Source organism: Indicator indicator, chromosome 2 (genome assembly GCF_027791375.1).
Source record: "Indicator indicator isolate 239-I01 chromosome 2, UM_Iind_1.1, whole genome shotgun sequence".
Taxonomy (NCBI): Eukaryota; Metazoa; Chordata; class Aves; order Piciformes; family Indicatoridae; genus Indicator; species Indicator indicator.
Window position 1 is genome coordinate 16,304,140 of NC_072011.1, and position 288,358 is coordinate 16,592,497.

At 41.4% G+C, this 288,358-nt stretch overlaps 6 protein-coding genes across 6 annotated transcripts; 4 read left to right on the plus strand and 2 right to left on the minus strand.

The window, feature by feature from the left end:
- Positions 1–34,585: 34,585 nt before the first annotated feature.
- On the minus strand, positions 34,586–46,624 carry ADAT2 (adenosine deaminase tRNA specific 2). The gene is made up of 6 exons (XM_054393709.1): positions 46,556–46,624; positions 46,188–46,292; positions 38,500–38,651; positions 37,865–37,970; positions 34,839–34,911; positions 34,586–34,717 (listed from the first exon to the last, which is right to left on the minus strand). Exons 1-6 carry the CDS (start codon positions 46,622–46,624, stop codon positions 34,677–34,679), a joined length of 546 nt encoding a protein of 181 aa, XP_054249684.1. The 3' UTR covers positions 34,586–34,676.
- Positions 46,625–46,753: 129 nt separating this feature from the next.
- On the plus strand, positions 46,754–68,073 carry PEX3 (peroxisomal biogenesis factor 3). The gene is made up of 12 exons (XM_054395038.1): positions 46,754–46,826; positions 54,547–54,678; positions 56,004–56,085; positions 60,716–60,759; positions 61,961–62,085; positions 63,620–63,686; positions 63,785–63,839; positions 64,100–64,256; positions 65,703–65,773; positions 66,568–66,690; positions 67,314–67,410; positions 67,810–68,073. The coding sequence occupies exons 1-12, from the start codon at positions 46,754–46,756 to the stop codon at positions 67,891–67,893; spliced, it is 1,110 nt and encodes a 369-aa protein (XP_054251013.1). The 3' UTR covers positions 67,894–68,073.
- Positions 68,074–69,720: 1,647 nt separating this feature from the next.
- On the minus strand, positions 69,721–79,473 carry FUCA2 (alpha-L-fucosidase 2). Its single transcript, XM_054397868.1, has 7 exons — positions 79,253–79,473; positions 77,127–77,314; positions 75,338–75,677; positions 73,987–74,197; positions 72,495–72,685; positions 71,251–71,359; positions 69,721–69,861 (listed from the first exon to the last, which is right to left on the minus strand). The coding sequence occupies exons 1-7, from the start codon at positions 79,471–79,473 to the stop codon at positions 69,721–69,723; spliced, it is 1,401 nt and encodes a 466-aa protein (XP_054253843.1).
- A 3,445-nt stretch (positions 79,474–82,918) lies between these two features.
- On the plus strand, positions 82,919–228,043 carry PHACTR2 (phosphatase and actin regulator 2). The gene is made up of 13 exons (XM_054399294.1): positions 82,919–83,060; positions 174,079–174,246; positions 188,336–188,416; positions 191,231–191,389; positions 200,439–200,675; positions 204,628–205,177; positions 206,939–207,141; positions 208,195–208,351; positions 210,019–210,074; positions 216,759–216,820; positions 217,836–217,973; positions 221,430–221,506; positions 224,981–228,043. The coding sequence occupies exons 1-13, from the start codon at positions 82,919–82,921 to the stop codon at positions 224,994–224,996; spliced, it is 2,046 nt and encodes a 681-aa protein (XP_054255269.1). The 3' UTR covers positions 224,997–228,043.
- A 9,026-nt stretch (positions 228,044–237,069) lies between these two features.
- On the plus strand, positions 237,070–247,790 carry LTV1 (LTV1 ribosome biogenesis factor). Its single transcript, XM_054393769.1, has 11 exons — positions 237,070–237,126; positions 237,975–238,106; positions 238,593–238,781; positions 240,024–240,111; positions 241,014–241,134; positions 241,885–242,134; positions 244,282–244,409; positions 245,293–245,432; positions 245,720–245,772; positions 246,598–246,798; positions 247,392–247,790. Exons 1-11 carry the CDS (start codon positions 237,070–237,072, stop codon positions 247,503–247,505), a joined length of 1,473 nt encoding a protein of 490 aa, XP_054249744.1. The 3' UTR covers positions 247,506–247,790.
- Positions 247,791–250,374: 2,584 nt separating this feature from the next.
- On the plus strand, positions 250,375–260,269 carry ZC2HC1B (zinc finger C2HC-type containing 1B). Its single transcript, XM_054393780.1, has 7 exons — positions 250,375–250,411; positions 251,667–251,731; positions 253,775–253,894; positions 254,881–255,019; positions 256,999–257,123; positions 257,758–257,860; positions 260,265–260,269. The coding sequence occupies exons 1-7, from the start codon at positions 250,375–250,377 to the stop codon at positions 260,267–260,269; spliced, it is 594 nt and encodes a 197-aa protein (XP_054249755.1).
- Positions 260,270–288,358: the final 28,089 nt, after the last annotated feature.

Below are 288,358 nucleotides of genomic sequence, written 5' to 3' on the forward strand. Positions count from 1 at the left end.
ACTACCTCCCTAAGAAGGGACTGTAGTAGGCAGAAAAAATGGTCTAGAATTAAAATTTCTTGAAAGAAAAAATTTTCAGCAAGAAATTATTTATAAAATTTAACTTTAAGATACAAATGTCTTGGTATTCACATCATATTTATTCACTAGTGTATTTAGATGTGTTGATTTTAACACTGCGGAACATTAAAATATATGTAACATTGGTATGTGATTTTTATTAAAGGGATTTTTACAGAGTTCTAATATGACTTAACTGTGGTTCTGCTCTGGAACAGTTCTGGGGCAAACTGATGTCATGCAGCTTGTGACATACCTCCAACGTATTTTTCAAATGTGTTTGTATTTACCTGCATGCTATCATAGGACGCAGTACACAAGTTCTACAATATGCTTTTGGGTTGTTTTCCTTCAAAAATAAGGTTTCTGTGGCAACACTTATCTTTGTGATTGTTCAGAGTCATAGAATTGTTAGGGTTGGAAGGGACCTCAAGGATCATCAAGTTCCAACCCCCCTGCCATGGGCAGGGACACCTCCCATTAGATCAGGTTGCTCAGAGCCCCATCTAACCTGGCCTTAAAAACCTCCAGGGATGGGACTTCTACCACCTCCCTGGGCAATCTGTTCCAGTGTCTCACCACTCTCATGGTGAACAACTTCCTAATATCCAATCTGAGCCTACCCACTTCTAGTTTGCTTCATTCCCCCTAGTCCTATCACTACCTGACATCCTAAAAAGTTCCTCACCAACTTTCTTGTAGGTCCCTTTAAGATACTGGAAGGCCACAATAAGGTCTTCTCAGAGCCTTCTCTTCTCCAGACTGAACAGCCCCAACTCTCTCAATCTGTCTCCATAGGAGAGGTGCTCCAGCCCTCTGCTCATCCTCGTGGCCCTTCTCTGGATATGTTCCAGCACGTCCAGATCCTTGTCATAATAGGGGCTCCAGAACTGGACACAGTACTCCAGGTGGGGTCTTACCAGAGCAGAATAGAGGGAGAGAATCACCTCCCTTGACCTGGTGGCTATGCATCTCTTGATGCAGCCCAGGATTTCTGGGCTTCAGGTGCACACTGCTGGCTCATATTGAGATTCCGATCCACCAACACCCCCAATAATTTTTAATTTCTTAATCAGAGTTTCAAAGATTTTGGAGCTAGGCAAGCTACTAAAATGTTCATGGAAATAAGTGGTCAGATAAAGAAGGAACTCCTCTGATGGTCTGACGAAGAGGACAGAACACACAAACTCAGCAGAATTTGAAAGCAAATTAGCTGTGGCCTTGTGTTAGTGATATTATGTTCCACTGGACCTCAGCTGTGCCTTGGACATGCACAGTAGTGCCTATCCACAGATATCTAAGGCTTGATTGTAGTAGGTGGTGTTACTCGTGGTGGAAATATGTCTGTTACTTGGACTCAGGAAGGAAGGAAGGACAACTCAGGAAGGAAGGAAAACAGGGAATCGGTCCTGTTTAGGGAGATAGGAACTGTTTAAAGTCACTGCTTCTGAACACTAAGGTAGCACATGAAAATGCTGATGGACTATGAATGCACAAAGGAATCTGGCTGTACTTTCCAACAGCTGCAGCAGCAGTGACAGACATCATGTTGTGACAGATTATCAACTGCAGCTTAGGGTGGGAAGCCCAAAGCACGAACCCTGTTGACTTGTTTGTCATTTGAAGAGCTTGCATAATTCGCACTCTGCTGATAAGTCTGGCCATTTTTGCAGTTTTTCTATTTCACAGGGGTTGTTTCCTTCACTGATTTCAAGAACTCATTCTGATGGGAAGAATGTGTTAAATAGAGAAAGGCCAAAATGCTAGAGCACGCTCTGAACATCTATGCTGTATTTGTTACACCACTGAATGGCTAAGACCTCAGTGTTGATGAAAAGATTGCTCCTACTCAGGATGAGTTTTTCTTCTAATACTGTGTCAATTTAGGTGACATTGGAAATGTAATAAGAATTTAAAGAGAACAGAAACATCAGGGATCAAAACTGCATATCAGAATCCATAGGTAGGTATTCAAGTGAAAGTAGACTCCCTTTCAGAGCTACAGCATAGGGACACTTAAAATTGTCATCCCTCATATCTGTGAACTTGTGAATATTCAGCACCTCAAAAAAAAAATAGACTACCAAGCTTAGATCTCAGTTAAGCCCCTGAGGTTGGCAGTATTAGCCAAAGGCAATGTATGTGAGACAAAATGTGGTGGGTTTCATTTGGTTTGACGAAATTTACAGTATTCCGGGGTTTGAACTCAATTTGTCTTCTTAGACCTCAAAAGGTTCTCCACCTCATACAAGCTTTGAATCATCGTGTTTAAAGTCAAAAACATTTTAGAGCATTAAATCCAGCCTATGATGTATGAACCATGATATAAATAACTTAGGGGCCTGTGTACCCAAAGAGCACTCTTCGAGACTGTGTTCATTTCCTTTAGCATTACACAATCCATCATTCTTAAGAAAGATGATGGATGAATGATGACTGAAGTAAAAGTCACTTGTAAGATTGCCAAATTTTAACCATCTTCGCTAAAATTGTCCCCGAAAGGTATTTCTCTTGGGGCAACTATATTTTTGGTGGAAAACTTTTTGTCAGAACAGGTCATCTATTTCCAAATGTGAGTCTACGGGAGAAAAATGGTGTCTGGAAAACTTTTCTCTGCTTTCCTCTTGCCGTGGAACTGGGTCTTTGGAAGAAATACATAATTTGTGTTGGTAATACTTCTGAATTTATGGAGAAAATATATTCATCTTTGTCCAGTTTTAGAAAAAATATGTCTGCACTTCCCTGTAATGCACAAGCAATTCTCCAAAGTGTTTAGCAAATTTGGGAATTTGTGGCTGAATAGGACTTTCCTATCCATCCCTGATCTGTTGACCATCTCCAGGCCTGACTACCTAAGACAAAGACCAGAACAGAGACCCCAACTTTTGTTCCCGTGTATTATCCATATCTCCCCAGAGCTGTTGCATGTAAAGCTGCCTAGACCAAATACGAAGGAAGCAAAATTTGATGAAAACCTAAGCAATGAGAACAGGTCATAGATGGCTAAACTAAGTGAAAAAAACCTAGCTTTCCCCTAAAGGACTGCAGTAAAATTAAATTGGTGGTGCTTATTGAGTGTGTCATAGCTGTAATGACAAACCTCAAAGAAAGTTCTGTAAAAGAATCAGGGATGTTTTGTCAGAGAAGTATATAGCACACCAGGAACAGGGCAGTTTACCACACCTGGAACCACAAGGAGAAAACAAAATAGAGTTTCATCATTCACTAAGCACCATCCATCATGTGTTACGAATCAGGCATCGGTAAAAATACTGTGTGATCGCTAATTAGAGGCAATATCATAATTCATACTTACAAAGGGCCAAATTAAAGTTGGACAAACAGCTTTAGTTCTGACATTACCTCATTCTTGAATGCCTGACCTTGCGATCTTAATAATGCTCTCTTGATTTAGTGTAGAACGCAGAAAAGGGGGGACTTTTAATGCTGGATAGAACAATTAGCCACAGAAATGCCATAAATTTCAGTACAACTGTATACCCTGTTGGTCTTTGTAAAGCTCATCCTCACTTTTTGGATGCATTTAGCTATCTCAAAACATACTCTTTGCATTACACTCTGTTACAAAGAAGTTGCCATAATTTGCAAAATTTTGCAACAATTTCAAAGTTAATTTATTTTTGTCTGTGATTTATCTTGTATGTGGTGAAACCATAGTTTGTCGTCTTGCTGTAGCAACTGTTGCTTTATCTTAAAATGACAAATATTTACCCTAATTTAAAGTTGATTTTTTTTACTTGTCTGCCCATATATATGAGTAATGTTAGCTAAATTACCACCAGTGCATGTCAAAGCCACTTGAACACTGTCGTAGACTGAAAAATGGCTAAGCATCCTGCAGGTTCCCATGTGGCAATTTGTAATGACAATGTATAAGGCATATGCTTCTTAGTTCATTTTTCTTATTGAATTTGCTATTCAAAGGCTATTTCAAATCCTAACAACATTTTGCTTTTTATTTTCTATAAAGATTGATCAGTCTGCAGGACTCTTGATAGCCCCTGAAGACTGAGATGCTGTTGGACTGAACACTGAAAGGATTTATAGTCTAAAACAGGAGTTGTAGGCCCAAAGAGACCATCAACCTGTGGTTAGCATACTGAGGTAGGTTTGGTGTTCCTCCCCTGGGAGTAAATGAGCAAGCAGGAGATGTGTAGATGAAGCTGCCTTTGAATCCAGCCTCAGAGAAGTTACACTACTAATCACTTGTTTCATGTGAACAGGGAGCAAATGTTGATGACAGATATTTTCCATCTGCAGTAGCAAAAGAAAGCTTATCAAAGTGTAGTGCATGCTAGTAGAAGAGGTCATCTCCATTAGGGTATCCCAGCTGCTCTGCTCTTGTGGTTCAAAGCCCCAGGTGCTGCTGTATCCAGCCACTCAAACTGTGGCCACAGGTGTTACAGGGAAGGAAAGAAACCTGGGATGTTCATTTTATGGATAGGTAATTATGTTTGTCCCAGCATGTTCATATGTGTTGTAAGAGTGCAGGTGCCTTCAGTGTGTCTGACTGCAGTAGTAAACCTGGGGTTTGCTATTGCAGAAGTCCCAGGAATAAAAAGTAGTTGCAGGTTTGACTGGTCAACTTCATATAGTGTCAGTGATCTCTCCTCTTAATGAAGCGAGAAGAGCAAAGAGGAAATGAAATTAGCCTGGAAAGTAAAAAGATCTAGTCCTTGACATCTGCATAGAGAAGTCCTGAGGCACATGCTGAACTCGGAGCACATACAGGGGTGCTTTTCAACACAGAGGCTTTGCTGATCGAAGGGACAGGTGGACTTGCAGGTTGGATGCTTTCTGGAGTGCTTCTAATGGCATAATGAAATGCAAGAGCTTTTTGTGCTTAGAGTGAAAATAGGTCTTTTGAGCATAGTGACTTCCTGTTGTATTATTAAGTAACTCTAAGAACAGATCTGTCCAATTTACAGACCATAAACATCTTTAACATATATTCTCCAAAATAAGCAATTTTATTTTTATCAAAAATGCACTCTGTTTTGTTCAAGTAACAGATGGAAATCAATGGATTTTAATGTAACCCAGAAGAGCAAGTTGTAATCTTATTCCCTTAAGTGCCCTTTTCTTGTTCAGACCACAGCTGTAAAGGGGTTTGAACCTAAACACAATAAATGCCAGTACAGGAATTTGAAAGGTAGGCCGCAGACTTCGTGTCCCACTGGAGCAGGCATCTGCTGTTCCTTAGAGCTATGTAAAATGAGACAGAAGTAAAAGAGCATCTTTTTCATCTAATTCATATGTAGCTAGTCATGCTGTCCAATTACAGAATTTTATCTATGTAGCTTGTGTATTAAAAAGTAAATATCTACCATTAGGCTGGAGAAGTATTTCCAGTGTCCATTCTAAATATAGAGATTGCTATGGTACAGCCAGTACTAGGACACGATATCTCTTTGCTTTTTTAATATGCAGATAGTCCCCACTGTATGTGTATTTTGTACATAAAAGTTAAACATACCCATGCATACAGATAGATACACACATGATCTTCTCTAGAAACAAATAAGGACAACAGGATGCTAAATGGTAGCTATTGCTTAACATGGAAATAAATCAGGCACTGTGATAGGCATCATTCTTGGTATGGACAGCAATGCCACCATAAATCCAAACTGGCAGCTCCTATTTTAACCCTAGGAGTAAAGCTGGTGAGCTGCTGGCCATTATGCCTATATCAATCTGCAGCCACAGTACTCTGCAGGTCTGCATTTATGGATGTTTAATTTTTCAGCTAGAGTAGTGCCTTACTAGCTTTCTACATGTAATCACCTTAACTGTTTTACTTTGTAAAATAAAATAGATTGTTCTTACTTCATAATGGTTCCCAGTTTGGCTTCTAAGTTTACACCTGACAGATGTAATGGGGTAAAAGAGCAGGAGATCACTCCTCTTTGATACTGGTATAAGCTGCAAACCATTTTCTCTAGAGGTTGCTTAACAGAACAGGCATATTATTAGTTATAGAGCAGGAAGAGGCAGTTAAGCACACAATACTTAGGCAGCAAAACCAATGATAATGGAGGACCTCAACTACCTGTACATAGTCTGGCCAAGAGTCACCATGGGACAAATTATAATGAAAGTATTACTTGAATGGTTATTTCTTGGAACAAGCAGCTGTGGAGTACACAAAGGCAGGGAGGGCTCTCAAACCTGGGTGAAGCTCAGAAAGTCCCTGAAGACTTAATCCCAGATGAACCATAAGCAAAACTGACCACAGCATAATTACATTCACCCTGCCTAGAGAAGGTTAAGTTACCAAACCTTTGTACAGTGATCCTAAAGACTGGAAAGGAATAGTGAGAAGGACAGGAATGTCAGTGAGTAGAAAGAGAAAATCTGCCACCATCTGAAGATGACTTACCTCCAGCAAACAGTTACATAAAGGAGCTCTCTTTGCACAGACAGCGGGAGCTTCTGCCACCCAACATTTTACAGTGAGCATTTGTGAGGCAATTCTGAGGAGCTCTGTAAGAAAGAAGCCCAAAAGAAGATAAACTAAGCAGATTTGAAAAGTCACCTCCCTTAGGTGTAGTCCACAGCTGGGTGCATCTCCAATCCAGAGAAAAGCACTCAGAGTATGTTTTGGTCTCTTTCTGCTGAGTCCATAGAGTTATGCAGGATTTTCAGCCCATTCTTCAGAGAAGGAACTACTGAGGCCAACCCTTATGTAGAAATGGATGCTGTTGACATTCTGCCAAGGACAGCACTGCATATTAAATACTGGGTCTGAGGAAAAAATACATAGGCATGGGACAATATATTGTGATACTTTTAATGTCAGAAGCACTGGTGGGATAAGCATGATTAGAGGCCTATATATAGTAGGATAACCCAACTATTTCTAGTGTTAAGGAGTTTTTGAAGGGAGCCACCATACTGAATAGGTCGTAAGCTTAGAAAGAGGTCCGTTGGGCAGCTTGTGATGCAATAAATCAAAAACACTTGTAAAGTCAAGAACCTGGCTTCCACTACTGTCTGGGTTCCAAAGATAGATTTACTGCACAGTTGCATCTTCCCGTTGGTACCAGCTCACAGCTTAGCCCTAGGTAATGTGTGTATTTTTCTTTCAGCAGAAAGTCCATGTAGCACAAGCCATGCCAGGGGTTAGCCAGACCTTGGTTGCAAACACTCAGAGTATTCTGCTCTGCTTGGGACTTCTGCTCCTCTGTAGGGTGACATACATATTGGCACCTGCCATAGGTATGGTTGGCACATGTGTCTGGAGATTTCAAACTGACTGAAAACAAAACAAAAACAAAAGAAAAAATATGTCTTTGTTTAATAGAGCATTAATTATGCAGGTACTGCAAGATTTTTAGTTCCTTTCAGCACTTTTAGTTAGAATTTATATTCTGCTGGACGTACTTAATTTTTTAAACCCTCTGTGTTTTGCAGTTTACATATTTGCATAGCGTAGGACTGCTGTCAGGAACATATATCTGCAGATCTGGGGCATGAGCTGTTCTCATCATTTCAGTGGGATGGAGAAGAGAAGACACTTCAAAGGAGGAGTATGGGGGAAGGGAAGCATTTCCATATATTTTTTTTGGACTCATAAAGACATACAGGCAAATGTGTCAATCATGAGACAGTTCTCTCTTTAATATTGTCAAGAATACAAAAGTTCACAGAGCACATGTGTGAGAGGGTGCTGTGCTGCCTTGACTACATGATCTGCGTGATACATGTCAGAAGATGGGAATGTTGCTATGGCAATTCTTCCCTCTCCTGAATACTAAGTTGACAAAGAAGCCAGTCCACAATCAGGCACACTCACTTATGAACTTGACTACTTGGGGATGCTAAATACTATTTATAGTTTCTCTTGAAAGGAGGCAACATTGTTTTCTGCTCTGGCCTCTTCAGACCCTGTGCCTCAGTCCTGCTCTATTCCCAAGGCTTCTGTGATTTGGAAGCGCTGAAGGCAGAGATTTTACTGAATTTTGTGCTGAAGGCTGTTGAGGTTTTCCTCAGCCTACACAGTGTCCTTCAATTTCCAGCTTACTAAGAAGGCAGTAGGTAGATCTTTCTGCATTTCTAAAAGTCATCTTGCTGTATTGTAAAGTCCTGGATCAAGTAATCTATAAATCTTTATTTTCAATCTGCAGGAGAGTACCCCCTTCCCATTTACATTTCCCCTGGCAGGACAGCAAGAGATGGAGGAAAACCTCCATGTTCATTCCCTCTACCAACATTTTATCTGGGCAACCATAAAGCCTGTCCTTGCTTGTGCTGTCGAGCCTTTCCTGCTGTGCTGTGTGGGTACTGTGATGGGAAAGTGATACTGATACCACCAGTTCTCTTAATTGCACCTTTCATTTGCCTTAGAAATAATATTCTGGTTTGCTTCCTGCTCTAAAAAAAATACTACTGCACTGCTTTGTGGAACCAAAACAACTGGCAGCTGCATTGCAGAGGTGGGAAACTTCAGTAGATGTGGTGATTCCTGTGTTACAGTGCTTATCATTGTCCAAGTTGTGTCATATTTTCTAGGAGCATACTCTGATTTCACTTATTTTTCCTTTACCTGACTTTAATTTTGTAGACTGGAATTTTCCATACTAGGAAAATTCTACAAGTTTGATTCAGGATAAATACTGAGGGGAAATTTTCTAAGACAGCTCAGGCATTCCAAAAATGAAGATAAGATAAAAGAGGCTATTGTCCATATTAAAAATATTCATTCAAGTTAGTCAATCATATTGGTTTTATTTTGGGCCGTTTTCTTTTTTGAGCAGGAGAGATACTGCTGTAGGGAACTGTGAGGGGAGAGAGGAATTAAAAGCTCATCTGTTGTACCATAAATGTGGCAGGAGAGCATAGAAAGAGAAAGAGGGGAAATATGAAATTTGCTTTGTAGAACTGGATGCTCTGCTTACAGGTGTGATGCTGGGTAAGTTACTTAATTTTTCCACTTTGTAGCTGACCAGTAAGCTTTTTTATAGGCCTTCCATGGGCTCTAAGAGGACTAAAACAGATGAGGTCTGCAAGACCTCATGAGACCAATGAGTTGAGCAAGGCAAAAGGTATCACTGAAAATTATGGCAATCTATAAACCAAATCTCTCAGAGAATGTACTTAGCATATGGTTTTATTTGATGCTTCAGTGTCCAGCTATAGAGCAACAAAACCAACAGAAAATATGACTATCTGTCATGGGGTGAAACGTGATCAAAACAGCAATAAAAGACATATTTTATGTCAATTTTAATGTGTGTGCACAAATTCCAATAAGACATGCCAAATATTCTCAGAGAAGCCACAGGCTGCTGTAGAGGAAGAGCCATCTGCAAATACAACACATCTGTGGGAACTGTAGGAGCAAGAGCAGGTGTTCTCCAGAGAAATGTACCTTTCTGACATAACTTTTTATTTTAAGGAACATCAAATAAGTTAAATCATTTCAAACCCTTAACTCTTTGATATATAGAATTATAGAATGCATTGGGTTTACAGGTCATCCAGTCCAAGCCCCCTGCAGTAAACAGGGACATCCCCAACTAGATCAGGTTGCTCAGAGCCCCATCAAGCCTGACCTTGAATACCTCCACAGATGGGGCCTTTACCACCTCCATGGCCAACCTGTGTCCAATTGGACACCTCACACTAGATCAGGCTGGCCAGAGCCTCATCCAGCCTGGCCTTAAACACCTCCAGGGATGGGGCTTCAACCACCTCCCCAGACAACCCATTCCAGGCTCTCACCACTCTCATGGGGGAAGAACTTCTTCCTCACATCCAGCCTGAATCTCCCCACTTCCAGCTTTATTCGATTCCCCCTAGTCCTATCACTACCTGATATCCTAAAAAGTCCCTCCCCAGCTTTCTTGAAGGCCCCCTACAGATACTGGAAGGCCACAATAAGGTCACCTCATACCCTCTCTTCTCCAGACTGAACAGCCCCAACTCTCTCAGTCTGTCCTCATAGGAGAGGTGCTCCAGCCCTCTGATCATCCTCGTGGCCCTTCTCTGGACATGTTCCACTACTCTCATAATAAAGAACTTCCTACTGAAGACCTGGGATTCTTAGAATATGCTTTTTCTTCTTTCTTTTCCATCTGAGCTCATTTTGTTTCCAGAGATCAAGGACAAACTTGAGAAGCCACCCCTGCTGCAGGTGTTTTCCGTGTTTCCAAGAAAGTAGGCAAAAAACCCCAGCAGATGAGGATAATGTTCCTACAGTGTTCCACACCAGATAGAAAAGATGACGAACTTGCAGCAGAAAATTTGCTGATCATTTTAGTATGCAACACAGCCTGCTGAAGGGGGACCAGCATAAGCTGCTTTGTGATGGGCAGCATCACCATGCCTCTGTGTTGAAATGTTGTGCTGCAGTATGCCCACAGAAGTTGCATCCAGAAGGACTGAAAAGCTTAGATTTCCCTGTTTAAAGAGCAGCTTTTACTTCGTGCCTCCAAAAGTTGTTTGTGACCATGAAGCATTGTCTGGGACACGACCATGCGAGTTTTGTTGGCTGTGCTATTTGCACACTGTCTACCTCTGTTGACCTCATTGTGTTCCCCACCAAAGCTGAGAATTGCTTGCCCAGCCATGGAAGAGCTCCGCAGCATTCACAGCCATGAAAAACCACAAGAGCTGGAGAGAAAAAGAGATTTATTCAGAAAGAGGGTGTGAATCCAATTAGAGCAAAATAAACAGTCTACACAACACATTTCTTTCTCACCTCTGCAGAAGCCAATCTAGCTAACCCCTTTGTGTTGTAACAGGAAAATAATCAATACCTTACCAGCGCACAGCCAGCGTCAGGACACAGGCAGCAAACACCAGCTGTCCGGGCCTCCAGCCCATCCAGCTCTGCCTTTGCTGCTGCTGCTGTGAGCCAGCAGCTGCCTCTGGGACAGTCTCAGACTTTCCTCCATGTTGCCTACAGGCAAGCATTGACTTGAGGCCACATCTCATTTTCTTATTCCCAAATAAGCAATCTGCTTTGCTGTCATGATGTGAATTTCCTAAATAAGAAGACGTTCCAGGAAAGAGATCTTCCTGTGTGCTTGTTCAGTAAGTGTGGCATTCATAGAGGCTGCACTGACATCCTGTGGTTTGACTTCCCTGCCTGGAAAGAGTGCAAAAGGACAGCTTCGCTCCCATCACCAGTTCCTTCCACATCTCCCTTCTGCAACCTGCAGGTCACTAATGCCCCATCCAAACCCTCTGGGAGAGGAAGGGGCACCTCCCTCCTTGCTGGCATCCGTTCTGGCTCCTGCCCACTCAGACACCACTAGCCTGGGGACTGAGTGACTGTCCCTCCCCAGCCCTTTTAGTGTCCCTTGAATCATTGCCTACAACAGCAGGGCTGGACAAGGATGAGCTGTAGTGACCCGTTGCTGGGCAGGGTGTTGCTGGAAGGGCAGAGGCTTTTATAAGGAAAAGCTGATGAAATCCCTCACACCCTTCCCCAGCCTCTGCCTTCAATGACTCCAGGTACAACCCAGATGGTACTCACCACACAGCTCACAGTGCTGAGCCCTGCCATAGGGCACCCAAGGGTCTGCAGTGAGCTGCCTCCCCCAGTCCCAGGCTCAGACACTGCACAAAATAGCACCCATGAGAAGTTGAGTTTAATTTCACCTTCCCCTAGGGAATAGCATTAATCTGTAACTTATTAGGCATCACTCCATCAGCTGAATAACAGCTATTAGCTTTGGACTCTAGGCATTTTTATGATATTAGTTCCAGGGCTTGTGGTTTGGCATGGAAAGCATGTTATTCACACACAAAACAACTGCATTAAAATAACATTTGGAATCTGGCTTAAACTGACAAAACCTAGGAAACTCAGAATTAAGGCTGAAAGTATGTCCTTAACTCACCCACTGTGTGCCTGGTATCTCAGCTTGAGTGGTACCTCTGCTGCCTCCAGCCCAGCCTTTCTCTCCTCCCCACTTTCAGGGAAGAAATTTGGCTGCACCTCGACTGTGGTCCCACTGCCGCTGGGGAGCAACAAAATCAGTCTTTGTGTCATGGAGACCTTGTCCAGTCACACAAGGCTTCGGACTTCAATGTAATGCAGCACTTTCTGTGCATCTTCACTTACAGAGGCAGATTTCTTCTTGTCACCAGCATCATCATGATCAGAGCAAAAACTGCTAAGAAAGCAACACAGACTGAGGAGGAATTTGTCCAGTGTGGGTCAGGGCTAAGACATGAGCCAGACAAGAAAATCCACGTGGTGCCTTGCTTTGACTTACCCTTGATTTGCTTTGACTGATCCAAGTACTGTAACCAGAATGAAACTCAGCCAGGACAGTGACTGCTGGCTCATGCTGAGGATAGCACTCAGCTGTGGAGCCTTGATGGAGGTAATGTCATCCCTGGGAGAAGCAAAGAGGCCTTTCTGAAACCCAGAAAAACCTTCTGATATTCACATTGCGGATTGCTGAAAAGTAACATTGGGACACAGGCTGCTGTCACCGGAACTGAGGTGGGGAAGGGAACACGTGCACAAGCTGTGCTGAAGGGTGCCCTTTTCACGGGGCCTTCTGTTAGAGGAAGCCATGCTGCACATCAAGAAATTTCTGTAATACCATCCAGTGGCTGAAAAACCAAGGAGGCTCCCCAGAAGGGTCATGTGATAGGTCAAAAAGCAGCAGTGCTGGGGTCATTCCCAGTCCAAATATCCGCCAATCTCCCCAAGTCAAAATGCTCCTCTGGCTACTGGCTTTCCAGAAGGTGTATCTGAGCTTGGGAAAAGGTGATCTCTGTTGCAGCATATTTGCTGCAAAAGCAAACAAAAAAACCCCAGCCTTGGTCATTTCACAGCTAATGTCCTCCAAAAGAAGTGTCACCACATGTCCCTAGGAAGGACCAACTTGCCCACTCCTGGTGACAGACTGGCACTGCTCATTTAATTTTTTTACCCTGTAGCAAATTATTTGCCTCCAGATTGGAGTAAAATCAGGTCCTCTAAGAGCGTGTTGGAAATGAGCTTTGCTGCTGCTCTACCTGTTCCTTTTATTTATGAGTTCTGCCATTTTGTAGGAAACAACCCAAGATGTTCATGCATGAGGCATCTCTCAAGGACAAACCACTTTAAAGGAATAATAAGAAACTAGAGCAGCCCAAGAAAAAAAAAAAAACAACAATATTTTGTTCAAATTACAAGGTTGTCACACTGCTCAGTAAAAGCGAGTGCACCTTAACCATATTGGGTGTGATTTTTTCCTCTCAGTGAGGTGAGAAAGACATTTGCTATTCCCATCTTGGAAGCAAAACAAATAGAATAATTATTTCCTTTCCCAGCAAAGGCAAACGCAGCTGAACTGAGCTCTCTGCTTTCGCTTGTGTGCCATAAACCAGCACTGGCATCCCTCACTGGCTGGCATTTGCAACAGACCACAAACACAGTACTACACCTGGCACCAAATTTGTGTTTCAGGTCAGAATTGAGATGTTCTGGTGGTAAGATGAAAGATACTTGTTCTCTGGACATCCTGTTCCAGAAAGGCTGCGGCTAAATTGACCATAGAACAATTCCAGTTTAATTTTTAGGAGGTCTTTTAATGAAAAATAAATGTTTTGCTTGTTGAGGAACCTTTCTCCAAAGGTAGTTTGGGATCCTGGCATCAGGCTTCCTTGGTCTTCTTTTAAAGATGCTGAGTGTCTCCCTGTCTCTCAGAGTACAGCCTGTGCCAGGGCTGCTCACTGCTTCTGAAAGACAGGTCTAAAATAAGTGGGCACTGTATGACACAGGGTCAGTGTCTGAAAGGTGCGAGTGATGACCACGTGTGAGTAAACCCTGATCCTCTGCCCTACTTCCTAAAGAAAAACAAAATTAAGCCTAAAATAGCAAATAGCAAAATCTCTTTGGCCCACTTTGTGCCACAGAGCCAAGGTGACCTGTTACAGACCAAGGCTGTGCCTTCCAGTCAGCACAGCCTCAAGGTCCTGTATAGGGCAGTGCCTCCCCTGTGCAGGGGCAGGCGGCCACCCTTTGGATTTCATGAGACAGATGCTTGGAGCTGTGCCAATGGGTGTCTGCAGGATGCAAGAGGCTTGCAGATGCACCCATAAATGCAGTGCATTTGAAGAAAATTAGAGATAAGAGGCCTAGATGGGTTTTCAGGGACCACCTGGAAGGATCTGTAATCTCACCCATGCACATCTGCAATCCCACAAATAAGTTTTTCCCAGAAAATTGAAAGAGGTTGAGGATCTAGATTTGTGCATCTTATTAAGGACACTGTGCCCCTCTACAAATATAGTTTAAATGGCAGGTGGTATTAAGGAAGTTTTAAGAATGACTGACAAGATCTGCTTTTGCAGCTCTTATTTCTGCCAGTCAAATTACTGAGGATGAGAGTGAATAGTGCATATTTAGAAAATGTATTTTTAAAGCTGGGCTTTGACTGAACAGTAACTTCATGAGAAAGTGAAGTCTCTGTTTCCCAGCTAGCTGTGACTGAAATACAGCAAATGAAATGTGAAAAAAATAACAAGGCATAACAAAGAAACAAAGCTATAAAACAAAAAGGTAGTTTTGCCAGATGTGCACCAGCACCCTGCACCCTCCTCCCGGGCTTGGAAACAAAGCTCATATCCAAGGGCTTCAATCAGAAAGAATAGGTAAGGAAGGAGAAGCAGGGAGGTAGTCCTGTATGTCAGGGAGAGTTCTGGTTGTTGAGAGCTTGGTGAAGGTGACAATCAGGTTAAGTGTTTACAGCTGAGAAACAGGGGGAAGGCCAACAAGGCACATAATCATGGTGGGAGTCTGTTACAGACCACACAACCAGGATGAATAAGTAAATGAAATATTCCACAAACAACTGGATGAAATCTCACAATCACTAGCCCTTGTTCTCATGGGCAAATTCAACTTATGCTGGAAATATACAGCAGAGAGAAAAGAGTCCAGGAGATTCCTGGAGTGTGTGGAAGATAACTTCCTGACACAGCTGGTGAGTGAGCCAACTAGGGAAGGCACCCTTCTAGACCTGCTCTTCACTAACAGAGAAGGACCAGTGGGTGATGTAGTGGTTGGTAGAACTGTTACCTTGGCATACTTTGACTTTAGCATACTGCTTGGCAGAGTGCCTTGTGAGGCAGTCCTGAAGGGTAAATGAGTCTGTGAAGGCTGAACATTCTTCAAGAAGGAAATCTTAAAGGCACAGGATCAGAGTGTCCTCATGTGATGAAAGACAAGCTGGTGGGGAAGAAGATAGACCTGGCTGAACAAAAAGCTTTGGTGGGAACCCAGGGAAAAATAGAGGACTTTTGACCTTTGGAAGAAGGGGCAGGCCACTCAGGAGGACTACAAAGATGTCAGGTCATACAGGGAGAAAATTAGATGGACCAAAACCCAAATAGAAATTAATCTGACTAGTGCCGTAAAATAAAATAAAAAGTGTTCCTATAAAAACAGTAACACAAAAAAGAAAAAAAAGTTAAGGTGTATCTCCATCATTTATTGGATGCAAGGGGAACAGTTACAAAGGATGAGTCTTCAATAATAGAACCAGTTGTTCTCTAGCTACCCAACCCCCTGAGCTGGAAGACAGGGACTGGGAGTAGAATGAAGCCCCTGTAATTCAAGGGAAAAGTTTATCCACCTGCTACACTTCAAGTCTATAGAGCTGGGTGATATAAACCCAAGAGTAGTAAAGGAATTAAACCTTAAGTGCTCACTGAGCCACTGTCAGTCACTTACCAGCAGTCCTGGCTAACTGGGGAGGTCCCAGTGGACTGTAAGTTAGCAAATGTGACAGAACCAGAAGGAGGATCCAGAGAACTACAGGTTTATCAGTCTGACCTCAGATTATGGAGAAGGTCATCCTGCGTGCATATGCAGGACAACCAGGGAATGAGACCCAACCAGTATGATTTTACAAAAAGCAGGTCCTGCTTGACTAACCTGATCTCCTTCTATGACACAGTGACCCACACAGCACTTGAGGGAAAGGCTGTGGATGTTGTCTACTATTTCCCACATCCTCCTGGAGAAGCCAGCTGTTCATAGCTTGGATGGGTGTACCCTTTGCTGGGTGAAAAACTGACTGGATGGCTGAGCCCAAAGAGCTGTGGTGAACAAATTCAATTGGTGGCTGGTCACAAGTGGTGTTCCCCATCACTCAGTATTTGGGCCAGTTCTCTTTAATATCTTTAATAATGGTCTGGATAAGGAGATCATATGCATACTCAGTTTGCAAAAGACAACAAGTTGTGAGGGAGTGTTGATCTCCTTGAGGGTAGGAAGGCTCTACAGAGGGAATGATGGCTCAAGAACAAGTGTATGAGGTTCAACAAAGCCAGGTCCTGCACTTGGGTCACAACAACCCCATGCAGTGCCACAGGTTTGGGGAGTGTGGCTGGAAAGCTAGCTGCTGTAAAAGGACCTGAGGGTGCTGGTTGACAGTTGGCTGAACATCAGCCAGCAGTGTGCTCAGGTGGCCAAGAAGGCCAACAGCATCCTGGCCTAGATCAGGAATAGTGTGGCCAGCAGGAGTAGGGAAGTGATAATGACCCTGTACTCAGCACTGGTGTGGTCATGCCTCGAATACTGCATTCAGTTTCGAGTGCCTCACTACCAAATGGACATTGAGGTGCTGGAGTGCGTGTAAAGAAGGGCAGCAAAGCAGGTGAAGTGTCTTCAAGCACAAATCTTATGAGCAGCAGCTGAGGGAACTGGAGTTGTTTAGCCTGGAGAAAAGGAGGCTGAAGGGAGACCTTATTGCTCTCTACAACTACCTGAAAGGAGGTTGTAGTGAGGTGGAGTTTGGTCTCTTCTAAGTAGCAAGCAAGACAAGACAACATGGCCTCAAATTACACCAAACAGGTTTTAGACTGGACATTAGGAAAAACTTTGCTGAAAGGGTTGGAACAGACTATCCAGGGAAGTGGTTGAGTCACCATCCCTGGAGAGGCATGTAGATGTGGTGCTTAGGGACATGGTTTAGTGGTGGACTTGGTAGTGTTAGGTTAATGGTTGGACCTGATGATCTTAAAGGTCTTTTCCAACATAGACAATTCTATGATTCGATTTCTTTTTCTCCCCCCCTGGCTACCATCTACATCTCTGCTCTTCATCAGTTCCCTCCCTCTTCATCTACTCTTGCTGCCAGGTGGTCTGGTATTCCCTTATGGCCTCAAAGGACTCTGCAGTATGGGGGATTGGAAAAAACAAACCAAATTCTCCTCTTGAGCCAGGCAGGTAGGTCCCCAGGTGCCTGTCCTCATTATGGACATTGCCTTGGGAGTTAGATCCAGCTGGCAAAGGTTACTTACTAGGGTGCAAGGCTGAAATGTGAAGCTGGAAGAAAACTATGCAGTTGTGGAGTAGAGGTGGCCTTGAGGCTGGGGTTAGAAAGATGATTGTTTTATTTTTATTTTAGCTTTGCATTGTGGGATTTTGTTAGTCTCAGAAGTGGCAGCACATTTTGGGTATGTTCAGTTTTACTTGGATTTCTCCCTTCCCTACCTCTAAAGATGTTACAGTCTTACAAGTGTTAATTTTTGACTAGTTCTAGCATAGACTTGGGACAGAAAAAAGTCTCCTTTAAGGCTGCTTGAGTCTGGATCTTGTGCAATATGTGGGAGTTTTGCTCCAGCTATTTTTCTGATAAGTATACGTGGAAAGGCAGGGAGAGTGGGCAGAGCTCAGACTCTGCTTATTTTTAGGCTAGCAAACAGCATAACTCTGGTAGAGAAAAACGGGATTTAAAGTGTTGAGCTGACTTGTTAAAGCCATGGGCAGCTCCTGACAGCATCTTCTCTCTTAGAGATATCACAGGCATCTGAGAAAGTGGTCAAGAACATGGGCTGCTGTTACTGCCCTTTTGGCTGGAAAGAGTAAATACCAACAGAATGCAAGAAGGACAAAGAAATTACATACAGAAGTTTCAGAAGTCTCAAATCTTTGTGTTTCATGTCTGCCAGCCCTACAGAAGCTCTGTCTGAATGTGGCTAGTCTGTCCCATGTGTGACAGCCCACTGGTACGGCTGCTAAGAAGCTTTCAAAAAGTGCACTTTATGTGGCTGGTTACAAATTCTGCAGTGCTCTTGCAACAGCACGGTACTAGTTGGCACTGTTGGGCCAGCTGGGCCATTATGTAGACAGTCATGCCCCCTTCCAGAAGTGGTAATGCATGCGTTCACATTTCCAAGGAAGCTTTTCATGGGGTACAACTCCATTATGATTGTTTTATTGGCTTCTCTCCCCCTTGAGTTTGTGTACAGAAGAAGAGATGTTTAGTGTAACTTGGCCAAAAATCACCAAACTCTATTCTATGTCTGTTTCAAAGGATCAGTGAATCTAACAGCTGCCCTTATTTAGTGATAAACCCTAGCTGAGGTAGCTATCATCTGTTAAGACAACATCCTTGTATACATTGGCTCCTGTTGTCTCTGGAATATTGTTTCCAGTTCTGGGCCTCTCAGTTTAAGAAGGACTTCAGAAAACTGCTTGAAAGAGTCCAGCGCAGAGCCACAAAATTGATTAAGGGAGTGGAACATCTTCCTTATGTGGAAAGTCTGAAGGAGCTGGGGCTATTTAGCTTGGAGAAGAGGAGACTAAGGGATGACCTCATTCATGTTTGCAAATATGTGAAGTGTGAGTGCCAAGAGGATGGAGCCAGGCTCTTCTCGGTGATGCCCAATGAAAGGACAAGGGTCAATGGGTGGAAGTTGAGACATAGGAAGTTCCATGGAAACATGAGGAAAAAAAATTCTCACTGTGAGGGTGACAGAACACTAAAGCAGGGTGCCCAGGGAGGTTGTGGAGTCTCCTTCTCCGGAGATATTCAAAACCTGCCTGGATGCATTCCTGTGTGATCTGGTACAGGGGGGTTGGACTAGGTGATCTTTTGAGGTCCCTTCCAGCCCCTAACTTTCTGTGATTCTGTGATTATGTTCTTTGCACTGATGGGATCTGCCACATGCAGTGTGGTCTGGGTGCCAGCTGACTGTGTGACCCAGCCATTCGTGACCAATTGCTATAGCTGCTGCTGGCCCCTACGGGGCAGGTCAGAAGCATTGCTATGTGGTGAATCTGCATTGTGCTACTGTTTGCTAAAGAGTATAACCAAGAAGAGGAGATTTAAAAAAAAAAGAGGGAGGATCCACACAGAGAAGTGAAGTAATATTGAGGAAAAAATAGAGGAGTCTTTTAGTCCTCAACTCTGTAGCCTAGTTCAGCTGAGGGCATAGGAAAGCTGGGCAAACACAAATGAAGTGCCAAACTTTGCAATTAGCCCACCTCATCCGTCCCTATTTCCTTCCATTGCAGGAAAGCTGAAAATCTCCATGAAGAATTATGATCACTGAGTCACTCCAATAGCTGTGATCCTGGCTGCCTGCCCCTGCCAGCCTGCTTCACAACTTGTATGCTAATGTTTGGATTTTAGTGGTGGAAAATGAACGTTAGGCTGTACTCCCTTCATGCGCTGTTGGGCTGTGCTTATGGTCGCTCTTGGCAGCACCAAATGATTAAACAGATAAAACCATCAGTCTTTCTATTTCCAAACATTAACCTAACTGCTAATAAAGCACAACCCATGTCATCCTTATGGACTCTGCAGAGCTGAGTCACATTAAAAACAGCATCTGAATGCTGGAAAAAGCCTTGTACTTCTTTCCTGTGTGGAGAGGCAATACCTCTCTGCGACCAGAGCTTGTCTTGGAGAGCTCTGCCTTGGTGCTGTGGCACAAGAGCTGTATGGGGAAGCTGGCAGTGATTTCCAAGGAAAACAAGGAGGGTGTGACCTGCATGCTTTAGCATGGGTGCAGTGTGCTGCTGTGCCGGTGCCCTGGGTGGATGGATACTTCCCTCCCCTTAGCCTCTCCCTCCCAGATCTCAGCAGGCATCTCCTCTCGGACTCCTCCCTGGGCAGGTGCAGAAGGTTGTCAGGCCCTAAGGCAGAGGAAATGGAGTGATTCTCCCTCTTGGTGGACTTGGCCCTTGGTGACTGAAGGTATTTTTCCCCTAACTTCCCCAGAGAAACTGGAGGGGGTTTGTGAATTCATTATGTCACAGAGGAATTTTTTTGTCAGCTGCCTTTCCATGGAGGTGCTTTGCACTTAATGAGATGTGATGGAAGAAATCAAAATTGGTTTACACAAGTTTAGCCTCAAATCCCCCAACTGATGTACAGCTGAGTGTGCTGTAACTTGGAGGTGCAAAAGGAGACACTGAGCAGTTCTCACCTTGTCTGCATGGGTCAGTGGCAGAGGCCAGTGAAGCCTCAAGCTCAGTATTGCATCATTGCTTTCCTAGGTGTTATTGTGATGTCTTGCTCATGATCTGTGCTCCTGTTACAACTTGGTGAGCACTCTTACCCCAGTGCAGTTTGCCAATTAGCCAGTTATTATTTTGTTTATCTATGTATGAATATACCTATTTAAAAAAACAGACAAATGGGAAACATTGTGCATATATGAGAAGGGCACCAGGAGCTTCATGAACTAGGTAAAATAGTGAGACCACAGAGCTGGAATATGGAATAGTTTCAACTTTAGGTTAAAAAAATACCAAAAAAAAAAAGATGTAAGGATGACATAGAAAGAAAGGGCACTTAGTTGTTTTCTCTGCTTGCTCACTTTCCCCAGTTGCCCATGCCATGCCTAGTCTTTTCAATTAACTTGTACTTTTCAATTACCTTGTGAGGAGACAGGTCGATATAACAGCTTTGCACTACCAGGTTATGTGTAGAGGTGCAGAGTCCTCAGGAATGCTTGCTCTCAAGGACTCTGTGGATCTGTGCAGGATGTGTCCTTAGAAACATGCAAAGTATTTTCTTACTGTGAAATAATTCCTGTTCCAATATCTCATTAGTCTTCACCTTTTAGCTTTTGATTTATTTTTTCCTGAATAAATGAAGAGTAAATTATTTGGACGCGAGTTTTCCTGCAGCATAATTGCTGTGCTAGCATCAGCCAAGTGTTTTCCATAGAGCATGAGATCACAGAATTGTCAGGGTTGGAAGGGACCTCAAGGATCATCAAGTTCCAACCCCCCTGCCATGGGCAGGGACACCTCACACTAGATCAGGTTGCTCAGAGCCACATCCAGCCTGGCCTTAAACTTCCAGGGATGGGGCTTCCACCACCTCCCTGGGCAACCTGTTCCAGTGTCTCACCACCCTCATGGTGAAGAACTTTTTCCTAACATCCAATCTGAATCTACCCATTTCTATTTTTGCTCCATTTCTCCTAGTCCTGTCACTCCCTGACACCCTAAAAAGTCCCTCCCCAGCTTTCTTGTCATCCCACTTAAGATCAACACGCTTTGCCAAGAATGGGAGAGAGGGTGGTTGGTTTGGTCCTCTCCACTGGCTGGTGGAATCAGTGCTCACCACAGAATCAGGCTTTTTGTGATACTACTCTGGGAGGGGACCAGCACCCATTGCACCTCAAGCAGCTTTCAAAGTGATTGGCCAAAGTTCAACCCTTTGAAATGGCTGTTTGCTTTCTGGCCCACATTGGGTCCCAGCAGCTTTCATGTTGAGCTCTTGTATGTTATGAAGATATCTGTCCAAACTCATGGCCCAGCATCATGTTTATTGAAAGAATGCAATCTGATTTACCTGCCAAAGCATCTGTGACAGGTTTTTCCTCTGTGGGGTTTAATTAAATACGAATGGTTTATTACTCATTGGTGTATCATTTGTGTTGCACCTCTGTGTAACTGCACATGTCTTGGAGATAGATATTTACATTTTGATATGGCTAAAACTTACACTTTGTGTTAACTTTATAAGATACATGTCTTGGAAGAAGAAGAGTGTTTTCTCAGAAAGATGAGATGCAGTGGATAGTAAAGTAGCTGTACATTCAAATTTACCTTGAGCTGTTATAATTGATAGTCTTTATACTCTATACATATGAGGTATTTTAATATGGGTTTGCAAGAATGCCACTTGCCATCAGTCTGTAATACATTATTTAGAGATGATGTATGGGCTCTTTGCCACTTTTTTATTTTAAAGTTTAAAAGGACTGAAGGGGAAAACACAATTTAGCATGGAACTGATTTTTACATCAGATGTTTTTACATTAAATAGTATTACAGTGTTAAAGAACTGCATTGTCATCTCTGCATTATATTCTGTAGCCTTGGCTCACTTACTAATCCTTCAGTAACAAACAACTAATTGTTCAGCAAATGACACAACATGTGAAGAAATACTACCTACAATATGATTTATATCTCTTCCAGCAAAAACACTGAGAACTGGATCATCTGCCTTTGCTTATTACACTGCAGCACAGGAACAGCCAACAGATCTGAAAATGGTGGCCAGTGAGGACACACTGAAAATGCATACCTGGAAAGAAAAGGTACCTCTGCTCTATCAGAGCACAAGTCTAAATTGCTCTTAATACTATTAACACATGTGAGACCTACACATCTGGTGGGGGGAGAGGAACTTTGGGTCTCTGAGCTTGTGGCTGCTAAGCAGATCATGCAGGGTGTGATCACTGAAGCCCAGCATGGTTGCTGTACATTCAACACAGGGAGCAGGGGTGCTCAGCCAAATATACTCAATCTGGCTCCAGTGGGATATAAACACATTGAGCCAGCAGGACTTCTAGGGGAAGGGGAGAGTGGGTATAGAAAAGTGATTTTTTACAGCTGGTAAGGTTTCCCACTATGAGTCTACCTGGAGCAGTGAAGCCACTTGCCAACACAAGCATCAGTCCACTGGTTTCTAGAAAGTGTTTAGAAGTGGTGGATAGCAAAATCTATTGGAAATAGTTTTTAACAGATAGCTCTCCCACAGCAGAAAGATTGCATCCAATCCAATCCCAAGCTTTGGCGTGCCAGACTTTGAGCAGGATGCGTTAAAGATCAACTACTACAAAGATCAAGTAAAAAACCTGGAATATGTGGATAGTGTGGGTCATTACAATCACACCTCCTTTGTCTTGCTCTCTACCTTGAAGAACAAAGGGTAGAGATCTTCTGATACAACCTACTATGAAGGCTAGAAACAGTTCAGTCCATTTGTTCTCTTTCAGCCTCTAGAAAAAGCTGAAAAGCAGAAACCAGGTCTCTACCATGTTCCATGGGTGCATGAGTAGTTTTTTTAACGTTTATTTTTCCTCCAACTCTACCACACCCATTTGTCTTATCTCTTTCCAAAGTAATTAATTTTAAAACAAACATGCTTTTAACAAAAGGAGAGACTGTATTTCAGCCCACTAGCAGGTGGAGCATGTTGATGGCCTAAAGTCCCCACGAGATACACAATGGAGACAAAAGATGACAGTATAGAAGGGAAGTTGGAGAGATGGATCACAGAACTTGCTATGCTCTTCACCTCATAGTACTTTTGGATATAACCTTTCCAGGCTCATTGCCTCAGTTTAGAATCCTTTATGCTGTAATTCTGTTTATTAATCTGCTCAGATCCTAAATGTTACTGTTCCAAATTATCAAGCTGTGTGGTTATGAAGAAGCAATAGAGTGAGGGTCTCTTGTTTAGTGGCACTCAGATGCACAACTACATTGTACTTACAATTCTATCAGAAGCAAATAGTGGAGAATACTTTGCTTAGGAAATGTTGGAAACCCAGCAGTTAAGAGCCATGAAAAAATGTCTGGGAGCTCTTGCAGTACAGCTCAGGAAGAAAGGCAGGCACAGGGCGTTATGCAATTCCTGTGCATCAGGAAGCTACAAACCCTGTGAACCTTAAGGACGTGTTTTTGAGCTCTAAAATCTTTTAACTAATCTGAATCCTTTGTACAGCTGAACAGACTCAAAGTCTCTTAAGTAAATTGGAAACACCTATAATTCTGCAGGAAATTAGGGAATAGTTAGGTAGTCCCAAAGCAGAGGAAAAATAAAAAGGACTCATAAAACCTCTGGTCTCAGGGAAAGCTCTGGGTGAAGATGACTTTCTAATAGAATTTTCTAAACTCTTTCAGTCTCACTTGGCTCCTGTCCTATGGAAAAATCTTTGAAAGGCCAAAGCAAAAGGGTTCTGTTTCAGCATTAATTGCAGTGTTGGGTTTTCTTAACTCTCTTTCCTAGGAAATAACTCACTGATGCTCCATTTGCAATAATTAAATTACAGGCCAATTCTTTTGACTAATGTGACTCGGAAGACACAGGTTAAAATAGCATCTAGAAAATGTATGAACAGTATAAGTTCTGAACAAGAACTTAGGAACTTATCTTGAGGTTCACATTAATCAGAAAGCTGCTACAGAGTCTATAGGCCTGTTATTATAATTTGCTATTTTAAAAATTCTCTGAAGTAATCAGAAAACCAACCAGCTCAACATCCCTAAAGAGAGCTGCTTCCCACCCACCAGCAGAGGCTGACTTCACTGTTGACATAAACCCCATGAAGATCTCAGTATTCTGCCATGTAATTGTATCCTTAATTTTGGCCTTGTTGAAAGTCTGCTGGAAAACTGAGCTATGTGTCCTCATTAGAAGCAATTCATATGTAAATCATAGAACATTTTTTTTTTAACTTAAAAAAAAGAAAGCATCCCTCTGACTTGACTATTCTGCAGGCTCTTGCTCCTCTTACGGCTCCCATGTGGCTGTGACTCCTGGCAAATCTGATGCAGAGTAAGAGGGCTGCTGGCCATGCTCTTGGCTTCTCTTGCCTTAGCTGCTGGAGAAAGCATCTGTCAAGAGATTTTACCTTTTTCCAGCCTTGGTTTAGTCATTGAAATAATGTGAGATGAAACTATGCAATCTTCTACACGCTTGTGCCTGGCATACATCCATGGAAGACACTTCCCTCCCTTCAGTCAGTAGTAGCCATCTAGTTACCAACTTCTCTGCATATTGGAAAGCTTAATTTTTGCTCTTTTAGGTGCGAAGAATAAGCTTGAAATGTCAGCATAGCAGTAGGGGAATGACATCCTAGTGTTAAGATGGAATGACTTTGAAAAGATTGCATAAACAATGGTCAGATGTTTTCTGGACCTTTATAAATGAAACTGATAAAGAAGCATATGAGGTAACAGCCATGTACTTGTCTAAGTACAACTTTGATAAAGTTTGGGCACCTTTTTTTTTTTTTTAGTATTTCTGGAGTTGGAAATGGAAGTGATCATAAGTATGTTATTGAAAGTGTTGACAGCAATTTGAAGGTGTAAAGGAATACTGCATTTTACCATAATTTCTGTGCTTTTGAGTTGGATGAGCTGAGTCCCTTCACACTCTTTACTGTTCCTAAAATATAATGTCTGAGGTATTTGTCTCTAAGATTAAAGCTGAGTCTTTGTTGCCTCTGAACGCACTATTGCTGAAGATGTTTGGAGCTTCCTTCTGTCACCTTGTTAATGTAGATGGGTGGGACTAGGTAGCAGATGAACTTAATTAAAACCTCTTTGCAAAACTCTATGTATTTTTCTTGTATAAAGAATTCTACATGGAAAGGTAGCAAAGGGAAAATCAGAGTAGAGTCCAAAGTAATCTGGAAGGCAGGTAACTGTTTATTGTTCATGAATTGTGCAGTTCATTGCAAAGAAAATCTTGCAGCTGCTAGGAATCTGACCTCGTGCCCAGAAATGTGTAAAAATCACAGCTGGCCCTGTCTGGTCTGGAAATCAGCTTTAAGACTAACGGAGAAGACTTTATTTCAAGAGAGTATTTAGCTTTAAAAAATAAATAGGGGCTGCTCATTCCAAATTTCATCTGTCAAGTCAATAAATGGCAACTACATACATGTCTTAATGCCAGATTGCTGTTTCATTAGGCTCCTTGTGGGTTATTGGTAGCTGGCATCATTCTAGCTGGAGCAGCAGAAAGGCAGGAGAACAGAGGCTCCTCATCACTGCTGCTCGCTCATCAGTGCAGCTCCTCACTGCTTTCAGGGGCAGCAGGAGAGAAAAGAGGGCACACAATGAAAAGATGTAGGGTGAGATGAACAGGGAGGCACCGTTCCTCAGTAGAGTACTCTCTAGTTCTGACACAGGGTGTAGAGGAAGATTAAAGACTCACCCCACCTGGACTAAGACCTGCAGGAATGAACCAAATAAACTTTCAGTACAACATGGTGAAGTGAGCAGGCACTGAAAAAACACCCATAGCACAGGGTTAAGGTAAAAATGGGAAAGAGTCAGCTGCTCCACTTGCTCCAGCCCATTGCAGTGCCATACCCTAACTGCCTTCTGTGGCATCAGTGGCACTGCAAAGACTGGAAATATATTGGTAAATCCACAGGCTGAAACTTCTTGAGCTGCAGCTGTTCGCACCAAAGTTGCTACATCTTCTTTATGGTGGAAGTGCCCTACATAGTAAGTATTCAAGGTTTTGCTGTGACATAGCTGAAAGCTTTTAGCCCTCCTCACTGTCACAGGCATCTTGAGCATCCTGATGGAGCTCCTTTATGGGATAAACACATCTAAATATTAAAAAAATATAGTTTTGAATGATCCATTCAGACTGCTGCTGCTGCTGCTGCTGCCAGTACAAGTGCTGCACAGCATGACTGGAAAGAATTTGCAGAGGGCAAGAAAATTAATTTCTTTAAAAAGCAAGTATTTGCCATCTCCAGGGGTGGGTTTAGTAATAAGAAGCTGGCCACTACAAAGCAGAGTTTCATGGAATCACAGAATGTCATGGCGTGGAAGGGACCTCAAAAGATCATTTAGTTCCAGCCCCTTGCCAGAGCAGGTCATGCAGGAATGTGTCCAGGCACATTTTGAATGTCTCCAGAGAAGGAGACTCCACAACCTCTCTGGGCAGCCTGTTCCAGTGTGCTGTCACCCTCACAGTGAAAAAGCTTTTCCTTATATTTACATGGAACCTCTTTTGCTCCAGCTTGCACCTGTTGCTCCTTGTCCTGTCATTTGCTCCTCTAAGCAAAGCCTGGCTTTGTCCTCCTGACAGTTGTCCTACACATATTTATAAACATGAATGAGGTCACCTCTCAGTCTCCTCCAAGCTAGAGAGACAGCTCCCTCAGGCTTTCCTCATAAGGAAGATGTTCCACTCCCTGAATCATCTTTGTGGCTCTGCACTGGACTCTTTCAAGCAGTTCCCTGAGGTCGTTCTTGAAGTGAAGGGCCCAGAACTGAACACAATATTCGAGATGCAGCCTCATCGGGGCAGAGTAGAGACAAAGGAGAACTTCTCTTGACCTACTAACCACACCCTTTCTAATACACCCCAGGATGCTATTGGATATATAGAAGCAGATGTTCTTCCCAATTTTGTTCCCAGGCTGAACTGACTACATTTGCTTGTACCATAGCTTTCGGGGAGTTTGTGCTGGGATTCATGAACCACAGGTTTATCTTCTTCCCCTTGCTATCCAATAGCACTCCTATTAGGTGCTTCTCCTTGGGAGAAGGGTGAGGGGCTTTGTAAATGAGCTGCTGTATTCCGCACCTTGCTGGGAGGCTTTTATTAAAGGAAAAAGTGCTGGTGCACACAGTGACATGTCTGTGCAGAGGGGTGGAAGGGTCTGCTGGGGAGCTGGAATCAGAGTTTGCCACAAGTCCAGTTTCCTACAACCTTTCTTCCAGCTCAAACCAGACAAAGCTGTCCAGATTATTTTTTTTCTCCAAGAAAAGCAAGGTTTTCAGGGAGACGGTATATCCAAACATGTACTTACTTGTTTTCTTTTGCATTAGGTGTGTGGAAAAAGTTGGTAAGCTTTTTTTGCCCCTATAGCTGGTTGTTGGAAGCTTGCCCATTCTTTTCCAACTGTTATTTGACTTGGTAAAAAAATATTGCCTCTCCCTACAAATCTTGTTTCTCTTGCACAATATGGCTGCACAGATAATGGCAATTATTTATATCCTCACAAATTAATGTGACTTTTACCTCTCAGACTTCAAAAGATAAAGCAGGAATCGAAGTTATGGAAAGTGTCAATTTTTATTACACTGCCTCCTCGCACGTAGAGAAAGCTCTGAAAGTTAGAGAAAAGCCACAGCAAACCTTCCCCTACATGTAACTGTGAAAACCTGACACCACAAGAAACAGAGCCTTAGCAACTGCCCCTCCAAGAGCACTACAGTCCAAGTCACATCTTCATTTCATAAGCTGTTCCTGCTTTATCCAGCAACAAGGGCAGCCCCTACAAGTGCCACAGCAGCTGAGGCTGGTGAGCATGAGCTGAGGTCAGTGCATCACTCTTCAGCTGGAAAGCAGCAATAAGTCCAAGCCAGTGCCCTTGGGAAGGGCAGAATTCATTATACCACACTAAACGTTCTGGTTTACAGAACCCTTCACTTTATCCCTTTGTTCTAATCACTTAGATCTTTAAAAGACAAAAGGAAGGCACCATGTGAAAACATCACTATGGAAACATCACGGGCTCACTTGTACTTGCCTGCCAAGCAACTACCTAAGTTTTACATCCTATTGGATCACTGTTGGCCATCTGCTCTCCTTCAAACTTCTCTGAATTCCATATTTCCCTGAAAAGTTCATTTTTAGAAAGGAGGGAGGAGGAGGCAAGGGGGGAATCCAGCATTCTTGGCTAGCACAGAGCTATTGTGAAAAGAGGAAGATAAACTCACTTTGGGGCAGCCCCTTAAAAAGATAAAGATCTGTGTTTTGTGAAGTAATTTCATAGAAAATACCTCATTTCTAAGTGCACTTTAATGATAAGGGTATATCCTGGCAGCCACAAGGCAAAACAAATAAACAGCTGCTTCTAGTACTCTCACACTAACTGTCTTCCTCTCCCCTTCTCTCATTTAGCCTCAAATGTATTTTCTTCTAAAATGTAACAGTTCCTGCCTACACTGGAGCTGTTGGCTGCAGCCTCCTCAGCCTTGCTCCAAATCAAACACAGAAATAGATTTCCTGCCAAGCACCGGGGAAGTTTGAAGACTTTAGTTTTTAAAAAATATAATCTTTTTATCAGTGCCCTAAGCCTGCCAAAGGTAATTACAGGCCACGGAGCATTTACATTAATGCATAGGAGCTACAGACATTTCGAAAGCTTAATGGAGAAACTCCATAAATGTACATATTGAAAAATAAATTAATTAAATTAAACTGTCATGTAAAGATATCACTTAATTTTGCAGAGCGGAAGGCGCTCTTAATGGGAATGGAATGGATCAGTGAGCATTTCAAAACCCAAAGCTATAATTTAAATTCAGGCTCTCCTCTAGTCTGCAAGTCACAAGACATATTTATTATAGCCTTGGATTGTCAATTGTAATCGCTTTAGCAGAGACAAAGCCGTGTTGTTTTGCTTCCTTGCCCTCTTAGCTGGTTCAATATATTTTGATGTCAGACTATTGACAAGCAAACCAAAGGCTGAAATAAAATTGTGTTTGCCTGTGATAAAATGACAAAAATGCAGTCCAAGGTAAATGTAAGGCTGCAGCCCACATATTTATTTATCAAGCGGCAAGGGACAAAATGATGTGAACCATTTAAACTTCTTTAAATAAAAGAGTGAATATATTTACTGCTGCTCTTGAGGCCTGCTATGCAGCAACCTAGACACAAATAGATAAAAATAATTGAAAGCACTGTGGAAATGAATAGCAACATTTATCAGCCACTTCTCTTCAGTTTTCCAGTTGGCAGTAATAATTAAAGTCGTTGCATTTGACACACTTTCAGAGCTAAAGCCAAAGCCTGAGACTTAGGTCCCCAGCAAACAGACAGCAACACTTCTTCCAGGGTGTGCAACCCATTAGGTCTTTATTCCTAGGGTGTCTCTGGCATGGTTTGCTGCAGGATTTTATTTGGTAGAAAGTTTTAGAAGTCAAGCCTATGCTTCCATAACCATAAGCAACCATCTGCTTGCTGAATCTTGTTCCAAAACCAGGTCAATTATTTTTCTGATATTCTCCTTTCTGTATTCTCCCACTCTCCTCCTTGGTAAGTTCACTTTCTGATTTGGAGCACTGGAACTGGTCAGGTCATCAGGTTATAACTATTGTGGCTGCCTTCTGCTTTCTTTCAGCCTCCATGTTGAGCTTAGCCATCGAGATGTTTCTCTGAGCCTGAGCCTAAAGCCCTCTGAACAGGATCTCTGTAATTTCTTGCAGAGCACTCAAATTTGTGAACCTGACTCTAAATGCTGACAAACTCAAAACTCATGGTCAGGGAGAGCATATCTGACAGGGACAACTGCCCCAAGCATACCTCTGAGGGCAATGGCAAGTAGAGGCCAACAGGACCAGCCTGCATGGATTGCTGCTGCCAGAGCTGCTGCTACTATGATGGGAGCCTGTCTGCAGGGAGGGAGGACCACAGTGCCTGCAGGGAAAGAGCAGGAGAGCACAGCAGCTGCCAAGATGTCATGCCATGGCTCTGCCATCAGAGTGGCCCATCTTCAGACACCAGTGAGCTTCCTTCTTTTACAAATGTGTGAGTCTGCATTTGGTCTTAACTCACATGAGGAATTTAAGGAGAATGGGCTACAATTTTGCTTTCAATGCAATCATTAGCAGTTTAGTATACTTTTAAAAATTATTATACTTTTTAAAAAACAAACACCAAAACACCTAAGCCTCCCCCCACCCAAAAAAAACCCCAAACCAAAACAAAACACACAAAAAACCTCACCACCCAACCCCTCCATACCAGACTTTTGGGGGCTTTCCTCACCTTGCACTGCATAGTAGACAGAAGAATCTTCTGTAACCTTTCTATAATACAACAGCTTTTTAGCTTGCTGTGCTGTTCCTCTATGATGTGCCATTAGCCTTGATCACTCTCCAAGGAATATTTTTGTCACCTTCTTCAGTCTCTTTAGGCTTTGAGATAAACTTAAATTATTTTAAGTGACAGGTTATCACTGGCTCCTGTTATAAAATATTTCTGTTCCATTTTTAAGGATTGCAGAACTGGACACAAATTCTAAAAGTGATTTTTCCTACTAGGAGTAACCTTTCTGCTTATTTGTGCAACTCCTCCTCTCACACCATCCAACATCCAAATGCTAACAACATTCTTCTTTGAAAGAACGCAGTGGAGAGGGAAAGTGTTCTTAGCCCCTCTACAGAAGAACAGGTGCTGAGAGATTTAAGGTCCTGGTCCAAAACACTATGTAGGCTCCAAGTCCTGCTGGCTCTGATGTTTGTGACAAGTCAGAAGTCTAACAGCCTCCTTTAATTTGGACTTCAGTGACTTCAAGGTATAAGAAAATTATGGTCCAGTTGAGAACTGAACATATGGATCTGTATAGATAAAGAGCTATCTTGTATCACCAGCCAAATATCATAACCACAGGTGTGAGTGTTTCTTTCCCATAAAGCTATGGCATTCATTAAAATGATCTTTTCCAAATAGCTTTTCCAGTTTAGCTGCCTGGTTCATGAGCCCTTGGAGCTCTGAAGCAGATGAAATCTACAACACACTCATAACTTCTTTTTCTTATGGAAAGACTCAGAGTGCTCTAAGTAATGGTCAGGAGAACACAATAGTCACAGAAGTTAGATAAAAGGGCTTGTTATGAAGGAATACTATGTCTAAATCCTGAAAATAGGTATCATGGTAAAATCACTTCTTTGCCGTATCACCTTGTAAACAATAAGTAAACATACAAAATACAAATCCTAAGCTATTTGGAGCAACGATGACAAAGTGATGCTTTTAATGTTGTTAAAAAAAACCCTCAAACACTTTCAAAAGTATTTATTTGAACTATCTAAAAGGTTTAATTGCATTCAGTTTTTATAGTCACAGAACTGGATAATGCTCTTTTATATGAAAAAAACAGACATTTCTCAAATTGCTGAATATCAGCAGAATAAACTACAAGCAGTTTTGTGCTTAAGGTAAGTATCCACTAAGAGGTATACAATCAAGACTGAACTACGCTTGTATTCTTTAGTGGAACTGTAAGGCCCTCTTCTGGATTATAAATTACTGCATGTGCAAGAAAAGTACATGGAAATGATGAAGCCAACCAAAACTACAAAAAGATAAATGTCTGAACTGTATTTTTTCTATACTACTACCAATTTTGTTTCCTGGTGTTCACATATACCTGCCTGTCTCAGCTGCTATAATTAGTAGCTGAGAACAGCTTCTATTTCTTAGCAGGTTCTTAATAGTAAAGCATTTCTTATGCTAATATTCACAAGTGGACAGTCTAAAGAGAGTTCTGGAGTTTCTCCATGACTTTGTATGAAGGTGCTGTGCAGCCACATGATGCTTGCTTACGCTAAGCAATAGCACACACAGAGACATGCAGTTGATACACCTGTCTACATTTCCATGTGGCTTTCAGGAGTTACGTCTGAGAATCTGGCTTATGCTAGAGGGGGTATAAAAACAATGAAAAACTGTTATAATCAATGGTCTTTTCTCAGGTCTTCAAGCACTGCACAATTCATAGAATCATAGAATCAAGAAGGCTGGAAGAGACCTCAAAGATCATCGAGTCCAACCTGTCACCCTAAACCTCATGACTATCTAAACCATGGCACCAAGTGCCACGTCCAATCCCCTCTTGAACACCTCCAGGGATGGTGACTCCACCACCTCCCTGGGCAGCACATTCCAATGGCCAACCACTCTCTCTGTGAAGAACTTTCTCCTCACCTCCAGCCTAAACCTCCCCTGGCGCAGCTTGAGACTGTGTCCTCTTGTTCTGCTGCTGGTTGCCTGGGAGAAGAGACCAACCCCCTCCTGGCTACAACCTCCCTTCAGGTAGTTGTAGACAGCAATGAGGTCTCCCCTGAGCCTCCTCTTCTCCAGGCTAAACAGTCCCAGCTCCCTCAGCCTCTCCTCATAGGGCTTGTGCTCAAGGCCTCTCCCCAGCCTCCTTGCCCTTCTCTGGACATGCTCCAGCAATTCAACATCTTTCCTAAACTGAGGGGCCCAGAACTGGACACAGTACTCAAGGTGTGGCCTAACCAGTGCTGTGTACAGGGGTACAATGACCTCCCTGCTCCTGCTGGCCACACTATGCCTGACGCAGGCCAGGATGCCATTGGCTCTCTTGGCCACCTGGGCACACTGCTGGCTCATGTTCAGGTGGCTGTCAACCAGTACCCCCAGGTCCCTTTCCACCTGGCTGCTCTGCAGCCACTCTGACCCCAGCCTGTAGCTCTGCATGGGGTTGTTGTGGCCAAAGTACAGCACCCAGCACTTGGATTTGTTGAGTGCCATCCTGTTGGACTCTGCCCATCTGTCCAGACTGTCAAAGTCCCTCTGCAGAGCCCTTCTACCTTCTAACAGATCAACACCTGCTCCCAGCTTGGTGTCATCTGCAAATTTACTGATGATGGACTCAATCCCCTCACCCAGATCATCAATAAAGATATTGAACAGGATGGGGCCCAGCACTGATCCCTGGGGGACACCACTAGTGACAGGCTGCCAGCTGGATGTGGCACCATTCACCACCACTCTCTGGGCCTGGCCCTCCAGCCAGTTCCTAACCCAGCGCAGAGTGCTGCTGTCCAAGCCACAGCCTGACAGCTTGGCCAGGAGTTTGCTGTGGGGGACAGTGTCAAAGGCCTTGCTGAAGTCCAGGTAGACTACATCCACAGCCTTCCCCACGTCCACCAGGCTGGTCACCTGATCATAGAAGGAGATCAGGTTGGTGAGGCAGGACCTGCCTTTCCTAAATCCATGTTGGCTGGGCCTGATTCCTTGGCCATCCTTCAGGTGCGCAGTGATTGCCCCCAAGACAATCTGCTCCATGATTTTCCCTGGCACTGAGGTCAGGCTGACAGGCCTGGAGTTCCCAGGTTCTTCTGTCCGTCCCTTCTTGTGGATGGGTGTCACATTGACCAGTTTCCAGTCTTCTGGGACCTCTCCAGTGAGCCAGGACTGGTGGAAAATGATGGAGAGAGGCTTGGCCAGCTCATCTGCCAGCTCTTTCAGCACCCTAGGATGAATCCCACCAGGTCCCATGGACTTGTGAATATCCAAGTGACTCAACAAGTCTCGAACTAATTCCACATGGATTTCAGGAGTACAACACTGCTCCTTGACCCCATCTACCAGCTCAGGAGGCCAGTTATCCTGAAGTCCTCCTGCCTTACTGTTGAAAATGGAGGCAAAGAAGGTATTTAGAATCTCAGCCTTCTCCTCATCCTTAGTTACAATGTTACCCTCCACGTCCAATAAAGAGTGGAGGCTCCTCTTGCCCCTCTTTTTAGCATTAATATATTTATAAAAATGCTTTTTGTTGTCCTTCATGGAAGCGGCCAGTTTAATTTCTAACTGTGCTTTTGCCTCTCTAATTTTTCTTCTTTTTCTTCTTCTTCTTAATTCCTTATATGCCTTTTGATTAAATATACACACAAGAACTGTGGAAAGTCTTCTAAAGGTAACCTTCCAAGAGATTTACTTACTTGCCTAAGCACACATTTACTATTGAAAAACAATATGCTTCTCCACAAACCAAGGCAAAGAAAATCTTCCTGAATGTGCTATATGGAATAGCATCATTTTAAAGGGTGCTTCTGGCTATCAAACAAGTGAAGCTGAACCACAGATGTTCCTCTTTCTAGAAACAGGCGCTTATTCTTCTGTTTGAGGTATGAGAACAAGAAATAACATGCACAGAAACACAGAAACAAGTAGTATGTGTCCTATTAGTAAAAAGTCTGTACAGAACATTAGACAAAGTTTAATTGGACTGTTCATTTTAAAAAAGGATGCTGAAAAAAACCTTCATGTATCATTTTTGGTAAGTTTCTGTCTCCTGTCACAGTAGGGCTAATTACGATGGTCCTTTTTCCGTACTTTTGATTTTGGTGCTGCCAAGAAGAAATAGAAAGTGAGAAAAAAAAACATTAGAAGTAAATTACAGAAATACCATTGCTAGCATTCTTTCAAATTAGGCTGGAACCAAAATGGATCCATTAATGTGAAACCTACCATTGGGATTTTCTTGCCTGTAGAAAGCTTTTAACAATTCCACTGCTTCTTTGGCACGATAGCCAGAAATGCACTGTTGAAATTAAAATGATGTTGATGAGCACATTGGAGAATAACATACTCCATGCTTCACAACAATGCCTTAAGTACAGAATAACTGTAAACAACTTTACTGTCTATTCCACTTCAACTCTTTGGGGGTCAGAAAATCTCCCTTTCAGGTTGAATACCTAATATGCTTGAAAAATACTATGTTGAGGCTCAGTAGATAATTTCTCTAGTAACTCAAAGCAGTGGAGTTGCCATCCCTGGAGGTGTTTAAGGAAAGACTGGATGTGGCACTTAGTGACGTGGTCTAGTTGATGTGGTGGCGTTAGGTCAGAGGCTGGACTTGATGATCTCAGAGGTCTGTTTCAGCCTCAGTAATTCTGTGATTCTGTGGAAGCTAGCAAAAAATGCTTTCTTAGTAGCATTTGTAAAATTTTTATGCACTTTCTTTCTTATGAATGTGTTTCCAACTTCAGATACTCCTCAAGCACTTGGAAATGTTAAGAGACATACACCTAGGTTTGTAGATAAAGTTTCTACCAGAAAACCTTCATCCACGCATCTGTTCATTGTTCCCAATAGCCACCTCTCAGACTTTACTGGTCCTTCAACATTAATGAGAAAGTGTTTCCATGTCATTAACACTAAATGAATCTCCATCCACGAGTGCTGAGAGAGCTGGCTGATAGTGTTGCTTAACCTCTCTCCATCATCTTTGAAAAGTCCTGGAGAACAGGAGAGGTGCCTGATGACTGGAAGAAAGCAAATGTCACTCCAGTCTTCAAAAAAGGCAAGAAGGAGGACCCAGGCAACTACAGACCAGTCAGCCTCACCTCCATCCCTGGAAAGATGATGGAGCAGCTCATCCTGGAGGACATCTCTAACCACATGGAAGACAAGAAGGTTATCAGGAATAGCCAACAAGTTGAAAACTATTGCAGTACAGGTAAAAGCACGATATGTAAAGACAGATGAAGAGGGCACAGGGAAATAGGTACTGAGATGATCAAACTGTGGTATGCCATATAGAGAAGCAAAAGAGATGGCATGGATCATTGTAAAAACAAATGACATGAGTGCTGAGAGAGCTGGCTGATAGTGTTGCTTAACCTCTCTCCATCATCTTTGAAAAGTCCTGGAGAACAGGAGAGGTGCCTGAAGACTGGAAAAAAGCAAATGTCACTCCAGTCTTCAAAAAAGGCAAGAAGGAAGACCCAGGCAACTACAGACCAGTCAGCCTCACCTCCATCCTTGGAAAGATGATGGAGCAGCTCATCCTGGAGGTCATCTCTAACCACATGGAAGACAAGAAGATTATCAGGAGTAGCCAACATGGCTTTACCAAGGGGAAATCTTGTCTAACTAACCTGATAGCCTTCTATGAAGTTATGACCAAGTGGGTAGATGAGGGAAGAGCAGTGGGTGTCATATATCTTGACTTCAGTAAAGCTTTTGATACAGTCTCCCATAGCATCCTCCTAGAAAAGCTCAGGAGATGTGGCATAGATGGTTGGTCAGTGAGGTGGATTGCAAACTGGCTCCACAGCAGAGTTCAGAGGGTCATCATCAGTGGCACAGAGTCAACTTGGAGGCCTGTGGCAAGTGGTGTCCCCCAGGGATCAGTACTGGGTCCAGTTTTGTTCAATATCTTTATCGATGACCTGGATGAGGGCATTGAGAGTACCCTCAGCAAGTTCCTGATGATACAAAACTGGGGGGGTTGGCTGACACCTGTCAGGCTGTGCAGCATCCAACATGACCTGGACAGGCTGAGAGCTGGGTGCAGGCAAACCTCATGAAGTTTAATAAGGACAAGTGCAGGGTCCTGCATCTGGGGAGGAATATCAACAGGCACCAGGACAGGTTAGGGGCTGCCCTGCTGGAAAGCAGCTCCACAGAGAAAGACCTTGGAGTGCTGGTGGACAGCAAGTTCTCCATGGAACAACAATGTGCCCTTGTGGCCAAGAGAGCCATTGGGATCCTGGGATGTATCAAGAAAGGTGTGTCCAGCAAATCGAGGGAAGTTCTTCTACCTCTCTACTCTGCCCTGGTGAGACCACACCTGGAATACTGTGTCCAGTTTTGGGTTCCCCAGTTCCAGAGAGACAGAGACCTGCTGGAAAGAATCCAACAGAGAGCCACGAGGATGATTAGGGGACTTGAGCATCTCCCCTATGAAGAGAGACTGAGGTCCCTGGGGCTGTTTAGTCTTGAGAAGAGAAGACTGAGAGGGGATCTGATCAATGTCTATAAATCTCTGAGGGGTGGGTGTCAAGTGGAGGGGGCCAGGCTCTTTTTGGCAGTTCACAGTGATAAGAATGAGCAATGGGTTTCAAACTAGAACATAGATTTCACGTCAACATGAGGAGAAACTTCACCCTTTACAGTGAGGGTGACAGAGCCCTGGAACAGGCTCCCCAGGGGGGTTGTGGAGTCTCCTTCTCTGGAGACTTTCAAAACCTACCTGGATGCATTCCTATGTGGACTACCCTTAAGTGATCCTGCTCTGGCAAGGGGGTTGGACCTGATGATCTCTTGAGGTCCCTTCCAACCTCTGATATACTGTGATACTGTAAGAACTTAATTTTTTTACATTGTTTTCTTGTAAAGTCAAGTTTACTTGACTTCCAACCATCTTTCACCCAAGTTCTCTTATAGAATCATAGAATCACAGAATTGTTAGGGTTGGGAAGTGACCTCAAGGATCTTCTTAGTTCCAACCCCCCTGCCATGGGCAGGGACACCTCACACTAGATCAGATTGCCCAGAACCCCATCTAGCCTGGCCCTAAAAATCTCCAGGGATGGGGCTTTCACCACCTCCCTGGGCAACCTGTTCCAGTGTCTCACCACCCTCATGGTGAGCAACTTCCTCCTAACATCCAGTCTTAAACTGATGTGTAACATTCTTAAAGCATGATAACAAAGCTAGGCACAGTACCCTAGGTGAAAAACAAAGGAAAACATTTTATAGCTTACTTCAAATGGTTCTCCTGTGTTTACCATATCATCAGATGATATGCTCAGAATTGAGCCACAGCCTCCAAACCGCTCATTTCGACAGCCATATACAACCCGTGGAATTTATGTGAATCAGTTAAGGTGTTAAGTTAAAGTAAAAAGCAAGCAAGAAGTGCAGTAGCTTTAAGTAGTCATTAAATTTCACTAACATGTGATTGCACTTTTCCAACCAGTTTTCATTACAGTTCCTCTCTCATAAAATCAGAACTTAGTTCTCAGTAACGTAAGATGTATGGCAGAAGATGCATACCCAGGTTTCAGAAAAGAAGCCTAAGGCATACAGCCATGGTTTAATGGTTGTTACAAGAGTCAAAACTGAACACTGAACTGAGATTAGATCATTTTACATAATAACAGATCTCTCAAAATGTCCTTTTATATCCCTAAGACAAACCATTGTCATAATTGCACCATTTCTCCTTTATTCTTCAGTCTCTTACTATCTACCATTCAGTAAATGGATGTGGGTGCTGATTCTCAAACCACAAGATGGTACCTTTGTTGGCTTTGCCTGGCAGCATCAAGCCCTTCTCTATGGGCTTACTGCCACAGGAGTAACATTCTGAGATATGGTGTCCCAGCACGAAAGGATACTCATCAAGCGCAGGGCAGCGGCACACATGATACAAGGCTCTACCGTTACGTACAGCACCGAGTCTGCAAACACTTCTGTATAATCTCTGTTGCGCTGCTTGCACCAGTCAAGGACCTGATCAATTACCACCATTTCTGCATGTCGAGTAGCCTAGGAGAGAAAAATAAACACTTTCTTAAAGGTTTGCATTGATTCTCAGCTTCAATTACCTATACAGATTAGAAACGAAATAAAAGGCCGTGTCATAAAATTATTCTTTCAAGTCGAAGGCACAATGGCCTGACATCCATAAATAATGGAATTATTTTCACCTCGGTTTAAAGATGCAATGCTCTTTCTTGAGAAGCCTCATTTTAGTATACCTCTTTGCTGGATCAAGATGCAGAAAAAACTTCATGCAGCCCAAACTGCAGAAGAAATATTCAGCCCAGGAAAGAACATATTCAACCTCCATCTCATACACAGAACATACAAGATCCACACACTCAAACCATTTTTTTTCTTACCTGTTCCTAGGCATAGAGTCTGCTCTGAAGTTCTCTCTGTCATGTTGCCACAGTAAGACAAGACATGAAAGCTCCACTTGAGGTTTAAGGGACACACAAAGCCCACTGTTACAACTGATCTAGTCCACTCTGCTTCTAATAACAAGAACGCAGGCTGGGTTACTTTCTCTAGAAACATTAAGCAATTGCTCCTAGCTGGTACCTTCTGCTCCCTCTGACAATATTACTGTGCCTGCTCAGAATGAGTTCGCTCTGAGCATGCAGTAATTTCAGTCTGGAATTGCCTGACCTACTGTGTAGACACGGTATCTTCGGTTTGCATCAGGTTTAACGCTGCCTAGCAGTCAGTTCCTCAAGTAATAGGCAGGGATTTCTGCGTATGCCTGATCACAGAAAAGACAGAAGAATATTGATTTCTCTTTCTTTAATCCAAGACAATGAATGATGAGCATCTCAGAGGTCACAGCAGTAGGTGATGGCATGAAAAACCTGAACAGAAGTGTTGACTTTTAATTGGAGAGAGACAAAAGCAATCAGTAATGTCCCAGTATTGCTCTGGAATGTCTGCAGCAGCAACGTTTGCCAATCAAATGTCACAGAAAAAAATATCACAAAGTACTAGGTATGAAAGGGCTCTCCAGTTACAAAGCCTGATGCTTATTTGAATTAAGGCTGCTACTATTTTCCTTCTTTTTAATCTAATCTGGAAAAGGGATTTTTTTTTGACACAGGTATTAGACTAAGAATTCATCCAAATGATACTTGTACCTTTGCTCTGTATGTCTTTCTGTGACTTTAGGTAACTTCCTCTCAATACATGAATTTGGGTTAATGTTTTAGCACTGTGAAGATTTATGGTGATAACTGTGAGATGCTCTGCAATATATGGCAAAGGACTCATGTACTCACTGACTAGTAAGTTTAATACTGTTTAAAAGTGTTTTTAAAATCTTATAGAGACCTATTCTGCCTATGCCTACATCAGCAAATAGCACAGTGCAAGAGGAACGTATCTGTAGAGCAAAACGGTGCTAAGGACTCAGCACTGATTCATGGGAGTTCACATTGGCCTAGCCCCAGGTTAATCCCATGGATGGTATATTCCTAGCAGCAGCTGGAGTGCGTTAGGTGCTTGTGCATCCTTTCAGTATAGTCTCCATCTCTGAGATGCAAATCAAAGCATAGTGAACACACTTTTAAAAAACCCCAAACCTCCGTGAGTGCACTTATGATCTGAACCCAGTCTGTACAAATATGGATGTGAATCAATACACAGACACAATTCTTCCAGACCTACTAGCAAAATGTAGCCATGAAGGTTCCCTAGTTGAATAAATGAGATCACATCAGCTTAAGTCCCAGTGCATACACCTTATAGAGACAAATCGGAATGCCCTGTGGCACAGTAATGCCTCAACCACTACAGCTGCCGTAACTCAAAAGTGCAAGCTGGGTGCCCCTCAGATCAGAGGTCTCTAACCTATGACACTGCTTTATACTGAGGTCTCTAACCTATGACACTGCTTTATACTGAGTACTCCGAGTAGCTTTTAGGCCTCTGATGATCTTGGGAGCCAAGTTACAAAAAGCCATGAAGATATAGTTGTACCGGCTCCTGAGGCAACAGAAGACAGCAGTGCAAAAGAGATTACACTAACACAGATTATGACTAGATCTCAGATCCACATCTTAAGTAATACACACTGATTTGGTCATCCTTACCTCATGAAGACAGGGGAACACCAGGACAAATTCAACATGCGGTGAGAAAATACTACCCAAGTTACAGAACAGTCTCCATACTGAGACTAACTAATCACAGAATCATAGAATGGTCTGGATTGGAAGGGACCTCTGAAGGTCTAAGTCAAACCCCCTCTGCAGTAAGCAGGGGCATCCTCAACTTGATGTACAGCTTTTAACTTGGAAAACTCATAACTGTATACATGAGTTAAGATGACTGCAGTAGAGGTTTAGGAAAACCAAGAAAAATGTGAAAAGGCAAATAGTAAATTGTGATTTATTATTTCTCCTAACAACTGGGCACCCAATGAAATTACCAGGCAGCAGATTGAAACAAACAAAAGGAAGTCCTCTTTCACAAAGCACAAAATTCAATTGGGGAACTCATTGCCACAGGATGCTATGGAAGCCAAAAACAAGTTCAAAATGGTTTAGACAAATTCATGAAGGATATGTGCACAGACAGCTATCAGAAACAATGATCCAGATACAGTCTTGGACTCTGGAAGTCCCTAAGCTATTCACTTTCAGGCGCAGACCAGATATGCAAGGCGAAGGTTTACACAAGTCTTGTTTCTTGAGCTCCTTCCTTAACCATCTGCTAAAGGTCCTTCTCAAAAACAAGATGAGAGCAAAAAGTAACCTTCTATGTCTATTTTAAGATTTTATTTTGTATTGAGCTATGGACACATACTCTTTTTTATTGACTTGCTGAGTGTAAAATAGTGTACAAAAAAAAGATGACTTTCATTTTGAGTCACTGACTCCATTAATAAACTTCTATACTCTTATAGACACTGGTTTTTAACTTGCCCAGTGTCTAAGAATACATTATTTTAAACTCAAGAAAACAAAAGCAGGTAAAAGTAGCAAGGGAAAAAGATAACTGTTCATTGCAAGTGGTGTTCCAAGGAGAAATTATCTGAAGCTGACATCAGTGGGGAAAAATCCTTGACAAAGCATTAAAATAGTGCCCTAAACTGTGGCAAATATTTTATAGACAAATAAAACCTCACCTTCTGAATCTCAAACCACCATTAACAGGCAAATGTAAAGAAGGCCAAAGCTCAAAGTTCCATATTATCTTATGCCTTCATTAGTAATTTAAGAGTGCAAACAATATTTCATTTTCTATTACTGCATACTTGCAAGATGTTCCTGGGCAAACATACAGTTTACAATGACCCAACAGGAGATGACAAAGAGAAAAGTCTGCAAAGGGCCCAAGGCAAAGAGGATTTTAGTGGGAAGCAAATGACTGCATCACACATGGGAATAATCATGCCAAAAAAAACAAAGGGGAATTGCAGGTCTAGTTGAGAAGGTTCACATATATTATAAGAAAGATAATGCTCAGGTCAGTCTGACACAAGACCCACAAGCAAGCGTGAGAGCTGCCAGAGAAACACAAGCTTGTATTGCCAGGCTGTTGAAAACAAAGTTTTACACAGGCATTTGCTGCATTATTGCCCAATGAATACAAGTAATGACATGCCTAAATATTTTAAAAATATAAAAAATAGAACCAAAAGCTGTATATAAACTTCCCTCTTCCAACACCAACTTTTTTTCCAGAAGAACGTGATGATGATTGACAACTTTGCAAGTTAGCTTCCAGAGAGTGAGCAGCAATATCTCCGACATTAACATGTTCTGCTATGGACACGCAGGACAGGGACAAAGTATTCAGAGTGACAGGAGATAGACTGAAAAAAAATGAGAGCTTTCAGCAACCAAATATTTTCACCAAAATTATCAGTTTAGGAGCAGAATAAAGGAGTATAAAGAAGACATTACCTGCTCCTAACTCCAGTCAGTTAGATCAGAAGATGCAGGGACCTACTTAAAGAGAAGACAATTTATTTGACACAAAGCTTAATTGTAAGTTTGTTTCCAAGCAAGGGCAGAATTGCAGGGAAGGATTGAAAAATCTAACTGAAGTTAAACTATCATTTGTAAAAAGTGGGAAGAAAATTTTCAAGGAGTAATGAAAGCCATTTTGGAGGTCAGAAAGCAAAGCCTAAAGGAAGAATCACCTTTCAAAACAGATTACATGAAAGGTAAAAATACCTTGAGACAAAACATGTGAAAAAGGAATTAGAACTACTACAGTGACATTGAAATGAGGCTCAAATATAATTATAGTACTACTCCCAAACAATATTGGTATTTTGCCTTTTCAATAAAAATGATGCAGAGAATATGGTCAAAAGGCAGAATAACAATGTGCAAGCACAAATTACAGTGTATGAAATATAGGATTAGGCCTTTAAAATTATGAAACTGCCTAGGATATGGAAGAGGAATGAAGAGCAAAACCCCAAGTTGACAGATCATCTCCATCAGGAAAAGAATAAAGATCTCGGGATGAAGCTGTCAGTCTCACAGTAATGCTTTTAATGCATTAAGGGAGAATATCATGACTGAAATCTGTAAGAGCAGATAGAGTCACTGTGATGAAAAATAGGAAGGGATACAATCCTGACATCTAAATAACCAGGATAGTCTCATCAACAAAACAGGCAACAGAACAAACTTTTGAAGGTAATATTGTAAGGACTAGTCTATAAAAGGAAAATGAAACAAAATACAATGTGGATTTGCATAAGAATTGACACCAAATTAAGCCAGATACTTTATTTCAGAAATGCTTTTTTCTAGGCAAAAGAAACACCAATCTCATCTCTCTGGACTTCAACACATCTGGCACAGCATAACACATGAAATTATTGTCTGTCTGGGGAAAACAACATGGCAATGTAAGGTGAGCAAGCAAGAGAAACTGCATTGAAAGGCAAAGTATTTGTCCAGAGGGAACTAACTAGCAAAGATTCTCAAAGATCGTTTTGCTTAAATGGTTTCAGTTATGATATTGGCATCAGCTGGAAAAACACCTACAGAAAACAGTTAATTATCTTTCATCACATGGAAGATAACAGAAGAGACAGGGTTAGTGTGTCAGAGTAAAAATCAAAACAACAAATGAAGAGTAACAAAACAGTGTAAAAGACCAAGGAAACTCCACAAAAGATGTGGAATTACTTCCAGGGAGAATAGGAAGTATTATTATTACTAAACAAGGCACAAGAGAAAGTCCATCTGGAATAAAATTATGGTGAATTGTTGAAGAAAGATGAATCAAAGCTAAAATGTATGTATACAAGAATTATTAGAATGAGCATGGAAAGAAAGCTCATCCTCTGAGAGAAGATGAAACAGTTGGCTTGGGGAAAACAGGGGAAAAAAAAAAGCCAAAAGGGAATATGACTTTAAATGCATTGAAGCTATGTAGAATGGACAATGCTGACACAAGAGAGGTATAAACGGCCCATGAAAAGTTTAAAACTGGAAATCAGATGTTTTCTAGTCATCTGAAGAATGATGCTCTAGAGGAGTCCTCCAATATGAGGTGGAATAAGAAATCAGTTTTAAAATGGCCCTCTACAAATTTATGATGTCTGCTGGAACTGCCTCAATTGTTCAAGAGGGGTTATTTATTTGCCAAGTTTGTTCCTACATGATGTCAGAAATCATTAGGAGAAAACTGAAAACTATTTCCTGCATTCACATTTCTCAGAAAGTGCCTCTTTAAAGCTTACATTTTCTTTTAGATAATATGGAGCAATTAAGTATCTGATACAAAATTTAGAAGACTGCGTACCCAGCATTTCCAATCACTATAATGCAAGCATTTATGAAAATTAAGCCACAAAAAGAACTGAAACTTGAGCTGAACAGAAATAGAAAAAAAAAGCTTGGCTTTCAACGATATTAGCAGTTTACTGCTTCCAAAAAGTGGGCAGTTTTTTAAAATCAGGCTACTTAAATTTAAGTATGTACCTTCAGACAACATTGATGTTAACAGCAAAAATGTCCCAAAGCTTCCCTTATATTTCTACCTTGATTCTGAATTTTTTTAGCAGCCTCGTCACTTGTCCTATGGAGACAGACTGAAAGAGTTGTAGCTATTCAGTCTGGAGAGGAGAAGACTCTGAGGAGATCTTATTGTGGCCTTCCAGTATCTGAAGGGGGCCTACAAGAAAGCTGGGGAGGGACTTTTTAGGAAGTCAGGTAGTGATAGGACATGGGGGAATGGAGCAAAACTAGAAATGGGTAGATTCAGATTGGATGTTAGGAAGAAGTTGTTCACCATGAGGGTGGTGAGACACTGGAACAGGTTGCCCAGGGAGGTGGTGGAAGCCTCATCCCTAGAGGTTTTTAGGGCCAGGCTGGATGTGGCTCTGGACAACCTGATCTAGTGTGAGGTGTCCCTGCCCGTGGCAGGGGGGTTGGAACTTGATGATCCTTGAGGTCCCTTCCAGCCCTGACAATTCTGTGATTATGTTGCCTGTTTACTCAAGCATGATTTTTAACAGCATTAAGATCTCTGGTACAATTTTCCCAAGAAATTTCTGCTTCCCCACAGTGTTTTACATTTATGCCATTTAAATGGAGATACCTAGCTTGTGTTTCACCTAGCTTTCTGGAGTTGTACTGGAATTCTCTTAATACATTATGGATTGTCCTGTTGCATAAATTTGTCCAATGATTCATCTTTACTGTTACATTTTTGAGCTTAAAAGACTCATTTTTATCTTTGATTATATTCTCAGATTTAAGACATCTAATATAAAATACAGTCAGGTCCTCCAAACAGATTAATTTATACAAAATTTCCGTTTGTAAAAAAAACCCAGTTGGCTTTAATGGATCTCTCAGCACATGTATGATCTAATTTGATGTTTAAAATTCCAGGCATCAGGTCTAAAACTTACAGGGAATATTTTTTTGAAAGAACACTTTTGTCCACAGAAGGATTTTTGTAAACTAAGATATGAGATTTTGCTACCCTATGTATTCTGTAACTCCACACAAACCCACTTCTCAACTCCTTGTCATCCCCCATCTCTTCCAAAAGAAGACTGATAATTATTTATTCCTTTGTTTAGGTGGGGGGTCTTTTTTCTAGAAAAGTAACAAAGTTGGATCTCCAATAGTTCATTACTTTTCAGATAACCTTACCATATGAAATGCTAGTTTAGTAACAACATAAAACTGTTTCCAGAATGTCTATGGAAAGAATTTCAACAGAAAGAGGTCACTCTTTTCTCACTCTTGCCCCACAGGTGACTTTAGAGGCCTCTAGAGAATACAGCTGAAGCCTAGACACCTTACAGGGATGACACTTCACACCATGATTTTGCAATTTTCCCCACTTCTACATATACTGGTTCTACATATACCGTTACTCCTGGCACTCGCTTGCTTTCTCACTTCCCCTGGGCGCCAAGATGTCACTTTCTGAAATCTGTCCGTGATTTTCCCAAACCCTCCCGTGACGGCCAGGTGAGACAGCGAACCGCGCCCCGACACACGCCGCGCCGCCGCTGCCGGGCGGGCAGTAAAGGCGACCTCGCCAGCGCCCTCCACAACTCACGTTCTTTGTCTCGTTGACCTCGTTCCTGCCCCTCCCTATGACCTCGCCTTGGTACACCAGGAGGCAACCGACGGGAACCTCCCCGTTCTCCAGCGCCTCCTTGGCCTGCAGGACGGACAAGACAGACGAACACAAGGAGCAGGACAACGTTACTTGTGGGAGGCACGAGCCATGCCTTAAGGAATCCCTCTTCTCCCACCCTCTCGGTGCTGCCGTGAGCCAGGCCCCGGCCCGCCGGCCCGCCTTGGGCTTTCTCGCTCCCCTCAAGCCTCCTCCAAGGCTTCCCACCACGGGAGAGCGAAGCCTGGCCTCTTGCATCCTCACGGTCGCGGAAGCGGTGAGAGGCGGAAAGCCCCACCCACACTGACCACATCGAGGGCTTGGTCCATCAAGGCCACGGTTGCCGCTTCCTCGTCCTTCTCCTCCTCCATCTCCATGACCGGCACCGGCGGAGCGCGGGTGGTGTTTCCGGGGGGCTGAGCGGAGTAGCACCACAGGCGGGGCCGCTGCTACCGCCCCTTCCGCCGACGCGGAGAAGCGAGGGGCGGCCGGGCCAGGCGCGCAGGATGCTCCGGTCGCTCTGGAGTTTCCTCAAGCGGCACAAGAAGAAGTGTCTCGTCCTCGGCACATTTCTGGGTGGTGAGTGTCTGGCAGCCAGGCCGAGCGCCCATGGTGGGTGGTAATAGGGCTCGGCGCGAAGCTGGCTGTTGGGCCTCCCCGCTGTCGCTGAAACGCTCCTGCTTCCCGCTGAAGAGCCTCCCTCAGAGGCTGCGCCCTGCGAACCTCCGGTGCTATGGGAGGTTCTCCGCTGGCAGGAAAGCTCATCTGCCTCCGGGTGGTCCCGGTGCCGGCCGCTGGCGTGACCGGCCCAGCAGTGCAGCGGGCCCGGCTCGTCCTACATCGCTGCCGTTGTGGGCGGTGGGCTGTTGCGCAGGGAGTTCCGTGATGGCGTGAAGCCGCTCTTCGTCTTGCTGGTGACATCAAGTGCACCCACCGACCGCCTTTGGGGGAGCTCAGGTGGCAGGAAGATTTTTCTTGTAGGGAGGGATGAAAAGCTACATATCGCCTATTAAGACCTGAAACACAGGGATTCAGGGTGCCTCGGGGTTCTTACGGTGCGTGTTTGTGTTGGTTTGAAACAACTGGGCAAAGGGTGAGTGCTGTATTATTTTCAGGACAGAGGCTGAAAGGTTGTGTTTTTAAAAGTGTTTGTGCTTTGCGGTGGATTGCCAAACATAAACCAACTCCAGACACAAAACTTCACTGGAGAGGAGGATTTACATTAATTATTCAAGCCGGTTTTTCTCCCTTAAGGTTCTTGTCTAACCTGTAGGGTGGTTATGGTCTGGTAAGCTCCTCCTTTTCCTGGAGTTAACATAGAGTTATTTTTAGTTAGAACTGGATTTAAAATAATATTTCGAATCTTTCTGTTTAATAATAAAATGCATATATGTGCAGCTGAAGATTAGATACTCCTCAAAAGGTAGACATGTCTTTGCATGCTCAGTCATTATGCAAATGAAGCAGAATTAAATGTTACAGAGTTGCTAAAGAAAGTTTGTGTGGACTAAGGGCTACAGTGTTTTTGCAGTACATATTGTGTTTTAGTCAAGTGAAGTCTCTAGTGAAGATGATTTGCATATATACTTGTGACTTGCCTTGGTTGTTGTGTCCTTTGCACCCGTTCTGCATTAATTCCTTCTGCCTTCCAGAGAATGATAATTAATACACTATAATAGGTTAGGTTATAATGGCTACTGGAGTACTTGCCACAGTTTCTCCCCCTGCAGGTTTTCTGACCCTGCAAGTGCTGCAGAATCTAATGTTTATCAGTTTCTGAGCCACCACACTTAGAACCCACCATGTTAATATACCATGCTGAAATCTGCAAGCTGTTTGCCCTCCCTTTCTGCTGTCTTTGTGAGAGTGATGAGCAGACAAATGGGAACAGTGAAAACAGCAGTTGTCTAAGTTTTAGCTAGTAGATGTGGATCAGTGTTCAAGTGGGGAGGCAGGTATCAGGGAGGTTGTGGTTCGTTCCAGTCCTCATAGCCTGAAATTCTCAGTTGATCATCTGCAAACAGCCCTCTGCCATCCCACAGACCATCTTCATATTGCAGCTTTTTCCCTTATGATTGGTGCTGTTTATGTACAGTTCAGTGTAACTAACTAAAATGCTACTGACTGGATGAAGTACACTTGAAAACAAGCATTAAAAATCAGGGACTAAAGTCAAATCATTTAAAGTATGACCAGTCCAATAAATTTCAACTTCTTACCAAAAATACTGAACTACGCTGTTGTTGCCTGCAGCAGGGATCGAGTATCTGTTTCCTCAGGCCATGTTGTAATTGAGAACTCCATAGAGAATTGTTTTTTTTGTATTTGAGACAAATTTGTAAACCAGGGCACCCACAAGAAGGGAGAGCATCATTAGCTGCCACCATGTTATTTTAAGGCACCCTGGCAGATAGAGGGATTTACTGCAGAGTTCTGTGTTAGAGTTGTTCAGCAGATGATTTGTGACTGTTTGGCCATCTACGTATTAGCTGTGGATCAGACCTTAAAGTAACTCCAGGATCTATGCTGATGCTACTAGCAATGAATCAGAACTCTGATATCCACAACAGACTCTCCTCAAAAAAATATTGGCTAATGTTGAAAGGTAGAATGCAACTTTATATCACTGCTTTTATTTGAAGACAGAATATTTGGAAATGAATTAACAACTTAAGCATCCAAATTTGCTGATTTAATACCAGCAGCTGGCATCTACATCTCTGATGTTTGATTAATTTATTTTTTTAAGAGCCATAGGTGCATTTTTCTGGGAAGCAAGATATAACAAGGAAAATGGGACATTACAGGGTTTAATGATTTTTGGTCTTTAACTGGCTTATGGTCAGAGATTAATGTGAATATTTAATGATTCATTAGACAGTGCAGAAGAATCTCTACATTATTATGGGTAGCATGTAACAATGTTATGTTACTGAAAAATTGTTGCACCAAAATCCAAGTCAGTTGGTAGATTTTTCTCTGTTTACTGAGATGGATTCCTTGTGTGTTATCAGTGGCTGTCATGCTTAGTGTAATTTCTGTCAATCACAACACAGCAACAGATTTTCTTTTTCTTCCTTTTGAAGATCGGAAGTTCATAAAACGGAAGTTCAAACTGAGGGAAAAGCAACTAAAATAGGTATCATTTTCCCTTAGTTATAGAGTGGCATTGAGAAGACCTCATCTTAGCAGAGACACTGTGCAAATCCTTTCTTCAGATGTCTATACTTTAAGTGTTATAAATCATGTACTATAAAGGCTTAAATTTCTTCAGTCAAGCAAAATCTGGTGCTTTGGAATCAAACCCACTAGAAATATTTTAAGCAGAAAGCTAACATGATGAAGCTACGAGGACATGTTTTGTTCACTTGGATAGGTAGATTTACCTTGAAATGGAGTTTGTCTTGGTGCTCAGCGTTCAAGGCAGCTTTCAATGACTATTACAACATGATTTACTGTTGAATTCTCTTGCTGTAGTAGAAGAGCAAGTTCAGGGTGTGTCTGCAATATATGGTTCTGATTTCAGTGGTGAATGAATTATTGCTCAATTTAATCTGTGGCAACCTTGGACTTGCAAAACCACCATTTCAGTTCAGAAGTCTGCTTAGCAAAGAAAGTTGTCTTGGTTTGTGGGTGAGTGCAGGGGTAGTAAATAGGTTTTGGTAGAACTCAGGGCCAAGAGAATAAGGTTTTAGTGGCTTCTTTAAATATAGTTTTCAACCATAATGGGACAATTGTATGTCAGTTGATTAATAACTTGCTTGTACATAAGGACAAACCACAACTTGTAGAACTGCAGGCTTCGCTGTGTCAGTGCAATTTCTGCATAACAGAATTCTTAAAACTGAATGTTTTCCTTTTTTTTTAATAATTTCTGAGAGCAGTATGGCAGCAAGAGTAAAGGTTAGTTAAGGATATAAAGAGGTTTCTTGAAAAACTTGATGCCTCCTAGTTACCTGTCCATCTGCTCATATCTCCATTTCACTTGTGAAAAAAGGAAAGGGCTGAGGGAGAGGTAAGCCATATCTTTCATTGAGAAATACCCTACCTGTTTGAGGCCACAGGCATGAATATGTAAAGGCCTGCAGATTTTGTAAGCTACTTCCATTGCTTAAATTTAGATGGGAAGAGATTGCACAATGCTACAGCCAAAGAGGCTACAGAGACAAATTTGAACATGCTTATCTCAAATTCTCATTAACAGGTGAATCAAAATGTTGCTTCCACAGGATATGGGTATTGTAGACCTCTGGTGTTCCCAGTGTTGCAGAACGGTGTCATGGTTTAAATTTGAACAGCAACCACACAGCTGCACATCCACATTCCTCCCTACCCCCAGCTGGATGGGGGAGAGAATCAGAAGGGTCAAAATAAGAAAACTCGTGGGTTAAGATAAAACCAGTTCGATAATTTTAAAAATTAATACATAACAATAATAATAAATTGTAAGAAAAAGAAGCATGGAAAAAAGTAAATATTGGATAAAAAGATAAGAGCCGGGGAAGAAAAGTGATGCAGAGTTGAAAGCATTTGCTGACCTTCAATTGATGAAAGCCCAGCCAGTCCCCAAGAAGTGGCTCCTGCCCCCCCAACCTCCCCCTGTAAGTTTATTGCTGACCATGACATCATCTATTAGGGAATATCCCTTTAGTCATTTGGGGTCAGCTGTGCCAGTTGTGTTACCTCCCAACTCTGTGCACCCCCAGCCCACTCACTGGGGAGAAGCAGAGAAGACCTTGACTGTCTATAAGCTCTGCTCAGCAATAACAGAACCATCCCTGTGTTATCGACTGTTTGCAGCACAAATCCAAAACACAGTCCCAAGCCAGCCATTATGAAGAAAATTAACTATTGTAGCCAAAGCCAGCACAGACAGTCAATACAAATGTAAGTGCATTTCACTCTGTAGATCAATTTTAAAGCAGTATCAATTGTAGCTCAAGGTCCTTACCGAGGTTACTGTACCTGAAGGTTTTCTTACCAGGCGATTTAAGTCCTACTTTGTACCACTGACCTGCTTTTGAACTTTAGGAATCAGTACTGCTGGGACTATAGTTGTTTGCATAGTTCACATTTTAATGAAGGCAGAAAAAGTTTTTGTAGACATCATTTGGGCAGTTTCATTATTGCTGAATTTCCTTAATTCCAGGGCTTGTATGGAATGTATAGGAAAGCTTCAGTATGACTTCCCATCTTTATAATAGCTTAGCTATTATAAAGATGGCATAAGTAAAATGTTTGTGCTGCCAGTTTTTAGAGACCTCCTGTCCCAAGCTGAAATGTAAAATCGAGTTTTATTAGCTGCTATGAAAAGTTGGTGTCCACCTTGCTTATTTATAACAACAGAGGCTTTTAAAATGCCAATTTAGTTTCTTACAGGTACTTTAGGTGACTTGACATTATGGCAATTCTTGGGATGGATGTGGCTTTCTCTGGTCCTGTTTCCAACTCCAAGGGGATGATACTTTCATGAGATGAATTCAGCCTGGACCTTTTAGAAGTGTGTGTTATTTTCAAGTCTTCTGAATTAATGCTCCATATATCAATATAGATAGGCAGTTATTCTGAAGTAAATTGTGAACATGCACGCAGACCTTCTCCCATGCTGGCCGATCCTTGTCATGTCCTGGGTGCCAGAAAATTGCAGAGGCGTTGGTGTTGTGTTCCAGCACCAGTGAATAGTGGGCAGAAGTTCATGGTCACAGACAAGACCTGAATTTCCAAAGTGAGCTTCTATCCCCTCCAGGAGGCTTAAAGGTACTTGTAAGCCATGCAGTTACTAACAGAGGCAGGTGGCTGACATCCAAATGCTTTTGTTGGTTTTGCATAGGCTTTGTGGATGGTGTAACTTTTACCTTGGTTAACTTCTAGTGCATGGCATTCCCAAAGGTGAGAATTGTACTAGAGGAAGTGACATGTGCTATAGTAAGGAGTCAAGGTTATGGCTTAGTTCAGGGGAGAGAAATAAGACTAATAGTAGCTGGTGTTGCATCATCTTAGATAAGTATTTCTTTCTGGAAGCTCCTCATTAAATTTGGATGACTGCTAATGCAACTTTGGACCCTCATGAGATGTGGCAGCTCTTAGTACAGAGTAATCACACAGCTTTAACAATTGAGTATTGAGCAATCAGCTGTCTCAATCTTAATTATAAAGGTACTGCCCCAGCATTTCACTCAAGGGCATGCACATGATTCTTCTTCAGTTGTTGCATGTCTGCCTGTGTCCCATGTACCTTCAGGAGGAGTCCTTTTTTTTTATACTTACAACATTTCTGTTTCAAAACTTGGAGTTAAAGGATTTATTTGGGGGGGTTGAGGGCAGAATAAACAAATGAATATGTAATGTGAAAAATGCCATGAGATAAAATGATTGGAAAAATCTTGTGTTCAAAAATTTTTTGCTAGTACTATAAAATGATTGCTGTTTCAGTATGTTAGCTGAAAAAAAATCATTACTTTGACAGTTGTATTCTAAGTACATATTCTTGTCAGGAACTGATATTTTTTTCTCTTAAAAACAATCTGATTGTTACTTATGACGTCTCAGTTGATGATTTACAGTGGCAAAATCATGTTTTATGTATATGGAACCATAATATTAGAGTTTGCATCTAATGGGGAGAATGAATCTAATGGAGCCAGCAATGTGTAATTGCAGCCTAAAAAGCCAACCATATCCTGAGCTCAAAGGAAGCATGGCCATCTGGTCAAGGGAGGTAGTTCTCCCCTCTACTTCACTGGGGTGAGATCTCATCTGCAGTACCATGTCCAGCTCTGTAGCCCTCAGCACAAGAAGGACATGAAGAAGGGCCTGTTGTGACAACACAAGGGGTAATGATTTTAAACTAAAAGAAGGTAGAATTAGATTAAATATAAAGAAGAAATGTTTTACAATGAGGGTGGTGAAACAGGTTGCTCAGGGAGGTGGTAGATGCCTGATCTCTGGAAACATTCCACATCAGGTTGGACAGGGCTCTGAACAGCCTGATCTAGTTAAACATGTCCCTGCTCACTGCAGGGGGCTTGGACTAGTTGACTTTTAAAGGTCCCATCCAACCCAAACTATTCAACGATTCTACATGGTGAATGGTCAATCTGCATGAAGGCTAAAGCAGGGGAGTGTCTTCCCCATTTTTATTTTATGAGGCTTTTGGGAAGCAAATGGAAGTGATCATGGTTGTTCCAGACTGGTCTGGCTTGTAGTGGCCTATTAGAAAATGTAATGCCAATATGAATAGCTGGATTTTTTTTTTCAGACATAACTTTTGGGGCATAAAACTGACAAGCCTTTTGAAATACTGATGGTAGTTTTAGAGCATGCATTGAAAGATTTTAGTGACCTAAAACATGTAGCTGAATTGAAAATCTTGTGGAATTTAGTGGGGTTTTTTTCTTAGTTTGTGTGGATTTGGCTTACAAAAATAGTTACAAAATTTTCAGCATTCAGCAAATGTCACATGCCTCATTCGTTCAGATACTAACTGTTAAAGGTGAAAATTGAACTTTGAAGAAAACTTTGTAGCTCTGTGTATATGACTTTTGAAAGTGCTTGGTAGTGAAAAACAAAGACTTAATTTGATACTCACGTTTCTTCTGTGTACCATCATCAACTTGACAGAGTCAGAGGTGACAGTACTTTTGAGTACTTGGGGAATTGCTGCCTGGTAGATAGAAGATGATCAATTTGTACAACAGTCTTTTCTGCTTTGGTTTCTTCCCTTCCCCACCCCACAATTGTTTCATGAGAGAACATGAAGAGAACTTGTTATGCACCTAAATAGGTAACTACTGCATACAGTGCATACAGGAGGCAGCAAACAAACTTGGTACACCGGAGGTGTTATGAGAAGCCCAGAGTGAAGGGTGAGAAATAAATGCAACGCACCTTACAGCAGGAAAAATTGCAAAAGATAAGTCTAGAACATGTAATAATATCTTGAGGAATGGCTTAGGAAAGGAAAACAAGATAGGAAAAATGAGAAGAGGGCTGCAGGCAGCCTGGAGAGATCTCTGAACTCCTGGTGGTGTGGGAAGAGCAGTTGGGGGACGCTTCAAAGGGACATGTGTTGGGACAGGAGTAAATGTAAGATACCTCTTCTCAGGAATGTTTCTTATCCTGTTTCATGTTGCTGCCCTTGGCATTTTAGTTTATTTTGAAAACATAATTTCTGAATATTACAATACTCAAGACATATCCTCAAAAAAACCCACCACCCTTAGCATTTAAAATTGAAGAAATAGTCTGAAGGTGCTTTCCTCACATTTTTAAGGCTTTTAATATGGAAATCTCTCTGTAGGAGTCTATTTACTGGGAAAATATGGGCAGAAGAAAATCAGAGAAATCCAAGAACAAGAGGCAGCTGAATACATTGCCCAAGCACGAAGGCAGTATCACTTTGAAAGCAATCAAAGGACATGCAATATGACAGGTAAGATAAGGAAATAGTTACTGGTTTTAGTAAGTGGAATGATTTGGGGATTTATGCTACATATTGGCAGGATATAGGAATAAGAAATGCAGGAAAATGTAAAATCTTAATTAAATACTAGTGCATAACTAGAGTAATTTTGCATAATAAAACCAAAATCTGAAGAACGGAGATTGAAGGGAATTGTAGGGGTCCTCTTAAGCTTTGATTTGAATATAATGTATACAAATATATATGCAGGTTGCAATTTTTTTGTCACTTCCAAGATTCTTCCTGTATTGTCCTGAACTGTGTGTGGTATTGAGGTGTGAAAAAACACCCAGATTCAAACAATACTGACTTTATAGCAGGATTTCCAACTCAAACCATTCTCTGATTATCTTCTTATAGCATGTTGTTTGTGAGCTACACAGAGAGCTTGGTAGGTAATTTGTATTTACAACTGTGAAGAACATCAGCCTATTAGGTCCCTGCATCTGAACAGTTAAAAGGTACCTGGCTAGCAGGGGAGCGAAAAATTTAAAGTGTGTGTTGTTATATCATTGGTCTTTGGATTTTTGGACTGATGATAGGGTAGAGTTTAACAAAATCCTTGTCATTCTTGTAAATGCAGGCCATTCAAAAACTTTCTATGAAACAAACTGGGCAGCATTTTCTTCTCATGTTGACATTTGTAATGGCTTATTGGATGGCTGCAAATGCATTCTGTGCACTGTTATCCTGACCTGAAATACTCTATTTAATTTTCGTCTTTTTCATTTTGCAAAGCTTCATTGTACAAAATACCTTCTGTCTGACACCATGCATTCTTGTCAAGATTTTTCATAATTTCATTCTTAGTATTTATTAGGTTCTGTGCATGCTTTCCCATCATGTAAGAACAAATTGGGCATTGAATATTCTGGAAGAAAAGGATTTTTTCCCACCAGCTTTTTCTTTTTTAAAACATGGCTTCCTCTGGTTCAAGGGAAAAGACGAACTTCAGATCTTACTCTTCTCAATTATAGAAATGGAACTGTAGATTTTCACCAGATTTGTTCTGGGCAGTTGAAGATAAGTATATGCAGATATGCAAAGTGTGAGTACACATCTGCATCTGGAGCCAACAAGGACATGTAGCCAGCTAAGGGCAGCATTGTGCCCAAACTCCCAAGCAGCATGCAGGTAATTGCAATTCTGAGTACTCACAAGTTTGCTCTTCTGTTTGCCTATTGCACACTGGGATTTACATTGTACAGCAGCTGTTGGGCAATAACTGGGGATAGAAAGGTTTCTGATTATTTAATTTTTTATGTTGACAGATTATTTTTTTCTTTTAATAACAGTGCTGTCAATGCTTCCAACACTGAGGGATGCCTTAATGCATCAATTAAATTCTGAGTCTCTCACATCTCTTCTTAAAAATAGGTAAGACTGTTTTGTTAACTGTTAAAGATTACTTGTTTGGATCACAAGATAAAGGTTCAAATTATGTATTTATAATGTAGAAAACATCCAGGAGTCTGGTTTTGTGTCCCATTGAGGCATTTAAATTGTTTTTAAATACTATGTAATTTTTTGTTGTGTCATTTTAGGTGTATTTTGATAGATATGGCTGGCATTTTCTAAACATTACAAGAGATAATCATTTAAGATGCTGCACTGAGAACCATGTGGGGTTTGGGGTTTTTTTTGTTTTTTTTTTTTTTGTTGAAGTGCTTATAAGCAGATAAAAGTACTTAGAGGATCTAGTCTTCTCTTGAACAGGACATAGTAGCTTCACTGAGTTGTTGATACTATGTTTGCGAAAATGGTTATGTAATCTCATCAAGATCAGACATGAATAGTAGTAGAAAGTTTCGAAGATGAGGTTGCAAATGGATGTAAGCTATTAGAGTTGTTTGGTTTGGTTTTATGTTGATTTGTTTGTTTGTTTGGGATTTTTGGAAGTAGAAGAGATACGGCCATTTCATACATTCAGAGGAATGCTTCCCTTTGGTTTCCTTACAACTGCAGGAACAAAAAGCCTATTTTAAAATGCATAAAGTGCATAACAGCATACCTTAAAAGTAGAGTAAACTGCCTGGTATTTGGCACAATGGAAGTGTTATGTGGGCAGTTAACACAGGGTTTCTGACTCACTCTAGACTGCCTTTCTAGTTTACCTCCCACCAGCTTATTTATATAGCTATAACTTCAGCTGTCCAGCAGTTAATAGATTGACTATCCAGTCACTGTCCTTTTTTCAGCTAAGAAACTCCCACAACAAGGCAACCAACTGTGATATTTAAAGTAGGAGTTACAACCTGAAAAATGCTTTTATAATAGGTTATCTGAGAATTTGCAACTGTAATCACACATTAATTTCCTCAAGCAGCAAGAAATTAGGAAAAGTTACTTTTAGTGGAATATTTAATGCAATTGTCATAGAGTTATGAATTAACCTGAATGAATAAGCGACCTTATGGATCACCAGATTTATATTCTGTACTGTATAGCAAAATAGTCTAAAAAGGTCTGTAACCTTTGTTCAGTCGTCAGGATTTGTAATGCCTTAGTTTGTTCTCAGTAGCATGCATTTGTTTATCCAAATATATCTGGTGTCTCTAGCTTGACTATTTGAAACCATTTACAGGTGTGGTGACATATTTCTGAATTCCAGTAATCCCAGTGAAAAGGGAGGTGAGACTTTTTGATGATCACAGAATGATAGGGGTTGGAAGGGACCTCTGGAGGTCATCTACTTTCAATCCCCTGACAAGGAGGTTTACCTAGAGCAGGCTGCACAGGATGGCATCCAGGCAGGCTTTGAATGATTCCAGAGATAAAGACTCTACAGCCTCTCTGGGCAGCCTGTTCCAGTGCTCTACCACCCTTGAAGTAAAGAAGTTCCTTCTGTTTAGGTAGAACTTCATATGTTCAAGTTTGTACCTGTTACCTTTTGTCCTGTCACTGGGTACCACTGTAAAAAGACTGGCCCCATCATCCTGACACCCATGTTTTAAGTATTTATAAGATCCCCCACCAAGTCCCTCAGCCGTTCTTCACAAGAGAGATGTTCTAGTCCTCTACCTTTGTAGACTTCTGCTGTGCCCTCTCAATCAGTTCCCTGTTCTTGCACTTGAGAGCCCGCAAGTGGACACAGTATGCCAGATGAGGCTTCCCCAAGGCAGAGTAGGGGGGGAAGATAACCTCCCTTGACCTGCTTGCCACTCTCCTCTTGATGCACCTCAGGATGTCATTGGCCACAAGGCTACATTGCTGACTCATGGTGAATGTCTTACCCACCAGCTCTCCTGGGTTTTTTACCACAGAGCTGCTTTCCAGCAAGTCAGCCCCTAACCTGTACTAGTAGAGGGGGTTATTCCTCCCCAGGTGCAGTACCCCACACTTGTCCTTGTTGACCTTCATAAGGTTACTCTCTGCCCAACTCTCCAGCCTGTCCAGGTCACTCTGGGTGCCAGCACAGCCTTCTGGTGCGTCAGCAACGCTTCCCAGTTATGTGTCATCAGCGAATTTGCTGAGGGTGCACTCCATCCCTGCATCTGGGTCACTGATGATTAGGTTGAGCAGGACTGGACCCAGCACTGACCCCTGGATAACATCACTTGTTGCAGACCTCCAATTAGACTCTGAGCCACTGACCCTCTGAGCTCTTATCTTTCAGACAGTTTTCAATCCACCCCACTGTCCATTCATCTAACCCACACTTCCTAAGCTTGCCTGTGAGGAGGATGATATTGCTGTGCATTTCTGAAAACAAGTATTGTTTTTAAGTGCTGGTTATATGCAATATCCTGTAAGCATGGCCATCCATTTGGAGTGTATCTTAGAGCAGAGTTTTTGCCTTGTTGTTTCCTTTATTGACTTATGCTGAGGAAGTTTTAACTAGATGCTTGAACCTTTTGAACTGACAGTGTAGAAAAGGATCTGGGAAGGCACTGATGATGCCCTGAGGGCACATTCCACTTTGAAGTGAGTCTTTGAAGAAGCTCTGCATCCTTGTGCTACACATGGAGGTTTAGATTTGTTTTCTTTCCACTTCCATTTGAGAAGATGAATCAAATTGCTCCAGCGGTTTGAACACCCTTATTGTTGCATAAACAAAAGAATAGATGTGGAGATTTACCTTTCTTAATGTCCCTGAAGAGGTGTTTTCTTTATCTCACATAATCTGTGTTAGGACTTAACGTGTTACGGATCTCTATTATCATGTGTTACAGATCGTGTCATGGCTAGGGCAAACTCCTTGAACTTAAAATCCATTCACTTCCTTAACTTAAAAACCCTTTTACACTGTTTTAGTAATTTGGGGTGACCAGTGGTAGGCTGTGAGTATGAGCAAGCTAAAGTCCTCAGTCTATGTGAGAGACTTTGAAAGAGGGAGAGGCACACAAGATGTTCTTGCACTGTCCTCATTTCAAAGCCATGTATTTCAACAAAATGAAGTACTTGCTGCTGTAGCCTTGCAGATGTTGCATATCTCACATCTATTCAGCAGTTAACTTTATTCCATTTTTTTTTTTCCCATTGACTTTGGTTTCCATAGCAGGTAATGCTTTTACAAGTAAGTGTGAAACTAAAGTTGAGTTCTGAGTAGCAGCTGAGTCTCAGCAAATTGCGGCAGATGACAGTTGAAAACCATTTCCACTGCTAGGCTTAATACTTGCAGAATGAAACTGTCACCTGGCTCTTGCCTTATGTTGTGAGGAGAAACTTTGTAAGCATGAACTCTAGAAAATGTTTTGACAGAATTGGTGGAAGTGTAGTTGGCTCTCTTCACTTAGGATGGAAAACTTTCCACTTATAAGCAAAGATGCCATTTTGAGCCATGTTACTTTTTTTTTTTTTAATCTATAGAAATACTGCTCTATTGTTTTAACCATCTTTGTTTTGCTTTAGCTTTTAAAACTGTTGATTTAGCTTGCAAAAAATGTGTAAACTCTTTCTGTATGTGCCATGGATTCCTGTATCTCTTTCAGCTCTCCTTTCTTTAATCTGTCTCTTCACTTTTTGGAATTGTAGACTTCATAGTAGATTATATCTGTTCATTTATATTATTTGATAGCAGTGAGCTTAGAAATTCATTGATTATGCAAGTGATACAACAGTCAAACTAATGCAGAGTGCCTGTGTTGTGCCTGCAAAGAGAAGTGATTTCGGGTGAAAAGTGTATTATGTTTTACAAACCAGGTTACTGAAAAGTCTAGGTTAATCTGAACTATCTGCCCTAAATATTTAAGCATTAATTCTGATCCTAAGAAATGTTTCTGTAAGTGACTTTCCCAGTGTATTTCCTCCATCATGGATACAGTAGCCGTTCTTTAATGACAATGCTTACAGAGGCCAGAGCGTCTGGAAACCTTTTGGATGATTAGCTTGCTCTTATCTCTGCTACTGCTGCTATATTGCTAACATTACTTCTGAATAGTAGTTATGTACCTTAGATGGTTCAGGAGTATCTGCACACTCCACAGCCTTGCTCTTTTGATTGCAGAATATATAACATTTTGGGAATTGATCAGGTCGATAAACGCACCTCAACAAAAGGAAAAAGATCAGATTGTGCTTGTGTGGATGGCATAAGACTTTTCAACAGATGGTCATGAGCTCTTTGTGTTCGATGATCAAACCTAAACCACATCAGGTAGTGGTAAATCTTACAAGAAAATAAGATGTTGAAATTCTGATCCTGTGTTTACTATGCACAGGTGGATATAGAAAGGTCTGAATTAAGTATACAGAGGATCGAGGCCCCAGGAAAGATGACATTGTCCCATCAGTGGACTACTTCTGACTGCTTAGTGTAGTAGCTCAAAATTGATAATACAAGTGTGTAATTGGCATCACTAGATACTACACTTATATGTTAAAGTTTTTATATCTTTTCTGTGACTTTGTAGTGTTTTGGCTATATACTCCCTTCTTGCATGAGGTAAATCAATGTAGAATCTGTTCTGAATAATTAACGTTGCTAAATGAGCTATTTCATTTATTGATTTCCAGGGAAAGTAAACTTTTTAATGTTTACTATTTCCTTTTTTTTTTTCCTCCACAGGCCAACAAACAAGTTAGAAATATGGGAGGATTTAAAGATAATAAGTAAGTAGAAATGAAAGATTCCATCTGCATAATCCTGATCATAAATGTAAAATGTCTCTCATACCCTTTTAAATGCACACTTAACACTAGGTGGTTGTTTCAGTAGATATGAATACAGCGTAACACGCTACATGGTAAACCCGCTCCCTGCCCTCCTCCTCCCAAAAGCTGCTCATGATAGAATTTTTCATAGCCTTGAAGGAAGTAAGAAGCTCAGACATCCAGGTGAAGAATTTTAGTGGCCTTCATGCTACCCTGCATGAAAGCTCTGTGAGAACTTTCTGTGCCATCACAGAAAAATCAAATTATTTTTGCAGGAAGTTCTATACTGAACCTAACAGAAAACATCCATCAGCAGTGTAGGCCATCCCTCACACAGCATGCTGTTTCCTCTTTTCAGGCCTGTTGGAGAGAACCACTGTAGCAGTGGTTATGAACACTTTGTTTCATCTTAGTTATTGGCTGATAGAAGCAGTGGAAAAGAAGAAAGAATAGTGAAGTCAGATAATCATGCAGTGAAATAGTACTGAGCTGTTTTTACTACTTTAGATTCCTTGGTACCATTTATTATCCCTACCACCCCCCTGGTTTTGTCTTTGTTTTGGTTTTGTCTTTTTCACAACACCTTTAAGGATCCTAATTTTGATCTAGCTCATTCTTATCCTTGTTCTTGGTACTCCGCACTCATCTGTATTTATTCATGTCATTTCTTTCAGACATCCTCTGTTGCCTAGTGGCTGATAGCTGATGTTTGTTATAATTTTCTTTCTTTAGATATTAGCTGCTCCTGCCTTAGGTTACTTTTTTTCCCAAAACACTGTTACACCTTCTGTGCCTTAATTGCATGACGAGGGCTAGCATACTGCGTTCATTTCCTGGCCTACTGGAGAAAGATGATTTGACAGTACATCCATTTTCCTTCTGGAGCCACTTGTGTATTTTTTTTCCCCCAAAATAGCTTGTGCAATATGTAAAATTATAGGACTTTAAATGAGATAGTTTAGATGTAAGCTCCAGCACATATTAGACTCATGACCATCTTGGGTGTGTGTTGTGAAAAACGTGTGTCATGACAACCAGTGAGAGAAACGTGACTGTATATAAAAATCATCAGCCCTTCTTGGGTCTTGGAGAGCACTCTTCCTCCTTGGCTCACCCTTATTTCTTTGACTTTGAAGTTATTTTGTTGTCTCTTTTCAAGGTTTCACAAGAAGCATTGTAGCTGTATATAGTACCTGTATGCTAGTAGTCCTTTTGAGAGTCCAGTTAAATATTATTGGCGGTTACATCTACCTAGATAATGCTGCACTCTGCAAAAATGGCACGGTAAGTTCCTTGTTTTGTTTTAAAGGTAGAATTACCACTCTCTCAGAAGTGAAAGGGTTATTTAGTGGTGGATAAAAAGAGCATAGTTTAATGTTTTAGAATGAAACTAAGAGCTCTTGTAAGAGTGGGAGCATTACTGGAAGCAAGATATATTGGTGTTTTAATAGCCTCTAAATTTGGATGGTGATACTGCTACTTCACAAAATACTAGCAATATTGAAGAATACCTTTTGTCTGCATTTTTATTGCTTAAAGGTTACTTCATATCTAAACATCACAATAATTTATTTGCTTTTAATTTTTTTGTGAAACAGTAATACTGTGTGAATAATCCAAGGTAGGTATGCAAATGTGTGTATGTGCTTAGGTCTTCCTAGCACATACATCCACTGCCCCAGTTACATTTTCCTAGGGTTAAAGAAGAAAAATGTTTTCTGTGATATTTTGACTATTTTGTTTAGCTCCAAAAGGCCATTTATCTTAAATGTCTGTTGGTGGGCCCAAGCAAGGAAGAAGGCTTTTGAGTTTTGCTTCTGTAGAATCATAGAATTGCTTTGGTTGGAAAAGATCTCTAAAGATCATCAAGTCCAACTGTTGATGTAACATAACTGTGGTCATTAAACCATGTCCCAAACTGCCATGTCTACATGGCTTTTGAACATCTTCAGGGGTGGTGACTCCACCACCTCCCTGGGCAGTCTGTTACAAGGCCTGATCACTCTTTTGGTAAAGAAATTTTTCGTACAGTTGCTTATTAAAAATAGATGAATCCCACAGGAAGGAAGTACCCATGGCACAGAGTAAGATTTGCAAATTGTTGGACAGCTCATCTGAAAATAATGCATACAAACTTTGATTAGTCAACATATGTCTCCTGTGATAGCTCCTGCTGTGAGTCAAGGAACAGCATGTCAGGGCAGGTCTGAGAAGAACTTCATTGGGGGAGGCCAGAGTTGATGGAGGTCATGCTTAATTTTGTGAAACCTGAAGAAGTGGGTGTTTTTTGTTTGGTTTGTTTTTTAAAGGGCAAGATGAGTACGGACTAGAAACGTTTCTTTTCTGTTGTTTTTCCAGTAGCGAAGTAGGATGTCAGAGCCAACTCTGAGGCACTTTGCTGGAGCAAATTGGAATCTTGTCTCAGTTCTTGAAAGCTGCTTTTCCATTGGATAGGCTTTTGTTAGGGTTGAGCATAAATGCTCTCTTCCACTAGGTTTAATTTTTGGGGTAGTGGAGGGTGCAGTTTCCCCTGCAGTGCTGGTTTTGAAGACATTTTTCTATTTATGAAAAGTGAAGGATGTTTCTGTGCCACTGAAGGTGGAAGAGAAATCTGTATAGTACTGAAGAATGGCAAGATCCATAGGCTGATGACAGGAAGAGAGTCAGAAGATAGAGAGTTGTGTGAGAATAGGGGAATCCATCTGTTGCAGGGGATTATGAAGATTAAGGAAATTGGTTACAACAGGTTTGAAATTATTTTTACATTGTTCTCTCTTGCTGACATGTCACAGAACACTTTATTATTTTTCCCTCACAGACACCACTAGCTCCACCTGAAGTTCAGCAGCAATATTTATCAAGTATTCAGCACCTTTTAGGAGATGGTATGATGCTCATTTTAAGCTAGCTACACTTATAAAAAGCTGCTTTTTTCTGGACTTGGGAAATCATTAGAATGATTTTGACACTTTTCTTGTTTTAGGACTGACTGAATTGATAACCATTGTCAAACAAGCTGTGCATAAAGTTTTTGGAAGGTAAGAGTCTCTCATTTTTGGTGGTTAGCTTTTAATCTTTGTTGTGATGACTGCTCTCAAAACAATGATTTTTCTTGGAATAGATACAAAGGAAGGCACACTGACTTCTTCCAAAACAATGTTTCTATTATAGCAAGCTGTCTGCCAGTGCAAACCAATCTAGCAGACTGGGATCCTATTACTTGTGAATGTTTTTGTTAAGAGGACAGAGCGTCATTATTCACTTTGCAATCAACACTGTAGACTTTTTTCCTTTCCAGTATTTCCCTTAAGCACACCCTATCTCTTCTGGAGCTGGAACAGAAACTTAAAGATATCAGGGAAGCAGTGGAACATAAGGATTCAGATCAGATTGAATCTTACTCTCCCTTATGTCATTATCTGATGCCAGATGAAGAAAACCCCCTGGCTACTCAGGTACTAGTTTCAGTTTCTTTCATCTACCTTTTTTTATTCTGCCTTTTTTGATTGTTTTGGGGAGGGAAGGGTCCATAACAGTTATCTGGTTGTATCACGCTATCTGTATCAAACAGTGATGCCTCTTCCATCATAAATCAAGTGACCATATCTCTTCAATCTAGGCAAAGTTCTTTGTTCAGATTTGACTGAAAACAAGTGTGATCCTCGGAACGTCGGCATTGAGCTCAGGAACACACAGCCCAGTTACTGCTTTTAGCCTGTGACATACACTGTAGCACAATGCAGCTTGACTCAGTGGGGTGCGTTGGAATTTCCCCCCCAACATTAACTTTGCCACACTAGCTCAGTTTGGAAGCAAATGGAGCTGTATTTACAAGCCAAACTACAATCTCCAATGGAATGCAATGAATGTGTACAAATATACAGTATTTACAATATTTTCAAGAATTTACAATTAACAGACAGCACAAGGACCCCTCCTGGCCAAAAGACCGGGGAAGAAGCTGTGATGGCTTCCCACCTCCCTGCTTTCCCCTGACCCCCCCCCCCCTTCCTGTACAAAAGGAAGAGAGAGAAGCAGAGAAAGTTAATACCAGACAAAACAATGCAGTCAAGGTCAGCAAAGCCTGTTAGCATCTCCCCCAGTGAAGAAGCAAGAAGAGAAAGATTGTTTTGGGAACAAGATCTTATGGGAGATCCCTCCAATAGGATTGTTTAGATAATAATTTATTTTCCTTCTTACACCCAATAGTGATTTATTTACATTTTTACTACTTTCTGCTCAAGATCTGTGGAAAATTTTAAAGGCACAGTCTTCAACTAACACACTCAGCCTTAGCTAAATTGCATTACTTTGCACTTGTGTACCAGCAAAGATCACGGACAGTTGTAGCATCTTGGCTGATGCACAAGAAGGTGATTGTGTGCTGGAGTCCTTTGTTGTTTTGGGCTGGAAAATGAGCAGGAGTGAAGAGAAAGGTGTCTCTACTCTCAGTTGTAACATTACAGTGATTTTTCTAAAGGCATTTGTCTCAACACAACAGGTTGAAGAAAACTCATCCTTGACTTGGTATTACACTAGTATAGAGAAGAAACTTAGGCTTCAGTGATTAGCTACATGCATTTAGCTCTTTTACTGAAGATGATATGCAGGCCTTATTTTAGTTTCAGAGGTCAGAAGCAGAAAGAACACTTTGCTCAGTTAGTCTGGTATTTCCTGCTAGTACTGTTTTTAGGTAAAAAAAGGAAATTTAAATCCTACAGTGATCGTTTAAAAGGAAAATTAGAACATAAATTATAAAGAATCTCATTCATGACAATAAGTCTTTTATTTTAAATAGACTTCATTTACACATCTTAATTCCGTGGTACAAAGTATCTATTTAATCCTTATATTTGCCAATGGATTTCTTACTAAATAGTGCCTGTCTTTGCTTTTTCTAGGCCTGTGGACTCACAGAAAGAGATGTCACTACAATTAAATTACTTAATGAAACTAGAGATATGCTAGAAAGGTATAGAGAAATGTCCTGTATTTGTAGTAAACTCCCCCTCAGAACTGTTGTTCATGTAAGACAATTACTGTATCAGAAGCTGTCTACCTTCATTTGTGAAATGTGACCACTTTGCTGCATTATATTTTTATATTCAGTAATTGTAAGCTGAGATTTTCAAGATTTGAGAGCTCAAACTCTTAAGAAACAATCCTGCCTTAATGGGAGGCCCAGGATGTGCTTTCCCATCAGACCCCCTTATTTCTTCCTTACCTTTTCTGTAGTCACACAGAAATAGAGGGGTGCTTCTCTTCTGCTCAAATGGGGTAAATTGAGAGTAATTTTATTGGATTTACTTGCTTTGATAAAATTAACACCAGTTTTAGCTTATCAGAATTTATTTTAGTGCATGGTTATGAGAGTGATTGTATGCATCCTTTACCAGAGGAGCTACCGAAGTGAGGCTTCTGTGGTAAACATGAAGGAACCAGATGGAACCAAACTATTCTTAAAATTTAGCTGCCAGTTATTAGTTAGAGAGAGAATAGAAGAATGCTTTAGATTTATCTGGGTTTTAGTAATGTTGAGTTCAGGTGTGTTACAGAGTTATTGGGGACCTGGTCTTTCTTGGAAGTGGTTAAACTAACGGCCTTGTCTGGGTCACACATCCTCCCTTAGGGGAGGGACATCTGTAACACTAAATACTTGCAGGATTTTGTAGTTTGGAGGTGGGGGGAAGGAAATTTTAAAACACCAAAACCAAACAAACAACAAAAAACAGGAATCAAAACTTTTTTCCTTTTTTTTCTCTTCAGTCCAGACTTCAGTACAGTTTTGAGCACATGCTTAAACAGAGGATTTAGTCGACTACTGGACAATATGGCAGAGTTTTTTAGACCAACCAAACAGGACCTCTCTCGGAATGGCTCTGTAAATAGGTAATATTTTCTTTTGTTGTGGTTGCCATGTGAATAATGCTTTGGATTCACAGTGAATTCTGGAAAAACGCTGTTGATTTTCCTGCCTACTGAAGTTCTCATGCAGAAAGTTCTGCTTCTTGTTCTTCAAGAACAAATGCAGCCTTCTCACCTCAGTCATCTAGACAATTTAGGAGTACTGTGTGTTTTGCTAGAATTTTCATGAGGTATCTTTCCCATCATTGCCTGCACATCCAGAAGTAGAAACCAGACCTAGACTTTCCAGTCTTTGCCTGAACACTGTACAAGCAGACTACCTTCTACCTGAGAATTTAACAACCACTTACACACATGCAGATGTGAAGACTCCCGCTAAACTCTATTTCTCTTGCATGAGAAACAAGTATGAAACTGTGCCTAATAGGAACACCCATTGAAATTTGCTTTGCTATTTTTCTATATTAAATTGAAGACTTGGGGGGGGGGGGGGGGGGAGGGAGGGAAGCTCTTCAGCTGTACTTTTTAGTTTGTCTTTCAGCTCTCAATTTTGAAACAGCAATTACCTGGAATTGTAATAGTCACAATTTAGTGGATTTTACTAATATCAGAACAGGTCTAGGTCAGTATTTTTTGTTCTTTTCTAGTCTTTCTGGTGTCAGTCTTCCTTTAGCCAAGATAATACCAATAATCAATGGACAGATCCATTCAGTATGCAGTGAAACACCCAGTCATTTTGTTCAGGTAAGAATGTTGCTTATTTTAAATATTCCAAGTAAAATTTTGAAAATAATGTAGTATTTTTTTTAATGGTGTGCTTTGTTCTGTTTTAATGTCAGTGGCTTTAAAACATAAGTTGAAACAATTGGTATAACTTAAACCTTTTGTAAATTTATGTCTTCCAAAACTATGCTATTTTTCTAGAACCTCTTCCCTCTGCTAACCTGGGCAGAGCACAATAATGTTTCCTGCCTTGTTTCTACTGACAGTTCTGCTCATAATCATTTCAAAACCAAGAAATTTTAGTTACTTGTCTGTGGCAGTGCCAGGTGCTTTTCTCTTGATGAATTATGTACTGAAGCAAAGCCAGAACAGTGGTGGGTATTGTTTGCTTAATCAGTCTCCTCTTTGAATTTCTTCCAGGACCTGTTGATGATGGAACAAGTGAAAGATTTTGCTGCTAATGTTTATGAAGCTTTTAGTACACCTCAGCAATTAGAGAAATGAATTGCACATTTACAGGAATAGATCATGTATTTATAGCAAACTCCTTGTGACTACTGATGAGACAGGTTCATTTTATAATGGGGGGGTGGTAGACCTGCAAGAACATTCTGAAAAAAGTGGGTGCAAACCCATATTTGTTCTAACAGAATTGTTTCAAACATCCATTAAAAATATTCTTCTTCAAAGAATCACTGTATGTAGAGACTTTTCTATTAAAAAGTGGTGAAACTCTTCATAATTAATTTATTTTTATTGCTTCTGAAAGGCATCTGGTGGCAGTATTACAAGAAGTTACTAAACCCCTTTGTTGGCCTGGGGTATCTAAGTTTTGGAGCAAACTAATGATAGTGATCTAAGAATAGCACCTTGGTGAAATGAAGTAAGGCTTCTTTCTTCTTCTCCTCCCAAATGTTTATCTTTATAAAGGAAACTTTTTCTTCCTTAACTTCCATTGCTTTTCCAACTTTTTTTCTTCAGAAAGCCTTTGCCAACCTACGCAGGTTTCTCTTGATCAAGCTGGGTGATGGTCCTCTCTCTGTTGCTTAATACTAAAAGGAATATGGATTTTTTAGAAGTTCTCCTGTTTATGCTGTTCAAACAGCCACACTGTACACATTAACTTGTATATATTTTATCTTACTTTGTATTAATTTTGAGCCCAATTGTCTGTATTGTAATAAAATATTTTAATGTAAACATTTTGTGTGTATTAACATTCCTAGCAGGAAAGGCAGTAACCTCATTTGGCCCATTGCTTAAAATCTTGACAGTGGTGAAAGAATGACTTACACAGTCATAGTTTTGTGCTTTTTAACATTGCTCAGGAGAATTAAAGGTTCGGTCTCTACCTTGGAACAAGTACTGGGGTTTGTTGCCCCACACCTCTCCCTCTTTGCAAACTTCACACTGAAACTTAGTCCCCACACCTCCTGAGTTTGGGAATTTTTTAAGCTGGATCAAATCGACCTGCCACTTAAAATATCTCTGCCAAGGCTGAGGATCCCTAATTTTTCATCTTTTTCTTAAAAAAAGTCAGTCCTTGAAGTATATGTTTTGTTTAATAGTCCACAGAATGTACCGTGGTAACTGTATAGAAACAATGGCTGTAAACAATGAAGTTTAACCATGTGAAATTATACAAAACAGCAAAAAAATCTCTCCCACTTCATTTGTATTCCAATAATAATAGAATTGGTCAAGAGGGAACATGTAAAATTAATGTCTCATCATAAAAGTCATTAAGATGTACAGATACATCACCCCCAGGCACTTGTGATGAACTCCTACCCCTTATAGGACTATTTGAGCAGATACATTACTCTGCTCAGCTGAAACTACTGGCTGCCAGCTGTTGCATACAGATGGAAAAAAATGTATATTTTTCCTTTAAACCTGGCGTTGCTTACTGTACAGTTTCATGGAAGTTGGATTTCTTGCATTAAGGTAGATGACTGAGTTGTGTGCACTGTAACACTGGCTTAAGCTAGCTTTGTACTCTCAGGGCTTTAAAAGTCTAGGGCCTGTTTCTCTACCAACCTACCCCAATCTTCACATAACTTGGCAAGAAGCTTAAAAAACAGGACAAGGAAGACACTCAGGTTTTCACACAAGTTCAACAAAACAAACTGCCTCCAGAAATTCAAGTATCTAGTACTCGATTTCATGTGAGGCTCATTCCTCTCCATCCTTTAATAACAGCCCACCACCTTTCATTTAAAAAGTGCAATTATTGATGTTGCTCAGTCAAGCAAGAGTTAGAAACCAGTGATCAAAAACTGGGCACAATATCATTGTTTCTTACCACCCAAAGCTCCAGCAGCATGTGTCTCAGTTTACGTTTGTCAGTTGCAAAGTCCAGCCCCACTGACATGGTAATTGCTTAGGACTTAATTGAGGTAGAGCTATAATGATTCCCTTTTTTCCCAGTGCAATCCATTTCAGCAGTTCCTTGTAGCCAGCCAGCTTCACCTGAGATAGAAACATACACTACAGTTAAAATAATGCATTTTCAAAGTGCATAGAATTGCAATATTGACAAAAGAAACGCTGATCCATAGCTACCTTACTATTCAATTATCTGTAAATACCATTTGCCAACCAAATTAATTATAATTATTAAAAGGTAATAGAAAAATACTTGTAAGTATATAAGCAATACAGCTACTGATGTTGGATACTGAAGTACTTAGGGCTGTAAAAGATACATAAAACCTCTTCAGAAGTATTTGGGATGAGGTTTGGGTCTAGGCAAGGGGCCACAGTAGGCAGCTTTGCGTTGCTTGTTTCTTAAATGCCTGTTTTCCAGGGTAGAACCTGTAGTCTTGAATGAGCATCACAAATGCAGCCACATACCTCTCAGTGCTAACCTGAAGAACCCCTCAACTAAAAACACACAAATAGGCTTTATGGAGACTCATGTCAACTAGTGAAATGCTGAAAAATAGTGGAGCAATTGCAGACCAGTCTCTACTGTTCAGGAATGTTACTCTCTCGCACACATATAGTCTAGATACCTCTCCAGAACCCAAGATGCATCTACACCACTTCTGAAATTACTCTTTCTTCCTTACCACAGAGCTGTCTTGGCACTAAGTCAAATATCTTCATATGGAACTAGACTAGAAGAGACAGTCCCAAAACACCCTTAATGCATTTCAGCAGCCTGTGGACATCCAGAACTAAGCCAAACTGAATCTCTACCTTAAATACAGTAATAGAGTCCTGAGCACCAGCTGTCCTGCTGTATACTACTCGTTAGTGTACTGTAGCATCAGAGTCCTCAACTTGTGACTACCTCTTGCTGTTACAAATGCATCTAAGGTGGCAGCAACTTGCTCTTTAGCCTCCCTGGGCAAGGAAACCCCTCCTGCTTTTCCTTTGTGCAAGGCTTTGACTTGAAACTAGGGCACCATTACAGCAGTTACAGTATCACTGAACTCATGAGGATGGTTCTTTATAAAGAAAGGTCAGGCTGAGTTAAGAGTCTACACAGGAAACAGGAGAGGCAGCACAGCTTGTTTTTTTTTTTTTTTCTCCCCTCCAACTTGGCCTCTTTTTATCCTCTTTTTATCATCCTTAGTTTGCAAGCTAAAATATATCCAGCAACAATTCAGACTAACTTTGTTGAAGAAGTATCCCAGTGGGAGGACTATGACAAGGAGGTTCCAGAACAAAAACATTTTGCTGGGTCTCTTCCAGTGTACTCTGTCCTAAGACCTACACATTCCCAAAGATGCCAGCAACTAAAATGAACACAATGGAATTTGACAAATCCTAGAGGTGTTTTTGTTCATTTCTTGCACTGTGTGTTTAAAGCCTCACTGTTCTAAAGAGGAATAGGGGGGTGCTGTCTTTTACCTGTGTTTCTCCAACTTTAGCCTGTGGCTCACCGAGTTCCAGAGTCCCTGAGACTGGCCAGTTAAAGAAGATAACATTGACTTTGCCTTCTTTAGGGCTGAAAGTGTACCTGGTTTGAAACAGGGAACAGAAATGCCTGTCAATTTTTCTGTTTAAGTTTTCTGAAGTCATATATAAAGTGCTTTCAAGACTGGAAAAAATAATTATAAAAACTGGCATGAATTATCTTTTCATACACCTAACCTTTTCTCCCCAGGAAGTTTATACCTTTTGTTAAAGTACTGTTCCTTGAAAATATGTTCCAACAAACTAGAGGTAATAGAGACAAAGAACTGAATTCAGAAGTAAAACATCTGTAGTAACTTCAGCAAGCATATAACAACTCTCTGCTGCTCAGCCACATAGGAAGTATGTACTTGCAGGGCAGGAGGTACCATTCACACAGTAACTGCGGGTTACATTCAGAAAAACAGGGTAATACACAGAGGCACATCCCACTAAAAACAAGTAAAAAAAGAGAGTGCTTCCACCTTGCATAGCTAGTTTTTAAATAAGTTTAATTTCAGCAGACCTTAGCTACCATATGTCCTTGGAAGTCTTGAGGCATACGCTTGAAACATGCCTCCTTTCTTCATGTAGTTACAAATTTTTATTGCTCTTGGAAGTGGTTTTACTTAACAATCAACAGTTCAGCATTTCAAGGCTAAAGCAGATAGCTAGGTCTTACAGGAAACAGGAGTGAAAGAAGCGGGGAAGAAGGTCAAGACCAACCCCTCGATGGATTATTAAGGTGTTACAGCAGCTCTGAGGCACAAAGGCAGAATTTAATGACCAAACAATTGTGTTACCTTCCCATGCATTTCTACCTTAAAAAGAAACGCAGAACACGCTAGACTGGTTTCCAGCATCTTCCTCTCCTCTCTTTCTCTCTAAACAGTGACATCAAGTATTCCTTTGTACAGGTAAACTCTTCATAGCAGTTTTCTCTTTCCAGATTGATTTTTTTTAATACTTTCTGTTTCCAGTTAAAGATCACTAAGTAATGCTTGCAGCCTCCCTTCAGCCTCAGCATCATCCTAAAATTAGTCTCTGATGCCCATTGTCTACCTACAGTTTGATACGCACTTTTATGTGCAGTTCCTTAAACTCCACAGCACACAAACGAAGCTGGTGATGATTTCTGCAGCATCGACTTACTAAGAATTTCAGAGTTTCACCTCTTTATTTTAATTCAGGAGCCTTACCACACTTCTGGTGTGACTGTGTCATTCTGTGCTCTCCATGGTTTCGTCCCATAGATGGCTTCTCCATTGACCTTCAGCCAGGCACCCATCTGCCTCAGGCGTTCCTCAAATACAACAGCGATGCGACCATCGTGAGTGGGCCCAATATTCATCAAGAGATTTCCTCCACAAGACACAGTTTCTACAAGTTGCTAAAATGTTTTCAAAGACACAGAGCATAGGGTTACAGATAATGGAATCATACATTTTAAGTACTCCCTAAAATCTGCTTCAGAATGATGAGCTGAATGAGTTACTGCTGCATGATTAGCCTTTGGGATCATCTCAACAGCCCATCCAAAATTTAAGCTCTCATAAAACAAAGCACTGCTGTCAATTTTTACGACAGAAAACAGCCCCAAATACATTTTTGCACCAGTACTTCTGACTGAATCTACATTAGAATCAGATCCTACAATGTTTAACATTTTTACTTCTGCACAAATTTCATGAGGGTTTTACCAATAGAATAAGGCTAGCAGAAGCCACTACATTTTTACTGAAGCTGAGAAGCAACTTCCTTCTTTGATGCTCTCCCTTTTTTACAGAGACATCTGTAAACCACAAGGAAGACTTCTAGAGTCCATAAATATTTGTGTTTACATCCACACTGCCCTCCAGAGACCACAGACTGAGGTGCACAAGTCTGGAGACAAGCCTACTGAATAAAGAATTTAACCTTCTACCTTTGAAAAGCAGTTACTTCAATCTGAAATTACCTTGTGTGAAGACAGTACTAAGAACAGATTTAAATTAGCAACAATAACAGTCTTCTCCTCACTGATTTGGCTTTGCAATTAAATGCATTTATCTGGAGGATCGACCAGTATTCCTTTCATTCAGTTTTCCCAAATCTTAATACCCTAAACTAGCAAAGGAAATCAATGTTCTGTTAACACCAACTGTCTGCATCTCCTGGTGCTTGTCTGTATGTCTGCAGCAAGTGTGTTGGTTTTTACTTTAAATGAAGTGGGATGAAAGGAAAGTTTCTCACTAGAAGGTAGAAAGACTATTATGGGTTATAAGTGTTTCTAGCTAGAAAGGGAGAAAAATGTGGCCTGCAATCAGGAGATCCTTAACAGGAACTGTGAAACTGCAACTGTTTGCTTTTCATCAACTAGAAAAAAATAGTAGCAAAGGGAATTATGAGAATATCCAGATCGGTCCTTGGCCATTTACTCAGAGAGGAAACAGCTGCTAAGAAACTGATGGAATTTTTACTAGATAATTTTTTCCTCTTAGTCATTTCTATCAAATTAATAGAATTACATGGATATGACACTGTTAGGTTGCAAATGAACAAAAATATTTCTTATTTCATTGATTCATTATTCAATTTAAATACGGTATTTTTTTAATAAAAACAGATACATAATTGAAACGTTAGATAGCATAATATCATCATCATAAGGGAGAATCAGTAGTTGCAGGCAACTCTTTCGTCTCACTGTACCTTCACCAAGTCCTCAGTTGTGAGGTAATCATCAAGCTGTGCGTTCCTCCTGTACCCCCACGACTCCTTGTCAATAGTCATACAGTTCTCCCACTTGTGTGGCAGTAGGTGGCCGGGGTTGTACCGGTCGCTACACGTGTAGAAGCCACCATGCGTACACAGGCTGCCAGCTCCCCACCGATCGTTGGTCACAACCGTGTCCCGGACGGGGCTGGAAAAAGATAAATGTTATTATTCTATAAAATGCAGTCACAGCCAATGAAAAGGCCTTCCCACACACCCCTCTCATTTGTGGTGACTTCGGTGCTGGTAATTTATTACCATTATATTAAGTGCAATCTCAGGAGCCTGTCCTCCTCTCTTGCTAGTAAGAGGTCTGGATTGGTATTTCTTAGGGAAGTATGCCCCAGACATCCACAGGAGGCCTGCCAGAAAACAGCCTACATTTCACACCCACTGCCAAATGCTCGGTCTTTATCCCCAAATTATCTGCTACCTCATTTGTCTGTGCAGCGGACAATATTTAGGAAAGAATATGATTAGGTAGAAGAGCCAATACCATCTTAACTGATTAATTTGCTGTATCAGTGTGAGCTGAAATCCCCCCACACTGACAATAACCAGGCTAGCTCAGTCTGGAAAGCAAATTAAAGCTGTATTTACAAGCAAATCTACAATCTATGATGAAATGCAATGAATATGTACAAATATACAAAATGCACAACATTTACAAATATATACAATCAACAGAAAAGCACAACCAAGCTCCCTTTGCTTCCCCCCAAAGGGGACTTTCCCAAGGGGCACCTGTCCCAGGGGCCTCCTCCCCCCAGACTCCCTGGCAGAAAGCAGAGTTAGTTAAAAGCAAAGAGGCTGTTAACTTAGCTCACCCAGGTCAGTGTGTTATCTCCAGCCAGAAGAGAAGAAGCAGCAGCAGCCAGACAGCCCAGCAAGTTGCCCTGACTGCAGACTGCCCCTACTTTGTTTTGAGTAGTGGTTCTTAAACATTTCTATCTATCCAATGGAAGTGCTTAGAACAATCATTATTTTGCTTTCTTACACCCAATACTGACTTATTTACATTCTTTAGCTTTCTCTGCCTGAACTTTGACAATAAAAATTAAAAAGACAGTTTTAAACCATCACTTTGCAAACAGGGTTAAAACAGTTTTCTTCCAAAGCAAGTTCTGCTAATTCTAGAGAAGACTGGGATTCTGTATTTCAGGAAAATTAGCATGTAGTTAAGTCCTTGTAAACAGAGCTAACAAGGTTCCACAAAACATGCAGAAAAGGAGACAAACTAGACAGAGCAAAATTTGAGATAAGCATCTAAACCAGCATCATTATGTACCTGTCATTATACAGCCAAGCCAAGAAACCAGTGCTGTTCCAGTAAGCATCTGGCGCATTCCCATCCCCATCAGACCAAATTATTTCCGGACGGTACTTGGTCACGATTTCATAGAGTTCTGGTAACGATTTAGTGGTTGGAAACTTTCTTGTCTTAAAGACGTTGGTGGCATCCTCAAGGAAGAGAGGATTAAACCATTCAAATAGGGAATGATATAACCCAAAATGCAAGTCAGTCCTGTTTCTAACAGATGTTGCTAGTTCAGCCACAAGATCTCGTTTTGGTCCCACATCAACAGCATTCCAGTTCCAAGAGTATTTGGACCCCCACAGAGTAAAGCCTGGAAAAAAAAAGAAATCAAAGGATAAGACAGGGAAGCAGAAGAGGGGAAGTTACAGTTCTTCCTTCTGACAAGTAGTTTGCAAGTGTGTTGCAATAAATAATAAAAAATCTTATATGTAATAATTTTGTTATGATGGTATAAAGTATGCCTAGAAACTCTTTATCCATGCTGACAGTAGTCATAACATCAGAATAGCATGATAGATGTATTTGTGTCTTGGGTCTTATATACATACACATACACGTTTATATTTTTGTTCTCCACTGCTTCGGATAATTATCCCTTCTTAATTATTCACTCCATTCACACGTCCCCATTAAATTAACCAAATATACAGCAACTTTCCAGTTTGCTGAATGTATCAAATATGAACTGTGAATACACATTCAAAAACTAGAAGATAAAATTCACTTGCAGAATGCACAAGCTATCACTTGCATTCAAAAACTTCTCCCTTCTGTTTACATCTTATGCAAACGTCATTTGTCTTGACATTTGGTACACATATATAAGCAGAGTGCAAAAACACCTGACACAGCTTTTAAAATATCAGCATTAAATATCAGGAGAGATTTAATATTTCAGACATCAAGCAATCCAGCACAGGCACTCAGAACTACTACTGCACTGCAGACTTAGACCACTGCCAGAGGAGCTCAACTCTCACCTTCAAACTGCTTTATACTCATTGCCTCATAAACCTTGCAATGTTTTTGTGAACTGGATACACATAATAGTATCAACTAGATAAACAAGCTAAAAATTCTTGCCCAAAGCTACAAGAGAGATTAAATTAAACAAGGTTCTTTTGAAGTCACTGGGAATTACACCATAAGCATCATCGAGATCAATATTTTAAGTGTGTCAGAGCCAAGTTAAGATTCACAAATCCCAAGTGGCCAGCCCTGAACCCATATCTCCCCAGCTGCATCACTAGATGTACTGTCATATTGACTTCTGTGTACTACATCAGGAAATGCTATACCCTGCGTATGTTTCTAATTCTGAAGTTGACTCCTGAAACATGCTCCTAAATTCCTTCATTCCATTAGCTGCCTATACACAGCAGCCTTCTATATGTTAAACTGTGCAGAGGTCACTTTTCTAGCTCCTTGAGCAATAAATTGCATACCAATCCAGAAAAGATACTACAGCTACTGCAGGAAGCTCAGCTGCCCCACCACTTCAGGCTGTCTTACCTACAGCAACAGAACAACGGCACAATCTGTTTTTTCTTCTGTGCAAGCTTCATAGCCATAGGTTTTGTTTAAGAGTCAGGAAAATGCATGCAAGTTTCTTGGGTGGTTTGTTTCCTCTTTGCTGGACTGGGGTAGGTAAGCCTGCCTGGCTTTCTCTGTCTCTCTTAGCAGGTAGGAAAGTCACCTGGGTATTTTTTCTGTTGACAGAAATGCAATAATTACTAATATTCACAAATCTTCCACTTACCTTCATGATGTTTCGAAGTTAAGACAACATACTTTGCACCTGAGGCCTTCAGAGTATCTGCCCACTGGTTGGGATCAAAGAATTCTGCTGTAAAGAGTGGCCCAAAATCTTCATAACTGAATGCAGGTGGGTAATTTGCCTCCATAAATCTCACATAGGGTGCTCTCCTTTCCTTCTGCCAGTACCACCTAAGAAACATAGAACAAACCATAGACCAAAGCATGTATGCTGGTGCATTTTTAGACAAAGGAAAGAGAAATGCAATAATCAGCTCCTATCTGAGTTCACTGAAGGTTCATGACACTGTCAATAACACAAAATTACTTCAGAACACTACTCATTATCAAAGATTTCCTTTTCTCTGTCCTCTTTGTACGTGTTCTACATCTTTCAAGCACTCCACCTTAGAAAGACTCCAGGATTTCATTTGGAGCAGTGAAACAAAGCAGCCATACCTTGAGAATGGAAAAATGGCAATCTTGTTAGTACTCAAATCCCAAAACCCTACTAGAGAGTACAGATAGACAGACAGAATATGAACATTCGAATTGTTTTTTTCTCTCTCCTGTTCTGAGCTGGACTCTGGCCTCAGTTCTGCAAGACAGTAACTATATGGATACTGTTGCAACCTTCCCAAACATACTTCATCATAAACAACCTGAATTTCTGGCAGACAATGAGGGGGAGAGCGGGAGGAGGGTGGTGGTGTCTAAAAAAACAAAGAAAAACCCTTCTGATTTTAAAGTATGTAATTGTATAAAGAAACAGATAACACCCTTACTTCTATCCCTTTGTGACATCATTTACTAACATGAGCATTTTTATTCTGACATGACTGGACTGCAGAAGCATCCTGACCAAAGCTGTGCAGCTCCGGGGTAAAAACAGGATGGATGATATCAGACAAAAAAAAACCACGTTTGATCCTGAATTTGTGCACCACTATCAAAGAAGGGCACTCATTTTGAATGCAAAACTACCTTCCCTGCCCCCGCCCCCCAGAAATTTATTAGTAAACAAGAGTAAAAAAAAAAAAAAAAAAGCACAACACCAAAACCACTCAAGTCCTTGAACATAACAGCACGCCAAATATTGTCAGAAAACAGCAGTTTGTTTATACTGATGTTGGTTTGTTTTACAAATATTGCACTCAAGGCTTACTATAGCTCTGCCACAGAGCTGCTATCTTCGTGATGTAAATGATAACGTGACTCTAAGTCACACAGGAAGTATTTGGTAGATCATGGTAAGAAAAACGCTTACAACCAAAGGGCTGAAGCAATGAACACTCACAAACCAAAGCTTTTGAATTAAAACTATTTGAAAGATCAGAGCTTTAGGCACTTCTAAAGGGAAAATACTCTTTTATAAAAATAATTAAAAGGGGGGAGGGGGGACGGGACTCCACAAAACATACACAAGAAAACTGCCGTTTGCCAATCAAGGTTCACGATGGAGGCCTATGGACCCCACCGACAGTGCCACGTGCTCAGGCTAGAGCTGCGAAAGGCTTCTCCGGAGACTGGAGGATCCCCACAGAGCCTGGGGACAGTCCCTGCATCCATCCCTTCACTGCGGTCTCCTTTTGCCAGTCATCCAACTACTTTCACCAACGCTGTGGAAAGCACATCATTCAGCTCTACAAGCTCTCTGGTTATTCGTTAATGTTAGTGAACACATTCAAGAATTCTAGACCTGGGCAGACATGATCAGACCTACCAGAAGCACATCAAACTGATTCCTTTCGTAAACGGTGCCAGAGAGGCCGTGGTCTCACTGACCTGCCTCAGGTGGAAATTAGACCCTTTCCCACATACCTCTAGCTCCAGGGTCTGTGTGCAGAGGTGCTTCAAACCTGACCATCGCGTTACAAACTCCGCCTGCCCAAAAAGCTGCTCTCCAAGCAAAACCGCTCAGATCGCTAGTATGACCCATGAGCAGCACCGATTTCGGTGCGGCTCCCCCAGCTGCTTCCCGGCGGCTGCGCTCTGAAGCGCTGGGGCCAACGGAGAGCCGCCACCGAGGAGGCCCGCGGGCAGGGCCGGGCCGGACCGGGCAGGGCCGGGCCGGGCCGCTGCGGCTGGGGAAGCGGCGGCCGAAGCCTGGGCCATGCCAACGGAGCTCACCAGAACCACTCGCTGCCGAAGCTGGGCACCGAGAACACGCCCCAGTGGATGAAGATGCCAAACTTCGCTTCGTCAAACCAGGCGGGCAGCGGCCGGGCGTCCAGCGAGCCCCAGGTGGGCTCGTAGCGGGGCCGCCCGCCGCTCCCCGGCGGCAGTGCTAGCAGGAGACAGGGCAGCCCCAGCAGCAATAGCAGCGCGGCGCGGCCAGGCGGACCCGACATAGCGGCAACCGGTAGAGTGGAAGCGGCTGCTCAGAGCGGCGGTCGTGGCCGGGGGTTGCAGAGGCGAGGCGGAGCGGACCGGCCTGAAGGCGGGCTCGCGTTCTCCCCGCCCTACCGTCCGTTCCGCCGGAGCTCGCCGTCCGGCGGCACGCACATATCCTGCTTCTGCTACCTGCAGGTAAAGGGCTCCGGCTCTGCCCCTCCAGGGCTCGCCCTTGTCGTGTCCCGGCTGAGCCGGCAGCACTGCATCCTTCCCCTCCTCTGTGTGGAGAAGCGCGTCGGCCATTGGGGTATCGCCTCCGTTACCCTTTGTGGAGATCTGGCCCCATCGGCTGTTGGGGGGGTCATCCCCATCGGTGCAATTTTATCCGGCTGCTCCATCACAAAATGTAACCTGGGTTTTAAGAAAATCAAGGGCCTGACATCTGCCATTGCTAATATCCCACTGTGCTGCTCCCACCTGCTGCGACGCCATCCCTACCGGCTCGGCCCGGTGTGCCCCGTTATCGCGCTCCTCCTGCCAGCACCGGCCGTCTCACTGCTTGCCTGAAAGCTGCATGCCGAGCTCTGCTGGATCTACAGCTTGATCCCGGCCTGAGGCTTGGATTTGCAGCTAGAGTCTGCTTCAGAGGTGGCCTTGGTAGCCTGATAGTTTTGCCCTTCCCACCTGCTTCCAGGGTAAAGAAGTCCCCCAAAGGCTGTCAAGGAAGTATTTCCTCCTGAAAGGTTTCATAGGAAGCCTGTGCTCCAGTTGCCTCGATTCAGTAGATGACACTTGGCATTTGTGCTGGGGATCATGGGTGGCTGGCACGTACTTTGAAAGATGGCATCTTCCAGCAGATCTATTGTCCTGGATGATGCTTCTCCAGTCCTTCCTGATGCCCTAGTTGCATGTTTTTGCACCAAACCCTAGTGTAACCAAAAATTGTAACCAAGAAAATTATTCAAATCAAATGACAGTTCAGAAAGCCTGTACTGGTTTATCATGAAGCTGTGCAAGTTTGGGTGCTAGGAGGTATTCCCACAAAACCAGCACACCAGTTGAAATTCACAGCAGGTACTTACACAGCAAAATGTATTAGTTACACCTCATGTCAACACCTACTGGTTATCCATTAGTCTCTTGTTCACTTTACATTAAAGGTCCAGTGTCTCTTAAATTCACGATGCATGCTCATAGGGTATGCGATTTATTTCAGACTGGTTTTCTGGCTAGAAGGTGTGGGGTTTAACATTATAATGAGGCTAGTTTAGTCTAGGACACTATTTTCGAGCCAATAACTGACTACATTATTTAGTAACACTTTTTACATATTTGTCTGGGATGTTTCAACCCTCAAGGACATCCTGATTAGAAGTCTCTTTCTTAATTATTCCAGTATGAACAAGTTCTTCCTTAATCGTTCTAAGAACAGTTTAACCCTGAAGGTGCATACTTCTTTGGCTCGAGAGTTCAGATTCCCTCATTATCTTTTAACACTAAAGGCTGCCACGGGACAACCTTCGTGAAATAATTTCTTTTAATCAGCAAATACTAACTTTCCAAAATTGTCACTGCAAATGGAAATTTTTTGGCAACTTCATCAGAACAGTAAAAAATGAATGAACAGACAACTGCATTAATCTCTCCCCACCTGGAAAGCTTGTATACTTTACTGATGTTCTAGGGAAATAGAACTTCAGTTTCCAGAGCCATTAACCACAGCTGTCACATTTCATCCAAAAATATTTGAAACAGGAAAACACATATTTATTTTTTTATTTTAATGTATATACCTTGCTAAATATATAAAAGACACTGTGGCTTCCATGGTTTAATTCTTTCAAACTGACTGTTCACATTACTCTGATTTACAAAACCACTTGATATCACAGTAAGAGCAGCTTCTTATCTTTTACATTCAGTGTTGACCTACTTTTTCTATGCCACCTTTTACTTTCACTCCTTTAGATGTCACTTTGCCTCTGAAAAGGAATCCCTAAACACCTTTGACCTCTTGCTCTGGTATCTTTTATAGTTTCTCTTTAGATTTCTTCATGTTCTCTTTTTCTTTTTGGTCACAGCAAGGAATTGCAGACACTGAGCAGCTCCTTAATGTGAGAATTTTGAAACAGACTCTCTGAAGTTTATTCTGTACAGCACAACAAAGTTACAATTATTCTGTGGCTCAAAAGCTTTAAAAGAAAAATTATTTTTAAAAAGCTATGGCTCTGACCCTCTGATGCTGAAGTCCTCTGACAACAGTGACTTGCCAGAAACTCTGATGAGATTTCAAGCAGGAACTACTTATTTCAATAATGAACTTGAACGTTTTTGAAATTTAAAGAAAAAGGAGAATACGGTTCAGTAAATAGCAGGTATGAGTAAACCTCTGGTTAAGGTTCAGAAAATGTCATCAACCCACACAAGCACAACTACTGATATCTCTAGAGAAGAAAAAGGTCCTCAGTGCACAGTCACATCTGTAATGATGTGAGCTGCAAAGGGTAAATACAAAAAAACAGTATATAGTGAGATTTTGTGAATAACACGAGACCAGTCTGAAGGAAGCTCTCTAAACCTAGACACGGCATGTCTACCTGCACGATGGCAGGGCCGGCGGGCCCCCGCAGGAAGGTCTGTGCGAGTGGAGGTCACTGCTGCGCCTCGTCAGGCAAAGCCCCTGCTTCTCACTCTTGTAGCACAGTCCTGCTGGGAAATCTCTCCACGGCGAGAGAAAGAGCAGGCTTGTCTGACCGTGGAAGGAAGCAGAGGAAATAATAAAGGCAATTCCCTGGGAGATGCTGAGCAGAAAAGACCTTCTGACCTGCCTAATGGCTGACACATGAGACTCATATACTGGATCGGTTGCTTGGACAAAGGCGAAGGGTGCCTGAGCCGAATGACTGCTGGGAAGACTGCAAATCCCCCGCTCCTGGGAAAGTGCGTGGGGCTTGGCATTGAGAGGAGGGCACTTGGTTGCTTGGGTGGAAGCAGAGGCCAGGAAGTGAATTTCACATGGACATGTTTCAGACTCAGTAGGATTTGATTCAGACCCAGAGAATGGTAGTTGCTAAAATCTTCTTGCACAGAGCACAAGCGCAATGTCCATTGCTCGGGTCCCCCCCCCACCCCTCTCCCCCTCCCTTTTTTTTTTTCAGCTGACGCTTAATTCCCCCCCCTCCCCCCCTCCCCGAAATGACAGGAGCGGGGAACATGAAGACAGCCCGGGCAGATGATAACGCACCACCACTCCACAGCCCCCTTGCTTTGCCCCTGTGCAAACACAAAATTTAGGCTGCAACAAACCCCAAATTCCCGTAGCAGTCCCAGCGGGGCGGCCCCGCTCCGGCGGGGCGGTCGGAGGCGAGGGGCGGCTCTTCCTCTGCAAACTTTCCCTTTCCCCTCCCTCGCCGCTTCTTTCCCTCCTCTCTTCTTCTTGCTGCTCGCGGCTCTCCGACGGCGATGGCTGAGAAACCGGGGAGCATCGGAGGAGCACCGCTGCCCGCCTGGTCCTTGCCCGGTCCCCGGGGGCGCTCCCAAAGCGACATCTCCTCCTTCTCCTCGCGGAGAACTTGCCTGGTCCGATCCAACGTGGGTGGCTCAGGTAAGGGGGAGGGAAGGGAGACTCCTTGTGTCAAAGCTCGCGGAGCTGAGCTTAACTGGGGAATTTGGGAAAATACACCCTCCTCCACATTCTACCCTGCTTACCTAAGACTGTCTTCTCTCGGCAGCCAAAATGTGGGTCACTAGTTTACGTGGTTCTTGACTTATCCCTTTGAGATGATGCTCATCAAATTCCTGGCTTTTCATATCCATGTTTTCAGATTTAAATGAACCCAGGTAAAGTCGTGAGTAGTCACCCCTTTGTCAAAGCATCTCGGATGCGAGGGCAGATAGCTTCAGGGTATACTGTGGGGACATCAAAACCCCTCATCCTACTGCTTCACATATTACACTTCAATTTCATGTTAGGATTTTATCTCACGCCCTTCTATCTCCATAGGGTTCTTCTTTAACAGGTGAGGAAAAACAAACACAAAGCATGAGTCAGTATCCCACTGTCCTCCTTCAGGGGGTAACTATTGCATGTGCACAGGGGGTGATTTGGGTTGTAAGCTGGCCCTTTGGAACAGAGTAGGCTTCCTGCAGGATTCAGAGTAGCTTTGCTTGGTAAAATGAAAGGAAGTGAGCGTCCTAGTTTACAGTGCAGATTTTTGAAAGTGGCTGAAGTAAAATAAAAACATACTCAATTGGGCTATTCTTTACTCAGGCTGTTTCCTGAGGTCAGCTGTTAAGGAAAATTAAATTCTGAGCATGTTTTGAAAGTGTGTGCTCACCTGATTGCAATTCAGCCCTGGTCTACTGACCAGAACAAGACTGTAGGCACATGTGTCACTGGTGATTTAAGTATTTTGGAGGCACTCGTACCGTGTACTGCATACAGGTACGTGTGAACCACAGTGCCATCAGGGAAGCTCCAGAGCACACTGAGGAACCTCCTCTGCTATAGCACAGCATAGTACTTGGTCAGGCCTGCGATGGACTGCAATGTCTTCTTACATTTTCTTCTCAGAGAGTGTTAAGACAGAACAGACCCTTTGCTTGGGGAAGGTCAAATATGCAGCTGTGCCCACCTGATGAGGAGAAAGGGACCGAAAACTTGCTTAGTCACATAGTAGCACACAGATTCAGCTTGTGAGACCAGAGGATGCAAGTAAAACCAACTCTGTGAGCCATCACTTTGTGCTCTGCCTTTTTCTGTGTCTGCTTAAAGGTAAGGTGCAGGACATTGGGGACAGGGAGGAGGTTTCAGTGGTTTGTCCAAATGAGAAAGGACTACTTTTAGGTGTAAGTATATTTCAGCACCGCCTGGAAGCATGCTGCATGACCAACACCCCATGACTTGATGCGTACACATGATGCCTTAATGTGGACACAGAGGGATCACCACAGAGGTTGACAAGGTTGAACCTATGTCTCAGTGTCAGGTTGTTAGCTTAACTACGAAGACTAACAATGAGCTGCTTAGAAAAGACTGGTAAAAAGCAGTGGAGATATAACAATGGTATTTTCAAAGATGTGTTGCTATTTGTAATTTCTTACACACAAAATTTAGGCCTCGTTGCCCTGTGTCAATTTTTTTCTTTTAATTTTGAGGATGTGCTTCCTGCCAGAAAGTGACCAGAGTTTCTTTCTCTGATTTTTATTTTTTGACTTTTCATTCTGTGTTTTTTTTCATTGCTACTTCCTGTATTTTTTTCTGTTTGCTTGTTGGGCACAATATTTACATGCTGCCACACAACTGTTGATTTCCTCTTTAAAAAGGAAAGTATGCATTAAAGATGCAAAGCAGTTTAATTTTTAATGTGGTGGCTAGAGAATTGTTTTTATACTGAGATGCTATTAAAATAACCTCCTCTTTCATTTCCCCACTAACCTGAAGAGCAACTGTAATAGGGACAGAAAGGTGGAGCACTTAAAGAAACAATGTGAGCCTTACTATTTTTTTTTGCTACTACCTCTTTCTCTAGCTGTACCATTTGATTCCTTTAAAGTAGGTCGCTCATTTACATCAGATATTACCTGTGCTCCAGCTACTCCATTTAGAAAAGCACAATTTGCATTTTAAATAACCTGCAAAATGTTTGCTTGCTGCCTGTTCCTGGAGTGATTCACTTGCAACTGTTGAAGTCACAAGTTGCCGTTTCTGTTGCATACTTGCCTTTGTTTTCTGCATCCTGATACTGGCTGCACTGGGAAGACAGTATTGTCTCCTTGAACTCCATCAGTGATTGGTTGGTGCCCCTTTAGAAAGCTTGCACTGTTGCTTATTCTACCACTACCTCATCTGCCATTCTCAAGGCAGGATCTGTTAAGAGGCAGTATTTTTAGAGGCCCTTCTAGCTAAGGGAAATATAATAGCTTTTCTGAAAGAAGCTTTGTAAGTGGCTCATTAAATACATCTGTTTGTTATCCTAGATCAGTACTGTATGTATCTTGGTAGTACATTCAGGCTGGTCAGGTGGTCCTTACATTTATGCAGCCTGTGCTTTCTTACCCCGGCTCCTTCCTCTGCTATTATCACATACTGAAAGCAGCAACTTCCTGGTATCGCTTTACAGCATCTTGCTTCATCAGCTGAGGTCCGGTTTGTGAGGACAATTGTTCTGCTGGGACAGAACCATAGGTCAGCCATGGGCTGCAGGCTATTAGCAGTTTTGAGTCAGCTGGGACAGCTGACTGGAGTTAGCTCACAGGTGTATCCCATACCATAAACATCACACTCTATAAAGGAGGAAGTTTGGTGAGGAGAGGAGGATTTCTTGCTTGAGCTTTTTTTGTTTCTGCCCATCTTCCTTCTGCTCATCTTTTGCTGACTGCCATGCCTTTGCTGAACTGAGTATAACTTTATGTACTTTCTACTGACACTGGAATCAGTTTGGCTGTTTCCTTAAATCCATTTTCATTTCAACGTGTGTATCTTCTCTCCTTTTCCTAATTCTCCTTCTCTGCTGGGGAACGGGCATTGGGTGACAGAGCAACTGCTATAGTTTAGCCCTAGGTATGGGGTAATTTTTTCCTGCTTCTTAAAAATAGCCTTTTCCTTTAGTTTTTGTGGTACTTTGTTTCCCATTCTGGGCCATCACCTCACCCATTGTTGTATCAGGCCTTTGCCTTCCAACATTTTCTTTGCTTGTTGTAAGATCCTAGGAGGAATAAGGATCTTCACCATGAATAAAGGTTGCATGATCTACACTTCTGATTTAGACCCTGAAAAAGTATGTCACTGAAGTTCAGAGCTTGTGTGGCAGGTATAGCCTGCACATCACTTCAGCATTGTGGTGTGCGCCATCTGATAACTGGCTAGTTTGTCAGAGCATCTCTAGGAGACTGGTGAAGAAGAAGATACTCCGTTAAAATGTCAGCACAACGCCAGAGTCCCTTGAAGAGTGCTGCTTGAATTACGTACACTTGGGCAGCTTTCCAAGCTGAGTGACTAGATTTAAACCTACCTTAAAAGTGGATTGAGTTATGCAAATCCTTGATTTTTTTTTTTCCCCAGTGTAGATGGGGACTGAACTGTATTTGAAATGAAGACCCTATTCAGGTGCTTTCCCAGAACTTCTCCAAGGTATGGATTTGGTAGCTATGACCCAGAGCTGTGGGGTTGAGGGGGGAGGTTGCTGTTTCATGTCAGCTGCCTCTGCTCTGGCTGTGAAGTGGTGCTGGTGGTTCAGCTCATTACAGCCTTCAGGCATCCACTTCAGCTACTGCAGCACCCGTTCTTTATCTGCATGTCCATGTAGGCAATTTTCAGTTTGCTCTTTTTTAGAGTTGTGGGTTGTGCTATACAGCCTTGTACTTAGTTCTGAAGGCAATGAGGTTTGTGGCAAGGTACCTCTTGGTGAAAAGGGAACTTTACTGCTCAGACCAGAAGTTGAAAAAAACACCCATTTCTTCACTCTGAGATTGACACTGTCATATTGTTGCAATTCTTCTTGAGGTCTAACTCTTTAGCAAGTAGAAGTTTCAGAGAATTTGTTCAATTGCTAAGCAGCACACCTTTCAGGTAGAGGGGTGAGCTCCTCATGCATGTTTTCATTACTTTCATGATTTTGTTTTTCATGCCTTTCTGATGACAGATAAAAAGTAACCTTCCTGAGAATTCAGACAGCAATTGGTCAGCACCTCAGGCTATACCCCAGATGCTGTGTTGCAGCATACAGTGAAATGATGAGCGCAAATGACAGTTCTGCTTCAAAACTTGTACATCCCAGGATTTTTCTGGGACTTTTTGACTGGAAAAGTGCTCTTTCACAAGTTAATGTTATTCAAAACAATAATGAGTAACAGCTACAATTCCTTCTGTTGCTGACTCTAGAATAGGGTGGGTAAATGAATAGTTTAGACTCACTCACTTCAGTAAAGAATTCGGGAAGATCTCCTTTACTGATCAGAGTGGCTGATGTGGAGTGGGAAGAAAATTGATCATTTTTTTAATTATTGGAGCATTTCTTTATTTGAGTGCTCCACTTTGCAAACCTGTCAAATGTGAGATATTCTTCGTAAAGGACAAACTTTCTGGCTGATGCAAGGTTTTGACAGCTGGAGATGTATGAATATGTAGAAAAAAAGTGAAGCCCAAAAAACTCTTGTCTAGAGGTTGGCTATCTGTAGGTATGGAACGTAGGATTTGAAACTTGCTGCTGCTGTGTGGCTTCTAGCAAGTAACCATTTAATATCAGACCACATGTCAAGTAGGAATCCAGAAATAGTTAATCTAAAGAGTAGCTGAAGAAGAGACTTTTTACTCTTTCTCTTACTAAATGTAAACTCATTCCAAAATAAGGTAAATTTTGGCTAGGTAGGCAGCTGTGAAGGTGTGCCTGTATTTCCTTCTGCACTTGTATTTCCCCTAATGACCATATTCAATTTCCATATACACCAAGAAAGAATCCTACCAAGGTCTATGGGAATTAAATGCAGTGTTTGTGAAGAAGAAGGTGTGCTTTGTTAGACCTTTTTTTCAGTCATCACATGTGAGTAAGAGGGGAGCAGCTTCATGATGTGGAAGAACACTCAACTAAAGCAGCTGGGTTTGGTACATTATATTAAAATACAGGAGTTATGGAAAAACATGATTCTCCATTGCATTAAGCAGCACATGCTTGCAACATAAAGTTGCAAAAAGCTCAAGGCAGATAACTTCTGCTATAGTTTTCTACTCCAAATTAAGACAAATCTTTGTTGTTGAGGATTTAGAAACTAGACTGAACACAACTGTGTATTTTCCAAGGAGCAGTGCATCATGATCCTAGGTCTACATTAATATGTTTCCATCAGTTTGAAAATTTGAATTACTAGAAAGGGCTAGCAATCTTAACCATATGAAACTTGACATGTGCTTACAGAATTGAAGCATCTACTTCATAATAATCTGGAAATGGGCTTAGATATCATCTCATAATGTTAAATCTTATTCCAGTTGTCCTTATATGAAACTTGTAATTTCAGAAGTGTGCTAAGGAAAAATCCAGGAATCGTATAACATTTTGCACTTCATACAATGATAGTATTTATGTGTACCTGAAAATTGGCTTATTTTATAAATTAGGTATGCATACAGGGAAGAAGTGTGTCCCAGAATATGGTCAGCTCTTTCTGAGTTTTATACAATATTGCATATGAAACAGGAATCTGCCTGTTTTTTTTTTCCTGGACCAAAAGACATTATTCCACACTAACTCTTGCAGAATAACTGCCATATGTTATTGGTATTAACTCTGATGAAGTGTGAAATTACAAACACAGGGAACATTATGATTGGCAAATACAAGCCATGTATGCCGTGTGTCATGTATATATGACCTGGTTTCTGGGGCGGAAGCTTTACAATCAAATAATCCAGACTTGGCCTCAAGATTAAAATATATATATATATATAAAATAAAAATTTCTAAATCTAGTAATAATCTTCATGGTTGGCTAAGTAGAAATTAGAGTGCAAACATTCAAGAATAGGATTTAATGTGTCTTTTGCAGCAACTAGTCAGCAGCTGACGGTAGGATCTGTTCAGGGTTTTGCTACTCTGTGTGCTTTAGTTTCTCAAGGCCCTTTGGCATTTAGCACTTCCTGCTGCTGTGTGGCTTCTAGCGAGTAACCATTTAATATCAGACCGCATGTCAAATAGGAAGCCAGAAGTAGTTGATCTAATGAGTAGCTGAAGAAGAGACTTTTTACTCCTTCTCTTCCTAAATGTAAACTTGTTCCAAAAAAACATCAGTCAAAACCGTTGTTAGCATAAATAACTTCTTGTTTTTCCCCACCCCTCTGCCATCATTTCCTGAAAAAGCAGGCACTATTTAAGGTCAAAGGGCTGGGGAGTGTTGGCAAGGTTTTTAAAGATTGATGAAGAATTCACATTTTTATTTATTTTTGCCTTTTGAAGTAAAAAATCTTTTCAATGCTAGAAATCCTGTAGGATTTCAGTTACCAAAAGTGGCACTATTAGTTTTGCTTCTGAATTTTTAGTAGTTTTCATTGAATATACTTTACCATAATGCAAAGATATCATAAGCGTTAATTTTTCTTTTTTCTTTTTTCTTTTTTCTTTTTTCTTTTTTCTTTTTTCTTTTTTTTTTTCTTTTTTCTTTTTTCTTTTTTCTTTTTTCTTTTTTCTTTTTTTTTCTTTTTTCTTTTTTCTTTTTTCTTTTTTCCTTTTTTCTTTTTTCTTTTTTCTTTTTTCTTTTTTCTTTTTTCTTTTTTCTTTTTTCTTTTTTTTTCTTTTTTCTTTTTTCTTTTTTCTTTTTTCCTTTTTTCTTTTTTCCTTTTTTCTTTTTTCTTTTTTCCTTTTTTCTTTTTTCTTTTTTCCTTTTTTCTATTTTCTTTTTTCTTTTTTCCTTTTTTCTTTTTTCTTTTTTCCTTTTTTCTTTTTTTTTTTCCTTTTTTCTTTTTTCTTTTTTCCTTTTTTTTTTTCTTTTTTCTTTTTTTCTTTTCTTTTTTCTTTCTTTTTTTCTTTCTTTTTTTTCTTTCTTTTTTTCTTTCTTTTCTTTTCTTTTTTTCTTTTTTCTTTTTTCCTTTTTGCTTTTTTTCCTTTTTCTTTCTCCCGTTCTCCCTTTCTCCCATTCTCCCTTTCTCCCTTTTTTTCCTTTTCCCTAGCTTTTTATCTAATATGTTACTTTTTTAAACAGATGCAGAAGTGGGTTTTTCTTTGGTAAAACCCAAGTGAGACAAAAAGGAAAAACAGAAAAAGAAAATAGAAAATCCTTGCTTTGGTGTTCCAAGTCTAATCATTTTTCACTTAATCTCTGAAACTGTCACTCTTAAAATCCAGCACAATAAGGGATACTCTTGCTTTTCATTCATGTGGAAAATGCTGTGATCTTCATGAAACACAAGCAGAGTTTCTAGATAGTTGATACTCCCTCTGCAGTGAGCTGAGAAAGCTTGTTCCTTATCACACAGTTTTGATGCACAATTAGACTTCCAAGATACTGTGTTGTATAGATGCTACTAGTGGCATTGTTGTCTAAATTCTACCAGTGGCATTATTGCAGTTTGGGAGCTTTGAAAGGTTGAAGCAGTGAGATATTAGTAAATTTTATCAGTATCAAGTATTTGGTATAACAAGCTTAGAAGTATTTTGCACTGCCTTAATACAGCCTGAAGCTTCAAAGCTGCTGTACTGTGCTCTCAGGTGTAGGACACTGTAACGAAGTAGAGCTGAAGAGCAGCTTAAACCATTGTATGTTTTGGTGATAAGAAACTTTCCTACCCTCTCTCATGTCTTTTCACGTTTCTTACATAATTTCTGGCACCTTCTGCCTTGCTGTTCCCATTTCTCATGATCTTGCTAAAACCACTTGGCCACATTCAGAGAAACACAGAGGTGAACAGTGCAGGGGGCTGGGAGGGAAATATGGAAGAGGAAGTGTTCTAGTAGAGGTTGCAATGTAGCAAGCCTTCACATGTTAAAGTACTGCGTGCAAATGGCCTCTCTTTGAAATAACAATCTCATTTTTTACTAAATGTCTTTTTTTCCCACTTCCTTCCAGAAAATGTAGTATTTAGTAGTTACTTTAAATTTTAAAAAATGTGTTTTACAATTCAACCCAATTTTTCTTTTAATATTTGAACAATTTGCAATATCAGGAAGGAAAACTTGTTTGGGGAGAGTGGACTCTTATTTAAAGTAGTTACTTTTTCTTCCCCTTCAACTTTAGACATGACTCCAGTCTTGCGCGCAAATTGTGTTGACTCCCAGTTGGGGAATTTGGCAAGTTATTCAGGACCACACCCTATTTCTGTTACCTGGATGCATCAGTCAGTAGCTCAGTTTTGGCAACTTAACCCGAGTAATTCCTATTCAAGCTGCACTGGAGGAGATAAAAAGCACTTATCCCTTTCTTCCTTTCACCTTCTTCCCACTCTTTTACTCTCCTCTCTCCTACTAGCTTCTTTTCTATCTACTTCACATTTATGTTGTGTTAACAGCCTACATACCAATTTTGATGATCCTTTGTCTGGCTGTGTATGTGTTAGTTTCTCTCCTACCCATTCAAGTTTAACAAGCTCCTGTGCTTCCCAAATGTAGGAAGCTCTTTGACGCCCCCCACAATGAGATGTGACTGGACTAGGTACTTGCAAATGGGAGTTTATTTTCTGACTGTCACAGGGAGATAAAGATCAGAATTTGTACAAGCAGAGCAGAGATTCTTTCAGTTTTAGGAACTCATTGGGAAAGGAAAAGAAAGTCTCCTAATAATTCTTGAAAAGAAGGACTGCTGAATGTTTGGAATGGAGGAGGCTGCATCTGGAATGTTGTGTCCAGTTCTGGGCCCTTCAGTTCAAGAAGGACCTCAGGGAACTGCTTGAAAGAGTCCAGTGCAGAGCCACAGAAATGATTAAGGGAGTGGAACATCTCCCTTATGAGGAGAGACTGAGGGAGCTGGGGCTCTTTAGTTTGGAGAGGAGGAGACGAAGGGGTGACCTCACTAATGTTTATAAATATGTAAAGGGTGAGTGCCAAGAGGATGGAGCCAGGCTCTTCTCAATGGTGCCCAATGACAGGACAAGGGGCAGTGGGTGGAGGTTGAGGCATAGGAAGTTCCATGGAAACAGGAGGAAAAAATATTTCACTGTGAGGTTGATGGAACACTGGAACAGGCTGCCCAGGGGGATTGTGGAATCTCCCTCTCTGGAGATACTCAAAACCTGCCTGGATGGTTCCTGTGTGATGTGGTACAAGTGATCCTGCTCTGGCAGGGGAACTGGACTAGATGATCTTTTGAGTTCCCTTCCAGCCCCTAACATTCTGTGATCAGGAAAAGGCTGTTGTTGAAGTAGATAAAATTTCTTTGAATACAAATGTATCCTGATGAAATGAGTTTTGTAAAAATCCACATTTTTGTAGAAACATTTCTGATTTCAGTCATGTTTCTGCTTTTTCATTCACATTTGAAAATGATAAATTGCCACATCGAAATTATTCAAAATTTTTAGAATTTTTCATCATATGAAAATTTTCTATAGGAGAATTTTTTCCAATTTGTGGAGTGGAACAGGAACAAAGGCAGCAGAGAAGTGTCAGAATTTCCATGGCACAGAGATGTGATTATTTTAAGTGGCCCCGTCTACCTATACAGGGCAGGTGTAACCACTGCCACTTTACTTTGTTATGGCTAAATCATTGGATATGGAATTCCATAAAGGTTCAAATGCCTTCTTGAGAGAATGACGATGTGTAAAGAAATATTTCATGGAATCAGGTCCTAACAAGCACAGTGAACAAAGGTTCCCCTCCATGTTGTGTTTGCTTTTTCCACTTCTGGGGAGAGGATCACAGCTTTTGAGATACATCTGTGACTAATATACACAATACTCAAGAAAATTACAGGCCCTTAGTAGAATTGGTGTTGAGGTATTGTTTTGTGTCATCCCCAAGCACAGTAAAGAGGTTGATGGTGCATTTGCATTTGAATGTGTTCTAATTGCAGGCCTTCTTTGTGTTCAAACACAGGCAGCTATTTTTAAATTTTGTGAACAAAAAGATAATTTTCAGTCATCTACTTGGCACTTCTTAATTTATTTCTTCTGTTACCCAGTGTCAGAGCTGACAGTTAATGTTAGTGGTTTAAACCACCAGTGAAACTGTGAACTTTTAAAGTGAACAGTGCTAGCAAAGCACATCATGAAAAGGCAGCATTTATAAGACACTGATTTATGTTTTTCTGATTAAAAGCAGGTTTTGGGAAGCTCAGAAGGGTTGTATTTGAAGCAAGTCTTTTTACATACACAGCAAGCTGGAGCATTGGAGGTTCCATGTGAACATAAGGACGTTTTTTTTCGTTGTGAGGCTGATAGAATACTGTAACAGGCTGTCCAGAGAGGTTATGGAGTCTCCTTCTCTGCAGACATTCAAAACCCGCCTGGACACGTTCCATGGTGATCTCCTCTAGGTGATCCTGCTCTGGGGGGGGGGTTGGACTATATGATCTTTCGAGGTCCCCTAACATTCTGTGATTCTGTGAAGTTTAATCCACCAGTGGCTAGTGGACATCACAAGTCATGACACAAACTGCTCTAGACCCAAGGATGAAGCATGGCATGCTGCATTCATTTCTCTGGCTATAGGCAGCTCTGCCAAGAGGGAGAGTTTCAGTTCCCCAGGGTCACAGCATCTTTATGCCAGCCATTTGACTTTTAAACCCTTATGTTTGAAAAAGAAAATGCTGTCTTCTTATTATGCTTTGCTGCAAACAAAACTGAATGGCAATATTTCACACTGCATTTATTTTAGTGCATAGCAAATCCAAAAAATATGCTGCCACCCAGCTATTAAAGTCTTTGGAGACACATCTGGTATGAATTTTGCCTTATTCTTTGGAAGTTAAGATAAGCAATGGCTTTTGATCTGCAAATAGCAAAAATAATTTTGGGTAAAGATTTCCAAAAGATTGATACAGTGATTTTTCAGAGCTTCTCTTATTTATACAGTCAGCTTGAGATTTTTCTCATGGGATTTTCACATGATGAACTGGTGAATGTATGTATGATTTTGTAGGTGATTCCAGCTCTCAAACCAACAGCACTCATTTCACTATGTGGTACAAACGTTCACCACTGGGCACATAATGAGTGTGTTGTACTACAGTTTGTGCATTTAATGGTCTATCAGAAACAGCATCTTAACAGTACACTCCTGCAGTTCAGGAGCTGTCAGACCTGGAAGGAAACAACAGAGCTACAAGGGTGAAAGCTTGGGACTTCAGATATGATGCCTGCACTTTTTTGGTTATGTGTCTAAGAGCTCTCCTGATCATCACCAGACCCTGGAAGAAAGTTCCTTCCTTTGCTACTTCAATGGGGGCCAAATAAAGGCTTTCACTTGGTGCCATCTTTGGAGGCAGCACCAGAAGACAGGAAGCTCTGCCAGGTTTGCTCATTCTTGGGTGAAGGAAGGTAGCACACCATCCTGGAATAGGTGCTACCTTAAAATCACTCTGAATTCAAGCTGGGTTAAGTAAAATGCAAACAAAAGCATTTCTTTTACAATGTCTAAAATAGCACTTTTTTAAAAAAGAGAAAGGAAACATCACCCACAGAGCAAATGTGGTGAGATGTCTGTAACCAGTCTGCTCAATTTAGGGGAAGAAAGACCCATCAGACTTAGTCTTAGTGTCAGCAGTTTAAATAATGATTTTTCTATACTTCTTTTCTTTGTAATTATATTGTCTGTTTTGGATGATTTTGCACTTTGGTGGAATTGTGGTGGTTTATTAAAATTAGAAATTGTCTACTGTAGGCAACACACAAGTTGGTACCACATAAATTCCAGGTAAATGAAGGTTATCCAGCAGAAGACACTGTTTTTGCAGTTCTGTGGAGGGAAAAGATACTTGTTCCCTCATTCTAGGCCAAGACTAGAAAAGTGCTGCAAGTACAGGAGGGGGGTGTGTAAAATAGGTTTCTTGGGAGTGAGATTTATTGGGCTGGGGTATAGTCTCCCAGGAAGAACAGTGAAAGCTACCCTGCTGGAAGCACTTCAAACCAGAGCTGGAAATACACCTAATAGCATGTGAAAAGAAGCTGTTTTGCAGTGACAAAGAACAAGGTTCTTTTGCAGTTGTGTTTTTTATTGCTCTGAGTTTAGGCCAAGTCAAGAACATCAGTGGGGAAGAGAGGACTGAGCGTACAAGCCCTATACCTGCACCAGACACACTGGCCTAAGAAAATAAAGATAGATTTTGCATTTTGGCTGTATGGAAGAGCCACAGCTATGTTCCCTCATCTATGGCAGTCTGTCCTCTCCACCTTCTTTAAAAGCAGAAGCAAATGAGATGAGAAGGGATTCTCCCAAGCAGCAAAAATAATAATAATTTTTAAAAATAAAAATAATAATTTAAAATTATATTAGCAATAAGTGCAATGAAAGGTCAAAACCAAAGGAAATTCTCCCTCAATATTTTGAAGAGGAGTTGTGTCACGCTCACATGTACCATTGGCTTAATATAAATATATATTTAGATGAGTTCAGGAGAAATATTTAGAATATTTAGACTAATTCTAGGCAACAGTGTCTTGACACTGAAAAGTCCACTAATATTTTTTGTCTGTCTTCTAAGCTTACTGCTATTTTAAATTAAATTATATCAAGAAAGTTTTAATTTAGGCACTAATTAGTGAAGTGAATTCTAATATTAGAACTCTATACTTCTGCTAAGAATTTTTCTCAGTCATATATACACCCTGTAGTGGAAATAAATCCCAGAAAACTAAACTTCATGCATATCATGTGTGAAGTAAATGAGATTTGAACCAAATGTATTTAACACAAATGTTGATTATCATAATAATGAGAAAGAGTAGAAAAAATCCAGAAAGAGCTCTGTAACTGGCAATATGCATCTCTCTCAGATTCAGGATTAGATTGCTTCAAATTATGCATAAGTATAACAAGGATTTGAGTTTTAAAAATATATGCATATTATTTCCCATCCTAATCCTTTTACGTGCCAATAAAAGCTATCAAAATATGTGCACTTTTCAGTAGTCCTAATCTCCATTGATTAATGGGATCTTAATCTTTTAAAGACAGAGTTGTAAAGAGTGGCTTTCATGGATCCCTGTAAAAGTGATTCAGCCAGTATAACGATTATACCCAGGAAAAATCACAACCCAGGTTCAATGGCATTTGGTAGATGCCAGATGTCTGTGGGATTCGCTCTAATGCTGAAGACTCCTTTACTAAAGGCTGATGTGGTTCAAGAAACTGAAATTCCTTGCTTGTCTTCTAATGGAGTATCTTCCCTCCGTGCTGCTCTGAGGGATGTATTGTCCTTAAGAAGGTTGCTTTCGGCCTGGGAAGTTCTGTAAAAGCACTGAACATTGGCTGAGTTGTGTAGATAGTGGGCAGTGGAATGCTCTGCCATAGAACTTCAGATCAGTTTGTATACATAAAGTTGACCTACAGGTTCTTTTGAGAACTCATGGTATGGAAGGAATAAGAGCATGTCAGGTATGCCCTGTCCCATAGGTATTTGTGGCACAGGGAGCAGAGCCCGACTGATGTCCCCGGGAGGAGAGAGAGAAACTTGACACCGCGGATAGCTTAGGAGGCAGGATCCTGTATTTCTCCCCCTATTGTAAAAATACAAGGCTTTTTGTACCCTTAGGCAACCACAGGATTGCAGGCAAAATTGCCCCAGTACTTTTCCATGACCCAAAACAAATTTATCTTAGACATACAGAGGGCACATTCTCACACAATAGTAACAACAGAGTGAAAAAACACCCCAAGTGAAAACCATGCAGCTGTGCCCTTATCTCTTTTCCCAAGGCTGGGTCTAACTAGTGTCTGTGAATCCCTATCAGCGAGAGCTTCAAGCTCTTTCTCTTCTTTCTCTTCACACCCAACAGGTCTGGATAGGTTCATGGTGTGTATATACATGTGTGTGTATATGATGTGGGTTGAATTCAAATTTTCTGCTGCTATTCAAAACCATCCTGCCTCATGCCAGCTTCGAAAATCAAAGTGCTGGCTGGAGGAAAGTATTATGGGGCTTGAAGTTTAGATTGTAACATGAGAGGCTTCCTGTTCCCTTACTGCTTCTGGGTTTTTGGGTGTTGGCTCTTTTCCACAGGGATGGTGGCAATACAGGTGGGGGTAGGCTAGCACACTGGTTTTGTTTTTCTGGTTTATGCTGTTTTTTTTTCTTTTCTGCATTTCACTGTGCTTTTTCTGAAAGTAGATTAAACTAAGGTAGTTGTGCATTATTATTATGTTATCTTATATTAAATTCTTACTTTATCTCAACTCTTTATCTTAACACAGAGTTTTTTTGTGTGTTGCTTTTCCCTCACTTCTGTGTTGGAGGTGGGGCACAGGCAGATTAACCTGTTTACCCTGAGTTAATCTGTTACAGTGTACTATAAGAAATAACTAGCTACCTTCAGTTTAGTCTAGCCCATTTAAATTACGTTCTTCTAAACCACTGAAATATAAGCATCTAGCTATCAGACTGGTGGACCCTTGCTTTATTTGCTAGAAAACACAGGTCACAGTCACAGGGAAGGAAGGAACCAAGTGGTAGCTGTCAGGCATCTCCAAGAGAAAGGCTGAAAGCTGGGTATGTGGATCTTCACTCCAAACAGGGGAGCAGCCTTCAGTCACTGCCCTTTGTGATCATCATGGAAGGAGAAATGGCTGGACACTCCCTACCTTTCCCCTCCACTCTGTGCTGACATTTTTCCTACCATTTCAGTGTATTTGATGTAGTGTTAGTGGATAATATGAACATTTTGTTTTCTCATCAAATGCATTGACTTTGACAAAAGGGGTGAGACCCAGCACTTCCAGCAGACCAAGCATTCTTAGTGGAGTGTGCAGCTTGGACTATGTCACTGTGGTCCAGCCAAGCCATTACTGTGACTGCAGCCCACCTGAGCTTCACCTTCAGCTGCTATGCAGCCCTTCTCCTTTAAAGGCAGCAGTCCATTGCCACTGAAGTCTACTGCAGTGTTTCTGGGATTTGATTTCACTGTGACTTTCCAGCATTTAATACTGTTTTAATTTGGCTCTTACAGTCACATTCTTCACTGGTGGTGCTTTTTTTTTTTTTTTTTTTTTTTTTTTTTTTTTTTTTTTTAAGTGACTTCTGGGCTTTTTTAGTGTTGAAAACTTTGAAAAAGTTCCAATCCTGTCATGCCCAGGCACTCAGAAACTAGGAAAAAGAGGCAGAAAAATCTACTGTTCCATCCTCATGTTTCTGCTGTTCCATCCTCATGTTTCTGGAGACTTGATTGATGATGGTGATACATTTGTGGTTGGCAGTGCTGCTCTTTACTTCAAAGGGGTTTGGCTCAGACTGAAACACATTGCTGCAGCTTTTATCTCAGGAAGACCTCTTCACAACACTATACAAAGGTGAGGTGACCTGAAGTTCGATACCACAGCCCTCTGGAAGGCAAAAGTCCCTTTGGGACCAGACTGTTTTGTAGTTCTTTTCCAGCCTCTTAAGAGTATCCTAATGTAAGCAGACATGAGATGCCTCATGTTTTGTGATCGTCCAGGCTTGGTGATGATCAAACTAAATGTAAGATTGTTTCCCAAAGGAGGAAGCAGAAAGCATCTATAGCAATTTCATAGTAGGTAATATTATGTAGTGACTTCTACTTTTTTCTTGTGAAAGCCCCATGAAGGTATACATGATGATGTGGGGTTCTCCAGGCAGCCAACCTTCATGCAAGAGCTCATCCTGGAATCCTTGTTAATTAGGCAAGAATAGGAAAAGGAGGGGGTTGTCCGTGATGCATAGTCACCTCCAACCTCTTCTGCCTGTTAGTGGGAGTGAGGAGTGTGTTGGCTTTTCTCTTTGATGTGGGGGATATTATCTCCCTCTGTGCAACTTGTCCTTTTATTATGGTATTGTAATAAAATATATATTGTTATATATTATACTACTTAATATCTTGGGTGGTGGTATCTTCAAACACCACTGTAACTTATTTACAAAAATGTATTCACAGGTTCAATTATTTGGTTGTGGGTTTTACATTCCACATATGAAGACAGTTAAATGATTCAAGCACAGATCTAACATTTCCAATACAGTGATTCAAACTGGAAATACAGGAGCTGTGATCTGTGGTTTTCCCACACGTGGGATTCTGTGGCAGATTAGCTGGGTACTCACAACTTGCTCCTCTGTCTGGTATCTTCCCAGATTCTGTGGCTATAATTCAAGCAGTCCTTGGCTTGGAGAGGGCTAAGGGCCTCTCTCTTGCCGTGCCCAGTTCGTGGTCTGGAGCTTGCCCTTGGCTCAGAGAGGGCTGGGGGCCTCTCTCTTGTGTGCTCCATCGCTGGGCTGCAGCCTCTTCTGGGATTCAGTTCCCTTGGAGCTTTTCCACTTTCTGCCTTGGTCCAGGTGCAAGGCCTGGGTGAAGTTGTTGGTCTGCTGGAGCAGGTTCTTCAGCTGCTATTCAGGCAGCATTTGGCTCTAGTTGCTTGCTGGGTGAGAACAAGGCAAGTTGCCTGACTTCTGCGCTGGTTTAAATACGACAATTAATGCCCTTTGGTAACAGAACTCTGATAACTGGACCTATAGGATGGGACATATCCAAACATGGCCAGGGCACACACAGTTCACAGCTGTGTTACAAACTTAGTTGCACGTGGTATTTGTTTATCTGGACCCCAGGAAGTGTCCAGGTTTGCACACTCACAGGTGCTATACATTTGCCTTGGCCATATGGACTCCAGGAACTGTCCCATGTTAGCACATTTGCAGGTGCTTAGCCCATTGTCTGGGCTAGGGCATGTCTGGGGGTTTGACCCTTCAGGACAGGCATCGAAAGGAATAGGAAGGGCAAGGGGAAATCTAGGACGAAAAAAGCACTGACTTAGCAAAGGAAAATGGGTATGGTTTAAAATGTGAAAGATCCCCAACCCAACAGGAACAGAAGAAATTACTTCATTCCAGGTTTTGATGTTTGGTTTCTTTTTTTGTTACTCACCATTATGTCCACAAACAAACCAAATTATTTTTTTTATCTAGAAAAATCAGGTGATTCTACTCTGCCACTTCCACTTTATCTAAATCAAACTACGCTTGGGCTCAGTTTCCTTGGCTTCTGTTCAATGGAAACTTTTTATTTGCCAGATCTTTTGCATTTCAATGTCCACCCAGCGTGTGAATAGTGAGGTGCTTTCCATCCAGCAACAAAAAAGAGATGGATCAGTCCATCTGCCTGTGGTGGCTTGCAGAGCTGACATGCTGGATCATTACCAGCTGCAGCTCTGAAATGCCATGGACATGAGAACAATTATCTGTATTACAGGTCGGGATTTTCCAACAGGTCTGGGAAAGAGCTTAAAACACAGAGTATGAACCAGAAAAGAGCCAATGAATAGGTTGGTGGTTTGAACAATTTGTTTGCATTATAGTAATTTCTTGAATAAAGTCTGACTCAAGTGAGTAATCTCCTCATTTTTTCCCTATGTAATGAATGTCTAAGGTAACAGAGCTTTACTTTTGCCTTTTTTTCATTACATTTCTTGTTCTATAGGGCCCAATAGCTTTCATAGCCTTCCTACTGCAGGAGGAGGGAAATGAAAAATCTTGGAAAAAACAGGCTTTTGGGCTTTTGTGAGGATACTTATGTTTATCAGCATAGAGTCAAAATGGGCTGTTTTACCTACCCATAAAGTAGCCCCTTGTAGCTCCTGTTTTGTTACCTCTTAATTAGTTATTTTTGGTAGGACTTAAGAGCTAAGAACATCCTGCAGCATTTGGCCTTATTGCCCCTGAAAGAGCTTTCCCTGAGCCCAGCTGTATGCTGTATATGGCTCAAACCGTATGATCCCAATTGCCCCCTCGGTCTTCTGATCCATTTGTTGCACCTCCCATCATCTATCACCTCCACACTTGTGTAGGGGACTTAACCTTCCCAGCCAGAGGGCTGCTGGGTAAAAAACTTGAAAGGTGAATTTGTGAGGGAGATGCTGCTGTGTGAGGCTGATACACTAGATGGGGTAGTTGCTGTGCTGATCAGCATCTCCCCAGTACCAGATTTCTGCTTACTCACCTGCTCGCAGCTGGGAGGCTTTGAAGTATGGGCTCGTTTATATGAAGTGAGCAGCCTTCCAACAGCAGAGCTGGGAGACTGACCTGAGCTGGTTTCACCTGACTTCTGCTCCTTCCCAGATGAAGTCATCATTAGTTTCGATGTCTTTATGTGCAAACTCATCTGTCTTTAAAAGCACAAACCTGGAGTGGGGTGGGATGGTGTGGCAGTGTGTTAAATTTCCTGAAGGTCCCCTTACTTTAAAAATAAAAATCTAAAAATCCATAAAATACATATTTATACAACACAAAATGTTATTATCAGCCATTACTCTTCCCTCAGCCAAGGCAATACTGCAAGCTTGGCATTATCGGTTGTGCTGGTGAAATTAGATCTCCTTGGAGCATTGATTCTGCTGTACTTTGGTTGGGGCTTGCAGGTTTTGTATTGATCTGCCAAAGAAACTGCTGAGGAGTGGGCATGCAAGATCTGTTGTCTGTGTTGTTTGGGAACTAATAGAAGCTCTTATTATTTGCCTGTTGCACACCTGGACATTGATTCATTATGAGAGAATTCAGCTTTAATTAGACCTGGGTTTTCCAGTATTTGTGTGGAGTGCTTTGACTTCAATCCACAGCAAATTTGTAAAGACAGACTCTCAGGCTGAGTTGTTCATTTGTTGTATAGTCTTTGGAAAAAAGACCCCCATCCATCAAGAAATTGGACTAAAATTTTTGTGTGTGCTGAACCTGAAGTAATTATTTTCCAAAGCAGAACTCAATGGGATCTATAAAATATGCTCAGAAATACACATCCAGACCTCCACTGGCAGAGTGAATTGAAGTACGTATTGCTTACCCTGATGTTTTCCTGGCCTGCTAGAGATTTCGACTTGATGTGTGCAGCTCTAACAGTAGATGTAGTATCCCTTGACTGGTCTGAAAGAGATTGAAAATGGGAATTCCTTTTCCCAGCCTGAAAACTCCAGCATTAGAAAGGCTTTCCCCAGAAGCCTAGAAGAGAGGCATCACTCATTCTTTCCAACCTCAAAACAATTTTATGGCAGGGAAAAAGCTTCTTTTTTTCTTTTCTTCTTCCTTTTTTTTTTTTTTCTTGGAGGAGGGGGACCTGGCTAGGATTTTGCTTTTAGACTTTATTTAGTGAAAAATACTCTAGTAATGTTAGGTGGATCATACATAGTTGGTAAGTACTAAAGATAACATCAAAGCGTTCATGTATGGTAGTATGTGAGTAACAAAGTTTTCTATATGAAATTATAAAAGTATAGACACTAGACATATGACTAAAAGTAAGCTAAAGCAGTTTTCCCATGACAGATCCTCCAAATGAAACATGAAAAGAACACTCTTATTAAATTATCAAAACATTTCTCAGTTATTTATTCAATACTGTCTGAAACAAGCATGAACAGTGACTCAGTGAAAAATAACTGTCATTTGGTAGAATGTAATCCAAGTGCTATAAAATTATATCATTAAGGTGGTATAAAATCAGAGGTCCATGAAATTACTTCTCTAAGTTCGGGTCACTTGCCACATATATGTGCAGATGAATATAAGAAGAATGGGTCGAGGGGAATGGGAAGAGAAAAAAAACAGAAGGGCCCTTATAATAGCTCTTGTTACCAAGGTCTCAGCTGAATACGAGCCTCTAGCAGTCATACCCTTCCAGCAACCCCCAAGCAACCACTGCAGCATCTCCAAGACTAAGAAGTCAATGCTCCCCTCCCTTGCTGTGGCCCAAGTGCAGGACCTGGCACTTGACCTTGTTGACCTTGCTGAACACCCTACAATTAGCCTTGGCCCATCAGTCTGTCCTCTCTAGATCCTGCTGTAAAGCTTCCCTACCCTCTAGCAGATTGACACTGTCACCCAGCTTGGTGTTATCCACAAACTTCCTGAGGGTGCACTCAACCCCCTCTAATAAAGATCACTAATAAAGATATTAAAAAGAATTATACCCCAGTACTGAACCCTGGGGCACACCACTAGTGACCAGATGCCAGACAGGTTTAACTCCTTTCACCACCACTCTTTGGGCCCAGCCATCTAGCCAATTTCTTTGTCCAGTTCAGAGTGTGCTTATCTGAGCCGTGTGCCATGAGTTTCTGAAGGAGAATGCTGTGGGAAACAGTGGTCAAAGGCTTTACTGAAGCCTGCTTCAGTGTGCTTCCAAAGTGATTTAGTTCTTGATTTGGACATAAAATCCTCTGGGAGATGTATAGCAGAGAATCTGCAAGTTCTGGCTAAGCACATTAGAATGTTTGCCTATTGCATTTGGCCTTTTTTTTTTCCACAAATAGAAATGCGATTGTTAAATCTGTAATTGTAGAGTCACTTTGTGGACTAGCCTAGTTCAAAAATTTATGCCATTTGTTAGTTATCTTTAAACGTCACCTTTTTTCTTAAAGAAGCATGGCAAAATTACTACCAACTCGTGAAGTATGTTAAAAAACTAAAACATTATAGGAGTTGTGTAACTGCAAAGAACAACCTGGCTGCATGGCTGATTTCTCACATACATAGGCATTGACAGGACTGTTGCTTTAATTTATATGGCCTCATTGCAATGTGTTGGGACAGCACAATTTTCTTTTTAGATCAGCTTCATCTCTGCCATGTTATTTGTAAATCATGTGACAGCAGCTTGAGAGCATGTACCTCCTTAATTGGTTTTTATTTGTGCTTATTATATAACTATTTTCCTTATGCTGTTTTCTCCCTCCTCTATTTACTGGGCCTCTCTATGGCTTCTTGTGCTTAACTGGTAGGGCTTTGCCATCCCTGACAGCCATCACTGCTGAGCAGCTGCCTTGGCTCAGGTTGTCCACACCATACATGTAAGAAGTTTTTCCTTTTCCACACAATCCTTCGTTTGCAGGTCACTTTCCCAAGGACTGGCTGGCAGGAGGTGAAGACGGGCTGGCCAGAGAGGATGAGTGAATGTACCATCCTCCAAAGCCAAATTAATTATCTGGATCTATCTCATTGTTTCCAAGGGCTTCCCAGAGCAAGGTACGATCGTGCTGGCAGAGCTGCAGCAGAGCACTTTGCTTGCACAGCAAAGGGGTTGAGCTTGCTGCATGGACACAGGGCACCTACACTAGTGGATGTCTTTGGCTCTGTGGGAGGGAGTTTTGCAATCACTGTTGCTTGGTGTTAGTGTGTCTGAAGGCTGTGCTGCCATGCAGTGAGACCTGGACAGGCTAGAGAGGTGGATGGGGAGAATTTTAATGAAATATAACAAGGCCAAGTGTAGAGTCTTGGATCTGGGCAAGAACAACCTCATGTAGCAGTATATGTTGGGGACTGACCTGTGGAAAAGCAGCATAGGGGAAAGAGACATGGGAATCCTGGTGGACAGAAGGATGACCATGAGCCAATGATGTGCTCTTGTGGCCAAGGCCAGTGGCATCCTGGGAAGTATTAGAAGGGGGGTGATGAGTAGGTCAAAAGAGGTCCCCCTCTACTCTGCCGTGGTGAGGCTGCATCTGCAATATTGTGTCCAGTTCTGGGCCCCTCAGTTCAAGGAGGGGGAACCACTTGAAAGAGCCCAGCATATAGACACAAAGATAAATCAGAGAGTGGAACATCTCCCTTATGAGGAGAGGCTGAGGGAGCTGGGTCTCTTTAGCTTGGAGAAGAGGAGATTGAGGAGTGACCTCACTAATGTTTATAAATACATGAACAGTGAATGTCAGGGGGATGGAGCCAGGCTCTTCTCAGTGATGTCTAATGATAGGACAAAGGGTTATAGGTGGAAGCTGGAGCAGAGGAGGTCCACGTAAATATAAGGAAAAACTTTTTCACTGTGAGAGTGACAGGACAGAGCAACAGGCTGCCCAGAGAGGTTGTGGAGTCTCCTTCCCTGGAGACATTCAAAACCTGCCTGGATATGTTCCTGTGTGACCTGTGCTAGGTGGTCCTGCTCTGGCAGGGTGGGGGCGACTAGACAATCTTTCTGTGAAAATTCATCTCAGGAAGATTCCAGAATGAATTATATTGAATGACCGTCAAATGCGTAGAAGACAAACAAGTCAGTAAATAAATGAGAGAAATTATGTGGTGAATCCATTTGATTTTCTACTTTTGGAAGACTAAGTTGTTGAGTGAAGGAAAATACTAGATGTATTTTGATTTGATATATCTTGACATAGAAAAGCTTTTGAGACTGTTCCATAGGACTATGTTTTAGACATAAGCTAAAAAAAATGGCCTAGATTAAATCTCCACAAAGTGCATTTACCACAGTTTGGTAAATTGTTTTCAAAAATATTTATCAGTAGCTTTCTGTCAGACTAAAAGGGCAAGCAGTATCTTGCAAGGGAAAGTCTGTGGCCCACATCTATTCAGTAGTTCAGTTTTGACTTAAACATAAGATTACAGAATACCCTTGCAAAATGTGGAACTGTTATGAAGCCAGGAAAGTTACAAGCACTGTGGAGATAGCACTAGGAGCCAAAATGATCTTCACAAATTCAAGCAAAGAGCTAAAACAGCTTTCTGTCAGTTGGCATACTCCTCCTTTGATCTGGTTTTCATATAACTGTGGTACACAAAGAAAGTATTATCAAAATCCAGGTAAAATTCCAAAGCACTTGAGAGGTTAATCACTGTCAAATAATTTATGCTCAGTGCTCAGGTTTTGTAAGGATTTAAAATAAAGATGTTTGAAAAAATTGGTTTGGAGAAATGCTGAAGCTACATCATAGAAATTTACTATTTCAAGTTTTCATACTTGAAGACCACAGACTGAGCAGGCAAGCAGAGAGCAGAAGGTTTGAGATGTTAAGACTATATGTGATTGTGCCGTTTATCCATGATGATAAACTAAAAGCAAATTAGAGAAAGGGAATTACTGAAAGACTGTGCTTGAAAACCAAAATGGAAAATGGGGAGTCAAAGAAGAAACAATCTTCATTGTAATCCTGTTGTCCAGGCTGAATATAGTGACAAAAAGATTTCAGCTGTTAATTAGCTATTTCAAATTCATTACATTTTAATAATTCAAACCATTAATAATGCAGGTAATAAAGTATTTCAAATGTATTTTTGTCTAGTTCCTTCTATAATATTCTGTTCCTTATTGAAGCAAAGAAACTTATAGTTCTCATCACCCTGCAATGTATAGAGAAGGAGAACATAGCTTTAAAGTACCTAATCACCTTTTATAAGGACTTTAATGAGCTTTTTCATATTGGTCTTGAGGGCAGCTTTCCCTGCACTTTCAAATATACTCTTTGGGCAAATTCAAGCAGTATGTTCCTCATGAAATGTTGTTATTTTTAGAAATAAATGAAGCAGGATACATCAGTTCTCCTCCTACATCTTTGTTGATGCTTTAGCATAAAGACCTGTGTTCAGAAGTTAATTACAGCATCCTAGATTGGACACCAAATAGGCACTGCAATTGCAAGTCAGTGCTGTTGTAAAGGAAAAAGAAAAAGAAAGGAACAATGCTGTACAAATGTTGCTTTGGAGTTCTTTTTACATCTGATTACCACTCCAGGAAAACTGTGCTGACTTATTTGCCACAAAAGGGATTAAACTGCCTCGCATGACGCCCTCAGAATAGATGCCCAGTTGAAAGGCATGTTACAGTAAACAGAGTATTTTGGGTAATAGCTTAAGGAAGGAAAGAAATACCACAAACTAACTTGTCATGTGTATTTGGCCCTTGTTTGAAACTCTTACACAATCTTCTATGCTGTTTCAGTTAGGAGGAGAAATCAATAACAGAAACAAGAATGGCTCTGATTTCTTCATCTGTTTATACACCAAGTTTTGTTTCCCTAAAGATGGCAGTAGTCAAACAAGAGGGTATAATTTCATTGCTCATGGCTCAGTCTCTTTCAGCTGATGTTTGGTCCTTAGTCTTTTCTTGGGGTGTTTTTCCCAGAATTTCTGTGGCATCATTGTTGCCTCCTTGGACAAATTTTCTGCTCTTTCTGCCCTTCTTCCCCAGACACGCATGATTCTGAGCAAAGCATCCAAGCAATTTGAAGATTTATAACACATTATTGAGTTCTTTGTAATACACATCTCAGCAGTGGAAGCCTTTACATTGCATTAACAGTAGTTTTCTGTCTGGCTCCATGCTGGAGCAGAGCATTGTTTGAGTTGTAACTCAGAATAAAAAGTTTGGCCTATGTAATATCAACATTATTACCTGAAATGACTCTGGGGTTCTGTTTTTCTTTTGCTATTCTGGCCAGCTGTGATCTAATGAAAGTACAGCCTATGGTGATAGAGTTGCATCCTGAGCTGGAAAATACTTACCTGGCCTGTTCATTCAACAAAAGCAATCTCTCTCCAATGCATCTTTCTTTTCCCAGCACCTGCATGTGGTATTTCTCCAGCATGCCAATTTGTCTGGTATGCTTTACTGATGTCAGTTTGGGTCTGTTTGTCACACACATTTTGCAGTACTTTCCAGCAAACATGTATTATCAGTCACAATAAAAATAACTAGTGCTGTTCACTAGCCTCTTTCATGGCAAATATATAATTTATAAAAATTAAAATGTACCTATCCTCACATTGCCTTTAAGGTGCATTGAACATCTGTTTTATTGCTGGCTTTAGAAAATTATGAAGCTGTGCAAGGTAAAGTGATCCAGGACAAGAGTTAGTAGATGTCAAAGTGAATACAGAAATTCCTGTGACTAACAAGGGTACTGAGAGTTGAATTACACACACACCAACTGACAAGCAATTCACCACACCTTCTGCACTTGGGAAGTGAAGTCAGTCTTTGACTATTAGTCACTAAAAAGAAATATTCCTTTGGTGCAAATAGGAAGCACTAGCAGTATCTGGAGCTTGATTCTAGTCTAACTGGATCCCTTGAGAAGGCTGATCACATGGAGGAAGTTCTCATTCATAAATATCTCACTTTGAGTCAAATGAAGTAGAGGGAGAAAGATGAGTGTTTTGTTTCAGGGGTCTCTGCTGGCAATACATAGACAGACTCAGTTCAGGTATGCTGGCTGTGTTTCACTGTTACACAGCCTGTTTAGCTTGTGCTCCTTCCCATGAAGGAGGAAAGTAACACTGGCAACTATATGAAAACTCAGAGGCTGAAGTAGTAGTAATCCTGATCTTGAAGAGATGGGACAGTTCCATCGGACCTTATACAGACACTAATTTCTCTTGCACTGTATATGGTTAAAGTGAATCCCTTCTATTTGGAATAGAAGTTGCAACTGAGACTGCAGTCCTAGTACAGTAATATAGAGACTAAATTTACATATAAATATAGAGAAATAGTTGTTGATCTCATTTGGGAGAACACATACAAGCAGTGTCCTTTACTCTGCTTTAGTTAGGTTCACCTACCATTCTCCTTTAAAATATTGCAGAACATCTGGCAGCACTTAACAGTGCTCCTTTAGTGGTCACTTCTGGCTGGTGGACTTTATTTTTATAATGTACACCATGGACTACAAAAGCAACACAGGTTAACAGTGAGATTTACATATTAGTGAGCAAGATCTTAGGGAAGAGACAGTAAGGTGTCAAGCTGAAGTTATACTTTCTTTAGTGGCTCTTGTCAAGTGTGTCATAGAATCATAGGACTGTTGAGATTGGAAGAGACCTTTGAGATCGTGAAGTCCAATCACTCGCCTTGAGCTTGCAATTCTGCCACTACAGCTGAGCCACTACCACTAAACCATGTCTCCAAGCACTTCATCCGTGCATCTTTTGAATGCCTCCAGGGATGGTGAATTCACCACCACCATAGGCAGCCTGTTCTAATGCTTGGTTGTCGCTGTTGTGGCGGACAGAGCGACACGTACACACCTGTAGTTATAAACAGAGTAGAGCCTTTACAACAAACATTTATATGTTTTTTATGCTATTGTGGCTACTTCTAATTGGTTAACAGGTTGTTTTCAGTATTCTTATTGGTTATTGCCATATCACTATGGTCACAGCTATTTATGTTACACATGGGAGGATTCAAACCTTCTATCTCAGTTTCCCAGGCGCTCTTCGTCCTTGCAAACCACCTGCATCTCTGGGACCTTCCATATCTTTATTGATACACAGTAATCTGCCCAAAGTTAAGTTTTTCTTTCCCAGGCAAGGAATCTGTAGACCTGCCACAGTTTCCCACAGTTGGTAACCCCTTCTGTGAAGAAATTTTTCATAATATACAATCTGAACCTCCCCTGGTACAAATTAAGGCCATTTCCTCTTGTCCTGATACTTGTTGCATGTGAGAAGAGATCAACTCCCAACTTGCTCCAACCTCCTTTAAGGTAATTGTAGAGATAAATGAGGTCTCCCCTCAGCCTCCTCTTATGAAGACTAAATAATTCCAGTTCCCTAAGCAGCTCCTCATAAGACTTGTGTTCAAGACCCTTCACCAGCTTGGTTTCTCTTCTTTGGACACACTCCAGTATGTCAGTATCTTTCTTGTAGTGAGGGGCCCAAAGCTGAACACAGTACTTGAAGTGTGGTCTCATGAGTGTCTAGACCTGCTGGCCACACTATTCCTGATCCAGGCCAGGATGCTGTTGGCCTCCTTGGCCACCTGAGCGCACTGCTGGCTCATGCTCAGCCGCTGTCCATCAACACTCCCATATCCTTCTCTGCTGAGGAGCTTTCCAGCCACTCTTCCCCAAGCCTATAGCATTGCATAGGGTTGTTGAGGCCCTGGTGCAGCACTTGATAATTGACCTTGTTGAATCTCCTACCGTTGACCTCAGCCCATCTATCCAGGCTTCTAAGTTATGTCTGCTTAGATTTCTGTCTCAGGAATCCTGTTACAAAACGCCGCAGTCATATTTGTCTAGCTAAGTATACAGTGCATCAGATACAATGCCTGACTTCACACTAGCAGTTGCTTTCAGCCTTCAGGGTTTGAAAGACATTTTCTTTCTCAGTGTTTATTTGATCATTTTCCTAAGGTTGTCAATTTCACATTTAAGTGATAATTAGCTAGGTCTCTCCTGCCTAAATTTTACTTCAACTGAGAGTGAGGCCTAAGACAGATACCAGTAAGTATCTCCAATGCAATGCACTTTTCTATTCCGTTAAGTCTTTCTTCATTTATTTTTAATCATACTATTTAAAACAACTGATGTACCCAGAATCATCCCTATTCTTAACATAAGCCTGACCACTTTTTAAGTCCAGAGATGAAGTCCTGGTCCTAGTGAAGGGGAAACGTTGCTGTTGGCTTCACCATGAGTGTGCCATCACCTTAGATCATCAGAATAGTATTTATTCTGTCTCAGTTTCCCTTTACTGAATTATCCATTAGCAGACTTTAAGGGAAAACAGAAAGAGAGTGACATTTATGCCTCTCAGTAAGGTTAAATTCCCTCTCTTTTTACTGTATATAAAAGTGTAAGAGAGAAATCTATAAAACACACAAGGGAAAAAGTGGTGGTCAGAAGGTAAGAATAAGGTCCCAAGATAAGCAGGCAAAAATGTTTTGTAAATCTATTATATACAGTCATTAAAACATGAAAACATTTTTTGCATATATTCATGATATTAATGCTAGAGGGCATATTAGATCTGACTTTGCCAAAACAAGCCCTTAAATTACTCTATTTTACTCTTTTGTTGACCTCAGTAACTTGTGTTTGATTGTTATCATCCAGAAAGATACCCAGTCCTGATGTGATGTACCTCCAGAGGCAGAGAATCCACCAGTAGCCTTGGTAGCTTAATTACACTTGCTGTTGTGATAGATACTTGTTTTTACTTGAAAAGTGTCTATTCTCAGTTTTTCAGCCATTGTTTCACATTGAAACTTTTTCTAACAGACTAAAAAGCTTTGTGTTATTCTTGGTGCTTTGCCCCTTATGACTCAAAACATGTTCACTTTTTATGTTGCAATAGAAGGCTGGAGCATTTTTGCTTATATGTGATAACCATCCTCATCCGGCCAGTTACTGAGAGCAAGGTGTTGCTGCCATCAGCCACAGTATGAGTGAACCAGAGACAAACCGAGATCCAAAACTGGTGTCCCTTAAATCCAGAGCTTCAGTTTGGCCTCCTTATAGAAAATCTGCCCAAATACAAATGCTGCAGCTACCCAAATATCATGATGGTTTCAGAACATTAAAAGATGTTCATACATTTTCAAGGCCAGAACATTTTATAAACAGGCTTTGTAGTTGCCTAACTCAGGTGTGGGAAGCCCACAGCCCATAATGTGGCTTTTGAGCCTGGGACTTCATTTCACAATGCACATATGGATACAAATTTTATATTCCATGTTATTACCACGTAATGCTGAGGATTATGTCAGCCTGCTACCTTATAACTACACTCAACAGTCTTATTTTGGATTGATTTGCCCTATTTCCTATGCCAGATTTAGCCTGGCACTCTGGATAGCAAAGGCCATTATCTGAGGTAAGGTTTTAGTTGGAGCTCATTGCTGTTTCCATAGGAATAGTAACTCATCTCAATGCACTTGTTTGTGATATTTAAAGAGAAAAGGAGAGAGGTTATTTCAGTTTGCTTGACAGAATTCACTTATGTGAGCAATATGTTATATTAATGCATGAACACCCACACCAGGGATTGTAAATGGCTTGTGCAGGCCTTGTAGCCTGTCGCCCAGAATACTTACCCAGTTTTCTGTGACAGAGAAAAATAACTCTTCTGCACTTTCCCAAATCATAGCCTTAATCCCTTTAGTAGCCATTTGCTTTTCCAAGTGATTTCCAGTTCTGGGAGACTGTAAATGCAAACAGAAGTGCATGTTCTGTTTCTGAGAGCAACTACTTGACAGTTGAGTGGAAGATCTGTGGCAGTTTTGGATCCATACACTTTTCTACTGCTGCAGCCCCACCTGGGACTTTGTGAGCTGGTACATGACAAGTTCTGAGAGTCAGACTTCCAGTAAGAGGGGAACATGGAGGACTAACTACAGCTCAGCTTGTGTGTCCATGTGCCCATGAGAGGACAAGACGAGGCAGGAAGGAAAAGTGGTACAAAAGTAATGTCTAACTAAGAAGGAGGAGGGAGAGTGCAGATGAGTCTGAGACATGGCATTTTTACCAGCTCTCAATTAGACCTGACTCTGAGTGGATTTAATTGTGCTCTGAAGGCAGCCAGCCCTGTTTAAATAGTAGTAATAGCTCTAAGCTATTACACATGTTGTTTCTGAGGCTTCCATTGCCAGCTGTGCTCCTGGCGACACCAGCAGTTATTTAATATAGATTTACTGTTGGTCATGTTAGGGTATAAATTGTTCAAGCATATCCAAGTCCATGAAATCCTCTAAAGATTTCCAGGCATAAAAGGGCAGTTAGGCATGTACAAACCCGTGCCTGGTTCTATATCAGGGTCAGTGGGAAAACTAAGGGGGAAAAACTTGTGTTTATTTTTCCAGATCTTTCAAACCAAATACATAGCACACCTCTTTCTGGATATGAGTTCACTAAAAGCCAGGATTCAGAAACAAGTTAAGATTTACTTAAACAATCAAGCATTTGGAGGTGTTTTTCTTGTCCACACTTTTATCTCCTGCTGAGCACCCATTTTCATGATGTGCTGAAACCCCTTTCTTGACATCTCCCCATGTCCCTGCTTTCCCTTCCTACAGCCTCTGCGCCTCCTCTCACTCAGCCCTGTCACTCTCTCTGCACTATACACAGACATATGTCCAGCCCTTTCCTGCTCCCTCTGAAAACCCATCTGTGCTGTGAAACTCTCCACCTACAACTACTACACATTGCTGTCTGGATCCCACTCTCTTCTTGTTTTCTATTAAATCTGTTGGCTTCAGCAGTGATCCTTCTCCCCTTGCAGCTTTTGGCAAGAGTCAGAGCCTCTGCATCTGGCCTGGCTATTCAAGGCTAAAGTCTTCCCATGGAACAAAAGGCTCCTGTTGCTTGCTCAGCAAAATAAAGCATTCTCTGCACTTAAAGCAGTATATTAACAATATTTCCAGGTTGAACCATAGCTTCTTTCCAGAAAGAGAGCATCTCTGTTACTCTTCTGTGTTAAACTCTTCTACTTCTGTGAGGTGGGGAAAAGATGTTTGGCAAACCTTCTTCTGGTGATGCTGGGAACTGTTGCTGGGCTTAGGGAAGGGTTCTGCTAGAGGTCAGTTCTGCCATATGCTGAACTCTCAGCCCTAACCCAAGGAAACATATTCCCTGTGTATGGTTCAGCACTTCCTCAAGAGGCTTTCACTTTTGCTTAGCAATTTTCAAGAAAATGGGAGAGGAAAGATGGTTTTCATATACCTAAAGCATGAAGATCACACACCTAACAACTTTGTATTTATAGAGGTGTTAATAATCAAGGATTTCGGTGTGGTTTAGGTATTCTTTTGCAGTAAGTGCCAATCTTTGTTACTGACTGAAAAACTGGGATTCGTCTGTAGCAGCGCCCCAGATCCTTTGCTGCCATCCCTGTGGCTTCACAATGTCCTTCCCTCCCTTCTCCCTCCCTCCCTGTGAAACCACCCCACCACTGGTGGAGAGAAAAGTGTACTGCACAGGAGGAAGTACCCTCTAGAGGGCCACAGATCCCTTGCACTCAGTGTGGTCCTGGCCCAGGACTTGGTGGATACTTAGAACAATTGCACAAAACTGTATATTTAGAGTGTTGGCATTGACTATAGAAGCCCACAGCATCTAAAAACAAGTACGGTTTCTCCCAGAGACACCTGTATGATGGTTTCTGTGTGGGAAGAAACAGACATAGTGAAAGGGAAGTGAAACATTTTGCCTAAAATGGAGTCAGATCTTAGCAGTGACAAATCTGCACCGAGCCAAGCCAGATTTCACATTTTCTAAATGTGTTCTTAGGCATCTTTGTCATGATTGGAAACAGCACAGCTGAAGCTGTACATCAGTTCTGTGGGTTTGTCAACTCAAAGTGTTTTCAATCGCTGGGCACTGAGGTCTCTGTTTACCCTGCTTTCTGTATTTATTACTTACCTGGGCATATTGCTGTGCCTCTGTGAATCCTCATCGATTTTCCCAGGAGTGAAATGTCATTACTGCAGCAGGGTGTGTACATCAGGTACATTGAAGAATTGGATAATTAGGATTCTGTGTCATTAGTGATGCTTCTGATGTACCCCATAATGCTTTCTTCTCTAGGAGGTGGCACTGATTACCTGAGTTAGCTGCTCCATTGGCTCTTGGCACTGTACCACTGGGGTCTCACACAATCTCCCCTGTATTTACCTTCACACAGCTCGGGTGTGGGGATTAAGCATAGTACAAGTCATTCCTGTAGGAGGTTGGATGTTGGAGGAGCTTGCACAAAATCATTCAGAAAGTCTGGATGAAGATGGAATTGAACCCAGGTCTTAAGTGCCTATAATGTAAAGAAATGTAAGGCAGGACCCCCTCCTACCTGAAGAAAACTGGGATGTAGGTTGATGGAGTACGAGATTTTGGGAAGGGAAACAGAGAGCTTTGGACTCTGCAGATGTGATCTTCTGAGTCCTTTCTCAAAATTGCCCTTAAACAGACTGAAGTATTTTGGTGTCATGCAACTATAGACTGTGATGGAGTTGTTCTGTACTAATAAATTAAGAAAGTTTATGTTTGGAATATATGTATATTTAACTTTTAAATCACCATTGCGGCCTGCCGTTCAACCCCACCGAGTATCTATATCTTTCTTTTGCCCATGTGTAGTCAAGGAGACATTGCTTTAATCTTGTAACAAGTGCACCTAATCATACACATTTATTAATTTCTATGTGCTAATCTACCTACAAGAGAAAAAAAAGAAAAAAAATGTATTTTGTAAAGTTCTTTTTTTGGAAGGTGCTGGTGAGTCATTTTCTGTTCAAATGGAAGAGATTTAGGGCATATTAAGTTTCTATTTATAGTTAGCTTTCAAGAGTTAATATATGGTTACCTCACACAGCCCTGATGAAGCACCCAAACTCAGTGCTGGTTTCCTATATCTGTACCATTGCCTGGTGGCTGTTCAAGTGCATACTACTGTTTTCCAGACCAGGTGGAACTCAAAGCAATCAGACTGGATTCAAAACCAGTCTCTTAACTTTAATCAGCACAAGACATTTGTATACTTGCTAGGATTTAAGATACTGAAAGAGTGATGAGGTGTTGGAGCAGCCTGCCTAGGGAGGTGGTAGAGTCACCATCCCTGGAGGTGTTCAAGAAGCATGTAGATGTGAAGCTTCAGGATAAAGTTTAGTGGTCATGGTAGTTGGGTTACATTTGGACTGGATGGTATTAAAGGTCTTTTCTAACTTTAGTGATTCTGGATTCTACCCTGCAAAGATTTTGTCACCATTTCCCATTGTTGGTTGGGTTCAGTCAGACACCTGTAGGCTTTGCAGCTCTGCAGAACCCCACCTGCAAACCCTGTGTCACAACCCAGTGTCCCAAGACAATCCTGGACAGCAGGAGAGGTCGTGCTAAGATGAAAAAAATTCCCTTGGAGTAAATAAAAGCGAACTGACATCAAACAGGTGATGAGTTGGGTTTGTTAGAGCCAGTGAAAACTCTTAGTAATGGACCAGAGATGAAGGAAAATGGGAAGAAAAAAGGGAGAGGGGAAAAAGAGAGAGAGAGGGAAGAAGATATCACCGCTCCTTAGATCCAGTGAGGATAAAAATACAGGAACAGTCCAAGTTCTTGGTGGTGAGTGTACATTCCTCTGGGGTCTTCTGTGGTAAGTGCACCATTGACCCTGGAAGTTGTGGTCCTTTCAGGGAATCTCCCTTTTATGCAGACAGTTTCCTTTTCACTAGGTTGACTTAACAGTTGAGCAATAGCATCCTGGCACAGAACCACAGACCTCTGCTCTTCCCTCCCCAGCAGTCTACCACTGCTACGCTACATCTCTCTGGGACCTGGGAGGCTTTGAAGACCCACCAAGAGCCCCTGCTTTCTCTCCTCTCCAGGAACACAGTACTCTCCAGGCAGCTACCCTCTACAGAGAAGCTGAAGAAAACTTGTTGCTTCTGTTGGGTGGTCATTTCACAGCCCCCAGTCTAGTACTCCCATGCAACAATATTTCATCAGATGCACATTAACCAGTTACCTAAACTGGCACATTAATCAATTGTCATTAAGTGATACAGAATCTAGTGGATGAATAAGCTCCTTATTGGTAATTTTTAACCCTGTGTATTGGTGTGATTGTAGCTCTCTGTAACATGTACTAATGCAACATGTCTATGATAACTTCTATTTTTATAAGCTCTTTATAAGCCACTTATAAATAGATCCTTAATATGAAGTGTGACAGATTTCTCATCTTTAGTCTCTCCTTAGCCCTCCAAGTGCTTCCTTTCTGGAAACACAGAATATATCCATTATGTCCTAGATATTCTCCATTCTTGCTGATGACTTTAGCTCCCAGCCATTGATTCTCTCCACTTCTTAATTGGTGTAAATAGATCAGTGCTGCAACTGTATTTTTATTTAATGCTTTAGAAGGACAATTAAGATCAAAGGGACAGTGAGGGAGTGATAAATAGAAAAGGTGTTTTGTTGCTGATGGGATGCTGTGAGGCTGAGGGTGATTCATGTCAATGTAATACGGATACAAAACTCTGTGTGGTATTTGTGTGGTGTCCAGTACTGTATGAATTCACTCTTTCACCAAAGTCGGTGTGTTTATAGTCTCCTTTTCACCACTGGGCAAACACTGTGACACAAAATGCTCTTTTAGGGGTATACAGCAAACCATTGCCAAAGGAGGATGGAACCCAAATTTCCTGGGTACCCTTCAAGTACTCCTTCTGTTCCCCTTCTGCTGCCAGGGGAGAGATTTTTTAAATTTGAAAATAAAGTATTTTTTCATTTGTAAGGAGGAAACTGTAGAATTTTAGAGAAGGGAAATCTTTATGAGTCTGTATTGGGTTTGTTAGATTGTTTACTTCTACGGGGGAAAAGCCTGTGCATCAGCAACTCAAGTGGTATGGAAAATTTAGAATACTTGTTTACCTCAGCATGTGTCATTTAGATTTTGTCTAGTCTATTCCCTCCACCATTCTGTTTGTTTTTACTTTGACTTTAAGGAAGTAAAGCCCTGTAGTTACTTTTCACCCTTTCCTTACTTTCAGCTATGAATGTTATAACAACTAATGTTGCCAGGCAATTAATATATGGACATGTATTTGCAGACAAGCACATCTACTGTGTTTTTCATAAACCATAGGGAACATTAGGTGCAAGACTTGTAGGATTTAAAGCACAGCTAAACTAATAGCTGCAGATTGTGATCTAACATAACACTTTCTCAAACAGAGATCCCTCCCTTGTTTTTTTTCTTCTTAAAACTTTTGCTGTTGCGTCACTGATAAATCACAAACCTTTGCTCTGTAATATATCCTTTTCTAAATTTTATTGAAAGTTTTGCTTTCCTACCCATTAAACCCGTCCTCATTAGAGTTATTTTTGCTTTTCAGAAACATATATTCAATATTATAGGCTTGGAGTTCTTTTGTTTTCTCCCTGAAGAGGTAAAACCCTGGGGGATTTAAGTATCTACTTGATAGGCTCGCACAATCCTAATCAGCCTATAATGGAGCTAATGGCTGTTTGTCATCCTTGGAGATATAAATTTCCTGGTGATGTCTGCTGCAGTCAGTGCATGAAGTATGCTCTGACTGCCAGCAAGGTCTAATAACCAGGAGAAGGGCAGCCAGCTTCATTAGCGAGAGGGAGAGCGTGCCGGCTGCTTTTCGGGAGAACTGTGCATTTTTGAATACCAAGAGGAGAAAATGGATAATGCTGGTAAGTGAAATAAAACAGATCTTCATCCTTAGTGGAGCTATGGGATTCGTTTGTATCCTGTCTCACTTGCTGCAGGAGATGTGTTTCTTTAGCCTTCGTGGCTTCTTCCTTTTCGGTGTCCTCTATTAGAGCAAATTTCTATGTGTAAAATGTGACATACTTAAGTTGTTAACCCTTTGATAGTCTGCTTTTCTTCTGTTTTAAGTCTTTCTTTCCTGGAAATGTGAACCTAAAACCGTAACACAGGATCTGCCTTTTTAAGGTTTTCAGTGTTATTTCAGAAGCTGTATACAGGAAATGTGGCAGGATATACTGACACAATGTATATGCATGTAATTCAGTTGGAAAATATCACTCACAGATTGCAATAGATGTGGATGGGTAACTAATAAAATAGATAATACATCTCTCTCATATGTCTTGTTTAAAGCTGTCTCTATGTGTTTCAAACCATCACACTCTGTTTTCTCCATATAATGTCTTGCTCTGTTTTATATTTAGTACACAAAACATTGAATATATTCACACTTTTTGTTGTTTCTTTTGATGTTCTAAGTTTAGATCATGCCTTTTCATGACAAATAATGCACTTTGTGGTTTCTAAGGAGGCACACACAATACCTACATTACACCAGTTCATTATTTGCATTTCCTATTTGCATTACTTTGTAGCATTAAGCAGAGCAAAAAGAGGGCTCTTTGGGATGGATATTTTGCATGTTACTTTGACTGCTGCAAAACTTGAAAACGTCAATGTCTTACTGATCTATCAGTACTAGTACAATACATATTAGGACACAGAACCTGCAGTAGACTCAGTGCCCTTTGAAACCTGCTCAAATCATCAGATTTGTCTAGTGATGACCTTAAAAGTGCTGATCACCTCTAGCGTGTGTGAAACAAATTTATTCTGCAGGAGATTTCAGTGATGATGCTATATATATAGCTTAAATTCTGTGGGTTCTTGCAAGTGGGTTGTTTTGTTTTAATAATAGCAAAATTCTTGCTTATGTCTGCTAAGCTGTCCAGGTCAATCTCATCTCAAGTGTATTGCTATCGACTTCTGCAACGTACAGATTAAAAGGTCCTGCTGCTTTTATATCTGTAAAGTACAAGACAACAAATAATAATAATAATTAAAAAAATATTTTCCAGAAATGAAAATATTGGCATTGTGGAGAATTACATTTCTGGTACCCATGAACTTAAAAACTGACATTGTGAAATAAACAAGATTAGGAATACTCTTTGCACTCAATACTTTGGCTAGCTTTTAAGAAACCATAACAGAATAAAAGATAATGACTTGTGTTTGATATTCCATGATGAGGCAGAATTTTCTGGTCAGAGGGGAAGAATTCCTGTTCTCTGGTATAGTAGCCTGTGGGCATGAGACACCCTGGCAGCAAGTGCTGATTCCTCTAGGTTTTTATACTCCTCAGCCTGAACAGCTAATACTGTTGAAGTCTTGACAGAGCTATCACCTTAATCCAGCCATAAAAATCTCTTCTGGAATGAGTCACATTTATTTTAAAGGCCAGTTTTGGAGGGGTGAGGAGGGAAGTTAGTGTCTGAAAGCTGCAGAAACTGATTTCCCTCTCTGTGTATATGTTATCTTGCCTTAGAAGTTTAGTTGCTATATGCAAAATGTGAAGGTGAAAATAAGCAAGGCTTTGCTCTCTGCACAACTTTTCCAACTAATCTCAAAGCTTCTTATAACATGGTTGCTGAATAACTCCAGAATTAATTTTTTTTCATGCTGAAACAGTGGCCCATACTTAGTACTTTTTAGAAACCAGTTGAAATTAGATACAATAATTCTTTTAGAAGGAGAATTCAAAGCTGGTTGTACAAATACCCCAAAACCAACCCAGCAACAGATGGAATTAAGCTTTAGTGAGGACATCTCAGCAGAAGGTAATGCCATGCTGCAGCTTCCACTATGGTTACCAGTGAGTTTTTTGTTGCCTGAGTCAGGTTGGTCCAAACCTCCAGCAAGCTTCAGCCCTATTTGTAGCATGGGCACGCTTCCTTCTCCAGGCAGTACAGCCACTTCCATGATTTGAGCACTGTAGAGAACACTTCCATTTCCAAAGACCCTACAGGGAGCTAGGTAAACACAGCTGGATCTGCAGAGTTATTTTTAGGGCTCTTAATCCCTAATTGCAACCAAACGGAGTTGGGTGCCAAGGTGGTTACTGTGTGTCTGAGCATCTCTCTAGATCCACTCTGTGCCCTCTGACTGCTACAGGGATGCAAGCACACCTTTGAAAACCCAGACGGTGTAATCTGGGCACTTAGAAGATCAAAGAGACAGGAGCAGGAAATTTGCAACCATAAAACTATCTGCCTAATTAGTTTGTTCTTTTGCAGTTTGCCAATTGAAGTGTAAACATGGTGATGTATACAAACTGGATACCTGCCTGAATGCTTCCTCAAGAGATGCTAATTCTGGCAATACAGAACTGCAGAATATTAGCACAGCTGCGAGTTTCAGCCACTGAGTGTTAGAAATATCAAGTTGGTTATCAGTGTCAGTGAATCAGGCCTTTGTTATTAAATTCGTCATGCTGTCAAAGAGACTTTCAAAGTCAGACCACAAATAATTGTTGGGCAAACTCCATTTTCTGTTCTCCATAACAGAAATATCTCTGTAATTCATCACTCTTCTTCTGTGCCATCATCGAAACAATTTTCTGGCCCAAACTGTTATTTAAAAAGCTCAGCGATGCTAATAGGTCACCTGTGTGCACATTTTAGCTGTTTCAGTCTGTGCTATTTTGTGGTTTTAAGAAACAATATTTTAATTTCAAAAGTTCTTTCCTTTAAATGTTAGATTGCTTATATTTTTAATCTGTGTACCAAGACAGCTCTACATAATCATTGTCTCATGTGTTCTTTTAGAAGCCTTTCGTGGTGCTTTTTGGAGGGGATTTCATGTAAGAAAGAGTGAGATTAGCATCATCCCTTCCCCCAGAACTCCTAGTCAGCCATGCAGACATGCATCTCACTTCAAAGTGGACAGCTCTCACAAACACATTCATACTCAAGGAGCATGCCCACACAAGGTGCTAAAAGCGTATGGGGGAAGGATCTTATCAGGGTGAATGGCACCACAGTGAGGTGCTGAGCTGTGCATATTATAGTAGTACTGAACAAAAATGGGAGGCCTTGTTTCATGTTTCTTGGGGATTTACATGACTTCCTTGCATTTGGAATATAATTTCAGCAGTAATGAGCTAGCTATACTTAATTGTTACCCTGAATTGTGTAGGCTTTATAGCTGTGGCTGCAGGTTATGCCTTCCAATAAATAATTTGTTTTAAAGGGACTGGATGTCTTGCATATTGAATATCCTGTCTCTGAGGAGTATCCAAGTAGCACACTGAACTTCATATTTGTCTTGTAGTGAAACTTAGATCTTTCCATTGAAGCAAAACTATTTAACTTGAGGCTTGAAATGTTGTGGGGCAGGATGTGTCTCGGGGCAACCTGATCTAGTGGAAAGTGTCCCTGCCCATGGCAGGCGGGTTGGAACTAGATGATCCTTGAGGTCCCTTCCAACCCTGACAATTCTGTGAATAACAAGTGTCAATTTAGACTTCTTCTGCATGATATCACATGTCACAGGAAGGGTAGGAGACACAGGAAGTTATCTGTAAATGGTAATTCCCTTGCTTTTGAAGTAACTGGTCATGTCTTTGTCATTGTCTTTCAGTAAGTCCATAGGATTTGTTTAGCATCCTTTAAATACAAGAGTGTTGGGATTGAATGCTGGTTAAGGATTTGATACTTGTAGTCTCCTACCTGAATTCAAGGCAAACAGGGTGCATTTTTTTTAAACACAGGGGAGAAATACATCCAGATATTTAGAAAAGCAAGCTGAGAAGTGGGCTTGATCCTGGTTTTCTTGTCAACTCAGGAGTGCTCAAAACCTGCAATGTGGGCCAGCTGAACTGTGTGAAGAATTAGGCTACACACCAATCTCACAGTGGGGTGTAAGCTTCACTTGTTGCCCTTAAGGGGCTCTGGAATTCTTTGGCCAACTAAGCTTAATATGGGCTCAATTGTCCTTATCAATTTGGAAACCCACTGAAACAATACCACTTGCAATGGAGACAGTGGCACTGTAACAGCAGGATTGTCAGCTCTTGGGACACAATGACTACTCAAACTCCAGCCTCAAAATCAATGGCATCCTGCTGGGAGCTTCTGTTTTGATCTTTGGTGATACTTTGCCCACGCTCTCCCCAACAGTGTGAAGGTGCTTTTGGAAAGAACAGCATCTCCTTTCTCTTCATCCTGCTTTTATGTATAAGTTTAGTCACGGTCCTTGCAATATCTGGCTATCAGCGATGCCGCGTTGACTTTTAGTCGGTTCGTCTGTCATGTGCTATATATCACAAAGGGATTTGCACATGGGCAATAAAACACAAAGCAATAATCAACTCTTTTATATTACATCATGTATTTTTAGTTGTCTCCTATTTGCAGTCATGGCCTCAGTTGAACCAGATGCTATAGTGTGTCATAGGTTACTGCTAGAATGTTGAACTTCTTCTTGTTGTAATTTTAGAATAATAATCATGGCTTATGCCTCTTTACCCAGAAGCTGGAATGGTGTGCTTATAAGGCCATGATCTTGGAAAATACTTCTATGAGGATTAAATTTCCTTGTGATGTTGCTGCTTCCAATATTATTTTCAAGTCTGTAAGCATGTAGTCTGGGATAATTCTATAGGACCTTGCATTGGAAGTAGCAAAATATCACCTAGGACTAAAACAACGATGCATTTTCTAATGCAGTGATGGTTCAAGCTGTGGCTGCACTGTGCTGAGCCACTCTCATGATATTTTAGGCAACTCTTCCAGTGACTACAATACTTATAAAGAAGTGCCATGAACTCCATCTGGTTTGGAGAGATGGTATAATACACATTTTATTTTCTAATAAGTTCTGGTTCTGTTTTCTGAAAAAAGCTAGCAAGCATCAGACCATCAGGTGCTGAATTTGTGCCTTATATTTACATTCTACTAGTTGTGTATTTTTGGCAAACTGCCCTCAGACCCCTGTTCTGCATGCTAAATCATCACTGCCACCAATGATGAAGAAGCAGCAAGTGTTGTGTATGGAAGCAGAAATCCACATTTGACAGATATTGCTTCCCCACACACTTTTATCAAGGACTAGACCATAATTGCAGACACTAACTGTTTTGACAGCATGAGGGAGCAGTCTGCTGGAGGAAAGGTTGTATCAAGAGAGGTCCCAGTGCAAAGCACTCTTGAGGAAAGCAGCCTGCTCTCTGGGGGCTTCAAACACCTCAAACTGAGGGGCTGGAACTGATCTGCTAGGGGGAAAGCAAGATCCTATGACCAAATAGCAGGTGGCTGATAATAAGGATCTAGTCTGCTGCTGCTTAATCATTATTCATTGTCTCTAGCTGTGAGTCTTCTTGCTGCTTAATTGTGGGATGACTTGCAGGGGTATTGCTGTGGCCACTAAAAGTAGACTCCATGAAATTTTACAAAAACGTCTTTTTTTTCTTTCTCCCCCTTCTGTCTCACTGTTCAAACTTTTTTTATATTTTCACATAAAATGTGTATGACACTTGTTCCTAAAGTATAATTGGAAAACTTAAGTAGCTTAGGACTGTAAGAATACCTAGCAGTCTTCTTCCAGCAGACAGAAGTACATCCTAAATAAAGCAGCTGAGCTGTTCTCTAATTGCTCCTTCTGGAGCATGGGAGGTCCAGGGCCAAAACAAATGGTGCCCTGTGGAGAGGCAGTGTCAGAGGAGATGGGTCACCTGGATTTGTTCTCCCACACCCAAGGAGCCATGTGTGTTTGGCTCTGAGCGCAGCTCAGCACTAGAGGGGATGTCCCATTTGCTGCTGGAGATGCCAGAATGAAGATGTAGCCATATTCATTTGAACAAAATGGCCTTTTTTCCCCTGCAGATACTGGGAGATGGAAGCTAATGTGATTTGTGCTGATACTAGTAAAAAAGCATCCTCTCCAAGCACCTTGGGGGGGCAGTGGTACCAGCAGTAGGACTTCTCACGAGCAACAGAAGTAGGGATGATGTTTATGGATGGCTCTTTTGCTCCATGAGGAGATAAACTCAATCCAGACTTGTTAGGAACACAGTATTGAGTTGCTGGGAACATATGGCTCAAATAATGGACATGAGTGCAGAATTACATCCAATTTTCAAATAAAACAAAAGGAGAAGCTAAACTAGCCAGGGCCAAATATTTGCTTAATCTTAAATTGCTTGGCACCACCCTTCCTTTAAGATAACTATCAAAAATTACTGTCATTACATATTTCCCAACTTACTGTGTGCTAAAATCCCTTTAGAAGTATTTCTGAGGAGCAACAAAATATTTCTGTCTCTGTAGAGAGGTAGACACAGTGGGAGACAATCCCAGAAACAATCTTTCCATCCGTGGCTTCACCATTACTAATAGAAGCCTTGCACAATGTAACTCAAACACAAATATGACAGCAGCTGGTATTTCCACAGGAAACAAAGTTGTGACTGATTCATCCTAGCTCCAGCTCCTGCTGACTCACAAGCCCCTTCTGTCTTTCTCACTGGGACTTGCCTTGGTCCAAAAAGCGAGGGGTATTTCATTATGGAGGCTTGCATGGAAACCATGTGGAGAGAGAAACTGAAAATATGGTGATCTTAAACCAGCAGAAAATGCATGTTGTTGGGAGCTGCTTTTTGACATTTAGACCATATTCTAGTATTGCTTTGCTACAGCCTTGCTGTCAAAGGAAATGGTTTGCTAATGTAGGAAACCTATGGAGTTTGTGTGCCTGTATGTGACAGAAACAGCCTATGTATTTTAGCTGCTTTGTTTGTAGCTGCAGTTCTTACATAAGCCTTCTTTTTCATATTTTTTCTGTTTCTGTTTTTGTTGCTTAATATTATTAAAATAACTAAATGACACATTACTCTGTTTTAATTTCAAGTGAAATTTGGAAGCTTCTAGTAGCGGCATAAGGTTTAATTGTTCTTGGCATTTTAAAAAGAAATGCAAATGACAAAGATATTAAAGTGACAAATTATGACAGCTCATGTAACACTTTTTTCAATGGATTTTTTCCATGCATTTTTAATACCCAGAATAGTCAGCCTTAATACTACTATATTTACAGTAAGTCATTATTCTAATGGAGACATTCTGCATTGTCAGGCAATACACAATCAGCAGTTTTCAGTAAAGAATCTGAAAACAGTTCAACATTAGTTCTGTGACAGAAACTTACACATGCCAGGCAACTTAAAATTGGGGCAAATATGCTGCCCTTAAATTGGGAAATAATTAGAGCACAGTAAGGGCAGGTTGCCAAATGTAACTTTTAAACTCCTCAGTTTATATCACTCAGCATGGTGATTGTGATATATTATGTGGCTCTGTAAGGCATAAGCATATATTTCCTACACAACAGCTTAAGGCTTTGAGTGATTCCTGCAAGACCGAAGTGACTGTTTACTTTGGCACATGCAGCTTCAGGAGGCATAGAGCACCACAGAATTTAGGAGCAAGGATAGTGTTGGGGTTAAAAATGGGAATGGAAAGCAAGGGGAGTTCGCCTTTCCCACTTTTCCTACAAAACTCAGCAATGGGATTTTTTTATTTTCTCCTTCAGCACTCCAGAAAGGCCATATCCATATAGTCAGTGACATGCCAGAGATCCTTGAACTAGCTCTGAGTATGTTTGTATGGTACAGAGCATTTTGCCTTGCAGACACTAGTCTGAACCAGTAAACAGCATGGTCACATCAATACTGGTGGCTGCAGTCAGACTGGTTAGCTGGCGTAGGTTAAATGTGACGTAGTGTCTTAAATCTGCTTGGCATCCAGCCTGGGACACAGCTTTTCTAGTTCTAGCTGGAGGATCTTTGAACACTGGGATGTTAACTGACACAGACTTCAGAGCCCAGTTGTGCCCCTAGTTTTGGAGGCACCATCCATGCTGAAGAGTCTTATTTAGAAGCTGAAGAAGGTTGCACAATGCCCTGTGAGGGCATCTTGGCAATTTCCAAGGTTGGATATATTGTCCAGGTGATGGGGAAAATATTTTCTTACTTACATGGGGGAAGTTCTGGGGCCAAATTAACTGTGATGAAGACATGAGCAAGATTGTGATGAACAATTTACTTTTCTTTGTCAGCAGCATCTGAAGGTAATAATCATTATATTATATGATTTTGTTGTCCTCCAGTTCAAAATAATGTGACATCTATTGATGTTCATTGTTTTAGATCCGGGTGGTGATTTTTCAACATGAATACTAAAGGAGATGAAGTAGCTGTACACATAGCTCTTCATTTTTACACAAATTTCTGTCATGTTAGCAAACTCTATAGTTCCATGAATGTTGTGTATATTCTTTAATACTGTAATTCAGGAAACTTCTCTGCTAAATAGAGTGGGAAGGCATAATATTGGCAAGGTAGATGTACTGCTCAGCACCATTTAGAGCCTTGTTTTGAAATGTTGAAGGAGGTAAAATAGCCAGTGTTATTTCTGTCTTTCCACCTAGCAATGTTACCTTCTACCAAGAAGGAATAAGGACAGGGGCAGGGTCTCCTTCCTCTCTCAGGTGGTAGCCTGCCTCAACTTTTCTTCTGCACCCCAAGTGAAAAAGCTAATGATATGCCACTTGAGTACGGGGGAATTTTGTATGGCTGCTGTTTAAGAGCACTTTTCTGAGAGCAGTGTTTCTCTGCTGCACTAGTAATGCTGTGCATGTGAAGTCTCCCACTGCCCATTGTGACAGTCAAACTCACTGTTAACTGTTGTCTGCCTGAGGTAGTGGCTTGCTAAGTCAGGATTGGCTGAGGTTAAAATTCCCCTGAGATGAACTCCCTCATCCCTGCTTGATTTCTTTGTTGCTTTTTTTTTTTAATCTAAATTTGAAAACTTGAGGGTAAATTCAACATTTTTCATCTCATGGAGCATATAGCTTCCAACTGGTAAAGTCTGTGCATCTCTTCCAGATGGAGATAGGATGTGCAACTGTTTCAGAGGACTACCTTTGGGGTAAAATAAAGTGAAGGGTGAAGTTAGCATCATTTCTATGATCAGCATTTAACCACACTTTTGTGGCACCACTGCCTCTTTGTCTGTGATCAGGGGTTGGACAAGATGACCTTTGAGGATTTCTTCCAACCTGATGCATTCCATGATTATCCTCCGCTCTGCCTTTAAAGCTCTTTCCCCAGATCAATAAGTGCTATCTCAAGTAGTAAACCAGACTGCTAATGGAGAAGAGGTTTGACACTGTTGTGAAAGACAGCTGATATGTGCTTGCCTGAAAAAGCAACACAAATAAACTTCTCAGCACATTGCAGATAAAGCTGTGTGACCTCTCCTTTTCTTTGCTTCTGCCACACCACACTTGTCTTCTGCCTCTTTGCCTTTTTACAGCTTATCAATAGGCACTTAAGTGCCCATAGGATGCAAAAGTGGCACTTCCCACAGAAAACCCTCTGTTGCCTGTTCTGTGTTGGATTGGCACGATACTCCTGTATTACACTTTACTTGCACATTCACACACTGGTCTGCATGCTCAGTGTGAACCTCTGTCACTGGAGTTTCTTCTCTCTCTCTTTTTCTTTTTTTAAGTTTCCTTTCCTTCTGCTCATTTTCACAGTCACAGTATATTATGGGCAGAATGAAAAAGGAAAATAAGTGTTTTGACAATACTCGTAGCTTGGTAACCATAAAGCTTTCCTGTGGATTTGCAGAGGAATTTGGAGTATTTATTTTCTGTGCTTACCCTGGTTGTGCTACACACTGTGCACCACAGCTCCAGTTCTGCAACTGAAGGTTCCTGTACTCAGATCCAGTGTTTGCCTGACTCTTCTGAGTTCTGTTTCAGCACTGGTAAAACAGCATCTGCATTACTGGTTTAGACTGCTTTCACCATTGGCTGTCTCATACTATTTAGAAAGAGGAGTGGATGAAATCTTAACAAGCAGTTTGGGTTCTAGAAACACAGAAGTAAAATGGTAAGACAACACTTACCTGTATCTATCTGGGCTGCTTCTCAGCAGAGAGAAAAAGCAAAGAAGTTTTGATGAGCTTGAAGATTTCCTTCCTAGCCAACTCCCTGGTCACACTGTCAGAGAGTTTCTTTACAACTGGTATAGAAGGACTTCCCACAGGTGAACAGTGGTCCCTAAATTCTTTCAGATTTTGCTGTGTCAAGGATGACTAGCCCAAGGTTTTTACCATCCTTAAAAACCATATCAACACTTCAGCATTGCTCCAGAATTTTTCCTTCCATTTCAGTGAGCATTACATGAAATCAAATTCTATTAGGTGTTCATTTCATAGAATCATAGAATCAGTCAGGGTTGGAAGGGACCACAAGGATCATCTAGTTCCAACCCCCCCCGCCATGGACAGGGACACCTCACACTACATCAGGCTGGCCAGAGCCTCATCCAGCCTGGCCTTAAACACCTCCAGGGATGGGGCCTCAACCACCTCCCTGGACAACCCATTCCAGGCTCTCACCACTCTCATGGAGAAGAACTTCTTCCTTACATCCAGCCTGAATCTCCCCACTTCCAGCTTTATTCCATTCCCCCAAGTCCTATCACTACCTGATATCCTAAAAAGTCCCTCCCCAGCTTTCTTGTAGGCCCCCTTCAGATACTGAAAGGCCACAATAAGGTCACCTCATAGCCTTCTCTTCTCCAGACTGAACAGCCCCAACTCTTTCAGTCTGTCCTCATAGGAGAGGTGCTCCAGCCCTCTGATCATCCTGGTGGCCCTTCTCTGGACATGTTCCAACATGTCCATATCCCTCTTGTAATAGGGGCTCCAGAACTGGACACAGTACTCCAGGTGGGGTCTCACCAGAGCGGAGTAGAGGGGGAGAATCACCTCCCTTGACCTGCTGGCCACACTTCTCTTGATGCAGCCCAAGACATGATTGGCTTTTTGGGCTTCAGGTGCACACTGCTGGCTCATGTTGAGCTTCTCATCCACTAACACCCCCAAGTCCCTCTCCTCAGGGCTGCTTTCCAGCCAGTCACTGCCCAGCCTGTATTTGTGCTTGGGATTGCCTCAACCCAGATGCAGGACCTTGCACTTTGTCTTGTTGAACCTCATGAGGTTGGCTTGTGCCCACCTCTCCAGCCTGTCAAGGTCCCTCTGGATGGATCCCTTCCCTCCAGTGTGTCTGCTGCACCACACAGCTTGGTGTCATCAGCAAATTTGCTGAGGGTGCACTCAATGCCACTGTCCATGTCACCAACAAAGCTGTTGAACAAGACTGGTCCCAGGACTGATCCCTGAGGGACTCTGCTTGTCACTGGCCTCCACTTGGACATGGACCCATTGACAGCCACTCTTTGGGTGTGACCATCAAGCCAGTTCTTTATCCATCTTGTGGTCCACCCATCAAACCCATGTGTCACCAGTTTGGAGACCAGGATGTGGTGTGGGACAGTGTCGAAGGCTTTGCTCAGGTCCAGGTAAATGACATCAGTTGCTCTCCCCTCATCTATTAATGTTGTGACCTTGTCATAGAAGGCCACCAGGTTTGTCAGGCAGGATTTGCCCTTGGTAAACCCATGCTGACTGTACCCAATCACCTCTTCACTATTCTTCTGTCTCATCACTATTCTTCTGTCTCATCACTATTCTTCTGTCTCAACAAGCTGTCTTTTCATAATGTTTTGGGATGGCTGTGTCACATTCTTAATACAGGTCAGGAGGCACTGCAAACACATGGGAGCAAAAGTCTTTCCCAAGCAAAACAACACACTGCTGGGCCATGGAGAAGTGACCTCCATGGGTCAGAAGTGGGTGGTATTCAGCCACAGCACACAGCCTGTGGGAACTCTTAGAGACACTATGGGAGATTCAAGGCTGGGCTAAGTGGACCTTTCCTATATAGGTAGGAGGGGTGCAAGTAGGGTAGAGAGGCAGAGAGGTCCCAGCCTGTTGTGAGATGTGTGAGTATATAGTAGTGGCGAGGCAAAGCGCTAAGAGCGAGCTGCAGACAGTTGGCCACAGAAAGGCACAGAGCTGCTGTTTGTTTTGTAGCCCAGAGAGGAAGCTGGCAGAGTTTTCTGGCCTTCTGTTTGTGGTCTCAGAATCATTCTTCTTCTGAGGGTAACCAGATAGGGCACACAATGTACCCCCTTGGTCTCCCTTGTGAGACAATTCCATGGTTTTAAATAAATTATTATTAATCTGTGTTATAACAATTTTTAAAAGAGCAAATTAGGTAGACTGGTAATCATTAGCTGGTGAGTCTGACATCAGTCCCAGGCAAAAATATGAAACAGATGATACACGAACTGAGCCAGAAAGAATGGAAAACAATTCCAATTAACATGAGTAAGAGCAAAAACAGGTTTGAGGGAATTATTTCATACAGCTATCTTGCTGCATTAGATGTTTGGCTTGGTTCTGCTGTGTAGAAATTAAAACATCCCAAACCCATTATATATCAAATGAGTTATTCTGTGCCTAAATGCCAGGCTCCAAAATACAAGTGTATGTTGGGAATCATCACCACCCATCAGGTATGATTCAGGTGGTATGCAGGAAGAATTACTTTTTCACTCCAGGTAGTATGGTGCTGCTAGCATTGACTAGCAAGGAAACATAAAACTACTTTTAGGTCTTCAGTATGGACAAATGAAAGGCCACATAATCAGGGGGAAGATTAATTAGGTCATAGTTACAGATCTGGAGGCTCTGTGTTGAGCAGTGATTTTGAAAGATACTTGCAAAATAATAGCATTATGCTGGAAGCACATGCTCAGCAGATGAGCTCTGTCCCAGAGAGCTAATGCACTCTTTAAAAATAGTTGCAGCATTGAAGGATGTTTTCTGACTCTGGTTTGAGCACTACAGTGACTGTTTCTGGAATATTAGGTAATTTTTGGCATCCCACCTCTTCCTTGAAACACCAAAGTAGGGAGAGGATTCAGGAAAGGCTTATAACTAAGCAATCTGAGTCACTGTGAAAAAAGAATTTTCTTCATATTCTGAATCACCTTTGCACTTCATCCTAAAATCCATTGCAGCTTTCTAACTATAATAATCCTAGAAAGAAAACTGTCTCAATGTTTCTTACTGGAAAATCCTAGTTTGGCCTTCTTCATTCCCACTTAGGACTAAATATCACCAAAATCTACTCGCAGAGGTACATTGTTGGAAACTGTAATATATGTGTATATTATGTGTCTGCATCTGTGTGTATTATATTGTATTGGTAATGGGTTATCCTGGATATATTTCAGATTAGAAGAAGGAAGGTAACTATTGATTAACACCAGGGAAAAACTATCTTGCACAACTTACAGCAGCTAAAAAAGGCTGGAAATGAGGAGTCTCAGGTGTTAGAAAGCCACCAGCAGGATGCTTCCTAATCAACACTCAGAATTCCTCCTTCCAGTTTTAGTGAAGGCTTTGTTTCCACTGGAACTAGCTGCGTTTCCCTTAATTGCCACCTGTTGGACACTACAGTATGGCAATGCTGACACATCCAAGCCTTGGCTACCCTGCCTCCTCATCTCAGCAGGAGAAAAGCTTGCTGAAATGCCTATTATACTGGTTTTCAGTGCAAGTGTAGTCAAATGAAAGATGCTCAGTTCTTTCTCATCATCCCAGAGTCAGCACCAGGCAGGGTTCCTGTACAATGCATTGACTCATGTTTCTTTTATGTGGTAAGTACTAGTGAGTGGGGCTGGTGAGGTTAAGCCAAAACCAATTAAGTCATTTGTTTCCACTTGCACTGCTGGAGGGCAGATTTTGGCATTGTTACAACATCTCTGAAATCAGACAATATCCTCATTCCTCGGTGTTGCTGTCAGCCTGACAGCGTAGCTGGAATTCATACAGGGCTGCAGTGAAGCTCATGTCTAAAAACTGCTCTGGTGTTCTGCCTAGTAGGAAGGATTCACTGGCTGAGTCTGGCTGTTTAGGAGGCAAATTACTGGTGGTGTTCTTTGTACTGCAAGGCAACAGTTTCCAGTCTTTCTACCCTGCTTTATGCATATGGTGTGTTTTTCTCCTCTGTGCTCCAACGCCAGATGGTTTTCTTATATTTTATTTACTTAAAAAAAAGGTCAATGAGAACCTTTAAGTCCTGTTCTTCTTCAGTTTATGATGTCTTTCCTTGGGTGGCATCTAAGGATTCAACACTGCAGGACAGCCCCTGTCAGGAAATGCCCTGTGGGACAAAAAAAGCTGAAGGCAGTAGAATAGGTTGTAGTGAAGGTTAACATTGTCATTGGGACACGCGACCATGGTCTGCCAACTCCAGGTGCCTAAAATAACAAGCAGTTCATTAGGCCTTAAGTAGTTACGCAGACTACTGATGAGGGAACTCATCTGTTCTACTCAGTACCTTCTTAAAATACTGCAGCACTTGCTTTGCTGAAAGGAGGACTAGAAACAAGACGTCAGGTGTATGCCACCTAGAGAGAGGTGCCACACTCTTTTTTTCTTTATCCAAAAGCATCACCAGTTTCCCCCCTAATCCCAGCTGGCAGGACAAATACTTCTACTCTACCAGTCAGTGTATCTGGTTGTTTTGGCCATTGGAAAGTGGGAGAAGTAGGAATTAACTCTTTTGGGCAGAAAAAGGGATTGAGTCAAGCCCCCACCCCAAACTATTTTGCATCCTGCCCAAGCTACTGTGTGGATGAGCAGAAAGGGTTCCCTCTATCTAAATACCAGTCTTGTGTGGGATTTTATCTGGAAAGAGAGTCCCTATAACACAAATGACAAAGTACCTTGCTACCCAGCACTGTGCTGTCTAGGCTCATTTCTTGGGATGATCTTCTGAGAGCCCAGTATCACTTGAAAAGGCAAAGGCTACTCAAAAAGCACAGTCTTCAGGCTTCTCTCCAGGACTCTTTGAAAGGGACAGGACACCATTTATCTGGCAATGTAAGTGCTAACTGGGCGTTGCTATGGTGCAGACAGCTGTGGCGGTATCTCTAAGTGGATGATTAGTTACCAGGGATGAAAGTTTCAAGGTGCAGGTGATTTTGGTGCCTGTGTGGTTGAGCAGTGATAAAGGAGAGAGCTGGGGACTATGGAACTGAGCATTTGGTGATCCAATCACATTTCTGTTAATGGCATAATTTCTCATGTGGCTACCCTATTGCCTCCTAAATTATGCCTGTAGCAAGTCTGAGATTTGCTTTACACCACATCTGGTCACCTCCCATTGAGCACATTGTTTCAGATACTTGGTGTTTTCAGGATGAATGTGCTCTTCCTGTACCTTATTCTCTTCTGAGCTGCGACAAATGGCAGAAAGGGCTTTGACAAAATGGAAAATGCTACCACACACAACATGTGCTTTCTTCATAGTAAAGGCAATGGGAGTCAAGAAGTCAGGTCTGGTCTGTTGTGACCTTTTGCTCACATTCACAAACAATGCCCTATTGTGATGTTGTTTCCTGTAGATGATCTGAATAACCAGTAAGCAGCAAAGCAAGAACATGTGTTCAGGTTTCCTAGATTGAATTCTAATGTAATAAAATATGCCAGCTTTTTAAGGTATGATAAAAAAATGCAGAAGGTGGCCAAATGGATAAAACCGAGCACATGGAATTTTGCTGTAACTCTCAAAACTTGGAAACTTCCTGGAAGAAATGGATCGCATACCTGAGGATACATGAGGCTTGCTTTCTTTTCAGATATTCCATGATTTGGAAATTATATCCATACATTTCTTCTCTAAAAGGACATAGGCTGATGTTGGTAGTAGACGTTTCATAAAGGCTTGATTGCAATTATAAGAGGATAACAGGGGACAGGATTTTTTTTTTTTTTGTAAGGGAAAAGAGCCTCACATGGAATGTGAGATGATACAAATGCTGATCAAGTACATCACCAGGGAAGTCAGAGAGACCTGCAGCTCCTGTGTGGCCACATCACTGCAAACAGGCAAGTTTGTAAGATATTAAGCATAAACCTAATTGTTGGTAAAATATGTTTTAGTGAATTCAGTGGAACAGCACCAAAAAGGAGCTGAATAATGTCTCATTTTGGCAGTTCAGTACCAGGCTATTAGCAGTAGATTAATGATACATGCACATAAATGTTCTATTCTTCTGTGGAGAAGGTTGTGCTCTTCATATTCTTGATTTTCTTTTGTCCTTTATACTGGCTCAGCTTTTAATGAGTATTAACCTGGGAGGTACACAATGTCATGGCACTTGGAAGGTTTTACAGTCAGAAAGGTCCTTCCAGTCAGACAAATTATGTTCAACGTGAAAACTAACAGAGAGACAAGTCTAAAATAACTTCAGAAAGGGTATGGATTTTTCTTAATAAAGTGTTATGGTCCAATAACCAATGTTACTAGATAATTTATACAAACAAAAAAAGCCTTGCATGAGCTGTGGATCCAGTTACCTTTGCTGAGCTTAGTCAATTTGATGGGGAAAATGATAAAATCACCAAATATTTATCATATGATATGGAAATGCCAGATTTGTATAGGGTGCTTGCACTATAGTTTTTCACCTACTAGTTTAATAGCAGAATACCTTAGAATTCAGATATTTAATTTCCTTTCTATTAGACTGGTAAATAGATCTCTTTGATATGCCTTCCTTTCTGTACCTTTTCCAGCCCATGGACTTGAGCTGCACAAAGTCTCTCTGCTGGAACTCCTATTCAGGCTTCTAAATGTTTCGTAGGATTAACAGGATATTTTAACACAAACATCTGAACACCGAGAAAGTTTCAGTGGTGCTGGCCACATAAGAAAATTTGTCCCTTTTTACCTGGGGCAGCATTCAACTGACTGACATAATTTTAGCATATTTATACACAGACATGCACAAGTCTAAATGTATTCACTTTATAACTGATTTTACTTAGATAGATTCAGCTCTTGTCCATAGACATGACCTGTCTTGTGAGGTCATGATTCAGCAGAGTGGTGAACAAGGGTTAAGTCTCTGTACCTTTGAAAAAAATTAACTTTGATTAGCTTGAGCTGCACAGATCTGACTCTTGACAATATAACATGATTTTAACCACACTTTGACTTGGATGGAAGTCTGCCTGGATCCAGGTATAATATCCCATGCTGAAGACATTTGGCTTTTGTGGAATTCGTCTGCACAAAATGAGGGTGGCCATGTTTCATCCCTTAACCAAAAGATGGTGGTGATTTCTCTTAAGGGCTAATTTCAAAAGGAACAAATATTTTCCTGGTATACATTAATAGAAAGAAAAAGAAAGAGAAAAAAGAAAAAAGGAAAAGAAAAGAGAAAAAAAGAAAAGAAAAAGAAAAAAAGGAAAAGAAAAAAGAAAAAAGAAAAAGGAAAAGAAAAAAGAAAAGAGAAAAAGAAAAAAGGAAAAGAAAAAAGAAAAAAGAAAAAGGAAAAGAAAAAAGAAAAAGAAAAAAGAAAAGAGAAAAAGAAAAAAGAAAAAAGGAAAAAGAAAAGGAGAGAGGGAAGGAAAAAAAAAGGCACCACTGTTCTTTTCTAAATAGTAATTCTACATACTGCACTCTGATTTATGGTCAGCATGTCAGGATAATGGGCATAGAAAGCACAGGACACACTTCTCAGTCACATAAGTACATTGTAAAACATTCTCAAGGTTTTCAGCATGTCTCCAGCAATGGATCATTAAATAAGAGGAATAAACAAAGAAGGCACCATCAACCAGACCTCCATATAATATGTTTAATGACTGCCAGCTACATTCATAAATTTAGAAGCACTGGGGTTTATCAGCACGTGTGAGTATGTTCATACTTACTGTGCAGTTCATGGGCAAGTGAAGACTCTGACATCTTGTGCTGTATTTTAAGAGTGTAATTTGAGTGGGATCTGGGCTTAAGAATGCTTAGAACCAACTCCCCCCTCCCCCCACCCTCTCCCCCAGAACATCACATGTGCAGGCAAGACTTTATACAAACTTTTGCTAACTGTTTTGGGAGAAGTTAACCATTTACAGTGGTACAAAGCTAACATGCAAGAAATTGTCTCAGCTTTTCTAGAAAGGGCACCTGTTTAAGAAGAGAAATGGAGTTGGTATGTGTGTCTTATGTAGAGTATCTTTTTTTTCTCTTAACACCATTCAAACTTATCAAATAAGAAGGTCAGCATTTGCATACTCCGATGACAGAAAAGTAATACACCACATAGCACAGTTCTCCAAGGAACTTTACAGAAAATACTGAAACATAATGCCAAGCTGGATTTTGTGGCTCATATCCTACAATGAAAGGCATCTGCCTCCAGCCAGAGAGCTCAGCAGATACTATTTGCATCCTGCCAGGCACTCCTGCATGGTATGACACCTTGCATCACCCCAGTGTTTTCAAGGGTGTTTGGCATTTCAGAGGATCCAATGAGGGGCTTCATGTGCAGGTCATGTTTTTTGGCAATATGTTATTTTCTTCCTTTGGCAATGGTTCTTCTTTGTTGTTCTCCCTAGTTTGGGGGAGCTGAAGGTATTTGTATAATAAGGTGCCATTGGGTGACAAATGAAGGCACGAACCCCATTGCCATATAGAAATGAGATTCCAGAAATGCAGAGAATCTCAGAAGTCCTCCCAGAAGTCCTTTATTACTGCTTTGTAGAATCCCTAGCATTACAGTCTCAGAGTGTCCGTAACAGAAGTAGTCCTGGAAGCCCTTAACAGAGAAAGCAGCTAACAGAAGTCCCAAAGCATATCCCCCTCGCAGCAGCCCTACACCGAAGCCCTTGCCAGAAGAAGTAGCTAACAAACAGAAGCAGAAGTCCCTAGCAGCCCTAAACCCCCAAGCCATTCCTAACCGAAGTCCCTAACAGAAGAAGCTATTGCTCAGTGGCTGTTTATGTACTCTTTGTTATCAATCCCTTAACCAGTAAAATCCAACCACATAGGTAAGCTAAAATCTTTTCCCAATACGAGGTGCCAGCATGTCAAGGAGGTGGCTTCTGCAGCATGTTCTGATCAAAGGGTGCCAACGTGAGGATGTTGCTCTTGGCACACATGGAATGTTATTGTTTTGCTCTATGCGGCATGCTGAGGAATTGGTCAGCTAAGGAATCCTGCACTCTGCACATGTCCAGCAGCTGCCCTCGGAACAGTGGCTGCAACACTTCTTGGGTTAATTTTCTTCTGCACTCCAATACTTAAAATAAGCACTGTAAAATTATGGGTAATTTTTGTCCCAGTAAGTAGCGTACCAGTTAAGGTCTTGTTACTGGCTCTCCCACATCATCATTGCAGCTTCTATACGGGAATGTTATCCAGTGAGCCACAGAACCATGAAAACATCTAATGTTCTATTTATCTTAAATGGATTTTTCTTATGGACAAGTCATCTCCCTGGTTATTTCTGTGAAAGCTTCTGTCAGCCCAGTTTAATTGGATTGTAGCTGAAAACAATAATATTACATTTATATTAACTTAAAAAATCTCTGCAATTTTTTCCCTCTGGCTTTAATGCCCATCTGGCTTTAACGCTGCTGAATTTTAGTTTAATGAAATTTGTTAATTTTAACTAATGAAATGTGCTGCATTAATGATCTACTGGATTAAGCAGGTAGTTAGAAAAAAGTGTAATACTGATGTTTCGTCTTGGTAAGAACACTTTTCATAAGAACCACATGGCATTGCTGCTTTAGTTCATAGAATTGTTTTAGTTTCCTTATGTGTGGGTTTTGCAGCTGAATGAACCTGAGCTAAATATGACCTAGATCAGCAGAAAAAGCCCCAGGAATAATGTGGTTGAAGTATGCTGGTTTACCTGCTCAGCGGGAAGCAAACATTTGAGAATTAGAAAGCAAAATGATGCCCACAGATAGACATTTGATTTAAATTGCCATGTAGAGACCAAATGCCATATGTATGGGAGGAGCTTGAGGCAAAGCTCATCAGGCTTTCTACCTCATTAAATTCAGCCTTTTCTAGGAGGATGTTAGCAGGTTACTAGATCAGAATTCCCTTACAGCATGCTGGCAAGGGTGCAAAACCTCACCCTTTGTAACTCACCCCATCCACAGCAATTTTTGAGGAGGAAAAAGAGACCAGAGGGTTTTTTTTTTTCTTTTTTGTCCTCTCTGCCTTGTGGTCCAGGGAGCAGCCACTGTCCATCATCCTGCATAACTAGGGAGCACCCAGTTGTTCCTGGCTGAGCCCAGGTCTGTCTGAAGACCAGCAGGTAGGTCCCAGCACACACGTGTTTGGAGACATCAAGGTGGAGGTTTTGGTCTGCCTAGCTGAGAGAAACAGACTTGAGCCCTCAGGGGGGCTGGCACCAGACCTGGCAGAAGAGAGGCAGCCTGAGTCAGTGCTCTGATAGTGCTTGTGTATCTGCAGCCAGAGAGACCCTGACAAAGCTGGCAGGGAGGGGATGTCACTCACCTGTGTCGTGAGTTAACTCAAGGGTTAACCTGCCTGCTCCCCCAACACAGAAGTGAGGGAAAAGTAACACACAGAAACTCAAGGTTGAGATAAAGAGATAAGAGTTTACCAAATAAATGGGATAACATAAATGCACAATTATCTTAGCTAATAATCTAATTAATCTAATAATACAATGCATGATTACCTTAGCTTAGCCTATTTGCAGAACAAGCACAACGAAATACAGGGAAAAAAACCCCAGCAAATCAGCATAAAAGAAAACCAGTGTGCTACCCCACTCCCACCCATCTCATCACCCTGCCTGCAGAAAGGAGCCAACCCCTCAAAAAAAAAAAAAAACCCAGAACCCAGAAGCAGCAACCAGAACAGGAAGCCTCCCATGTCACAATCTGAACTTCAAGCCCCATAATACTTTTCTCCACCCAGTATGTTCCTTTTTGATGCTGGCATGAGGCAGGATGGTATGAATAGCAGCAGACTAAAACTTGAGCTATGATACCCTGTTAAACTTCTGGAGAATTCAGGTGTCAGAGGGGGATGCTCCACAGCTCCGCTTGTGAGGAAACTTTCAGTTGGCACATGCATTTTATTGTGAGGTGAGAACTGTGAGCAAAAGCCACAAATCCACAGAAAAAAACAGTCTACATAAAAGCAGAAGATTCATTTTATGCCCTTGATTAAAATACTGGTTGTGGACTTTTCTAATGAAATAGCAAAGATGCAAGCCAAGCACCATAACTGTAATTGTGGTAGGTGCAAAAAAGGGTTTTTTCCATGATAGAAAATTGCCCAGAGCCAGGCCAGCTTCCTTGGAGCAGTTGGAAGAAGCAGGCTGAAGACAGCAGGAAGAGTCTGCCAACAAGGAGTACAGATGAACAGAATGCTCTCGCACCTTTTGTAGCACCCTTCCTCCCCCCATCACTCCAGATGAAATATGGAAATCCTACCTTTGGGATAATAACTGGATAGGATCAGTGAGAAGTGCTTACACACTGTAATAATAGATTCTGTATAAGTGGTGCGGATGGAAAGTGGATATTGGCTCAGTATTTGCAAAATGGGAATAATAAGCCCAGTCTTGCAGAATACCATTTGGGGAGCATAGTGCAGGAAAGAACTCAGCCCAAGGAGAGGAGAACATGTCCACCTCTGGTGCTTTATTCCGATGCTCTGCAGACACTGATGAATTAAGTGTATAGTGTTGTGCTGTGCAGAGTAAATGGAACAGACACAGGGAGGTGTCTGACATATATTTTGAGGTGTATTTGATATTGTAGTGCTTCTGGATTCTACTTGCATGCTAGGGGTTTTGACCTCAAATCAATGTTTGCATCTGTACCATGTGTCTCTGAAACAGCAGTGCTTACTTTAAAGCTGGCTATGAAAATAGGTTCCATGATGACCCCTTGTTTTCACATGCTTCTTTTATTTTATTTTGAAAATCCTCTTTTGAGTCAAAAATTTCCATTCAGTATCCTTGCCAAATCTGAAGTTTCCCCTCCCCTTTTTTCTTAAGCTTGGAGGAAGAATCTTTCAGATGTTTGAGTCATGAGAGAGTGGAAAAAAAATGCAATTTCTTAGTAGGGTAAAAAAAAAAAGGTCCATATTTTCATAGTAGTAGAAACACAGGGGAAATGAAACTGGAGGCCAAAACTGGTATCTTGGTGCACAAATTCCTGTAGAAAACCAGCTTCAGTGGGAATTACTTCAATTTTCCAAAGGCAGAGATTATTCTGACTGGGGATAGTTAATCAGGCACAGGTTCCAGGTTTCAAACTTTGCTGTCATTCAGAATATTGTTTAAGGTAGTGTCTTTACAGCTGCCCATTTAAAGAGTAAAGAGTCGCTCCCCTGTGGTCTTCTGCTCTTCAGAGCTAATTATAGTCCAGCAATACATTTAAATTCATTCTAAAATCTGACTGAATGAAGAGGAAGCAGATGAACAGTTGTGACAGTTTCAGAACTTTTTGTCAGTTCTCACTCAAGTCAGCAATAGTAACTGGATGTTTTGAAGCCACAGACAGGCTTGAGCACGTTCAAAGGGCCAAAGTGCATGACAGGACATGTACACATGAATGGCTCAAGCAACTGAAAAACTTCATTCAGTATGCCTGCCAAATTTTTTGTTGATATCTTTTTTTTTTTTTTCTCTTTCACACAGACTTGGAAGCAGCAGTGTAAAATTCTGCTGTGCTATGTGTAGTTATACTGATCTAGTTAATAAAAAGAGGAAAGAAAGATGTAGGCATCTAACTTACCCTGCACCCCTGTGCTGCTTTCTGTTACTGTTTTTTCCTGGTGAGATCTGTAGATGATACACTAATAGTAATTCCCTATCCCTTTGTTCTAGAAGATATACAAGATGTGAACAACTGTTGGGCTAACGGTACTGTTGTGACTTTCAGATTCTCATTTTCTGGCTTTTATGCAACTTTTAGCTACATACCCTGCACATTTCATTAAACCTTTTGCTATCGTTCAAAACCTGCTCTAAGTGTACATTCATTTGGCAAAGGCATCCAAAATGATGTGTTTATTTTGCTTCAGTGCCAAAAAGCAGTGATTCATTAAGGAGCTTGGAGCTGTAGAAGGAAGGTCTCAGCCAGCAACCACCACATGTGCCCTGAAGAGCAGAAAGCTGTGTTTTCCTAAGGAAAATGGTTAGTGCAGCTGGACCAGTATCATGGCTGACTTCTCTGAAGTGTGGAGGAACTGCTGACACACTGGAGGGCACAGAAGGTCCTCTGTATAATTGGGCTTTGCTGCAGCAGCAGTAGCCAGGAAGTATCTGAAGGATGCCATTAAGCCCAGATGGAAGAGAGAAAAAATGCCTAAGAGTTGGTCCAGCTGGTAGGAGCCTTTCTATGAAATTATGAATTAGGCAGCTCCAGTCCTTTGACCACAGCTATAGTGAACGCAATCAAAGGTGCAATAGCCCTTGTGAAAAGAGGTGGAGGAGCAAAGGTGGTGTTCCACAGTAAGAGCAGACCTCCAGCTGATTTTAGCTGTACTGCTTCTTTTTCCCAATCGTATCCAGGGCTGCATCAGGAGAAGCATCGAGGGAGATGATTCTCCCCCTCTACCTCATTCTGGTGAGACCACACCTGGAGTACTGCATCCAGTTTTGGAGTCCCTATTACAAGAAGGATATGGACATGCTGGAATGTATCCAGAGAAGGGCTGTGAGGATGATCAGAAGGCTGGAGCACCTCTGCTGTGGAGACAGACTAAGAGAGTTGGGGTTACTCAGTCTGGAGAGGAAAAGGCTCCAAGGAGACCTTACTGTGACCTTCCAGTATCTTAAGGGGACCTACAAGAAAGCTGGTGAGGGACTATTTAGGATATCAGGTAGTGATAGGACTAGGGGGAATGGAGCAAAGCTAGAAGTGGGTAGGTTCAGATTGGATGTTAGGAAGAAATGCTTTTGCCATGAGGGTGGTGAGACACTGGAACAGGTTGCCCAGGGAGGTGGTGGAAGCCCCATGCCTGGAGGTTTTTAAGGCCAGGCTGGATGTGGCTCTGAGCCACCTGATTTAGTGGGAGGTGTCTCTGCCCATGGCAGGGGGTTGGAACTAGATGGTCCTTGAGGTCCCTTCCAGCCCTGACAATTCTATGATTCTATGATTGTCTGCTGGGTACACACCAGCTTCTATCAGTAAAGGCACCAGTCCACTCTGTTTATTGTCACTACTGATACTAACTTGCAGCAGATAAAGCCTTTGAAAACCTGGCAGAAACCTGACTCTTGAGGAACACTATACTCTGGCATGTCATTTTTACACCATTGCTTACTTCTTCCCCAGTGGCTTGAACTAGGACAGGCAGAATGCTATTTATAATTTTTAATGTAGTCCTTTTTGTCTTTCATCATAAATCTGGAACCCTGGACAAAATTGATATCTGGTGACAAACACACTCTTGGTTGGAAAATTTGTGATGGTTGTTTTCTGCCTGGAAAAGCAAAGCTGCCCTGTACTGTCACAGCGCTGCCACAGCATGGCAAAACAACGTGCAACAGAAGGTGCTGGGAGCAGGGAGTCAGTGTGAGGCACAAAGGAAATGATCACTTATCAGCAACATTAACATTGAGGGTTCTCATTATTAACAATCATCAACATGTAGAAGAGTTTTTGAAAATGTAAAGCTTAATATTTACTCCAGGTATGTTGCATTTAAATTGTTTAAGGATTAGAGTGGGACCTTACAGACTTTGGGTAATACATCATGCCATCTACTGGGGGTTCTTCAGCTTTTTTTCAGGAAAATCTGGTCTAGAGTTAAGAGACAAAATGTGATCCACTATCCTTAGTGCTCTAAACAAAGACAAAAGGTAGCTTTTTCCAGCACTGACTGCACAGTGCTTAGCCCCTTTTAAAAGAAGATGAGATCCTTGCTTTGAAGAGCATACATTTCTTGCAGCGTATTAATTTTCAATAAATTCAAATTTTAAAAGCCCACCACTGTTAGAAGTGTTAGAAGTGGAAGGGTAAAAAGGGTCTGATTAATCAGGATCTGAATCTTTCCCCTCCTCATCTTTTATAATCATGTACAAGAGGTTCTCCAAAATCTGGATTATACCATTTCAGCAACTTATGTCATAAGGCTTTTAGGCAGCTGATAATTTTTAAAGATGCAGATGTGAAGGAAATAATGTCCCAAATAATAAGTGAAATACTCTGGGTCTGTGAGTAAAAGAAGGTTCCTGTGTAGGCCAGGCTTGCTGAAGCAAAAGAAGGGAACTGACTCCAGGTCTTTGCAGGGAAAATAAACAAACATTAATTTAAAAGCTCAGTGCATACACTACCACAAAAAAATGGCAGTGTATGCACAAAACTGGAGAATTTTCAACATACCAGAAATGTTAAAGTCTGTAAGAAGTCTTTCCTAGAACAGCTTGCCAAGCAGTTGGTTTATATAGGCAAGAGTAACACAGCAGAAGTCACAGTTCAGGTGATAAACCCACATGAGCAGCTCTATAAGCATTGATTATTAACCATTTCCAGTCATATTGATGCAGCTATTGTGCAAGTTTCCTATAGGTGCACATTGCAGTCCCAAGTCAGAGAGCACAAAGAGAGGCCCACAGCTAAGAGCACCTAGCACACAGGTGGGATAATAAATTATTGAACTGCTGTAGCCATGGATTGTTTACTGGCTTCACTGTGTCTGAAATCAGCTTACAAACTGTTACGGTGAATAATTTAGAGTAGCAAACAAGTTCACAAGTGCATAACCTATTTGCAGATAATCTGTGAACAGAAAGAAAACCTTTCTGTGCCAGATCACCAGGAGTGAGTTTTCCCAGCTGTGCTCTTTTTCCCACCTGTGATGGTGAAGAGCTGGTAAAGATAAAAAAGAACAGACACTGAAACAGGATTCAACATCACCTGAATACTAAACAACTCTGAGCCCCTCAAATCTTCCATAGGTATGGGCCTCATTACCTGTCTCCCCATGCAGTTTTAATCTAAACAAGCAAATCTCATCCAAGATATATCTTAAAGACAGTCTTAAAACCGTCACAATCTGCTATATGTTTTAGTTAGAATAGCCCTTATTGACATGTTAACTCCACTGGTCCAAGACCTTGAACCCCTAGCTTCCAAATTTAGAGACTGAACTACAGAAGCTCCTTTCAGTTATTCTGCATAGATGCTTTTCATTATACTATGTACATAGAATGTACAGTGGGGTTTTTTGAAAGAGGAAGACTCATGATCACTGTGGCAGTTTTAGGCTGATGCCCAGGAAATTTTCCACAGATCTTGAGTAGAGATGGTGGTAGAATATAAGTAAATTACCGTTGGATGTAAAGGGAAAATAATGATAAGAGCTAAATAATCCCATTGGTCTGATAATTAACAAAGTTAGTTGTATAAACTATTTTTCTCTCTTTTTCGGCTCTTTGCTCTAGCTGATACTACCTGGTGGCTTTTGCTTGGCTATTGCTGACCTTGACTGCATTCTTCTTGTGGATAAGTACTAACAAGCTACTCTCTGCTTTTCTCTTCACTTTTCTCTTTTCCCTTTTACGGGGGGGTAAGGGGGCAGAGCGGGGGAAGCTATTGATAGCCCCCTGGTTTTGTCCAGGGGGGTTCTTGTGTTGTTCATGAATTGTAAATATATGTAAATACTGTATATTTTGTACATATTCATTGCCTTTAATATTTCTAGAGTTTAGCTTGCTTGTAAATATAGCTTCATTTGCTTCCATCACAAACTGACCTAGTCTGGCAATTTTGTTTTAGGGGGTAATTCTCTCAAATTAGTTGGGGGATAATTTCAACTGACCACAATCACTCACAAAGACAACAGCCTCTTTTCAAAAAGATTTCAAATTCCTTTTTTTTGTGTGCTATACTTGTGCATTGGAAATAAGAGGTGACACTGGAGAAAGAACACAGCATTGTTAAACCATTAAAATTTAAAAATATTTTAAAATATTTCCAAATGGAAGAAAAATCAAGGGGTTTTACATGCTCCCTGGCTATTAAAATGAAATGGCCTAAATTCCCAATACAATGCCTGTATAATTAATTAATTTGGCCTGTGGTTTTATTTTGGTAGTGCCTGTTTAAGAACTGCATTTTTTTTCTCAGAAAACAGAATCAGCTTTTTGCTCAACCTGGGCTGATGCTCTAGTCCTAAGCAAACAGGATCACAGGATCACAGGATGTTAGGGTTTGAGAAGCACCTCTGGAGATCTTCAAGTCCAACCCCCCTGCCAGAGCAGGACCATAGAATCTAGACCAGGTCACACAGGAACACATCCAGACGGGACTTGAAAGTCTCCAGAGAAGGAGACTCCACAACGTTTCTGGGGAGTCTGTTCCAGTGCTCTGTGACCCTTACAGTAAAGTTCTTCCTCATGTTGAGGTGGAACTCCCTGTGCTGCAGTTTACATCCATTGCCCCTTGTCCTATCACAGGGCGTAAGTGAGCAGAGCCTGTTCCTTCCTTCTTGACACCCAGCCCTCAGATATTTATATACATTTATTAGATCCCCTCTCAGTCTTCACCTCTCCAGACTAAAAAGCCTCAGGTCTCTCAGCCATTCCTCCAGTCCCTTAATTATCCTTGTAGCCCTCCATTGGACTCTGTCGAGCAGATCCCTGTCCCTCTTGAACTGGGGTGCCCAGGACTCAATGGATGCAATATTCCAGGTATGCCTCACCAGGGCAGAGTAGATGGGGAGGAGAATCTCCCTTGATCTGCTGGACACACTCTTCTTAATGCACCCCAGGATACCATTGGCCTTCTTGGCCACAAGGGCACATTGCTGTCTCATGGATAACTTGTTGTCCAGTAGGACTCCCAGGTCCTTCTCTGTGGGGCTGTTCTCTAGCAGATCACCTCCTAACCTCTACTGGTGCAGTTTATTATTCCTTCCCAAGTGCAGGGCTCTGCACTTATCCTTATAAATGAGCTCTTATGTAGCAGGGGAAAACAAATTCCTTTGGTAAAATTGATGAGATTCTCTAAAAGCAGACAGGAGCACTTATATGTTTATGAGTGATTCCAAAGAGGTACCTCAGGTTTCTCCAAATACGCTCTTTAAAAATGACTTTTCAACTTAAGAAAATCAAATGTGGGGAATGCAAAAAGCTCTCCTGAGAAATAAGTGATAGGAGTCAGTTGTTCAACAAGCTGCCATACCTTCCCCCAGCTCCCTACCTCCCACTGTGTAATTCAGCTTGGTGCTCTGTACTTGGCTCACTTGACTTCAGTTCCATCCTTCGTACGGGGCCTGGATGTGCAGGTGTCAGATGAAGAACCTTGCCTTCAGTGTTTGAAGGAGCAGGAGGGCTGCAATGCTACTTCATCCTCACAAAGGTGCTTTAAGGTTAAAATGCAACAGATCCAGTCTTTCCAGAGTGCATCACCACCAGCCTTCCTCAAGCTCTTTGTTGGAGATCAATTTTGAGCTCTTTCCCATCGTTTTGCAGTTTTAAAGGAGCAGACAGCAACACTGGACAGGAGGCAGCACATTTTGTCTAATAAAAAAGCACAACCGTTCTACCTACCTCTCTCCAGTTTGCACATCTCTGCATGAATATTGGCTCCATTTGATACCAGCACTAGCTCACTAGGAGCTTGTGCTGAATTTCCCTGAGGTTCTGCGTGGAGCAGGTTTCTAAGACTCCTTCCTTGGCTCTGTACGCTGTATTGCTCTATCCTGCAAGTCTGACTTTCTTCTTCTTTTGATCCTATTAAAAGTTACTTGCTTGAAAGAGCTGAGTTTATTAAACAATCCAAATAACTCTGTGACAGTCTTGTCCTCATTATCAATAGTAATATTTACTCCATCTAAAATTGCTGCCAGTGGTGATTTATTTAGTGTCTTGAAGCTGTTTGAAGTAATACTTCTCTAGATTGCTGATGAAAACACTGAAGATCCTCCCTGCAGCTCCACAGCTGAAATACCCTCATTAAATGCTAGTGCTACTTGGGCAACTGATCTGCTTTTCATTTAGTTCTTCATCTGTTTGCGCTTTATTAATTTTGTGTTGTCCTCACTTTTTTCTCTCTTACTAAATCAAGGTCCTAGCGGAATGCTGTTACACTCCAGCCTGTACCTCTGGCAATGTAACATGTAATCATATAAACCAAGAAAATCAAAGACCTGATTATCAAGACCTGTTTTCTATAAAAAACATGAGGACTAGCATTAGTTGTGTTCTTTGCTATTCACCATGTATTAGCTAACAACCACATCTCTATATAAACTGATGCCAGGCTATCCAGACTGCAGCTATCTGTGGTACTCCATTTGCTTCCGGAGTACAGAGTCCACACAAACACAATTCTCCATCTCCTGAAATGTCACCGAAGTGCCAGCACATGTAATGATCAACAGGTCAGAAATCTCTAGGACTTCCAGCCCACTTAGAAACATGTCTTCCTAATAGATGTTGCTTAGGTGAGCATTGAGTGTCCTCTGTAATGCACATGCATGCCCCTGCTTGCTTCTAGATACTGCATAATAATACCTATTATACAGTTGTAGAATCACAGAACAGTTTGGTTTGGAAGGGACCTTTAAAAGCTGTCTAGTTCAACCCCCCTACAGTGAGCAGGGATATCTCTGACTAGATTAGGTTGCTCAGAACCCTGTCCAACCTGATCTTGAATGTTTCTAGGGATAGGACATCCACCGGCTCTACAGGCAACCTGTTCTGGTGTTTCATCACCCTCAGTGTAAAAGATTTCTTCCTTATAGCTAAACGAAATCTACCTTCCTTTAGTTTAAAACCGTTATTAGGCATTTGATCTTTTTTGTTTGCATTACTGTTAAGTTATCCATTTGCTCTACCATTAAGCTTGTATCACTGCTTAGTGTATGGTTATGCACTAAGAAAACCAAAAGAAACCTCCATTCTTTTTGCCCTTGTGCTACACACACTCTGTTCCCTGTCTTCCCCATTAATTTATCCAATTGATTACATCCCATCTTGCACTTGATAGAGTAGAGCAGTGTGTCAGGATGCTGTTGCTGTAGGATATCTTTTTTTCTTTGAAAAATAAAAGTGATACTCAGTTGGGCACTTTCCCAGACCTCTCTCACAGCCAAACAAGGGCTGGTACCGACCCCCCGAGCTGCCCTGTCCTGGCATTCCCGATCCGGTCCCGACGGTAGCAAAGTCCTGAAAACTGCTGCCAGCAGAGACGCCTCGGAGTCAGTTGATGGGATCGCTCTGTGTAGCTCTCACACGATTTCCCTCCTCCTTCAGAGAAAAAAGTGGAAATAGTTTTATGTTTTGGACTTTGGAGAAGGGCAGGGGTTAGGAAAGGGACGTCTAGCAGTCCCAGCAGGCTTGCCAATTAAGCACCGTCTTCCCCAATCTCCCCAAACATTAAGACTGCTTTTTCTTTCTTTTTTGAAGTTTATTAAAGACTTTCACGATGCTTCCCGTAGCCCTTCACCGCAGCGCGGATCTGGGCAGGGGGCGGTGCAGCGAAGCGCAGCCTCCCCCATCCCGCAGTACGGCCGGACGGGGGCGAGGCGGTGGCCGGGGCGGGTGGGCGCGGCGCGGCGCTGCGGTGACGGGCCCGAGCCGAGCGGCGGCCCGGCAGCATGACAGGCAGCCGCTGGCCCGCAGCCGCCCCCCGCCAGCCGGCGGGGAGCGCGGCCCCAGGGAAAAGTGAGATGGCCCCCCGGAAACAGCCGCAGCGGAGGCTGCGCGCCCGGCGGGCGGCGTGACCGCCTCTCGGCCAAGCCATGGGCCAGACCTCTGTCTCCACGCTACCCGAGCCGGCCGGCGGTGAGTACCGAGGGACGCCAGCGGCGGGACAGCGTAGCCGGGGCGCAGGGAGGCAAGGGTGGCTCCCAGTGGCGGTGAGCAGGGAGCGCGGCCGGGGTGGGGTTGGGGGAGCAGCCCGGGCTCCCCGGGGCCGGGTTGCGGTGCCCGCGCTCACTGAGACGCCGCCACTGCTGCCTGCTCCCTCGGCGCTCAGCGAGGATGGAGGCGGCGGGGGTTGACGCCGTCGCTTCTCGTGCTGCCCCGTCCGGCTCGATAGCCCCGAAAGGCGAGGGGCTCCGCGGTGCCCCTCACCTCCCTGCGAACTTTGGGCTCCTATTTTTCCCCTTAAATAAATAAATACGAAAGGGGAAAAAGGGGAGAGGAAAGGAAAGGGGCTCTGGCAGCTTGCCCAGTAGCGCGGCTAGTAAACCGCCCATCTGGTTGCTTTTGGCTCCAGGACGTTTTATGTGTAAGCAGACTATTGAAAATAATTAAATTGCGTGTAAGTGGAACCTCCACCACCCCCACTAAGCCTGTTCGAGCTGCTTGAAACTTTTTGAAAAAAGTATGAACTATTTGGGAATGTGATCTGGGGGCACATTAGGATAACCCGATGTGTTTTAGTTACTGAAAAACAGAGCAGGTCTCTTCCCGCAATAATAGGATGTAGCATCTCAATTTTAACTCCAGCGAGGTTTGAAATTTCCTGCAAAAATGTCACGGCACACATGTTTTTCCTCTATGCCTGTTTCCTTTGCATCCATTAACAAAACAATAATAAAAAAAAAAGGCAAATCTTGTTCTCGACTTTAATTCCAAAGCCTGAACTTTATTCTTAATTTGCTTATTTGCACTTAATGTGGGACTATTTTCTCAAATAGGAGACAGCACAACAAACTTTGTTTCCCCTTTGCTTTTTGCTTTATGGATGTAGTAATAACATTCATTTTCAGAGAAGCTCCAGGGGTACAATTTCCCAGTGATACCATCCCAGGCAAAATATTGAGTGATTTTTTTTCTCCTGCCAAACATTGAATGAAAGAAAAATCTGACTATTTCCAGTAGGTTTCACCATCCTGTTGAAGGTTTCACCCAGTAGCCAGCAGGTTAGAGTTATATCAAGGTAGGCCTGAGGAAACAGATGTAAGGAAACGGATGGACCTGTTCAAAGTTATTGTTAAACTTCCTGTTCAAAAGTGTGTCCAAACTCTTTATGGGCAGAAGTCTATTGTGAGGGTGTTTTGCCTGGGAGGGGGCCTGCATCTTGACTAATGAATAGTGCTGGTGCCTGTGTTCCCTCAGCAGAATGCTAATAGTAATTGGGCTGGATTACTAGTTTTATCTAAATGAAAAAAAATCACCCTCCACTTCTTTCTAACTGAAACCAAGATTTTCAATAAGGAGCAAGAAGAGACAATCATCTGAAGATGAAAATTAATGGTGATGCTACCTCAATCTTGCCAAGTAAATTCTAGTTATCACTATTTAAAGAGTGCTTCTCTTGTGATCAGATACTGGCAGTGCCGTGCCTCTTGGAGGTATCACAGAAGAGCAATCCCACTGCACTTCCAGCCCTATGAAAAATGTGGTGAGAGTATATCCCCAACAAGAAACCATGGAAGCAAGTAGGTTTCTGGGTGACATGGATTCTTAGGGTGAAGTAATTTGTTTTCTCTAGTCTGCTAGGGTCTGAATGCATATTAAATTGAGGCTTTGTCCAGCTCTGATCAGGGCAGGAGAATGACTTCTATCGGTTCTGGTTCAGATGGGTTGCCCTTTAGTCAAGCAGTCCTGAAATCTTGGTTGATTGTGGCATGTTAGCCAGCTACAAACTGTTTTAAGTCTTTGACAGCTGCCAGAGATTAGAGTTGAAGGAGATTCCTGTCTTGCACACACAGGGGCTACAAATCTGTTTTAGGGCTAAGGAATCAATAGTGCATTCAGATCCCCACTGAGCCACACAAAAGCAGCTGTGAGAAGTTAGTTGCCTGTTTGTTCCTTTTTTTTTTTTTTCTGCAGCCATGCCAGCCTGCAAGGGCTTGGATCCTGCCCTCTGGTTCCTGCTATACCCCTGCAGGGTTCAAAGAGAATGATGACTGGGCACAGGGGAGGGCATCACTTGTAAATTACCATGGGGCCTTTTGGGTGGACCAATGCAGTGAACATGGTTTGATGTAGAAAAATTGAAATAAAAGATTTTTCGTAAAGTCACAGAGTGTTAGAAGAGATAAAATATATGCATAGTACAATTCTCAGTGTGGACCCCAGCCAATGCCCTGTGGGTTTTTTTGAGATTTACTTTAAATGAAAGACTTTACTCTTGGAAAGTGAAATATATATTGAAGTACTTAAACAGACAAAAGTCCTAGTGGTACTTGCCTGTTGGGTTAAGAGCAAGACTGAGGCCTGACCAAAAAACTCAAAGTCCTTCTTGACTGGGTAAATGTATACTCATACCAGATGGATTACAGTGCCTATGAAGAGGGAAAGAATCAGATTTTCATGACCCCTTGGAACTTTAGTAGCAAATATCTCATGCTAGAGTTTGCTATTGGCTCGTGGATCAGTGGGTGTTGGAAGTATTTTGCACAGGAGGATCAGGATTAAAGAATCTATCTCACATAAGTATGAGTGGTAGATGGGCAGCAAAGCAGGGCTTATCTTTCTGTGGACACCCACCAGGCAATCTTTTTGCTCCGTCTCCACCTCAATTCCAGCTTTTTAGTAATTTGAATATATTTTCCTAAAGCTTGTTTGTTATTTGTCCAGTTAGCTAATGTGAACAAACAGTAATTGCAAGAGGGGCTTGAGAAGACAGCATAGGTATGTGGGAAAGGTAGAGTGCATACTTCTTTGTTCATCTTTCTTCCTCTTTGATTTCCCTATGTCTGGCAGGACTAGATTAGTGTGTCTTCTCCTTGCTCACTGGCAGGAGTTCAGTGCTTTTGGGGGTTATCAGCTATCATGTGCAAATGCTATCTCTTCTGTTTTCTGATCTACAAAGGGCAGCAGAGCTGCATGCTTTTATCACTCTTTTTTTCCCTTTTTTGATTTGTTCTTGTGTAGTTCAGTACCTGCCACAGTACTGGGAAAAAATCCTCAAGTGGAAGAATGATCAGCATATTGGAAAGATTGAAGCAGACCTAGGTAGACAGTGATAGATTTTTTTGTTGTTTCTTAAGTAGCAATGCCTTGTTGAGAATGAATTGCAGTAAACCCAGAACCTACCAGTGTTCTTAGAAAGAAGTCAGGCAGTTTAGCACAGGGTCTGAAGCAGAACAGAGGATATGTGGAGGGGAAGGACAAGCTGCACAGGGAATCTTTTGCCCCACTGGTCAGTGCTCCATGTGGCCAGCTGAAGACTGAGCTCAGATCCCTGTGCTTACCTGCAGCACCAAATATATAATCCATAGACCTGTTTACTCTGGGGTGGGTGGGAGTTCTCCTCACACACGTTTTACAGAAACAGAGCACAAATTTTCAGGCTTGTGTTTCATCCTATTATGGATCCAAATTTTTTTCAAGGACATGAAAATGTACTTTTACCGCACAGGAGAACTATTTCCCACCCAGCTCTCCCTGTGAGATGAAAGCAGTCACTGGTAGGATCCTGTTGTTTGTTGACCTTGGCCCTTGACAAAATGATTCTCATAGGTCAGAAGTGAACATGTTTCTCAGACTGCTCTTCTTCATCTCTCATGGCTTTATGGGATTTCCTGTTCATTGACAAAAGAACAGCAGCTTCACCTGTATCTGTGCAGAGGAATTGTAATTGCTTTAACTGGGCAACCTGATATTGATCCTGAAATAAAATGGAAAACTACTATTAGTTTCTGCAACTCTTAAGTGTTGGTAAACAAACTTATTGGTTATCAGTGCAGCAATTTGAGGACTTGTCTAGGAAGCCACATTATTCCAGTAGTGCTCTTTGGTAGTAGCTACTTGTGAGCCTTACTGAGGGTATTGTTTTGGAGCCAACACTTTTGCTGCTGTAGAGTTGGACATGGAGGTGCTCAGCCGTAGACTTAAATTCTTGGCACTACAAATCTGAATGTGCAGACAAGTCTTTACAGTAATAATTCTTAATGAGGACAGAAATTAAGTTGATTTTTCTCCTCCAGCTTCTCTTATTTTCAAAAGTGGAAGAACTTTGATGTCATTGCACTTTACAGGAGGGCATCGAAAAGCATCCACAGGTGTGGTGAGCTACTCAGAACACACCTGTTAGCTGGTTATTTCAGTTACTGGTGCACTTGAAAGAGTGGAAAGCAGAGCTACTGAGCTGAAATGCCAAGTTCTGTTTGATGTGAAGTCTTAAATGTCTTGTCCACAGCCACAAAGGTCTTTCTGAGCAGAAACCCTTATGTTGCTTATTTTTTCCCTGAGGTTTAAACTAGTTGGGGGCTCAGTAGCTGAACTGCTGTAATACTGCACTGGGAATCCTATTGCTTCTTCCCCCTTCTTTATGCTTTTGTAATTTATGGGAGAGTCGTAAGTACAATATAAAGGGAACTCTGTCTTTTCAGTTGCTACTAAATTTACATTGAGAGTTTTTCAGTTTTTGTAGATCTTGAACATGGGAAACTCTTTTTTCATCCTGCTAGTGTCGTCAGATGGGGCTGAAATTGTGACAGTATTGACAAGGCATTTTGCCCCAGACTTTGGTCTGATTATTTTAGGTACCTAGAAAAAGGCATAAAAGGTCCATGTTTTCATGCAGAATGGATGGCCTCTAATTTGCCCACTATTAATGGGAACTGCAACAACTCTTTTAAGAACTTGGTCCTTGTGTGTCTTGGGCTGAAATATTAAAATAGCAACTGCTAAAAGTGTAGTATCAGCACCCAGAAACACGATTCGGGTTTGTGCTGGTGGTGAGGGTCCAATCATGGGCATGTGGAATGATTCACTATTTACAGGGAGAAAACTGCAGACGTTTTAAAATAAAGCACATTTCTAAAATATATAATGTATTTATATGTTTGTGGGTGCTGCTGTATACACACTGTGATCTGCCAGAGCAAAACTCCCCCACTGCCAAAGTAGTTGCTGCTGGGTGGCTCAGGCTGAGCTCCTCAGCTGCAGTAATAACTCACTGCAGCGAAGGTTGCAATCTGAGCCTTTGCTAAGGGGCGTGGCGAGGAGCAGAGATCTTGTAAGGACATGGAGCACCAGGCACATCACAGGAACTGTGAGAGCCACAGGAACGTATGTGCGTGAAAATAAAGGCCTAGTGCTCAAAAAGTCCCAGGTTGGTGTCTCACCTCTTCTCGCTCTGAGGCTGCTTCAAGGATGGCCAGGAATTCTCCTCATTTAGCTGCTAGGGTACGTGACCTTTCATTTCAGGCATGGGGACTGAGATGCTTTGATGTGCTCGTGTTCAGTAGCCACTAATCACCTGTTTGCAGTGTTAATCATCAGCTTCCTCATCTGCTACCAGGAGAGAGAGAGCTGGCTCCCAGGAGGTCAGCATGGCAGGGTGGCACAGTGCTGTGAACTGGCTGGGTTTGTGTGAGGTTGTCTTCTCAGATGACCACCCACTACTTCCCCCAGATGAAAAGCTCACAGGAGATCTTGTTTCCTTCTCAGCCCCCTGTGCTAAGCCCCACTGACAACTGATCCCACTCCCCGTTGGATTTCAGCCACCCCTTGGATCAGTTGTCCTTCCTTCCTAGATCCTCTTCCTTGGCTTTCTTACTGCTCCTGGGTAATGCAGCCTTGTTCTTAGGTGGCATTTTGTGTTACAGATTTCAAAACACTTTCCATCCCCCTTTTATAATATTCCTTGATTTAAATGGGAAAATTGAGCACAAGGAAGCAGGACAGCAACTTAAAACAGCCAGGAGGAAACCAAAGAGTTCCCAAATCTTCCTTGGTCTTTAAGCCATATCACAGTCCTGCCTGTTAAAAGCAGGAAAGACTTGGACATTTACATCTTGTTTTGACTGACTTAAAGTTGTGTTTTATTCATTTTGAACACTGATGCTTTCTGAGATTTGAAAAATGAAGAAAGTAACATCGCTGAAATGCTTCTGAGTGAGTGCTGGGTTTGCATTTATTTTTTATTTTATTGTTTTAAAATATAATGATGGTGATGAAAAATATAGCGTCCATTTAATGCTGTGAGTTAATCACTGGCAGGTTTGTTTTTTAATACTTCAGCAAACAGCCTGCTTCCAGAACTTACTTCTGCCTGGTGCATTTAAATTGTGACAGTGGCTGGAAGAATGTTTCTGATCCACAGAATGTCTCTAGCAGAGGCAGTGGTGGCTCTGGTATGCTTTGTACCTGGCAAATCCTAGACAGCGATGCCAGTCGCTTGTGACCCTGTTGAGACAGCAGCCAGGGCATAGGTATGTCAGGGAAGGAGGCAGTTCACTTTTGGCTGTGCCTCTGAGTTGACAGTTTTGCCAAGTGCGCTGAGAAGCCTTCAGTCAGGTCTGGATTCAAGCCAACTCAAAAATACTGACGTTAAAAATATATGTGTAACAGAGGAAGGAAGAGGAGGAAGGTATGAGTACAAGTGATCATCAGGGAAGGTAGGCAGATGGGGGAGGAGGGGGGAAGTTTATTTTATTTTGTGCCCCCAAATCAAAGAACCAAATCAAGTCATTTATATTCTCTCTTAGGTGAGCTCTACAATCTCTAGACTGTCAAATACACTTTGGGGCAAATGTAAAACTACATCGGGACTCCAGATTGTGCTATTTCCTACCATGTTGTAAGACAGAAAGGGTTCAGTAGGAACTAGGTAGGAAGGTCAGTGTACACATCCAAGGTGATGCATGGTGTGAAGATGGACAGTTTTCTCACTGTCTCTGACTAGAATCACATGAAAAACAGTGCTGGATGTCCTCTCTTTTGGATTTTTTTTTCCTGTTTATGATAAATGAGTCAATTCAGCCTTGCCTATTTGCAGTCTACAAAGTGGTTTGGACTAACAGTCTATACAGACAATGCAATTACCTTTGTCCATCATGTTCATTATTAGGAAATTTGATTTAAGACTTGAGTTGCTTCAGGCTTTATTCAAGGTTGCTGCTGTGCCTGACTTGGGTTTTGGGCACTTGGAAATAAAAGTCCCTGCCAAAAGTGAAGGTCCTGTTTATCTTTGTGTTCCCTCACTGCTCTGAAGAGCTATGGTCAGTGTAAGTGGAGAAAAATGCTAGGGAGAAGTGAGGTTCTAGATTGCTCTGTTATTGTACAGAAGTCTAGGGTATGCTGTCGGGTTTCATGCAAGTAAAATGAAAAAAAATGTGAAGATAATGACTTGCTGTCTGAATTGATAAAGGATTGACTAAGTGTATGTTCAATAATACTATAATCTGTGAGAACACTTTGTTATTTGGCAGATCAGAGTATTAATACAGAATCCTGTGTCAGCAATAGCTTTGTGAAAATGAAGTTTTATATGAAAAGATGTAAACAGTGAGGGATGTGTTGCCTTTTCTTTCTCTGATTCCTACTTCAGTTTCATGTGGATTACAGAGATGTTTTGCTGATCAGAGTTAGACTGTGATAGAGCTGTCCTAACATTTGAAACTGTAAGTAAAACAGTTCTGTTCCCAAAGATCAACCTGCATCCCTCACCCTAAGAATGTGCCTTTTTTGTGAAGTGTTGCAGAATGTCTTCAGTCTAACCTGCTGCCCAAACCATCAGCAAATTCTAGTCATGGAGACAGACCATCCTAGTTTCACTGTTATTTAATCCTTTTTGTATTTTCTGGAGATCTGAATGTTTTTTATCTGTTGCCCAGGAAAATGGTGCAGAGTCCTTAGATGCTTGTTGGACTTCAAACCTGAGCTATTACTGCTCTGTGCAAACAGATCACATACTTTATAGATTAGAAATAATTAATGAAAGATACAGAAAGTCTCTCATGTTTATTGATTTAAGATATATGTGCAATTTACACAATTAGTATAACTGTGATAGACCCTGAAACTTCACTGCTATGACATAATTTACTTTTCCAGCTTTAGCTGTTATTGACAGTACTTAGAAGTGCACAGGGACTCTTTTCCAGGCTTAAGAATTTTTCTTTAATTGCTTGAAGCTTCAGCTCAGAAAATTAACTCTTGACTGAGGATTTGTCATGCCTGGTTGTTTTTCTAGGATTTTCAACCCCAAACTTTATTGATGCACACTAAAATTATTGTCATTTCACTTTCCTTTTTCTGCTGAAGAAGACAGGATTGTTCTTTCCTCCTTTCTGCCTGAGTAGTTGCAGAGCAAGGGCAGGCAAAAGCAATTTGGATCCCAACTTCTTTTGGTATCCAGCTGAGCTAAGTGAAAAAGCATTCATCATGAGTGAAGTTTGGTCTCAGTGCTCAGCAAACTTCATGGGAGGGCAGCCTGTTGCGGGAAAGAGTTGCACATTGATGATGCACAGGAGCTGTGCTCTATGCTTCAGCTGAGCCCCCTGCAGCCAGGTGCACCAGTGATCGAACCAGGAGCTGGGAAGCCAGTGCTGTGTGCCAGTGTCTGTGTCTGCATCCTCAGCAAACTGCAGCCTCTGTTGGTGTATCCCAGAAACCAATATAAATCAATGTGTATTGTGGCATGGATGCCAAAAAGAGTAGCAGCTCATGGAAGAGTCATGACACTGTAGCCCTAGGTTATGTCCATCTGTGCCCCAAGTTGGTTTTTGAATACGCTGTAGGGAGTAGGATGTCCAAGATGCTTGCTTCTATCCCATGTTTACCTGCGAGGCTGTGCTCAGCCTCATTGTGACTTGTAGATCTCCCACCTCTACTGTCTGAGGGATGGCAAGAGATTTTTAATGCTTGGGCATTAAAGCAGTGAAGTTCACCAAAGCAGCAGCACCCCAGGTTGAAAATGTGAGTAGTGACTAATGGTCTGGTTTGTGCTTATAACCCCCAGAGATCAACTTACCTGAAGCATCTATGTCAATACAAGCAATAGAAAGTCACCCAGGCTGAAACTAATCTCCTGTGGGTTTTTCTTTCTTTTCTTTCACCAAGATCCTGGGTAGGTCAACAAAGAAATGACACTTTTGTTGTCTACTTATCAAACACAGATTCAGTGGGATACAGTCAAGTAGTTTTGACTCATGTGACCACTTTCAGTTCTTGTAAGCTGGTAGGAAATGGTTTTTAGATACTCGCTGAAAAAAAAAGCCCTGAACACTTCATTGCCAGGAAACTGGGCATGTTTAAATTATACACATAGAATGTGTTATAATTTACATCATTGGTAATAATTTGAGACTGGCTGTGCATTTCCTTTCCTGTAAATTCATTCAATGTGTCTGCAGATTACTGGTTTGTTTCTTGAATTTTTAGAGATTTATCACCTTTCTGAGAGGAAGGAAGTGTTGTTTTTGGCATGGATGCTAAGAGTTTTCTTGTTCCGAAAATGTGAAGTGGTGTTATAGGGCACTGCTAATCTGGCCTCTTTTATGTTGATACTGAGAAGGGTGTAGCAGTTTTCTTGTTCTACGTAGTATACCATGGTTCTCCTCTTTATTAGTTGTTCAAGTGATTGATAAAAAGAAGGAAAATCTGGTTTTAATAATTGGTATTAAAAATCCATCTGTGATTTAAAACAGTTGTAGTAATTGCAGAGTGATTCCTGTACTTAAATCCTTGAAATTAAACGTTTTAAAAGGCTGGTCTGACTCTTATAAGAGGACACCGGATTTTATTTCCTGGGAAGAAGATGCTGCTGTTGTTTCCTACTTGAATATTGCTGCTTTTAATGTATGGGAATAGTATGGGAAGAAATACTTAAGGCCTGGTGGTGAGACATGAAAGAGACCATGTCTGTAAAAGGTATTGAACAATAAAATGGACAATTAAGACTATGGATAAAACCAGCTTGTCAAGAGATGGACAAGGACCAAGCAGAAATGAAAAATGGTCTGTACTTTAGTGAGAGGAGAAAGAGAGATTAGCAGAACATGAGCCAAAAGGAGAAAGAGTGAGAGGTTAACTACTCTGATGATGTCACCTGGCTTTTAAAGCCTTTTGTTGGACAATACCTGAAACTCAAAAACCAACTATCTTGGACACTTACAGCAACACCTCTCTCTTAACTCTCCTCTGGCACTGCTCTTCCTGCTGATTTAATTTTCCTGTCACCATTGGAGGCAAGGGGGGAGAAGAGGAGGAGGCTTGTTTCAGCAGACCCAGCAAGACAAACAATTTATTTCTGAAACATGTAATACACTCAGAAACTCTGTAGCTTACTTCAAAATGAAAAAAAAAAAAAAGTGTTGAAGAGAAAAATATTTAACATCAGTATTGAATCTCTAGGATCATATATTTTTGAAAGGAGGAGATGCAAAAAGAATGTACCTTTCTAGGTGTCATCCATGAAAGAATAATTGAAAAAAAAAAACCAAACAAACTGAAAATACAGGGCTAGGCCACTAGAAAGCACCCAAAAGCTAAGCATTGTTTTCAGTACCGTTTAAACCACGAAGCAAAGGTTGGGGACTTTGCAGGTTTCTCTAGTTAACTGGAGAAGCAGGACACAGAAGTTGATGTATATAGCACAGCACACTAATGCATAGACTGATTATTAGTTTGGAAGTAGCTGTGGTGGCTGAAGATGCACCCACAGATTCTAACCTTCCCTTAGACATTACCCCTCCATCAGTTCAGCCTTTCCCAACTGCTGGAGTGCAAATTCAGCAAAACTGTTAGTATGTAAGAATAAAGGTCACAGCTTACCACCCTGGCATAGTCTAGAGGAGTTCATGCCTCCAACTCTGAACTCTTCTGTGAGTGTTAATCACTCTTGAGAGTGGTCTGGTGTGATAATTAAATATTGTCATTCCCTTACCTCCCTAGAGATGAAGCATACCAGACCTGAAAGCCATGGACCAAGGAACTAAGTGAGCACAAATGACCAAAGTCAGGCTGTGGATTTTTGTGTTTGTGTTTTCAACCAGCCATCCTAAAGGGAACTGTTTGTAGAGAAAACACCTCTCTCATAGGCTCACCCTGCTGTGCATTCAGGGTTTCCACAACCACAGAATAACATTGTAAGAAACATCATCTCCCAGAAGATATGATGAAGAAAAAATTAAAACCAAAACCAACTTAATTAAGTGAGCTCAATGTGGTGGTGGAATACAGCTGAACGCAGCCACTGAGTTAATCTGCTGCCATAGTTAACTCTTGCTTTAGCTTTCGAAGGGGAGCAGCTTCCTCAGCCCCTGCCTGCCTGCAGTTTACTGCAAGTTTTACACCCTGACAGTCCCTGCACGGGAATGCTACTATTTAGCAAGTTTGGCAACCTGTTTTCTTTCTTCAGGCCGTGTTTCCAGGGATCACAGGACAGTAGCGGTTGGAAAAGACCTCTGGAGATCTTCAAGTCCAACCATAGAATCTAGACTAGGTCACACAGGAATGCATCCAGACGGGTCTTGAAAGTCTCCGGAGAAGGAGACTCCACAACCTCTCTGGGGAGCCTGTTCCAGTGCTCTGTGACAACCTACAATAAAGAAGTTCTTCCTCATGTTGAGGTGGAACTTCCTGTGCTGTAGTTCACATCCGTTGCCCCTTGTCCTATCCCAGGGCACAAGTGAGATGAGACTGTCCCTTCCTTCTCGACACCCAGCCCTCAGATATTTTTATACATGTATTTACCTATATATACAGCACAACAGAACTGGATGCCAGTGTCTTTTCATCAGCACTAAGGGGTCTTGTGGCATAGACCAGTTTTTTTTTTATAAAGCTCTAAGAATTGATATATTCTCTGTATATGTGCAGCCAGAGGTTTCTTTCAGGTTTGGTGGTTGTTTTTTTTTTTTTTCCCATTCTTGATGCAGTAAATTCCACAGAAGAGTGAGGGGAGAGTGGAGGAAGAACAGATGCAATGCTACTAATTAAATTACCCATTCCTTTAAAAAGCCAAATAAATACCAAGCAGTTAAATCTCATTAAAGAAAAAAAATACCAGCACAGAGCCCCATTCTTTCTGGTTTAAGCAATTGCTGGCATGCCCAGATGTCATTAAGGGGAAAACTTGTGAATCTGGAGAGGTTTATTTTGTTTTACTCTGTATATTTCTTTATAATTCAGTCTTTGCACCAACCATTTCTGTCTTTTTTAAACATGCAATTATTACCTTAGAATTCTTTGTTGGGGTGAAAGATAATTAAAAGTCCACTCAAACCTTTGGTTCCCAAGTGGGTTAAAAGCAGAAATTTAAAGTCAACATAGGAGCTGACTGGAGTGGGAAGGCAGAATCTGAGACAGAGCTCAGTGGGAAGGAAGGTGTTTGGATTGGAAACTTTGAGGCAACATCTGAAGATTCTTCATGCTCCTCAGAGCTGGTATTATTTGAAAAAGGATCATGTTTTCCCTGGGACCCTACCCTTCAGCAGGCTGCTGCAGTGTCACTGAGGTGCACTGGCAGGGGCTGATTTACATGGGGGTCACTGGATGGGTGATTGGCCAGGCTGCTTCTCCTCATGCCAGCACCTGTCCAAACCCTATAGGTTTGCCTTCAAATGCCAAGGCAACATATGGCCCTGTTGATGTGGGCCATATACATGCTCATGGACATGAAACTGAAGAGTTTTGGTTTAAGTGCAAATTCTTATAGACCTAGTTCCGCAATGACTGCTCTTCATAAAAGCATGAAATGTCATGAGGTTTCACAGAACATCTTAAAAGTTAGTTACATCATGCATACCTCCATTGGTCAAGTTTCACAGAATCACAGAATTGTTAGGGTTGGAAGGGATTTCAAGGATCATCTAGTTCTAACCCCTCTGCCATGGGCAGGGAAACTTTCCACTAGATCAGGTTGCTCAGAGCCACATCCAGCCTGGCCTTAAAAACTTTCAGGGATGGTGCTTCCACCCCCTCCCTGGGCAACCTGTTCCAGTGTCTCACCACCCTCATGTGGAAAAACTTTTTCCTAACATCCAATCTGAACTTACCCACTTCTAGTTTTGCTCCATTCCCCCTAGTCCATCACTACCTGATATCCTAAAAAGCCCCTCACCAGCTTTCTTGAAGGCCCCCTTCAGATCCTGATCTTACACAGGAGTTAAAAAGAAAGGCCACTTAATAGTTGGCTTTAATTTTATTTTATTCCTACTAGAACAAGAAAATGTCCAATGAAAGTTAATGATGCTTTTTTCGCAACTTTTTTAACCCAAGTCAGGCTGTGGTGTTGTACTTAACTGTGTTGCTTGTATTGAAGATCTGCATTGATACACAGAAAATCTTCTACCTAAATACGGGCATCTTCAGTTTTACTTATGTGGCTCCTCTGCATTTTTGCCACAGTTTCAGGGTTTTCCCTGAAATACCTTAGCTCATGTGAGTACTGTGTGTGAAAGTTTCCATATGACTAGCCAGGGATACCCTTCTGTGCCTCCTGCATGTAAAGGAGGAGAGAGGTCTGCTATATTGAGCTGCTGCCAGTTCAGTGGCTGTCCCGGACAGCAGCTGCATGGTGTGCTGCGCTGGTTCCTTTTTGGATCTCTGCAGAGGTGAAAACCACTGCTCCCTCCCAGAGATCAGCATTTAGCTGAGTGAAAATTGAGCACAGGGTCTAAAAGTGTTCAATATACGTGGTGAGTACTTGAATGTTTCCAAAAATGGGAGGAAGGTTTAAGGGAAAATTAGAAACCTTTTTCTGAGGCAAGAAAGGTGACCGAACCCTTTATTGCTTCTTTTCATTTTCAAAATGTCACACCACTCCTCTAAGCTCCAGAAAGTTGCTGTCATTTATTTGTAAGCTGTTTGAAGGAGCTTTTTTACAGAGTAATTATTAAACCTCTTTCTATTTCAAAACCTACTCTTACAAAAAGGGTGTTTCACTGGAGATGGAGTTACATGACAGCTTTATTCAGCATGGCAAAGAGAACTTTCCAGGAGGTTTTTTCTGAGGGAAGTAGATTGCTGGAGACTGCAGGAGGGCCTTCTGCTCCTTTGGTCAAGGTTGGAGCTGAACAGGCTTTTTAAACAAGGCAGTTGGAGTGTTGTTGGGGGATGGCTGTGAAGATGTTGTGCCTTGCAGAAATGCTCAGGGACTAGGTTCAGCCTCTCATTGCCAGCGCAGCCCTGCAATCTGCCAGCATAGCAGAAAGAGCTTCCATCCTCTGTGGGCTCTGTGCTTTCCTTTCCCTGCTTGGATCCCAGCAGCAATGCCATCTCACAGGACGCTGAGCAGGGACCCAGGTGAGCACTGGCTGCTGGGATGGGCCACCTGCCTCTGGGCAAACCCTTGAAGAAAGACCTCTATGGAAAGACCTCCAGTGGAATCTCAGCATTTGTTTGTTTCTTTGTGGGAGACTGCTCACATATTGGTTGATTATAAAATGAGCAGATAAATAGTCCTTTCTCTCCCTTGTTGGGTACATTGACTGCTGGGTGAGTTTCAGAAAGCCCAGGATGAGAGTACAAGAAACAGTCAGGACAGGCAAAAACTGCCATCAGGAATTTCTGAAGTATTCCTATGGGCTTTCCTAAGGGATGTCTCACTTTCCCAGGGACTGCTGGAAACAGACGAGCGTTCTGTCACATAATGTTCCCTCTCTAGGAAAACATTTGGTAGTAGTTTAAAAAAGAAGACATTACAGAGCTTAAATAAAGCCAAAGATTAATTTGGTGAATCCTGATGCTGTACATTCTTCACTTGGGAGAATTTTGAATTTCCAGTGCTGCTTGGAGTTGCTAGGCATAGGTGCAGGCGTTTTTGTTGGGGTGTTTTTTTTGTTTGGATTTTTTAACATTCTTACTATGGCACTTTTGAACACATTGTTAAACACAGTGTTCAGTTTATCTGTATCAGCATGGTCATGGCAACTCACAAAGGTACCACAGGGTTTGGGGAATCATGAAATTAATGAAATCCAAATAATTATGAGAGCAGCTGCAATTTCATTCCCTTTTTTAAAGTACATCATTTTGCCTTTTTTTTTTTTTTTTTTTTTTTGTAATTACACAAGGGTCATGTAGCCTTGTTTACCTTGTAAGGAATAATTAAAATAAAACCGAACAAATCAATGAAAACTGAGTTCTTTCTAAGGATTTAAAGAGAGTCTTTATGAAAATGTGAAATACAGTGTAGTGTGTCATTCCATTCAGCAGGAGCGACCTCTGTTAGTATTAGTCTGGCTAAGTTAATCTAAATGATTCTTGTTGTATGTATTGGGTTTTGTACAGAGTAAACAAATCATCTTTAATGGTAACTAAAGTAATTAAAATTTGTCAATGGGCTACAATGACTGCTGACTCCCACGTGCACCTGGTTCAGCAGGAATAGGAAAGAAAAAGCATTCACAGATGGGAGGCAGTGCAGAGGTATGTGCCGGTGTAGCTGGGTGGGCTCAGAGCCACTCCCACCAGACAAGCAGGCATCACCTCTGGTGCCATTTGAAACTCTGATTAGTGATTTGTGCCAAAGCTAAGTACTGAATGAATATTTTTAGGCTCTGTGACAGTACAGCCCTGAAGTGCATTGGCAAGGAGAAGATGGAGTCTGGTATTTCTTCTGTGGGTAGTCGCTTTCTAGCTTGAAGGATGCTCATGCAGCTCCAGCTGAAAGAGTTCAGTTTAAGCTGGCACACGAAGTGCAATTTAGCAGTTTATTTTAGCCTATAGACAACAGGGATATATTTCGTAGTTGCCCAATGCCAGTGTCTGGAGAGGTATTAGGAAAAGGACATGCTGCAAACAAAGTTCATGTAGACATTTGGATAACTACAAAGACTTAGAAATACAACAGCTCAGCTGGTGGCAATAAAAAATTAGGAATCTATTGTTCAAACTCTTCTGTTTTATACTTCAAGCTGGAGCAAGAACTGTCTTTATAGTTTTTATTTGTACAGCTCTTGTCACAAAGAAGTCCTGATCTACGACCAGCTCTCTTATACACCATGATAATACAGTCATTCATTATTAACAGAGAACAGAGATGTGGGAACCTCCAATGCAGCATGAAACAAGGAAGTGGGGAAATTAAGATATCAATTATGTATCTGCTGTGTTGATGGTGCTCTTACAGTTGTTTTTCCCTAAGAGAAGAATCTTTTGGAAGAGCTGAGCATATTCTCAGTGCCTTCTCTGACAGGAAGATGTCTCCCCATCCAAGGCATCACCAAGCCTTTATCCCTCCCAAAAGGACTTGATGCCTTGGTTAGTTCAGGGCTGGTACTTGGCAGTAAAAAGAGAGGGCTGCTGGCTCTTGCACAGGGAAGCAAGATCCTTGTTTCCAGACCTACCTCTGAGCGTGAGTGGGATGCACTACGGACAGCACGTCATCCTGGTGCAATGAGATGCAGTGGAGCAGCTTTCTCATTTGCAGTTTGTTCCAGCTAAAGCTTTTTAGCTACCTATACCTTGCTTCCATAAATGCTGATTTCCTGGAAAAACGAAGTTAAAAATGTGTATGAACACAGCCTTCAAATTTGCATAAAGATAGTACTGTAATTGCACTGGGTTTTGCTGCAGATTTATGATGCCACCAGCTTGGCTGATGGACTTGCTGTTTCTTGATTGTGTAGGAGAGGGGACATGCTGGTTTTTAAAGGTATGGCTGAATCCCATCACAAATTGGACACAGACCTGTCTTTTTATGTGAACATGCCCCTGATGGGTTTAAATTGGCAAAGAAAGAGCAACTGGGCTGACAAATATGTCATCTTGTGCTTGATTTTCCCCATCCTGGACCTAATCAAGATCAAGATGCAGGGAATAAAACAGCTGTTTGCTGTATGGCAAGGGGATGGAAAGAGTAATGAAACATGATACAGAATAAAAGTCAGCTGCAACTTGGCAGCTCACATTTCCTTATAGTAAAAAAGATAACTGAGACTGTATTCAGAATTGTGATATTATAGGTACAGCATGATAGGAACAGTTTTTACAGGCTGTGGGTTTAGAGCTGACAAATTTTGACTGAGAGGAACTGTGATTAATTATTAATAGTTATTTCTGAGTATGTTGGAGTTTTATTATTACTGTTTATCCAAGCTGGTATCTAGCAACAAAGCCAAACGTTCTAAACGCAGCTAAAAACTGAACTTAAACCCAGTTTTCTCTACAGAGGCTACAGAGCTAACAGCTTGTACAAACTTTTGCAATGACAGCAACATTCGGAATTTTGCTGGTTGAAGTGTTCTCGACCTCCTTAGCTGGGTCCTGAAGCCAGGAGGGTCACCAAAAGAAGCTATTTGCTTTGTGTTTGACTTAACACATGTTTGGACAAATGCAGTATGCTGTTTCCTGTACTGGAAGAAAAAGTGTTGAATTGGTGCCAATATAAAAGAAAATGTTGCTTTTAAAGGCAGCACCGTGAGCTCCAGAATGTCCTGTATGGGGGATTTGATTGCATGACTGATCAAATTGATCCTAAGGTTTTTTGTATGTAAATATGCTGTTATATGTAGATCAAGAGCACCTTGTTACAGTACTTAAGCATCAGGAAGCATTGGGAGGGGAGCCCACAAAACAAAACCTACTCAGATGTATAAACACATTAATTGTGAAAGATCTGGTTAAAGATAATAAAAGGAAATGCATATATGTAATGTTTAGACAGAATTGTATTTGGCATGAGTGCTGGGTAATCTGGAATGAATTGGGGTGGGATGGAAAGGAGATGTGTAGCTCATTCCCCAGCTTCCTTCATGTGGAAGAGAAAAATAGCTAGTGATAGTAGCACTTCAGGCAGTCTTTGCTTCAGTATTGGATGTAGTGAAGAGGTCAGGCTGTGCCATTGTGAGGAACAGCTCTCACACCTGCTGACAGTGAGCTCAGGTGCTGGCTTCATGGCAGAAGTCTTCCATCTCTTCCCAAACTTCTCACTCATCCTCTCCTGTTCTGTTCCTGCCTCAGCTCCGTGGCACACCATCCAGCTCAGCCTGGTCAGCAGAACTATTTGCCTGACCCTCCTGTGTCAATAGTAGGAACTAACTTGGTTTTAAACACCTGATCAAAAAGTTATTCTTTTTCTGACTTGGTGCAGTGATGAAGTGCAACCTCACAAATGGTCATCATCATGATTGGTGCTGTAGCTAATGTTTCCACTGTGGGGATGTGAAAACAGGCTGAGGTGACTGGAAGTTCCCTTGTGTGGGCATCATCTCTGTAAAGCCATACCTGTGTGCTTTCTACTGACAGCTGTGATGGCTTCTGGGAACACAGCTATCTAGCTACAGGGACACACCTCTGTTTCCAGGTACACCAAGGAATGGTGTATCAGCAGCTGGGTATGCTTCCAGAGGAACCAGCCAGCTGAGATCTGAAGCAGCCTCAAGCTTGCAATTGCTTAGGTATGGAGAAGAGCTAGAAACAGGTAACTTTGGCCAAGTTTTGACTGTTCTGCTGGGTTTCTGACTCAGCTCGGACAGACAGTAGCTAGGACTGTCTGAGAGCATGTGCTGGTTCCCTCTCAAGGCACCTGGGCTTCTAAGAGGAGTCACAAGTAAGCATCAAGACCTGCATGGGAGTTAGCAGCCTGACAGTACGAGGGCTACCCATCAGTTTGCACTAGACGATGGCGTCTGCATTCACCTTGTGTCCTTTGGTTTTTGTTTTCCCCAAATTCATGTGGACTGTTTCTCATCTTCTCAAGTTGCTGGGAATGCCAAGGATAGGACATTCTGATAGGGCAGCGACATAGCATACCCATAGCTTGTCAGGATCTCTTGTCAGGATGAATTGACACTGGGGACCATGCCCCGCCTTCCTTTGCCTCAGTGGGTACCACAGCTGCTAGGACAAGCTATCCAAGGGCTCCTGGCCTGTTTAGGGCAGATAGAGAGTAAATCCTGCCAGCTGGAAAAGTGAGAACAGGGTCAAAGTCCTCCCTGGGACACACTTTGCCTAGTTTTATCTCATCATCCAACCTATTAATTTCTGCAAAAATGTTTCCTTTTAATTCCTGTTTATTATCACATAGGAGAGGAGCCACATGCTTGCTTCAGGTTTTTTCATACTTTTAATCAGTGTCTGCTGGGAAGTTTTAACCACTTGTGTGTAGCTAAAAATATTTGTTGTAAACTTATTATACCTATTTTTCTTCCCCACATTAAGGCTATGCCAAGAAAAGTCAGTAAGGAAATATTTCCAGTTCTGTGGTTCTGTTTTTAAAATGTGTTTTCTTAAAAATGTCATTGCAGAATTTAACAAGATGAGTCTGTACAGCTTACTCTTAGGTGGAGTTACAAAATTATCCAAAAATACTTTTAAACTATAAATGGAAATCTATACCATTGTACTCCAAGGCGGTTTATCCCAAGAAGCATTCATTTTCAATCCTCAGCTGTTTAGTTGCCTTTTAGATACCCTGCTTTTAGTTGTTTTTTAGTGTCCTTCCACATTTCTGTGCCTGGATTTTCTCTGTAACCTCCTGTTTTCATGAAGAACCTGCTTGCTCCAAAATTAGATCTTTGACCTGATGTTTCATATATCTGAAAAACAGAACATTTCCAAACATTTGTATTTGCTGCTTTTCACTCAGGTATTGTGAAAAAACGAATAGGCAGCCTGTGTTAAACCTATGGTCCCTTTCCTTCTGGTCAGAGCCAGCTGTGTTCGGGTCAGAGAGAAGATTTTTGGCCAGATCACTTTCAAACCTGTATAACGGGATTGCTGAACATTCACTTACTCCTTTCTTAGGAAGCCCAAAGGATGGAAGTTAAACATTTATTTGAAGAAGAGGAAGTAGTGTAGGTGTACTAATAAAGACCACATGATACCAAAATGTATACAATTAATTTACAAACATACTTGTGGGCAGATTGGAAGTGTGAGGTCAGGTTGTTATTTTATTCAGACCTTAAGCAGATGAGAAGAGAGGTGGTGTGATCACAGAGGTTTAACTGCAGTGCATAATGCACTGTAGAACCACCCCCAGTTCATATGCCAGTGTAGATAGAGCAGATGAGCTCTGCACAGGTTCCTGCATGAGAACTGTAATTCAGTCAGGGTGGGTTGCCCTGACTAGCTCTATTCAGTCTGGTATTTCCAGTGTCTCTACAGAGTGCCCTACAACTACAGTTTTGCCTTTTTTTTTTTTCTTTCTTTTTTTTTCTTTCTGTAAAATAACCAAATGGAAGTGAAAACTGTACTGTGAAGTAACTGAAGCTGTGTGTTACAAGAGCATTCCCTGCCTTTGGGATGCATTAGCAAGAGACAGCTTGTGGTAACTAATATGATAAAGTGATAGCCTGCAAGTTGATGAAACAACCAACAGCACTTAAGTTGATATAGTTACTGTGACCAGAAAAAGAAAGCAAAACAAACAACACTTAAGGTAACTAAAGCAAAACAGTCCTTTGTGCTTTACCCCAGTGAAGCAAGAGCATGTCTAAAGCCCTAAAGCTAACATGGTTTGATTTACTGTTTCCACTTGTAGTAGAAAGCCAAGGTAAGATCCCCTCCTTGCTTGCTGGGGTCTAGTGTCTTGCGAGGTGAGGGCTTCCTACTTAAGAGACAGGTAGCTAAACGAACTCTTCAGACTCTGAGCAAGTTAATCCCAGATATATAGGTAAGAGAGTGAAAACCAGAATAAATGCACGTGCAAGGCAGCACCATTCCTTGGGACTTTGCTCATGTTCCTCTTCTGTGTACTACAGAAGGGAACAGTGTGGCTGGGTGTCCCCCGAGCCACATGGCTTTTTCTCTGGAAAATGGAGCCCTATGCATCTGTGCTATCACTTTCAGGGGGAGCATAGGCTCCCCTTCTTCCCTTGTAAGTTCCTCTGTAACAGCATGTGTGCTTTTTGCAGAGCTTAGGTAGGGGCTTGTCACAGGAGAATATGGCCTTTTGAGCTCAATTTTCCACCCATGCAGTCTTTGACTTTCTGCAGCAAGGTAACATTTTGCTTGTGGCAAGATGGGAGTTAGAAAATTCTGCCTCCTGAAGCTCTTTCTGGACTTTGGCATTGCTGGTCCATGTGTGTGACTGACAACCTGAAAGCATTTATGCATATCTCTTTGTAGGAACCTGGAGGCATTCTGGCAGTTGTATCCATTCCTGCTGTGGTTATCCTGGGAGGATCCCCTCTGGCTGTTTCAAGGCAGCAGCCAGCATCTCTCTGAAGCAGCAGCTACCCAGCCTGTTTAGCTCATTGCCAGCAGGAGGTCCAATTAACATTTGGCAATATTGGCAGTTCCATATGGAAACTACCATTCAGCTGCCTACATTTGAACTTCAGCTTTTTCCTTTAATTTAATTAAAACACAATCAAGTCAATTAACTCAATGGCAGAGTTTCCCTAAAGTTAAACTCCAGATGTATGGCAAGCGAAAGCACTCAGATGCCAATTCATTGTGCTGCTCAGAGGTATATTACAGCTTTCCCACTTGTCAGTTTATCCACTGGGGATTAGTTGCATTTTTCCCTTGTAAGTTAAAAATAAAAAGGGAAAAAACCCCATCTTTCCATCTGGTTCTGGTCAGGAAAAATTGATAGAACAATACAGAATTTGAGATGTTTGTTGAAAATGGCATTGATAGTGTCAGAATAACTTCTGATTTTGTTAATGATCACATCACACATTTTACAATGCAGTGTCTTAAATTTTTCCAGTAAGCTCCAGGAATGAGCAGCTTACCATACTCTTTAGCAAGTTGATGTCACTCAATGGGGATCATGTGCAGCTGCATAAACATGTTAATTTTGCTGACATTAAAAATATGACTTGCAACTGTACCCTTTGGCAAGACTGTGTAGAATATCATAACACAGTCAGAATAGATTTTTGTGGTCTCTGTAAACCAACATGGTTTTTGTGGCATATCCTTGCAGGGCAACTGGGTGCAGTGAGAGGAAGAGACAGATAACTGTACTAGCTAACTGGTAGTTAATAAGCATAGAAGTCATTCAGACTCAAATCCACACATCTGATAGCTTTGAACCGAGGCTATTTCTCAATTAGTTTATGGTTACATGTGGCAATACCCTGAATCACCTGTGTTCCAACAGAAAGGTTATCCTCACTCACTTAAAGGGTGATGTGGTGGTACCATAGTAGTACTGCAAGATACCCAATGCTAGTGAAAGTATTGGGTGGTGGTATGGCCTTAGTACCTCAATATCAGTGGAGCACTTAGTTCGGTGCCTTTTCCCCTCTTGTGTTCCCTAGCAATGGGGAGGAAGAGTCTGGAGGCAGGCCTTGCCTTTGTTTGGCCACTCCATGCCTTGCTATATGACAAGCAGTTAGGGTGTTCTTTGACAAGCGAAGGACAGCAGATTTCAACGCTATTTATTCAGGAAGGTTGAGTAGCCCAAGTCTTCTACCTGCCTGGTGAATGCTCCAGACAGAAGTGTGCTGATTTTGTGGACTCATCCAGCTTCAGGCACATGGTGTGTGCCAGGCTGTGTAGCACCATCAGGTTCATGGGTGGAGTGTCCTGGTGTCCTGGCTGCAGCTGTGAAGCTGATTTAGGCTGCCTGCCCAGTCCATCCACCAGCTCCTGCCCCATGCCACAGCCTGCTCCTCACCCAGCCCTTACACTTCCAGTGCTTGTAGGATTGTGCTGAAGACTAAATCAGTGGCCCAGATTAAAAATAACCTTTCTAAAAAGGAAAGAGGGCAGAAAGAGGGAGGCATTCTGGTCTGGATCATTAAGTGATCTACTTGTGATGAAGCCAAATGAACAGTTGTGTGTTTTTACAACTGAAGGGATGACATGGGGTTTTTTTTAGGGTCAGGAATGAGCAGACACAAGTGCAAAGAAGAAACGTTTTAGGCTGCCTTCATCACCAAACCACTCTGGTGTCAAATTCCAGCACAGGATGCTGCTTAACGTACTGAGAAGCACAGATTTCAGGTAGTTTTAATGTCATGAGTTATGGCATCTCTACCTTCAAGAGTCAGGGAGAATCTGATCAGAGTTCCCCTGGCTCCCAATAACACAACTCTTGACATATTCACCAAAATTCTGCCTTATTTCTTTTCTTGGATGTAGTCTTAAGTGCATTTTACTTCAGGTTCTTAATAATTCTTGTGACAAGAATTAAGGAATCAAACTTCACTGGAGCCATAATTCTCCTCCATTCCTGCTGGTAGGCACAAGGGGGAAAATAGATAAGGCTTTTGTGGAAGTGGTTGCCTGCAAGAGACTGGACTCCATGACCTAGGAGGATTTGAAAAGATCTGTGTTCTAGTGTTTATCAAGACCATGCTGTGTATCACTAAAGTGCAAGCAATAACTCAGTCTTTCTGAGCTGTCAGAGGCGAGAACGTGGGTCTTGTCTGACTGCCTCCAAGGAATGAGTTGCTTTTCACTCTACTGAGCTGATGGACTGCCTCTGACAGTGAGATAATGCCTGGCTCCTGTCCCAGGACAAAACTCTTCAACCAGCAGATCTTAACCTCTTTTCTTAAGCACTTCACTTTTGATTCCACGAATTTACTAGCATAGATTTCACAGAGCATTTGTGTCTTTCCATGTCCCGTAGCACCATTGGAATCTTGATAGGGAGGGGCCTTGGAAGGTCACTCAGTCCAGTCCCTCGCTCAGAGTAGGACTGTGACTGAAAGTGGGTGAGGTCAGCCCTGGTGTGTCTGGCTGAGCCTCCAAAACCTCTCAAGACCTGCTCCAGTGTTGCAGCACCCACCTTTTGGAAGTGCTTTCCTTACGTCTCACCTAACTCTTCCTGGCTGCAAGCTTGCCCCTTCTTACATCAACTGGAATTGCCAAGATAAATTCAGGTCTTTTACCTTTGTAACTCCCTTAGATCCACAGTTCCATTTTCTGTATTCCATGTTCCATAGGCAGTGGTTGTAAGCCTAGACAAAAGGGTAATCCCTAAATCCAGGCAAGGCACACCTGCAGAGATCCTTCTGCTGTCCCATGCCTCTCCCTTTTTGCAGAGCTGCTTGCTGCCTTTGGTGATCCTCTTGCCTTCACCTTTCACCCAGCTTCTCTGGGCCTGTGTGACATTTATTGATTGATTTTAAGGGAGTCTTAAACCTCCCTAAAGGCTACCCTGTTCTCTATGGCACACAGGTAAGGAAGCTGAGGTTTTGTGCTTGTGCTGGAAGTAGGCATAGCCAAGTCCTTAACAGAATCTTAGCTTTATATGCTTGAAGTCCATTTTCATACCTTTCTTCTGTCTTATCTCCACGTTATAGAACAGAAAATACCCAAGGAAAATACTTAAATAAAACCCTTAGGCTCCGACATCTGAGTAACAGTAATTTATCCTGGAGAAGTTTTCTGTCTCTTCATTCCATCTCTCTGATAGTACAGAATTTATTACATTTTTATGGCACAACTCACTTATTGATTTAAATGCTATCATTTCCATACAAATTTATCTCTGGTTTTAACTTCATAGATAAAAATGAAGTTGTACAATGGATCTTTTTTTCCCAGTACTTAATTTCATTGAAAATAAAGTTTCTTGGACCATGTTTGCATTACATCAGCTTTCTCACAGAAAAGATTTTATTTCTGTATTTTTTAATGTCCTGGATCCTACAATCTGGAGTGTAGGACAAATATAGGACTCATTAAATGCCATTTGTCTGAGAAACACAATAATAAGATTGCACCATGATGTTATATGTCTGAATATGTAGCTTTTTAGCAGCTAGGACACAAGACCAGGATTCAGGAAACCATTTTGCAGATATAAAATTAGGCACTTATCAATTCTGTGCCTCATATTTTCCATCTGTAAAATGGGGACAGTGATATTTCCTTCTTTGAATAGCACTTTCTGATTTAATGATCTATGATTATCATTATTGCTGTTCAGAGTAGCATCAACTCTGTTCCGAATTGGTTATAATTAGAATGTTTAGATGAATGAAAACAATTACAGAGCCTGTATGCCACAAACATTTAAGCCTGTGATTAATTTTATGTACATAAGTAATCATAGTTACTTCAGTGAAGCTGCTTATGTGAATAAAAATAAACACATTGTAAGTGTTTGCAGCACCATGGGTGGAAGGGTCTAAGAAACCTCAATTCTTAAATAGAATTAAATAGTTGCAAATTTCCCAGTTAAAATTCTAGGAAATGTATTTTAACTGTATGCAGTTAACTGTATGTTGCAGCACGAGTTTTCATTTTGTTCACAAAACTTGGTGTTAGAGCCATTGATAAGTAATTGCTTTCATATCACTCAGTATGATTTGCAGAAAAGTAATCTTTCTTTAAATTTCTTGCTACAGTTCAAAAGATTATTGTTAAATACGTTTTGTTAATAAGAAGCCTGACTCATGAGAGGCTGCACTGTGAATGGCTGATTACCACTGATATCAAGCAGACCTAATTCCATTCCACTGCCAGAAGAGTTTTCTTTAGAGCTCATTTAAGAAAGGATTAGTTTCACTCAAATAATTTATGCTTTTACATTGCAAGTGTTTTGTTTTCTATGTGATGACAGCTAGTTATTCAGCTTTGCCACAGATAGGGAAAAGTCACTCAAATATATGTTGAAAGAAATTCCCTGGTAGCTATGGGAAAGTGCAGAACTGTGCAGAAGTGTCAGATGTGTGTTATGAGAAGCAAGTTCTGTCTGGCTGCAGTTGAGGTGCTAAGTGGCAGGGCTAGCTAGGGTGGGAACTGGTTTGTGATCATGGGCTGCAATCATGTGCCCCTTGGCTGCCTTCTGGAACAGAAAACACGTGGACCCACACACACCCTGTTGCAATCTGCTAGTGGAGGAGTTCAGCTGTTTGGTCCTGTTTTGTTTTCCATCCTTCAGTTACCTTTACTTTTCTTGTTTACACAGTTGATGGTTTGGATAAGGCTTCAATCGCTAACTCGGATGGACCAGCCCCAGGATCCCAAACACCTCCCTTCAAGAGGAAGGGTAAACTTTCCACAATCGGTAAAATCTTTAAACCTTGGAAATGGAGGAAGAAGAAGACCAGTGACAAGTTCAGAGAAACATCAGCAGGTATGCAGGCGTCTCTTTGGTGGCTAATAGTAGAAAACACTGTGATGGCTTTGCAGAGTAATATTTGAAAAACTCTTGGAGCTTGTTAGATGGCAGGGATTATTTAGACACTATTTGACACGTAGAAAACCAGTTTGATCCTTGGCACAGAAAAACCTAACCTTGTTCAGTTTCTGTCCTGAGCCTATCACCAAAAATACGCAGGTTTTGTTTACTATACGTTATATGTGATATTCTTTTGATGTTGACAGTACTCTTTTGGGTTTTTTCTCCATTAAGAAATAGTAGGCTCTATATTACAGATCCTCAGGTATGCTGAAAATGTCTCTATGTCCTCCTAGTAGTCCATGACTTGGATACACCTTGCTGACATGGGGCCAGAAGTTTTGTCTGTTCAGAGGGGAGAAGCAGGCCTGGCTCTGCTCAGCAGAAGAATGAGAATCAGCTTTGTGATCACTGCCTTCAAACAGGCTGCTCTGCCCCTTCAATCCCCCACTGGCAAGGCTTGAAGAATGGTCTGCAATAAAACACTGTGATTGAATTACGTTCCTTCTGAAAGAGAGGAGTATTGAGGGCTGCGATTCAGTTGGCTAAACACAGTTGCAAGGTGCAACCTGAGATGTTCTGAGGTGTCTTGACTGCTCTTCCAGAAGGTTCTGCGTCGTATTTTCCATTGCTGTGCAGGCATCTCCAAAACCTAGGAACATCTCAAGTGTCTGTAGGAGCCCATGTTTAGGAAACTCAGTGCTACTCTGCATATGTGTGTGTGCCTTTGTGTGTTGCATCTCTGGCCAAGCTTTCTTCAGAAAAAAAAGCAAACACTCGGTTTGGGATTCAGACATTTGATGCTGTGCTGTATCAGAGTCCAGTGAGCATCTATGAGCAATTTGGATTCGTTACCACAGTGCAAGTTTTCTGTCCCCTGTCTTCCATGGCTCTGGGCAATAAACCCGATACTAATGTCCTAAAGTGACTCTAAAGTAGTTCCTAACGTAGACTCTCCTTGATTCTTAGGAGTACACTGCTTGGCATTTTAAACCCATAGCAACCACTGACAATTGCAACAAGGAACTCTGTGGTTTTGCAGTGTAGCTTCTAAAACAGGCTTTACTTACACAAAAGTTAAAAAGCAGCTCTCTTCTCTGGTGTCTTCATCACTCCAGATAAACCAAGTGAAGTTTTGGACAGTCTTACTGAGAACATTAGTTCCTTTTCTCAGTCTCTCTTTCTCCTTTCTTTTTTTCTTTTTTGTCTTCCCAGTTTTTCCTGGATACCTTACAGCCAAACCTCTCCAATTTCTTCCCCTACTGCAATCAAAAAAATCCCCTCAGTGTGCTTTCTCCTTCATTGCTTCCAGTTTCCTTTAGTTTCCCCAGTACTTTTATCATGTTGCTAGAACAAAGTTATTTCTAGTTAATGACCCCTGAATATTCAGCAGCTGCTCTGGGACAGGTATGTGATTTTATATGCAATGAATTCTTAAGAATAATCACTGTTCATAAGCTATGTGTACAGAGATTCTCCAAACTGTCATAACATACTAGCATGTCTTAAACTGTTGTGCCACTACATGATAGTGCCTATGTCATTTGGAAGTTATTTTTTACAGATGAGTATCTGCTTAATTAATGTTAAATATGTTATTTATAAATACAGTATTTATAAATTATATATTATTATAAATATTTATAAGTTATTATAAGTATTTATAAATTATGTATATTATAAGTTATTTATAAATACAGTATTTATAAATAAGTTGTACTGTCTGTCTTTAGAGGGCCTCAATCCAGTCATATGATGCCAAGAAATCCAGCAAAACATAGCAAGGGGTAGTTTTTACTTTTTCTGCTAGAGTTACCACTTGGGTTTGTGTCCTGGCATTGTGATTAGTATCAATAAAGCACACTGAAGTAGGGAGAAAACCAAACCTGCTCTTTTGGATTACATCTTAACATTTAGAAAATCTGATTTTTTTTTTTTCATTTCAGCTGTGGTCTTTCAGCACTGTAATATAGTCCTTTTTGTCTTCTTGCAAATGTAAAGCTGCATTTTGTGATCAGTCTTCTCTTGAAAGTGGGAGAACACCAGTGTGCAAACAGAAGTTCATAAAAGTTCTCCTAAGAGATATGTATGCTCTATTTTTAATAAGGTTCTGATTATCCATCCTCCTACACTTTTATTTAAGAGTAATTACACATAGTGACAAAGGGAATTAATTTCATGTTTTCAAAACGTTTGTATTATTCAGTATATTCAGTATATGAGCATGTATTCATATGTCCCAGTTTATATGCATTTTGTCAATCATCACAGTATTTAGTGCCTTTTCCCTTCAAGTGAAACTCTAGGAGTTATATAATATCTGAAAATCTTGACTTTCACCTCAAAAATAGCTAAGACTAAGCCGGGGAGATGAAAAGAAAGTAAATCTGGACAATGTGGGTTGTAAGAGTTCTAAAAATAAATGAAAGGTTCCCAAATTATTTTCCACCTAAATTTCAGGTGAGAGTTTTACCCCTTGTGACTCTCTAAGATGTAACCTACAAATTCAAGTGTTTGACTATTTGAAAGTGGCACAAGAATAGTTCCCAGAGCTTTTATGTTGAGAAAGAAGAATGTATTTAAGTAATGACAACATTCCAGAGAGTGAAGATTTGAAATACTTCTTCAAGGCAAACATAGCTTATAGCCTTGCTTAGCTGTTACTGGTATTTACCCTCATATCTACATAGAAGATGTTTTCTCTACTTTCTGACCTATGTCAGCAGCCTGTAGTAGGCTAGACATGCCTTTCACTCATGCTGGTTGCCCAATAGTGGTACTTGTAGTGCTCATGGGAGTGGACCAGAGTAACTAATTTGTGTTCACGTCCAGTGCCTCCTGCAGTTCTCCCTCTGTCTGGGCCTGAAATGCAGATGACCTCCCCGTATGTATGTAGAAAATAATAGGGATAAATCATTCTGTTCCTGAGTGCTAAGGGTAAAGGTTGTGTCTCCAGAAATCCCAGAAACATACAGGGTGCAGGACTCAGCTGCACCATGAAAAAGCTAGAGCTTTGCAGTGCACATCACGTTAGCTTGTGTAACACTGAGAGCTGAAATCCCCATCCCACACCGACAATGACCAGGCTAGCTCAGTCTGGAAGCAAATGAAAGCTGTATTTACAAGCAAATCTACAATCTATGATGAAATGCAATGAATATGTACAAATATACACTATTCACAACATTTACAAATATGTACAATCAACAGGAGAGCACAACCAAGCCCTCTTTGCTTTCCCCAAGGGGCCTCCCCCCCAGCCAGAAGGAATCCCCCCAGACCCCCTTGGCAGAAGGCAGAGAGTCAAGAAGCAGAGAGGTTGTTAGACTTAGCTCGTCAAGGTCAGTGTGCTATCTTCAGCCAGAAAAGAAGAAGCAGGCAGACAGAAACTGAGCGAGCAAGCCGAGTCCCAGACTGCCCAACTCCCCAACCTTGTTTTTAGTAGAGATTCTTAAACGTTTCTATCTCTTCAATGGAAGTGTTTAGAATAATCATTAGTTTGCTTTCTTACACCCAAGAGTGATTTATTTACATTCTTTCACTTTGTCTGCTTGAACTTTGTGGAGAAAAATTAAAAAAGAGTCTTAAAACCATCACAGCTTGCAGTGGAAGCATATCATTACCTGCTTGAGGATTGTTTCACTGTCAGGAAATAGTGTATAGGGAGCTACAGGGAGGTAACAATTTTCTTTGTATATACATACATATATTTATATCTATATCATCTATATCTATAAAATATAATATAATGTATTTTTTTTCTTTAAACTATATACATGAGTCTGTATGTGGGGCTGGATGTCATATACCCAAAAGTACTGAGAGAACTGTCAGAAGTGCTCAACAAGACATTTCCCATCATTTACCAGCAGTCCTGTCTAACCGAGGAAGTCCCAGATGACTGGGGATTGGCAAATGTGATGCCCATCTACAAGAAGGGCCAGAAGGAGGACCCAGGGAACTACAGACGTGTCAGTCTTTCCTCAGTGCCAGGTCACAGATCAAATCATCTGGAGTGCTATATGTAGCATGTGCAGGGCAATTAGGTGATAAGGCCCAATCAGCATGGGTTCCTGAAGGGCAGGTGCTGCTTGGCAAGCATGATCTCCTTCTAAGACAAGGTGACCTGCTTAGTGGATGAGGGAAAGGTGGTGAATGTTGTTCACCTGGACTTCAGTAAAGCCTTTGACACTGTCTCCCACAGCATCCTAGTGGAGAAACTGGCTACTCATGGCTTGGGTGAGTGGATGCTTTGCTGGGTAAAAATTTGGCTGAATGGCCAAAGAGTGGTGGTGAACAGAAGTCCAGTTGGCAGCCAGTCACTAGTGGTGTTCCCAGGGATCGGTTTTGGACCCAGTTGTGTCTAGTATCTTTATCACAGAATCATAGAATGGTAGGGGTTGGAAGGGATCTCTGGAGATCTAACCCCCTTGTTAATGCAGGTATACCTAGATCAGGTGGCACAGGAACATGTCCAGGCAGGTTTTGAAAGTCTGCAGAGAAGGAGACTTCACAGCCTCTCTGGGCAGGCTTTTCCAGTGCTCTACCATCTTCAAAGAAGTTTCTCCTTAAACTCAAGTGAAACTTCCTGTCTTTTAGTTTGTATCTGTTGCCCCTTGTCCTATGACTGGGCACCACAGAAAAGAGCCCAGCGCTGTCGCCGTGACCTTCCCCCTTTAGACATCTATATGAGTTTATAAGATTCCCTCTCAGTCTTTGCTTTTACAGGCTACAGAGTCCCAGGTCGCTATGCCTCTCCTTGTAAGAGAGATGCTCCAGTCCCCTAATCATCATCAACTCCCTCCAGTAGTTCCTGGTCCTTCCTGAACTTCAGAGCCCAGAACTGGACACAATACTCCAGGTGCAGCCTCACCAGGGCAAAGTAGAGGGGGAGGACAACCTGTTTTGGCCTGCTGGACACATTCCTCTTAATGCATCCCAGAATACCACTAGCCTTCTTGGCCATGAGGGCACTTTGCTCACTAATGATGAACTTGTTATCCACCAGCATTTCCAGGTCTTTTTCTACAGAGCTGCTTTCCAGCAGGTCAATCCCTAACCTGTCCTGATGCATGTAGTTTTTCCTCCCCAGGTGCAGGACTCCACACTTGCCATTGCTGAACTCCTTGAGGTTCTCATCTGCCCAACTCTCCAGCCTTTCTGGGTTTCATGGAATGGTATCACAGCCTTCTGGCATATCAGCCTGTCCTCCCAGTTGTGTATCATTAGCAAGCTTGCTGAGAGTATACTTTGTTCCTTCATTCTGGTCACTGATGAATATGTTGAACAAGACTAAACCCAGTACTGACCCATGGGGAGCACCAACAGCTACAGACCCCCAGCTGGACTCTTTGTTGTTCACAACCCTCTGTGCTCTGTTGTTCAGCCAGTTCTCAATCCACCTCCCTGTCCACTCATCTAACCCACACTTCCTAAGGGGATCGAGTGCACCCTCAGTAAGTTTGCAGATGACACTAAGTTGGGAGGGGGTGTTGATCTGCTTGAGGGTAAGAAGGCTCTACAGAGGCACCTGGCTAGATCAATAGGTTGAGGTCAGTTGTTTGAGGTTTAACAAGGTCAAGTGCCAGGTCTTGCACTTGGGTCACAACAACCCCATGCAATGCTACAGGCTTGGGGGAGAGTGGCTGGAAAGCTATTTCACAGAAAAGGACCTGGGAGTGCTGGTTGACAGCCAGCTGAACATGAGCCGTCAGTGTGCTCAGGAGGCTAAGAAGGCCAGCAGCATCCTGGCTTGTATTTGGAAGAGTGTGGCCAGCAGGAGTAGGGAAGTGGTCATGCCCTTGTACTTGGCACTGGTGAGGCCACACCTCGAATACTATGTTCAGTTTTGGGCACCTCACTACAGGAAGGACGCTGAGTTGCTGGAGTGTCCAGAAAAGGGCAACAAAGCTGGTGAAGAGTCTGAAGAAGAAGTCTTAAAAAGAGCAGTTTAGGGAACTGGATTGTTTAATCTGCAGGAGGCTGAGGGGAGACCTTATTGCTCTCTACAATTATCTGAAAGGAGGTTGTAGTGAGATTAGTGTTGGTCTCTTCTCCCTAGTATCAAGTGAAACAATGATCAGGATTGCAGTGGGCTGCCCAGGGACATGGTGGAGTCAGAAGTAGTTGAGTTACCATCTCTGGAGGAGGTACATGGTGCTTTGGGACATGCTTTAATGGTCATAGTGGTGTTAGTTTGGCTGTTGGACTTGATGACCGTAGAGGTCTTATCTAACCAAAACAATGCTACAGTTAATATGTATACACACACACACACACACATATATATACACACACACAGAGTATGGAATCATATTTATCTGTGTGCTTTGTGTGAGTTCGATTTGAAATGAAAAGTAGTTTGGATTGCATTCATCCTCCTTCACATAGTACTTTCCAGCACCAGATGTGCTCTTGCACAAGTGCTCTTGTGGCCGAGAAGGCCAATGGTATCCTGGGTTGTATTAGAAGAGATGTGATTATTAGGTCGAGAGAGATTCTCCTCTCCTTCTACTCTGCCCTGGTGAGGCTGCATCTGGAATATTTTGTCCAGTTCTGGGCCCCTCAGTTCAAGAAGGACCTCAGGGAACTGCTTGAAAGAGTCCAGTGCAGAGCCACAGAAATGATTAAGGGAGTGGAACATCTTCCTTACCAGGAGAGTCTGAGGGAGCTGGGGCTATTTAGTTTGGAGAGGAGACTGAGGGGTGACCTCACTAATGTTTATAAATGTGTAAAGGGTGAGTGCCAAGAGGATGGAGCCAGGCTCTTCTCAGTGATGACCAATGACAGGACAAGGGTCAATGGGTGGAAGTTGAGGCATAGGAAGTTCCATGTAAACATGAGGAAAATTTTTTCACTGTGAGGTTGATGGAACACTGGAACAGGCTGCCCAGGGGGGTTGTGGAATCTCCCTCTCTAGAGATATTCAAAACCCGCCTGGATGCATTCCTGTGTGAGCTGGTATAGGTGATCCTGCTCTGACAGAGGGGGTGGACTAGATGATCTTTTGAGGTCCCTTCCAACCCCCAACGTTCTGTGATTCTGTGTGGGGGGATAAAAAATATTTATCCTTGTATTTATTGAGGAAACAGACCTAAGGCCAACAGAGACTGAGAGAAAATGCATTTACTTGGCAAATTGCCCCTTGTTGCATGCTAACTGACGCAGGAGAAACTTGAGAACGAAATGGGAAAGCATCCATACAAACTAAAAATCTTACAGGAAATCCTCTTCCTCGTCAGAGATGTATTTACACTACAGAACAGGGGCTGAATGCATATGTATCTACGTAGGTGTGTGTGCTTGCATCTTACATGCAGGAAGCCCACTTCCTGGCCTGAAACCATGGGAGACAGTACAATGATTGTCGCATTTATTGTTGTCTTAACAGGGCTACAATTTGATGAATCTGTATGCAGCTGAAGGAGTTTCTTCTAAGACAGAATGCAGGCTATTGGAAAGAACTCTTTACTACTTTCTCTTGGTTTTCAATAGGCTTTTTGAAATAGGTTCTTGCTACTGTCTTGGCAGGTCATGTACCATGCAGTGCTTTCTCAAGATCTCATGTGACTCTCTTATGTTAGCGACCAAAAGATGTTCATAAACAGCAAATACCACAAACATCAAAAAAAAAAAAAAAAAAAAGACAGAGGACTAGATGTTGGAAGTATTTGTGCCAATGTGGGAATGATGCTTGGCATTTAGCAACATATTTTCCATGCTGTATCTCAGAAAATCTGCTCTCTGGGCACTGGCTGTATACTTTACTTTGTGCCTAGAAGGCTTTCAAAATTAAGTAAAAACAAACAATTGAAAATGGCATCATCTCAAGGGTTTCTCCCCTCTGCAATGTTTTGCTGTGAAGGAAAAGGCAGCAGTTTGTATCTTGGCACGAGTTACATGCCACTTCAAAGCTCCACTGCAAGAGTACATGCAGACAGGGAGCAGAAAGCAATTTTAGCTCTTAGTAGGTCAGAGAAAAATTAAAAATCGGAATTCTCCCAAGCTTCTCTTGGAAGAGCAAAACCAAAGACTGGAGAATCCAGGATCTCACAGTACTCTTTGAGTCAGAAAAAGGTTTTAAAGACTGCCTGAGGTTTGTAGCTGTTTGGTGTCACTAAGCAGTCCGTTGAGGGAATAGGGAGAGAGGAAGGGATGCAAACTGCTTTCTGAGCTAAATTGTTCCTATGATTAGTATTAAAATTATTTGTGTTGGGCTAAAAATACAAATCTTTGTGGGACCCCTTGGACAGATAAGATATACTCAAGTAAATGAGGGCTGTATACAATATGATAAATTTACATACCTTCTAACAGTCTTGAAATCAGGGCAAGCTTTGCTTTTGACTGCAGTAGGGAAGGATTTTGACATGGGATTTTTTGAGTTTGCTGGGGCATGATATCTGAGAGTGGGGCCTGCCTCACTTGAGCCTAGGAAGGACAAATAGCCAATTTCACTCACAGTCAGGACCAGCTTGTTTGTGTAACTGATCTTATTACATGTGTATATACAGATGGAGAAATTACTTCAGTTCTATTATTCTTTAATATTATAACCAATACGTTGCTGTTAATGTTGAAATGTTATATATACTTTTGTATATATACCTACATATATGTCATATATATCACAGACATATGCTAAGATATACATATTCACAGCTGTATATACATATATATATATATATATATAATGATACATGCATATGACAGAAAAGGTTTGGAGTAATAACATCAACTGGTCACTTCACAGGACCACAGAATGCTGGGGATTGGAAGGGACCTCCAGAGATTGAGTCCAACTGCCCTGCAAAACAGGACCACTTAGGACAGGTCACACAGGAACTCATCCAGGCAGGTTTTGAGGTTCTCTAGAGAAGGAGCCTCCATAACTGCCCTGCAAAACAGGACCACTTAGGACAGGTCACACAGGAACTCATCCGGGCAGGTTTTGAGGTTCTCTAGAGAAGGAGCCTCCATAACTGCCCTGCAAAACAGGACCACTTAGGACAGGTCACACAGGAACTCATCCAGGCAGGTTTTGAGGTTCTCTCGAGAAGGAGCCTCCGTAACCTCTCTGGGCTGCCTATTCTGGTGCTCCATCTCCCTCACAGTAAAGAAGTTTTTTTTCCTCATGTTGAGAGGGAATTTCCTGTGATTGAGTTTACGTCCATTGCCCCTCATCCTATCACTGGGTGTCACTGAAAGGAGACTGGCTTCACCCTCCTGACAACCACCCATCAGATATTTGTAGACATTATAAGGTCACCTCTCAGCCTTTTCTTCTCCAGACTAAACAGCCCCAGGTCTCTCAGTCTTTCCTTGTAAGAGAGATGCTCAGGTCCCTTAACCATCCTCGTAGGTCTCCATTGAACTAAAGCAGTTCTCTGTCCCTCTTGAACTAGAGATCCCAGAACTGTTCACTTGGCTTAACGTCCACATGATGGTGGTACAACTAACAGTATTTACCATACATGCTTTCCAGGATAGTACTCGTTGTTAACTCCTGAGTGAGGAGTAAGTAATAGCTTGTAAGAGGAGAGATTGCAACAGGGATGATTTACAATAAGAGAGAGACAAAGGTGTGCTTATGGAAGAAGCAAATGGGTAGTGTACTGTGGCAAGTTCTACTGGAAAGAGAAGGAAGAGAAGAGAGGTAGGTCTGGAAACCAAAGATAAGAATTTCAAACTCTTTCAAGTGAAGGAGGAAGATCCAGAGCATAAAATGATAACGGAGTGTTGTGGTTTAAGCTTTTCCCAGAGCCAAAAAGCCCAAATGGAACAGATTTAGGTTGCCTCCCCTTTTCCCAGTTGGGAAAGCAAATTAGGCAGGAGGAGAACTACGTAAGAACAGTCTTGAATTGATTTGGAAGTAAAAAGGTAGGCTTAACAAAATATAAAAGACATTTGAGTAAAAGGGAGGTTACAAAGGTATAAGGAAAAGGGATAAATAAAAATATATACAAAACCAGATGCAGATGGTAAAGGATTCTCTGGATTTAAGATAGATTCTCTTTAGATGTAGTTCCCTTAGGAGTCTGGAACAGTGTGGAATGGGCCTGACCACATTGTTAACAGCAACAGCAGCAGGATGTCAAAGAGGTGAGGGCAGGAGAGAGAGAGACCAAGGCAGGAAATTGCACCCCCTTAAATAGGGTTGTGGACGGGAAGTGGGAGTGGAATAGACTTTGACCTGGGGTCCCCTCCCCCTGGGAGGGGGCCCAAATCTCTCTGCCCACCTGAGTCAGGTTTCATTGTCCACCTGGGGCTAGGTTCTTCTCAGCCCACCCCTCCTGGGCTGGGATTAACCTAGCACACAGAGAGAAGGGAGCACATCAAACAGGACAGTGGTGAAGGCACCAGACTACAGTCCTCTCCCCATGCTTATATCAGGAAGCTGAACTATTTCTAAGATGACAGGCAGCAGTAGCCATCCCAGGTGGTTCACGTAGGTGATAACTGTTTCTACAGTTGTCTGTGCCATTAGCTCAGATGGCCAGAACTCCTAGCTTCACATCTGTTGATTACATATTTTGAGCCATAAGTAGGATATTCAGTAGAATTCCTACACTTTGGGTTGTTTGTTTTATAACAATTTTAATGTGGGAAATTACACCTGAGAAGGTGTCTCAAATTAAACACTTAACAAATATCAGCGTATTTGATAATATCACTTTATCTTTCTGTGCCATAAGTTGCCTATCTATACAGTGATGATAACACCTTTGCATCTCACATGGGCATCAAGGAGTAGAACACATTATCTTTGGTTCCCTTGGTTGATGGGGTGACAAGATGGGAAAACTATGACTGGTCTGGGCCATAGAGTGAAAGGTAAGGTTAAAAATTTAGAAAAAGAAACTGTTCATTGAATACAGTGCAGTCTGTATCCTAAACAAGGCAGGGGTGGCAAAAGCAAAATACATGACAAGAAAATATAAGCTGTACCATCTTTACACATATCAACCTGCATTTGAACTGTTCTTGACTTCTGGAATGCTTGACTTTGTAACTCTCCTATTTTAAGAGAGTTTACTGGAACGTAACAGTAGTCACATACGATTAGCTCAACTAAGTCACGTAAGACCCTTAAAGCTCAGTGCAGTTGGGATGTGACAATTAAAATATTCAACTGTGTAAATGTGAAATGTATAGTCCAAAGTCTGTAGTAAGCAGTAAATTATAATGATAAGTCCACTCTGGCTAAATAGCACCCAGTGTGCGTTCATAAGTAGACACAGTATTCATTCCTTTTATATAGGAGACACATGCTTGATCACTTTGATCTAAATTAGAATTCTGGGTTTTTTTTCTTTGTAGAAGTTAAAATTTTAATACTCATAGTGAATACTAGCATTTCTAATGTTCTTTCCATGGGCCTAATAATATTTTAAATAAATCACTTTTTTAAGCTGAATTAACTGAGCTTTATGAGTTTAAATAAAAATAGTACTCATGGATAGCATTTTTGATGAAGGATTTGGCCTTAAGCTTCTTATTTGTTTATAACATTTCTAATCTGTAAAATGGAGATAGTTGTGTCTAAGAGATGCTTTGAAACCTATGTTTGTATGAAACAAAATCCTTTGAGGTCTTCCAGTAGAAGTGTCAAGATTTAATGTATTTCAATATCAATCAACATTTTCCATTATAATTACTTTAATGCAGTTGTTAAATCAGTGTTGTTGAATGGGAAAATTACATAATCCTGAAAACTAGAAAGAGCTATTGGTGAAGGGTCTAATTCAGTGTTCTTGGACTTCATCGAAAGAGCATCATTGTTTTGAAGTTGTATTGAATTAAGAATCACAAATAAATGTCATCTCATTTCACTGACCAAAAGAAAACAGTTGTAAAAAAGAAGTTGTAAAAGAGAGGAAAAAGAGTAGGAAGCAACTTATAACTTACAAAACTGAAATAATAAGAGAATATTTGTATTGCCAACAATAAACCAGGTAAAAAGTATGTGCTTAAAGTGTTCCTCCTTGGGGTCTATATGAAAGGAAATTTCACTTTGCTCATAAATACACCAGCTTTCTAGAAAGATTAAGACCTTCCATCTATGCCTGCCCACATAGTCCTCTGGCTTCATGCCCCTCTGTCTCTTCTAAAGCAGTCTTTGGGAGACCAAGTGTTCACCCACATTAAAAAAAAAAAACCTTTTTTGCAAGCTCCTGTGCTATGTTTGCCATGCCAAAGTATGACACACAGTTGCAAGGCATATACCTTATAAAATTGGGAAAAAGTGGAAATGCTCCTGAGCAATTTAGGATTGGGACCCAAGGCAGTCTATAGACCTGATTTGAGTTTGGGCTACCACACTCTCCCAGCGAGGTTGTCTTAATATATTTAGAGTCTGCAGCCACACTCACGTGCTTCTTTTATATTGTCAAATGGGATTTGAATACCATGGGGGTTTGACCTTTAATGGACAGAGCCTGTAAAGTACCTGAGTATACAAACACAGACCTAATGCCAGCTTACATGTTCCTGAGCCAATACCACTTGCGTTCACAAGCTGTTGAGCTCACAGCCGTGGGTAACTTGAACTGGGACAGACAATATGGTGACTGCCCTCATTTCTTCTGCCTGGAGTTGATGCTGTTTTGGCAGGAAAATCTATCCCATGTAGGGTAGTTGATGAATCCCTGCATTACAGAGTTAGAAGTAAACTCAGTGCTAGAAATGTGAAAAGCATAGCATCTTCTTCATCTTCTGTTCAACCATCTCCTTCCCTAGTGGAGAAAGGGAGTAGGAAGCCATGATCAGTGATTCCTTCAGGCATCTGAAGGTCAGCCAGTCTGTTTGTGAGCCAGCTACTGGAAAAACATGCAATGGAGAACGACATTTGCCTATGAATGAAGGATAACTTTCTCAGAAGAGCCAAACTGCTTCTCTCTGTGCCTTCACAGGAGCCATCACTTTGCCCTGTGACTGTTCGCTCCAGCTAGGGTGATGCAAGTGCAATTGATGATACTTCCCACAGTATTTAATCTGCATACAGCAATTAGACAGGCCCTAGAGAGTAATTGGATTACCAGAGTGTTTGAATTAGTTGATGAGATAAATAACCCTCTCTCACAGCATTGATAGGATGAAGTCCAGCACGTCTGAAGCTTTGACATGTGTCCTCAGCTTGAGCTCCAAGCATCACTTGGGTTTTGATGTCATAAGTAACGAGAATCAGGATGGGAGATTAACTTTTACTAGCAGTGAAGGCAGAATTTTACAAGTGATGCTCACTTTTTGTGGACCATTCACCACAGTTCCACCAATCATCATTGACCTCCCAGATTACTGACTAAAATTGTATTGGTTTAGGGGTGGGGTACAGTGGGGAGCTATTCTATTTTGTCATCATAAATGCTTTTCCCTAGGAAACTATTTAGCATTTTCCCATGGGAAATAAGCTTAATAATGGAAATGCTTCATGTCGCAGTCTTTTTTTGTGTATTGTATCCTTTTTTTTTTTTTAACCTAAAAACAGGATGCTGCATTTTTTTTCCATGAAAGCAAATCAGACTGGATGAAGATGTTATTGTCTTTCATAGCAGGTCTTTCTAGCTTATGTTTAAGGTTCTGTTTTTTTTTCCTTTAGAACATTTTGCATGTCATAAAGGCTACTCCATGAGTTGCTTGCTCTGAGCAGAATTTGTCTCTTCTGACTGAAAACATCTCTAAACCAGATGGAGGTTTCTCCAGCAGAGCCCAGACAGTGGGAAAGTAGTGCTTTTACATGTTGAATGCCTGTACTAGGCTGAGTTCAGTTTCACTCTGGAAGTACCCTTTACCATTGATTTTAAGTGAAGCATCATGAAACTTCACTCAGCTGAAGGTACTGGATCATATGAATCCCCACCTTCTGTGCCTGAAATTGTAGGAGAATATTTTCAGAGATGATCTACGAAAAAATGAGACTGCTTCTCCTGCACAATCAGGAAACAAGATCTCTTAGGGTTCTTTAAAATAAAAATATTCTTCTGCATTTTTCACAAGCATCAGCAGTATGAGAATAAATCTATTCTTAACTGTGCTTTTTCTTTAGTGTTGGAAAGGAAGATTTCGACAAGACAAAGCAGAGAGGAGCTGATAAGAAGGGGAGTGCTGAAGGAAATGCCCGAGCAAGGTGGTAACACATTAACTAGAATTTAGCTCCTAAGTGCTAACCATGGATGATAAAGCCAGTATTGCATTGTTTACATGTAGTATAAATAGGTATGAGGAGACAAAGCTGAGGAGTGTGAGACATAATTTGTGACAGTTGGTAAAGAACTAAAGCTGGAGTTGAGAGATTTGTGTTCTGTAACTGGTCTGCCATAGGTACACCATCTGACTTCTGACTCCTTTTATTCCCACTTACTCTTTGACAGAATTTTTTTCTTTTGAGTCAAAGTCTGCTATCTAAAGCAACTGGAGTATAATAATGAGAAATTTTAACTGAAACTTTGGCCTTGGGACACCAAACAAATCAATAGCATCCATTTCAGGTATCAAAAAAGTACCAGTGGTGGGATTGTACAGATCCCACCACTGTCACACAGGCCATATTCACAAATGGCACAAACATAAAACTGTGGGGAAGACATCACTTGTTTCAAAATGCTGTAATGTTTAGTGGCTGGTGTTAATTAGAAATTTGTATTCCAAAAAGCATGAGTAAACCACATGCTACATCTGATTATGTTTCTAGTAGTATTCTTTCTAATATTCTTCATTTTCTGTAAATCTACATCAAATAAAAGTCAAGTAAAATAATTTTCTGTAGCTTAAACCATTTGTCATTTTATCAAGGAGTCTAAGAACTCCATGATTTCAAAAAATGTTCTTCTCCTATAAATTGTATTACTCTGCCTGAGCTAAAGAACCATGAAAATATCAGTGTGTATGGTTTGTGTCATACACAGTGATATTAGAAGTAATGGGCTGCTTTGTCTCGTTACAGCATTTCGCTAATTACCAGGCTATGACGTTCCACATAGCTGGCTGCTGAACTTGTTTCTGCCACTGTCTTTGGCTTAAAACAAGACATGTAAAGTCTCCAGACTTCAGTTTGTCCATCTGTGAATTCATTGCGTGTTTTGCTACTTGCTTTACTGGAGAGCTGCCTGACTTTGTCCATTGATGGTTGTAAATTGGATTTAGACTGCTGGGGCGTTAATGAAATGAGTTAACATTTCAGGTTGGTTCCAAACAGTCTGAACATAAATATTGTCACTTGAAGTATGTATGCCTTGGCCATCAGTGTCCTTGACTCTCACTCTTCCAGTCTTAAAAGATGATGGGGCTTTTGATCCCTTACAGAGACTGAGCAAAGTTAGAAAAAGAAGTAAAGATGAACAATTTTCTCCCGCTTTCTCTTGGCTTAAGAAGGCTATCAATCCAGTCTGTGTTGCCTTCATCACACTGTACTTCATATCTGATGAAAATTGTAATTTTTGAGAAGCATTTTTGAAGAAATACAAGATTGTTTTGAAGGTGCTAAAAAGGGAGATATAGAAAAGATACAGGAAATGTCTATGGAGATAAAAGCTAAATGAGGCAATTACATGGAGTCTTGACATGTGAGCAGTAAGAAATGTAAAGAAGTGACTGTTTCACATGGCCTGAAGAATAACAAAGTGGAGACTTCCAAGAGTTACTTGGAGGCAGGAGTGTTTGCAGAACCATGACATGACTAAGAGATGGGAATGCCATGTGTAAAAGCAGAGAGGAAAGAATAGATTTATAAACATCAGGAAGAGAGAAGCTGAAACTCAGTGTCATGGTAGGCTAAGAAGAAAGCCTTGTGCAACTGTCAGCTATAGTGAATGAGACAAGGTCAAGAAGGTAGAACTTAGTTCTTACACATCAAATTGAAGTTAACGTATGGGTGAGAATGAAACCATCGGCTTAATCCACGGAGCACACCAACGTCATAAGAGAGGGGCTGCATAATTGTGTCCAAACCTGGGAAGTGTCAAACATCCAGATCTGATAGCACACAGCAAGGAGGAGGACTAGAAGAGAGTGGAGCTGCCACAACTAATGAAGAATCAGTGGGAGGAACTGGAAGACACATCAGGTAGATTTGCACAGTTTTTGAATGGACAGCAAGAGAATCCTGCGGAAGGAAAGCAATCATCTACATGAACTGTGGGTGGGGTGTGAGCAACAGAAAGATAACAAACATTAGAAAATACTAGAGAAGAAAATTAGCAGCAGTTTTAAAGTGCATAGAACCAAAACCAGAAATCACTAAATAAGGGGAGAAACAAAGCAGTGAGCCAGCATTTTTCAGCAATATAACGACAAATAGCAAAGAGAGAGAACTTTTTTTTTCAGGATTACAGAAACCCTCATAGCTGAAGTCATCTGGGTAAGTGAGTAAAATGTATGAGGTTTGGGAAAGACTTTGACTTGCAGAACATAATAATGGTGCAGAAAGATTTCACCTCGATTTTTAAGACCGGATAATGATCTATTTTATGATGAACTGGACACATATCTTCTGAGAGCTTCTGTCTGAATTCCTGGTGGATTTAACTACAGGGATGCACCACAGCAGTCCTGCAACTCTATCCCCTAATTGTCCAGATTTAGGACATGTTGGAACATGTTACAGCTCATTGTGGTCCATGTATACATTACTTTGCTATGTAAACCAAGATGCTGAGAGGAAAAGAATGAGATGCTAATGTGTACAGATGTGAAGCTGGACCTGAAAACCCATGTGCACTTCCAGGTCTGCTGCTGCAGAGGTGTCCACCCAAGGAATGTGGAAGCCTGTAGAGTTCTTTACAGAGTTACTTTTCAGAGCAGCTCTGCAGCCTGATGTTTCACATTTCAGTAAGTCTTTCCACTTTGCTGCCATGGACACTTGAAAGCACAGGTGTGCTGTGTGTAGTCAGTATGTGCTAAGAAAGCAGTTGAACTAGGCAATAGCTTTTAATTTTCATTTCAGATGGTGATGTAACAGTAAGTTTTGAAACTTCAAATGGACATACCATAGCAGTTGGTGAAGAAGCCATACAAGAAGAAAATGTGGCAAAAGCCAGTGGAGATAATGGTACTTTAGCAGAGAAAACATCATCATTGGAAGGAAAAAAAGAAGATCAAAAAGGTAAATGAACACATTTTTCATAAATTGTTTTTTGCTTACTGAAAATATTAACATGTTCTTCCATTAGCACCAATGCATGCTGTGAGTTCTGTTCTGCCACAAGGATACCAGCAGAACCAGCCAAGAAGATCAGACTTGTGAAACATCAGTATTTCATCACTGGTAGGCATGCCTTTTACTGTGGATATCATAAGGTTGTAAAAGGAGCATGGTCTAAGCATGAAAATGCATGGAGGGCTGTTCAGTTTCCAAATTCAGTGTGAGCCTTTCCTTGTAGCCATGGACAGCTTTGGTTTCAGCTTTCTCTTTTGTGAAAAAACAAAACACTGAAGTGCATATGCATCACCTCACATTGTCATTGTAGAAGTGGCTCGTGGGTTTAATGTTGAGAAGTGTTTAAGCCACTTAAAACCCACATAATTCTGAATGTAACTCATTCCTATTGATTTTCGTTAAATCTTAAGCACTTGCAGTCCAGTTCTTCAGAAGTAGTCAAAGGACTATATCACTACTGCAAACTGAAGCTAAGTCCTTTATGGAAAATGTACTTTATGACCATAGGGTTTTCTACAGCTGAATTGCAGTTAATACTGCTAAGTACTGAGCAGTTGCAGAGTCCATATTATTTTTGTTACCTTTACTCAGATCTACCTTGATAATAAGAGTTTCATGGAGTAAGGGCAAAGTAAAGATTAGCGTGGAATGTCAGGATTTGGCCCAGTTTTATTTTCTTTCTCTAGCCTTTTGAATAATGCATTAATTCTTTTCCCTGTAAAAAAGTGTTCTTAAATACTCCTCCACTTAAGTAGATTTTCCTAGAGGAGAAGCAAGAATACAGAAGATCAAGGACTTTATGGCTGGCTGTTAGGCTGAGCATCCTTTTCAGTGTCTTCTAGTAACCTCTACCTAGTGATGAATGAGCCTCTAGAGGTTGAGAGGGTCAGTTTGGCTAACACAAAAATTTGAATTCTTCTCTGAGCTGTGTAAATCACTTGACTATGTAAAAAGTAACTGACTGTCCAAGCAGAGCTGCCCTTCTTATGAGATTTCTAGTACTTCCTGTCTCCCAACAAGACAGAAATATGAGATTAGCCTTTTTCACGACATTTAAATATGTTTGTCTTTTGGTGCCAACTAGAACCAGATGTGTATTGGGTAAGGGGAAGAGTTATAAAAGCCGTGGAAAACTCCTTTAAAATGGTTCAGGTTAACTTTGGGGCTAGATCACACCACTTACTGCTTTATGGATCCCTAAATACAGACTTTTGGAATTGCCAGCTCTTGGAAGATTCCTAAGGTGTAGGGTTTTTCTTAGAAATACACATTTCTAACTATGTTGAAATCCCCTCTAGCTGACTTTGCAGAATGTAGAACTCCAGAAAAGCAGAAAAGGTTCAATATCTGTTTCAAACACATTGTTACACTCTGCACTCCCTATATATATTGTGTTGACCTTACAGGGAGAAATTAAAAGTGATTGCTGTACAGGAGTAGACTCAGTACAGAAGAATATATAGCTAGCACCCCAGTACCTCTCAGAAGATGAATTAGGGAGAAGGAGAACAAAAAATGAGCTTCATATACTGTCAATATGACCATACAAAAGATGCAAAACACTTCAAATGTACTTTCCTTTTACATCTAAACATGAAGTTCTCCTATGTGTAAACACCTTGAACCCCCTGGAAAGGAGCAAGATAGATTTATTGCTGAGAATAGGTGTTAAGGGTCAGTTCAGCAGTGGTATTCATAGAGTCACAGAAATGTTCAGGTTAGAAAAGACCCTCAGAATCACCAAGTCCAACGGATAACCTCACTCTACAAGGTTCACCCCTAAACCATAGCCCCAAGTATCACATCCAAATGACCCTTAAAACACATCCAGGGTTGGTGACTCAACCACCTCCCTGGGCAGCGCATTCCAATGCCTGCACTCTTTACATAGAATTTTTTTTCTTAATGTCCAGTCTAAGCTACCCAGTCGCAGCTTGAGGCCATTCCCTCTTATTCTGTCACTATTTACCTGGGAGAAGAGACCAGCACCAGCCTCTCCACAACATTCTTTCAGGTAGTAGCAAGGAGGTCTTCCCCCAGCCTCCTCTTTTTCAAACTAAACAGCCCCAGCTCCTTCAGTCGCTCTTCATAGGATTTATTCTCCAGGCCCTTCCCCAGCTTCCTTGCCCACCTATGCACTCACTCCAGCACCTCCACATCTCTCCTGTATTGAGGAGCCCAAAACTGGACACAATACTTGAGGTGTGGCCTCACCAGAGCCGAGTACAAGGGGACAATCACCTCCCTACTCCTGCTGGATTAACAGAGTGCAAATCCAGTACAAATCACTGGATAGTCTTTGTGAATACACTTCAGTTACTCTTTACTTTTATAGTACATTAAGCAAGGAGGTGAGCCAGTGTACTGAACTTGTGGAAGAGTAATGCCCACTGTGTCTCCCAGATGCATGTTACTTGACAGATCAGTCCTCGGTGGTTTTTTATGGCAGATGCAGTAGGTATGCATTACACCCACATCCACTGGCAGAGCAAGGAATTAACAAGCACAGAGTGGATGTTTACTAGTCCTCACAGAGCTGAGGCAGGAATACCTAGCTCACTGGCTTCTGTTCAGACCATAAAACATGCTGGTGTTTCACATCACAACCCTCCATCATGAGAACTGAGACATGTGGAGTGAATACTAGCTGGACAATCAGGAGTGATGGGTGCAGGCATCATCTTTAGTGATGCTAATGTTAGGCTTTACAGAGCTCTGAACTTCTATTTGTAAATCCTGAAGGAAGTTATATACACTTCCCATGTTTATGGACCCTGAAGACAGGATTCATTCCTGCTGTTCAATAGCATAGTGTGCTGCTGTTTGAACTCTGGCTGATTCAAAATGTTACAAAAAGTGCATCTCGGGCCCTGAAAGTTATGAAATTATTTAAAAATGCTTTTATGAAATGCTGACAGTCTTTACTTGCTTACTTGTTCAAGCAGATCTGGAAAATGAACTCATACAGATTTGATGATGCTTAAAAAGAGTAAGTGATTGTCATGGTTTGAATCAGAACAAAACAGGTCAAACTGAACCAGAGGGTTAACCTGTCTGTTTTCCCAACACAGAAGTGAGGGAAAAGTAACACACAAAAACTTGGGATTGAGACCAAAAAAAAAAAAAGTGAGATAAGAATAGAGTTTTCTGATCAAAATCAGATAAACATGGTACAAAATGCATAATTACCTTAGCCTATTTGCAGAACAAGCACAGTGCAAAACAGCAACAAGCAGAAGCAAGAGAAATGAAAGCCCAAGCCAGAAAACTACTCCCCCATCCCTCCTTGTTCTGCCACCATCCCAGTGGAAAAGACCAACACCCAAGAAGCCAGAACCCAGAAGCAGCAACTGGAACAGGAAGCCACTTTTCATTTTTTTGAGGCTGGCATGACTGCAGCATAGTATAAATAACAGCAGCAGGTTCAACTCAATCCATGATAGTGATACAGGCACGTTGTGATGATACGGTGAGAGCTGACAGCAACATGTGGTAGAACGTGGAATATGTGAGGAATTAAAAGAAGTTAAAGTAAAAATGTTGTGTTCACCTGAGCCACAGAAACACAGTACCAACAGGGCAAACATCCTTCAGTGAAGGATGCAGTTTGTAATCCTCTTTCCAAAGGAGCGGATGAGATATATGCACATAATGTTTTTTCCCCACGGGATAACTCTAACTCAGAGAGCTGGCAAAGGTTTCAGGTCTTCATATGTTCTTTTCTCTGTATTTTGTCTGCTCTTCCTTAAACCTAACATTAAATTTAGTAATTTGTTTTTCTCACGGGTAATCCAAAATACAGAAGGTTGGAGACACAAGCTCTGGTCCTCTGAGCATGTGCTGTTGGTGACCAACACTTTAGTTTGTCTACAAGGAATGTTCTTTGAAGTTAATTTTTCTAGGTTCCTTTTCTAATAGGCCTTTGCTTTATTCTCCCAAAGTGGAATAAAACCTGCTGAATTTAAGATAGTAACCTTCATTTTCCAGGATGTCAGACAAGAGCCTTCTTCCTCTCAGAAGACCAATCCTGCAAAGTACTCACTGTGAGAGTCTAGGCAGACTTTCTTTCCTCTTGTCTAGCTGGCTTCCTCCACTCCTGAGCTCTTTAGATCATCAGTGTGAGTTGTTTGTTGTTTTTTTTTTGCCTGACTCCCAAAGAATCTGTCACTCCAGCTGAGTTGTTTGCTGGCTAAAACCCGTTCTTCTAAGAATAGTATATCTTCAGTTCATCACCTGAACTATGTAAATGAGATTGAATCCAGTCTTCTTAAAAGGAAAGCTACTATAGATAAAGCTGTAATTGGGCAGAGCCTGCCCACTAATGCAGCCAGGCTGGCTCATGCAAGTAGGCTGACGTGAGAGACACAGGCATTCACCCACAAACGTTGACTGTCAGAGGAAAGCTCCTGATTTCCAAAGCTGCTAGTTTTTAATTTCTTTTAAAGGAAAGATATTGTAATGTGGCTTGGGAAATAAGATTTTAGATGATGATTTTAATGACCTAGCCATTGAATTATTTGACCATATCTATACAGAAAGCATAAAGGAATGTTGAAGCCTACATGCCTTTCGCTCTCCTTACAAGTCTCCCTTAGACCAAGAAATAGTAAAAGTATGCAGTGACAGTGAAGAAGTTTTAGGTATTTGCTTTTCAGTGGTTGTTTGGTGTTTTTTTATTCCTGTTTTATCTTGAAATGTATTTTCTTGCAAAATACCTGAACATGGTTGCTTTAGGTGAGATGTTACACCTGTCCCTTTCTCCCCTCTCCTGTTTTTTGCACTGTATCAGCTACAAGCTCTCTTGCACATGGTGCTGTTGAAATCATAAAGTGAGATCTGGAAGTCTGCAGACGTATAGATCTGCTCATCCATCTTCAGGAAAGATGATTTCAAAACTGCAGAGAGAGCTGCAAAGAACATTGTGAGACAGCTGTTCTTGTTCAGCCTAGCAAAACGAAGTCTGAGAGAGCCTGAGTGCATTTGATGAATGCAACAAGTTGATACATATCCAGGGGAGAGCATGGCTAAAGGACAATGCTGGCACAAGTAGAAAGGAATAAACATTGGCTTGAAATACGAAATTCTAAATTAAAGGAAGCTTTCCAACAATTAGAATGGGTCTTTTATTGAATAGAATTTTAGCAGAAATAGCAGGAACAAAAAATGGAGCTGATTAAAGTTTATGAAAGGATTTGTATGATTTTGCCACCTGCATCAGCACAGTCTAAAATAAACAGACAAAAGACACCTTGTCTTGTCCTCCATCCCATGTTTTTGAGTGACAGCTTCCTGAGTTTTGATTGATCAGAACACAGCACTCTGCATATGCTGGAAAGGAAATTCATGTTTCTCAAAACTTAACTTTAGTTTTGTTTTGCAGTTTCATTTTGCACTCCTGCAAAAGGCAACAAATCATATGTTATTTCCAACTTCCACTTTACACAGTTATGCCACTGATCTGTGCATGTCTTCCAGGAGAAGGGTGCTTTGCAGTCAGTGTAGATGATCTGCTTGTGCTGCAGCACTGCTAGTTTTCCATGAGCTAGCTTCGTGTCACTGCTTTAGCTGTAGAAACAGAAATACCAGTACTATATGGCAAAATCCTAGGACAGAAAAGCTTTCACCCTCAATGCTTTAGAAGTTCACAAAAGTGAAGAAAAATTTCTTGTATTATACAACTCAGTCATGTGTGGCTTCTGTAACCATGCCTGGGATTTTTGTAGGTCCATTTGGTCCACAGCTTGCAAAAGGTCCCACTTTTAGCCTCCAAAAAAGTAATCTGATTTTCCAGTGCATATGGCACACTGACATATCTCTTGAAGTTTTTGAGACTTGATGTGTTCCTACAAGAGCTGTTGTATACTGAGTACTCTGTAACCCTGACCGTCGTTTAGGTGGTTACACGAGAGCTTTCTTAAGAGTCTGGCCCTAGTTTCTGTGAACAAGAAGATCTGATCTCAAAGTGAGATTTCTTGAAAATCTGGCCTTTGGGAAACTTATTCTAAACATAAACATATTAGCGATCCAAATGCTTAATGAGACGTTGCTTTGTTTTCCTATTTAAAGAGCATTTTATAGGTGGATTGCTTTTACAGCAGATGGCTTGATCAAGACAGCAGTGAATAAAAGACATTCCTCTCTGATGGTGTTTTGGAGACCTTTGGTTGAAAGGTCAGTTTGTGAGGAACAGATGTCTACATTAAGAAAAACAACCACAATAAAAATATTTGGCAGCTGGTAGTGAGGTACCTGAGGGATTGGCTTAAATAAATAGGTGGGTCTGAACTGATTTAGATACCTCCCTGTTTTGGCAAGACATGCAAAAGAAAGAGCAGACATGAAGACCTCAGGGCAGAATCATGCCATTTACAGACATCAGACCATGCCTCTCACTGTTCAAGATCAAGCCACTGCTGCCATTATTAGTTGTTTGTATTACTACAGTACTTATGTAAGTACTGTAGTATACTTATATATATACCAGGATTTTTGTTCTCTACTAATATGACTAGAAACAAAATGTGGTAATGGTGTATAGGTACACAACTTCTAAATTATTTCTTATTAATAAATAAAATTTTAGCATGCTAGATCCATAAGTAACACTCATATCAAAGAATTGCTCACACTTAAAATTCTCTGATTATCGTGTCCTTCAAGATCTTCAAAATACAAAACCTCATCTTTTCTTGCCATGTTTGTTATTAGTGGAATCGTTTTTTTTTTTTTAATGTCCTGCTTTTTCAGAATTAAATCAGTTTTTCAACTTTGAAGGTAGGTAGAATTTCACAAGGAGATGTTTTTTGCTATAAAAGAAGAGACCAGACTGTAACAAATATGTATGCTTTTTTCTTCTGCTGAAGTTCTTTCTCTGGAAAACAGAGGCAGTACGAGAATCTGTGTTCAAAAGAACCTGTTTGAAAGCTGTAAGAGGTTGCTATACAATGGTTCTTGCAAAACCATAGCAAGACGTTTTAGTCTACAATAGGCTGTAAATAAAGGAGGAACCTCTGTTCATGAACTGAGGGAATTGTGTGCAAGTTGGTTTTAATAACTGCAGGTGATGTGTTAGATTCATGTTCACACGCCGTAAGCGAGAGGTTGAAAAGGCTTTGTTTGTGAGATGAAGAATGTCATTGTCCAACACATATTTTGTTTTTCATCTGCTAATCTTAAAATGAAAAGATGCTGCTTAACTCTTGGAAATCTTTTACAAGGGAAGGAAGAGAGCTGGGAACAGCCATTTGAGATGTGTAAGAATGAGGATCTAATAGGAATATACTGCAAGAAACTAATCAATTCCCTCTTGAGTGATAAAAGTGACTGTTAGAAGTCCTTGCAGTAGTTGTTTGGCTCCTTTCTTTGCCCCTCGTTGTAGTTTTAGTAACACACCAGTAAAGCCCATATGGTTTGGATGGTGTGCTCTTGCTTTTACATTACCATTTTTCTGGAGTATTTGGCAAGGCTGCCTGAGACTAAACGAGCACAGAGTTCCCACCTGGGAACAGCAAGTCTTACAGCCGTAACAATGGTGCTGCAGATGTTATGTGGACTCTAAATGGCTCAACTACATTAACATCAGTGGATAATGAATTGGTTGTATAGTCACATCCAGAGGGTGGTGGTGAGTGGCTCAATGTCCAGATAGAATTTAGTGACAAGTGGTGTTTCTGAGCGACCACAGTATTGGGACCGTGGTACTGGGAGCAGTACCACTTAATGTCTTCATTGGTGACATAGTGAGATTGGGTGCACCCTCAGCACATTGCAGGTAACACCAAGCAAAGTGGTGCAGTTGACATGTCAGAGGGATGGGATGTCATCCAGAAGGACCTAGACAATCTTAAAAAGTGGGCCCGAGTTGGAGCAATCCTTGGTATCAGTACAGGTTAGGAGATGATGTGATTGAGAGCATCTCTGCAGGAATGGACTTCATGGTGTTGGTGGATAAAAAATTGAATGCAGCCCACAATGTGCATTTGCAGCACAGAAGGCAAGTCATATCCTGGGCTGTGTCAAAAGAAGCACGGCCAGCAGATTGAAAGAGGTTATTGTGCTGCTCTGCTCCACTGTTGTGAGACCTCACCTGAAGTACCATGTTCAGCTCTGGATCCATTAGCACAAGAAAGACATGGACCTGATGGAATGTGTCCAGAGGAGGGCCACAAAAATGGAGAACTTCTCCTACAAGGACAGGCTGAGAGAGTTGGCATTGTTCAGCCTGGAGAAGACTTATTGTGGCCTTTCAATACTTGAAAGTGGGCCTTTAAGAAAGTTGAGGACAATCTTCCTAGCCTGTTGCAACAGGACCAGGGATTTTAAACCAAAAGAAGGTACATTTGGAATAGATCCAAGGAAGATTTTTTTTTTTTTTTTACTGTAAGGGTGGTGAAACAGTGGAGCTTGCAGGAGAGGAGACCATTCCTATGGCAAATGATATCCTATTTGATTTAGCTTCATCTGTTTCTGAAGAGTAGAAATACCCTGGGGAAGATGCCCAAAATAAAGTTGCTATGAGCAATCAGTCTGCATCTTAGGAGGGTGGGTTGCTTCAGAGGAAGATGTCAGCTGCATAGCCATATTTGAACCCATGGCTGAGAGAATGGCCCTGTTCACATTCAGATTCACATTAATCTGAGTTTTCTAGCTTGTTGATTTCAGAGGGCTGGAATGAAGCCAAAGGAATTTGTTAGAAGAGTAAATAGCATATCCCTTGTTCAGTTTGCAGCCAGAAGTTGAAGATGCTGAATATTAAGGATGATTCTTGGAAGTCTAGAATAGGTAAGACTGAGAGCAAAAATCTTCCATGAGAAGGACTTGAGACAAATGGTATTTTTTTGCTGAGATAATACTTCAGTGAGAGGCAGAAGATGAAGTCACTCTTGATTCCCAAGAGCTCAAGCAGCAAAAAGTAGTCAGTGTTGTCAGGCTTGCTGTTGAATATATGTGGCATATGTCTGTGTCAGTTGGCTTCTGTTCACTTTCTTATCCATAGAGAGCACTATTGACCACTGCCCAGAAATACCAGCATCTCATGCTCCACCACTACCCAAGCCTAAGCCTAAACCCAAAAAAGCTCCGCTACCACCAAAAAATGCTATTGCTGCTTCCGCCACCACCAGCTGTAAGAGTAACGAAGCACCTCATGCTAAAAAAAAGGGAAAGGCTCCTGCTAAGCAGCCTCCTCTCCCACCACCCAAGCCAACAAGTCACAGTGCAAGTCGAGAAGCTGGTGAGTACTGCACAGGCAGTGCCAGTTACAGTGGGTGCATGTGCATGGGGGCGCTTGGCTTGGTCTTACAAGAACTTCTGCAGTTGTAGATAGCAGTGTTAGTAAAGAGCATGCCATGAATGTTATAGCCAGCTTCTTGCTGAGCTCTGGTTCTGCTGTCTGCAAACACCCCAGTCAATGGGCAAATCACTTTGCTGTTTAATGAACGTATGCACACCACCAACCACATCAAAGACAATATTAGGTTCCCAGTTCAAGTGTGAATGCTGGCAACAAAATGAGCTGGAGAACTGCTGAAAAATCAGCAAAGAAAACTCTGACTTCAGAAACTAAATGTCTGAGTTGCCCCCAAAGTAAAACTACTTCAGTTTTGGTTCTTTCTGCTGGAAATACCTACTATTCCAATTTATTTGATAAGAATACAAGAACTTTAAAGAGGTAAGGGATAAAACCATCAAGACATCTTTAACAGCTGTTGGGTTGTTTTAGCTGGGGGAAAAAAAAAATTATAACTCATTAGAAATGGCCAGGCTTCCCTGAGCTGGTTGATAGCTTACTTAGTTCTAAATACGCACTGCAAATGGAAAATACCAATCATCAGGCTTATAGTAGGTGTGTCTATCACTACAATTTTAAACCAAAATTCAGTAGTGATGCTGGATTAAAGATTATAGGTAACTGTTTGTAGGGATCTGGAGTTTGAACAGTTGTAATTTAAATGACAGTCAAAATTAAAACATCAAAATACACTTTGAGCAGAAGTAGTATTGTGATGAATGGACTGTATATAAGCATTGGTGAACTTACACCAGCATTGTTTTTTCAATCCTCTGTAAGTCTTTGAAAGCCCTTCAGTTCATCCAGTTTTCTCTCCAAGCATACCTCTACATAACTTGTATATTTTGGCATGTTTTGTATTTGAAGTACACAGAAGAGGACTGTTTGAAAATATTGCAAGACTGCTAGAGTTACAATAATAACCTTGACATAAGGTATCCATTTACTTGGTATTAACTGTCATAGAATCATAGAATTGTTAGGGTTGGAAGGGACCTCAAGGATCATCTAGTTCCAACCCCCCTGCCATGGGCACAGACATCTCACACTAGATCAGGTTGTTCAGAGCAACATCCAGCCTGGCCTTAAAAACTTCCAGGGATGGGGCTTCTACCACCTCCCTGGGCAACCTGTTCCAGTGTCTCACCACTCTCATGGTGAACAACTTCTTCCTAACATCCAATCCGAATCTACCCATTTCTAGTTTTGCTCCATTCCCCCTAGTCCTATCACTACCTGACTTCCTAAAAAGTCCCTCCCCAGCTTTCTTGTAGGCCCCCTTCAGATACTGGAAGGCCACAATAAGGTCTCCTTGGAGCCTCTCTTCTCCAGACTGAACAGCCCCAACTCTCTCAATCTGTCTCCACAGCAGAGGTGCTCCAGCCCTCTGCTCATCCTCGTGGCCCTTCTCTGGACACATTCCAGCATGTCCAGATCCTTCTTGTAATAGGGGCTCTAGAACTGGATGCAGTACTCCAGGTGGGGTCTCACCAGAGTGGAGTCCCTATTACATGAGACAACCACAAGAATGAACAATTAGAAACCCCAGATTTTGCTGTTGTATTTCACATGAAGCTTTAAAACTCATTTCTTCTTAGATGAAGAAACATTACATTATCAGGCATTTCAGAAATAAAACACCCCATCACATAAAGAAATTTTTATACCAGTAGTTGGTAACAAGCTTTCAGGTATCTGAGTCCTTAAATTAAAATACATTCAGGTTCAGTAGCCTTGCTGAAATGTCAAGCAGTGGTTGAGAGTGGGCGTAAAATACATGTAAGCATCCCTTGTATAAAATAGTACCTATTCTACTAGGAGTTTCTTACAGTGTTAAAAGCACATTGTATTCATTGGAAGCAGAGTAATATTTAAGAAATAGAACTGTTTGGGAATGGTATTAACACAAGAGGTTTATTAATCCCTGTGAAAGTGAACACATGACTCAGCCACTGATCCAGTCCCATGAAGAAGGGGAATACAAGGAACAGCTGGGCTGTGGCTCCTCTGAGGACACCACAGCATATTCACGAACTCAAACAGCAGAACTGGGAGAAGGGGACTTAAACATAGGCATGGATACATGCCAAAAGGCAAACAACAGGCATGACATTTTTAATTTAATCAGAATTCAAATCTGCTGAACAAGAGACATGACAGAAAATTGTCAGCCAGCCCAGTAAAAAGTAACAATAGCACTTTTTGACATTTTCCCAGCATCAGTTATAGTCTGGCTGTATTATGCTGGAGTTCTTAAGTGCAAGCATCTAACTGTTTCTGTTGATCTCCAGCCTGTGTTGAAGTGCTTTGTTGGATCAGAACCAGAGCCCTTTCTTACTACCACTCACTCCGTAAGGTTCCTGCTAAATAATACGCAGGTTGGAGCCACCATTTTTTGCCACTGCAATTATGAACTGCTGCCTGTACCATTTCTTTGCTTCCTTTTGATTTGCTGGTAGGTTAAGTCGGTGATTTGTAGTTGCTGTGGATGATTTGTGCAGTATGAGTAGGTTTGGTCCAGTGCCCGTTGCGGTCACCTTGTGACACAAAGAGGGACAGTGATCTGTCTGATTTCTGTGGATTTTTCCAGATGCACTGAAAGCCTCACAGGACTCTCATGTTTATAAACCGTATCACTCAGCTGCAGAAGAGACTGGTATTGTGTGTCTTTTGAATTATTTTCCATATTCTTTGAGACTGAGAACAGTCTCACTGTGAAAGCTATTTTTATCTCGTGAACTTATTATGGCCAGTATCTCTGTGTTGGTTCTATCCTGATCTGCTGGGGTTTTGTTTTTATTTAAATGCTCATGAGTAAAGTAAGCCTTTCAGCAGATTTCTGTTACAGCTTTCTCTTTCCCTTGGTAAGCTTAGCTGCAAGGCTGCTTGCTGTGTAGCTTCAGAATGCTTTCATTTGTTCTCTGGAGGTTAGTGCATATTTACTACAGCAGAAGCATTTGAGTTGGATGTAATTTGATGAAAAGGGCTGAATTGTAAGATGGTTGTCATTTTTATTGCTTTTTAAATGAAAGGAGTTTGAGGCTCCCAGTCCAGATGATGAGTGCATCAACACATCAATCAGAAATGTGGCTGGAATGCACATGGGCATGCAGGATAGCTGAAATCTTTTGCAAACTTGGGCATTATAAATAAATGTTTCAGTATGGTAAGTATCACAGGATTAAATGGCAGCATCACTGGACAGCTTGTACAGCTAGTGTCAAAACCTTGTTTCACTGTGTTTTTGAAGGCTATCCAAATTGCTTACTGATAAGACAAAGACCTCCATTACATACAGGAAGCCTTTAATGCTTCCTTTCTTCTGGAGGTCGTTTGTGCCGAGTGAGGTCAGTGGTTTCTGCCTGTTTCATGAACATGCCCAGCTGGACTTGAAAGTACATCTTGTTTTGCTGTCCCTCTGCTGCTTGTCATTAACTTAAGAACAAACCACTTGCAATAACACTGTGGAAGATCATTGACTGATAACTGTAATTGTCTTGAGGTGTTCATTGAAAAGCATAAGGAAACTCAGGGAGTTCTTCTAGTGCTCGGGTCAAAAGTTCACATAATAGAAAAGGTAGCTTTCTCCGTCAGGGCACTAAACACATTTGGAATAAGAAGTGGGCTTTTGAGGTGATGTCCGGGCAAACTGTAATGGGCCAATGCAGAAGGCCTCCACTGTTCTTGGGTGTTTCAGTTTTTTTCCACCTCAAATGTGAATTTTGAAGTGCAACAATTACTTACCTCAAGCATTTTAGGTGAAGTGTCTAAATGGAATTATCAAGTGTAATATTTTCATTTTTTAAAAAGCAGCACACGTTAGCCATGCAGAGAGAATGGTGCAAAAATCATATAGTGGCAAGGCTGTAAAATGTTTTTTCTTTTCTTACTTTAGCTAGCTCCTCTCATGCAAAAAGAACACCAGTCTCCAAGTCTTCTTCATCACCATGCCCTTCCTCCACATCATCTCATCCCAAAGCCTCTAAGGAGACTTCCAGCAAATCAAGCACATCAGGGACTTCCAGGGGCAAGAAAAAGCCTGGGAAACAGTCAGTCCCACGAACAGCGCCAGATGGGGCTGCTTCTTCCCCCTCAGGTGCCACAGCTAGCAGGTTGGAAGTGAACGCAGAAAAACCTGAGCCTGAGCAACCTTCCATAGTAATTTCTGAAACGGAGGATGCAGACCAACCAAGCAAGCTCATTGTCCCCCCTCCTCCCTCTGCCGCCCCTCCTCCGCCTCCACTTCCACCTCCTTTTCCTGCTGCAGTTGGTCAGCAGACAGTCTCCTCAGATGTCCAAGTTGTGTCAGAAGGCTGTGTGACAGGGCTGGCTGTCTCTGGATCAGATGCTAAATCTCTTCTCTGGACTGAGGATGGCACAAATGAGAGCCTGAGCAGTGCAGCCCTAGACAGCAGTCAGGATGCTAGTGGAGAAGACACAAAAAGGTAAGATGGTGTGGTAGTTTTAGGCTATGCCTTTAACAATTTTTCACAGGTCTTGAACAGAAAGTAGTAGAATGTAAATAAATCACCATTGGGTGTAAAAAGGAAAATAATGAAAATTCTAAACAATCCCATTGGAAAGATAATGGACTTAAACTACTTGTACAAAACAATCTATTTCTGTCTTTGCTTCTTCAGCTCTGGCTGATGCTTCTCCTGGCTTTACTTCTTGGCTGCACTGCTTTGTTGTGACTGGTATTAACAATAACTTCTCTGTGCTGTCTCTTGTCCCTTTTGTGTACAGGAGGGCAGAGAGGAGCAGAGAGGGGGAGAAGCTGTTGCACCTCCCCTGGTCTTTGGCCAAGGGGGTCTTGTGCTGTTTATTAATTGTAAATACCTGTAAATATTGTAAATACTGTATATTTTGTACATATTCATTACATTCCATTGTAGATTGTGGTTTTGCTTGTAAATACAGCTTTCATTTGCTTCCAACTGAGCTGGTCTGGCAAATTTAATGTTGGGGGGATTTTTCAACCCACCACAGATGGTATGGCTATCATGGGTGTGTGGTAACACCTACAGCCAAAAAAACCACATTTCTTTTATGTACGAGATGCTGTAGGCACATGAGGATCTCCTCTGTTTCTTCTATTGACTTGTAATAGTTTGTGTTGCATCCCAGCACTATTTATTCCTTGCCAGTGCTTTTGAGCCGTTCACCTGGAAGGGTTTCCCAGAAGGGGAACCTGCCTGCTGTGTCATGGTGTGGCTTAATGTCACCACTGCAGTACCTAGTAGCACTTCTATTTCTTCCTCATAAAGGCAAACAAAATTATGCTGAATTACAAGGGGGCTTTATCTTTTGTCTTTTCATGGACATTAAATACCTCACTGCTAAGGCTCTCAATTCAATAGCTGAACTGACTTGCACACTTGAAAGTGACAGTTTTGGGCTTCAGTTAGGTGTTTCCAAAGTCTGTCACTGTCTTAATAGATCATCTAAGTCTCAGATACCACAAAATCTAGTCAAGAGAAAGGTTATAATTATATTTTTAAAGCAAAACAGTTTGCAACAGAAAAGAAACTGGCTTATTAATATGTCTTTTCCTTGACATGAGAACCAGCATGTTTCAGAACAACCCAAAATGATTTAGTCTAGGTGCCAGTGGCCTAGAGACTTTCCTTTAAATTCTTGCTAGCACAGATGTGCTTCTTCTCCCCTTGCTCTACCTTTCCTTTACATATGATTTTCCCAAGGCAAAGGGCACCCTGCTGCCAATATCCATGTTCATCAGTGGTGGGCATGAACATTTTGGTCTCAGCAGCAGTAAAACTGTATTTACAATTAATAAAGTTAGGCTTCAAGAGCAGGAAGCTTTGCACTCCCTTCTGCTCTCTGACTTGCTCCTCTCACCCCCAAATTTATGAGCAGTTTTTCTCTTCTTGGTAGCTTTTAGGTACTGTTGGTCCCATCCCACAAGAAATAAAAGAGCTTTAGGCTTTTCCTTTACACAGACTTTGCAGCATGTCATTCCATATTGTTTGCATCTTTTTTCCTAGCACATGTACACAGATGTGTACACATCTACATACTTTTATGGATGTGGATGTGCAGACATCCACTGTGTGAAAGTTTTTTAGAAAGAGAGGAGTTAGTCTGAACACCAGAACTGTCATCTTCATACTTAATTGTACAGTCTGTTTCCCATTTTTGTTCTGTTCTGCTTGCATTAATGTGACGCTATGCTTATGAATGAACAGCTTGGCTACCAAAGAAGACCAAGAAGTGGAGGCAGCTGACCAGGTGCACTCTGAACCAGTGGAGGAAGCTTCTGATGCTGCTGCCCTTCCTGAGAGTGAAAGCAGCAGAGACAGCCACAGCAGCGACTCAGACTCCGACGGGCCGATATTGTACACAGATGATGACGACGATGACGACGATGACGATAATGCAAGTGCTGAAAGTAAGCACTCTCTGAGAAGTTGCAGGCTACCTTTTCCACACTGCATTATGTGAACATGCCTGATCCATGCTAGCACAAAGCAAGAGAGAGGTAGAGCTGTATGGGGTAGTTTTAGATGATTTAGTATTTTACCACTGCTGAGAAATAAGTGTTCTGCTTCTCCCAGGCAGCTGTGATCAGAAACCTGCTGGGGCCTGTGCAGTGGTGAGAGCAGTTCAAATACTGCGTAGATGGGAGTGAAAATGGGAGATACAGGTTCAGAAGAACATGAGGATGAAACAAGACCTCCACATTAGGGCATCAGCAAAGCTACTGATTTGCAAGCAATTGAAATGCACTGGAGATCCCAGAGTTTCTTATGGCAGGAAGAGGCTGTGATGAACAACAGAGGAAACCTGTAAGTCAGCAGCTTAACTGTCTGAAAGTCATTTCTTCCTCTTGGATCAGGATTGGAGCACCTTAGCAGACAGAGGAGATCACAGTGCGTTACAGTTAAGTTTGCAGCTTTGAAACTTCATCTGGGGTCATGACTATTTCATCTCCCTAATTTGGCAGAAATCCTTCCTGCTGACAAAAGTGCATTGCTCTTGTCCCTGTTGCAGTTGAGAACGCAGTTTGCAAGAACTGAGTGATACTTGATTGAAAAGAAATTGAAAGCATGAGGGAAATTATGACTAAAGAGACTAAGGTTGAAGAAAAAGAGAAGGAAGGTTGCCAAATATACTAAACAGATAGGTAAACCAACTTGTAATGTATCAGACTTCAAAGACACTTAAGTGAAGATTTGTCATTTTCTCCTATCACTCCACCAGTGACAAGTGACGTTTGTAAAACTCTGTCAGTTTGCTTGGTAGCTTTCCATCCAAGCCTGTCAGATTTTTGTTGTTGTCAACTGATTTAAAACTATTTTTCTTTCAATGTTAATTAAAATTCTTGTCTTACATGTAGGAACAAGGCTGCTTTGGGGAGGTATTAAAGTCGTTACTCAGAGTTTGTGTCTGTAACCTAAGTGTGAATGAGCTAAATCTACCCTCCTCCTCCTCCTTTTGCCAGGCTCTTTGGCAAGTAAAATTCGTCGTAGGGATACTCTTGCTATCAAACTTGGCAACAGACCTTCTAAGAAAGAATTGGAAGACAAAAACATCTTGCAGCGTACATCTGAAGAGGAGAGGCAGGAAATCAGACATCAAATTGGAACGAAGCTAGTGAGGTATCAGTCACATGGTAAATGTGGTTTCACTGGGTGGTGGTGGAGGAAGAGAATCAAGAACACTGGGTTCACATTTTAAATGCAGCCCAGTATGTGTTGCAGGATCTTTGTGGTACAACTGTCTGAAAAACTATTTTTATTTCTCTACAAAGCTTTAAAATGTCAATAATGTGTTTTTGTTCTACCAGAAACAAATCTGAGAGCTGCTGGGGTTTTGATTTTTTTTTTTAAAGCAGAAGAGGATAAGAGTGAGTCCATAATAGTCAGTGCCATGGTTCAAGCTTTTTCGCAACTTGGTTAGCAAAGACTTGGCCTTGTAAATACCCCTTTCAGTTGGACTAGTAGTTCCTGACACACAGAGCGTGCCTGGACATGTTCATCCCTTCTGGCCCTCCCCATTCTCCTCCTATTCTCTAACTCCCTCATTATTCATGTGCTGGTTCCAGGAAACAAAGTGGAGGGAGTCTGGCTGTGTAGGTCAATGTTTAGTGATTTTTGTGTGCCCACCTCTCAGCTCATGCTGTTCATCTTCTATGGGATGTTACATTCTCTTCTCAGACTTGAAAATGTTGCATAAAAAAAAGACGATTTTTCACTTGCATTTTTACAATTTAAAAAAAAATATCCCCATAAGTGTTTATTTTGGCTTTCATGAGAATAGACTATAACATGTCTGGATTTTCCAGGACCTGTCCTTGTTTCTCTTGTGCTCAAAAATGTCCAGATTTGAAGGATGTGCTTATGCCTGAAATCACAACCAAGTTTGGTGCCAGTTCCTTAAAAATGCCTGTCATTGTGGTCAGCACCTGACAGCATCGAGTTCTGATGGGAAACCCGTTCCCACAGTTCAGTCAGGATTGAGTCAGGTCCCAGCCTGGGACTTCTTACAGTGGGACCTGATTCCCTGTTGTAAACCTGCCAGTCTTCCCTGCTTTGAATCAAACCATGAGGCTGAAGATAATCTGTAGTGAACCATGTGAGGTTTGCTGAACAGAGACACATCTATCTTTAACACATCTGCACAATAAATTTTACTGCTGAAATATTTCATGTTCCTATTCTCAAATGAACAAGGGAATTTGTTTTGTAAACATAGAGACAACATCAACCATGTTCTCCACTGGTACAAACCAGAAAATTAATATATCAGATTTTGGAATTTTTTAATGGCAGTTGTTGTATATAGGTAGCTAAATAAAACTAAGTTTCCAATAAAACTTGCAATTGTGTTGTGTGTACAAATTAGGAATGTATGGCATACATTGTGGATTTGAAAAAGAAAAAAGAAAGGGTTTGCATTCAAAATCTCTGGGAATAATCTCACAGCTGCACAACTTATTATAATGGTGCTTGGGAACAAAAAAAAGGTTATGAATTCTTTCATAAAATCATACCTTTAAATGAGAAATTTTATTTTGCTGGTACAATTTCTGCAATATTATGCAAGCATCAGTTATTTTATGTGTTTGAGTGGCAACAGTACATCTTTTAAAACAAATGGCCACTCAGAATTGCAGTTACATGCATGGAAATCAACTGTGTTGTTGAATAGCTCTTCTGGCAAAGAATAGCATGTCCATGTGAGAAACACCTTTTAAGCTGTATTACAAATCGTAATGTATTATTTGGATCTGGGTTTAAATCAATCACTTATTTTGTTCTCCCAGGAGACTTAGCCAGAGGCCTACAACTGAAGAGCTAGAGCAAAGAAATATCCTGAAACGTAAGTATTTTATCCAGGTATCCACTACTATTTACTTAGAAAGTGAGCCTATGTCAAACTCATATGGAAGCCAATCATTGTTGCTCTGGTTTTAGATCCATAACTGAAGATAAATGATGTTCTAGAAAAGACTGTCTCAACACTAGATTTATGTACTAATTTGTGGTGGTAGCAGTGAAAACTGCCTATATTCAGTATGCTGAATTTTGGTTGTCACAATCCAACTTCTGGAAGCTGCTCGCAAAGACCAGGAATGAGTTAGATATCCCTTAGAAGTAATTCTAGGCTGGTTCAACTTCTAATTTTTATGAAGAGGAAGAAGAGATATCAGTAGGAAGCAGAGGCAGCATATAAGGGCAGAGGTTGGAAGGAGGAGTAGGAAGATTTGTGGGAAAGTGAATAGGAATACGCACACTGGCCTTCATACCCACTTCTGACATAAATGTCTTCTGTACTGAAACCTACCTGAGGCATTCTGACTGTTACAATACATTATTTTTTTTTGGTGCCCAACGCGAGGCAATTGCTTGTATGATTTATTTCTGCTCAGATTAGGAAGCAAATGAAAGTGTATTTACAAGCAAATCTACAATCTATGATGAAATGCAATGAATATGTACAAATATACACTATTCACAACATTTACAAGTATGTACAACCCACAGAAAACCAAGCCCCCTTTGCTTCTCCCAAGGGACCTGTCTCCCAAACCAGAAGGAATCCCCCCAGACCCCTCTGGCAGAAGGCAGAGAGTCAAGAAGCAGAGAGGCTGTTAGACTTAGCTCATCAGGGTCAGTGTGTTATCTTCAGCCAGAAAAGAAGAAGCAGCAGCCAGACAGCCCAGCAAGCAAGCTGAGAACTGCCCAACTCCCCAACCTTGTTTTGAGTAGTGGTTCTTAAACATTTCTCTCTCTCCAATGGAAGTGTACCCAGTAGTGATTTATTTACATTCTCTAACCTTCTCTGCTTGAACTTTGTGAAGAAAAATTAAAAAGACAGTCTTTAAAACCATCACACTTACTGACTGTCTTCTTATTGATTAAATTCTTCCCTGATGAAAAATTTTTAAGTCTATAATTCAAATAGTCAGGGGCAGAGGATTGAAGTACATTGGATGTTTGCCCTCTGTACCTGTTCTTTCATTTACTTATGTTGGTTTTGTTCTTAGGCTGGCAAAGACTTTAGAACAGACATTTTTTGTCTTTTTTCCGTAATCTTTCCATAATATGAGTCTTACCTAAACGCATACTGTAATAGTTGCCATGCCCACCTCCATCTAGCCTTGTGTTCATTCTGCAAGGTTAGCCAGTACTTGATGCTTAAGTAGAAGAAAGAAATGAAAAAAGTGCATGTGCAAGTCTTTCACACATATCAACAAATCAAAAAACTCATCTGTATTTCAGGTACAAGAACTTTCCACACTCGATGAAAAAGCAAGTGTAGTGCCCTTATTTCCAACAATCATTCATTTGAGCAACCCTGGTTTACAGTGTGCTAGTGGAAGGAAAGAAATGGTCTGTTTACCAGACAAAGTCCATAGACTGATCACTCTGTCACCTGCTCAAACTAACAAATCAAGGATACACCAATTTTTGGCTTTCAGGCAACCGTCCATGCTAATAAAATCCTACTGCTGCTGTCCAGGCTCTCAAAAGCCAACAGCACCATATCTTACTGAAAAGGGAAGCTACAGTTCATGCATTATGGTATGTGGTGCACAAGACAGGGGTCAGGGGACTTCTGTTCAACAAATAATGTGAACAGACTTTCAAAGACTATTAATTCCTGAACCTACGGATTGCAGTAAGATAAATTTTGAAGTATGAACTTTTTTTTGTATGTCAAACTGCTGATGCTGCACTATGTGAGAAAGGCAATTCCAAAGCATCTTTGATGGGCCAGGTTTTAGCCACTGAGCTAGGAACACCAGCTGGGAGCTTCCTTACTGCCCTCTCTGTCTCACTTATCTCGAGGTAGCTAATCTAGCAGTGAATCCATGATGTATCCAATATCTCTATTGCCATTGTTTGTTCTGTTCACTGATTTTGCAATAAGTACCTCAGGACTACAAAGCAGTTAATAGATTTTTTTTCTCTTGTTTCTTCTTGTTTACTTTACATTTTTGGCAGCATACCAGCCTTTTCACTCAATGCCTCCCGCCATCCTCCCCTGCTGCTCTCAGAGGACTGTTTAAAGAGGCAAGGGAAAGCAAGAAATAAAGACTAGCAAGCAGCATTATAAATCACAAAATGTCAGAGTCATTTGTGAGCTTGTGGAGAATCCAAAACTTCTTTTTGCTCATCATTGAGATATAAAACATTTCAAGTTGATAGTGATCTGTAAAAAGCAAACAAAACAAAGTGAGCTGAGGTTTGTGGTGACAGTCTGACTCAGAGCCCCTTCAGGGTGCAAATTCTCTCTCAGCTCTAAGGCAGTCATATTATTTATCAAAATGTATTACATTCCCTTCCTGTGGATCATTCGAGAATGTTTACATCTCTTTTGTTGTTGTAGGCAGCCTTTGTGAATAAGTTGAGATTTCTTTCATACAGCTTCCTTCCTCTTGTTTCTAAGCAGTGGATGGGTTGAAGAGATTATTGCATGTATGTAAACTGCAGCTAAGGGAAAGTATAGTTTTGAGTAATATTTATCAGGCTTTGAGGTTACATTAAGTGGTAAATCCTAATATTTACTTCAGGATTAAGTTCAGCCCAAATCTTGTAAGAGATTCAGAAAAAGTCTGTGTTTTTTTCACTTATATTTCCAGTTAGCAAGGAAATCTGTCTTGCAGGAATTTTTGTTTTGATAATATTTTCAGATAAACCAGTTACAGAAAATCCTGTGACTTGAGTATGATTGCAAGACATTGCAGACGGATTTCTGTAAAAACAATTTGGATAAAACTATCCAGACTTCTGAGCCTTCTCACGCTAAAACAAAGTCACAGTACCTCAGGAGTCCACTTGAAGGAATAAAGCCCTGGTTTGTAAATAAAGACAGGTTTCTTGTGTACTGGCTTTCAGCCAGTAGTATTTATAGTATTGCATTATGGCAAAAGAAACGTTTTATTCTTCCAGGAATTTCAGATTAAGAGAACTATTTTTTCCAGTATTTATAAAGGACAGTGAACTTCTCATACTTTGCACCTGCATTCCTGGCAGTACTGGCTTTGTAGAAGACAGGGTTTAGGTCTTGATGCTAGCTGAGGAATATTAATAGTTATCTTTGCTTGTAAAACCAGGAAAGAGAAACCGCTTTGTGCGTTCCAGGGCACTGCAAGAGGCAAGCCCTTTGTTTGCCTTCTCTTTCTCTTTCCCTAACAAGCCCGTGGAGAAGTCTAAACATAGCTAATCCCATAGGGACACAATGGAAAGTTAGGCTTTGCACTCTGAGAGTACTTTTTGGACAAGAACAGAGCAGTCCTTAGGCAGAAAAATTTCTCTCGTCTCACTTCCCTTTCTTCTACGAAGCAAATGTCCCAGAGAACAAAAGGTGACCAGATTTAATATGGCAAAAGTCATAGAAAAAATAATGTATACATACCAGGGAAGCTGTGCTTCTCTGACCAGTGTTGTTTTTTTTTTTTTTAACTCAAAGACCACGATAAGTGTACCTAAACAAAATTGTTTCATTTAGGAGTCAAATCCCTATTTGACCTCATGAAGGAACTGAAGGCACGGAAGGAGTGAAACAGTAGTTTTGCTGGGATCTAACTGGGGAATCCTGCAAGCAAAGGGTGCTTGCTGGGCTGGTCCTTTGCCAATACAGCAGCAGCAGGACATCTGAGGAGGGGACTTGCAGCTGGGAATGCTGTGTTTATATTTTCTTTCTCCTCATCACACAGATCAGATCAGCTTTTAAGGTGGAAAGCAGTCAGATGTGTGTTCCTATGCATTAATGTGTTCTTGTTTGGGCAAGTGAGTCAGTTCATACCTGCAGCCAAAACCTGGCCCTCTGGCTGAAATTTTCGACAACACCTGAAGGAAACAGGAGCACCAGACCCATTATTTTTAGTGCCATACATCTTCTTAACTCATTATGGCCACTTTAAAACCTTTTCTCTTAAAAGAGCAGCAATACACTGTATGTTTTAATGTTGATAGGCATTTGGACAAGGGCAGTGTTTCTGTAGCACTGGACTTGAAGCAACACTGCCCGGCAGGCTGGAGCTGGGAAATAGGTAATTTAGGTATGAGTCAGTGCCATAGACAGAGGGCCATTTGCCAAGCAGCAGATTCAGTATGCTAGCAGCAGGCACCAGATTTCAGTCCCTTTCCTTTAGCTCTCTGGGTTTTATCCCTTAAGTTTGAATGTATAAAGTGTATCCTGCCCCCCTGAACTCTGATGCAGAAGACTGTTCCCCTCCTGCTCCTAGCACCTCTTGTTGGAGTTGTAGTCCAAAAGGTGCACTTGTAGCTCTCCTTGACAGCCTGCTTCAGGACCTGCCTGTATCCTCTGCCCAGCAGCTAAGATGATGACTTTGATTGTCTCTCATTTTCTGGGTAGTTTCCCATGTCCAGCCATCCCTTCATGCTGTCATCTGCTTCCCATAAGGACATACCTTCACAGCTTGGGCAGCTAACCTTCAGCTTTCCTAAATGTCCAAACCAACTATTTTTGAGTTATTTCATCCTCCCCCAAAATACAGAAAAACAGTATTTCAGGTGGCCACGCTGTAGGTAGTTGTCTTTTAAGGTATGCATTAAGCAGTGAGCCCCTAGTTCTTATCAAGCATCTTATTGCTGCTTTTTAGGAGACACAGTGGTTTAGATAGCAAAGAACTGTCAAGATACAAAAAATGCAGAATGTATTTGACAAACTAAATTAAGGAAACAGCACTGCAACAATGTGTATATCCAGCTGCCTGTTTTCTACTGTGTTTGCTAGTGGAGAATTTCTGAGGCAGCACTTAAGCAACTCAGTTCATGAATGGACAAGTTCTTTTTATGCCAAATGATTCCCACATTAATAGTTTGGACAACCCCCACATTAATAGTTTGTGTTTAAATACCTCAGTTACTATGTCTATTGATTGCAAGGATGGTATGTTTAAGAGAGCTTTTGATTTCGTTAGATGAAGATGTTATAAAAAGAGTTCTCATTTAAAGTCCTAAGTCTTTAAATACACCCAGCTTCTTTAGTGATAGATATATTAATTAAAAAAATTTCAGTTTCCATTTTTCAGTTTTAGTCAGCTTATAGTTTCTCATTCGAACAGGCCATCCACTTCTTCAAAGAAAAGCTGTTTTTTTCTTCTTCAGAGAAAAGCTACTAATAAACCATAAATTACATCCACGTCTCAGTTTCTCAGTAAAGTCATCATCAACACAAGATCCAACCTGATCTTGGCAGCATGCCTGTGCAATTGCATCTTGCTAACAGAAACCTAGGGTTGGTTTTGGACTCTCCCACACAGCAGGTCTTGGAGTGCCATTGTCTTTTTCCTACTATAACTGTTCTCTTTTTTATAATTTTTTTTCCTCTTTCCCTTTCCCTTGTATTCCTTCGTAGATAAGAGCCTTTGAGTTAGTAAAAGAAATCATCAAGTACCACAAAGATGTCCTGTCGTAGCGTTGCCTCCAGTGTATTAGTCATGATACAGAAGCTCCTCTGCAGCCAGATTGCTTATGCTGATGCAGCAGGCCATAGCAAACAGGGCAAACAGGACTATACCAGAATTTAAAATTGCCTTTTCATCTATACAGGTTGGCTGCATCCACAATTAAAAAATTAATTTCTTCAAATTTATGGTTAGCCTTGAACTGCAACATGGACTCCATAACACCCAGTGAAAAATAGGATCTGGCTATCTCTAGGTGTGATACTTCAGTCACAACAAAATTAACTTTGCTTATAACCATCAGAGGTGGACCAAAAGGGCAAATAATAGTCTTTAAAATGTCCATCAATTAAAAAGAAATGCTGAGTCCATATGAACATGGCTTTGTAAGAGTGCTTTTCGCTAGCACTCAAGAAATCAAGTTTGGTTAGCCCAGATATTTGTTAAAAGCACACTTCAGTCTCCTGCCCAAATACACTTTAAAAATGCATAACATTTTCTGCTGTACTGCTTGTTCATTTGGTCTAGCTAGTGGCCCTGAACCAAGAGGGCTTGAGTGCTGCATCATATGCCTGCATTAGAAAAACAGAAGAAAAATATATTAACAAAACCAATTTACACTAACAAATGGCAGTGAAAGGAATTGCCCAGTAGCATTCATTGTGTCCTGTAGCAGTAGAAGACACTTGGCTCAATCAGATACTCAAAGCAAACTTTTGTCTTGACACTTATGAATAAGTAGACTCTTAATTGACTCTAAAATCAATATGTGGCATGTTAGAAGTAAATGCAACAGTGATTTCTATGTTAGGACAAGTAATCAAAGCTCTTTCAGGGTACTTCTTTGTTTGCTGTTACACAGAAAGCAAATGACAGGCACCTCATCTTTGCTGTGTTCCTGACCCACAGTGGTGACTTGAGATGTCTACAGAATCAGAGGAGATGAGGATAGGGAAATGAAAGCACACAAAATCCCCAAAGTAGACAACACATGCAAGATCACCCAGAAACCTGAGGAAACATGAGCCAGGACTTGAAGTCCTGAAGCTTTCAACCCAGGCAAATAAAGTATGTGCAGTGACAATACTTAAATATTCACTCCTTTTTATCTCTTCTGAAAACAGAGAAGAATGAAGAAGAGGAACAGGAAGCCAAAAGAGAAATAAAACGTAGACTCAGTAGAAAGGTGATGATGTGGTTTTTTTCTATTGTATATTGTATATTCTATTGTATATTTGTGTACATAGGATTATTTTTGACAAGATTCTAAAAAGCAGTGTATATACATTACTGCAAATGTACAGTCATGCCCTCAGATTAGGAATCTGTTTAAAAATCAGTTGAAGCTAAGTCCATCTTGGGGGATACTCTATCCTGTCCACTTTCCCATGCCTGGAAAAGCATATGGAATTTGGCAAATTCTTATTACTTGTCCACGTAAGCAGGGAAGCAAAATGACATTTCTGTTAGCATGACCTCTGCTCTCATGTATGTTCAAGAGTAACCACACCTGTAGTTCCACTCTTCCCTAGAGGAACAGAGAGGGCAGCAGAGCAGTGTGGGCCCCAAGAAATCCCTTGGTTGTTCTTCTAACCACACCAGTAGTCTTGTCACTGCAAATGGCATTGTGCTCTTTGTGCCTGGAAATAAAGCAGTTATGGATCTGCTGCCCTGACTTTGGTAGCTCGTGCTGGTAGGGGATGGGAGGAGTTTTCATATGTATCCCTAGCTTGCCCTTCCCTGATGAAATACAGTTTCCTTAATATGTTTGTCCTTAGTAATTAAAGTGAATATAAAGTGAGTTTGGCATCATAATGACCCCAGGCACCTCCAAATCCTGCTTATTTTCAATGTAATAAATGAACACAGCAGACTGTGCAATTGTTAATGCAAATGAACCTGTTGCCTAGTGGGGTGAATGATATGACAGTCGCAAAGTCACAATTAACATTCCAGAGATAACTGCCACGATTCTTTGTGACCTGCCTGACAAAAACTAATTTTAAAATCGAAGAAATTAGGTTGTGCTGCTTCCCCATTCCTGTGCAGCACTCCCAGGATGGTGCCTTTTTTTAGACACCTGAAAGTGACCCTATTTAGAAATACCATTAAAGTTCTCCTGAGATTACATCATACCCTCAGCTTTTCTTTTATTTTATTTCATCTTACTAAACGTACTGTTTTCTGCCTTCCACTTACAGCTCAGCCTGAGGCCTACAGTGGCTGAACTGCAGGCAAGAAGGATCCTCCGATTTAATGAGTATGTGGAGGTCACGGATTCTCCGGATTACGACCGTCGTGCCGACAAGCCGTGGGCCAGGTTAACTCCTGCAGACAAGGCAAGGGACAAATGTGGAATACAAGAAAATGCTTGTGTCTGTCACTGCTGGGGGTCCTTCCTCTGGTTTACATTATCTTGATGCCAGCATAATGAATGACATCTGCTGGAGGCAGCAAAATTGTCATGGTACCACTGTGCATCTACTGCTTGCAGCTAAGAAAACCCACTTGGGTGCCTATTAAGAGCGTGTTTGCCACCTTCATTACAGCTGTTCAGGACAGCATTTCATGCATTTTTAAAGCCTTACTAAGCCAGATACACACTGTTAGCAAAGGTGGCCAGGACATCTCGAATTCCAGCAAGGTTTCTGCAGACAGAGTCACAGAATGGTAGGGGCAGGAAGGGACCTCTGGAGGTGATCTAGTCCAGCGCCCTGCTCCTGAAGCAGGTTCACCTCAATAAGGTTGCACAGGAAAGCATACAGGTGGGTTTTGAAAATTTCCAGAGAAGGAGACTCCACAACCTGTCTAGGCAGGCTGTTCTAGTGCTCCATCACCCTCAAGTAAAGGAAGTTGTTCCTTATGTTCAGATGTTACTTTCTGTGTTGTAGCTTGTGCCTGTTGCCCCCTCTTCTATCACTGGGCACTCCTTAAAAGAGCCCAGCCCCACTCTCTTGATACCAGTGTTTTAGATATTTATAAACATTGATAAGATCTCCCTCTAAAGCTTCTTTTCTCTTAGGCTAAAGAGATCATGTCATTCTTTCTTCATAGAGAGATGCTCCAGTCCTCTAATCGTCTTTGTAGCCTTCCATTGGACTGTATCCAATAGTTCCCTGTCTCTCTTGAACTGGGAAGACCAGAACCACACACAGTGCTCCATATGCGGCCTCACTAGGGCAGAGTAGAAGAGGAGGAGGAGAACCTCCCTTGACCTGCTGGTCATACTCTTAATATAACCCAGGAGACTAGTGGCCTTCTTGGCCACAAGAGCACACAGTTGGCTCATGGTTAACTTGTCTACTAGGACTCCCTAATACTTCTCTGCAGAACCAGAACTGCTTTCCAGAGTCAGCCCCTGACCTGTACTAGTGCATGTGGGTTTTCCTCCCCAGGTGCAGGACTCTACACTTTGTTAAGCTTCATTATGTTCCCCTCTGTCCAACTCTCCAGCCTGTCCAGGTCTCTCTCAATACCAGCACATGCTGATGGAGTGTCAGCCGCTCCTCTCAGTTTTGTATCATCAGCAAACTTGCTGAGAGTGCACTCTATCCCTTCATCCAGGTCATTGATGAAGATGTTGAACAAGACTGGACCTGATACTAACCCCTAGGGAACACCTCAGCTACAGACCTTCGATTAGACCCTTCACTGTTGATCACAGCCCTCAGTGCTCTGTCATTCAGACAGTTCTTAATCTCACTGTTTACTTATCTAACCCACACTTCCTAAGCATCCTAAGCATGATGATGTTATTGGGAGACAGTGTCCAAAGCCTTGCTGAAGTCAAGGTAGACAGCATCAACTGCTCTCCCTTCCCAGCTGGTCACACCACCATAGAAAGCTATCAAATTGGTTGATAATGACTTCCTCTTCATGAATCCATGCTGACGACTCCTGATAATCTTCTTTTCCTCCACACACTTGGAGATGACCTCTAGAATGAGAAGCTTGCATTACTGCCACCAAAAATTACTTTTGCAATTCATTTAAATGAAAAAATGTAGAAGCTGCTTCATCCTCCTAAGGGTTCTTGGCCACAACCATCAGTGCAGGAGCTGACCATAGGCACACAACACATCTTCTTGGGAAGTTTGCCCCCCATATGCTGCAGTTAGTACTTCCTCTGCCTAACTACAATGGATGAGACAAATGATTCCTTGATTCTCTAAAAAAAACCAAAAAAAAACCAAAAAAAACCCATCAGTCAAAGATCAGCATGAAATATCCTCCTATTTCCCTCCTTTACCACTTCATAAAAGAAAAGTTGTAGGATTTATGTATCAAAAAGTGCTGGCCCTTTTTGCAAGGTAATCCTATGAGATGTGCTTGGCATCAAAAGTGATATGAGAAAGAATGCATCATCTTCCAGCTAAAGACTGTGAAACACTGATTTTATTTCAGCTTGTATTTTAATTCTCTAATCTTCAGGTAGTCTGTGGGAGGATAGAACATCCAGCACTTCCAATTCCACCTAGGTGCAACCAGGGTAAACTGGTCTAGAAAAAACATTTAAGTTTCCTACCTACTTAGGGTAGAGATTTTTAATCTCAATTAATTTTGCAATGAACAGGTGCCCAAGGCTAGTTCTGTGATCCTCATGTTTGTTGGCCTCAACAAAAAGGTGTACTCCAGGCTGCCTGGAAAATCCCTTGCCCTTTTTTTTCCCAGGGAAGCAATTTTTCTCATTCCAATGGGAGCAGAAAATTGTACTGTAACTATATTATGGAGCTGAAGCTGTAGTGTCTTCGCTGCTGATTTGGTCTTCAGAAATACCTGTTTCTTGCTGAGCAGCAGCCTCATGTAAGCATGCTGTTGTGGCTAAACAGAACCATCAATCATCTCCTGCTTAAAATGAAGTTTCTCATTTTTGAGACTGCAGTCTGGTGATGCTATAATTTTACCATGCTGCTTGTCTGTTCTGCATTGAAAGGCTTGCACACCAGATGAAATTTCTTTAGGGATTAATGAAATTATACTGCTTTTATTTAAAATGGTGAAAGAAAAGAGTGAGCAAGAATAAAATGTCGTTTCATTTCACAGTGATGGTAGGACAGTGTATGGCATAGAAACAAAAGCCCTTGTGGTATATATTAGAATATTCCAAAAATTATATTTTTTTATTTGATTAAGTAAATTTATTACTCTTTCAACATAAGCAACAAGGCATTTACAAAGTACAACACATTTCTGCTGTTCTTTAGTGTCTGCCCACTGAGAACACAAGCCTGAAATGTCCAAATACTTCATGTAATTTTACATAAAACTAATCAAACCAAGTGACTAATTGTACTCTAAAATATGCTGTTCATCTTGCAATGCTGAAGTCCTGTCTCCAGTAGGGAGATACAAGGCCCCTGCTGTGTGCCTGTAGAGGCAGCATGATTCAGCAGCTCCTCAGGGGCTACGCCTGGAGATGTGATCCTCTCCTGGCTTCATACTCAGCAGGCAACTGTTGATGTAATCCCATCCCTTGCACATTTTTGTCTGTAGAAAGTGCCATATTCTGGGGGGGAGGGGTATGGTTCACCCATTGCAGTAGATGTATGGTGTGTGTTTATTGCTGGTGCTTGATGCTGTCACTTTCTGTGTAGTATATTACTGCTCCAAATAGCCAGTAACTGAAAGAAGTCATTCATGTTGATGATGTAAAATGTGTGAGAGGGGTGGATTATAGTCAGGAAGACTAGAAAATGGGAACTATAAGGAAACCTTCAAGAGTAGGGTCAGGTTCCTTTCAGACTCTTCACTTAAGATTTGTATTTCTTATGGTTGCATTTATCATCGTTTATTAGGCTGCAATAAGGAAAGAGCTGAATGAATTTAAAAGCACAGAGATGGAAGTACACGAGGAAAGTCGGCAATTTACCAGGTGGGTGATGAAACCCTCTTCTTGCATAAATTGGAGAGATGAGTGACCCTCTGCCTTTCTGCAAGTCCTCTGCAGTTGTGTTTTGACTCGTGTAGATCCTGCAGTGAGTCCCCTTTAATCCCTCTTGAATCCCACCACTGATTCTCTTGGGGTTCCCAGTGTTGCTGGTGCCATCACTGAAGCTGAGCAGCCGATAACAGCAGTGAAAAAAATGCTGTTTGGGAAATCTGGAAAAAAATAACTCTTTGAATGGACTCAGCATTTCTCACAGATGAAGTTAATGGTCCTCGAGCATAAAAGGAAGGGATGTCCTTCTCTGGCAGTACTCTCTGGCTCCTGAACACCAGATGATGTATTGAACTTCAGAAACGCTCACTGGAGTTTTGGGAAGATTCTTTAGAGTCACGTAGGCTCCTGTCAGTGGTTTCTGGGGAGCAAGACAGATTCCAATGTTACTACTTCTAATGCCTATTAATTGACATCTTTGTTTTGTTTTCTGCTTTGTATTACACCGAGATGTTTGTCTAAAGCATTGTTCTTTCAATAATGAACTCTGAGGTGTCCACAGTTTTCAGCAGGATTTCAAGTTTGTCGGGGTTATTCTGAGAGGGAGGGGCTGCTTTCTGCCATCCCTGTGGCATCTGTTTCTACTCCCTTGAAGTTACACAGGCCACTAGGGTCAGTGGGCATTGCACACGGTATTATTGTATTCACTTCCACACAGAGTTAATTCAAATAACAACTGCCCAAGACTGAGTCCCTTCCTTTTCTTACTACTGTTTCAATCACACTCAGGATCCAAGCAAGTGAATGGGAGTCCTCTAGCTGAAAAGTGTCTGCAAGGAAAATTTACAGTGGGAGACGGGTGTTTGGCATCTCATAGTTTGTTTCTTGATTTCATGACTTCAGTGTTTTGGTTTTTTCTCACCAAACCATGAATTTATTTAATGTCAACTCACGTCAGTGTAGATATTATATGAATAAAGTAATTTTCAAAAAATCAAACCAGTTTTGCAGATGGCAAACCTAAGCCAGGAGATGAAGCAGGAGGTGGGTTATTAATCTGGTGTCACTTTCTGACCATTAGAAAATGTCCTTTTCAGACACAGATATATATTTTTTCATTTGGATTCTGATGTTATTTTGTCTTCATCCAGTAGGTGGTATATGTTCTTCAGAATATATAAATATGCTATTTATAAAAAATAGGCAGCCCCAAGGGAGAGAAGAAAAGTGAGCAAGAATAGAGAGCTGGCTGTATGCTGGGAGAGGTGGAGTGCAATCCTCTGCTTACATTTTAGGGTTTTCTGAGTTGCATTGAAATACAGAAGCATAAGTACAGATAGGCATGAGTCGTACTAAAAGAATCATACTTTTTCATGAGAATTGAAAACAGTTGAGACTGATTATAATTGGATTCTTGAAAGCTGAACAAGAATTCTCAGGGATCCAGTGGGGTGACAAAGTAGGGTTTTGAGGGTTTTTTGTTTCTTTGTTTGGGTTTTTTTTTGAGGAGGTCCTTAGAAAATTGAATAAAAAATATGCACAGCCAATTGTGATAAATAAAAGCAGTGATTCTATAAGGTTCTAGAAGAATTACAACCTGATGGAAATCAGGCTCTCTCTGTTCCCTTTTTCCCTTTGGTCATGTTTGCATAACCATTGCACAGAAGTCAGCAGAGTAACACTAGAAAAAGATCATTAAGACCAGAATTAGATGCAGATGTTTTAAGTCAACCACAATTTTGAAAATAATGAGAGAATCCATTTCCTCTGGGACCTCTCATTAAAAATTACTCTTTTTTTTTTTTTTAGGAGATCACTGAGGTAATGCAAACCAAAAGGCATTTGCATTGGTAGCTGGTTAACAAAGGCTTATTTGTGAAGTTTAGTGATAGAATGAGAAAAGGAAGCTGCTTATTAAACAACAATAGCTTAAAGTATATAGTTTCTTATATTATTGCACATTCAATATAAAACACTTTAATATTATGCCTAGGATTTACAATATATTTGAATTGTTAAAATTTTATTTTAAGCTTGGGAAAGAAAAAAACACTGGTTTTCATTGTTCATCATTTACTGTAATGACTGCCAGTTGAACTGGTTTTCTCTTCCTAGTGATTTAGACTAAGTCCTTCTGTTATTTCATAACAGAATCCAAGAAACTGAGTTTCTAAATACAGAGAAATAAATCAAAGTCGAAGAAGAGGATATTGGTAGATGTTGACGAAATGCTTGCACAGATACAAAACCCTGTGTCTTTTTTGCAATGTTATGTACTCTTACTTAGCAAATGAGCTGCATACCAATTCATGTCAGATTTTGTGTACACCTCCTTTATGTGAGAAAGGCATCCCTGTATTGTACTGTGCCACATTACAGAGGTAATGAGTGGCTTGTTTTCTCTTTTCTGGAACTGGTAAATGAAAATACATAAATCTACTGTGATAGGTTCACCATTACCTATGCTTTTTTTGAAGTTGCTGTATCCTTTACTACTTCATGGATAGATATATTTTTAATACCATTTAAACAGATATTTAGAAGTCTGGTAAATGATATATTGAGCCACCTAACACTGATGCCCTTCTTACCCTTTGGCTTGGATTCATCACATTTAATCTGTTAGAATTTCAGTTGCTCTAGACTTAATCCAGAAAAGATTTGCAACACCCTTTGGAGCATTCCACCTCTCTGTACATCTGGGATCATACAGGCATCCAGAGTGATGTACATATCTTACTTTAAAGTCTCAAAACCAGTGATGTCTATTTGGGCCTTCATGTGACACAGTGAGCTACTGTTAATTGGAAGAAAGCATCTACAGTGCTATAAAATCTGTTGCTTATTTAAAAATACTCAAAATTTTTGTTAACCTCATTTTGCACAAGGATTAAACCCCAGAAATTTAAGTTTTACGGCTTAGCAAATTTAAGTTTTATGGCTTTTCTGATGCACCAACAGTGTCTTCAGGTAGCGGGTTCACTTGTAGCTAAATCTATATTAGCAAACAAAACAGACTGGGGATTGTTCTCTGGCCTTCAGGCCAGCAGGCTTGGTGCAACTTGAAGTAATACAGTGAACTCCTTCCCATCATCCCAAACTAGGGGTGATAGCCCTGCCCCCCATTCTCAGTCTCCCTGCTGGCCTCTGCTAATCCCAGCCATGCCCAGACAGCACCTGGAAGAGCCCTGGTTGACCCGAATAAAACTGTGCTGAAGACTACAGTAACAGTTAATGGTATGGACAGACAGACATACATCAGGGCCTGAGCCACACCATAGCCTTGTTGGGTTTTCTAGGTGGGCAGTGGGGGATAATAGGGCTGACACTAATTACACAGACCAGGAAAATTAGGAATAAATCTGTTTAGGCAATAAATGTAAAGAGCTGTGAGAGCAGGATGAAGAGCAGTGTCACTGTCAGCTGAAATAATATCATTCTAATTTTTGTAATGTTTTATCATTTCAGGTTTCATCGTCCATAACTGTTTGACCACATCACATATTTCATGTAACAGTTTTCTTTGGGGAAATCACTTTGTCCTGAAGAGCTGAGATTGCACTGGAATTTGACTGAGTATGAGTGTGTGCTAGAGCTTACCCTGAGGTTAAAGAAAGATGGGGCCCTCATCTTTATCCATGGACAACTGATTTGTCTAGGAGGAGAACCTACATGAAGTTTTTGTCAGTGTTAAGAAAGACCACAGTTCTGTGACTAGCCCACACAGATGAGTCACTGGACTTCTCCATCGGAGCTCCACAGGTCAGGAAGTGCTGAAGACAATCGCTTGAGAGCCTGTTACCAGGAACTCATCAGACTGCACGGGGTTGTGACTGAGGGTAACTGAGAAGGGAGAGGGTGAAAAGGTCTGAGAGAGCGTGGGGGAAGAGAGACTTTCCTTGTCAGTCCACAGAGAAAAGTGGAACAAGTGGGACTGATTAACAACACACTTGGCCAGTGGGAGGAATGTTTTTCTTTTAAAAACTAAGTGTGCATGTATTGTTTTTAGTGGCCTCAGCCTGTCTAGAAAGACAGCAAGCCACAAGTCTTCATGTCATCAATACTTTAGTGAAGAACTGTAATTTCCTCTGTTGCCAGTAAATGCAGTTGCCAGAAATTAGTCCTAGTAGAACTCAGCTGTCTTTTAAATCCTGATGAGCATGCTTCAAGAAAAAGACATTGAACATTCACGCAGAGTAAGCCTTGTATTTTTTAATTTTTAATGTTGACATATTCTGGATCCTCAGAAATACATAAACAGGATTTGAAGGACAAATAATGTGACACTATGAATGCAACTGAATGCTTGATGTGTAGAAACACTCCTTGCTGTCTGCCACTTGCCATTCAAAACAAAGGCCATTCTTTCTCACCTGTGGCAGGCAGTGGTGACAAATTTGACATCATACTAGTCTGAATCCAAAATCAGAACTGAAATTAGGCACAAAAGTCTTTACTAGTGGGCAGTAATTATTAATACGACCTTTCATGCTGAAGGACTCTTGCACTGCTCTGAGGAAGACCTCCCAAATTAATCAGTATGTCTTCAGCCAGCAGCCCTGTAAAAGTGAATGAAAAATCCTTAAGAGTGTCTGTAGCCTGTTTTTGTTGAGTGTGAAGAATGGTTCTTAGATTCATGATTTTTTATACTATCTTGAAATTGTACATGTGAATACAGTACTACTAAACTTAAGTGGTATGAAGTGTGAAAGGCAATACATGGTTTTTGTAAGTTGGCCCAAAGGCCTATTAAAAAGCCTGTGGCGTTGTTTACACTAAGAAATTCTCTGTCTTATATTAGCACTTATTTATCCTTTGAATTAATGTACACAGCGTTTGGGGGGTCTGGGATTCACATATGCATACATTTAATGCAGTATTACAGTATATTTGCTATTTATCCTTTCTAATGTGTGTACATATTACAATTTATTTTTGTCTTTTATGCGCCCTGTTTAGTTTTTAATTAAGAAGTGTAAGTATTTCTTTTTCAGGCAATAAAAGGTCTGCGTGGATGTGATTTTTACCTCAGAACCTGCAATAGGTTATTGTAGTTTATAAAAGTGAAGGTTGTTTCAGTTGTCAGTCTAAAGTCAGGAAGGCAGTTTGGTGGCTAAAATTAGATCTCCCTCCATACTGATATTTACAGTAAGACCAGGTTTGCATAAATGAGGTGGATTGTTTTAGTAAAGAGCATTTCTAGTAGTAGGAGAGTATTTTCCAACAGCTGGCACTCTATAATTTTTTTAAGAGATTGACCAAGGTTTTTTAAACTATATAGATTTATATGATTGTTAGAATCACTTACATTTTAGTAAAAATCTAATCATGTACAGGCCGTAAGATATCAGCAACTAAATAAAGTAACCATCTACATACTTGTAGCAAAGAAAAGGAAGCAGCATCTTCCTGTTTGAATGGAATCAATAAGAGCCATTAGTAATCCATTTGCAGAAAACTTAAGCTCCTGTGAGGCCCATCATTTTATAAATATAGAAACACCACATCAAGCAAGCAGGGAAAATGTATTCTTTGGCACTAAATTGTTCAGGAAAGATCAGGCCATTAGAGTTAAGGCTTGTCAGCAGTTCTGGTACAATCCTAATTTGCATTTTTAGAATTTGAAGTGCAAACTTAAAACTTACACTAGCACTTAATACAATAGTTATCCTGCTTAAACTTCTTGTTGCCAGATTTAGAAATGTGTGTCCAAAATTTTATGAAGGTCTACTATGTTGACTTTGAAGTATAAAACACAGTATTTGTTCAAACGAAGCAAGTGGAACAATTAAATGGACCTCAGTGTTGCCTTAATAACTTTGAAACATTTGATAATAGCCAAGATTCTAGAGACAAAAAGAAGATGTTGCACAGACAGAATAACTTGGACAAAGGTAAAGTCAGACTATATAAACTTTATATAAGCCAGTAGCTCCACTGATGTGCTGGGGTATGTACAAGTTACACAAGCAAGCTAAAGCTTGTTAAACTCTTAGGATGCAGTGACTGGATTGACTTTGCAAGAAGACACTCTTCTATCCTAGACATGGACCTGGAGCATGGATGGAAATATACGTGCCATCTTCTCATTTTAAGAGTTAAAGATGAGGCCTGGACTTCCTCAAGCTGCATTTTGCCATAATACATGAGGATATGTAGGTGAGGTATCACGTAGGCTTTCCCTATCCTCCTTCTGGGTTTGGGCAGGTTTTTGAAGTATTTACTACAAGCCATTCCTAGCCTGGATAGAGATGCTGAGCTGATCTTTAATTTTACTGTAATTACTTAGTATTTTGATGACAAAAAATCAGATGCAACCTTTGGCCCACAATTCAGCAAACTACTTAAGCAAATTTATGTAACTGGACAAAAAATGTTGCCCTTATTGGAACTTATGTAAAAGCATAGTATACTTGAAGAATTAGAATTATAAACTATCCATTGTGTATTGTACCCACACAAAGACTTCAAATTGTATATACTATTTTTATATTCTAAATATCAACTGGTAGAGAAATGACAGCTGTAAAGTGTTATCCTTGCAATAAAAGATAACAAGACTTTGTGGTATGTCATTATGTGCAGTGAAGCAAGTTTGCTTTACCTTATTGAGCTGCCTGAAGATGGTTTCTGCTCTATATCCCAGTCCTGTGTATTGATGATTTCAAAAGTCTTCAAGTTGCTACAACAGCCGATTGGAATTAATACATCACGTAACTGTCTATGATGCTGCATGCCTGTTAGAAGGGATAAATCAGGATATATTCCGAGAAAATCCTGAGTGTGTAATCCTTGATGGAAGAAAGGGGGGTGGGGGGGGGAAGTTTAAAAAGTCAAAGAAAAAAAAGAACACTTTCCATGAAATGCATAGTACAGTCCAGCTGGATTAAACAGATCAATGTTTTTCATTTATATCAAGTTGGACAAATCATTTAAATGTCACCCACGACTTAAGACAAACCTTACACACATATCTATGTTCCACAAAGTCAGATACTAACTGAGATGTTGACACAGAAAGAAAATGAGTAGCCTGAAGTAGTGGTTTCTGAAATTGCCTCATATATCATCACAATTATCAGTAGGATCCTGTATCACAAAATGTTGCTGTGGGTGCCGAAGAATGGATGTTTAATCAGATCCTAATTTCTTCTTCACAATAACAAATTGAAGCGGTTCTGGACGGTCTCTCATCTTTCTCTTCTTTCAGGTAATACATACTAATCTTTATAACTGAAATTAGTTGTTTCAAATGAAAAATAGTGTATCTGAATTTCCTCAAATTGTGATATATATGTTGACTGAATGAGTGAAAAAAAAAACACAATACAACAATTTAAGCTAAATTCTATTAAGGTAGATTCTGTGATTGTGTGTAAATTCTAACAATTATTTAAGGTGAATACTATTTCAGTTCATGATTTGAAACACAGTAGGACCAGGAGCTGCATCTCTTCAAAATCAGTGAAAGTATTTGCAGCCATTTGTAGTTCTACAAGACTGTATTTGTGGGGTTTAACAGTGGTGTGTGCCCCTTGCTGTGGTGGAATGACCTGTGGTGTGGTGTGGGGCCGGGAAGCTCCACCCTCTGCTTCAGCTACACTGAGTAGCTTCTAGAGAAACACCACAGCCTCCGTGTTGCCGTGGATGAACTGTATCAGATTAACACCAAAGGGATTGAGCTGCCCCTGATACTGAAGAAATCAAACCCGTTCTTCCAGGTGAGACACGTTTTGATTTCAGGCAAGATGCTTCAAACCCAGATCTGTGACTAGTATCAGAGCTGTGTCTAAGAATTTGTTTCAAAATACCTGTCACTTAACCTGAGTATAAATTTAGTCTGAGCCACAATTTTGTATCATCATAAAAGGGGAGGAAGATCCAGACAGGACAGACTAAAAGTGTCTTGTGTAATCTGGCAGCCTGAGAATGAACTGAAATCCTCTCACCAGCATGGCAGTGGGTTGGAGCCAGCACAGGGAGAGCCATGCTGGGTACCTGGCAGACTGCACCAGTAGGAGAGGTCTGGCAGAGCACTGCTGGCATCCTAAGTAGAGCCTAGAATCTGAGTCAATATCAAAAGGTCTGTTAATTCTTCAATTACAGCATAAACAAAACCTACATTTGCATTAAATTGTCAGGTATAACACAACTGTCTTTTAATGCTTTCATGTCATCTATTTTTATTTGCATCTGGAGGAATGAAGACCTGTGCCACTGCTGTAAACTAAAAGACATACTCAGGGTGAAAAAATAGAATAAAGTTGCCTCCTGTCTTCAGGAGCTCCCACATTTACTTCCATTATTGTTGTGACCTTTGTCCTTACTGTACAAAGCTCAGTGCAAGGCTCAATGCTTGGGACCTAGCCTTTGATGAACAGAGAGAAAAAAAAAAAATTCTGAATTTTTTTATTGAGTTGATACTAAAATATTTTGAGGATCAAATTAGAAGAAAAAATCATTCCCCAGAATAACTTAAAGTTTCAATATAACAGCTAAAAAACCCCAAAACAACAACAAAAAAACAACCCCACAATCAAAACAGAACAAAAAAACCCAAATCAAAACAAAAAAACCCACTCTTAAGGAATTGTATGTAGATAAAGAAAGGGAGAAATGGAGTGAAAAATAACATGTTTCACTGTAATGTTTTGTCAAGATTCTATTTATTAATGATTAGTAAGGCTTTGTTTCACTTTATCAGTGTTCCCATCTTGTTTCAGGATTTCAATGTACCATTCTGCCAACATTGTATTATTTTCCAGAAGCCAAATATTGCATTGGATAGGAACAAAGAAAGTAGCAGTATTCTCTGTATCTCCTTGTTAAATCATTAATTCTTTACATTAAAAAGTCTTGCAATACTGTCAAGTTTCACTGTATTTGAACATTCTTACAGTAAAATGTTGATGACCATTTATTCTCTTTCACTGCTTTGTATGGTGAAATACTGATTTGTAAACTTGTATAAATTTTGAAATTAAGTAATGTGTTTTGGACAATTATTTTAGCAGATGTGATTTGAAACAAGAAGTTACGAGTAGAGGTGGGAAGGTTGGGGAGATGGCACATGCTAATTGCCTGCAACCATTTAAATAGCTCATAAAATTTGGTCTGTTTTTTCCTCTGAAAGAGAAATATAATTACATTTACAACCAGGCTGCAAACCTAGGAGAGGTAAAAGAATGCTGCAGCCTGGATTGCTCTACTCTCAGGAGCTAAGAAGTTCACACCCTTCTCAGCAATATATTGAACAATTGCTCAAAGAGTAAATTATGGCAATATTATTATGCCATGCTTTGTAGATCCAACTGTACCTTAAACATTGGGCATTCAAGAATGTTTTTCTCTGGCAGAGCTGCCATAGGCTGGGGGCAAGGTGGGGACAAGGTACTACCCAGTAGTAGGAATCCTTGCTCTTGCCTCTTCCAATCAAGTCTGCAAGGATGCCTCTGAAACATGACTCTAGTAAGGAGAGCTTGATAATCCGTCCACACCAGTGCAAGTGGTTAAGCTCCAATAGGATCTTATGAGCATCCAGTAAAGGCAGGAGGTTCTTAACTGCTGAATATACAATAAGCAGGCCACAATCACCTAAAATAATTTTTTCATGTGAATTCATTGAAATTAAAATTTTGCAGCACATAATGGAGAGCATTGCCAATACAGAGGCACTGGGCCAATTCTTAGAATTAATTGTTTTGTATTAAGTTAATTAAAAATAGAAACAACCTCTGCTCAAAGTAACTTTCTTAAATTTCACTAAATGTTCCTATTTATAAATAAAATACGGCAAATAAAATTCAAGGCTTGGTTTCCCATTGTCCATCATGCTGAGTGGTTATTGGTAACTATAAAAAAATATTTGAAACATTATCAGCTTGGAATTGCTGGCATTTTAAAATCTACTTTCCACGTGTTTACTGACTTCCAAAAGATGTGAGGCTGCAGAAAATCAACAGCAATAACTTTTCATCTTATACATTGTGTATTTTATATAGCAGTTACCAAATGAACTAATTGACTTTTGCATTTTACACAGGTGTGTTAATATCTGTGAATGCAAATAACTGGAATTGTTACAAATTAATGCTAGCTGCTTCTTGGGCTTTTATCTGTACTGTAGTACATACCTAAACATATATATACACACATACACAAATAGATTCCAATATTGTCATCTGAAAAATAGAGTATGTATTATCTTTTTTAGACAATACACATATTATGATTCTTTTATAGTGTTTTTATTTAACAAGCATTAGAAAAAGTGTGTTGCCTAGTTGTATGATACTGTAGGATATTCTGTTGTGCACAATTCCAAGTGCTCTTTGAATTACATATATATATATGAATTTAAAAAAAAACATTTATACATATAAAATGAAGAAAATTAATTCGATAAACTTGTTCCAAAAATCTTTACAGAAATTACCTTGTTCTTAAGCCTTTAGCAAACGCAGGGGCATGTATAACAGATTTAACTTCAGAGAGCTGTTACTTGTTGGAAAGTGGCCTCCAGAGAATGAATTAAAAGTCCCTCTGCATGGAAATAAGATAAAACTTCTCTTTGAATTTTGGGAGCCCTTCAAACATCCCTAGTAGCTCTCTTCTAGGTGATGTATTCATGCAGAGAATACATGACATGATATTTATTTTAAAAACACAAAGTTAGTGTTGCAGCTCAATGGTTCAAAGACCTCATTTACGCTCCCAGTTTCCCAGATTGTTTTTATCGGCAAGGAGTGGTTTTCACCAGATTCAGTTCTATTAACAGCAGATCTGCACCACAATTACACCTACTGCACATGGACAAAACTGACCTGCACAGCAGAGGATTCAGCCTAGTCTGTGGTATGTCTGCCAATCTTTTAACATTACAAAGTGACTGACAATTAACTTTTGCTTTTTAGTTGCTTTGTAATAACTTCTGCTTTAAAAGAAATAAGGGGAAAATTATTGGCATAAAATTCCTCATGTGGAAGGCAACTTGTTGATTATGTTGATTACAGAGCAAAACTACAAGTGGGTAGATTCAGACTGGGTATTAGGAAAATGTTCTTCACATGACATAAAGGTGGTGAGACACTGGAACAGGTTGCCCAGGGAAGCAGGTGGAAGCCACATCCCTGGAGGTTTTTAAGGCCAGGTTGGACATGGCTCTGGGCAACCTGATCTAGTGGGAGGTGTCCCTGCCCATGGCAGGGGGCTTGGAACTGGAAGCCACATCCCTGGAGGTTTTTAAGGCCAGGTTGGACATGGCTCTGGGCAACCTGATCTAGTGGGAGGTGTCCCTGCCCATGGCAGGGGGCTTGGAACTGGATGATCTTTGAGGTTTCTTCCAACCCTGACAATTCTGTGATGTTAAGGATATATGTGCTTCCAGATTATTTTTCTGCTGGCTGCATTGACAGCACGACCATTCCAATACTGACCATTCTTCTTCCATAAGCATAAGCCAAGTGCCTAGTGACCTGACTGCTTTTCTTCTCAGTCTCTTTAGATGCTCTTTGCTGAATTTAAACTGCAAGATATCTTAGAAGAGAATGCAATGAGAGAGTACAGTGGGATAAATAGCCTTCTAAGGCTTAGATGAAATTAGAAGCTTAAGTGAAGTCTCCATTTGAAAGATTCTTCTTGCACATTTCACATACATGTGATACTAAATGTTGATATATCATAAATCAGTTGGAGAGAGATGACACACCCTAAGGTATCAACAAAGGCAGCAATGTGATGCCTATTATTACTAATCCCCCCAATCTTAAAACTAATCTCCAGATCTATTACTGTTGGCATACATCATCAGTCTTCTGTGATAAGGCAGCCTGTTGTTTTAATCATAGTGTTGATATATAATATAGGTCCTTTCCCCTAAATGCTTAGACTCTAAACAGGAAATACAGGGTGCGGATGTGAGTTAAAGCAAGACAAACAACACTGAAAATTAAAAAGCTGAGCAGGTAAATTTAACTTACACATATGAAGCAGATGATTATCAATAAAGCTGAGAGCAAAGGCTAGTTTTTCATCCTTCCAGTCTTCCATGATGTTCCTAGACAGGATTTGGTATATATGAAATGACAGTACTGCCACTATTAGGTAGGGGGGTCACTGGGTTTAGGGGATTGACAGATGTAATCCTGTTACCATGTCTACATACAAGTACTCTGGATTTCTGTGGATGAGAGCTAATTCAGGGACCTGGATCAGAATAATCTAATCTACATCATTACCCACCCCACAGATAAATGCTAGACACTATATTTTTAATAGTTGGGTGATTCTGCTCTTGTCAAAAGCTGCCCCTACTACCCCACCTGTCACTGGATTTGCAGTATAGGCATACCATAGGGAGCTGCTCCTGTTAGGTGCAGTCCCATAAAAGCCACTCACATGGAGTCAAAGGGTTGCTGACTTTCCTGTAGCGAAGTGTACTACAGCCTTCAGATGGCTGACAGCACTCAGATATCATGTACTTTTATGAAGCAGAAAGGAAAATCTAGCTTTTGTGCAGGTATATACAGGGAAGTTTTGAATCCTCTGAATAAGGGAGTCATTTCAACTGACGGAGCAAATCCCAATAAGTAAAGGGATGAAACTTGAGGTAAAGATTCAAAACTTCTGAAAATAGCCAGAAAAGTGAGATTCTGAGCTCTTGGAGCTTTGGTGACACCTACTGAAAAGCAATGAAATCTATTCAAATATAATTAAAACTGGTATTTTAAGGTATAGATGTCTATTTAGCTGCAGACAGATACACACTTAACATGCAGATAATTATTTTTTAATTTTCAGTAACACTTCCATAGATGTTATTGTCTGCATGCACATGGAAGAAGTTGCTCTCTTCTGTGTTTTACACCTTTTTTTGTTTGTTTTTTAATGTAACAAAGTGGTTTTAAATTTTAATTCCTAAAATACCAATTCCTTTCTTGGTAAAGGGCATGTACATGTGTGTCTGCGTGTTTGTACACAAGCATGCCACATGGCACAGGTATGTTTTTTACAGCTAGAGTGTCGTATCACAAGAAATGAAACTCATACATGATGAAACACTATTAACACCTTTAAATATTTGCACGAGCCTTCAAATTCAGACTGAATATGAACGTGTGCAGAGCCAGACTGCAGAGGTGTGTGTCAGATTGCCCTGCAGCACAGCTAGTTGAGGAAGCCCTTCCTGCAGGGCCACAGGAGTACTGCTGTGCTGTCTCATACGGGTTCTTTGTAAGTTTATTCTATTTTACTGTAGCGTTTGAGCGCTTAGTGCAGTAACTGAAATGATTAATGTCTGCCACGCAACCCGCTGTCCTTGCCATGCTGCAAGTCTGGGCGCTGCGGGACGCGCTGGGATTCTCCGTGCGCGGAGCCTGGGGACGCCTTTCGCCTTGCTCTCAGGGGCCACCGCCTCAAAGCGAGCCACGCAGCGCGGGCGCAGCACTTGGCGGCTCCGCCAGGAGAAGGCAAGCAGGAGGCGAGACTGAGACAGTAGTAGGCAGAAAGGGTAACAGGTTGGGAGACGAAGGAGACAACTAGAAAGTACACAACCGCAAGCTCCCGGAGATGCCTTCTTTTCCCTTCAGACAGGCCAGCACTGCCTCACGACTCCTGAAGATGCTCCCGCCCTCCCTTTTCCTGCTCACAGACAAAACCGATCCCTCCCAGAGCGCCCTGAGCCTGCCCCGGCTACAACGGACCACAATCCCGGGCCTGCTGAGGCCCCGCCCAGCCCCCTCACATGCCCAGCCCCCTCAGATACGCAGACCCTCAGATACCCAGCCCCCTCACATGCCCAGCCCCCTCACATGCCCAGCCCCTCACATGCCCAGCCCTCTCACATGCCCAGCCCCCTCACATGCCCTGCCCTCTCACATGCCCAGCCCCTTCAGATACCCAGCCCCCTCAGATACCCAGCCCCCTCAGATGCCCCGCCCCCTCAGATACCCAGCCCCCTCAGATACCCAGCCTCCTCCCATACCCAGCCCCCTCACATGCCCAGCCCCCTCAGATACCCAGCCCCCTCAGATACCCAGCCCCCTCACATGCCCAGCCCCTCATATGCCCAGCCCCCTCACGTGCCCAGCCCCCTCACATGCCCAGCCCTCTCACATGCCCAGCTCACTCAGATACCCAGCCCCCTCACATGCCCAGCCCCTTATATGCCCAGCCCTCTCACATGCCCAGCTCACTCAGATACCCAGCCCCCTCACGTGCCCAGCCCCCTCACATGCCCAGCCCTCTCACATGCCCAGCTCACTCAGATACCCAGCCCCCTCACATGCCCAGCCCCTTATATGCCCAGCCCTCTCACATGCCCAGCTCACTCAGATACCCAGCCCCCTCAGATACCCAGCCCCCTCACATGCCCAGCCCTCTCACATGCCCAGCTCACTCAGATACCCAGCCCCCTCACATGCCCAGCCCTCTCACATGCCCAGCTCACTCAGATACCCAGCCCCCTCAGATACCCAGCCCCCTCACATGCCCAGCCCCTCACATGCCCAGCCCTCTCACATGCCCAGCCCCCTCACATGCCCAGCCCCCTCACATGCCCAGCCCTCTCACATGCCCAGCCCCTTCAGATACCCGGCCCCCTCAGATACCCAGCCCCCTCAGATGCCCCGCCCTCTCAGATACCCAGCCCCCTCAGATACCCAGCCCCCAACGGGCGCTCCGCCTCTCCTGCGCGGTGCTCCACGAGGACGTGTTCGGGGCGAAAGCAGGGGGCAGAGCCCGGCTCCCAAGGCCGCGTTTCCCTGCAGCCAGCCCCGCCCGGCGAGGGCGAGCCGGACGACTGCGCAAGCGCATGGCCTTTCGGCCTCGGGCGTTGTGGGCCGGCTGGCAGGCAGAAATACTGTGCGCTAGTTCGGGAGGAGAAGCAACGTGTGCTTCTGGAAGATGGGAGGAAATACGCAGCTTGCGTTCATAGCTCTTCACTTTAATTAAAATACTACTTAAGTCTTAGAAAACTCTTGTCTTTTTTTTTTTAACTGGGGAAACCCCCTCCCTGTTACGAACTGGCAGTCTATCGGCATCCCCCTGTTGATCGTTGGTTTGCCCCAAGATGGAGGCCGCCGGTGGGCGGTGCTGACGCTCAACCGGTGTGAGAGCGGACGCGGTTCGGGGTGCTGGCGGTGGTTGTTGCAGCGTTTGCTGTCCGATCTGCTCTGGCGCCATGGTGAGGTGCAGGGGGGGCGGCCGGCCGGCCGTTCTTCCCCAGCGTTTGGGTTGGAATCGGGCCGTTTCCGTAGCGCGGTTCGGAGGGGAGAAACGGCACGTTGAGCGCCTTGCTTGCTGGGCTGTCCGAAAGCTTTTCCAGACCCAGCTCGGTTCGTGGGATCTGCCCCGGCAGCTCTGGACCGGCGGCAGGGAATGGGAGGTGGTGGCGACAGGGAGGCGTGCCTGGGAGCAGCCGCTCTGAGCGGTGGCCTGCCTCCTCAGCGGCCTGGGCAGCCCGGGCTCCCGGGAGCAGCTGAGCTGCGTCCCGAGGTGTGTGCTTTCAGCCCCACCGCGAGGGACAGGGTGTGGGGGCGGCAGCTCTCCTTCTCGGCTTCATGCGGCGTGGCTCTGCTACCAGCAGTTTCTTTTTACTGTCGGTCATCGGCAGGTGTGTTTGTAGGGGTAGGACGTTTCCTGCTTCCAAAAACTTCCTGTATTTATTTTTATGGATGCTCCATTTTAAACCTGTTCTTGGAGGATTTAGCCCAAAACATACCCTGGCAGCTAATATACTCTGAAATTTGATAAGACATAGCATGCCATGTTGTATACTTAAAACTTACCAGGTAAAGAAGATAGGTTAAACTCCTAGACTAATTCCCAAGTTGTATAATATATGTGCTATTAACATGTTTTGGTAGGTAAGTGAAGCCAGAAATCTTCATAGAAGTATTTCCCCAAGCCTGACATGGTAACTTAAAGACTTGCTCAGTTAAGAATATTTCAGATTTTTGTTGCTTTAGAATGCAGATATATTTTGATGATACAGCTATGTCTATGTAATGGTGCAGTCCTGTTGATACTGAATTACTGGGGTAGGAACAGCTGTCTAAATTTTCAAGGTGTGTCTAAATGAATTTCCTTATTACAGTTTCCTGTGTTCCTTGGATGAAGTCTCTCAGATTTGACCCAGTGTTTAGAAAGTAGTTGCTTAAAATTTCCCGTATAACATTAGATGTTAACATGTCTCTGCTGTAATCAAATATTTTTTTGTACTGACATACTGTCATTTTGTAGCTAAATACAGCTCCATATGGTATTAGATCATATGAAATCTCTGTTGTGCATGTGGTTGGAAGAGTTAACCTATCGCTAACCTCTTTTTGCATTATCTTTAGGCACATGTTCATAATACATTGCCTTAAAAGGAATACAGTAACACACTCCAGGCAAAAGATTCTTTTAAGGTGCATTTAATATTACTTTTTTCATTAATTACTAACCAAATGTCCTTTTGCAGCCTCACAAGAAAAAGAAACCCTTCATAGAGAAGAAAAAAGCGGTAACTTTTCACTTGGTGCACAGAAGTCAGAGAGATCCACTTGCTGCTGATGATACTGCACCCCAGAGAGTTCTACTGCCTACACAGAAAGTAAATACTTGCTTTTAATGTTGAGGTTCATTCAGAAGAGAAATGCTTGAGGAAAGAGAAGTGGGTATGCAGTTGTACAATTCAAAAACATGGCCTGAGAGAAAGTACTTTTATAGTCTGCTTTATTAAAAAGGGGGTGTTGTAAGAAATTTGATAGTTGTCAGTTATGTGATGAGTTGAAGGACGGTTAACTGGCATTAGGGATACAAATGTATATAAAACCCAACAACGGCAGTTTTTCTGACCCATCCTGAAAAAGCAGGCTTTGTTAGTTAACACTGCCTATGGAAAAGTTAATGTCCTGCTCAGACACCACTGACCAGCACTCCAGATGCTTACGGTGTTCCAGTTGTCTGTATGTTAGGGTGATGAGTGAAGAGAGGACTACTAGGACTTAGAATTCAGGCGTTCTCAAAAGATGTGTTCCGTTTTTTTTTTTCTTTAAGGGACCTAAGTACTAAACATATTTATTTTTTCAATTCCAAGGGGCATGAGGAGCAAAGGCGGGAAGAGCAGCGGAAGTATGGAGTCTTCTTTGATGATGACTATGACTATTTGCAGCATCTAAAAGAAGCATCTGGTCCTTCTGAGCTTGTCCCCTCTGTGCGTGGACAGCAAAGCAGAATTGTTGTCACGAATGATGGGCACATAGAAGATGAAATTCAGCGAGTCCCAGTATGTAGTATTTTTGCTAATAATAATCTAACGCTGTTCTTTGGATTTTAGCATCCTTTAGACACATTAGCTACATTCAACAAGTGTTATCATGACTGTGGTAAGTCTCTCTATGGATGTAGGATCCTTTTGACCTGCAATCAGACTTTTCTACAAGTGAAAACAAAAGCTGAGAGGCCAAAGTGTATTCACAGAATTGTAGAACACTGGGTTGGAAGGCATCCCGAGGATCATCTGGTCCAACCTTTCTAAGTGATAGTATAGTTCAAATGAGATAGCCCAGCACCCTTTCAAGCTGAATCTTAAAACTGACCAATGTAGAGGAATCCAGTACTTACCTTGGGAGATTATTTCAATGTCTGACTGTTCTCAATGTGAAAATGTTTTCTTCTGGAATCCAATTAGCATCCCCATAGAAGTGACTTGTACCCATTACCCCTTGACTTTTTCTTGTAAGAAGGGAGTCTCCATTGTCCTGGTAGCCTGGTACTGATGAACAGTACTTTGCTAGCACAGTGTTAATACACTTTGGGTAACCATAACAAGCTTTTCTTGACAGAGATGGCTTATAAAAGCATTTGAGCAACTGTTTTACTGGTGTTGGCATTTGTTTTTAAAATGTTCAGAACTTTGGAGTGCTCTTGGAATTGTGAATATATCAGTTAGTATTACCAGTACACCATGTATTTAAGGTGGAATGCAACAGAAGGAATAGAAAAAATCTTTCAATGGCTGGCATAACTTGTGGAATTTCATGATACTCGATCAGGTTGAAATGGAAAATAAGTAACTAATTTCAACCAATGAAGTATGCTATTGCTAGTCAGTCACTTTTAATCAAGGGAGTTTGGTTTAACCAAATACTGTGGTTTTGGTCAAAACAATGCATTTCAGGTACAGTTTGGTGATATTGTATAAAATTTAAAATTACTTTACATGTTTCTATTAGTAAGCTTTTAATAAGCCTTTCAGTGAAGGGGTAATTGCAAATCTGTGCTCTCCAAAAAAAACCCCAAACCTGTCTCTGCACCTAGAGAATATTGACCTGAGAATTAGTACTGCCAACACTTTACTTAGCTTTCATTGCATAACTTTGAGAATTTGCCACCAATAAAGTAGCACTTGCCTTAATATTTAAGTAGTACTCATGGAGTTTCTTTTGCTCACATTTTTGTAAATGTTCTCAGATGAGAAACTGAGAACAAACATATTGTGATGGGTTATTTTGTTTCTTTTTCCAAGGCTCCCTCCATTAAGTTGCCTTCCTCAGTGTTTGCCACCGAGTTTGAAGAGGATGTGGGCTTGTTAAATAAAGCTGCTCCTGTTTCAGGTATCATTAAATCTCCCTTTCTGTAAGATGAGTTGCCATCTAGGTACTAGATGGTAATTATGGCTTTGATTACAGTGTCATATCAGCTTTGGTTTAGAACAGGCTCGATAGCAGAGGCAAAGAATGATCTCTAAAAGACCCACAATTGAACCTGAGACTAATAATCATAGCATTTTAGCTTTGTTTGTGGGGGCTGGAATCAGTGAGCTCTTACTGTTGTGCAGAAAATTGAAACCAATAACAGGAGAAAACTGTAGCTAGTACTATTTACTTATTACTTTGTTCAATCTAAGTCTGGAACTGGATTTTAACTCTCAAAATGTCTCTTCTAATGCTCGGTGGTGTTTGCTTACCTTTGTTAGTGTTATTTAGGTGTTATAGGCTGTAAGTATGCTTTTGTTATGCATTCAGGTTTACACTGAACATTCACTTTACAGCTATCTCAATATTTTATATCAGGAAGTAATTGTAGTTCTCTCTGTCCTGATGAAAGGATACTAAAAACACTAACTGGCAGTAGAGAAACCCTTTCTGATTTTTTGTAGTGTAGAGAATTCTAGGGTATAGTAGCTAACGTTTGCAGGTGATCTTACAGTACTTTCTCTGGGTATTATTTCTTGTGAAGTAGCCTAAATAAAAAATACTAAAATGTATCTATGGAAACTTAAAACCTCTGGGGAATGTTCTTTTCTGGATAAGAAACATTGGCAAGAGTCTGGTGCCTTGCCCTGGCTTGTATCAAATCCTCAAATACTGTTGAGGAATTTTGTGATTCTTAGGTTTAATCTTAGTGCAAATTAACAGTGTAGTTGGATTGGGTTTTATCCAAGAACATAGCTTTGTAGTGTCAGATAAACTTAATGTATTTATGGTCTGGTGTGGTTTTTTTTCACATTTACTAGGACCACGGCTAGATTTCGACCCAGATATTGTTGCAGCTCTTGATGATGATTTTGATTTTGACAATCCAGAAAATATCTTGGAAGATGATTTCGTTCTACAAGCAAATGAACCACGGAAAGGGTAGGCAGAGCGCTGTGGAACTGTTTATTATTTGTAAATAGGAACGATGCTGTTTGTTATTTCGTGTATTGTAGGAGGCAAGAATGGTTTCAGATTTCTATCTGAATACGTTGATATGCTAAAGGAAAAACATACTACATGGATGGTATCTTACAAAATCAAATTTTCATGTGTTACCCCAGAGATGGATTTTGTTTGTTACTTTGAGCTCATGGGTCCTATGTACTTGTTTACAGAAGCAACGTATGGAGTAATACAATTCTTGAACTATTTAAAATATTACCAGCTATCCCATTTAAAATACATTGCTAGGAATATTGATGAACAAGGGTTCATCAATTTTACTAACAAGGGTTTCTAGAACCTTTATGAATGCTTTATGTGATACCCCACTGCCTATTATTTGTTTAGATTTTGGTATCATCATGAGAAATGTTGGTGATACTCTTCCTGCTTTGAGATGTATTGCTGAATGTACACATAACCTCACTCTCATTGCACAGCTGTGCGATCCAGCAGTTATCAGAAATGTTTGCAGCTTTCAGGCAAAAGTAGTGTTATGCTGACTTTTGCAGCACTGTTACTGCTAAAGTTGTTTTTCTTTTACCAGTTTGAAAATAATAACTTTTCATCTTTCCCTCACAAGATTTAAATCTGTCATTATCAAAATGTTTCAGGTAAGCCAGTATTGGTCAGAGCATGTGGAAAGGTCCATGTATTACTCTAAAACTGTTTTATGCTTCTGTTCAGGGGATCATGTGCTGAGGATGAAGATGAATGGGAAGATGTGGAGGATGACAGTGATGAAGAGGGTAGTTGCAGTAATGATAAAGACTACGATTCAGAAAGTCCTTTATCAGATGATGGAGTTAATGGACAGACTAAAGAATTTCTCTTTATGCAAGAAGAAACCAGGAGTCGTTTCACAGAATATTCTATGTCATCTTCAGTAATAAGAAGGAATGAGCAGTTAACTCTCTTGGATGACAGATTTGAAAAGGTGAGGCAGCTCAAAAACATTAAATAGAGGGGGCTAAACGCTTCTTTGTCTTTTGATTCATCTCATAAGGTGGTGTCCTCTATGCCTGTGTAAATTCTTACTGCCTTTGGTAGTCAGGGTATGATTGTCTTGAGCTTAATGATGGTGACGACTGGGTTGAGTGTTTATGGGTAAGAATCAGGGAGAACTCCAACAAGGTAGATATTGTGGTGGAAGACTAGGAAGAGACAGAGAGGGAGCATGCCTAAAGGTTCCTAGGGTGTGTGGAAGGTGACTTCCTGATGCAGTTGGTGAGGGTGCCAAACAGGAAGGGTGCCCCACTTGACCACCTGTTTGCACATGGAGAAGGGCTTGTGGGTGATGTGACAGCTGGAGGTCATCTTGTACACAGCAATCACAAAATGAAAGAGTTCTTGATTGTTGAGGAAGAGAGGAATCAGCAGAACTGCCGCCTCGGACTTTCAACAGACAGACTTTGTCTTGTTTTGGAGACTGGTCAACAGTCCCTGAAGAGCCAAGTTGTCCAGGAAGACTGGACATTCTTCAAGAAGGAAGCTTTAAAGGCACAGAAGCAGGCCATCCACACATGCTGAAAGATGAGCTGCTGGGGAAGAAGGCTGACCTGAGTTATGTTTGGTTGTAACTCAGGGAAAAAAGGAAAGTTTATGGTCTTTGGAAGTGGCAGGCCACTTGGATGGACTGTAAAGGTGTGAGACTGTGGAGGGAGAAAATTAGAAGGGCCAAAGCCTAACTGGAATTTAATCTATCTTCTGCTGTTAAAAGCAACAAGAAATTCTTCTACAAGTACATTAGCAACAAAAGGAGGACTAAGAGGAATCTCTGTCCTTTGTTGGATGCAGGGGGCAATATAGTGATCAAGGATGAGGAAAAGGCTGAGGTATACAATACCTCTTTCCCCTCAGACTTTTGTAGTAGGACTAGTTGTTTGCTGTGTACTCAGCCCTCTGAGCTGGAAGATAGGGATGGGGAGCAGAATGAAGCTCCCATAATCCAAATGGTTGTGACCTGCTACATCACCTAGACCTACACACGTCTACAGGGTTATACACCCTAGGGAGCTGGTGGAAGTGCTCACCAAGCCCCTTTCCATCATTTACCAGTAGTCCAGGCTAACTGGGGAGATCCCACTTGACTGGAGATTGGCAAATGTGACCCATCTACATGAAGGACTGCAAGGAGAATCTGGGGAACTACACACCTTTCAGTCTGACCTCAGTGACAGGGAAGTTTGTGGAGCAGATCTTCTTGAGTGCCATCACACGGCACACACAGGGCAACCAGGTGATTGCCCGGTCAGCGCATCCAGAGAAGGGCAGTGAAGCTGGGGAGGGTCTGGAGAAAAGGTCTTAGAAGGAGTGACTGAGGAACTGTGGGGTTGTTTAGCTTGGAAAAAAGGAGGCTGAAAAGAGATCTACAACTACCTGAAAGGAAGTTGTAGCAAGATGGGTGTCAATCTTTTCTCTCTAATAATAAGTGATAGGGTGAGAGGAAATAGCCCCAGGTTGTACTAGGGGTGGTTTAGATTGGATTTAGAAGAAATCTTACTGAAAGAGTTCTCAGACACTGGAGGAGTAGGATCCACAGGGAGATGGTTGAATCCCTATTGCTGGAGGCATTCAAAAGACATACAGGTGTGGTGCTAAGGGATGTGGCTTAGCACCAGATTTGGTAGGGTTAGATAATGGTTGGACTTGATGATGTTTAAGGTCTTTTCCAACCAAAACAATTCTGTGGTTCTGTGTACAAGTGCCTGGTAAGGACTCACATCTTTCACCCTTTCTCACCAGTGTGCCAAGTATACATTGATGAAACGGTGTCAGAGCAGTGGAAGTATGGTGTAACTTTTGTCCTGAGCAGTGACAAGCTTCTTAATGTACAGATTGAAATAATGGCTCAGAATAAGAAACATTTTCTAGGGGCTGATTTGTATACTGTTAAAAGATAATTTGCCGACTCCCATGCTGAAAGAATAGTAAGGAAGGAAATCCTACTGCAGATGTTTTTGACAGTAGTTCAGCAAATGAGAGGGGAGAGAAAAAAGGGGCAAAGAGGAAGAAATGTCTACATTTTCTTGAGGCTATCAAGGAGTTGCACAACAATTACAGATTCTTTCTTCTTCATTTTAGTTTTTTGAACAATTTGATGAAGATGAAATTGGAGCCTTGGACAACATGGAGTTAGAAGGCTATATTAACACAGACAATACTCGGTTGCAGGAAATCTTGAATGATTACTACAAAGAGAAAGCAAAGAGGTATGTATTCCCAGAAGTACTGCTTCACATAAGCAGTTACATAATCCTGTGTTTATATTGGAAGTTTGGGTATGTTGTTTCTAGTACATGTACTCAAAGATTACGTCTCACAGTAAAAGGAGCTGTGTATGAGTATTATCCTTTTTTTTAATGTCACTGAATGTCAGTCTTAACAGACAATACAATTAAGTGAAGGCATTGTGTTGGTTTGTGCTGCGTTTGTAGAACTGTACTAAGTTCAGTGTAACACCTGTTACATTGAAAAGGGAAAGGAGGAATGCCTCACCTTTCTCCCTGTACCTTTACTTCTGTTTTTAACAGACTCTGTAACCAAGTCTGTTCTGTCCTGTTGGTATGCACTTCGGAGCACTGCAAAAATCAGTGCATATAAAGCAACCCCGTGTCAATGTGAGGTCATATTTCCATAGGATATTCTCTTTGTCTTACAGCAAGTGATATTATCCCAAAATTAAATGGCTTGATGTTCTCACATTAATCTTGTTTCTGGATTGCAAGGTAGAGTAGTATGTCCTTTGTAGTGAAAGATGACTGACTGCTCTGCACAGAGTACATAATCCCCTCTAGAGCTGCCTTGCTTACAGGCTAAAAACTCTATCCTCTTCTCCTCTTGCCTTGCAGTCACAAATTTTTTGTACCACATCTTTATGAAATGCAAATATACTTTATTTTTTTCAACTATATCTCTTGTACTATGTTGTAGTTTATTTTGGAGATACTTACTTAAGGAAACTTATTTTTGCTGCAGGTTTCATTGGGAATTTCTTTGGTTTGGGATGTTACCAAGGAGAGGATGGGTTTATGCAATTACATGTTTTTAAGAGAAGGCAAACCTTGTTTTTTTTCTTCTCTTGACTTTTTTCAGTTGTGTGAAATTGGATGCTCTTGAACCCTGTGATGGTTTAGACTCTGCTGTGAATGAAGAAAGTGAGGAAGAAAAAGAAGAAATAGTAGCTGTGGTTATTGAGGAACCAAAAGAAAAGTGGGATTGTGAGTCCATTTTGAGTAAGTATTTTTGAGTTGGTTTTTTTTGTTCCTAGGATTTCAAAGTCAATGATAGGTGATCTCAGAACTTTTCTAACAGTGCTTTAGGTAAAATGGTTTATGCTTCTGGAGCAAAAAGCAAGAGTTCCTGCTAGATAAAGCTACTGCTATTTTGTGCATAACTTAATTCCTGAGATGTAATATCTTCAAAGATTAAGTAGTAGTACCATTCACAATGAATTTACCTAATTTCAATTTGCAAGCCTTTCTTCACTGCTGTTTGTTTTTTTTCTTTGCTTGTGACCTAGGTACGTATTCAAACTTGTATAATCACCCAACTCTTATTAAGGAGCCATCAAAGGTAAAATCATTAAACTTACTCAACTAGCAACTTGAACTGGGAAAACTTGAGACAAAAGTGATTGTTTTTGCAACAGAAACCAGTTTTTAAAAGGAAGGAGCAGAAAAGGTATCTGGGGTGGTTGTTAGCGTTTGGCATACTTCACTGAAGAAAGGTTTGAGTATATTTTATTTTATTAGAAGGAAATTGACTATGTTCAACATTTCTGTAATAGCTAGGCAGAAATGTAGAGAGCAAGGAATTGCTTTCTTGCTATCTGTAATTTACCTTTGTTTAATTTGTCTCACAATCACATCTTAGGTGTTTTTTTTCTTGAAAATAGATTTCTGTTTCCCTTCTACAGTTGGAAACAATTTATAGTTCTTTGTCCTTCCAGACATTCCCCATCATTAGAGCACAGCTTGATGTTCCAGATGTGTGAGACTTTGACAGGAAACCTTTTTCTTGAAAGTTTATAAAGGTCTAGCAACCTGTGCTAGATTCTATGGTCCTGCTCTGGCAGGGAGGTTGGACTTGAAGATCTCCAGAGGTCCCTTCCAACCCCTAACATACTGTGATCCTATGAATATGAAGGGCCTACTTAAGTTTTGTTTGGTTGTTGTTGATAATACTTAAAAGGCAGAAACTTGTTCCCGGAGGCCAGATTCTGTTCACAGGTGTGTTGAATTTCTTTGGGATCAGTGTGTAGTCTTCTGAGGGAAGACAATAGTATGTTTGTTGCTGTTAAATCTGAATCTAATGGGCTTACACTGATAAGGCAGTGTGATGTGCATTTCTTGGAGGGAAAGCTAGGGACCATTACTACATGTGTGCTTTCTATTTTAGCCCAAGCCAATAAAAATTTCCCAGAAGACTGGAATTCCCTTACATGTCTTGCCTCAGAAAGGTCTGACTGCTAAGCAGATTGAACGCATGCAAATGATTAATGACAGTGACCTGCCAAGGGCATCAACACAGCCCCGTTCCAAAGATGAGAGCAAGGAGGATCGCAAAGCTAGAAAACAAGCAATAAAAGAGGAGCGAAAAGTAAGTCTCGTTTTAAACAAAACCTTGCAAAAAAACATTATCTGAATTCTGTCTTACGATATTTTTTTTGAAGCTCATTTGTTCTTCTGTCTGGAACATAATAGGAAAAGCTTGCTGGTCTCAAAGGACTTGTTATTCTTTCTTTAAAAAAAAAAATCTACTGGAAAGAAAGTTAACCTTATAACTTTTGTCATCTTAATTTCCTGTATGGAAATTTTGGTGTGTCCACTATTACGTGCATAGCTTTGGAAGGAGCTTTACTTTTAACTTATTATCTAGGTTAGCAAAGAAAACAATTGTGATGTTTCAGATCATACAGAGTGAAAAGTCTCTGAAAGAAATGTGGAGAATCTAATTGGCCACAATGATACATTGGCTGCTTTATTTAGGAACAGAAACTGCCAGCATATTAGAAGCTTCAGCTAATTAAAGACAATTTTGTTGGCACATATTAGTTTGACTACTAATAATTAGTGCCATAAATAATAACAATGTTCAAATTGCTGCTGTTTTCATGATCTGGAACTGCTAATTAGTTTAGTTTTTGCACATTTTGTACATTTGGTGAATTTGTTATTATTTGTACATAACAGGAACGCAGAATGGAGAAGGCGGCCAACAAGCTAGCCTTCAAATTGGAGAAAACAAGGCAAGAAAAGGAGTTGCTCAATCTGAAACAAAATGTTCAAGGACTGAAGTTGTCTTGATGAAACTGAGGAACCTACTCTGGAGACATCCCTAAGTTTGCATTTGTATTGAGAAGGGAGCTGAGAATTCAGTTTTGGCAGTTATGCACAAAGGGGTTTATTCAGATATCGCTGTAACAAGAATCAGAAACATGTCATTCTTTCTGAAAGGAAGTTCTACATAACACGATGTATTGATGATGTCTGTTCTGTCAAAAGTGACATGAAAACTATTGCAAAGTGTAATTGCAGCAAAAATACGTTAAAGTTATAGAAAATATTTTCCTTACAAGCTATTACTGAACAAAGGGGGTTTTTTAATATATATATATATATATACGTTGAATGTGTTCAAGAAATAAGCAGAATCCTACAGATCTGGTTAGATCCTTCTATTAAATTACTTTGGTTCACCAAGCAATGTGTCCATATATGTCTTATCTCCCTTATACTAGTGATTAAATACAGTGCCTTGATATAGCACAGTCTTGTAAGTCAAAGAGTTTTCAACCACTCCTTAGCTCTTTAGTGGCTTCATTATTTATTGTTTGGGTACTATTGCAAAAGATGTAAAATAACCTTTTGTAAACTGAGGTGTCTGAAAAACTCTTGAGTAGGTACACATCCCTGTTACCTGACCCGAGTTTAAGTTTCATAGCAAATAAAATCTGTCACAAGAGTTACAGGTGCTGCAGTGGATGACCCTTACTGTTGCTGCTGAAATCAGCTTTGCTGAAAGTACTCAGCCTGAGCAGTATGGCAGGCAAGCAGCAGATACTTAGAAAAATACTGTGTGTTGCAGACAGCCACTGTCTTGATTTCCTTGAAATATTCTTCAGGTTTTGCATTCGGTTTGGTTTCATTGCAATGCAAATTTATGCTTCGTGACAGTTGTTGCAAAGACTTCCTGAAGATGAGAAGAGGTCCGGTATCTTTAGGCTTGCTGTGATCTTAAGTACTGTGCAGTGATTGGTATCCATGCATGTGAACAAAATAAGTTTTTTCTGAATCCTTGTATATTCACAAGAAAACCTCAGCTTTAGGGCTGTAGACTGAGCAATCTTCTGCCTTTGGATGAAAAGTTAACTATTTTACTGTTAAGGAACACAGTAACAAGCATATCAGTAGAGTGGCTTTACTACCACTACTACACTGTGGTAGAGCCAGAGAACAAAAGCTGTGAAAGGGAAGGGATGGATGAAGTTAAAGAACAGCAGGGCTGCTGGAACCGCTTTTGGCTTGCTCGATGCAGCTTGCTAGATGCTAGAGCACATCCTCTCTTGGTTTTGTGGCTGTCAAATGCTTGGTGTGGATGCCTGAAAATGTTCCTTGCCCACTCCAGCAGGTCTGGAGTGAGGAGGAAGACAATCAAAAAAGAGAGAAAGCTTTAACTAGTCCAATGAGTCTGCCCTAAAAAAAAAAAAAAGGGCAGGTATTCTTTGAATGCAGCGGGCTTTGGACAGAGTGGAGAGCTGGGCAAAGAGGAACCTAATGAGGTTCAACAAGGATAAGTGCAGAGTCCCGCAGTTGGGAAGGAATAATAAACTGCACCAGTACAGGTTAGGAGGTGATCTGCTGGAGAGCAGCCCTGTGGAGAAGGACCTGAGAGTCCTGGTGGACAAGTTTGCCATGGGACAGTAATGTGCCCTTGTGGCCAAGAGGGCCAATGGGATCCTGGGGTGTATTACAAAGAGTGTGTCTAGCAGATTGAGGAAGGTTCCCCTCCCCCACTACTCTGTCCTGGTGAGGCCCTACCTGGAGTATTGCATCCAATCCTGGGCTCCCCAGTTCAAGAGGGACAGGGATCTACTTGAGAGAGTCCAACAGAGGGCTACAAGGATGATTAAGGGACTGGAGCATGTGCCCCATGAGGAGAGGCTGAGAGACCTAGGGCTGTTTAGTCTGGAGAAGAGAAGACTGAGAGGGGATCTAACAAACACTTATAAATATCTGAGGGCTGGGTGTCAAGAGGGAGAGGACAAGATCTTCTCAGTTGCGCCCTGTGATAGAACAAGGGGCAATGGATATAAACTACAGCACAGGAAGTTCCACCTCAATATGAGGAGGAACTTCTTCACTGTGAGGATCTGGAGTACTGGAGCAGGCTCCCCAGAGAGGTTGTGGAGTCTCCTTCTCTGGAGACTTTCCAGACCCACCTGGAGGCATTCCTGTGCGACCTGTGCTAGATTATATGGTCCTGCTCTGGCAGGGGGGTCGGACTCGATCTCTGGAGGTCCCTTCCAACCCCTAGCTCCCTGTGATTCTGTGAATACCATACAACAGGTATCACGGGGTGAGGATGGAAACAGGAGTTTTCTCATGTTTGTCACCCACAATATTATAAATGTATTAAGAATACCTTAAATATTTCTTAAATAATTTTGTGAATACAAGATTGAGACAAGCTGTTGGAAGGAGTGGTGAGGCCTTTTAATGTACTGAAGCGATTCAAAGTACTTGTTTGTATTGGATGAAGCCTTTTATAATATATCTTAAGTAACATGGGTTTAGAAAATGCAATAAACAGGCATTTCCATCCACAAGGATCTTGGTCACTGCTCAGAAAACTGAAATGTCAGCACAGTATTCACATCTAGATTAAGACTTTTGTTTTCCAAAATTGTTCCAGTCTGTGTTAACCAAATCTGTAGAAATCATTTGTAAGATTAGAACAAGTTTCAGGGTTTGCATTTGGCTGATCTCTGTACTAGTTTTCGTAGGTTTCAGAGGCTGAAGCAGGGGCTGCCTGTGTCATAATAGTTAATTACATCATTACTGCTGCATGGCAACTTGAGTGGTCAGCTTTAGAGGTAATGAAGGCTGGCCACCTAGTACTCAAGACTCATAACAGCCATGCAAGAGAGGAAATTTGAGAATCCATTCTATTGAGATGAGTCACCTACCAGGAAAGGAGTTAAATGGAACAAGTGAGCAACAGATGCTGTTCAGTGGTTTGGATGGAATGAGATTTTGTGATTCACTGAAAAGGAAAATACTTTACTAAAGAGTGCACATATTCTTTACTAGTCCTTAACCCACTATTGCATGTGTCTAAAGTAATTTGTGGCAAATTGTCCTCTTTCCTGAATTCTCATTGCTAATTTGGTGATACTGTGCTTGTACAAAAATCTTTTTTTTTTTTTTTTAAAAAAAAAAAGGCAAAAAGCTGCTATCAGTCAAAACTTGGAAGAGGTAGAAACAGAATAAAAGGGATGGTGGAGGCTAAGGAAGATATTTGGAAGGAAGAGTATAGTCCAGACTAAGCACAGACACACAGAAAGATGTGTGGGAGCAAAAGAGCTTTAAATAGAATAATGATTATAGAATTGCTTTGGTCCTCTACACTTGTAATCAGTGAAACGCTGTAGTAACCTTAGCTCTGTGTTCTGGAAAGTGGTAAAATCTGAAGGAAAAGGTAAGAAACAAAAGCAGTCACACATCTGCTTCTGCTCCATCGAGTCAAGGATTTCTTTTGTTTGTTACAGGAGCACATAAGTGAGAAGTCTTTCCCTCTCTAGGTTACAAGTCTCATAAAAAAGGTTCAAGTTTTCCTAAAAGTTGTTTTTGTTCATTACAAGTAACATCCCTGCTTTGGAATGATAATACAGGACTGCTGTTGGAGTCAGGAGGGCTTAGAACTACTTCTCATGTAATTTAACATCTATTTTTCAAAAACATTACTGATTTTAAAACTCAAAAAATCCCCACAAATTTTACATTTACGAAGTAAGATCATCTTAGAATGCTGCTTGGCATACCATGGAAATGTTCTGTCTTGAGAACGATGATGTCACACTTATTGTGACACTTGCTACTTTCTGGAGTAGCTGTGGTTTACCCTGAGCCATTACTGTGCTCCCAATTCCTTACACATTAAATGGAATAAAACCAGCTGCAGATCACCTGCTCTTGCTTCCCAGCCCCACCTTGCCCAGCTGTGATGTCATGAAAGCACCTGAGCTGTCGTGTGGAAAACAGAACTGTCCATCAGAGCAAAAGAGAGCTTATGCCTCATAAGAACAAGATAAAGAAGGTAGTTCTGCACAAGGGAGATCTGGCACAAGACTGTAGGTGTCCCCTTCAGACAATGAGGAAGAGCTCAGGCCAGATGCTTACTCTGTTGTAGTCCAGCTGTCCTGTACAATGTAACTGAGACTTGGTGTGGTTTTGAATTTTACACAGCTGCCCAAAGTCAGGATCTGGTTCCTTGTACGACCTGTGGAAGACATTTTGCACAAGCTGTTCTGGTAAAACACAATTTTTTTTTTTTTATTTTTTTTTTTTGTTAAGTGGGAATGTCAATGTGTTTAGCTGAAAGAGGTAGTGAGCAGTGGGGAAGGTGGCTGCTGGTAGAGAAATGAACACATTGATTGAATTGCTGGTTTCACTAGTGAACTTGATCAGAAAATTAATGAATGTGGACAGAAATTTTGTCACTTAATCTGAAGTCTTGCACCATTTTAATTTACCTGCATGTTGAAACCCAGATGTTTACTATATATTGCATTTAAAAATAATGTATCACTTGGTGAGACGTAAATTACTAAGTTGAAGCTTCCTTTGTGTTCCAGGTTTCTAGGCAGAATTTGTTCTTTCAGACTTCCTGGGAAAAAACAGACTTATAAACCATCTGATAAGTAGTCCCTTTGATAGCATAATGCAGGCACCAGGCTCTATTCCAAAGCCTACTGAAGTGAATGAAAAGATTCCCCCTGACCTCCCTGATCTCTGGATTACAAACTAAATGAGTGTCTGCACGGTTTGCCTGGCACAACCCAGCTGTGGGGTTTTCTATGAGGCAGGGGGCTCTGCACGTACCCTTCCCCTCCTCAGTTTGCACTACTGATTCAGTGGCTCTGTGGCAGATCAGTTCAGCCCTGAGACAGAACTAAAAACCAATTTAGAGGGGGGGGAAAAAAAGGTCAAGAAAAATACACTGTAAACTGAATGACTATGAATGCTGAGACAAAGGTGGAATTACCTTGTGTTGATAGTTCCACGTTTGATATCTCAGATCAGATACATGATGGTTTAATCTAGCAAAATAACATGAAAAGACAGTTCTGTATGATTTGAGGAATGATGGAAGTTTCTTGTCACTATGACTAGCCTGAGATACAGGTCCCGTAATGCCTCTCGTGTCCTGATGAGGCAGAACTGATATGCTCCTCGATGAGGAAGACACAGGTATCTGCTGCCTTCTTGGTCTTGTAGAGAAGCTCTCTCAAGCTGACTGTCAAAAACGTCTAGAAACAGAAGATAAGGGCCTGAAGCACATAAGTAGAAAGGTTCAAAGGGACATGGGTGTCTAGAAACGCGTGTTGTAGTAGAATGAGATGGGTTTTAGTGCAGCTGAGCTGTAAGCAAAATGCCAGGCTCAGGCAGCTGCTTAACTCCTATGGGAAGAGCAGATGGCATAGAAAAATTAATGGGAAGATCAAGAATAACAACTGAAAACTGGAAAGGGAGAGCACACAAGGGAAGACAGGACAGGGATCTTTAATTCAGCAGCTGCAGATGGGCTCAGATAGGTGCTATCCACAGGAAGAGGGACACCGTTTGGTCTTTTCTGCCACAGTGTTCCTCACAAAGTGGATTGCCCATCCTGTTGTGGACGAGTCAGGTTGATGCTAAAATCTGAGACTTCTGAACCTTAAAACCTCCTCTGTTTGTGAGGTGTGGCTCTTCCACAAATTTGTTGCTGAATATCTACCTAAAATTTCCCTGTGCTTCCAGCAGCAGGTGTTATCCCTAGTTTTCCTTCAGGTTACCTGTGCTGATAAGCAGCTGCTCCCTTTCAGCCTGGGTCAGGCTCTTTTTCAGTGGTGTTGATGAGATGGACAGCGCTGCCATTTGTCAGGGGAGCCCGCGGTCTGCGATGAATTTCTAAACTCAAAGAACTACCAATGTAAATATCACCCCCTTAAACAGGATCAGTCTGTTCCTTAAACAAGAAAGAAAAACAGTTCTGATGGTGGTGAGGGAGTCCAGCAGGACTGTTCCTGATCACAAACCCAGTATGTTCTTCTCTACAAGTCATTACTTGTGCTGGCCTCCAGCATGTCCTTGAGCACAACAAACTGGAAATGGCTTCTATTTCTTATTTGTGTCAAACTGCAGCTGTACTTGGACAGCTCTCTAAAGTTTTGTGTGCTTCAGGATTTAAACTGAATTCAAAATAAATACTGCTTCAGCTCCCTGCTCCTGAATCAAAGTAGTTTTAAAGGCTGATGCATCATCAACAAAGCATGACTTCAAACCATAAGCAACTCCTTTTCTTTGTATTTCAGCTGAGGCATGATCCAATATGCAGGAAAGTCTTTAACAAGAAGCGCAAACCCTTCAACTCTTTGAAACAGAGACTGCAGGGAACAGAAATCACCACTGTGAAGACAAAGCCTTCACAAAAGGTGTAGTTAAAATTGAAGTGTTTGTTATCTCCATATGAAGCCTTTCATTCACTAATGTTATTGTTTCCTCTGAGGACAAATCCTGGATGTTGCGGATGAGTCTCACATATGTGCTTGACTTGCTGCCAAATTCTTTCCTCCCCCTCCCTGTGCTGTTAGCGTTTGAGAGTATTTCGTCCATTCAGAGCCAAACCAGTAGGTGTCATGACTACTCTGGAACTAGAGTGTCTTTGCTTGTCTAGGAAATGTTCATGAACGTATTTTCAAGACTGTGAGAGTTTTCTGGTGGTTTCACCTTCACTTAAACCTGAAAGAGAGTGGGATTTGAGATGGTTGGTGCATGTGTGCCTCAGGGTGAATGTGAGAGCTGTCAGTAGCCCCAAATCTTGTACACATGAAGCTATGGAGATTCACTGCTCTTGAACTCAAGGGTTTAAAAATGTCTTTAACCTGAATTTATTTACAGAGCTGCAGGGCAAGAAGCTTAAGGTCTTACTGAAACAAGTTTTTTTCATGCACTGTTGGGGAGGAGGGGAATACGCAGGGACATGCATGTGTGTAATTTTACCCAGAGGTGCCCAAACCACTGCTGATTTGGTATCCATGCAGTCTGCCATTGTAAAACATCCTTTAAAATCAGTCGTGGAAAGAAACAGAAGTGCACAAAGGTTTGAAGCAAGGAAAATCTGACAAGTGAAGAAGAAGAGAAGGCATTACTCAGTGTCTTTTCTATTCCATTTTAAGCACCCTTTGGTCTGCCATGACCAGAGTGTTTTGTTGGAGGGCATTGTTCTTTTATCCATATTCTGGTGCTGTCAATTGACAGCAAAGGGCTAAATCCTGTGCCTTTCAGAAAAAGAACAAATTTCTTTTGTTTGTAACTTTTTTTTCTTTCCCTCAGAAAGGCAGAACTTGCACTGGAAGATATTTTTCTGTCCCTCGCAAGGAGAAAATGTGGCTTGTGTCTCCCTTTATTTCCATTACAGAAACAGCCGGGGAAGAAATCTAACTGGAGGCAGCACCACGAGGATTTTATTAATGCTATTCGGTCAGCCAGGCAGGCCACAAAAGCTCTGAAGGAGGGCCGCCCTCTTCCGCCTCCTCCCCCACCAAGCATCAATGCAGGTTTGTGCTTTCTATCTTATTACTATTCTTGTACTAATCTTTGGTAAAGCAGTGACCTCTTATTATCAATAGCTGGGCTTCAGCTTTGGGCTTCCTGGCACAACACAACATGAACATTAATTCCCTCCCTACTCTTTAATTTTTACCTGGGTTTCTTGGCTTCAATTGAGCAGGAGTGCAGTGCAGAGGTGGCAAGGAGGAAGAGAAATGTAACTGCACTTTCTAAGTTCAAAGGCAGCAAGTTTGGTATCTGATATTAGATAATGCTTGGGAAGGAGAGTCAGGCTGCCTTTGTTCTAGCACAGGCTCTACCACAGTCTAACAGGGTGAAATACATCCCCTCACTCTTCAAAACAACTATGGTGTGCCTGGGCTTACCCACTCCCATATGATGGCTTTTCCACTGTCCCCTTCCCCACCCAACTGTGCAGATAGAGGAAGTAATTTAGAAAAGATGGGACTGGTTTACAACTAACAGCAGGTGTGGTCTCTGCACAAAGCTCACTGTTTTAGAAGTTACAGACCGAAAGAGATGCACATACAGCAAATTTTTCTCACGATATGTGATTTATAAAACATGGGAAAGGGTCTCAGTGGAGTCTTGCCTGCATTAGGAAGGTGAAGGGTGGGAGAGGGAAGTGAGAGCTCTCTGGGCTTACTTCCAGAGCAGGAATTCTTGACTGATAGCAAAACCAGCTGCTGTGATTTCAGCCTTTCTCCTCTTCTAGATGGCAGCAATGCAGTACAAGCAGCAGGACACATCTTCCTTCCTTGATTGGGGTCAGGCTCCTCTCTGAATTTCCACTGCTGAATTCTTTAATGACTTTGTTATTTCTTGTCTGTCTCTACTGACTCTAAGATCAGACCCCTCCCTTTCCTTCTCTCTCTTGGAGGAAATCAATTTGTGCAAGAACAACAGTAGTTATCGAGAAACGAATTTGAGAACTGCTTTTTAGGAAAGACAAATTGCTGAGGGGCCTGCTGAGGATGTATATCCTTACTACAGGAATGGAGAGAAATTACATGGGTTGGGGGAAGGAAAGAGAGGTATTCCCTCTCTTCCTCCTCCAAATAGAACCCAAAGCTCCCCATTCTCCCCTGAAGTGTCAGGTCCCCCTGCCAAGCCAAGTATCTGTCTCATCTTCCCCTCCCCTGTGTTTGGAAACATTTTGTCCACACTGCTCTCTGGAGCTGGCTTTTGATGGCTGCTTGGGCTACCTTTTTCTGGCTGTTACTGAAAGAAACAATTTTTAAAACTGGCATATCTGTAATATTGGGATAAGAACTCTTGGGCGTCTTTTGTAAAAGGCCCTGGGCAGGGTGGAGGGCCCTGAGAATGGCAAGGGCACTGTGTGGGCTGAATGTGATTACCTTAACCCCACACACCGACTGTTCACTGAAACAAGTAGGACTGCACCAGTAATAACCCTCACTGAATAGTATTAGAGGAATGAGGGCTGTAATACTGTCAGAAATGACTCTAGGAGGCACTGCTGTATGTTATTCACAATGCTGCTTCACACCCAGAAACCTGGCTCTTGGATGTGTCAAGTATCTTCAGCAGCGTTTCACCAGATAGAAATCCTAATGGCCAGTCTTCTAAAGTGGTCTGAAAATCATTGGCTTTGACTGCTCGAGGAATTTTAACTAACGCTTTTTTCTGCAGATTTGGTACTTGTGACGTTGAGGGTGGGAATAAGCAAAGATAATAAAATCTGATTTTATTAATCCCTAGGGCTTTATTTCTGAAAGCAATTACTGTTTGCTGGGTTAATACTGTAGCCATGTATTTTAGGATTTCTAGAGGAGATTTATGTAGTCCTCCTAAGTTTGTACTCCGGCAGCCAATGGGAGCTCACCATGGTCACCTGCTGATGGAGCCAGGTTTTGAACTGCTCTTGAGTGCTCCAGGAAAGCAGGGCAATTCTTCTCCTGTAGCGTACGCACTGTGACACAAGTTGTTCCTTTCTTATGGTCAGACTATATTCAGTGTCCGCACTGCTCACGGAGATTTAATGAGGCTGCAGCACAGAGGCATGTGAAGTTTTGTGAAGAGCAAGCTGCCCGCCGTGCCTTTGCTGCAAAGGCCACCAGACAGGCTTCGGTAAGCAAACACAGCCACACCTGTCTTGTCCCGGAGGTGGATTTGCCAGATTGTTGTAAAGACCTATATTAATAGAAAATTAAGAATCCAGGGAAGGGAGTAACCTCTTAAGACAAGATACACGCTGAATATCAGATAGGAGTTCTCTGAAAGTGGAGCCCTTTGCCAGCTATAACACGTGACAGAATGTGATTGTGTCAAAAAACCAGTTTCGTTAGACCCTTCTGCAGCTGGATTCCAGGGTAACAGCTGTAGGGAAGCAGAAACCTGGCAGATCTTACAATACGTAAAGAAAGCTGTTCTTGTTCATTGGAGGTCCCTGCTGTAGGCAGACTTGGTGTTTCCTGCAAATGTATAGCTGATTTAGTCTGACTGCTAGACACAAAGCCAAAGAGCTAAGCCCCTTTGGGGGAATCAAAAAAGTGGATTTTTAACTTCTTTTTAAAGGTGTTTGAAATTCCAATTACTCTTTTACCTAGCTGGAGAGGAAAAATGTCTTCCAAGGGTGTGTGTGGGTTGCACTTCTTTCCTGTTTCTCCCTAGTACTGCTTCAACAGTGATTTGGAGAGTTTTCATTGGGCTTTGTAAGCTCCTTGCTGGAGTCAGGTGTGGATTGTGCATCTTCTTTTACCAGAACAAGCAGCCAGTGACTCAGAGAAAACCTCCAATCATAACAACTGCTGCAGTAATGCTTCAGAGGAGAGAACAATGTGGCAGTACAGATGATCCCTGGCCAAGTAAGGAGTTCATTTTATGTTTTTTTTTGAAACAAACTCAGACGTATTTGAAATGAAGGGTGCTAGTTTTAAAGCAAATCTTAGTCTTTAGAATACAGTTTTCTGATAGAAAATTTTGAGTTTAATATTCTTTTTTTTTAACAAGTCCCAGGCATGACATGAAATCCTAAATTCAATTATGTAGAACACTTGTTAGACAGAAGGCTCAAAAATTTTCACATGGATGTAATTGATATTGAATGGCTTTCCAAGTCATTACCCTGAATGTTTTTGTGTTATAAACCCACAAGGTTTTTATGTGACTCCTCAGGAAGGACTTCTTAGCTCTTTCTATATAGTACTAGAGCATGCAGTCTGGATGTGAGATTCTTTCTGTCTGATAAAGAACGCTATTATCTTTAATCCTAGCTTTTAAGATTTATTCCATGGTTTTTACCTTTTCTTAAGTCTATTTAGATGAAGCAGCAAGCTTTATATATTGTTTATTCCATATGACTTTCACCCTGTTGATTCAACCTTAATATTATCACCACCACATTCCCTTCAACAGTTCCCTCTAAGAAGGATTCTATGTAATAGGTTCGCTATCACCCATTGCTGCGGGTGATGACTACATCACCCCTGCTTAATTTATGTTTAGAAGATGTTTTACAAGGTTATTTTAATGGTTATTTGTAGTGTAACCTGTGAATGATAATACTTAATGTTCTTTGTATCTGTCTTTGATTCCTACATTTCTGGGGTTTACATTGAATTTATGTAGGTTAAATTTTTTATCACCCCCAGGAACACTGCCGAATAACAGAAAATCTATTGTAAAAAAATCTTGAGGAGAGTCTGGGTAAGAATTTTTTTTTTTTTTATTTCAACATTATAATTTATCTATGTATACAATATCCTATTGCAATGTTTGCAGTATGAACTTCTTTGTATTACCTGAAGCAACCAATTGCACTGCAAACTTTTGCAGAGTTCATGTCCCCCAATATAAGCTGCTGAACATACTCATTTTGGTCTTAAACATTCTTTGCTCCATGTCAAGTAGCCAGTGGGAGTGGTGTGCCAAACCTATCTATAGAACTTGTGTTCTCATTATGAGCTTCCACTGTCCAAGTGAGGAAGATGCCAGCATCCATTTCAATAATCACTGAGTCAGGATGCTGATGTGGAGGTTCTTCTTTCTCCTCAATGTTTACTTTCCCAGACCATGAAGTTTGGTGCTTCTGTGCTTCAGATTGTGCAGTCAGTGTTGTTCCCTTCTTGGGCCATGTAAAGCCATGTTAGAACAGCAGAAATGCCTTCCAGCCCCTGCGTAGGGTGTTTGTGGTGCTGTTGTGCAAGGGGAGGACTCAGATTATGAGTATCTTGCACCCCCGTATGATGCTTACAACTACAGATCATGAGGTCCTGGCAGTGAACATGGTCAAGACAGATCCTCTGTAGCTGGCAAGGTGTTTTGAGCCTGAGAGATGACATTGTACCAGAGCTTAGAGCATGGGATGAACAGTAAAATGCACAAAATAGTCTGTTGCAGAGACTCACTTTCAAAGTCTTTGCAGGGTCCTTCTATGTGCAGATTACTTGCGACTGTTAAGTGTAGTAACTTTTATGCAGGGTCTTGCACACAACCAAGAGATTTATTGATGCCGTTCCCAAGGTTTAGCCATGAACTATGAAACTCAGGGCTTACAGCCTTGGGGAGGAGACACTTCTTTCCCTAGGGACATGAATTTGTCCAGGTATCACCAGGATTGCAGTTGCAGCCAGTTTACAGAGGCCTGGGACAGACAGTGCCTCCAGCAGGACCCCAAGGACAGACATCCATGCTACCATCCAAAATGTAGGACAGTCTTGTATGCCCCTCAGAATTGTGGAAGCAACTGGCCTGGGTGAGCTTTTAGGTGTTGGGCTGTTGGCAACTGCTACTGCATTTTCTGTAAAAGCTAAGCTTTGCTACGGCCTTTACACAGCACTTTAGGCTAGTGACGGTTTCAGTGCTATGCAAGAGTGCTTTTTAGTTGAGAAAGCAGCTTTGAGTGATGCAAATAAATGTTCTCATCCTTACCGTGCCTGGAAATGGTTTCCAGGATGAGCTGCTCTATCACCTTGCCAGGGAGCAAGGTTTAATCTTCTTAGATCAAATGGAGTAACATAAAAAAAGCTGTTTCTATACCAATAAGAAGCATATGGCTTGTTGCTGCTTTCAGATCACAAATGCATGACAGAAGATAGAGTGGCTGGTTGGCAAAGATGTGTTCAAGTTTTCTTCTGATGCATTATGGAAGACCTTAATTAAGCAACACAATTTTCCAGCACATCTTTCACCTGAGAGCTACAGCTACCATATTCAATAAAATAAGCAAACTGAAATTCACTCTTGTTTTGTTTTGCTTTGTTCCCCTAGGCTAGCAAGTTTATGATGCTGTCCCTTCTAAAGCTGTGAGATTATTTATATCGGTTGCCAAAATGTAATTAAATGATTGCCTGTGAGGGGATGGATAGTACCAGTGATTCATTCGATGGTTTGAACAAAATGTAGGAAGATCCAGTATCATGTCTTTCTTTTTCCCCTCCCCTAATACTTAGCTTTGATGTATTGAACAAGATAAATGAACGTTTGGGATTTTCATTTATATATTTAATAGAATCTTCCAGTAAACAATAAATGATAAATGACAGTGACTGGTAAGAGATAAATGGCCACGTGTGCTGTGTATCAGCCTCAAAGCACTTCAATCTCTTTCTCACATTAAAAACTTCAGTTGCTTCTATAAATGGTTTGATAAGGCAGGTACCCAATAGTGATGCCCAATGACAGGACAAGGGGCAACAGGTTGAAGTTGAGGCACAGCAAGTTCCATGGAAACATGAGGAAAATTTTTTTCACTGTGAAGGTGATGGAGCACTGGAACAAGCTGCCCCAGAGTGGCTGTGGAGTCTCCATCTCTGGAGATACTCAAAGCCTGCCTGGATGTGTTTCAGTGTGATCTGGTATAGGTGATCCTGCTCTGGCAGGGGGGTTAGACTAGATGACATAGTTTTGGCCACCTGATCTATCCACCAGCGTTGGATCACCTTGCATAAACTTCCAGTGTTGCAGCATGTTGGGGTTTTTCAGTGTAACAATTTCCAAGAATGCCTTCAATTAAAATCCATAAGGAATTGTCTTGAAAGATGAAAAGCAGTCGAACACAGCAATAACAAATACCAGACTTTACAGAGTTTAATTAAACTCAGGCTTTAGCTAATAGTGATGTGATAAATGCAGAAAAGAAGACACTGAAGCAAGTGTAATCCTACAGCTAGACTCCCAGAAATAGTAGGCATGAAATTAGCTCAAATGTTATTAAAGCAGAGCTGCTGAGCCTTTTTCCAGTCCAGGAAGCAGGGGGCAGGGGGGGGGGTGGGGGGGAACCCAAACCAGCCTGTGCATTATTATCACAGTTGCTTGCTTTTACAACCAAATAAATAAATCCTCCAAAGTTAGAGAAGTTTCATTCTATTTGTTGTTGGTGGTGTGTGCATGTGTGTCCCATTATTTTCTGCTGTAGAAGTGTTTGCTTTCACAACTTATTTTCTTCTATCTTACAGAAAATGTTAACTATAAGAGCAGGAACAGTACAGTGAAGAACAGTACTTAAAAATTCTGCTAGCAGGAATGAATCAATCATTAATACATGGAGCTTAGCATCCCATTTCAGACTGGCTGTGAAAAGCTGTCTGAAATTAACAGCAACTCATCGGTTAAGAAAAGGGAGAGTCCCAACAGGAATAGTCAGTAAATAAAATTGAAGGAAAAAGAAACTAACGATTTCGGATAAGAGGTTGGGACTGAGCAACAGAGGTTGTTGCTCATTTACACAGAGGATGAAGAGCCTTATGTTCCATGGAGTATAATTTTAGCTCCTTCATCAGGGTTACATGTATTCTCTTTGTATGAGACCAAATGTTTACCAAGTTTCACTATTTTACAGTATTATTTGAGTAATTCTGTTGTTAGCCACCACAAAGTGCTCTGCTTGTACAGATTTTCAGGCAGACTTCAGATAAAACACTGTTTTTATCTCTATTAAGATGAGAGATAAAATAGCATAAGATCTTTCTTAGCTGCTATACCATGATCTAGCCTGCCTTCCTATGCTCTCTGCCCCTTGCATCCTCCTCCCATTAGGAGGAGAAATGGGCTACACCAGAGAGGGAGGAGCAACCATTGGTTGGTTCCACCATACCTACAGCGTGTGTGGGGCTGCCTTTCCCCATCCCAATGCTGTTGCAGCCCTGTGTGAGCCAAAGGCATCACCAGAGAGATGTCCTGCAGCTCATGCTACCTTCCTCACTGTCTCTACTTGAAGCCACACCTGCCTGCCTACTGCATCCCCATCCTCTTGGACCCCACTGGTAAGCCCAGGGAGAGCCAGCATGAGGACATGCTGCTGTCGCCTCACCTCTCCTTTAGCATGGCCTTGCCTGTGATCTTACCTCTACCAAACGCAAACTCTTGCTCTTCCAGCAATGCGATGTTTAGGTCCATGCCAGGTCTACCCAGCCCAAAGAATATGTGTTCACAAACAAAGCATTATTAAGCCTCAGCTACTGAGGGCCTCTCAAAAATGCTCACAGAAGTCCCCTTAACAAAAGCTACAAGAAAATTCAGCCCTGCTTTAAGGATTGGATGACTTTGGCCTATCTCCTGAGTTGTGAGAATTATAGAACTCTGCCCTGGTGAGGCCACACCTGGAATATTGCATCCAGTTCTGGGCTCCCCAGTTCAAGAGGGACAGGGATCTATTTGAGAGAGCCCAACAGAAGGCTACAAGGATGATTAAGGGACTGGAGCACTGCCTTGTGAGGAAAGACTGAGGGACCTGGGGCTTTTTAGTCTGGAGAGGAGAAGACCAAGAAAGGATTTAGTAAATGTACATAAATATCTGAGGGCTGGGTGTCAAGAAGGAAGGGACAGCCTCATCTCACTTGTGCCCTGTGACAGGACAAGCAGTAATGGATGTAAACTGCAGCACAGGAAGTTCCACCTCAACAGGAGGAAGAACTTCTTTGCTGTAAGGGTCACAGAGCACTGGAACAGGCTCCCCAGAGAGGTTGTGGAGTCTCCTTCTCTGGAGACTTTCAAGACCTGTCTGGATGTGTTCCTGTGTGACCCGGTCTAGATTCTCTGGTCCTGCTCCAGTAGAGTGGTTGGACTTGAAGATCTCCAGAGGTCCCTTCCAACCCTTAACATCCATGATCTGTGATTCTGTAAAACTATTTTTCTGCAAACATAACCTTCTGAAATAACCTGCCTGCCTTTGTGACGTGACATCAACAGCTTTCTCGGACTGAAGAGCTGAAGCTGAACTATTACACATCTAAGGTTTGTTTCTATGCATTCCTTGTAGACATCACTGTGTGCTGTTTAATTGTTTTAACCTCTAAAGTGGTTATGTTCTCTTTACTTGAATTAGACTTGGTCTTTAACCTGTAGCTACAAATGATAAACATCTCTCACCAATGCAGCTTTCCACATTTCAGAAGAGGCTGAGGTCAGGCACAGCACCTCTCCAGGCAGCTCAGAGCTCAGGCACCTGCTACAGTTGAGCAGCTGAAAGAACATGGGTGCCAGTCCAACTCAGAGTCTGCGTAACATGTCCTTCACGTTTTAATTCAAATACAAGTATATCAGTAATTAGTTACACCTCTTATAAAAGCACAAACCAAAATAACAAAATGTCTATTCAAAGTACATGATCAGGCAGTGGTACAAAATTCATGGGTTTTTCTTTTCGTTTGCTTTTTTTTAGCAGGTACATAAGCTTGGATGAAGCCAAATGAATACAATTTGCATGAACAAGGAAATCAATGTAGTAAGTGAATATACACACACCTTTCCAAGTCCACATCAAAACACCAGCCCAGCTATAGCATGTGCATGTAACATTGTTTGCAACCTTTCCCCTATTCTGGAACACGTAATTTAAATAACTGGTAATGACTGCAGCAGCACCTCCTCTTCCTCCTGCTGTTATCATTAAAAGAATTATCTTAGAATTCCTTCCGGTTTGCCTTATGCCAAAACATTTTTATAACAAAAAATACCTCTGAACAGTGCACCTGAAGAACAGATTCTCACATGAACTGCAATAGTACAACCTTTCCTTAATCCAAGTACTGATAAACTTGTAAGAATTTTCAGATCATTATTTTTGTACAATACCATCGTAGTTCATTAACAGCACAACAGCAATCATTTAAAAAACATTTTCTAATTTGAAGTTGTCTGGAAATATTCCTGTGATTAATGGGAGTGAACAAGCTTCACACTCTATCAGCAATGATCATTAGGTATTATTAACTCTCTCTGGATTTAATGGAAGAGTAGCTCTCAGAGTTTGAGAATTTACTCGGGTTCAGAAATTCTGTCTCTGAACTGCAACAGAATCCATCAGTAACTGCGTCATCCACTAAAAGCAGGAGGGGATTTGCAATTTCTGCCAGTTCATGCATCAAATGATAGGACTGTCACATCAACACACCCATCAACTGGAAATGTATGTGAATTATTTACCCCAGGAAACAAACAAAACTCCCGACAGTTCTGCTTGGAAGAAACAAAGGCTGGAAAGCCAGCTGCAGCTTTCCCAGTGCTGCAAAACCCCCCTGATCAAAATGGCCTCAACCATTAACACACACCCACTAACTTCAGACGACACTTGTGAGGTGGGTTCATAACCTGGCTTTGAAGAGAGCCCCGTATCAGCTCTCACCACCACAGCCCTTCCATGTGTGGACCTGCCCCTGGCCCCACAGAGAGCCTGCTTGGCCACAGGTTTCCCTGGGCCAGGGCTGGCCCTGCATGAAGTAACCCACATTTCAGAGGACTACGAGTAATAATAATTTCCTAGACTAAACAAAGGCCATTTTTACCAAGAAAAGGTGAATAAAAGCCCCTTAGACAGGAAGCATTATTTCTCATTGTGTGTTAAATCAACCAACCTATTGACCCAAGAGGTTAAACACATGCTTAAATTTAAGCAAATCCTTAAGTGCTTTATGGGAAAGGGAGAGACAGGTGTCTGTTATCTTGTCAGATCCAGCTTTATATGAAAATTAATGTTTTGCTCTAGCCTTCAAGACAATTCACTTTCCATTCTGCAAACTGCACATATACAAGACATCATTTCTTACACAGTCATGCAAAGTGGCAGTTATTTCCAGCCCTAGGAAAAATGCAGGAGGTGCACACAGCTGAGGTGCACTTCAGAAAACAAAATCTACTTAAATATAATCACAACAGTGATCTTCTTCATTTTAAAAAAGTGAAACAAGGAAGTAAGATTTACTCCTGGAATGATTCTAATTTAAAGTAAAGATTCATAAAGTCCAGTAACTAAGTGCTTAAAAGAAATCTATGTGATGCTGATAAATTGTTTGTTACATTTGCCATTTGTATAAATTTGCTGTGATTTATGGCTCATTAAAATTATTTTTCTATGATTTCTGCCTTCTTCCCATCCACCCTTTTTTCCTACCACAGCAGCATAGTTTCACTGTGCCTGATGCTTCTCTATCACTGAAGATATTTATTCAGCTCTTTGCATGAAAGGTAAGAAACAAAAATACAGGGGGCATTGAGGGAAATATGTTAGTTCAGCTATTATCATACACTAAAAAACTAATAGTAGTATGAAAAATAGAGCTTCTTGTTTATTAACATCCTGAATTTAACTAACATGTTCATAATGTGCTTCGAAAACGTTCAGGGCAGTTTTTCCTCAAAACAAAACAAAACCAAAACCACCCCATCCTAACAGATTTAAGTAAGCACAGTCTTAAAAAAAAAAGAAGGAAAAAAACCAAACCCACAGTGATAGTTATTTGAAGGCATGGTGAAAATGAGGCAATGTTACAGCATTTGTAGTGGAAGGGAAGGAGCGAGGAAGATGATGCAGCTGGTTTATGGCCATCCCACCAGCTGCAAGCTGAAGACTTTGCTGTTGGCCAAGGCCATTCAGCCTGTGTGATGGCTCCTCTGGACCAAATGCCATCGTGATGTCCCCAGTAGTGTTCTGGTTGTCACCTGGTGGGAGCTGCCAGAAACTCATCACATGAGTGAGATCCATGAAAGGCAGGCTCGTAGTTTCAGCTGCTACCTCTGTCTCCTTGTGCACCGGATACTTGTTAGTATCCCCTACAGGCCCTGAGGAAGCTTCTTCCAGATTGAGTTTGTGGAGAGACTGAGGTTCTGGTAACGGCAGGTCCTCAAGAAGATGCACATTATAACCTTTAACGTCCACTTTTATCGGTAGATTCTTGAGAGATCCTGCTGCAAATGAGGTAGAACTAAGGTCATATTTATTAGGCTGATGAAGGTTCAGGTTGGCAGGAATGGCTGTTGAGCATGGTACGGTATGGACAGCTGGAAGGCTGTCTGGACAGCCCATCCTTTGCAAATGAGGAGAAGGTTCAAGAGGAAGAGCAGTTTGTAAGCTTGGCTGGGAATGAAGATGTGAGCAGTTGTATTCCTCTGATTCTGAACTATTCAAAAGCCCATTCTGCACAGAGACCCTTTCAGGAAAAGGAGACAATATGCTGGCATCTTCCTTCAGCCTGAAGGGAAAAATCTGGTCAAGGAGACCCACTGAATCACCATTCTGCAACCTGCTCTTCAGCAGTTCTTGTGGATGAGTCTTCCTAGTATGGCGAGTCAAATGGTCCTTCCGCCCGAACCTCTGGGCACAAAACTGGCACAGGAAGTCTTTGCAGCCTGTGTGGACTACCATGTGCCGCCGCACGTCCTTGCGGGTGTAGAAGTGACGCTCGCAGTGGTCACATTTATGTTTCTTTTCCTTCGTACTGCCAGTTGGTTTCCCTGCATGGGTTTTGAGGTGTTCCAACAAAACTTCCGTACTGCCAAACTCCTGGGCACATACCCTACAGGTAAGGTCCCCACTGGTGGCTGCATGAAGAGCCAAGTGTCTCTTATAGCCTAGTTTGGTGTTGTATTTCTTGCCACACTCTTCACATTTGAAGGCCATCTTGTTAGGGTCATGAGTCTGAAGGTGATTCTTTAGATGGTCTTTCCTGTGAAAGGTCTTTTCACAGTAGCCACACTGGTGAGACTTCTGTGGAGAATGAGTGGCTGAGTGCCTAAGACAACAACAACAAAAAAGAGTTATTTACATTTGTACAAATACTCTTGAAGCTTCAAAACTTGAAAACACTATGTCACTTATGAAGGAAGCAATTTTCACAAGTTCTCAGATTATTATTAAAAGCCTAACTTCTTTTATGGGAGAGGAAAGTCATTAATCATAAAGCACAAGATTAGGTTACAAGTGCCAAACATAATCTTTTTTGAGTAGTCATTGCAATTGAGGGAGACTAGTTTTCTACAATGGTACCAAACCAGGAATAACAAAATCTGGAACTTGGGGATGAACTGTCAATTCGGACACCCCAAAGGAAAAAGATGTCCTTGTTCCTTTCCCCACACACCCACCAGAAAAGGAGCACCTTCAGAGCTGTACCTGAGCAGTTTATATTTGGAAATAAAGGCTTTTGTGCATCCTTGCTGTGAACATTTGTAAGGGCGCTCCCCTTTGTGCATGTAAGTGTGGACTGTGAGCTTGTCAATGGAGTCAAATATCTTCCCACAGAGCCGGCAAGGGAAGCTGTCTGTCTGTTTCACTTCTCTTCCCTTCAGCAGTGCAGATCGGCCGTTTCTCCATTTAGGTATGAACCTCGCAAGGGCATCACAAGTGCTTCCTGAGCTGCCACAGCCAAGCTTTGCAGCAGAGGAACAGGAAATGGTCCCGAGGCACTGAGCAATGCTTTTGCCTAATGCCGCTCCTCTCAGTTTCCCTTTGAGTTTGCTTTTTGCTTTTACGGGTCCCAATTTATTCGGTGGTCTGAACCTGGTGGTAAGGACTCGGTCTTTATGGATGCACTGGTGAGATTCCAGCAGAGCAAAAGTTGCAAAACTGCTTCTACAGCTGGAGCATATCCAGGGGTCTACCAGCTCTTTCTGGAATGAGAACAGAAACAAGTTTTTCTTATTAACCATTCCAAAGAAAGATAATATCCTTCTCACTGACCATACGTCTTCTTCCTACTGACCCTACATCTGCAACTTTCCCAAGACCTGTCATTGTTCTTGGTGATATTTACTTCAATGTATCATGGCACAGCAGTTCAGCTGGAAAAGGATTCTCTCTAGGAATCCACAAATCAAAGGACAAAAAAATGGTTGGCTAAAGGTCAGGTTCCATGTTTTTGTTTATCATATACTGTAACAGTCCTGAGTCCTTCGCCTTTGTTTATCTGTGCTTCGTGAATTTCAAAGTCCCTACATTTGTTCCTTTTATCAAATTACTTATGAAGTTGCAAATTGTCCTTTATCCTTAGACTGATGTTCATCTGCAATTGCAGCTATAAAAAAAAACTAGATGGGTTTCTGCACACAAATGGAGTTTAGCCATACCAGATTTTCCTATGTTTCCTATGTTTCCATACTTTACTAGAAAGGAATGGTCAATACCTCCAGGCAAGACCTCCCCACTTAGCTTGACGTTTCTTAAACAGGATAAGAAACACCTTAGGTGTTTCTTAAAGGCATTAACACATTTTTGGGGAAGCAATGCATTATTTGGACATATTATTTCTGTGGAAATTAGAGTTCCTATTGATTTAGTTGAATTCACCTTAAATACTTACATTCTAAAAAATCCAATGAGAAACAACTACAAAAACACAGAGCTGTGTACTTCCTTGACTGCCTCTACATTTTATGTAAGCTTCTCATAAACTGTCCTTGCTTTCCCTTGCTCTTGGGCTAGCTTACTCTGCAAAGCATGATGAGGGTCCATGTCCAAGTGGAGACCAGTAATAAGTGGAGTCCCTCAGGGATCAGTGCTGGGACCAGTCTTGTTTAACATTTTTGTTGGCAACATGGACAGAGGCATTGAGTGCAGCCTCAGGAGGTTTGCTGCCGACACCAAGCTGTGTGGTGCAGCAGACACGCTGGAGGGAAGGGATCCATCCAGAGGGACCTTGACAAGCTGGAGAGGTGGGCCCATGACAACCTCATGAGGTACAAGACCAAGTGCAAGGTCCTACATCTGGGATGCCAACCCCAGGCACCGATATAGGCTGGGCAGTGACTGGCTTAAGAGCAGCCCTGAAGAAAAGAACTTGGGGGTGCTGGTGGATGAGAAGCTCAACATGAGCTGTCAGTGTGCACTTGCAGCCCAGAAAACCAATCGTATCCCGGGTTACATCAAGAAAAGCATAGCCAGCAGGTCGACGGAGGTGATTCTCCCCCTCCACTCAGCTCTGGTGAGACCCCACCTGGAGTACTGCATCCAGTTCTGGAGCCCCTATTACAAGAAGGATCTGGAGGTGCTGGAATGTGTCCAGAGAAGGGCCACCAGGATGATCAGAGGGCTGGAGCACCTCTCCTATGAGGACAGACTGACAGAGTTAGGGCTGTTCAGTCTGGAGAAGACTCCAAGGAGACCTTACTGTGGCCTTCCAGTATCTGAAGGGGGCCTTCAAGAAAGCTGGTGAGGGACTTTTTAGGATGTCAGGTAGTGATAGGACATGGGGAAATGGAGCAAAAATAGAAATGGGTAGATTCAGATTAGATTTTAGGAAGAAATTCTTCACCATGAGGATGGTGAGACCCTGGAACAGGTTGCCCAGGGAGGTGGTTGAGGCCCCATCCCTGGAAGTTTTTAAGGCCAGGCTGGATGTGGCTCTGAGCAACCTGATCTAGTGTGAGGTGTCCCGGCCCATGGCAGGGGGGTTGGAACTAGATGATCCTTGAAGTCCCTTCTAACCCTAATAATTCTATGATTCTATGTCCAATCTGTTATTTACAGGTGGAATGCTCTTCTCTCTGTGTCTGATGCTGTGGCTCTCCCACACCTTCTTTCTGAGGTATACTCTGAAGGCCTCGCATACAAAAAGTAGCAACAGGATTAGTTCCCTTCCTGGAGCACCTCTGAAATCCTGGTTCTTTTGTATTCCCTGTATAACATTTCCTTCTATCTTAGCTATCAATCTTCACAACCATGCTTTCAACACTTAACACACTTTTCCAATCAGTTTAAGACTTTCTACTATCATACAGAAGGGGAAGGTACTGGGATTAGAAGAGAAGGGTTACTGCACGGGAAAGACTGAAACAGTGCATTATCTGACCAAGAGGGAATTGGTGAAAGAAGTCTGAAGCTCAACACCTTATTTACCTACAAATTAATGCCAACCTTAAGTCTTTCCAACACATCCCACTGGTGCCATTTGTTTCTGGCTATAACAAATGGTTCCATTAGATTACAAACACAAGAGAGTAGCTGCTTGGTTAAAATTGCTCTTGGCTTTGTGTAAGCCAACTCCCCTACAGCCTACCCTAACATTACCAGGGTAACATAAACAGAAAAAGCACATAAATAAACTGTAATTTTCTATGTCTTGTGATTGCTTGAGTGCAGATTAGGGGTACTTACTGCTACTGGAGGCAAAGGACAGACATCAGATTCTTCTTTAATGAAGACTGCAGAAGCTTCCATAAATTTGGCATAATCAGCAGCATACCATACTTTCAGTTCTGTGTGAGGTTCAATTGGCTGTGAGTGGAAGAAAACAGCACATTTACTTAGGCCAATTTTCCTACACCAAATAATACTAGAAATTGGAAGGGCAGGAGTTCAGTTTCTTGTCCTTAACTGAGCAGAATTCTTTGAATCTGTTTCAACTATGGTAATTTAAATTCAAAATTCAAGCACTTTAGAGCATTACCATCCACTGGTGTTTGACACACTCACAGTTTCTAAAAGCAAAAATGTATATGTGCAGGGACTTTTGGGGGGAGTAGCACAAGGGGTGTCTCAGCCCTCATGACCTTCGCACAGTATGATGTTCAAATATCCCATTCCTTGATGTCTTGAAGCCCACTGGGAAAATACTTTGTGAATGCACGACATATTGGATGCCTCCTGAATACATTGCACTCAATGAGCACAGGTGCAGAACTGACCAGTAAGTGGACTGCAAGTCAGATTTTTGTGTTTCTATGTGCTGGATCTAATGTGCTCACTTAGGCATGTGCTTTATCGTGTCGCTGCCCTCCTTTCACTGAAGCCTTCCCATACAGGGCTAAAGGAGCCCATAATCTGCAGCCTCCCATCCAGCCATGCCTGCCCAAATCTTTCCTTGGGCTGGACTATGACTTTCTCTGACAAATACTTTCAGTCAATAACACAGCAGATAGAGAAAGAGAAGAGTGGTAGCACTTACTGGCTAAAGATTTCTTAGTTATTTAAAAGCAAAGGAGAAAACCTTGGGGTCATGATTTATATGACTCCCTGGCCCTGCACAAAGTTTTATTCATCTGTAAGGTAAACCAATATTGTTGAAGTAGGGGTAGAGCAAATCTACACTGTACTTACAGTTTTGTTTTAACTAAGCTAAACTTGGGTCACTGAAAAGAACAAACTAGCCTGGAAGAAGAGCAGCTGAGTCTCATTCCACAAAATGTGACATCTTGAAATCCACTTATTTTATAATATCAGTGTTGAATAAACATGGTAAATGAAAGATAACTTAGACTATGAATGCTGGCAGGTGACAGGTAATGGTGTGTATACCATTGAAAACAGAACTGTTGAACTCACAAGCACAAGTCAGTTTGCTTATGACAACCAGTATGGGTTGACTGCACATTTTGATAACATCTGGCCTGAACAGAAATGGTATGTGCTGAATTTATTCAGTAAAGGACAGGAGGGCAGTCATGCATTGTACTCCTGCATATAGTCTGTTTAGATGGAGAAAATAGTAGAGAAATGTTTAGATGGAGAGAATAGTCTGTTTAGATTAAGCTCCTAGGCCAGCTTCACAAAGACAAACGCCTGCAGAAACCCAGGGACTTTGGGCAGTGACACCTGAGACTGGTACCCACAAAGAGCTGCCCAGCATGATACTGTCATGTCTTCCTGTTCAACGTTCCTGAACCAGCGGTGATCGTCTCTGTGGGAGGCTGAGATCTGTTCAATGTAACTTTGGAGGGAAAGCAAATGCATCAGTATGTGAAATAGTCGAGTATGGTAAAAGCTCTAATCTCAGTAAAACGGAGATCAAACACCAGTATCCAAATCCATTAAAAGTTGTGATTTAATCTGTCTCACCAATGAAAATAAGAGAAAGCTATGCAGCACTCCCACAAAACTCTCCTGTGATCAGACAGCAATTGTGGATAATTTTTGCTTCCTCATAATTCTATACTTTTTTAAAGCACTTATTGCAAGGGACTGCAGTCATTAGGTCAGCAAGTACACTAGCAGTGCTGTTAATATGCCACTTACATGTCTGTTTTGTAGCTGCATTTTCATATGACCGAGAACCCATCTCTTTGTACAAACAGGAGGGAGAAAAACCAATCCTTCTACTCCCAGTTTAACAGACTTTATTCAAAATATCTTGAGAAAATATCTTCATAACCAGCCCTAACGCAACCTCACTCTGTAAGCAGCAGGGTGTGCCTATCACTTTCACTTAGCAGGACATCTGCAGGATGCCACAGAACCATGAATGACACTGAGACGGGAAACAAACCCAAAGTAATTCCCTACGGTACACAGCACAGTAAAGGGTCCAAGACACGTTCCTTATCCTAAGAAACTCTTTGTGTCAGTAGATCGGATGCAACTCTCCATTAATGCCAATGATTAGAGTTCTGCTGAAGGCAGCAGAGCTGGTTCAATAGTATGTAATTTTACTGGAAACTGTTAAGTTACCAGTTCACAACTACAACTTCTTAGAAAAGCATCTTTTCATGCTTCCTCAACATAGTATTATTAATCCTGTCAGTTTTACAAGTACAGCAAGCATTCAAAATCAAACAGATCTCAAATAGTACAGACTACATCAGAATCTCAAACACAGCCTAAACAATGCCTCAGATTAGCATGTTGCTCACAATGATATACATGCATTTACTTAAGAATAAAACAATGAATGTTCAACATACAGACTTCCGTTTCCTAAGTGTACAAAAGAGTAAGTTCTGATTAAAACAAGCTTTGCCTGAGAAAGCAGCCAAACCAGCAGAAACATGTATGTTTATAAATTCTATACTTTGTGTCTTCTTCTCAGATGAAGATGCAGTCCAGAGTCTCTAACAGACTGATCTTGTCATAGCAACATTACAGTATTTTAAGTTCTTCACCTGAGTCTTCAGATTTAATGAGTGTGGAGCACCTGGTAATGCGCTCAGAATACACATGTCCAAAAATGTAATAAAGGAATGGAACATGTTTGTTCTCTGCAGGATGGAGTACTGTTGAATGTAACAATGCTAAATAATCTCACCACATACCTATCTGGAACTGAAGAACATTGCAACATTGATGCTCAAATGCTGCCACCATGATTACTTCCACTGCCCTCTGCTCGGTTTCTTCACTATCCACCCTTTGACTGGAAAACTCCATACACTGCTTGCCTTACTACAGATTATATGATATGAAAGATGGCATGCGATAAAAATAGAGTTGGCAAAATATAATCAATCTTTCATCTGTAAAAGGGTTAGCCTTCCAGAGCCTTTTCCTATAGATTTCCATTTGGATGCCAGGTGAAGCAATGTGAATTTACCTACCTTAACAGTTGTGAAGTAGACTTCTCCACAGTGCTGATAAGCCACAAGGGTCTGTTCTTCTTGGTTCCGGGCTAGCCGGACAAACATCATCCAGTTTCCACAGTCTTCATTGGGAGTGTCCAGAAAGTACTTCCCTCCATCTTTCAATACCTGAAACAAAGGGAGAGGACAGGAGAAAGAACATGATAAAACCAAGTCCTATATAGAGGCACATTAGTTTTCTTTAACTTGGAATCACAGCTATCAGTTATTTACCCTCCCTTGGTCATGTCCTTTGAAATTGTGGTTGTTTTGAAATAGATCACTCTAAAAGGACACTGAGTGTAAAAGAAAGTGAAAAACTAGTACCTGCCAAGGCAGCTAGTTACTAAAATAACTGTAGGCCTTTGTATGTATTTCCAGTTTATATTTCATCATTTTTATGTTCTATAAAGATAGTATTATAAGAACTAAGTACAGGCAGGTAGAAAGATAAGCTTTATGCCTTAATGTGCTTCCTGAGTACTTGATAATCTCAAACCTTAGAGCCGTATTAATGCCACATTTTGCATGGAACAGTTGCATAACTAGTGTAATAAGTCCAGGGAGGTAACACACAATATAATGGCATTTTAACAGTCTTCCCTTTTTCCCCTGAACAATGCAAAAGTAAATACAATGCAAAATTGTGCCAGAAAGATCTCTTTCTCTTTGCTTTACATCATTCTTCCTAGAGTCCTTTCCAAGATGATGTCTCTACAAGGCAAATGCTCCCAACCTCGTACAAAACAGTTGTGTTTCTGCAATACCCAGTTCAACACAGACAGCTGAAGGTGCACAACAGATGTCAGCACAGCATCTACCTGTTCTACTAACCAAGCAAGTGAGCAATTAATGGAAAAAAGAAGTTGCATTTACATTGGTTCTAAGAACTATTTTATCGAACTTCATCACATTTCCAATGAAAACACTTGTCTGTTGGACAAGCTTGGTATCACACTCAGAATGCTGCTAGAGCGAATTCAAGGCAGCTATCGCTTTCATGTAGGAAACCTGGGACTCTAGTCTCCACTTTTGAAGAAACAACCCATTCATCAGCCAGAGCTGAGCTTATCACTGTATACTTTTAAGCAAACGAGGCTGACTGATAGAGGATAGGGTGTGGTTTACAATGGCCTGGTGAAGAGGAAGGAACTGGGTGCTTAGCTCATCCATGCTCACGAGCCTGTTAGAGAAGTATGTTTTCTTCATTTGTAAGAATTAAAGCGTCTCATAAAAAGATGGAAGAAATTTAGTTATGGGCAAGAACAATTTCTGTCTGATGTCAACATGCCACGAAAATCCCACAAAAAGACAGTAATACTTTCCTGGCAAACCATTTAGATGACTTCCACAAGCAAATTAAGTTTGCAGCAATTACTGAAGCTATCGATTTGCTGTCAAAGAAACAACAAAGTATCTGTACTTATGCTTCACTCCACAACACAGTGTTTTCCAGGCCACACTTATGGAGAAAGCTGAGTGAAGGACATAACGCATGTCACAGGAGAGCTGCTGTTGGTCCCTCTCTCCTGTGGGGTGAGAGGGCCTGATATGAAATGTAGGCTCTGGAAGAACCATGACCTGTCAGGAAGCCCTGACAGAGGCTGCGGCTTGACCACAGACTTGCTGTATGACAGAGAGGTGAGCTATGCAGCAAAATGCAAAGACCAGGGTGTAAAGGATTAGGATCAACTGCCACCCCCCAAGGAATTCCTGTGGGAAAGGATGTGTGTGTAGGCATCTCTAAGATAGGCTAGTCCCTAGAGGCCACTAAGTGTGCTGGGTGAAGCATAGACAATAGTGCCACAGTCCAGATGAGATGATCAGTATCTGCACATGCAGCAAGGGATAATACCAGCCCTAAACAGCAATCTGGGTAAATGGAGCTCATGCACTGTATATCAAAGTTTATACATATAATCACATCATTAAAAAGTGTTTTCCCATCCCTGCACTCTTCCTTCCTGCTAAGCAAGAGCCTTAGCACGTATTTCTGCCACTGCTGCTAACTCAGTGCACAAACTTAACCTTCCCAGTGGCATCCTGTTATGAACAAATCCTTTTGTTTTATCTGGGATGACAGTACTATCCTTGGATACTTCAAGTAGCTGTGCTCTGTGCAACATTTATCAAGAGCTGTTAGACTGATAAGTAAATCACTCTGGATGTGGCAAAACTAGAAAGCAGAAAAGCAAACTTCTAGAAAATACAATATACAGGAACAGTTTGGTATTTCAGGTAATGCTGTTCTGTCTAATAATGTCTAATAATGACACATACAGATGAGAAGTACAATTATTAACTAGATCTGATGGCACATGGTAAAAATACAGAAATACATACAAATTGTTAAAGACACTTGGTAGTATGACACTGGGTTTTTACCTGCAGGACTAGCCTGCTCTCATCATAGCGGGTAAGCTTTGTAGAGAGTTGACCAACATAAGGACCAAACTGTGTTCTCTTCTGTATTACTTTCTTTGCAAATACTCCAAGGACTGTGAATAAAAAAAAGAAGAGACCAGTCTCATATTAATATAGACATCACAAGCTATTACTTGTATATTTACAGTTCTGAAAATAGAAAAAAACACAAAACAACACCTGAATTCTTCTAGACTAATAACCCAGGCAAATAACTCTAACTAGAAGACTCAATGGGTATTACTTTCAGTACAAAAGTGTCTAAAATCTATGATGGTGTTAAACTGAGGATGCAACCCAAACGTGTTGATACTCTTCGATCTACAAGCTGATGTTATCATAGTGCTCTGCTTGCTGGCATAGTTTAGGAGGTTGTTCTATCCCAATCTTAGTGGAGAGAATCTATAAAAACACATTAGCCATCCAGTCTTTCTAGTTATTCCCCTGCCTAATAACAATGGTGAGGCATCTTGCCATTCGCTTTCTGAAATGCAATCTAGGCAGAACTAATTGTACACATGTAGTTGTGAAAAATTTTCACACTAGGGGTGTTGGTCCCTTGTCAAAGTTTGGGCATTCAAATTGCCCTGCTCTCAGAAAGAAACAAGCCTTTCTGTAATATGAACTGAAGATGCTGCAAAGGTAAATTAATCCCTATGTTGAGTTTGCAGGGAATGGATGAGGGATGTTAGTTATCATTTTGTTGATGACCTTCTACTGAATACTCTTCCCTGTCCTGCAAGCTTGGGATAAATTATAAAAATATATAATAGTGCATAGTGGTTACTCTGAGATACAAATTCAACATTCATTCAACTTGTATTGACTGAATAGAGCTAACTGATTGCTCACAGCTAAATGTCACACCAGCTCTGGCTAATGTCCCACTCTCGGTTTATGCACTGAAGTTACTAGAAATCAGTCACAGAAAAACAATAGCTCAATGTGAGCTTTAACTGTGCTCAGCTGAATATACAGTAATCTTCATACCATTAACAGCTAATGAGTACACCTTGAGATATTCATGAAAACAAGCCAGTATTAGTACTTTTGCCTCCTCTTTCTCAAATGTGAGGAAAAAAGCTACAATACTTACTCTGCTGGTTTCCAGCTCGCAATTCCAACACTCGCAAAGTGAGGTAATGAGGTAGGGTGAGACGAGCTCGGCTAGGAATAATCCTATCTTTAGCCCTGATGAGTGGTCCGTGGAGTTTGCATTCTCCTATAAGGCTTTTACCGCAATCCTCACACCCTACAAATCCAGAAAAGGGAATCTGTTACTAAAAATGACATGCTGCTCTCCAATTTAGTCTCTTCTAATTCTGTCACCTTGAGAACATGTCTTCATTTGGAGATGGGCTAACTGTGCCTTTGAAGACCCAGATAGCAGCAAAACTGTAGCTTGCAGAATACACACTACAAACCATGGTGCATATATGAAAAGGACTAAGTTGCTAGTCATAACCAAGACAATTTGCAGAAATCCAAGGAGTCCAAGAAAGGCCACTGTAGACCATTCACAGTAGAAAATGAGACCCTTGGTGTATCCTGAGAAATGAGTATGGAGTGTCTTATAATCACAGCTCAGTTAACACACAAAGTAAGTAGACTGTGCTGCTTCTGAGGCAAGCAAATGGGGCACGTCCCATCTCCCAGCCATCAGTTCACAATAATGACATCTGCAGGCTGAACACATGAACCATCCAGAGAAGTCATTATTGAGAAATATGTCTGCAAACTGACTCTCCCCCAGCACAGTAAGATATTTTTGGTTCAGTGTAGCTCAAACTGGTTGCCAGGAAATTCATAGGGAGCAGTGACACAACTGAGCAATGAGATTCTCCAGCAGAGGGTCATCCTGGCACTGGTGTCACACAGAGTGATGGGAAAAAGGAGACTTCTTGCACAAAACCTTTTCAAGGACAGTAGAAACCAAACCATTGAGCCAACGATGCTTTACAACTATGTTAAAAGGAAAAGCTGATATTGGTCATCCATGACTACCTCATTTTGTTTTACTTCTGAAAACTCTGCTGAGAAAGCCTATTCAGTAAACTGCAATAAGGAGCAAAGTAGGGAGACAGGACAGCCAAGGGAGTCCAAAGGAGATGTGGGATGGACACTAGCAAGGACTGGAGCAGGAGAGATGAGGCTTCACCATAGACAGTGGGGCTTAATGCCAAAGATGGTCAAGAGAAGTATAAGGACTCAGGAGACTTGGAGAGGCATTGAAGATAGTCTTTGAGAAAGGACAGTAGCATCACAAATGCCATATTCAGGGCAGCTTGAAAAGGTTTCAGTTTGTAAACACAAGTAGGCACCTGACTAAATTACACACCTTTAGCGTCTAGTCCAAAATCTACCCAAATAAGCCTGAAGTGTTTCTACTGAGTTCTTTGGGCTCTCCATCAACCCCAAATGAGGATGTAAACTGGCATGTTGGTTAGGCTGCAGGCACTGCAGCAGTCTACGTTTTTCAGTAGTTGGGGGATCCAGTATTAATTTTCTTTTGTCATGGCTCCCAGACTGCACACCTGACTATGAACGGCTTTTAACTAAATTCCCAACAATTTATGTCTTTTGAGGGCAGCAAAATTTTGAGGGCTTCCTGAGCTTACCTAGAATAATAGTGACTTTGTCTCAAGTCAAACAGCTCCTGCATGGAGAGTCGTTGTATGTGAACCGCTGAAAAACATTACCAAGAGCAAAATGTAGACAAAGAACTGCTGTTAGAGGGAGGATGTATCTAATCAAAAAGTACACGACCTTATCAATCCCTGCCATGCCTCTGTGATTCATCACTATCAAGCTCCTGAGCAAACCTTCTAGCTGCCTCCGGGCCATGCCCACTGTGGAGGTCGCAAAGGAGGCAGCCCATGGGACATCTGGAAAAGAGAAGCAGGGAGAAAGGGTCTCCCCTTGAACTGGCCCCCAGATTTGGCACTGGAACCCCACTAGCTAACCCCCCTTGGTCCCATGCATCTAAGATGTACAGTATGAAAATACTCATGTGGTGTGGCTGCTGGGGAGGCACTCCTCCCAAATCTGGGACTGCTTTGCATCTGAATGGGTGTCGAGCTCAGCGGTCCCAGAGATAGCTCCCCAGCGGCACACCCAACTGGCGTGACAAAGCTGGCACCCAACACTGAATGAAACTGTCTGCAGAGCCGGAAGGAGCTTTTAAGCATCTTGTTAGTAAGGCTTGAGACTCTGACCTGGCATTGCTGCACAACTCCTTGAAATACCTGGAGCTGCCCAAGGCTTATCCTAGGATTCTCTGTGTTTCGATACTACAGGATTTAGTTATTCAACAGACATCTCAGAACCATAATACATGGTATTATGACCCCACACCAGCATCCTAGTACCCTGACTGTGAATTTATCACACACTAAAAATTGCCAGGTGTGCCAGAAGCACAGGATCGAACCTGCAAATAAGATAACTTTAGGGACTACCCTGGGGAACTGGGTCTTAGTAATGTCTTCCCTTCAAATTAACTGTTCAAAGCTATCAAGTTCACATTCTTCCTCAGGGATAATTACAGACCAAGTTACAACTCTTTGTATTTCAGAGATAAATAACAGATGCCATTGGTGAAGGAACATATGCATTATTGTAGCTGCAGCCTGGCACCAGTTTGCAAAGCTCACACAAATTAAACGTCCCCTTTTAACTTGGCTGCTTAAGTAAAATGTTATTTTTTCAACAATAGCCTCAGAACACACTCCAACCTGTTCTGATATACAGAGCATCCAGCTTTGGAAACAATATATATTTTGTCATATTAGCACTAGGAATGAAATACACTTGGTTAGAAAAACCTCTTTCTGTGAAGATTTTTTTCTGCTTTTTCTTAGGCACTTTAGCACCTCACTTGATGCTTCTACAGTTTCCCAGCTCCCTAAAACTGCATTTACACAAAATGCCATGTTTACGGGAACACTTGATAATATGCAAGCATACAAGAAATAAAAAACTTCGCTCCATTCCACTGCTTTTCTGTGATTTAGATGAGTAGGCAACAAAAAGAAAGAGACAAGATTCTCAGAAGTTACAAGCTGTTAAAAAAATGATGATGTCATTTACTATATCTTGCGAGCAACAAGCTATATTGTCCTCTAGAGGATATTTCTTAGTTATTTCACTATGTATTTGGAATGATTCTTTAAAAAGTTCCAAATAATGCATTTTTTATCTACCTGTAGACAAAACTACACAAGCTGACAAGATTTTAATTCTGCTGAACTCCACTGCAGCAGTGGGGAGGCACATATACAGAAGAGAGCCCTGCACAGGTGGAGGTGCAGACTCCGACTGGGTTGCAGTTGTGCAGCCGCCACCTTGGACAAGATGCTCATGCCCTGTGAATCACCCATCACTGGATGGGCTAATAGAAGCGCACATCTCCTGTAAGCCCCCAGCCTCGTACCCCCTCCCATGAATACATCTGCTCCCACTTCTGCCCAGCAATCAGGAGGCATGATCAGCAGCCATGGCTTTCCTCTGCTCTTTGGGTCACTGGAAGAACTACACTTGCAACTTGCAGGATGTGCTCCTGTCGCATGGGCTGACCAACACAATGGCAGCTATGTTCCCAGGGAGTAGAATGGGCTGTGAGTGTGGCTCACCTGTACAGTCCTTGACATGCTGGTACTTCCCTCAAATTCAGGTCTAAATCACAGCTCTCCTTTGCTGCAGACTACAGCCTAGCAGCCTTGGCAGCCAGCTTGTCTGATCCTCCGGACTGCGCTGGTGCTGGCCACGCTGTACAGGGACAAACTCCTGTGGCCAGGCTGGTGCAGTGGCTTGGGCAAACTGAACAATTAACAAACTTGGGTTTCCAAAACAGCAGCACCTACGGAATGCTGTGCCACCCCCGCAGGCGCAAGCCCAGCCTCGGGGAGAGCTCATTAGCGTGGGCAAGGAGCCACAGGCTGCGGTTACACAAAGTCCTGCTGCAGAGATAACAGGAGCTATACATAGCCATACTAGGAACTGCAATCACGATTGTGATAGTTTGAACATACCACCAGCTCCTTAACCAATCGCAAGCAGCACACTACTATTTAAAACCAGTTTTCTAAAAGCTAGATGCCTATCAGGCAGTCCTTCTTGAGTTTCCTCCAACTTATATTTTCAAAAAAACCTTTCTGGTACCTAAGCATTTCAGTGGCCCACAAGATGCCTGCGGTATAATTTATGTGTCCTGTCAAGGCAGAGGTAAGCTATTCCATTTAAAACATCCACTTTGAGCAAAGACACCTCGTAAGAAGTGATCGTAGGCTGAGCAGCACTCAACATTTACTGTGCTGTTTTGCAGCATTAGAATTAGCTCCCGTGTGCAGAGGGAACAAAGATCAGTGTACACAGCAGTCCAAATCCCAGCCTAATTACAATCATAAGATTTGTATAGCAAACAACAGTAATTTATCCCAGAGTAAAACTGTGCTGCTCCGTTAGCTTTGCTCAGCTTTCATGTAGAGAAATGCTGCAAAAATACCTTGTGGACATTTTCTGTCTAAGATACACAGGATGTGCAGTATGCCAGTCTTGGCTTTTCTTACACAAAGAACATGAAGTTTTCCTGTCTTGTGGTTTCTTCTGCAGCAGTCCTTGCTGGAAAAGCCTGTTCTACAATATAATTTGTTTGGTAAAAAAATGCAAAATACTCAGCAGTTAATCCAAATTTATTTTCCCATTATTGTGGGCCACTGTCACAACACATTTCCTATGTATAAAATGTTTATGAAAGAAGCCTTATATGTCCTGGGTTTGATGTGCAAAGTGCGTTTACAAAGAAGCTGAAATTCTTAACTGATTAACAATTCATCCTATCTATATTGCAGTAGAATAGAATTTGTTATAATTACGAGAATTCAGAATAATTTTATTCAAATCCCACTAACTTCTGCTATTTTGTCACACTATTTTGTCTAACACAAAAAATAGGTGAATATTTCTTCAGTGTCCCCTCTTCATGTGTCTTCAATCTCATACAACAAAGCTTTGTATTAGCAGAGCTACAATTGCTCAGCTCTGCATGGGAAAAAAAAAGAGATAAAATAAATAAACTGGAAAACTACACTCTAACCTGACTTTGCAATCGTAATTGCTCACCTGAGCAAAGATTGAAAATTTGCACTTTCATGCACCACACAGTGTATTTGGGAAGCAGGGACTGTATTTCCATAAGCCAACATCCAAATAACACCCTCCCAAAAAAGAAGGGAAAAGCAAACAAACAAACCTGAAGAGATCTATTTCTACGTGTTTGAGAGGAAAACTCATTAGATTTCAAGCAGTGAGTTCCCATCCCATGCCTTCCTGAAGCCTCTGTTTCTACCTAGCTGCACCAGCACAGATACTGCAGAACATGCTGCTGAGCCATCAGTTTCCTTACCAAGCCCTTCTGCTGCTGACTGCCATCCCTGGGCTTCCAAGCCAGTATCAGCTCAGAGCCCGTGAGATGCTGATGGCAGGGTAGGAGGAGTCCCATACCGCACAGGGGTGAGCGGCACCCTGTGACTAAATCTTTTGGGGCCTGCTCTCCCTGGGGAGGAGAACAGTAGATGGTTTGTAAACATCCCAGCAATCATTCTTATCATTAAACATACTCATAGGAACATGACCTCACTCTACTAAAACATAAAACTAAAAAAAATTAGTTGCTATATTTGGAGACAGAAACAGAGAAACAGAACAGCAAACTTGCTTTACTGCCAGCCTGCACACTCAGTCAGACTGACAGGTCGAGCTAATTCCCTAAAACTGTGACCCAGCACTGCAGGTGAGCCCTAGCCTTTAGGCATCCTGACCCAGCCGCTGCTCTGCAGTGACTCTTTTGCTCACCTTGCTTCCATCCTCCCCATGTCCCTGCCTTTGTTTCCAAGAGGGAAAAAGACTTGGAGGAAAGGTACATCCTTGAGTCTCCAGAAGTAGGAGATCATCCATCAAGGTATCTGCTCCTGCCTCACAGTGGTACAATCCTGTCTGACAGAGCTGTTCTTATGGAAGGATATCTCTATAAGGGAGCCTCAGCCTTACCTGATTGTAATGAAATTTTCTAATGCAAACACGCATGCATTTTCCTGGCAGACACTAGTATGAAAATCTTCAGAACTCCAAAACTATTTGTTACACAAACATATAAAAGGTAACAACAACTACAATTCATTACTAGTTCCTAATAGGGAATAATCATGATGACAGTCAAGCACCGGGAACCATAAGTTTTTCACCTGGTGACCATGAAGTACTACAACAGGCATAGCCAGAAGGAATGTAACCAGCTTCTCATTAAAAAGTCATCTTCCCACCAAGTCCAGTAAGGCTTTGTACTGTGCTCCTCCTGTCTAGCAAATCTTAGGAGCAAAACCTTTTGAGAAGCCTCAAGGAGTGCAGACAGGCTGTGAAATTTGTCAGTGTGACTGCATGCAGCAGCTTCAGGAAGTTCCCACAAAGCCTGTGCTGCAGAAGGATAGCTGAGCTCTGCTGTATCCTTCCCTCAGTGTTTGAACACTTGAAAGGGCAGTAACTTAACAGGACTTTCCTGCAAACTTAAAGAAAAAAACCCAAATGAACAACAAACAGCAGCGAAAATATGTGGGTGTATTTATCAAGCTGACTTCACTCTGCAGTTTGAGCAACTGGTTTATCAAAGTTCTCGGTAGGTTCATTCACGTAAAAATGACTTGAGATCAAAGCACTGATTGATTGATTGCACACCAATTAAACGAATAATATTTTTCTGGTTATTCTTGGGACTAAAATGTATGTGTCACATTACTGGTACACCACATGGGGTTTGGTTGCTATCAGAATCCATATACATAATGAGTACAGTTCAAGTGAAGTCACCTCCCATAGTTTACTTGTAATAGCTTCTAATCAATGCAAACAAAGAGATTTCTCTCATTGCTGAAAGCTGAATACATTTCAAACAATCAAATTGGAAAATGCAGTTGCATTTCCCAGTTGGGTTTTTTTTCCTTCTCTGCCTCTCTCTCAACTAGCTTGGCATGAAGTTATATAAAATTAGATCCAGAAACAGGGAAGGAGGTTAACAGAAAACTCACTGAAACATCTGCTATTTTTATGAGAAACAGCTTCAGTCAGCATAGCCCGGTCCTACAAAATGCCCAGCAAAAGCTTTCTGAGAGCCAAGCTTCCTGTTACACTCTGCCCATCTCCTCCAGCAGCCAGCAGCAGCTGATTCTAGTGCAGGGCTGTGGCTCCTGAGTTGCAACACCTTCTTGCTTTAGGTCTTCGCTGTCCACTGCACTGTTTCCACACTGCAGATAACAAGACTAAAATCCTCCTGTTCATACAAATACAGCCAACCACCAAGACAGTCATATTCAGACTGCCTATAAGCACTCTTGTGGCTCCTGGGCCACATGATAGACCCCTCATCTACACCTGCCATAGTACACATTTTACTTCCCACATAAAAGCTTTAACTGGTCTCAAGCACTTTCCTTTTCGGGAGGTTTTTGGCAGGCCATTTGACAAATTTTGATGTCAGACCATGTAGTGGACAATGTTAATGCTACTGTTGTAATCTACACAGACACCAGAATCTTCTATCTTTGTTCTAGCAGAAAAAATCCCAAGCACTTAGGTGTTCTTAAATGTATGTATGTATAAATGCACACGCATGCAGCCACGTGCACCATATCAAGTGCATTGATACGGCTGACGGTTTGATTCATGGCAGGTCAACACCACAGTTTCAATTCTGATAAAGTGCAGCAAATCTAATGACTAATACTTATTATTAATTAGTTGAAATATCTCCAACTCTTACAACTTTCCCTTAAAAGGGAACCTTAGATTGAGTCTCTCTCCTTCATTGAACTTGGTAGTTACTGGCCACCAAGTCCAGATGTCATGTGGAGGAGACTGGTGCGGGGTTTGATGACCTCTCCTTAGGAAACCTGCCCAAATCTGCTTTTTGCTCTTCCACTCGTGACACACCTTTTAACACAGACTTGTGGGAACTTTCTTAGCAAAGATGCTGATGGCTGGGATATATTTCCGGCTGTTGACTGGTAGAAAGAATCAGGCAGGTAGACACATTTTGGAGAAGGAAATGTGAGTTTACTGTAGGTAAGCTACTGAGGTAGCTTGGCATGACAGAGCAAAGAGATGCTGTACTCATCCGGTGGCTGGAGAACTTGAGGTCTTTAGAGGCAGTTACAACTAAACGAAGCAAGTTACAGCTACCGGGAATAAAAGCACAGTGAGGAGACCATGCAACCCACTTCTGCAGTTGGAAGTCCATACACTCAGCTCTACTGATATGTGAGCTGCTGCTAAATTATGTTATGAAAAAAGGAAGTCCAAGTGGAGAAGTGAATACACAGATACTCAGGAGTGGTGGGGGCTGAGACCCTGGAAAGCCAATCCTGAAAGAACACTCCAATCCATACTATATTCAGTGGACACTAAGTCTGAATAAAACTGGAAAATCAGTTAACTTTTTCAGTGAACCATCCAAACCTCCTACTGATATTCCAATTCACCCAAGAGAACAAAGTTAATTTCCTTTTTTCCCTCTTGACTAATGAAATCTAAAGCATGTATTTAAAACACAGAAATATAGAAGTCTTCTTTTAAAAGCCTTGGGGTTATAAATGAAGAGTCATTTACAGCTTAGCAGAACAGCTTTAGTTTTCACTATGCTTCACCTTTGTAACAGAGGATACAGCCAATAACTTGTGCTATTACTTGCTTAATTTCCAGCACAAAAAGGATGCTTATTTCCAGCTTCTCTGGGAACAAAATGGGTAGGAGATTCTCATCCTTAGCCTTTATGATCCTCTTATTCTATTTTAAGGCATTAAGTGATATCTTAAAAAAAACCAAACAATGGCATTGGGAAGCTCTGCTGCTGAACAGACACAAAAATGTATTTTTGTGGGGGGAAAAAAAATGCTCACATGTGCAAGTGTTGCAGACACATTTCCATTTGCTTGTTCTCTTTTTCCTAAGATCTAACATACACTTCTCTTTTCTACTCTAAAGACTATGAATGGGAACCACATGTCTTGACTGATACTGTACTAAAGAAATGACATCCACCTGAGCTTCTCTAACAGACTAAGAAAGGACAACAAAATTAGCAGCAACAGATCAGGCAGCAGTATAGTACATTTCCCTTACAATTACTATTCTCAGGCATAAGCAGAGCCTTGAGTCTAGTTTTTTAAAACAGAGCATTAGAAAGTATGTAATTATAGAGCATTATTGGAGGATTAAATCTCACAGTTGCAAAAATTTGTAGTTTTAGAAAAAATCTGTGATTTTTTCCAAGATATTTTCTAAGAATTTTTTCATGCTGCAGATGAAGCACTCTAAACTCAGATTATAATGTAACGCCATAAAGCCCTATTTATTATCCTGCTGAAGGCATTTCAGTTTGAGATTAAATAAAATACAAACACTTATTTCTACGTTTCTGATTAATTTGTAGTTTCTTTAAAGTGTTTCCAAAAGCCACAAAAATTAAAAACCAAAACAGTGGTCTCTGTTACTAGCACCTAGGCTAGAATTTAAGAAGCAATCTTGCAAAGCAAAATTGCAAAGAATTTGTTCTCATTTTCATACTTGGCTATGAACAAGATCAACAGATAACAAAGGCATCACCTTGGGAGAAATACACCATTCCTCAGATAAGTATTTGTATAATCCTGGTCATTTAACATGGATTTTTATCTAGAGCTCTGTATATCCTGCTTTGTCTTTGTCTTTGGTATATACTATTCTACTGGTTGGAAATAAATTTATTTTATTCTCCTCTCACTTCAACGTTGCCAATAGGCCACAATGATATACATATTTATAAAGATCCCTGATGTCAGAAGAGGCAAAAGGACAACTGTCTTGCCAAGGCATCCCTACATACTTCCCTACACACATCTGGCTGAACAGACCTTCCGGTCCAGTAAGTTAAACGTAACACACTCTGCTTATTGCCCAAGTAACAGAGAACAAATGCCACCTTCTGAGCCACACATAAATCATCTGCTTTCTTCTCCATTATAATAACTAAAAAAGCTTTGATCAATCGAGCTTTCCTCAACTGTAATTCTTTTTATCTTTACACCATTACAACTACCCAGCAACCTTCACCAGTCAACATTTTCATAACATATCTCGATTACAGCATTAAAATGACCAACAAGTGTATCTCCAACTTAAATGTTAACTTTAAATTAGCTTTTGCTTTAAATTTCAGTTGCTTCCAATGCCTATCATGAATAAATACACTTAAGTGAGGTCATAAAACATTCTTGACACATTTGGATAACAATAATGACAGGAGAGCCCACAAACATCAATATCTGCCTGCTTGAGCTCAGTTTTTTTATGTCTGTCAAAATCATAAATGCATTTGGTTTTGTTTTTTTTCTGCTTTTCCATCTGAAAACCTTAGAAACCTGATGGCAGAAGCCACAATCAAAAATGATGATGCTCCACAGTTAAGCCATGTATTTTCATTTTCCAGATCACAAAGTATTATAAAGAAAGTATGTTTGCATATGGAGCTCAAATGCTTCTAAAAAAACTAGATAACTTATCTGCTGCAGAGAAGAGCAAAATTAGACAAAACTAGTAAAATTCTTAGCTCAAAGCCGCTCAAAAAACAAAAATTGTCAGACTGAGGAACACAAACTACCCTGCTAAAACATGAAATTTCCTGAGCACTTCCCCCAAAATTGAAGGAGTACTCAGGAGTTTTCAATCAACTGCACATATGCACAGACACTGTTAATCAGGTTTGCATCACAAGTCCAGCAATCCCTGCTGCCATGTAAGAAAAGGCAGCATGACAGCAATTATTCTGTTTGGATCTTGCCCTTACGCTTAAACTGATGAAGAAATAACATTACTTACCTTCTTTTCCTGCAGTTGTTAAGTGGGCCACACCTGAAAGTTGCAGCTGTGAGCTCAGAAATCTTTTTCTTCAGACACTACAGAAACTAATATAGAAGCTCTGGTGATTTGTTCTCCTATTTTCAGTAGAAAATTTACATATGAATTGCACACCAAATTCCTCTGGTCTGATAAACTGTTCTGGACTCGAATAAAAATACTGCTTCTTCATTATCATCCTACTCCAGCTATTCTTTGCTGTCTGTATAAAGAAACTGCACCCTAAAACCAGGAAGCATAGCAGCAAGTCCACCTCTTGCCTTGACTCTACACAGAGAAGCAGAGGTTTGGAAATACATCCTTGCATTTCAATGGGTTTTAGATTCTCAGCTTCTCTGTCAGACAAGCTTATTGTGTGGTGTGTTAAGTATTAACACAACAATTTGTACTAGTCAAGAAATCATCTGACTCAATTCTGTTGATTTTCAAAGACATAAAGTATTGCGTATAATAGCCTGCAT

Coding starts and splice junctions, on each gene's coding strand:
- FUCA2 (XM_054397868.1), bottom strand. CDS start 79,473: ATGTCGGGTCCGCCTGGCCGCGCCGCGCTGCTATTGCTGCTGGGGCTG. Junction 77,315..79,252: donor TTCGGCAGCGAGTGGTTCTG/GTGAGCTCCGTT, acceptor TATGTTTCTTAG/GTGGTACTGGCAGAAGGAAA. Junction 71,360..72,494: donor ACAGTCACACCAGAAGTGTG/GTAAGGCTCCTG, acceptor GTTTCAAACCAG/GTACACTTTCAGCCCTAAAG.
- PEX3 (XM_054395038.1), top strand. CDS start 46,754: ATGCTCCGGTCGCTCTGGAGTTTCCTCAAGCGGCACAAGAAGAAGTGT. Junction 63,840..64,099: donor GTGCATAAAGTTTTTGGAAG/GTAAGAGTCTCT, acceptor TTTCCTTTCCAG/TATTTCCCTTAAGCACACCC. Junction 64,257..65,702: donor AAAACCCCCTGGCTACTCAG/GTACTAGTTTCA, acceptor TGCTTTTTCTAG/GCCTGTGGACTCACAGAAAG.
- ADAT2 (XM_054393709.1), bottom strand. CDS start 46,624: ATGGAGATGGAGGAGGAGAAGGACGAGGAAGCGGCAACCGTGGCCTTG. Junction 38,652..46,187: donor AGGTCAACGAGACAAAGAAC/GTGAGTTGTGGA, acceptor TTTCTCTCCTAG/GCTACTCGACATGCAGAAAT. Junction 37,971..38,499: donor GCTGCCCTGCGCTTGATGAG/TATCCTTTCGTG, acceptor CTGATTCACATA/AATTCCACGGGTTGTATATG.
- ZC2HC1B (XM_054393780.1), top strand. CDS start 250,375: ATGAGTCACCTACCAGGAAAGGAGTTAAATGGAACAA. Junction 253,895..254,880: donor AGACAAAGCCTTCACAAAAG/GTGTAGTTAAAA, acceptor TTTCCATTACAG/AAACAGCCGGGGAAGAAATC. Junction 255,020..256,998: donor CCCACCAAGCATCAATGCAG/GTTTGTGCTTTC, acceptor TCTTATGGTCAG/ACTATATTCAGTGTCCGCAC.
- PHACTR2 (XM_054399294.1), top strand. CDS start 82,919: ATGGCTGAGAAACCGGGGAGCATCGGAGGAGCACCGCTGCCCGCCTGG. Junction 191,390..200,438: donor AAAAAAAGAAGATCAAAAAG/GTAAATGAACAC, acceptor TCTTATCCATAG/AGAGCACTATTGACCACTGC. Junction 216,821..217,835: donor AACGTAGACTCAGTAGAAAG/GTGATGATGTGG, acceptor TTCCACTTACAG/CTCAGCCTGAGGCCTACAGT.
- LTV1 (XM_054393769.1), top strand. CDS start 237,070: ATGCGGCGTGGCTCTGCTACCAGCAGTTTCTTTTTACTGTCGGTCATC. Junction 245,433..245,719: donor GGATTGTGAGTCCATTTTGA/GTAAGTATTTTT, acceptor CTTGTGACCTAG/GTACGTATTCAAACTTGTAT. Junction 246,799..247,391: donor CAATAAAAGAGGAGCGAAAA/GTAAGTCTCGTT, acceptor TGTACATAACAG/GAACGCAGAATGGAGAAGGC.